At 36.8% G+C, this 211,920-nt stretch overlaps 1 protein-coding gene across 2 annotated transcripts; it reads left to right on the forward strand.

Annotated features, from left to right (window-relative positions):
- The first annotated feature begins 4,566 nt into the window (after positions 1 to 4,566).
- Positions 4,567 to 197,838, forward strand: HNMT (histamine N-methyltransferase). Of its 2 annotated transcripts, none has more exons than XM_081262418.1 (7): positions 4,567 to 4,578; positions 146,065 to 146,211; positions 152,502 to 152,554; positions 180,841 to 180,948; positions 182,004 to 182,134; positions 184,536 to 184,629; positions 192,451 to 197,838. In XM_081262418.1, the coding sequence occupies exons 2-7, from the start codon at positions 146,075 to 146,077 to the stop codon at positions 192,804 to 192,806; spliced, it is 879 nt and encodes a 292-aa protein (XP_081118544.1). In that variant the 5' UTR covers positions 4,567 to 4,578; positions 146,065 to 146,074; the 3' UTR covers positions 192,807 to 197,838. The 2 variants fall into 2 exon arrangements, with proteins under 2 accessions (XP_081118544.1, XP_081118543.1); XM_081262417.1 differs by lacking the exon at positions 4,567 to 4,578 and adding an exon at positions 145,859 to 145,942.
- Positions 197,839 to 211,920: the final 14,082 nt, after the last annotated feature.

The raw sequence follows: 211,920 nt of genomic DNA on the forward strand, positions 1-211,920 counted from the left end.
CTGGTTTATACATCAGCATCATCCCGAGGTACTCATTATCCCCCTTCTTGTGAGGAGTTATTCCACTTAGTACTTTCTCACTCTACTTTCAATGGTATTTTCATACCTATGTGTCTGTCTGCCATTTCAAACAGTAAACTACCAAATTTACTTTTCCAAATATCTAACTAGTAAAGCTGTGAACCTGCACACTACTAGATAAAGGTTTTAAATTATTTTAATAAATTTAGGCAAAAATGATGTAAGAAGGGAAGGAAATAGGATTGGCGCTTGTTAGTTACCTAGTGAGTGACCAGGACTAAATGAAAGGGCCTTTACTTTTATGACCTCACTGAATCTGCACAATAACTATATATGGTGCCAGTGCCACTGCTTTTAAAAGATATATATTGAGACTCAGGCAGTTTAAATAAATTGTCCAGATCATAGGACTAGTGAGCAGCATGGTATGTCTATGGCTAAATCACCTTCTTGTTCCTTCACAGCGTATGAAATGATTTTGAGTGGTTTAGACTGGATGCATTAACATTGTAAACTGTTTTTTTTTTTAAAGAGAGAGTGAGAGAAGTATTTGGCAGACACAACATCTTTGTATGTGGTGCTGAGGATCGAACCTGGGCTGCACGCATGGCAGGCGAGCACGCTACCACTTGAGCCACATCCCCAGCCCTGTAAACTGTTATTATCATCTTTTTACAGGCAAATAACATAAGACATAGTAGATTTTATTTTACTTCCAATCTCCAAAGTCATAGAATTCCTATGGAAATGGAAGATTTAAAAAAAAAATGAACTTAAAGTCTGGCATAAATGGTGGAACACACAATGTATCCTTGCCTTTCATCAAACCCAACCAAGAGATACCCTTTTCCTCTCTTCAGTTAGATTTTACAAAGACAGTGATAAATGTGTAAATGTTTGTGTTCTTCAATGTCAAATCAAAGCCCAAACAAATATGTTATGCACTGGTGCTCACCAAATATGTGACAGTGATATAAAGGAGGATAAACTTAGTTCAATCCTCCCTCACTATATCCCCCTACAGTTAAAAATGTGAGAAAAAATAGCTTACATGTTATGCTCTGCATTCAGTCATATGATATTCTCAGTGTATGTGAATTTTACAGTCTTATTTCTTCCTAAATGGTCTTTTCCATATACAAAGGGAGCTTAAAAATAGCAAACAACAACAGCTACAAACAAACTCGCTCTTTCTGAAGGATGGTTCATGAGCAAGCATCATGTTACATTTTTCATAGAAAACAGAAATTCCAGTAAATAAAATGACCACAATGACCAGGTTTCTGGTCAGTTTATTATTAAAGAAAGACCTTTCATATGTGGTTCACATATAAATGGTCTTTATGCTAGGACATTAAGAAAACAGACCATTACTGTTTTAATATGGTTGGGTATAAATCTGCCATATTCTTTTTTTTCTTTTTGTTTGTTCAATCTATTATTTGTTAACTTTACACACTTATACCACCATCTGCTTGAAGAATTGAGTATTTATTCTAATTTACCTCTTTATTGCCTTATTTACCATGCAAATCTTTGGTTTTTAGTGGGTGTTCTAGATCTTTTATTTCTATTGATTGATTTTCCTCTTCATTATAGGTCATATTTTACAGCTTCTTCCATGCCTGAGAGATTTTTTTACAGGATGCCAGACATTGTGAATTTTATGTCGAATGCTGGCTTCTTCTTCTTTTTTTTTTAATTCCTTAAATATTTTGGAGCTTTGCTCTGGAATAAAATTGTCACTTGTTTTATCCATTTGATGCTTGCTTTCCAACATTTGAGTTTAGGATAGAACAGCCTTTTATTACATGGCTAATTTATACTACTACAGTGTAGACTTTTGAAGACTTTGCTTGATGCATATGTATTAGGAGATGTTTCCATTCTGGTTGGTAAAAACAAAACTATTTCTAGCCTTGTGTGAGCTCTGAGGATCATTCTGCCCACAAATTTCTGATGGTTCTTTGCTCAGTTTTGTTGGTTGTTTTCACATGCATGCACTGAGCACTCAACTATAGATCTAGGGAAACCCTCTCAGGAGGGCTCTTGAGGATTTTTTTTCTTCCCCACAAATCCTAGTTGCCTTGGATTCCTGAACTCCAAACTTGGTCTCTTTTACTCAGGAAAACCTCACACTCCATTTTGGTTCTCCCTCTGAGATGGTTAATTGTATGTGTCAACTTCACTGGCCTAAAGGATTCCCAGACAGCAAGCAAAATATTATTTCTGAGTGTGTCTGTGAAGGTGCTTCCAGATGAGATTACCATTTGAATCAGTAGATGCAGTATAGATCACCTTCACGAATGTGGGTGGGCATTATCCAATCCATTGGGGGCCAAATAGAATAAAAAAGTAGATGAATGGCATATTTGTTCACTATTCTTGAACTGGAGCATCCATCTTCTTCAGCCCTTGGACATCAGAGCTCTTGGTCCTTGGGATTTTTACTCCAGGACATACACCAACAGTTTCCCTGGTTCTCAGGCCTTCAGACACAGATTGGGAGTTATTCTATGGGTTCCCCTAGTTCTCAGGAATTCAGACTCAGTATGAATTACACCATCAACTTTCCTTGTCCCCCAGCTTGCAGATGACAGGTAGTTGACTTCTCAGCCTCCATAATCACATGAACCAATTCCCATAAGACAAATCACTCATCTTTTATCTCAGTCTATCTATCTATCCTCAACCATGTATTGGTTCTGTTTCTCTGGAGAACCCTAATCCCCTCTGGACAATCTTGTCTGATAATTCTCCAGCTAACATACTGTGGCTCTCATAGGTCTTACCTTGTATCCTTTCTTTATCTCAAAGATCACTATTCTTCACCATCTGTTGCCTAATGTCTGAGATTTACTGATTCACATATTTTTATTTATTTTAGTTGCTTCCAAAGGGGAATAAATTCAGTTCCAGTTGCTCTAGAAATCTGTGATTTTTAGTTATTTTATGTCGATTTGCATTTGGTAAAAACAAATAAAACAGCTGTTGGAGTATGAATACAGACAGCTTTGCTTTCCAGTCCTCTGCATTTTAGGTCAAAATAAATCAATCCAAAGATCACAAATCATGAAATAAAATTTATCTTAAAGAATACCATACATCTTCAGGAAAAATAAGACCAAACATAGCTGGGGCTGGGGCTGGGGCTCAGTGGTAGTGCACTTGCCTGGATGTGTGAGGCACTGGGCTCGATTCTCAGCACCATGTATGAATAAATGTCTATCAACAACTTTAAAAAAATTATTTAAAAAGAGCAAATATTGAAGGATATATGGCTTATGTCTAATATCTTTGTTGTTTTGACATTACATCCAGAAGTTTGCCACAGCCTTATTTTACACCTGATGAAAGACATTTTATCATAAAGTCTTTTTTCTCAAGTATTCACTCATATTTGAGATATATTTGAATATAAAAGACAACAAGGAGGAAAAAAAGTTTAGTGTTCCACATACATAAATGAGCTGGTGTTTTGATAAGCAGTGTACTGGGAAGTGAAGCTCACTGCCCACCAAAAATAGCTTAGGGGTAATTTAAGGACCAAACACAATCAAATAAAAATATAGTGGCTATTCATTTTGTGAAGCCAAGAAAAAAATAAAAAATCAGGAGACTTGCCAGCTCTTCAGACTTGGATGATACAGCTTCAGTGAGTCAGAATGTCAGAAAAACAGGACAGTTATAGTTTGCATTCAATAATTCACTGGCTTGTACAGCCTTCAAATTCAAGAAAACCTTTGTGTTCATTTTGAAAGCCCAAAACATTATCAATGGGCCATGTTTTTCTTGTTACATGCCAGGAAAAATAAGTTCTATTTTTTTCACATTTTATCGAATACTTCAAACCTAGCTGTGTGTGCTAACTATTGGACCATACAATGATGAAGTTTTATTCCTTGAAGATTTTGTAATTAAGAAGTGGTTTAAAAAGGTATGTCCAAACTTTCACCAGCCACATCACAATGTGTGAAGTACTGAAAGGATGATCTGGAGGAGAATCTCTAGGGAAGAGACCTTACCAGAACTGGTCTCCAGGGCAAGCTTCCCCAAAGCAGGTGGCCTTGAAAGTACAATGGGGGAGGGTGGCAGATGTCCAGAGGAGGACACAGGTGTGGGATGACAACTTACTAAGGGCAGAGGGAGCAGATCATAAGATGGTTATTTAAAAACGTTAAGTACCTCCGTGTATATTGAAAGTTCACTGGAAAAAAAAAATGGAAGAAGCTGGAGAGAAAAAGCTGATCACAGAATTATCAGTGGCTTTATAGGGCAGCTTTATATGGAGAACTCCTTCTGAATTGTCCTTGTTGCTTTGCTTTTTATAGGAGAAGTTTGGGAAATCGACCCAGACTGAATGAATATGCAGAATTGTCACATGGAGTCTGAATTTGAAGTGTAAGATATTCATAGAACATGAGTGGGGAAACCAGATAGTCAGAACTAAGAGGCCATATGACCCAAGGGATGTTACAGAGTCCTCCATGGCATGCGGATGGAGTCGGTGCTGAATTTGGATGCAGGAGTTCCCACTGAGTGCATTCTAAATCCCAGGTATGTCTTTGAATCACTTTTTGGAAATTTTGTTCTTATTATGCCATCAAAGAACTGGAATTATTATCTGAAATTGCAAATTAAAAGTAGCTTAGAAGTCAGAATTAAAAAAAAATAAGAGGAGGGAGAGGCTTAAAACATATTAGAAAAATTAAGCACATTCAAAGTTAAATTTAGCAGGAACCTGAATAACAGGTCAACAAAATTTGCTGACCCATCAGATGTTCAGATATTGGGTGAAAAAAGAGCATAGAATTAAGGAAGACTCAACTTATGAAAACAGTTGACTAAGAATGTGACAGTTCTATTAATGGTAAGGAGAGATTTAGAAGAGGAGTTAATTTGTGTGGAAGGCTTAGCCATCTTAGATTAAAGAGATCCAATAGAATGGTAAGAACACAGTCTATACTGCAGGCACTTTGCTAAGCATTTTACACACAAAAAAAAATCTATTCAATTCTTACAAATACTTTATGAGGTAGAAATTATTATTATTGCCCCTATTTTATTAAGAGTAAAACCAAGACTTAGAAAAATTAAGAATAATCATGCATTATATAATGACATTTTGATTGATGATGGACCATATATATAATAGTGGTCCCATGAGATTATAATAAAACTGAAAAATACCTACCTCATATGTCATGGAAGTCATGGTAATGTTAGAATACAGCACATTGTTCATGTGCTTGTAGGGCTGATGGAATAATAAAGCTACTATGCTGTCAGCTGTATAAAAGTTTAGCATGTATAAAAGTTTAGCACATACAATTAGTTTATAGTATATCACATTTGATAGTGATAATAACTATTTATATATTTACAGTAATTCTTATTGTTATTTTAGTGTATAATCTTTTATTTATAAAAAAAGGAAACAATTTGCAATAAAACATATGTTGTGCTATGCTGGCAGAAGCTTTTTTGGTTTTTATGGCCCTAAGAGCAATAGGCTATGCCACACAGCTTGAGTATTTAGACAGATATACCATTTAGTTTTGTGTCAGTACAGTCTATGATGTTTGCACAATGATGAAATTGTTCAAAGGTGCCCTTCTCAGAATACATCCCCACTACATTGCTATCATTTGTTAATTGTGTCAACATTCCCTAGTGAGTGGCAAAGTCCAAAATTTCCTGATGCAAAGCTGAGCAACCATTGAATCAATGGACAAGTTCCAACCAAAAGGCCAGATCTCAAAGCCTATTTGAGTCATCTTTCTATTCATGAGAGAAGGAACTACAGGAAGAAACTAAAGTTGTTCAAAGGGAATATGGAGAGATTAAAAGAAAGGCAGCTATGACCAGGACATTGTGATGACCCAATATGATTGAATAATGAGAAACAGAAGAAAAAAACTTGGAGAAGGTGAGAAATCAGAGAAAGGAGAAGCAGATCTGACTCACAGAAAACCAGAAAAAAAAATTCAGGATAAAATCATAGTCCTGAATGCAGCTGCTGCCAACGGGCAATGACAGCTGAAAAGTTATTGAGAATTTTGGAATAATAATTACAGATAAGCAAAAGATGCTTATTATATGCCAGAAATTGTTTTAAGTACTTTACAAATATTAATCGTAACCATCACAAGTTTATTATCCCATTTTACAAATCAGAAGTTGATGTACAGAGAGACAATGCTTTGTGGAAATAATTAGATGGGAAGCCATTATACCCAGGTGATCCTGATGCCCTGTGTAGGTAACCAAGCCTGAAACCTAACTCAGAATTTAGAAGAAAATAAAAGTTAAGCTCAGCCAATTACAGATGAGTAACTGGGCACTTGTCAAATTGCCTTCAATATCTCACCAGGATAATCCAAAGAAGGTATTGTTGAATCTTTAATCCCTTTGGTAATTTCTTTACCCTTCTGCGCTCACTCAGCCTTTAAAAGCTTCCCCTCATTCCCTTTGTGGGAAATGGGAAACACTTGTATTTCGGAGCTCCCTGATTCATGAATTGCTGTCAGCTTCAATAAGCTCTTTAATATTTTAATATGCCAAAGTTTATCTTATAACAGCTCCAGATTACTCGGCTAGTCAGCAGCAGAGCCTGATCCCACCCTTGGGTCTAGTCCAAGCATTCTTATCACAGGGAGAATGGCACCAGCACTGCCCCCAGTGTGTTAAGAAATGACTAAACAATTTCATCTCCTGTCTTGCTCTATACCAGTGGCTTATGGGAGAGCCTGGATCAGGGATCCACCTTTCTTGAAGAATCATTTCTTTTTTAAATGCCAATGAATTAGAGTCCAGAAGGTATACAGCTTCTGTGGCTCTGAGAGCATCTGGACTCCTGACATGTGGGCCACAGCCTTGAAGTTCAGGTTCACTACTTCTGTGAGGTTTTCTATGCCTTTCTAACATATTTCCCCCAATGCAGCAGAGAGGTCAAGTGGACCCACATCTTTGGGAAGAGGGAAAAGAGAGAATGCTAGAGAACAAGGGTTGGAGTCAATAGTCAGTGATGAACAAGAGGAGGCCCCATGGTCAAGTACAAGAATCACTTTCTGTGTCAGCCTTTTAGTACCCGCTTTGAGGCCTAGCACACACAGGCTGAGCCTTAGTTCTATCTAACCAGAGAAGCAGCTGCTGGCACCAACGGAAGGGATAGATCATAAATAACTCTTACCAGTTTTCTATCACCACAGGATTACCCTCTCAGGCATCTCCTTTCTCTCCTAATCATTAATTCATTTGAGAGGAGGCATTGCTTTGGTTGAAAAACGCAGCATTTTTCCTGGGAGGAATGCTACCTTAGCCCATTATCTGGAGCAAAGTGGGAGTGAGATCATCCTGGAGATTTTGAAAGAGCTTTGGTTCAGAAGAGGGACTAACCAGCATTTGGCTGACTGCTCTTACCAGCTTGAAGCCTCAAAGCCATGAATTCTTCATGCCTTGTATTTCTGGGGTCTCCACAACCTACCCATCTGCTTCTTTCTTAATATTTTCTCCTCTTTTGTCTTTGCCATTTTATCAAAGAAGCATTCATTAGGACTTCCAATGATGGAGTCTATGTACCAAAGAGAAGGCAAAACCAGACAGGGAAGATGGGTCCCTGCCCTTCCCTGGTGGAGGCTGGGGTATGTGTGGAGAGGTTTGGGTCCTTGAAATAGTAGTTGGAGGCCAGGCATGGTGGTGTATTCCTATAATCCCAGTGACTTGGGAGGCTGAGGCAGAAGGATTGAGAGTTCAAAGCTAGCCTCAACAAAAGCAAGGTGCTAAGCAACCTGAGAGATTCTGTCTTTAAATAAAATAGGGCTGGGGATGTGGCTCAGTGATTGAGTGCTCCCAAGTTCAATCCCCAGCACCAAAAAAAAAAAAAAAAAAAAAAGAAAGAAAGAAAAAAGAAAAAATAGGAGTTGAAAAAATTAAAAACAACTCCATTTCAGTGTTTCCCAAACTTTTGAAGCACACTGGAATCACCTGGGGTTCTTTGAAAAGTATGGTCACCGAGTTCCTACTCCCAGACACTCTGATTAAACAGGGAAGGATGGACATTGGAATTTCAAAGAGCTCCACTGAGTCCTGACATGCAGTAAATTTAGGAACCACCATTCTATATCACACTTAGCTCCTCAGGCAACTGCAGTGGCATTTTGAAAAGACTAATAAATCTTCAGACATCTTGTGCCTGAAACTCTTAGTGGTTAAAGCGTTTGATAATACAAGCAACAGCCTCGTTGAGTACTGAACAGGTAACAAAAGTTTCATGTCCATTAATGCATGTGAACAACCCTTAGCAGACATTGTATCTTCACTATTGTAAATGGGACATCTTGAGGCTCAATATTTTAAAACATGGTCCAAACTTACATGATGTATTAGAAATGAAGCTAGGATCTGCACACAATGCTCACCCTCAAACCAGTCAGTAGTATTTTTCCCCTGCTATCTGCCCCTACCTGGGACTGCTTGCTTTGGAATGCTTGAAGAGTAGTTTCAAATATCTTGAGTTGACCCAGGTACAGCTGTATTTAACAAACAGATGTATTCACATTGTTCTATTGGACTTTCTCTGTGGCTCTAGTATGATGTTTTGTTTATTTGAGTGGCCTTCCTGACCACTAGATCTCTTAGCCAAAGTGGTCCAGGGTCATGCTTGGTCAAGCCAAGAACTGAGCTTAGACAAGATACAAGAGTCAGGGGCCAAAATAATGAACTTTAAAGGAAAGCAAAAGTCCTGAGAGACAGAGGGTGAAGAATATAGGAGAGATGGAAAGACAGACAAAACCTAATTCAGCAATCCTTGATAGATAAGAAATATCATTGAATGCATAGAGCTTGATTCTAAAGGAAAGACAATTCATGTAGAAGGAAATTACCACCAGATGAACTAGGCTGCAAGCAAAAGAGGAATTTGGTTGTCATGGGAGTTGCATTGGCACAGATTATCTAATCTTCATTGTATTCATTTTGTATGGATGTGTGAGTGATCTGTGTTCAGAGTAAAACTCAAATGAATACTCTCATGCACCAGTGCTGGTAATATACATATTTGGGCACAGTCTGCTGGATGACACATGAGGACCTAGCACAGGTGGAAAGACTTTGCAAAAGATGGATGTTACAGTGTTGTGTCATGAAATGAGCTCCGAAGATAGGCAACCTAGGAGAATGTGGCCAAACACTTGATGGTTATGTGACCTTGGCCAGGTTACATAAACTTTCTAAGTCTTAAGTTTTCTTATCTGTAAAATGAGGACATGATTCATTCACTCTCATAAATTTGCTGTTGGAGTAGGTGAGAAAATGGCACAAACATTTTGTACCTTTCTTGGCATATGAGTACAATAATACCAGTTTCCTGGCCTTCCTGTGTTATCTTGTTCTTTTATCTCTGGAATAGGAACCATTAAAACATTTTTATATTATGCAGCAATTTCAGTATTACTTAAATTTTAAAATATTGTAAGTGATTAAATATAATAATATATGTAAAAGTGTTTTGAAAGTATAAAGTACTAAGTGACTCTAAGGTATCATTATTTTAATCATGTAATTATATAGGAGCAGATCCTATCTCTTAGCTCTTTTATCTCCTGCTGCTGACTCTCAAATCTGCATTTCTAGAACAAATCCCTGGAGGCTTCTTCTCCTTAGGGCTACACATCTCTGTTTTGTATTTCCTAAAAACAAACTTATCACCATAACTCCAAATTTGTCTCCCTCTTTCAACTTTTTCTTTTTAACACTTTGAACAGAGTAATACTCTATGTTTTTGTGAGGGATGATGTGTCTGGGAATACAGATCTGGGTGGTAGAATGAATTGAGCAAGATACCTGAAGTGTTAGAAAGTCTTAATTTGAAATCCTTTTATAGGAAGAGGGCATAAAACAGAAACATAATTTGACATCTGGGACAGGTAAATATAGCATATTCTGGAACTTAATTGCCTTGGTTCAAATCCCAGCCTTCTCTCCTATGAGCTGTGTGTCTTCAGAGAAGCTACTAGACTTTACTGTGTATCAGTTTGTTCACCCATGAAATGGAGGTATAAAAACCAGCATTACCCTACAGGGTTATAGTATTGATTGCATGACCTAGCATAGTTAAATTACATTATTACTGTATTATCTATCATTATCATTAGCCTTTATACTTACATAGTCTTGGATGAAGCAGCTAGACTGGGAGCCAGTAGCTTATCCATGAAGAGGAGCAACACTGATTGCCTTCTAGAGAGTGTGATGGTTAAATGGGAAAATCAGGAGGTGGAGTCACTATCAAGAAGGTGGGTTGAGTTCTGGTGCCTTGAGAAGACAGAGGACATGGATGTGGCCCCCTTCTTGATTCTTTTTCGTAGTCCCCTTGGTTGGGTTTGGTCAACAAGCTGTGAATTTGGACACTCCCTTTCATCTCACCTGGACGCCCATGAGGCTTGTACCTGGTTCCTGGGCAGCCCAGCCCATCACACACACTGCAGGAAAACACTTTCTCATTTGCTGTCTGCCCACTTCCCTTTCCCTATAATGGTTTGGATGACAATAGATTTAATCAGGATTAGACTTAAGGAAAAAAAAATCTTCTAACTTGAGCAACATGAGTTCTATATATGGTGGGCTCCAGATTATGACAGTTCCCCTTTGGGGACTTGTAGAGAGCACCTATAACAAGAAGCATGATTTCCCTTCTATTTGCTAGATATATATTTTCCTTTGGCATCTCCTAAAAACTGGTCTAGGTTAAGTTGGGTATCCTTAGATGCTGATTATTGTATAGCCATAGAAGGACCCCAGTCTCTTCCTGATAATCTAACTATCATAAGCACTGGAATTGCTAGCAATTCTGCTTTCATGTATGATATGGTCAATCATATTGGAAAGAGGGCATTTTTCTTCTCCAACAATGTGATATGCTCTCCTTTGAGGTTCAGAGCCAATACAATGTGGATAGATTTTCCTACAAACAGGAGCTTTTTCATTGCTAGAACCTCTGAGGTACATTGCCTCAGTCACATGAGCTCAAAAATCCCTGTTGGCTGGGATTCCTTCTCTCTGTCATTGACCATGCTGTGTTTGTCATCTAATGACTGCTGATTCTCCTTCTAGTACCTCTGTCTTTCTTGACTTCTATATGGTGGTCTCTCCATATTCAGTTGTTTTTCTGGTTTAACAACACAAGCTGCATCTTCCTAAGACAATAGTTCTGATAATTCACTCCAATGGTTTTCCTTATGTTCATTTTCAGGGGTGGATTTTCCATGAAGCCAAAGAGGTGCAAGGTTGAGGGCTACTCACTGTCAGGGACTTTGGAATTATATTATTATAAAATAAAGGTGACCTTCTAACCTATATAAATTATGACTTCCATGTCTTTCTTCAATTTATCATTGTTTGCATAGCCCATTGTATCAGAAGGTGATGGAGTAGTAAATATTTTTAAATCAGTATACCAAGAATTTTAGTTGAAAAAACATTACAGTTCAGTTTAGTGGCACATGTTCTTTTTGGTTCATGACCATATTGTCCTATTGTGCTATTTTTCTGAATTTTGTGATGTTTTTGAAATCTGTCAGATTTTAAAACTTTTTAACATATTTTGACTTATTTCCTCATATAAAATAAATATTCATTTATGTTCCTAATTTTGCATGAAAACTTTTAAGAGGATACCCAAAATTAAATATTTCAAACTCTCAATGACAATGATCATTTATCTCTACTTAGATTTTTAAATTTGGAATATAAATCCCTACTTTCTCGACTGTTCATGGTTTCCCCCCCCCTAAACTTCTCCAATCTTTAGCACTTTCAGCATGAAAATTCTACTTGTGTTATTCACTCCTTTCCTACAACATGCCATACATACTCAGGTGTCAAAGTCTTGTGTGTCTCTAAATTCTATTCATTCTTTCAAACCTTCACCATATTGCATGTCAAGAATGAACATAACTAAGATATAGGCTCTCTATTCACCTCTCAGATTGTTTCTTTTGCTGAGAAGAAACTTATTAGTTTGAGTCCATCCCATTTATTCATTCTTGGTTTTAATTCTTGTGCTATAGCAGACTTATTAAGAAAGTTGGGGCCTGGTCCCACATGATGAAGATTAGGGCCTACTTTTTCTTCTATTAGATGCAGAGTCTCTGGTTTAATTCCTAGGTCCTTGATCCTCTTTGAGTTGAGTTTTGTGCATATTGAGAGACAGGGGTTTAATTTTATTTTGTTGCATATGGATTTCCAGTTTTCCCAGCACTATTTGTTGAAGAGGCTATCTTTTCTCCAATGCATGTTTTCGGTGCCTTTGTCTAATATGAGATAATTGTAATTTTGTGGACTAGTCTCTGTGTCCTCTATTCTGTCTACCAGTCTGTTTTGGTGCCAAAACCATGCTGTTTTTGTTACTATTGCTCTGTAGTATATTTTAAGGTCAGGTATAGTGATGCCTCCTGCTTCACTCTTCCTGCTAAGGATTAAAAAAATGTATAATACTTTCTTACTCATCAAGAAAAGAGAATAAAATCATGCCATTTGCAGGTAAATAGATGCAGTTGGAGAAGATAATGCTAAGTGAAGTTAGCCAATCCCCCCAAAACAAATGTTTTTTTTCTGATATAAGTTTACTGACTCATAGTGGGGGTAGGGAACAGGAGCATGGGACAAATAGATGAACTCTAGATAGGGCAGAGGGGTGGGAGAGGAATGGAGGGGGTGGGGGGGTTAGCAATGATGTGGAATATGATAGATATCATTATCCAAAGTACATGCATGAAGACATGAATTGGTGTGAACATACTTTATACACAAACAGAGAGATGAAAAATTGTGTTCTATATGTGTATTAAGAATTGTGATGCATTCTGCTGTCATGTATTTAAAAAATAAACGCAATTAAAAAAAGAATGAACATAACCAGGTTCATGGTTATTGACTATTTTCAATACCACAGACATTGTCATACTCTCTTTAACCTTGCTGTCACCAAGAAAGGAGGCATCATTATGATCATTCTGTAGATGAAAAAGATTCCATGTTGTTTCCCTGCCCAACATGACAGAGCATATAAGTCAGGAGTCAGCATTTGCTATCACCCTGAGACAGCACCTCTTCAGGGTGACATCAGTCAAGTTATGTCTGAACCCCAAATGCCACTTTATAAACAACATTTTGTGCTATCAATTATTTTGTAGATATATTCCTTACTTCCATCTTCTTTCTCCACCCTGACTAGAGTATATTAACCTGGACCACTGCAATGAGATCTTATGCTCTCCTGTTATCTTCTACAGACTCTAAAGCCTACTGAGTGAAGACAAGTTAATGTTGACTAAATCAATGTATTTTTTAAAAATGCTTGAAAAGCAGTTAAAGGGAGAACGCATTTCAAGTTCATAGGTGCTACAAAACTAAGAAAATAGTAGCCTCTGCCCTAAAATTTTAATACTAGAATAGAAGAGAGATACTAAATAATGCAGCATGAATTGGTTTGAAATTACTTTGTATAAAACCAGAGATATGAAATATTGTGCTTTATATGTGTAATAAGAATTGTAATGCATTCTGCTGTCACATATAAATCAAAAAATGAAAAAAGAGAGAAACATTTGAATTGACAATGTCAGAAAATACATTCTAAAATATTATGTACAGAGAAAAGAAATTCAGATGTGTCTTGATTCTGACATTTTAGTGTTGGTGATTAGACTAAGGAGGAATTCATAGTTTTTACAATGTAATTGAAAAATTACATAGGGATTTTAAAATGAATTTCCATCCATCCACCTGAAAAATGCATAGTTTTTCAAAACCAACACAAATATGACGACCATGAGAATGAACAAATATGTTGCATATGAGAACGATGATGATGATGATGATGATGATGATGATGATGATGATGCCAATGCAATCTTTTCTTCTTTTCTAAAAATCTCTTTTGATACCTAGTTGTCTATGTGTTGTTTTTTTTTAATTTTATTGTTTTTTTATTGGTTGTTCACAACATTACAAAGCTCTTGACATATCATATTTCATACATTAGATTGAAGTGGGTTATGAACCCCCAATTTTACCCCAAATGCAGATTGCAGAATCACGTCGGTTACACATCCACAATTTTACATAATGCCCTATTAGTAATTGTTGTATTCTGCTACCTTTCCTATTCCCTACTATCCCCCCTCCCCTCCCCTCCCTTCTTCTCTCTCTACCCCATCTACTGTAATTCATTTCTCTCCTTGTTTATTTTCTCATTCCCCTCACAACCTCTTATATGTAATTTTGTATAGCAATGAGGGTCTCCCTTCATTTCCATGCAATTTCCCTTTTCTCTCCCTTTCCCTCCCATCTCATGTCTCTGTTTAATGTTAATCTTTTCTTCCTGCTCTTCCTCCCTGCTCTGTTCATAGTTGCTCTCATTATATCAAAGAAGACATTTGGTATTTATTTTTTAGGGATTGGCTAGCTTCACTAAGCATAATCTGCTCTAGTGCCATCCATTTCCCTGCAAATTCTATGATTTTGTCATTTTTTATTGCTGCATGACTCCATTGTGTATAGATGCCACATTTTTTAATCCATTCATCTATTGAAGGGCATCTGGGTTGGTTCCACAGTCTAGCTATTGTGAATTGTGCTGCTATGAACATTGATGTGGCAGTATCCCTGTAGCATGCTCTTTTAAGGTCTTCAGGGAATAGTCCGAGAAGGGCAATAGCAGGATCAAATGGTGGTTCCATTCCCATCTTTCCCAGGAATCTCCAAACTGCTTTCCAAATTGGCCGCACCAATTTGCAGTCCCACCAGCAATGTACAAGTGTACCCTTTTCTCCACATCCTCGCCAGCACTTGTTGTTTGACTTCATAGTGGCTGCCAATCTTACTGGAGTGAGATGGTATCTTAGGGTGGTTTTGATTTGCATTTCTCTGACTGCTAGAGATGGAGAGCATTTTTTCATGTACTTGTTGATTGATTGTATATCCTCCTCTGAGAAGTGTCTGTTCAGGTCCTTGGCCCATTTGTTGATTGGGTTATTTGTTATCTTATTGTCTAATTTTTTGAGTTCTTTGTATACTCTGGATATTAGGGCTCTATCTGAAGTGTGAGGAGTAAAGATTTGTTCCCAGGATGTAGGCTCCCTATTTACCTCTCTTATTGTTTCTCTTGCTGAGAAAAAAATTTTTAGTTTCAGTAAGTCCCATTTGTTGATTCTTGTTATTAACTCTTGTGCTATGGGTGTCCCATTAAGGAATTTGGAGCCCGACCCCACAATCTGTAGATCGGAGCCAACTTTTTCTTCTATCAGATGCAGAGTCTCTGATTTGATATCAAGCTCCTTAATCCATTTTGAGTTAACTTTTGTGCATGGCGAGAGAAAGGGGTTCAGTTTCATTTTGTTGCATATGGATTTCCAGTTTTCCCAACACCATTTGTTGAAGATGCTATCCTTCCTCCATTGCATGCTTTTAGCCCCTTTATCAAATATAAGATAGTTGTAACTTTGTGGATTAGTCTCTGTGTCCTCTATTCTATACCATTGGTCCACCCGCCTGTTTTGGTACCAGAACCATGCTGTTTTTGTCACTATTGCTCTGTAATATAGTTTGAAATCTGGTATCACTATACCACCTGATTCACACTTCCTGCTTAGAATTGCTTTTGCTATTCTGGGTCTTTTATTTTTCCATATGAATTTCATGATTGCTTTATCTATTTCTACAAGAAATGCCGTTGGGATTTTGATTGGCATTGCATTAAACCTATATAGAACTTTTGGTAATATCGCCATTTTGATAATGTTAGTTCTGCCTATCCATGAACAGGGTATATTTTTCCATCTTCTAAGATCTTCTTCTACTTCTCTCTTTAGGGTTCTGTAGTTTTCATTGTACAGCATCCCTTTATGTTCAAGACATTAGAAAAACTAGGGATAACAGGAACTTACCTTGACATTGTAAAAGCAATCTATGCTAAGCCTCAGGCTAGCATCATTCTGAATGGACAAAAGTTGAAGGCATTCCCTCTAAAATCCGGAACAAGACAGGGATGCCCTCTATCACCACTTCTATTCAATATAGTTCTCCAAACACTGGCCAGAGCAATTAGACAGACGAAAGAAATTAAAGGCATAAAAATTGGAAAAGAAGAACTTAAATTATCATTATTTGCAGATGACATGATTCTATACCTAGAAGACCCAAAAGGGTCTACAAAGAAACTACTAGAACTAATAAATGAATTCAGCAAAGTGGCAGGATATAAAATCAACACGCATAAATCAAAGGCATTCCTGTATATCAGCGACAAATCCTCTGAAATGGAAATGAGGAAAAACACTCCATTCACAATATCCTCAAAAAAAAAAATAAAATACTTGGGAATCTATGTGTTGTTTTGTAGAACAGCGGGAATGAGATTTATAAGCTTCAAATTAAAGTATTTATTCTCTCTCTCTGCTGTCCCTCTCTTCATTAGTATATTAAATTAGATAGAATATTTTGTTTTCATGCTGCATATACAAGTTATAGGTATCTGCCCCCACAGAGTATGTAGGAAAGTCTTTTAATATCTGGCCTGTGATTTGGTCACAGAATCGTAGTTTTATAAAAATCTTAGCCATTTAGTAATTTAAAACATTACATCAAACTAATAATCATGGTGTCAAACACCATGCTAAATACTCTACAAATTTAGTTTCTTTTTTTTCAAAGCAAATCCATGGGGAACATGTTATCTGTTTACTATGGAGGAAACAGGCTAAGGTATTTAAATAACGACATTAATTGTTAACATCTATGCAATGCTTTCCATAGGTCAGGTAGGATTCTGAGAGTTTGTGCAACTGGCTCGCTTAATCCTTGCATAATGCTGTGAGTTGTACTTGGTAGGGAGGTCATTGGTCCACATTTTACAGATGTAATCAGTGAGGCCAAGAGATGTGTAAGGACATGGTAAGGTCAATCAGCTACAAGTAGCAGACTTAGATTGGAAATTAGGCCATTCAGCTCCAGAAACCACCATCCACTCAAAGAATCTATTTAGAGAGTTTTTGAACTTAAGTCTTTCTTTTATTCCAAAGCCTATTTCCTTAGTTACACTATTTCAATCTCCCCTTTCCAATTACCTTACAAAAGGTTATTAAGCCTCAGGCTAGATCTCCTGAATTGCAGGGGTGGTGGGGACTGGGAGCTGGCTGCTCCTGGAGAAAGTTCATTCTATTTTTGAACAGCTCTGTTAGAAAAAGTCTTCTTTATATTGAGCTAAAATCTCCCTCTCTGTTACCTCTGTGTAGGGAGCAGGTTAGCAGAGAATGTCAATGGATATGAGGCTCCAAGGGAAGGTGAAGGCCAGGCTGACCAATGTGCCAGGCCGCATGGCCTTATGAGACTGTATGAGACGGGCTGTAGAGACTGACCCCAGGAAATGCCCAACTGTTAAGACACACCCCCTGCTGCAGTTTGGAAGTGGATGCTCCATAAAGGCTGGTGTGTTAAGGGCTTTGTCCCCAGAGTGACACTATTGGGAGATGATAGAATCTTTAAGAGGTGGGTCCTAGTGGGAGGTCTTAGATCATCCAGTGTATGACCCTGAGGGGATTGTGGGACCCCAGGCCCTTCCTGATACTCTCTTTTGATTCCTGGACATGAAATGAACAGTTCTGCTCTGCCATGTGCTCTCACTATGATGTGCTGCCTCACCACAAGCCCAAAGCAATGGAACCAACTGATGATGGATTGGAACCTCTAAAACTGTGAGCCAAAATAAAACATTCCTCTTTACAAATGGGTCATCTCGGGTATTTTGTTATAGTGATAGAAACCTGACTAATACACTTCCCTGTCCTGCATCTGGGCAAATGGTAGATATTCCACCTGTAGGACAGGCACTGACATTTATCCATTGAACATTGCTGACTTTCTTCTCATCATTCTAATGTACGTGTTTTTTGTTTCTTTACTCTGACTTTTAGTGTATTAGCTACCTTTCTCAGCTTTCTACATTTATTAATACTATTTTTATTCAAGCTATTAATAATCTTCCAAGAAAGATCTTACTGGTTGGTCCCTAAAATACAGGTGGACATTGTCAATTGCTGCCATGCTGCAGTATTGTTGCCTGGTGATTGATTGCCTGCCATTCTTTTTTTTTCTCACCAGACACTATCCTAAGATTTTAAGCAGCCAAGTGACTACTGGGTGACAAATAATAAAACTCATAAACCTTGGACTGCAAAAGCCAGGGACGATGTTTAATGCTGTTGCACAGCAAATAAAATGGTATTTATGTTTTTGCTTAATGGAGAATCAATATTCAGCTATGACCTAATTGGAAAGTTCTTCTTTACATGCCCAAAAGGGGGAAAACGCTATGGATCTTAAAAAGCTTTCTCACTGCCACAGTTTCGAGAAGAACAAGGAGTTATCTGGGCAGAACACAGAGCAAATAGATGAGGCCAAGACAGAACTAGGGCACTGACCCAAGAAAGCAGAGAGAGGACCTTTCCCAGTCCATTAGTAACCCACAGCTAGCAGCTGGCCTTTTCCAGCCTCCACTAGAGTAAGAGGCTTTCCCTGAAAATACCTGGTCCTTTATTACTTAAAATATGGACTTTCAGTGAATTGTCAGAGAGGCAGGAAAAATTCTCTGCAATTACAATAATGATCATGGAATCAGGAAGCAATCTTGCCAGCCACCTAGACAGGGCTCACCTAGGGATGTATCCCACTAAGGAAATTAGCTGAGTCTGTTCAGAGTAAAGAGTAAAGAACTCTGGGCTAAACCCAAACAAATCCATTCCTTTCATCACTTCCATATGAACCAGAATTTAACCAGATATTAGTGAAGAGAGAATTAAATTTAACAGAGTGTGCCCTATATACCTTTTAGTTTACTGTCCAGTTATTATCCCATGACTTCTTTAATAAACTGGATACAATCTTCATCCTGAAATGGCTCATCTTTTTCTTATAAATGATCTTGTTATTAAAAATTAATATTGTCTCTCTGTGTCATGTCAGAGAGAGATTGATCTAAGCCAACCCAAAGTGAAACTTAAAAATCATGTTTACAACTCTGGAGGCTAAAGTGGGTATCCCAGATACGCAGTCCCTTTTAGAATGTTCAGAATGGATTATTCCCCCAGAGACATGTCCCACATTTCATTTCCATTCATACATAGGTATGTGTCCATGCAAGCTCAATATCATATAACAGTTTGATTTACTTTTTCAGACATCTGATGCTTTTGAGCAAGGTGTCCAGTCCATTGCTCTATATCTCATGCTCAAGTTTCATCCTAAAGTCTCAGGAATTCCAGAAGATAAATCCCCAGTAGTCAAAACATGGAAAGTGACAATTTAGAGTGTGCCCCCATTTAAATTAATGACCTTGGTTTGCTCCTTTTTGTATTCTCACGATGGCTCTTTGATGTAGGTTTAATTACCTAATTTAAAATTACCCAATTTTACATTTTAAGAACCTGTACTTCCAAAGTTTAAAGCATCTTTTCTAAAGTCAAATGGCTGAGAGATAGGGAGCCTGTATCTGTTGTAATGAAGTCATCTCCATACTTGGTGTCATGCTTAAGTTTTACTGCCACTCCTTCCTGAACACCTTTCCCCTTGTGGGCACTCCGGCACTGTGATTCTGTTTTTATGCGCTCCTTTTGATGGACTGCTGTGTGCTCACTTCTCCACTGCATAGAGTGCTCTCACAGCACTGCATATCTCAGAGTCAGGGCCACCATAGATTTTTTTTTTCTGGGTGCAGGGAAAGGGTGCAAATGTAAGGCCTACATTCCATTTGTCTAAATATTTAATTTATGAGCCATGTTAACAAATTAATTAATAAAACATGTTCAGTCATTCTACCTTGACAAATATACCTTTATATAGAACAAGGAAGCTGTGTTTGAGTTCATAATTATCAAGTTCCTCATCCAGAATAAGATAGTGCCAGAGGAGATGGGCCCTGAGCCCCTGCAAGCCTTCTCTCTCCATTTCCAGGCCCATAATGTTCTGTATATCCATCAACACTGAGCCTAGGGGAATGCACACTGTTAGTACTGTCTACTTTAGATAGCACAGAGATAGAGGAAAAGCCTGCAGGGACCTTGGTAAAGGTCTAAGGGTCCATTTGGGTAAGGAACTCTGGGCTCTGGGTACCTGCATCATGGTCTGGGAGGGAAGGTGCTGCATCTGTGGACCTGTTCCACTAGCCCATGCATACCTCAGCTCATGGTAAAGGGGATACTGAAATTTGTCCAGAATCTTTGTAGATGAGTCTAAAAGCAATACTTCTTGGGATTTCTCCAAATCTTGGATTTTCTCATTGAGGAACATTGAATGATGAGAAACTTCTAGGTCAACTGCCAGACAAGTTGCACTGTAGTAAGTCAAGCTAATTTTTAGAGCCAGTTCTCTACACTTTTTTTTAGAATCACTCTCTTCCAAGTATCCACTGTTTTCCTGCAAATTCAGGACATCCATTCCAATAGCATAAAATGTAAAATGTTCATTCTTTAAATGATGACCTGTTTTCCAAGATATGTGTGTAGTTTATTTTAAAAAAATTGGCATTTAAACGGAGGAATGTATTCGCTAATGATGGAATTTCTACCATCAAATATATTTGGAGGACAGGGACTTTCTTGCTATAAATCTGTATTATTTTCCTAGGGTTGCTATAACAAATGGCCACAAACATGGTAGTTTAAGAGAGCAAAAATCTATTCACTGATGGGTTGTAAAGACTGGAGTGTGAAGTTCAGGTGTGGGCAGATACTTCCTCTGACATTCTAGAGAAGCATCCTTCCCTGCCACTTGCAGCTGGTGGCTCCAGGAATTCCCTGGTTTATGGCTGCATCACTCTTGCCTCTGCCTCCATCTTCAAGACCTTTTCTTTCTGTCTCACATCGCCCTCTGCCTTTGTAAGAGTACCTGTCTCTGGGTTTAAGGCCTACTTGGACAATCTAGGATGATCTCAGCTCAGGATCCTTAGCTTAATTACATCAGCAAGGATCTTTTTATCCAAATTACATCACATTTACAGGTCCTGGGTGGTCATATCTTTTTTTTTTTTTTTTTTTTTTGGCAGGGGGTCACTAATTGATTCACAAAAATATCAAGTCCCCATTGTGACCTCCTCCTGCAACAAGGCCATGAACATTAGTCTAGAATGGCAGATTGCTGGGAAAGTTGACAGTCGTTCTCACAGGAAACGAACTTCAGTTGTTCTGGAGAGATGTGGAAGAGAACGTTCTTATTTGAGAGCACGCAGAGAAGGTCCTGGTAATACTTTTGGGAAAGTTTTAGCAAAACTGAAAGCAGAGTAAAGAATAAACCAACTCTTATTACTTTTCAAAACCCTTCATTTTGTCACATTAATTCCTAGAGATTAAACAAATTTTAGGTCCAAAACTTAACTTCTATTTATTTTTCCCGTGGGCAGGGAATAGAAAGAACTATGAGCGACTGATCTCCTATTAAGTTCAAAGTTTTTTAATTATATTACTTCATTTTATCTTCATACTAACACTGCAATAAAGATATCAATGTTCATACCCACTATACAATTGTGGAAACTGAGTCCTTGAGACATCAAGTAACTTGCCAGGATCCCACAGCTGAGCATTACAGGAGCTGAGACACACGGGTGCATGCTCTTCCTAGGACTCCACCGCCCATCATTAGTCTAGAGCAGACCCAGCTCTCCTCATTGACAAGCTTGACATGATAGATTTTCCTCCTGAAACAACTCTGCAGTGTCCTTTACCACCAGCAAGAGAAGCTTGAGGCTGAGGAATAGATTTTCTTTCTACTTACACTACACTGCCATCCAGTGGGGAAACACTTGATGGCAGAAGATAACATTTCTGATTTCTTCATGTTTTGGTATTGGTACCTAATTGGCATTAAAATTCCCCTTTTCAGATGTGACCCTATCAAAATTAAAAATCCACGTCCACCTCTGCCTCTGCACACACGTGCACACTCCTCTTGTTCACCTCTTCTACAAATGTGTACCTATCCAGCCATCTTCCGTACAGCAGAGGAGTGAAAAGGTCGGGCCCACCTTTACCACTAGGAATATGATTACAAATGTAGAGTAGTTAAAAATCACAAGCAAATACACATCTTCCACCAGTTACTTCCCCATGAAACGTTGCCAATTTGGAATCTTCTCATTTGACCAAAGGGGAAAAAAAATTTAAGGAACAGTTTAGACAACAACAACTGATAGATTTGCTTTGGAACATTTTTTATACCTCATGACACAATTTATTTCCATTGAAGATATATACTAAGCCATGATGGAGATAACACCAGTACTGATGGTGCTTAGGGCACTTGTATTTGCATTAGCTGCCAGGATGAGACCAGTATAACACTGAAAGCCTCTGTGTAAGTGTGAAGAGGGAAGTGGCAGATCTGATCACCCCATTATAAACTACACATTCTCAGCCCAATTCTCATTGCTACCATAACAAATCACCACAAACATCATGGCTTTAAACAATATACTTGCACACTGTTACTGTTTTGGAGGTCAGAGTTTAAAAATGGGTCTCACTGGCTAAAAAGCCAAGATATCAGCATGCTGATTCTTCTGGAGGCTCTAGGGCAAAAATCTATCCTCTTGCTTTTCCAGCCTCCAAGGCCACCTGCATGACAGATGGCATGGGCTTCTTCCATCTTCAAAACCAGTCAGTTCTCTTCACACTGCTGTCCTGATGGCTCGTTCTCTTTTGGGCCTTCTTCCACTTTGAAGGACCCTGTGATTACATTGTTTCCACTTCAATATTTCAAAATAATATGCAATATTCTTATATTCAGGGCAGCTGATTAGTAACCTTAATTTCATTTGCTACCTTAATTCCCCTTTGCCAAATATGATATAACTTATGCACCGGGTCCAGGAATAAAGGCTTGGATTTTGATGACAGTGGTGGGACTTTATTTTACTTCCTCACATCCAAGAGAAGAAAAATATACACTGGAATATTCTGGCCTAGGGTGATGGCAGCCTGTGAGAGCCAGCCTCTGTCCCGAGCCCTTTCTTAACTCTCCCTCTTCCTTCCCATCATCACATTCTGCACAGCACTTCATAAACATGAGGACACACCCCCAGGTGCTACCTTCATTTTTTTGGAAGCCACACTTTGTAGGCAGGTGCATAGATTCTAATGGTATTAAATTTAAATCTCAGATTCATCTCAAGATGGAAGAATCTGAATTATTACTCAGCATTTCTCAGTTTCTTTTTTCTTTTATTTATTTATTTTTTGTATGAGGGATTGAATTCAGGGACTCTTGACCACTGAGTCACATCCCAGCCCTATTTTGTATTTTATTTAGAGACAGGGTCTCACTGAGTTGCTTTAGTGCCTCATTGTTCCTGAGGGTGACTTTGAACTTGCAATTCTCCTGCCTCAGCCTCCTGAGCCCCTAGCATTATAGGCATGTGCCACCATGCCTGGCTAAATCCAATTTCTTTATCTTCAGAAGTAATTTTTATAACTATTGCAAAGTTTTATGAATTTGTAGTATCAAATACGTTTTGAATGCATATTTTATTTTCAGGTTTTTTTAGAACATTCAAAAGTTGTAAAGCATGAATTCCCTGAATATAGAAACTAAGGAGTAAGATGCTGTTTTGCACAATAAAAAATTTTAAAAAGACACCAAAAGCCAAAGTTTTACTTTTATCCCTATGGTCTTTTTTTGATTCCCCCAACAGAATCAGAAACCTGAACACTTCCCACCAGACCAATGAAACTTCACTGGAATAAATAGGGAGATAAGGGCATGACCATTCCTTTCTGGATTTTTGCCACCCCTCACACTCATAGGTGGTAGTATTAAGAAGGGCCACTGTGTTTTGGCTGTAGCCTCAGCTCTGCTCCTGATCTTTGTAAACATCAGGAGATGGAGACCTAGATGAAGACTAGAAAACCTAAAACTCTATCACACAGTTCTCAGGTTGTGGGAACTTGTTCATCAAACACTGGGGACTTTGGCAAGAGGAGTTAAAGGTAGAGACAAACCCACCCTGCCTCCTGTGTGTACCGGGCTGAGGCTGAGAGAGGGTTGGAGGGAGGTTGCCCTGGCTTAGGTAATGAGGGCATTGCAGAGGTGTGGACAATTGTACTTTGGAAAGAGCATTTTGTGGCACTGTTGTGAATATGTCAAGCACCTCTTCCAGAGAAAGCCATGGAGCCTGATATTTGAAAAGTCCAACCCTCCGTTTGATGTACATGCCACAGACACAAAGCTGATTCAGTTTGACAAGATTGTGAGCCCAATCCAGTTAGGCTGAGGCTAGGGCCACATTCCAGCAGAAGTGGGGAGTTAGTAAACCCTACCAGAGGAATTCTAGAAACAATATGCTCAGGAATCCAACACAGTCTGTTCCTCTCTGCCTCACTGGGAACATTTTAAAATCTGAAGTTGTCTTGAGGTTAGCTTTCATAAAGAAGCGGCTAGTTCATCTCAGAACTTGACATGTATTGGACTAGTTGATGGTATTTGTCTATTTAGTTGATAATTTATGACATGTATTAATAAATGAAAAGCATGCTACTAAGAAACATATACATGCATTATTTATTTAAAGTATTCAATCCCACTATAAGGTGTATAGAATTAGTAGTCAATGAAGCAGAAGCCTGAAGAAGTCAAATGACAACACCCAAGTTCACATAGAGGGTAAATAGTAGTATTAATCTCTTTGCATACCTAGCTGCTATGATTTCCACTGGTACTTATGAATAAAGAACCCAATATATATAAGCAAATTAATGAAATTGTTTAATATTAAACAGATTTAGTAGCCTTTTATTTCATATTCAAATGCTCAGTCTTTCTCAGACACAGTCTGTTTTTGTTCCCTCTCTAGACTTTGGTTGCCACCAAACCCTCCCGGCTAGAACCCCTGAGAGGGGCCAGTTTTGGATGGTTCAAGGAGTGGAGATAATTAAGAGCAAAATAATGGATCAGGAACTAACATTTGCCCTTTGTTTGGGATTAGAATATCTAGGTGATAAAAGATTTATTTAATAAAATAATAGGTGGATAGATGAGAAAATGGCTGTAATAGTTCTAAGGTATAACCAATAGGAGAAAATAGGCATTAATACCCTGTCTCTTTCATCCCATTTATGAGATCAAGGAAGAATGACTTGTGTAATAATTTCTACCACATGTTACATATTCATTATGAAAAATTTTTTTGGTTGTCAATCCATTGAATTAAAATTGTCTTCCTACTCTATGATTTTTTTAATTTCTACAATCAGTGGAAAGGGATCAATGGGGTTTTGTGATAAGCTTCTGTGAATAAATCTAGTAATCCAAAAGGAACATTCTACTTAAATTTGTTTTTTAACAGACACAAAAAAATATAAAAATTGAACGTATTTAGGGAGACCCATGTTATGTTTCAAGAAATGTAAACATTGTATAATGTTTAAATTGGAGTAAACATCTCTCTTCAAACACCTATTATTTCTTTCCTCTAGCTTTTTTAAATGTATAGTATAACTGGTTGCTTTTTGGCTTATGCCTATAATCCCAGAGGCTCAGGAGACTGAAACAGAAGGATTACAACTTTGAGAACAGATTTAGCAGTTTGGCAAAGCCAGAAACAATTTAGCAAGACCCTGTCTCAGAATCAAAAATGAAAAGGGCTAGGATGTGGCTCAGTTGTTAAGTGCCTGGTTTCAATTCCTGTGTCAAAAAAAAAAAAAAAAAAAAAAAAGGACAGTACAATATTTTATTGTTTATCTATAGTCACCCTGTGCACCAGTACTTCCTACTTCTTTAGTGCTGGCTCCTCATTGGTAGCCCAATCCATCCTTCCCCCCATGGCACAGGATTGTTTTGAAGTCAACTCTCAGTGTTTTCCCCTTCATTGGCCTAGACTAGCAGTGAAACTTAATCATCCCATCACAGTATATTTGTTTTTCCTGTAATAAGGAGAAGATGATGAGTAGAAATATATTAACTGATAACAAGTCCCAGAATGTATCATAAAATATTAAGTAATATGTTCCCTTTCCTGGTAATAGAATTTGATATAGTTGCCCATCTGTTAAAGAAACAAGTTGCATTTGTCTCAAGGTCACGTTGACTCAATGTTCTGAAATCACATGGACCCAGTTTTAAACTGAGTAGCTTCTTGCCTGATAAAGTTATTCGTTTTTTTTTTTTTTTTGAATGATTAAAAATAAAAGTTAAAGGCTAGGGTTGTAGCTCACTGGTAGAGCACTTGCCTAGCATGTGTGAGGCCCTGGGTTTGATTCTCTGCACCGCATATACATAAATAAAATAAAGATCCATTGACAACTAAAAAAAAAAAGAAAATTTAAAAAAATACAAATTAACAAGTTAATAATGATTAAATGTTTTTTTTAGTTGAGGACAGTGGTATGAGGAAATGGTTAATTACAATGAGAGACTAATAATAAATAGCTGACGAGTTGTATTTTTTTCAGCAACAAAACTGAATAAAAGCTATCCAAGCTGGGAGATTTTCTAAGTCATAGCAATTAAGTAGTTAATTAGAATCTGTAATTATCTTTGCCACTTCATTAAGAACTCTGTACAGATTTCCTAATATAACTTGTTGGAAACCCTACTTATCTTGGGTATTGGGATTTCATGAGGAGATTGCTTTCAGTGTATTTAAGGACTGCCTCGTTAAAACTTTGGTTGGCCATCCCATGGAAGCACAAGTTAACTCATAAGAGTCTAATCGTTCTTGGTTTGCTGGTGAAGTGTGACCAAAAAGGCACAAGGAAGTACAAGTAACTTTCTTGTCTTCAATCACTAGGGCAGATATTTACTCATGATGCACAGCTAGCTTTCACTGCTCACTTAAGTTGCATGAATTCCATTGACCATGGACATGGGTTATTATCAAACAGTTCACATGCTAAACATTATGGCCATCACTTGTGTTGTAAATGGGTGACAACCCACAGGGAAAAAGAGAACCTATGAGAACATGTGACTCCAAGTCACCTACCATGGCAATGACAAGAGCTCCAACTTACTTCATGAATTCATGAAGACTAGCCCCAGAAAAGAGGTCAAAATGCAAAAGGGCACTAGAGGATCTATGCTAATTTTTTTAACAGATATGCTTGGTAATTATCATCAACATTGTTGGCAAACCTTTACAAAGGGCTTGTAAATGTGGTGCTGCGAATAGACAGAATAGCAGAATGGGAGAAATTTCAACTTCATCAGGTGGCCCAGGAAGGAAGAAGTTAATATGGGTAACTGCTTAACCTACTCCAATATCGAATATATACTTACTTGTAAGGAATATGGTGGAAAGCATTTTTCAATGTTTTTCAAACTGATTACAACCTAACTTTTAACAATATTCAGTTCTTCACCAAATGCATGCACTGTGATGTTTTTATCCATCTTATTACAATTGAACATTATAATTCAAAATTTTTGCAATTAAAAACAATCTCATCATGAACATCTGCATACTTCACACTGTCTCTGCATTTCAAGTTATCTCTCATCTAGATTTTGCCAAGTGGATCTGCTGCATCAAAATGTGCAAATATTATAAAAATCCCATTACAAACAATCTCCCTGTCCTTATTTGCCATCTACTTATTGATAATGGCAAAGTACATCTGGTACTTGACTCTTAAGTTTAAAAATTTGTTAGTGAAAACATTAATAAAAGTACAAGATATCATGCCATAAATTTGAAAAATGTGGAAAAAAAAACAATGAAGCAGAAACTAGTGGCCACAGATTCTTAGGGTTTGAGTAGAAATTGAGGTTATAATTGGTAATTCAAGAAAAAATTTAGGTCATTTCATCAGGAAAAAGACAGGTACAGGAATATATAACAGTATGCTTATAGACAATCAAACAACTTTTGCTGAAAAAAAACAATTCATTCACATATGGAAAAAAATAGAGCATTGATTAGTCCAAAAGAAAAAGTAGATAGAAGCTAGATAAATAAGCATCTTTGGGGCTATAGTTGTGGCTCAGTTGTAGAGTACTTGCCTAGCATGTGTGAGGCACTGTGTTTGATCCTCATCACCACATAAATAAAATTTTTAAAAAGTTAATTTAAAAAAAGCATCTTTAATATAAACAAAGGCTTTGGACTTTATTATCCAGGCAATTGGCAAAAATCAGGATTGTTCAGATGAAGTTGGCATGTGAAAGTCATTATAGGAATTCATGATATTTTAGGAGTATGGGTTAGCTACAAGAGGCCAAAAATAGAGACACCAACTTTTTCATGAGCTATTGGCCATTTGTGGGTCTTCCTTTGAGAAATGTCTATTTAGGTCCTTTGCCCATTTTTCAGGTTGTTGATTTCTTGCTATTAAGTTATTTGAGTTCCTTATATATATTGAATATTAAACCCGTATCTGATTTATAGGTTGTGAATGTTTTCTCCCATTCTGTAGGTAGTCTCTTCACTCTGTGGTTTCCTTTGCTGTACAGAAACCATTAAATTTAGTATGATCCCACTTGTCTGTTTTTGCTTATGTTGTCTAAACTTTTGGAGTCAATTCCCAAAAAAAGTCCAATTCCCCCCCAAAATGCCCAGACCAAAATTGAACAGTTTTTTGTCCATATTTTCTTCTAGTAGTTTTATAGTTTCAGTTCCTATGTTTTAGTCTCTAGTCAATTTTGAGTTGATTTTTTATTCCTGGTGTGAAAGGAAGGCTCAATTTTATTCTGCATGTGGATATCCAGTTTCCCCAAACTGCTTATTGAAGAAATTGTGCAGTTCCCATTGTGTGTTCTTGACACCCTTGTTGAAAATCCACTGACCATAAATGTCTGGGTTTATTTCTATACTTTCTATCCTGTTCCACTGGTAGATGTGTCTATTTTCATGCTAGTACTATGTGTACTATATTTGGTAATCAGGTAATGTGATGCTTCTATCTTAATTCTTTCTATTCAAGATTGCTTTGGCTTTTTGATGTATTTCGTTGTTCCATAGAAATTTTAGAATTTTTTTCTACTTCTCTGAAAAATGACACTGGGATTTCAATAGGGGTTGCATTGAATTTGTAGGTTACTCTATGTAATATGACTACTTTAACAATGTTATTTCTAAAGCATTAGAACTGAGTTTCTTCCATGTATTTGTGTCACCTTCAATTTCTTTTATCAATATTTTATATTTTTAGTCTCTAATCTTTCACTGATTTGGTTAAATTTGGTCCCAAGTATTTTTGTGGCTATTGTAAACGAGATTGTTTTCTTGATTTCTGTTTCAAATAATTTATTGTTAGTGTATGGAAATGCTACTGATTTGTGTATTAATTTTACATCTGTCAATTTTATTGAATTTGCTTGCCAGTACGGTCAGTAATTTGTTAAAGTCTTTGTCATATCACTGTTCATTAAGGAAATGGGTTTTCTTTTTATATATCTCTAATCTTTAAGGGAATGCAAATCAAAACCACAATAAGATATCAAATCACTCCTGTTTAGAATGACTCTTATGATGAAAGTTAACAGTTTTGGCAAGGATGTCGAGAAAAGGGAACACTTTTACATTGTTGGTGGGAATATAAGTTAGTACGGCGATTATTCAAAATTGTATGGAGGTTCACCCAAAGAACCTGAAAAAAATAGAATTACCAAATGATCCAGTAATCCCATTTCTGGTTATGTATCCAAAGGAAATGAAACCCCTATGTCAAAGAGACATCTATATTCCCATGTGCATTTCAGCATCATTCACAATATACAAGGTATGGAAGCAACCTAAAGGTCCAATGATGAATGAGTGAAGAATGAAAATATGATATATATAAGAATAAAATATGATACACACACACACACACACACACACACACACACACACACACATATATATATATATATATATATATATATATATATATACACACAGAGTAGAATATCAAGCCTCAAGAAAGAATGAAATCCTGCCATTGCTGCAACATAGACAAATGTGGAGGACATCAAACAAGCCAGATACAGATATTGCACAATCTCATTTGTAACTGAAGTCTTAAAAAGTCAAACTCCAAGAAACAATAAAATGATGGTTGAGGTTGGATGGAAATGGGAGGGGAAGTCAAGGGTACAGTTGACTGGAAGACTGGAAGAATAAGTTAGACTGGAAGAGTAAGTTTTTTTGCTGTCAGAGAGTGTGGTGACTACAGTTAATATGTTCCATACTTCAAAATATCTGAAAGAGTGATTTTAAATGTTCTTATCACAAAAATTGATTAGTATAGGAGTTGATGGATATATTAATTAGCTCAGTATATCATTCCAAATTGTATGCGTACATCATAACATCACATTATAAATATGTATATACATAAATATATACATTCATAATTTTCCAGTTAAAACAAATTTTTAAAAATAGAAACAACAAAATGTTGGCAGCCATCTATTTGTCTGTAAAAATCTAGAAGTGACTTGCTTCACAAAAGTCTTGAATTAAATAACTGTAGTTCCTATTATATGGATTTGGAATGTTGGCTTAAATGTAATACTTAAAAATTGACTGGTAATAAAATTCAAAAATAATAATAGTTAACATGTCTTGGGTATCAACTCTGTGCCAGACACTGTGTGAAGGGCATTACCTTCTTTATCTTATTTAATATTTTCCAAACTTACTTATGACAGGAACTTATTTCAGCTTTATATAAGAGAAAGTAGTAGCTTAAAGAGGATAAGATTCTTATTTCCTATACATAAATGATAAAGCCAGGATTTAAACTCTATCTTCAGAATGTATTCTTTCTTGGAGTATGGGCATATTCATGACAAATATGACTTATTTATTATAACTACTTTATAGAAGTTCATGCAAAAGGTGGTTCCAGAGGAAAGGGAAAAAAGGAAAAGTCCAAGATACATTAGTAAACTGAGTACAAGAGAAGAGGAGTCAAGGACAAATTCAAGTGCTTGATATGGAATAAAGGAAAGGAATAGAACTAGTGTTGAACATATTACAAACCAGAAATAGACTTGTTTCCAGTAATAAAATAAGTTTTGGTTTAATAATAGCAACATAGCACAGCCTCATTTTAGACCAAAGTCTATGTTTTATAGTTGTATCCCTTGAGTCTGGCTGTTCCCCAAATAATGTTTACAGGTGTGAGGGATGAGGTGTTCCTAGATGGTAGCTTGAACACATTACTTATCTTCTCCTATGACAAACACACAGAAATAACTACATCCAACATGTGTTGAGCTAGCTTAATTACTGTGGGCATTGGCACCCTGGGTTAAAGGTATTCGTTTCAATCACAAAGAACTTTCCTGGCTAATAAGTTTACTTCTCCTTTAATTATTCTAGTCAATAACAATCCCACTTTATATAAACTGAAACTCCAATCAACTTTTCAGCTACTTGTTCTTAAATATAAACAAGGAACCAAAAATTTACAGGCCACAGAAGAAAATTGGACCAAATAAATGAATGCATTTTTATTTAAATAAGTATAAAATATAAAAGAAGGAGAAAGTAAATAATTCAAAGAATAAAAAGTCACATAACAAAGAACAAACAATATTGATTACTACTTACAGATTCCAGAAAATATTGAATTTATAAAACTAGTATAATAGACCTTAGAAAGCATCACTTTTGAAGTCTTTTGTTGATAGTGTTTATTCAAAAGAAAAGTATTTAGATGAATGCTAGTAGCCTAAGGGCTTTTGGATTGAAAATTGCAATATTGTCAGTAGTTTTTTGGAAAATATCTTTGAATGCCATGGAGGAGATAGGTTTTATTTAAGGCATTTTTCTCTTTATTCCGAATTATATACCTATCAGAGTTCACACCCTTCAAATGAGGTTTGCAATTATCTTATTTGAAAGAAACTTAGCTCTGCAAAGCCCCTGAGATGCCGTGGAATAATTGTATGATCCTAGCAGGTGTCTCTTAGAGGAACCACATCTTACAGAACTCATCAAAGTTCTGCCCAGACAATTCTATAGAAGTACAGTGAAGCTTAGAGTTCATCCCCATGAAGTATTCACTGTTACTGGAAGTCACTCATTCTAGGTTATTAATCTACAAAGTGAATTTCCTTCAAATTCTCAAAACTTTGTATCTGTAATACAAAAATCTAGATAAGGAATTAGGAGGTCAAGATTAAAATTACAGCCATTTCCTATTTGACTTAAAAATATCAGTTATTGCTGTGCATCTTGGTTTCTAGCTGTAACATGGGTGGAATAATATCTGTAGCATGAACTGTTCAAAGAATATATACAGATTTTTTAAATGATTATCATGTGATTCATATACAGAAAGCCCATTGTATTAAGGATACATCTTTTACATAGGCATTAAATAAAATTTCCACATAAAATCATTATATATATATATATATATATATATATATATATATATATATATATATAAAATATAGCTTTATTACCAGCAAAAAGTCATACATTGTATATACATGTTATTTTATTCACACCAAACAGATCAAGCTTTATTGAGAAAAATCTATGTATACTTTATATATTTGAGTTATTTCTACTACTAGTTTGAGCAGATAACCCCCAAACATAAACATAAAACATAAAACATGTTGTCCTTATGATAGGAAATGGGATTTTGACAGTATAAATATCCAAGTTTTCTCATAATTCTGTCATAATTCAGCAATAATTATTTCCTTAAGTGTAAAATAAAGACATTTGAAATGATGATTTTTAAGATCTGTATCACTTTGGAACTCAGACTCCAAGTATTTCTAAAGATCATTCGTCCTGGATCATAATCAAAATGGAGTTGGTCTAAAATATGTATGCTATGGTTTGGATATGGTTTAAGTGTATCTTAATGGTTTGTTAGCTGAAAGCTTGGTCACTGCTGTGGTGATGCTGTGAGATGTTGGGACCTTTAAGGGGTGGGACCTAATGGAAATTAATTAGGTCATTGGGAGTATTGCACTTGTGAGGGATTAATGCTAGTCTTGTAGAGTGAGTGAGTTCTCATAGAGGGGGAAGGTCATTATAAAAAAAAAAAAAAGTCACACTCACATACTGAGTCCTACTGCATGTGGCTGGTTCCTTTCTGTTTTATGTTCCTCTGCCATGTTGTAATGCCTCCAGCAGGTTGGTGCTCTGTTTGGACCATCTAGCCAACAGAATCATGAGTCAAATAAGTATCTTTTCATTATAAAGTATCCAGCCTCCAGTATTTTTTTATACAACAGAAAATAAACAAACACAATGCATTCTTTTTTACAGTTTTAGAAGAAAACTACCCATTTTGAACACAATTATTTCTTGATTAGTCACACAGAGAAAATTTTTGATGTTCAAAAAACATTTATATATGTTCATAAAACATATATGCCTTTTAATGATATCTGTATATGGTAAATAATAGACATATGAAGGCATACTTTCATATAATATTTTTAAGATTTACATGATATGCATATGACACACAATTATACATTTAATATATGTTAATAATGATGTTAGAAACAAAAATAAGCTATGCACAGGATACAAGTACCTATATATGCACAAAGGCATTTTGGCAGAGAATGAATGAGACCTAGCCAATTGCCAAAGCACAGTTGGTTCTTTCAAGGGACTGAAGTAAGATTGGGAGGTAACAAAGAGGATTTTTAACTTTTCATTTGTAAGCTTAATATCATTTAAATCTTATGAATAATAAAATATTCCTATATTGACTATGCCACTAGAAAGGGAGATTAATTTTTTTTAAATAAAAATAGTAGGGATAAATGATAAATGATAATTTTCTCATTGGCAAGTCTACCTCATATCATAATGTAGCAAAACTCCTTTGCCTCTTTGAAATGATTTTAACTAAATAGATTATTCCAAAATAATAAAATGCTATAAAATCCAAGCAAGCAGATAAACTACGTGGAGTTTCTTGGGAGATTTCAGGTCCCCTCAGGTTCAACAAGTCAAAGGGCCAGACATATAGGTCAGCTCCAACCTCAGGAAGTCTGTTAGAAAGAGAGGCTGGGTTCAGTTGAATCTCATCATTATAACTTAAAGTAGACTCAACAGTTGGAAAACAATAATTTACTAGTATCTTGGCCATTTTTATTGAAAAAAACTTTTAAAAGACACAGTGCATCATGGATGATAGTATAAGCCATGGCCTTGGACAGAAATCCTGTCACATCATCAAGGACCACTGGATAAGTTTAATGAAGAGACTGTTGGACAGCTGGAGGCAGAGGTAAGGGAATGTACAAGAAAAGGTGAAGCACAGGGAAATAAGACATCTAGGCAGAACTTTGAGACCCCAGAAAAAGGTAAGAAAGGGATTGCCAGAGCCTGTGAGACCTATAACTGTAGTTATGAAAGAGGCCCTACCCAACCAGAGCTGTGGTTGTAGGTCAGAGAGCACAGTGCCTGCTACACTGTAGCCCAGGCAGGGGTAACCTGAAGAACACACAGCTTTCTCACCTCTTGCTTTCTTCTTTTTTTTTCCCGTCTCATTTATTTTATTGTTGTGATCATTGCAATAGTAATAAATCTGAATAAAAATAGACACTATTATTGCTGTATATATATATATATATATATATATATATATATATATATATATATGGCTGTATAACTAATATGATTCTGCAACCTGTACACTTGGAAAAATGAGAAATTATACCCCATTTGATTCAAATGTATGATATATCAAGATCATTGTATTGTCATGAGCAACTAATACAAATAAATAAATAAAATAAATTTGAAGACCATAAAGAATTCATGGATATGGAGACCAAACACTAACAAAGATTTTTCTACATAATTCTCCAAACAACTTAACATCCCCAAACATGTAAAAGCAGGGATTGGAGCAACTAAGTAACTAATCAGATTGAGTTCTGGGTTTTGGACTATACATTTTAAAAGATTTCTGATGCATAAAGAGAATAAACTATTTGGTACTAAACAGAAAATTTCTGATACATAAAGAGAATAAATTATTTGGTACTAAACTGAAAGTTTAAATGATTCCTTCATAGAAGGTGTTCTGAAAATAACATAAAATAATATACTTAGATAAACAATGCCTGGTTTCTCTGCAAATTTTAGTATATATTGCAAAGCAGTGAAAACAAATAGACTTTAAGATAAACAACCAACTTATTAAGAAATCAACCTCTGTTGAATTCCTAGCTTTTTAGTGAACCTCAGTGTTCCTATAAAGTATGAGCAATGTTCAGGAGTAGGAGACAGGGAAATAAATTTAATGTTAGCTTTACTTAAAATATTTGTTAGAAATGCTAGCTGTTCTCTTCTCGTGTTTTGATATTTGCTCAAAGCAAAATTCCAAACAAATTTGTTAGAGTAGTAAGTATATACTCCATAAGGCAGTAGTTCTGGGGTAGGACACATGCATTTTATAAATTCAAAGATGTTCTCAATTTTAAAACTTATTGATTCTATATTAAATTTGGGTAACCACTTCATTGAATGCTTCATTAAAATTTAAGATGTTTTCCATGATCAGAACAATCATAAAAAATTTTCTACAGAAATTTATTCAGTTACATGCATGAACATGATGAAGCCATCCAAGAATATATTTTCTCTTTGTGGAGAACTCTCTGCCATTTCTAAGATTTCATCTCGCTCCAGTCAGAATGGCAGCTATTATAAAGACAAACAGCATTAAGTGTTGGCGAGGATGTGGGGGAAAAGGTACACTCATGCACTGCTGGTGAGCATGCAAATTGGTGCAGCCAATGTGGAAAGCAGATGGAGATTTCTTGGAAAATTGGGAATGGAACCATCATTTGACCCAGCTATCCCTCTCCTCGGTCTATCCCTAAAGGCCTTAAAAACAGCATACTACAGGGACACAGCCACACCAATGTTTATAGCAGCACAATTCACAATAGTTAAACTGTGGAACCAACCTAGAAGCCCTTCAATAGATGAGTAGATAAAAAATAATGTGGCATATATACACAATGGAATATTACTCAGCAATAAAAGAGAATAAAATCTTGCCTTCTTCTGCCAGTGCCCTCTTCTGGCCAAATCCAAAGAGCAAGTGTTGAGGGGAAAAATTAATGCCCAATGTTTTTGCCTATTTTACTTACAAGATAACTCATACTTTTAAAATGAACTGATATTTGGGCCAGGGCTATGTTATTCTGGTTGTGTCTTACTTTGCCATTGTCATGTAAATTTCATGAAAAATAAAATGCAAAATGACTTGCGCTTAACTATTCAAACATAATGGAAATGTGTTTGAAAGAGGCAAGCAAAGGCTCTAAAAAAATTAGAATATTTCAGGGAAAATTCTCATTTCTGCTGTAGCTGATATAATTAGAAACCACAAAGTGATTCTCCCATCTTTGTCACTGGGATAAAATAATTTTCAGCTGTCCCATTATTCGCTGTGATAAAGAAGATATTATGTAGTCCACAATTATATTTTGCAAGGGTTTTTTATTTTTTAATTTTGTAGGAAGACATTTCTAGATTTGAAATTCAAATGTTGTGCACAGAATAAACCAATTGCCACTCCTCAGGAATCCTAAGTATCAGGCAGGAAAATCCCATGTGCAAGTAATTACCTTTGAATACGAGGAAAATTAAATTTGGTAAAATAACATTGGTTGACTAATCATAATGTCACCTCTGTCTATGGTAAAAACAAATGTTATTCTATATTATGTCGAATAACCAGGTGAAAATTAATATTGAATGAAAGACACTCAATGATTTTTCTTTCAAGTTGAGTTACTTTTGCAAATAATGAATGTGCACTCCTAGTAGAAGAAACAGCCACTTCCACATCATAGCAACATGAGCATGTTTGCCATGTTTGAAAAACAGTGTAACTGCAGCAGCCTGAGCAAGAGAGAGGGACCCAATTCATGCAGGAGGTTAGCTGAACAAAACATGTAGGGTCTTGTAGGCCAACCTGAGGTCTTTAGTTTTTATTCCAGGTGAGAATGGGCCAAAGATTCTGAAAGCCTTGCTTGCCTTTGCCTGTTTCTACTTACACTCCTGACATCTGTCATAAGAAAAGCAGGCCCCATACAGCTTCTGCTCCTTCTCTTTGGGTACCAGGGACAACCTACCAATTGTTGGCACTTACTGTTTTAAGCTCTTGGTATTTTGAGGTTGGTTTGTTGCCAGGGCATAAACTGAGTAGTATCCACGCCTGCACTGTGAGCTTCATGTACGCATCCTCTTGCAAGGCAGTACAAGGTGAATGGCTTAGGCTAGGTTGGCTTGAATAATGTTGATGGATTCTAAATTATTTGGGAGGTCCCTAGTTGCGGTACCTGATGCTGGAATGTTAAAGATGGGAATATTGCTTCCTGGTTGTAAAGGCCAGACAAAGAAGTAGTTTGCATGCCAAAGGTATGCTTCAGACTGAACTCTTTGCTATCTGGCAACCTCGAAGGAAGTACCAGATAGGTTTTTGAAGGTGTCAAAACATCCCAATATACTGAAAATTAAAAATCTTAATAATGACTTTCCCCATATAGTTACTAACAATTTTGTGAGTACACATCAGGTATTTTTATAAACATGTGTGTATGTATGTACATGTATGTGTGTATTTATGCCTATATCTGTGCATACATTTACACATATGCATGTATTCACATATATGCATATATTCACATAAATGACATGCAGCATCTATTGATTTGCAATTTGTTTTATCACATGGGAAATTGAAGCATTTTATGCTGTTTTTTCTCATTATTTTTAAAAACTAAATAGTATTTCATAGTAAATCTATACCATTATTTGAATAATCTCTTATGAGTATTTTTTTTTTTGGTTTTCTAAACATTTTTATGCAAATTTGCAGGTGCACATCTACTTGTGTATATGTGGTACAGATTTGTGGAAGTATAAATGCTGAGTCCAGAGCATGCATGATTTGTATTTTCATACTGACAGATTACTCTCCAAAAAATTGTTTCATGTTTATTGTTAGAAATCCTCAGAGATAATGAGGATGCACCCTTGTGGTTGGAAATGACTAATTCAAATGGAGAAACCCAGAGGAAGCTTGGGTCAGCAGAATAAGTTTTCAACTATGTCATGCTTAACTGAAGGTGAAGAAAATACTATTTTGGTCATTTCAGGAATAACTTTCTCAGAAATAGTTTTCTAGCAAATTATTGCCTTGTAATTTTCTGTATATCTAGACCTTTCTCCCTTTGAACATTAATGGTAAAAATGCAAATATTCTCAGTTCCTTTAATTCTTTGCTTTTGAAAGATAATCTGAGTATTATGTTCTTTTTATTCAACTCTCCGTGGACTCAAACTACATTAAGTGCCAATGAACTGATATATGGCTGAATATTAACACTTTGCGTAGATGTAGAGCAAATTTGAACATAGATTTTAAATGTCTTTTCCTTCAATAACTTACATACCTTGAAGTTTTGTGTTACTACCTTCTTTTAGACAAAACATTTAAAATTAATAGTACATGTCCATGTAATAGCAAAGGGAGATGAGATGATCACTTTTACTGGATCCCAAAGAGATGGCAAGATATACCTATTCTTTACCTTATATTTCTTAAAACTTGGATGTTTAATTTTTGTTGAAAGGGCCATACATTTATTATATTTTAATCATCTAAATGCCATGATAACCTTGGAGTAGTAATTCAAGATGCATTTGCCGATATTTTATTTTAAGATATGAATAGCTTATAAAATGTTATTGAGGTATAGACCAAGAAGTGTCAAAAATATAATAAATTATCTATCAAACCAAATAGGTTAAAGTTATATGAAATGGCAATTCAACTATAAAAGCAAATTATTGCAAAGTGAGAACATTCCTATGACTAGCATGACTTACGTTTTCTTCTTTTATCTGATAAACTGTAATATGCTGTTTAAGACAACCTAATGGACCATATGAAGTCAAATAAAAGAGCATATTTATTCTACTAACTTTTTGTGATGTTTGGCCAAACCATATTAATAATATTAGCTCTCAACCTAGTAAATATCTATTTAATGGGGAAAAAATTCTTAAATCACTGTGAAAATAAAAATAAAAATAAAAATAAATTCTTCTTATAATAATTATTATTATACTATTGTGTCATTAATTTAATCTCTACTAATTAAAATGTATCATAATTAACATAGAACAAGCTAAGATAAATCTCCCTGTTAATTTAGAAACACCTCATCAAGGAGAAGTTTGAAAAGCTGACAGCCCTGTAACTTCAAATCTTATCAGATATCATGAAAAACTTCATATACATAGACTATCCTACATGCCAAATGAAATGCATGTTGTATATCTGTATGTTCATACAATTGTTTGAATAGAGACCAGAGAGAAAAAGCCACATAGAGAAAAGAACACATTGAATATAACATAAAAAATAGAGATCTAAGACCAAAATATCAGCCAAATAATAAAAATATTATAAATAAAAATAAATGGGTCTGATGGTTCTATTAAGGCAAGAAGATTTTTCAATTCACCTGCAAAGCCAAATACTAATCTACACTATGTGATAGAGTCAAACCTAAACCAATTGGTTCACAACAGCTGAATAAAGGCATGCAGGATGTATCCCTTGTAAGTGCACACATCAATAAAAAGGGGCTGTGGTTTCAATAGTTGAAAATATAATCATTCAGGTCAATAAGCAGTAAAGTAGACAAAAAAACCCTCATTACATTAACAACAAGGGACATAACTTTCAAAAAAGATAGAAAAATCATCAATAATGTTAACATATCCAACATCATGATACACCCTGAACATATAAGAAATATAAACATTGAAAATAGAAATTTTGGATAAAATTAAGTATATAGAAAGCCAGGCGTTTAATGTGGTTGGTACATATTGAACGTTGCACCCTATTCATGATGAATACACCTTGTTTTTTAAATGTGTATGAAAAGGTCATGAATATTGACCAATTTCTAGGAGCAAAGAAAATCCCGTAAATTCAAGTAGAAATAGAATATTAGCATTGTCTGATATCAACACAATAAAACCAAAAAGTTAAGTGAAATTTTTTAGAATTACAGATAAAACATTCACATGAAAAGAAATTGTATCAAAAAAATTAAACTTTAGAGTTCCTAACATAAATAATGAGAACACTACCTATGGGATATAATTAAAGTAATGATTTTAAAAAGTCCTAAATATAAACATCAATAAAAAGTAAAGAACTAACACAAATGAACTTAATATCTAACTAAAAATATTAGAGATAATAGACTATTCTGAAAGGAAAGAAGAAAGCTAGGATATAAAAAAAATATGACTTAAGAAAACAAAAAGAAATATGCATAAATAATGAATAGTTTTTTGGCAAACAGAAGAGATTGGAAAATAAACTGGCCAACAAAATATGAGAAGGAACGGAGGGAGTAGTGACAAGGTAAATAACTTTTGAAAGAAAATATTTAAAGAATTGTGGGAATCTACTTCACACAATTCTATGCAAATAATTTTAAAACCCAAATGCATGGATAGTTTTGTAGAACATGTGACCTGTCTTATTTCCCTGAAAGTTTTAGAAAAACTGACAAAGAAATTTCCCTGCAAAAGAACCAGCTCTGACGATTTTACAGGGAGGATTTTCTTATCCAATATTCACAGACAAAACCATATCTCAAATGCTTGAATTATTCCAATTTTTTTAAAATTTAATTTTTATTTTTTAGTTCCAGGGATTGAACCCCAGGGCGCTTAACTACTTGACCCACATCCCCAGTCCTTTTTTATTTTTATTTTGAGACAGAGTCTTGCTAAGTTGCTTAGGTCATCATTAAATTGCTGAGACTAGCTTTGGACTGCCTGAGCTTCTGGAGCCACTGGAACCACAGGTGTGCACCACCACTCCCAGCATATCTTATATATTTATCGTTATAAAAACATTTTCTGTTTTACTGTATACACCACAATTAATTTCATGTAAAGGATTCCCCCCCACAGCCAGGGGTGATATCAATGAAAATAACATAGTAAAACCTCATTTTCTAAAAATGAGAATCCTCATTTCTAGAAAAACAATGGGAAAACTGATGAACATGGCCTGAATCAACTTTTTCAGACCTCTGAAAATTATTTAAAGGCTTGAATTTATTCAACAAGTATTTACTGAAAGAAAATGGCAGTATCTCAGTAATAACAGTGAAGTTTGTTGCATTTTTTCCTGCCCAAATGTCATCTTATAATGGCGATGGATGCTAAATCTGTGCTGAAATTAACCATAGTGCCCTGAAATCAATCCCCCACAGATACTGAGGGATGATTGTTCGAAGAAAAACCTACAGTTTATACACACAAATTCGGCAACGTTGTATGATACTTTTGTATCAAATATACAAAACCATTATACTCTATAACATTAGCAATTTTGAAAATTAAATTAAGAAATTATTTCATTTATAATAGTATGAAAAGCTAAAATGCTAAGAGTAAATTTCACAAAACTAGGGCAAGATTTGTACTTCAAAAATTATAAAACATTGTTGAAAGAAATGAAAGAAGACCTAAATAAATAGAAAAATATCTTTTTCATTGATTAGAAGATTTGATATTGTCAAGATGAAAATATTTCACAAATTGATCTGTAGATTTGGTGTAATCCCTAACAATGTCCCGATTACATTTTGTAGAAATTGATGAATTAATCCTAAAATCCACATGAAAGTTCAGTAGATCCATAGTAGCCAAAACAATCTTTCAAAAGAAAAAAAGAATAATGTTTTGAATTCCTCATTTTCAGAATTACTACCAAACCTACAGTAATAAGACAGTGTGGTACTCATGTAAGGACAGAAATATAGACAAATGGAATATAGTTGAGAATGCAAAAGCAGACCCATAAATTTCTGTTCTATTGATTTTCAACCAAGTTTCCTAGACAATTCAATGGATAAAGAGTGATCTTCCTACAAATGGTGCTGGAACACTGGATAGTCATTTGCATGAGAATAAAGTTTAAACAATCTTACCTCCCACTTTATACAAAAATGCACTCAAAATTCATTAAAGTCCTAACTGTAAAACCTAAAACTATAAATTATGTCTTAGAGGAAAATGTAGGAATATAAGTCTTCATAACTTTGATTAGGCGATTTTTTTAAGATACGAAACTTAAAGCATAAAGAAGCACAGGAAAAAAATTGATAAATTGAATGTCATCAAAATTAAATAAAAATAGTTCAAAAGACACCACTTTGGATGGAAATTTTGTGCACCCCTAAAATTTGCGTGCTAAAGTCCTGTCCTCACTGTGAAAATGATATTAGGAGGTGGGACTTTTGGGAGATAATTAGGTTTACATAAGGTAAGGAGGATACAGCAACACAGCAGCCTTCTATAAGCCAGAAAGAGGACCGTCACCAAGAATTAAATTTTCCAGCACCTTGATCTTAGATTTCTTAGTCTCCAGAACTTTGAGAATAAATGTCTGTGGTTTAAACTATCTAGCTTCTGATATTTTGGTATAACATCTTAAGCTGACTAAGATAGACTCTATCAAGGAAGTATAAAGTATAAAGATAATCCATAGACTAGCATAAAATATTTTCAAGGAACAAAGGTCTAGTGTCTGGCAAAGGCCTAGTGTCTCGAGTATATAAAGAATACTTATAACTTGAAATTAAAAGATATATACTCTGGAAACAGTCAAGGTGTCCACCAACGGATGAACGGAGAAAGGAAAAGAAAATGTGATATGTAAAATGGAGTTTTATTCAGTCATAGACAAGAATGAAATTATGTAATATGCATGAAAATGAATGGAACATGAGAACATTATGATAAGTGAAATAAGCCAAACTCAAAAAGTGAAGCATCATATGTTTTCTCTCATATGTGCAAGACAGAGAGGAAAAAGGAAAAGAAAGATGGTGGGTGAATCTCATGAAAATTAGAGGGAGATAAGCAGAGTAGAAGAAAGAGATTAGGGACAAGGAGGAGATGAGAAAAAGGGAAAATAGTGGGGAATGATATTGGCCAAATTATATTGTTATATTATGTGCATGAACTAATATGTAACAACAAATCCTAACATCATGTATAACTATAATGCACAAATAAAAAATATGGAAAATATAAAATTGGATAACTATAAAAAGACATATGACCCATTTTTAAAAAAGCAAAGAATTAGATATGCATGCCTTGGAAGAAGACATATAAATAGCCAATTAGTACATAAAAAGATGATCAATATAATTAACCATTTGGAAAACGCAAATTAAAATGAAATACCAATTCACAACTACTAGGTTAGTTAAAACAAAAATGATACATTATAGCAAGGGTGGACAAGGATGTGGGGGAAAGTAGAATACTTATCCAATGCTCATGGGAAAGTGAAATGATGCAGACACTTTGACAATTTCATACACCAAATGGTTAAACATAGATTTACCATTTGACTCAGTAGCTTCATTATTAGGAAAAAGAGAGACAGAAAGGAGATTAGAAGTTGTCCAGGGTTGGGCAGAGAAGAGGTGATGGGGGATTGTGACTTTAGAACTGAGGGGGTTGGGTTTCTTTTGGAGACAATGATAATGGTGATGGATGCTCAATCCCTTGAATACACTAAAAAAGTCATTGAAATTTACACTTTAAACATGTGAATTATTTTGATAGGGAATTGTGTCTCTGTGAAGCATTTCAAAAAGTGGGGAGAAGTCCTGATACAATGTGTGTGAACTTTGGGAACGTTATGCTAAATGAAAGAAGTCAGACATAAAAGGCCACTTATTGTCGCATTCAGTTTATATAAAATGTCAAAAATAGGTGAATCAATAGAGACAGAAAGTAGATTAGTACTTGCAAAGGACTAGGGGAAGGAAGAAATGGGGGGTGACTACTAATGGGATTGGGATTTATTTTGAGAATGATGAAAGTATTATAGGTTTTGGTAATAGTAAAGTTTGCATATATAGTTTGCATATAATGTTTGTATATTCACCCTGTGAATATATTAAAAACCACTGGATTATAATTTTTAAAAGAAAGCAAATTATAATTTTCAATTAAATTTTCAGTTTTTAGTGTATATTGCATTAATTATTTGACTTTGTCGTTAGTCTCCTCAGGATATTTCAGGTGGCTTTTAAACTAATTAGAGGGTTCTTTCTAACTAAAGCCCATTAAACTGTATGGTAAATGGGTAATGATTAACATTTATGGATTTTAAAAATTCTTAAAGAATAGATAGTAGAATGCAAATAGCCCTGCCACCCACACTTTACTATTTTGCTGAAATGTATTAGTTTCAAATTCAAATACAGACCTGGCTGAGTCATGAAGGCAAACCTGAATGCACCCAATTAAGCCATTAAGAACTTTTGATAAGAGGAATTCTGTATATATAACAATTACCAATTGTCATATATTTGGATAATGATATTATGACAAGAGTTCAGCGTCCACAATTATGATTGTATTAGCTGTAATGCCGCCTATGAAAGCAGATATTGTATTGACATACCAGAGGTATGTGACATAAAATCTCCCACAGAACAGTTTAATTGGATGTAATAAAATAATTTATATTTTCTCAAATGAGCTCATAAAAATAACTTGGCTGAATTTCAAACCTTTTCAGCTGTTTGTTTTGACATAGCATACAGTGGACATTAGGAAGCAGAATCAAACCTGAAAAGAAGATTGATTAAAGTGGCACTTGGAAATATTTGGAGATTTTTAAACATTCACTGAAGTAATGTGATTTGAAACCAAGTGGAATCTCTGTTTTAGATTATTAGATACAATACTGAAGAAGTGGACAAAGATTTACATTCCCAGTGATCTTCAATTTTAATTGGGGTAAGGGATTAAAATATACATAAACCTGTTGAAAAGCAAATAAATACATATTTTTTGCATAGTATTTAAGGTGACAAATGACCTAGAAAAAAGTAAGTGGAGTACATTGAGAAGAACAGAATGTATAAGGAAGAGGGTACAGATAAATAGCAGTGTTAAACATTATGATCAGAGTTAAGCCTTAAGAAATGGAAGTTGTACAGAGGTTCCTCAAAAAAATAAAAATAGAACTTGGATGTGATCCAGTAATCCCACTTCCATGTATATATCCAGAGGTAGTGAGATCAGTATTGTTGAAGAGATATCTGCTATTCCATGTTCATTTCAAAATTACTTCCAATAGCCAAGATAGGGAAGCAAACTAAGTGTCTAACAGTAGATGAATGGAAAACAAAATATGGTATGTATATTCGATAGAATACTACTGTCTTTATAAAAGGACATTCTGTCATTTATATTGACATAGATGAGTTTGGAGGACATTATGCTAAGTGAAATGAGCCAGGCACATAAAAACAAGTACTGCATGATCTCACTTATAAATGGGGTCTAAAGAAGTTGAAATCAGCAGTACAGCATAGAATAGTTTGAACACCAATTTCATTTCTTTGTGACCACAATAATCTGTTTATATCTAATGGCTTGAATATGGGTTTAAGCAAAGTAAAGTGTGTATTGTGGAATGATCTGTTTCAAATGGATGATATGTTCCCTGTGGTGTCATTGAAGACTAATTCTTCAAATCTTATTCAGCAAGATTGTCGATTTACACATTTGTGGTCCATTATGAGACATAAAAGTATGAGAGGGACGCTAGAGTCAGCAGGATCTAACTAAAATGGCAATAGATCTGTTCTTGACGATACAGATATTAAATAGAAAATTCAAGAACTTGGGGGTGGGTTCAAATTTTTTTTTCTAGCAAAAATACCCATTAACACTTAAAAAACATTGCAAGACATTAGTTTGCTTCCCTATCTTGGCTATTGGAAGTAATTTTGAAATGAACATGGAATGGCAGATTCCATGGGTAGGGGATAGAATACAAGACCAAATTCCAGATGAAAAGCATGAACTTTATCTGCTTGCTGACATAGTAACAACAAAAAAGACTGAAAATTATTCTGGTAGAGTTCACTTCTCTATCTCAAGTTCAAAATGATAAGCATTATACTGAAACCTCAGTATTTTAGATGAGTAACATCAGGCAACTGGAATGTCATTGAGAAGATCTAAATGAGATTATATCACTTAAAAATCTGGAGCACTGGGTAGGCAAATAAAAATGTATAGGTTAACACAGAAAATTAACATTTTGTGTTAAATTTGGGATGATCTGTATACATTATTAAAAATATTTGTAATGTTGAAAGATTTTAATGTATTAGTTTTGTGATTTTTCAGCAGTGAGAAATGTGAATAAGTTTGTAAACTGAATTGGAATATTTATGAGACCTTAGTTTGCAGTATTTGTTCATTTATTTATCAGATTAATAAAGTTTCTTATCATACTTAAAAATAAATTATCTTTAAACATTCAGTTTAGTATTCTTAATTTTGTAAGTGGGAGCCACTGGTTAGGAGACAGTATCAGTTTAACTTGGGTTTATCAGTCATTAATTTAAAAAAAATAGGCTGCTTTAATTGTTATTTAAGTATTACTTATAAATTTATAAAAAAAATTGTTAGGTGAACTAAAAGACAAGGAAAAGTAATATTTTAGTAAAATCAAATATTAATTTGAAACCTCCAAGCATTAAAGTTCATGTTAACCTGGCACAACCTATAATATCAATTTGCATATTACACAATTCTATCCTTTCTCAGGTGTCAGAGACTGTACACTTCTAGATGTTTTTGGATGTGAGGAACAATGGACAGGGACTAGGAAAATGAGTTAGGCAGGGAAAAACCAGCAAGTGTACTGTATTTTGTGAGGCATGGAGTTCCAGGGAAATCACATTTTTAGTTTTCTCTAGACCTAATTCCCTGTGTCTGTTGGTGGAGAGCTTCCTGGATTTCCTCCTGAGGTACAGTAAGCCCCAGCTATCCATAAGACTCAGAATCATCCATATATACAACATATTAAATTTAAAATATAAGTGTAATAAATACATAGATGTGTGTATGCACATGTATGTGTAAAGATAGATGAAAGAGAAATAGTGTGGAGGTACTGAAAAGTTAAACTTACTGAGCTACATCTCCTGGCCCCCCTTTTTTAAAAAAAAATTAAGATGGGGTCTCACTAAATTGCCCAGACTGACTTTGAATTGTGATTCTTTTGCTTCTGTCTCCAGAGTCAGGGGGTTGGGTAGGGTACACATCCAAGGCAACCAGCTCTTCTGCATCTATATTTAAACTAAAATGGATAATAACCACCAGGTGGTGCCAAACTACAGTCCAAGCCAGTATAGATTGAGTTCATAGAACCAGATCTTGAGAACTCATTCATGCCAAACACATAGATTTACAACAGTTACTTCATTATTAATAGCACATTAATTTAATCCCACATTTTTATAAAATTAAATCTTTACACTTTAATCATTGCTATATTGGGATTTCACTGTAACTACACATGGGTTATTTTGACTCTCAAAGTCCTACGAGGAATTTTAAACTTCACATTAATAGTTGCCTACAGAAGGTAGGTATTGAATAATGCACCCATACCATTTCTTTGTGCCTAAAATTATTAAAACTGTGTACAATTTTCTTTTTTTCTACTAAGAATGTTAATTTTATCTATATAATCAGTAACACTAAAGAACATCTCAGGAAAGTGTTTCATAACTTAGCCTTTTACAAAGACAATGAAATTATTTATTGATAAATACTCAAAATATTGAATCTACTATACATAGCCTGCTAGATATTTACATGAAGATACCTATGTTTAGAAAGTTATATATACTGTTTACAAGTAACTAGTAAAACTAAAACTCTGACACTAAAAGTCCATCTCTAATGTAGAGAAGATAATGGGAATAATCATCTTTATGATTCCGTGACATTGAAAATGTTAGCGCTGTCTTATGATCTTTGACATCCATTCAGGTTTGGTTGTGTATTAGATCAGAGTGAATAAGCCATTTCATGGGATTAAAGCAAATATGCAAATTATAAGAAGTTCCTTGTATCTATGTGTATTGTTAATAAATGTTGAGATTTGCACATATCTCTATACTTCTAATACATGTAATTAATTATTTTTATGTTTTGATATTTCTGTTTATTTTCCTAATAGATTTGTGCTAATCTGTGCATTACAGAAATATACATTTTCTTATAGGTTATGGAATGCCTAGGAAAGTGTGGGCCCTATGTCACATCTAACTGTGAGGAGCATTTATCACTGGGGCTGAACATTCCTGAGTTTCTCCTCTGGGTTTGCTTCCTATCTCTTTTTAAGACAATCTATCTTCAAAGGGATGGCTTGTATTTAGAGCTGATATTAGCATAACTGACCAAAGTAGAACTTCATAAAGAAATTTCATGCTCTTTACTTGTAATTTATAGCAGTCCTGTGTGCACAACCTTGAAAAGAGGTCCTCAATAAGCAAGAAGCTATGAAATGTCTGATAATTTATGTCAACCTGGACAGAACTGGTTGATTTGATCACCCAACACTCTGTATAAGAACACCCTGTGTATTAAACAGAATATGTAGTGGGAACTACACTTTCTTTAACATCATGCATTGAAGGTTATTATCATATGAGTAGGTCTAATGTCTGCAGTAGGAGAATTCAAAACTCTCTGTGTAGCTCAAATGGGGATAAAAATTTGGCTAGACCCTGCAGAGTCAAACATATTGACACCATCCTAAAAACCAAGACTCAACACCTTTCATCATCTCTTTAGAAACTCTCCAATATGTGCTTAAGAGCATATCACATTTGGGTTTAATTATGACTCAAATTCAGCTGGTGACAGCCTGCCAAGTACATAAACTAGGGGAGTTGGAGAAGAATCCTTCAGTCAATCATCTAATCCAGGGAACAGACTGTGGTCTCTGACACACTTTGAAAATAAACATAGCACTAACCTTGGAAGCTCTTGTTTGGATACATCTTCAAAATCATTTCAATGGCAGGACTCCAAAAAAATTCAGCAATGCTCCATTTGCCTTCTTCCCAAGCAGCTAACAACAGTAAGCAGTATTTAAGAAGACTGGAAGGCTCATGAGGAAGCTTCACAATATTTTAATGATAAAATTTGGGTTGGAGGAATGCACATTTTAAAAGGCTTGCCTTTCTTTCAATGCAACAATAATTTAAACTATTATTTTTTATTAACTACATAGGGCAAAAAAGTTAACACCAGGTATATTAGCTGAATGAGTTGAGTTTTAGTACTATAAGATAATATTAATCAAACAGGAAGTAAAAATATTTATACCTGAAAAGTATAAATTTTTGTATTAGCAAATAAGACTCTGATTTTTTTGTAGGGGAGGGATGATCCCTTTGTCAAGTTATAAATAGTCATAAACTGTATATTTCTTAAAGATGTAGAGCATGTAGTATTTTTAAAATATCCCAATTACCTAATATTTTACTAAGAACTTTCAGATCTTCAGTAAAGTCTGAAAATTCATAAACTCGAGTGAGTCATATTTTTTTCAACCTCCATACCAATAATTTTTAGTTGAATAAATGTTTGGCCATATTACTGTCAAATTTGTGCATGACAGAATGGAATCAGAAAGTAGGTCTCTTTTTGTCTCTAAAACTCTACACAGAAAGAATTGATCTACCAATTGCAAGTACAAGAAGTAATCAGTTATTTGTGTATATCTCTCTGCAGACAACACACACATACACACAGAGATGCTCCTGTACTTACAGTGGGATTATGTTTCAATAACTCATCATAACTTGAAAATATCATAAGTCAAGAATGCTTTTATACACCTAACCTAGCAACAAGATTATATACAGCATATGGGTTGTTACCCTCACAAATCATGTGGCTGGGAACTGGGGCTCATTACTACTGCCCAGCATTGCAGAGAGCATTGCACTGAGCAATGGACCACATTTCAACAGCCTGGGAGAAGATCAAACATCAAAAGTCAAAGTATGGTTTCTAATGAATGCATGTTGCTTTCACATGTTCATAAAACTGAAAAATCTTATGCTGAACCATTGTAAATTGGGGACAATCTGTAATTATCAAAATGAGTATTTTAACTAAATGGCAGAAAAATGAATAAGATGCCATCTCTACTAGAGTCCTTGAGGGAGGCAGATCTATTAGTGGTATGGTAGAGGTCCTCAATAAGCAAAAAGCTACGAGGTAGAAAATACCTAGAGGTATATATTTGTCTATATACCATTTATAAAAATAAGATGAAGTGACAGTTGTGGTACTTTAAAAGGTTAAGTACTTGTTCACTAAACTTATTATTCTGTAGTAGGTAGAACTGCCTTAAATTGAAGGTAAGTAAACTAAAGATTTCTGCTGAGTAGTATATTGTGTGTTGTATATCTTTCTCAGAATATCTGGAATTATATGAATCTACTCAGTTTGTCTTTCTACCTATCCAGATTGGTTATCCTTACTAAGTAGCAAAGAAATTTATCTTTCTAGAATCATAAGGAGTCTAACAGAAACTTTCAGTGACTTCAATCAGAAAAGCAAAATCTAGGGCTGGGGATGTGGCTCAAGCGGTAGCGCACTCGCCTGGCATGCGTGTGGCCCGGGTCCGATCCTCAGCATCACATACCAACAAAGATGTTGTGTCCGCCGAAAACTAAAAAATAAATATTAAAAAAAATTCTCTCTCTCTCTCTCACTCTCTCTCCTCTCTCACTCTCTCTTTAAAAAAAAAAAAAAGAAAAGCAAAATCTACCTGTATCCAAGATGGTCAATCACCACTGTCTACAGCACAGGTAGATATCAAAGTATGAGTTTAGTTTGATCAATATTATTCTGTGGTTTTAACAGACAAATAATTCTATCTCATCTCCAACAATTTAACTAGAATTAAATTCATCTCTTACGGGGTCTATTGATTAATTAGAAAGATGTCTTTGAACTAAGTAAAGACATTCATTTACTGGTTTCTGCACCATGTATTTATTGATCACTTATAACAAATGTGTATGGTGCCAGGTGGTAGGGGAAACATACATGCAGCAAACAAACAAAATGTTTGCATTTATCAAGCTTATTTTCTAGTGTGAGGGACAAGCACTAAATAGTATACATATGTAAAGCATATGGTTAATGATACACATGCACTGTAGAAAAATTGAAGCAATGAAAAGCAGTGGTTAAGTTTTTGTGAAAGGGTGTGATACTTTTCTAAATTCATGTCCGTTACATTATAATTATACACAATCATGGGATTCATTGTGCCCTGTTTGTTTTTGGCATAATTTACTCCGTTTCCTTTCCCAGTTACTTGCCCGTTCCCTCCCCTCCTCCCTCCTGTGATCCACTTTCTCTACTGATATCTTTTATTGTTATTATTTTAACTAGTGCATCATAATTTTATATGTGTAAGATCCATTGTGATATATTTGTACTTGGACATAGCATATTTGGGTAGATTTCATTCTCCAGTACTCCCCCATGCCCACCCCTCCTCCCTCTCTCTGGATCCCCTTCCTCTACTCTATTGGTCTCCCTTGTAATATAAGATCACCTTTTAAAATAGCCTCCTTCTTTCTCTTCCTCCCTCCCTCCATTCTTCCCTCCCTCTCTCTGTCTCTGTCTAGCTTCTGCATATGAGAGAAATCATTGCACCCTTCACTTTCTGACTCTGGCCTAGTTCACTTAGCACATTGTTTTCCAGTTCCATCCATTTAAAGGGTATTTTACTTTCGGATTAAGTGTTCTATGACCATGCTGAGAAGGTGACATTTGATTAAAGACAAAGAAGTGAAAAAAATTATAACTAGAGTGATAGAAGGACAGATAGATATGTCAATAAACTGAGTCAGTATGTGTACGAGAAATATGAAAATTTATCTTGTTCAGTTGAGGGATATTGCTAAGTCAAGCTATTGTCTCTCTGAATTGACAGACCATAGAATTTTTTAGCAAATTCCTTCTATGTGGCTTTTTGCTTAAAAAGACTGAGAATCAGACACTGTGGGTGTGTAAATCCAGGACACATTCTCAAGAACTTTTACTCTTTTACTCTTCAACATTTAGAGACCAAAAAAGCCCAATGTGTCCCTTCCTCATAATCCCATACGGTGGAGTAGCCATACAGGTCATTGCCAGTTAAGATGGAAACACTTTTGATTTACTGAAAGACTGTTCAGACTCTGTATGCTCTCCTCTTTTTTTCTGTCCTTGAATACAGACAAGATATCTGAGCTTGGTAGACATCCTGGACTACATGGACAGATGAAGGAAAGGCCCAGAAGTCTCAGAGACATTATCCCTACTGTCAAGCGTTAAGTCAATACCAGAAGACACTGCAGTCAAGAACTTTTATTGTTATTACTATGACGACTATTTTTGAGAAAAAACTGATACTCATTTAAATTCCTTTACCATAGCTTTTCATTTATTTGCAGCTATCTATTGTTCACAGATGAAAAAGTAAACTCATGCATCCATGGGATTGTGTTTCAGAATACCTCATATAAGCAAAGATTCACTCTTGGGCTTAAGATCCCTGGTTCTTAAAACTTGTGGCACCTCATGACTCATGAACACATTAGTTTCATTAGTAGTTTTCTAATTTAAAAAGTGTATTGATAGGAAATATTTTTATTTCAGAAATAATTTTAATCTGATGAAGAAGGGAATGAAGTAAAAATTTCAGAACATGTAATCAAATTCAAATATTAAAACTAGAAGAAAAGTTGACTTGGAATAAATTGTTCCTTCAGCAATAAATAAAAAGGTTTTGGTCTGGGTAAAATCATATTGATCAATGTCCTATGACACCAAATAATTATGTCATTATGGAGGATGAATGCTGTTTCTATATGGATAGAAAGTCGTTTGCTGTGAACAGAAGGGTAAATTGTCATTCAACTGTAAAAAGTCATTTGGTAGCTCATGTTTAGAGAAAACAGATGATAACTCTGGATTCTTTGCTGACTCTTATTAAGAAAATATGAAGCTTTTGATGAAATTAAAGCATTTATAATATGCAAATTAATGTGACTTGCATCATGCATCTGATGATGCAGAGAAATTGCACTTCATAGTCCCACCTATTTTTTCATATTTATTTATGAGGGCTCAGAAGTCCTTCTTTCTCCCATTATAACAAGCTACATCTTCTTCCTACTCTCTCTTTTTTTTGAGAGAGAGAGAGAGAGAGAGAGAGAGAGAGAGAGAGAGAATTTTTTAATATTTATGTTTTAGTTTTCGGGGGACACAACATCTTTATTTTTATGTGGTGCTGAGGATCGAACCCAGTGCCCTGCGCATGCCAGGCGAGTGCGTTACCACTTGAGCCACATCCCCAGCCCCTTCTTCCTACTCTCAAATGTAGGAATTTGAAATACAGAAAGAGTATGGAAAATTAGGTGATTGTTTCTATTTTTTTAACCCTAGGAATTATGGTGCTGATCTCAAGTTCTCTAAAATTATCACACATTAAGTGTCATGCTATTATCCATTGTGGAACATACCCCAAATAAAAATTCTAGGGAAATTGGTGAGTTTGTTATTAATGATTATTTCATAGCCATCTGTAAATTGACATGTACCTGAACACATGAACTTTAAATAACCAGGGCAGCCATGAAAACATTAATAGAGTTCTGCACTTTGTTTCTTGCTATTGGAATTAGAACTTCTTATTTAAAAACTGTGTGCATGTGTACGTGCATATATGTTGTGTGTTTTACAAATTTTATGAAATCAAAGTTAACTAGAAATGGCAATAATTCAGCTTTGACAATTAAATATGTGTCTGTCTGCTGTTGAAGCCTATTGAAGAAAGAAAGATAACAAGCAAAATGTTTCCATGGCAAGAGAACAGTCTATATAACTATATAAAATGTTTAAAAATCTACTTGTCACTTGTGTTCATTAGTGGCAAAAACTTGGTTAAAAGTTCTGTATAGATGAATGTTCCAGGACTAAGTGACTTACCCCATTCTGTAACGGACTAACAGTGTTCAGAATTGTGTGTATTTACAAGATATAACTTATGATTATTATGAAGTCTATGTTCTCTGATTTAAAAAAAAATTGAAGCTATCTTTTCTGTTAACTTGTAGTAGTTTCAACTGACCAGTGAAGCCTGAATTCCACCAGAATAGTAAATATAGAAATTCTTAATATTTTTTCCAGTGTTATTTGTAGAAGTATCTTTGTTTCTTCACAAAATAAAATAAATTATTTGGGTCTAAAATTTTAATGTCATGTTTCTAATCACTGTATGACTATTATTTGAGCATCAGTTAAACCTACTTGCTGTGAAGATTCATATTTTAAAGATGCATATGCAAGAAGCCCCCTTCAAATGTTCATTCCCCTGTTGGAGATACTTGTCACATGTGCTGTTTAATATCACTTTATAGGACTTAAATGTGGAGAATACCTCTTTCCCATCTTCACCACAAAAATGCTTTTCCCATGAGTGAGAGGTAAGAGTTGACAAACTGGATCTTAATGCTCTGTCTTTCACTCACTAATTCTATGATTCTGTATAAATCACTTAGGTGAATATCAGCTTCCTCATACTTAAAAATGAAATCAACACCATAATATATATAAAATATATTAAAATGGACTGTTATTATGACAAGATTTGTAATGATTATTCTATCAAGTAGTCCATGAATGCAATGCAGTATAATATTTTAAAGTACCATACATTTGTAAAACAGCAAGGAAATCATTGAGAGTCAGCAAAGGTCAAACACACATAGGGCTATTAAATGCATAGTTCCCAAAACTTGTATTCAAACATTTGAAGCACTAACCATATATTGAAATGAACACAGTTCATCTGTGCATGATGTTTCTTGTCAATGAATTCTCTGAAAGCTGCTGTCATTTTAATTTTAATCACTATTATATTTTTTTTTACCTAGCATGATTCCTGATAATAGCAGGCACAAACTACACATATGCATGTGCACACACACACACACACACACACACACACACACACTTATACACATTATATATATGGTTACTGGCATGTTGGATGACCATGTGCATGTATGAAAGAAGAAAATCATTTCTTTCTCCATGCACATATATGGGTCAGAAAGGTGGGTCAGAAAACAGAACAATTGGTAAAAACAAAGGAGATTAATAAACACAATTTTAAAAAATAATGTTCACCAAGAGAAATACCTATGTTGGTAATGGATATTTATTTATAATGAGAAATGAATAGCAGAGGCCAAATGGCTCTTATAATAGTCATTTTAAGAACTAGAAAAGTGGGTGCTCAAGGTAACACCTATGATCCTTTATAATAGTCAGAGATATTTAAACCACAATGAAACAACATACTCTTTGGGAATTGGGTAATTAAAATGTTCAACTATATAGTATTACCTCTCCTTAATAGGCTGTTGTATTGTACTCTATTTCCTTATTGAAATAGACCTTCCTAGTAAGCATTTTCCTCCTTATCAGTTGGAATAAGACCAAATATTTTGTTGAAAAATTAACAGGGACCAAGGGATTCATCAATATGACCTTTATTGACCTTAATATCTTTAAAAAGATCTCAAAAATGCTTTTTGCCATCACAAGAGTTCTGGAGGTAAAAGTGGGAGCTGGCTGACAAGCAGAGAGTGGCGGGCATTAGTTCTAAATGCTGAGTAATGGAGCTTAACATTTCTCATCAAGAACATCAGGAGAAATGGTCCTTAACATATTTACAGCATCAAGTATTATAAATGAGCAAGTACCATGTAAGCAGAGTAGGTTCTCAAAGTTTGCTTGTTATTACTGCAGTTCATTCAAATTTCTGAGGGAATGACATTCCCTTTGTACCTAGGAAAAGTACTTAGACTTTTACATGCATGTGAGGGCTGATTCCTTAAAAAGCAGCTGAATGCAGTCCCAGAGAAATACTGCAGTCAAATGCACTATTAAAAAATCGCAGAATCATGAAATTAGAAAGGTCAGAGCGACATTAGAGATCAACCCTTTTTACCTCACATTTCAGACTGATTACATGGTTCGCAATTGCCAAGTAAGTTATTTTTTTTTTTTTTTGGTATCTCTGTTTGTATATAAAGTATGTTGACATCCATTTCAAGTATTAACACATGTACTTTGTATAATGGTCCTTAATCTTAGTCTAAGATACCTCAAGTGATCACACAGATGCATTCATTCAAAGATTGATTGTGCTAAGGTAACTAAATGGCCTATTTCAGTATACTGGGTAAATTGACCTTTGACTTTAAATCTCTTCCTTCACCATCTTTCCACCCCCACCCCAAACTCCATAGTGAAATATTTATACCACACTGGAAATAGAGGAAGAATGCCACCTGCATGCCAGAAGTATGATGGAATAATTGCAAGAGAGAGCACAGGTGGCATTGGAATGAGGAGTAGACCAAGGGTTTAGACATCAAAGATAAAGTCAAAGTGCAATAATTTCTGGTAGAATCTAATACTGTCAAATTAAGGAGGAAGGGGTTGGGCACAAGGGCAGTAGACGAAAATAATCATCAATCTCTCCAGTCCTTCTGAGTGTACTGTTCATGTGCTGGTATAGAGAGTGTAGCCAGAGTTTTCACTTGTGGGTGAGGCTGTGTAGATTTGGTTGGAGTTGGGGGATGGATCAGCCACTGCCATCTTTAGGCTTTCAGGAGAAAAGCAGCAGTAAAGCTAATTTGGCTTTTAACCACAAATAAGGGGTAAGAAAACTTTAGCAGAGAGCTCCACTGAATACTCATCATGTCTCATTTACCTATTACAGAAAAATGGACTTTTCACCTGGCGTCATAATACTGTAATTGATCCCTAGTGTTTTTCATTCTCTTGTATTCTGGGCCCCAAGTGTTTGAATAGAGACCCAGAATAATCTGTTTAAAACCATGTCATAACCATAAACATGAAAAATTCATGTCAGTTCAAATAAAAAACCAAAAACTTAAACTACATTTATCTATAGTTTGTTTTTAGAAAAATTGCCAAATATATAATAATTATTAAAATAAAGAAAAGTATGTATTCCAAGAAACACATGAGTGATTCAGTTTTGAGAAAGCATTAGATTCTATCATATTGGCTATGCCTAATGAAAGCTGGGACCCAGTCTTGAAATTTGGTCCATCAGTCTCGGGTACAGGGTAGGAGTTAACAGTCTTCCTTAAAGAGTATCTGCTTTGTATTGAGCAAAATTCAAACGTTTAACGTGATAAAGTAAATATTAAATACAACATGGTTTAAAAAGAAAGGGAACTTCAGCCTATAAACTTTGAACATATTCTCTTTTTGAGTCATTCAATACAAAGATGCGTGTGTTACCTCTTGGCAGAAAATCATTGTGTTTGGGCATCCAATTAACTACTCTTATTTGATTCCCTACTCACAATCAAACATTTCATTATAATAGTATAGCTTCGCTTTCAAAAATTTTTTTTACTAGTACTCATTAATTATATTGAAGAGTGGTTTCATTGTGGCATATTCATACATGAAAATAACATAATTAGATCAATTTTACTCCCATGTACTTCCCTTTTCCTATTCTTCTTTCACCCCATCCCCTTCCTCAACTCTCCCTGCTATTTTTGTAAGATTCCTTTTTCAATTTTTTTTCTCTAGCTTCTACATATGATAAAAATCATGACACACAACTTTCTGAGTCTGTTTTTTTTTCATTTAACATGACATTCTCCAGATCCATACATTTTACTGTAAGTGTCATAATTTCATTCTTTATGGCTGAATAAAACTCCACTATTATGTGTATGTCTGTGTTTATTTTATATATATATAATATATTTATATATATATATTATATATTTTATATATATAAAAATAATGCGTATAATATGTATATTATACATAACATATATATAAAATAATATGTACATAAAATATATGTGTTTCATATATTCATTCATCTGTTGATGAACATTCTATGCTGATTCCATTTCTTAGCTATTGTGAGTTGCACTTCCATAAACATAGACTTGCATGAATATCTAAAATATGCTGACTTTAATTCTTTGGGGTAAATATAGTTGGATTATATGGTAGTTCAATTTTAAGTTTTGTAAGGAACCTGCACACTGATATCCATAGTGTCTGTACTAATTTACATTCCCAACAGTATGTAGTGGTCCCATTTTCCTTGCATCCTTGTCAGTATTTATTGTATTTGTATTCTTTTTTTTTTAAAGAGAGAGAGACAGAGAGAGAGAGAGAGAGAGAGAGAGAGAGAGAGAGAATTTTAATATTTATTTTTTAGTTTTTGGCGGACACAACATCTTTGTTTGTATGTGGTGCTGAGGATCGAACCCGGGCCGCATGCATGTCAGGCGAGCGCGCTACAGCTTGAGCCACATCCCCAGCCCTGTATTTGTATTCTTGATGATTGACATTCTGACTAGAGTGAGATGTGAGAAGGAATCTCAGTGTAGTTTCATCTGCAATTCTCTGATTGCTAAGGATGTTAAATATTTTTTTCATATAATCGTTAGCCATTTTTACTTCTTTTGAGAGGTGTCTGTTTTTTCACTTGTCCATTTATGGAATGAGTTTTTTATTTTTGTTTTTATTTTTAGTGTTTTTGAGTTCTTTGTATAATATGGATATTAATCCTGTGTTAGAGGGATAGGTGGTATAAAATTTTCTCCCAGCCTGTAGAATCCCTCCTCATGCTATTTTTCCTTTGCTGTTCAGAAGCTTTTTAACTTGATGCCAACCTATTTATTGATTTTTGGTATTATTTCCTGAGGTATAGGAGTTTTATTGAGAAAGTCTGCCTGCAACTGTATGTCAGAAAATTTCCCCCAGTTTTTCTTCTGGTGGTTGCACAGTTTCTGATTTTATTCTTAGATCTTTGACCTATTTTGTGTTATCTTTTTTTGCAGAGCAAGAGATATAATGATATCCATTTTACCTGCACAATCATTTGTTAAAGAAGCTGCTTTTCTCCAATGTATGTTTTTGGTACCTTTGTCAAAAATCAGATGACTTTTTGTGTTTGTCTCTTTGTCTTCTACTCTATTTCACTGGTCTATGTTTTTATTCTGGTATCCTGCTGTCTTTATTACAATAGATCTACAGTAATGTGATGACTCCAGCATTGCTGTTTTTTGGTCAGAATTTCTCAGGATATGCCTGGTCTTTGGTCTTCCATATGAATTTCAGGAATGTTTTTTCTAGTTCTGTGAGGACTGTCATCAAAGCCAAAAACCATACTATCATCTCAATAGATGCAGTAAAAGTCTTTGACAAAATTCAACACCCTTTTATGATAAAAATTCTGAAGAAACTAGAAGTACAAAGAACTTAATGAAAGCTATATAGTACAAACTCAAAGCCAACATCATACTAAATGGGGAAAAACTGAAAGTATTTCCTTTAAATTAGGAACAATGCAAGGATTTCCTCTCTCACCACTTCTATTCAATATAGTACTTGAAATTTTAGCCAGAGCAATTAAGCAAGAGAAAGAAATAAAAGGGACACAAATAGGAAAGAAAGAAGTCAATTGTCCCTATTTGTGGATGATATGATCCCATACTTAGAATACCCTAAAGTTTCCACCAGAATACTTCTGGTCAGCTAAACAAATTAAGTAAAGTGGCAGGACACAAAATCAGCATATAAAAATCAATCACTTATAAACACAAGTAATGAACCCACTGAGAAAGAAAGCACAAGAACAATTCCTTTCAAAATAGCCTAAAAAATATCCCTAGGGATAAATTTAACCAAAAAGATGGAAGACCTCCTCAAGGAAAATGACAGAATACTGACAAAAGAAACAGAAGACAGAAGTATATCTCATGTTCATGGATAGGTGAATTAATAGAATTAAATTGGCCATATTATGAGCAGTCTTTTTTTTTTGAGAGAGAGAGAGACAAAAATTTTTAATATTTATGTTTTTTTAGTTTTGGGTGGACACAACATCTTTATTTTTATGTGGTGCTGAGGATCGAACCCAGCGCTCTGCACATGCCAGGCAAGCGTGTTACTGCTTGAGCCACCTCCCCAGCCTAGTCTTGCTTTTAATAATAAAAACATCCTAAAATGCAATTGATTGCACTTGCATCCTATAAATGCAATTGATTGATCCTTTGATTTTATGGAGTGGTGTAGAAGATAAAAAATGGTGCAAATAATAATCAATAAAGAGTGAAAATCAACAATATGAATATAGAAGTAATAAAACTTAAAGCCAAAATAATTAAATTGCATATAAAGTTTCCTTGTAAATAACTATAAGTTTATAAGCATTTACACGTATAATAACAGCATTTCAAATACATAATACCCAATGAAATGCTTAGAAAAAGACCTTAACATTTATTCTTCAATCATTTGTGAACAATTTAAACCAAAGGAAAACATTCATATAATGTATTTGAATAACATAATTGATAGTCTTATAAAATATGGGAAAATATTTTTCCTAATATCAATGGAACTTGTATTCAGATTAACATACTAAGCTATTGATAAAAATCTAAATCATGAAATTTTAGTATTCCACAGTGAAATAAATTGAGCAATATAAAATGAAAAAAAATCCCCAAAATATCTTACTGAAAAATTTAAAAGTTTCAAATAACTCACATCAAATAAAAAATAAAAGCTACATTGGCACACTGCTTCAAAAATAAAAACAGTAACAAACTTATTCTTATCAAAAATTGTATACAGCCAAATTGAATTTAGAACAATATCACTTCAAGTGCCTTTATTATCTGAATAAAGGATTAAAAATTTATTGCCATGAGCATTGCAAGACCCAGAATGCTTTACCTACAGGGAATTTAAGCACCAAATGAAATGAATAAATAAAAAGCTTAAAATTCTTTCTGGGAAGTGCAGATTAACAAAAGAAACATTAAAATAAAACAATATCACTTAAAAACATAAAACAAAAATGTATAAGTAGTAACTTTGAATTCAGTGTCATGTCACAAAGAATATAAATTATAATCAAGTACTTTTTACTCTAGAACTTCCAGATTGATTCCATATGAAGTCAAATCATTGTATTTTCTATAATATCAGCAAGTCAGATTTAGAAAAAGCTAACCATATGGATAGAGGTCAAAAATAATAAATTAAATTTGAAGCCCCATTTCAATGTGAAAAAATATGAAACTACACAATTTTAATGACTAGCATATTTTCTTGAATTGACAGAGACTGTGTAACTCAAAATAGTCAATATTATACAAGTTGGAGCAAAACAAGAAGCCCTCCTTGTATGCTGCTTCTGCTTCTCTAAGAAAATAAATAAAATTAGGAGAGAAAGAAAAAAGGAGAAGTGGTGTATTTGGTGGTGCCTTGAATTTGATGGAATGCTATTTATAACCTGTTGAAATCTTGTCCATAAATAGAATATGTTCTCAGTTAATTGCATGAAAGACAAGCTTACAATCATTTACAAAAAAAAGTGCCTTCAATCAGAATCTATGTATGTATAATCTCTCAACTTCATTCTGTTTAAATAAAAAAGAAGACCGAGCAGGTGGAAAGTACTAAAAGTGAAATTTGCTCCACATAGTTTCAGCAAGTAAAAATACTTTTCAACAAATTGTAAGTTAAAAAACCAATGTTCCCCAAATACATATATATTGGTATTAGAGTGATTATTTTATCAATATATGTTGGGAGGATGTAGCAATTATCTTGCTTATAAGAGTGAATTACAGGGGCTGGGGTTGTGGCTCACCAGCACAGCGCTCCTCTAGAGGTGCAAGGTGCTGGGTTCGGTCCTCAGCACCACTTAAAAAAATAAATAAATAAAATAAAGGCATTGTGTCCATCCACAACTAAAAAAATATTCTTTAAAAAAAGAGTGAATTACAGTGTTCTATAGTTCCTATTCTGTCTGTATTCTCTTAAAATAGTTGAAAACTGATTGAGAAATCTGACAGTTTTTTATGTCTCTGTAAGATATATTGTCTAACATAGTTAATCAGTTCACAAAACAGAAAGGGCATGAAGTCAAATCTAAATATGTTTTAAGAAACCAAATGTTTCTACTAAGAAAAGAAAAATTTTAACTCTGATTTTTATTATTACTTTTGTGATTTTTATTAGTGCATTATACTGTTATACATTATATTGTGGTTCATTTTGACGTAATCATGTATGCGTGGAATGTCATTTGCTCCACTTCAGTTCCTAGTACTTTGTCTTTCCTTTCCCTCTTCACTCTCCTTGTTCCTATTGGTTTAAATTCTATTTAGTTATAATTTTTTTAAATTAGTATTTTATAGATATACATGCAGGTGAAATTTCCTGTGATATTTTCAATATGTTCTCAGCATAATTTGGTCAATTTCATTACACTCTTCCTCCCTTTTCCTCTCCCTCCTCCTTCTCCCTAATCCCTTTCCTCTGTCCACTGATCTCTCGTCTATTTTCATGGAATTTCTCCACCTACCACACTTTTCTTATTTTATTTATTCTTAATAGTCAGAGCTTAAAAACTACCCATCAACAGTGAAATGGGGGATATCTTCCCCTTTTAGCATGCATTCTTCAGTTCTACTTAAGTGCATGGATCAGTGGTCCTCAAGAAGATCCATTTTTTCTGTATTTTTAATCCTAGGGAGAGCAGCTGGGGTCTTTCAACTGAAGCATGAGGCAGGATTCCTGTAGCCATACTGCCCACTTAGTGTGGAGTGGATGCACTTGCTATGGGGCACCCCTCCGTTGCAAGAAGCTGAATATTGTGCATTGTCTCTCCTATTGATGAAAGAAAATGCTGCCCTATTTAAGCATGTTGTCTGTTCTCAGTGACCCCAAATCCTGCACTGGTCTCCTCTTGGGTGAAACTTAATCTGCCTGTGAACTTTGGTCGCAGCAGAGCCTGACCGTCCAGAACACCAAGACAAGCAGATCCTGCCAAATGTTTTTCCCAAGGGGTTGTACAAATCTACACTGCAATCCTCTGTGTATGAGAGTTCTAGTTGGTCTATTTCCTCTTCTTAAATTTTACAAAGTAAATAGTTTTTTAACCTTGAGCCTATAATCACAGAGTGGTATCTCATTGTACTTCCTACTAAGTAATGATGTTGAAGACTTTTTTGTATGTTTATTGACTGTGTCTATGTGTATTAGATGCCTGTTCTAGTCTTTTGAACATTTTTTTTGGAACTATTTGCTCTTTATACATTTGGAATACTAACAATTTAGATACAAATGTAAATATCACAACATTTTCCCCATTTTATTGCAAAGACCATTCTAGCCGGGTGTGGTGACTCATGCCTGTAATCCCAGCAAAGTGGGAGGCTGGTCAGAGAATTGCAAGTTTGAGGCCAGCCAACCATCTCAAAATAAAATATAGAAAGGGCTGGGAAAATAGATCAGTGGTAGAATACCCCTTGGTTCATTTCCTAATACCAAACACACAAAAACAAAATACAAAATTCTATGCACTGAAATATAGAAGTGCTATTGTCGAAACTCAGGTGTTATATGTAAGCAGGTCTGTTTCTGGGTTATGTTCTATGCCATTGTCCCCTTGTCCATGATGGTTCTCATGCCATATTGTTTTACTTAGGTTACAGTAAGCTTTGATAGTTGAAAATTAAATCCTCAGACTTTTTGCTCTTTTTCAAAATTGTCTTGGCTGTTATATCCTTGGTACTTGCAAATAGATTTTTAATATAGTGCCAGATATGGCATTTTATTACCTGAAGTGAGATATTTAACATCTGAACATGACCAGAAAAATTCTGTGCCTTTCTCAAACTCACCTTCAGGTGGTAAAGAAAGATGCATTAAAGGGCATTTGAAAGTTAGTGGATAAAAGAATATTTTTTTTTTTTGCTCATACCCTACCAAGACCAGTCAATAACCATATTGCAATAACATGGTGATGTTATTGCAATTATATAGTAAATCCTGCAACCAAATTACAATAGTAAATCTTGTTGAAAGATTATGTGTGATTTGCTGTGTGTTGAAAGAGAAGGAAAAAATATTCAACTGTAAATGCTGATGAAGGTAAAACTTAACTGTGTATCAAGAGGAAGAAAGGGGAGAAGAAACAACAGAATCTCAAGACTACATGAAAGATCACAGAACAACACAATAGGTGTGTGTGAGTATACTATTAGTACTAGTAGTCAGGAAGAAGACTCCAAAGTGAAATGTAAGGGACAGGAAAGAAAATCCTGAGCACTGCAATCAGTAGTGGTTTAAGACAGGGTAGAAAAGCCTTGGTCACTGGGCTGTGGCTCTGATGCTCCCCTGAGGACCAAGGCTGTGTTCAGCTTTGCCTCCTATGACTTAATCCTGCTCTTTCATCTGTAACTCTCTCTGTAACAGAGTGCCTGAACTAGTACTTCTAACAAATGCTGCAAATCTTGGGGGAAAAAAATCCAGTTGTGTTCAGCATAATCCAAGAATAGGAAGACTATAAAATTTTATTTCAGATTTGGAAATTTTAAAAACATATTTTTTGAGTTTAATATTTATTTCAAAAATGTAAAACCTACCTTGTGCCAGGTACTTTTTTAAATGTTTGGGCTGTGGGGAAAATAAGAAAACAGGCAAAATTTCTACCCCTGTGGAGCTTCCATTCTATGGAGGAAAAAAAATGACAGAAGTTAAGAGATAGAGATGATGTAGTGTGAGGTTGTGAGGGGTCCTGTGGGAAAAATAAAACATATCTGAGTACAGAATGATATAAGAGTGTGTGTGTGTGTGTGTGTGTGTGTGTTAGAGAGAAAGCTCAGAAGTGAAAGTCATGACAAAGACCCACATCAGTATCTGGGGGAATAAGAATAGCCAGAGGTCATAAGGCAGCAAGAGCTGGGGTTGGAGGGTCAATAACAGCAGGAAATTTCCTGAAAAAGTTATCGAGTGATTGAAGGAAAAGTTCAAGGTAGCAGGTCCAAAAGATAAGTGGACCAGATTGCCTAGGTCCTGGTAGATTCAAATGAAGACTTTGGATTTATCCTTGGTACAGTGGATATTCTTTGTATATTTAATATATGCTTTTATTTTTGGCAGGTGGGGTGGTGGGATCTTTCTGACTCCTGTTTCAAAACATTGGGTAGTAAATAAATAATGAAAGTAGGGAAAACAGTCAGAATTTATTGCAGAACTTTAGAAGAAGTATAATGGAAGCATGTTTTGGGATGGTACCTACAGAAAGAGGTGAGAACTTGATGTAGGATGTTATGCAAATAAAACTGATTGGCTTTGCCAGTGGATGTGGAGGAGTGGGAAACAGGGAATCCAGGATGACTCCTAAATATGGAGGCTGCGTAAATGAGTGATTAGAGATCATAGTTCCACTAAGGCTGGATATAAGGGGAAGCATCACATTTAGAGCAGGAAGGAGTACTAGTTTCTATTTGGACTTGTTAAATTCAAGATGCATGTTAGACATCCCAGTGAGGCATTAACTTGGCAGTTAGATATCCAAATCTGGAGGGCAAGACTAGATATATCATTTGGAAATAGTCAGCATTTAGGTAATATTATAACATTGGATGAAATTATCTAGAGAGAACATGTTCTTAGAGAACCCTCAATATTCAAGAAAACAAGTCCATCTAGAATGGTTTGGGATGACATTTTATGTAGAAGACAAACACGAGTCCATATAGCTCTGTAGAACCAAAGAAACGGCACAAATGAATCTAAGTCTATCATCTTCCTTGTTTACTAGGAATATGTGAGGCAGGGTACCAGCTAAGCTCAAGATGTAGAGTCAGACAGACCTGAGTTCTAATGGATCTGTTTCCCAATATAAAATGAGCATGACATTATTCCTAGCTCAAGGAACTTTATGAAGAATCAATAAAGGGATGAATGTGAAGCACTCAGCATGAGGCTTGGCACATAGTAAGTGCTCAGAAAGCCAGCATTAGTGAGCACTCTCACATACCGCATTCCCCCATGGGCGCGGGACCTTTAAACTTGCTTCATTAAGTGAGGGCAATTAAAAACTTTAATTTGATAAGAGGGTAATTAAAAGGAAAACCATGTTAGTTTAAATTTATTTTTATATAGCAGGTAATAAAAATAAATTAGAACCTGAGAATTACAAATTTTAATCACAGAGAGAAAGGTTTTGTGAGAAAAACATGATTTCATATTCAGACAAGCCAGTCTTTCGAAAATTCTTTATTTAAAGCAGTGACAAGAACCATTTTGGGGAAAAAATGATGTTTTTATGGCAACTTTACTGGTGAAGTTTTTGAAAGATTTGCATTTGACAAATTTAGCATCAGTTAGTCCCCCTCCACACACAATAATTACAAAATTCTGGAGGGTGGATAAAATGTAATATTCCCCAAGAATGAGAACAAAGGAAGAAAATGCTTTTGGCCATACTGGACATAATCATTTTTGCACATGCATTTTTCAGAAGAGAACGCACACTGTGGACGGAAGTTAAAATGAATAAAATAATTATCTCTAGCATTAAATACCCATAGGCATATTTTTACAGCACATATTAGTGTTTGCCAGAGACATAACAATGTGTGCGTATATTTTAAGAGAATTCTAATGCGTTGGAGAAATAGCAATCAAATTGTTCACAAAATTTCAGGAGCTAAATTGAAAAGAAGGAAATTATTTTTTTTTTAATACAAAATTGTATCCCAGAGAGAGTGATACAAAGTTGAGAGCTAATGCAAATTAAAATGAAGTCTGAGAAGCAACTGGCCCCAATCTCAGCCCCTCCTCCCCTCCATCCTCTCTGTATTACAGAGTTGAACCACAGTTCCTACCTCCTGGGGATGAGCTGGGATAGGGCAGAGAGCAAGGCTAGTGGGAAAATGACAGGCAACCAACCCCGTTTTAGGAATCAGAGAGTGGGGGGGTAGGAAATGGAATGCATTTTTTTGTTTTCTAATTTAGGCTGAAGGTCTCTCTATGGAGAACAGCTATAAACTTTAGCCCTACCCTGAGGGTTCCAGGGGACTCCATCATGGATGTTTAGAATCTACCTTTTATAGTATGCTTCTTTATGCTAATGGATGGCCTAATGCCTGAGTGTCTCACCCGTGACCAGCTATTCCTGTTACAGGAGATGTGTTTACATGTACAGGCCCTTGTGCTTCTTGTCGGCTGAGCTGTGTCCAGTTTATTTCTACCAAGACAGCCACTCTCCAGGAGAGCCCTGACTAGGCAGGAAGTTAGGTTCAGGTGAGTGGGTCAGATGAGACACAAAGGAGGTAGCCCAACAAGACACTAGCAGAAGCAGTGTCTGATTGACAGATCCCAAAGAGAAGAGGCAGCACACATCACAGGGCCATGGGAATGGGCAGCCATCCAGGACCCCAGCACTCATCAGCAGGCGGGGAGCAAAAGAAAAGGCCAAGGGACTCATGAGTTGAAGCTTGTAATGGGAATAGGGAAACTACACGGGTTTAGAGCAAGCTGGATCAAGTCCGCAGAGGTCACATTGTGACTGAGAGGTCGTCACTGCATCAAATGTGCACAGTTTAGGTGGAATGTGAACAGTAGCCAAATAGGCTTTATCTAGCTTTCCCATAGGCAATGCAGTCACTTGGCAGAGGCTACATGAGACACATACTTGAATCAACCACACTGAGGAACTGAGAGGAAAAGAGAATTGAAAAACTGTGTGAAAGTGACTAGGCTCTGCTTCCAGTATTAGAAAGCCAGCTTAAATTCCAAAGGAACTCTGAGGCAACATAAAATTAAAGGAATGCTCTACTATGGGCCCCATTCATTGCTTCAATTCCAAACTCCCCATATCTGACTGATAATATGGGTGCCAGGTAATCATAAATCCCTGGAATTTGTACTGCTAATCAGAAGTCCAAACCCATTTTGTTTGACATGATCCATCTTTACCTTAGTGTCTGGTGTTGGCATTTCATAGTATTTAAGGACTCTCACAAGAAGGTGCACGTATACAAAGGGGTTTACCATAGAGAATACCTACCCTCAGTGTTTCGGTAAGGCAAACCTGCCACAGGAGAGTGGCCCGAGCGGCTGGAGGCATTGTGAAGTATAGACCTTGGACACTTGGGTGACTTACTGGGACAATGTGAGACCAAGTTAGAGATAGTCTCTAAGAATACCTTCTACAGCACAAAACAGTCTAAAACTTTTCAGGTATAAAATTCTCTTCTTCCTCGCTGTGATGTGTCTTTGGTGAAAAGGGATAACAAATCATGGTACTCAGAAACACGCTGTAATCCCAGTTACTCAGAAGGCCAAGGCAGGGCAGATGATTGAGAGTTTGAAGTCAGCCTGGGCAACTTACAGAGACCTTATCTTTAAATAAATTTTTAAAAGAGCTGGAGATGTGGCTCAGTGGAAGAATGCCCTGAGTTCAATCCCCAGCACCACTATCAAAAAAAAAAAAAAAAAAAATAGTACAGGAGCACAATTAGATCCACTTTAGTCCATATCCCTTGTCACTGAGCTATTTCTTGCTACAGCATATTCAATGAATATAATTCACCCAAGGTAATAATTGATCAACGTTATAAAAAAGAAGGTAATAAATATGTTTATAATAAAAATATACTTAAGATAGAATATAAGATAAATATAAAATTATAAAACCAAATTTAATATATAGGCTAAATTATATGCCATATATGTACATATAGTGAAAATACGAATATAAAAGAAGGAAAAATAAATACAATTACAGTAGAAGTAGGTATTAAGATTGTGGTGACTTAATTTTTCCTGTGTCCCAATATCTTTAATTAATATCATATAAGTTAAAAGAACTGTAAAATAGCTTCTCTTTCTTAGAAGCAGCATGGAGAAAAGCAAAACTTGAAGAAGTGGGTAAATATGATTTGATCAATATTGATATTTCAACTTGCAGGACTCCTCTTCTGTGAAGAGCTCACATTAAAAAAGAGTAAGCACCACCCGGTGCGGTGGCACACACCTGTAATCTCAGTGGCTCCGTAAGCTGAGGCTGGAGGATCCTGAGTTCAAAGCCAGCCTCTGAAAAAGCGAGGTGCTACACAACTCAATGAGACCCTGTCACTGAATAAAATACAAAATAGGGCTGGAGATGTGGCTCAGTGGGCGAGTGCCCCCGAGTTCAATTCCTGGTACAGGGTACCCCATCCCCAAATAAGCACGGCTCTTGCAGAGCATAAATTCAGTGCTCTTCTTGTCATAAAGTGAAGGTCAGATTACGGTCGTAGGAAAGCAACAGTCATTTGGAAGTCGCATCTCAGCTAGTGCTCTCAAGCAAACATTCCCAAATCTTTTTCTAATGCTACTTTGTCAAATGAGAATGAAAACTGTCCTCAGAGGAGAAACATTCTATTAAAAAACACAATCTTGCTTAAGTTAAAATTTGAAGTTAGCTTCTCTGACAGTTGGAATGTGAAGAATGGTGAAGGAATCCCTATTTTGTCACAATCAGCAGTTTGCACTGAGGGGGGCCTCATCTTCCTGCAACCCCTTTTTCAGCGGGTAATGAACCGTTGCTATCTTTGGCCACCAGAGGGCGCGCTCACCAAGGGAGAGAAAGGGCCCCGTGCAGGAGCCAGGAAGGCGAAATGCAAGCCTCACCCTGGCTTGCTTTCCTCTGTGGTTTCAGCATTCCAGTTTATAACATTTTAGACTTGACTTCGGGGATATTACGTTCACACGTCTCCAAAACACATTACAAGCGTTATTTCAGCGGCTTGGAGAAATCCCAAACACAAACCGGGAAGTTACTTCCTTCAGACACTTGCTGCCTTAGCCTTGAATGGACCCCCTGAGAGCTTCCTTTCAGTGGTCACAGATCCTTTGTAACAAGATACAAGTGATTGTGACCGAAATATTTGAAAACTGCAAGACACCACTTTGTTGCTGAAAGGTCAAATGCAGGAGAGAGAATTGCCCAGCTGTAGCAAAGCTGATATTAATTTGCCTAAGCAGTAAGTGCAACCATGTGCTGATGTTGGCTTGATTTATAGATTTTAGATTTTATATGAAGATAATTTATGACATCCACAGGCAATAAGGGGAAAGTGGGTACAAGGATGCAGGCACAGCTGAGGGCTATGGTTGTGAGACTCTAAGTCTAGGATTTGCCATAGAATATTCTGTTAGCCAAAGAGATACCTACTTCTTATTAAAATTCTTCTTAGATATTTTTACATGTTTTTTTGCTTCAAAACCTGCAGCTGTATAATTCTGGAAAAAAAATAAAACCCCTCCCTGAACCTCAGTGTCTTCAAATATATATTATCTGTACACCCAAGACCTCAACTCAAGAAAAACTTAAATCACTTGGGCACAGAGCGTTCAGACAGTTGCTATCCTCACCCTGCCCACCTGTCATGCTTCAAAGAGAGAGTGTACATAACCTTTTTCCTCATGTATCCCTGGTTTGAAATCTACTTTCAAGTAAATTTCTACGTCTTCCTGCCCCTTTCTGGTTTCTGTTAATTACTATTTTCAAATTAATCTATTTCTTCAAACTCTTTTCCATCCACTAAATCTTTCTAATGAGCCTTATGAATCTTTCTGTACCATTGGAGAAAAATAAATAAATTATTATCTTTAACAAAGGATTGTCACACTTATCTAACATTAAAAAGATGGGGGAAATGACATATTAAAAATAGTAAGCATTAATTTATCTGGCTGTACCTGCAGATCTATTTTTTTTTGCAAGCACTTCAGTGCATCTCCACTGACATTTCTCTTGTGTTTGTCTTTGGAAGTCTTAGGGGAATCTCATAGATGGGGTCTCACTCAGAACCTACTGCTGCTGCTTTATCTCATTGACCTAGGGGGCTGGTTCTTGCAGTGTACCGCTGCAGTTGCATTTGTTCTGAGAACTCTGCCAGGCACCTCCCTCCCATTCAATGGCACTTGACTTCCAGGACATGCTGAATTCTATCATAAGGCATTCCTTGTCTTCCTGAACGAAACTGTTTTATTTGAAAAACTCGTGTAGTGAAGGCAGTAGGCTTTGCACACACATGAGAAGAAGTATATTCTTTCATGTAGTGAACTCTGTCCACACTCCCCCCCACCAGGTCACCTCCAATCTATTTCAACAGCCATGTACATTTATATTAAACTTTCTCTTTGTTTTGCTGCAAATTGATTGTCCTTGCAACCTTTATTTGGAGAGGTGGTATTGAGTCAATCTGTCCCACACAGAAAAGGCCTGAAATGCACTGAGGCTTGGGTTTGTCTGGGAAGCACTAGCTAATGACTGCTACAAAAGTCTGAAAGCATGATGTTTGCCTTAGAGTGGCCCACTTCTGACATAAGTCTGGGGAGTTGTCTAGAATTGCACCTTCTCTATTCTTCACCCGCTTCTTTTTTATACATTTCTCCTGGCCATTAATAAGTCCCTTGCTCATGAGTCTTTATCTGAGAATCTGTTTCGGGAAGGCATTAAGATACTTGGCACCAGGAGTGCAGGATGGTTTTTGGAACAGACTCTAAAGATGGGATTCTCAAGTTAATTCACTAGTCAAATGCCAATAAAGATGTCATCAGATTTCATCTCACTCTAGTCAGGATGGCAATTATCAAGAATAGAAGCAACAATAAATGTTGGTGAGGATGATTCACTCATAAATTGCTGGTAAGAATGCAAACTGATGCAACCATTATGGAAAACAGTATGGAAATTCTTCAGAAAAATTGGAATAGAATCACCATTTGACCCAGTCATCCCATTCCTTGGTTTATACCCAAAGGACTTAAAATGAGCATAGTAGAGATATAGCCACATCAAGGTTTGTAGCAGCTCAATTCACAAATAGCTAAGCTATGAAACCACCCTAGGTGTCCTTAAACAGATGAATGAATAAAGAAAATGTGGTTGATACACACACACACACACACACACACACACACACACACACATACTGGAATATTACTAAGCCTTAAAGAAGAATGAAATTATGGCATTTGCCAGTAAATGGATAGAGCTGGAGAGTACCATGCTAATTGAAATAAGCCAATCCCCAAAACCAATGACTGAATATTTTTTCTGAGATTCGGATGCTAATTCACAATGGGGGTGTGTGCTAGGGAAGGATAGAGTTACTTTAGATTAGGTAGAGGACAGTAAAGGGAGGGGAGGGGTAGTGGGGTAGGAAGGCTAGTAGAATAAATCTGACATTATTACTCTATGTACATATATGACTATATGACCTGTGTGATTATGCATAATGTACAACCAGAAAAATAAGAAATTACACTTCATTTATGTATTATGTGTCAGAATGCATCCTACTGTCACATATAACCAATTATAATAAACAATAGAAAAGAAAAAAAAGATGTTATCAGAAGTGGAGTTCATAGCCACTGTCATATAATAGTTAACTTTCACCCATGGTGAATGAGGGTGATGTTTATAGTATGAATTATATAACCCCAAATGAAATGTAAGTTCATCCCCAATATGTGTGAATGTGACCATATTAGGAAGGAGGGTCTTTGCAGATGATCAAGCTAAGATGACATCATTAGAGTGTGCCTTAATCCAATATAACCACTATACTTATTGGAAGGGGAGTTTTGGACACAGAGATGTACAGAGAAGAGGGTATGAAACACAGGGAGAATACCACCTCCAAGCCAAGGAATATCTGAGGCTACCAGAGGCTCTAGGAGGCAAGGAATAGATTCTTTTTGTTACAGAAGCCCTAGGTACAAATACAGATAGGATCTGACAGGAGAGGTATGCTACTTTATGCAATCACATTTGGCTTTGGGACCTGCAAGTTAAATGGTAACTATACAAACTGTGGCTAGGTTCAATAATGAATCAAAAACAGAAGATGACAGGTGCCAGCTGGTCAACTTCAGGCATGACGAGAAAGTCACAAGACCCCTTTATACCTTTTAAACAGACCCTCTTTTCTCCTACAGCCAGAGGAGGACCTTTCTAAAGACCAGACCCAGACGCAACTGTGGGAAAAGCACCCCTAAAGAGAAATCAAGTTGTTTTCTCAGCTGTTCTCCCCTGCTGGACGGGGACCTTGGTAAGGAAGGGATGGGCTTTGAGGCTTGGAGTCTGAACACATGAACAGGTGTTCTGGAGAAACAGGAAACTGTGCAGGTACCCCGTCCTGCAGAAGGGACTCACATCCTCTTGCTGGAGGTCAGGGCTCCCTTGCATCGATTGCAACTAAGTGCACAAATGAAATCACAGAAGCCAAACATGAGCTTTATGGCTGATATCCTTCTTCAGACTATAAGTCCAATAAGTGTTTCAGCCCCTACAGTGCCCTCTGTGAGAGAAAAGAGAGACTCAAATTTTCACTCCCCAGGATTTGTGACCATGGGTAAGCTACTTAATAGATCTGCGCTTCCATTTTCTTATCTGACAAAAAAAAAAAGTGGTTAATGATACTTACCATAATGTATGCGGTGTGAAACTACTTCACAAAGAGGGCGTTGGGCAATTATAATCTATTAGATTCTTTCCAGCTTCAAATGTCCCTGATTCTAATAATGGATATGTGGTCTACTACCTTGTAAAGAGCACTTCTGAAAGGTAGCCAGGCAGGGGAGATGGAAGGACGCTTTCCTTTTTATCTCTCTCTTTTCATCCATTGAGAGGGAGATGAAGTCAACAGCTGTTGAAACAAACAAGCTCACTTAGTGAGTTGAATAATATCAAACTACTGCTCAAATGAAAAGAGCAGCTGGCTTTCTACCAAGGCGCCATTGTCACACACACACACCCTCACATTTGGGATCATTAGAAATTTACATGGGGTGAATAGCCCTGGAAAACTATATTTACTTTTCCATAAATCATCAGAAAAATGATAGCACACCCTCAATGAGATGTGATGGGGGGGGGGGGACACACAGCACAGCAGATGAGTATTTTTCATGTGAATGTGAAGAAAACTGCTGGAAATAAATTTAAGTCTTCCTGAGACAAAGAAGTGGCAGGCATTCAAAGGAAGATAGATGCTTAAAGGAAAATGGGGAAGTGGAGCAAAGAAAAATTCAACCCGTCTGAAAGCATAAATTGGCTCAAATGTTGTGGATGGATCTAATTATTTCCAGGCATGCTGAGACCAGGACCTTAGGATGCTAGCATTTCAGATCTAGGTGTAGCTGAGTGCACACCTCCAAGGGGCATTAAGATTATTTTTGTCTGATTGTAATAATTCTGTACAGCATATTCATAAGATAGAAATAATAAAACTCCATAACTTCACAAGGTAGTAAAAATTAACTCATGATGGTTTTAACAAGATAATTCCTCTTTTACATATTTTCTACCCATTTTAATAGAATATCAAATAGCAACATACAATTTTGAACCCTGTTGTTGTTATCTCATGGTATCTTTTTATGACAATATAAGATACTTCAAGAACATGGTTTTTAATGACTGTGCGGTCACTGAAAATAATGCACAACGTTCCCTAATATGAACGTTCACAGTTATTAATAATACCTGAACCATGCAAATTTAGTTTTATTTTTAAATATAATATGTTATGAAGTAATCAGAATTTAATTCACTTTTATAAAATTAATAAATGTCATTGTAGAAAATAAGGACAGTGGACAAAATTATAGCAAATCAAAAACAAGCTTACCTCCATTTCCTCTAAGTTAATCACTTGTATCATTTTAGTGTATTTTTTCCAGTTTCCAGGAATCTTTCTGCCATTTTTACTTCTTGCTAGGTCCATCTTTCTTATGCTCCCTTGTCTCAGTTCTCTCAGAAAATTATGAATCTCAAATTCAATAATTCCCCTATTAAAATTTACGCTCTAAGAGAACCTGTGAAGGAAACACTTTCTAGCTTTGTATTCCAAATGTAGACATAAAACAGGTTTCCAGGTTCCTTTACCTCTTGGGCTGGTCCCACTACCTAGTTAAAGCGTTCAATGCTGTACTTACTTCTTGGAGCTTCAGTAACCTGTGAGCACAAATGGGGCCTAATGTAGTAAACCTCTTTCATTGATTTAGGTTCCCAGTCTTTGCTACTCATTTCCACCTAATCTTACCTAAATATTTCTGAAGGATACCTAAGGAGTATTATACTGCTGTTGGTTTAAGATAAAATTTTTCTGTACCAAGTACAGAACAAAGGGCTGTTCTTATATTTTGGTTTAAAAAGTTCCTATTTTATTGTAAAGCTCTGTGTGTACCTATCTTCCTGTCATGTTCCCAAGAAGCCCTTGAGATGAGGAGGTACTTGAAAGTGACTCGTTGTTAAGAAGGTAATCTCATTGAGGAATTTGGAGCCCGACCCCACAATTTGTAGATCGGATCCAACTTTGTCTTCTATCAGACGCAGAGTCTCTGGTTTGATATCAAGTTCCTTGATCCATTTTGAGTTAACTTTTGTGCATGGCGAGAGAAAGGGGTTCAGTTTCATTTTGTTGCATATGGATTTCCAGTTTTCCCAACACCATTTGTTGAAGATGCTATCCTTCCTCCATTGCATGCTTTTAGCCCCTTTATCAAATATAAGATAGTTGTAACTTTGTGGATTAGTCTCTGTGTCCTCTATTCTATACCATTGGTCCACCCGCCTGTTTTGGTACCAGTACCATGCTGTTTTTGTCACTATTGCTTTGTAATATAGTTTGAAATCTGGTATTGTTATACCGCCTGATTCACACTTCCTGTTTAGAATTGCTTTTGCTATTCTGGGTCTTTTATTTTTCCATATGAATTTCATGATTGCTTTGTCAATTTCTACAAGATATGCCGTTGGGATTTTGATTGGCATTGCATTAAACCTATAGAGAACTTTTGGTAATATCGCCATTTTGATAATGTTAGTTCTGCCTATCCATGAACAGGGTATATTTTTCCATCTTCTAAGATCTTCTTCTACTTCTCTCTTTAGGGTTCTGTAGTTTTCATTATATAAATCTTTCACCTCTTTTGTTAGGTTAATTCCCAAGTATTTTATTTTTTTTGAGGATATCGTGAATGGAGTGTTTTTCCTCATTTCCGTTTCTGAAGTTTTGTCGCTGATATACAGAAATGCCTTTGATTTATGCGTGTTGATTTTATATCCTGCCACTTTGCTGAATTCATTTATTAGTTCTAGTAGTTTCTTTGTAGACCCTTTTGGGTCTTCTAGGTATAGAATCATGTCATCTGCAAATAGTGATAATTTAAGTTCTTCTTTTCCAATTTTTATGCCTTTAATTTCTTTCGTCTGTCTAATCTTTACTCCTCACACTTCAGATAGAGCCCTAATATCCAGAGTATACAAAGAACTCAAAAAATTAGACAATAAGATAACAAATAACCCAATCAACAAATGGGCCAAGGACCTGAACAGACACTTCTCAGAGGAGGATATACAATCAATCAATAAGTACATGAAAAAATGCTCACCATCTCTAGCAGTCAGAGAAATGCAAATCAAAACCACCCTAAGATACCATCTCACTCCAGTAAGATTGGCAGCCACTATGAAGTCAAACAACAACAAGTGCTGGAGAGGTTGTGGAGAAAAGGGTACACTTGTACATTGCTGGTGGGACTGCAAATTGGTGCGGCCAATTTGGAAAGCAGTTTGGAGATTCCTGGGAAAGATGGGAATGGAACCACCATTTGACCCTGCTATTGCCCTTCTTGGACTATTCCCTGAAGACCTTAAAAGAGCATGCTACAAGGATACTGCCACATCGATGTTCATAGCAGCACAATTCACAATTGCTAGACTGTGGAACCAACCCAGATGCCCCTCAGTAGATGAATGGATAAAAAAAATGTGGCATCTATACACAATGGAGTACTATGCAGCAATAAAAAATGACAAAATCATAGAATTTGCAGGGAAATGGACGGCACTAGAGCAGATTATGCTTAGTGAAGCTAGCCAATCCCTAAAAAACAAATACCAAATGTCTTCTTTGATATAATGAGAGCAACTATGAACAGAGCAGGGAGGAAGAGTAGGAAGAAAAGATTAACATTAAACAGAGACATGAGATGGGAGGGAAAGGGTGAGAAAAGGGAAATTGCATGGAAATGAAGGGAGACCCTCATTGCTATACAAAATTACATACAAGAGGTTGTGAGGGAATGGGAAAATAAACAAGGAGAGAAATGAAATACAGTAGATGGGGTAGAGAGAGAAGTTGGGAGGGGAGGGGAGGGGGGATAGTAGGGGATAGGAAAGGTAGCAGAATACAACAATGACCAATAGGACATTATGTAAAATTGTGGAAGTGTAACCGATGTGACTCTGCAATCTGCATTTGGGGTAAAATTGGGGGTTCATAACCCACTTCAGTCCAATGTATGAAGTATGTTATATCAAGAGCTTTGTAATGTTGTGAACAACCAATAAAAAAAAAAAAAAAAGAAGGTAATCTCAGGGACTGGGGTTGTGGCTCAGTGAGTGGTAGAGTGATCGCCTAGCATGTGTGAGGCCCTGGGCTCGATCCTCAGCACCACATAAAAATAAATAAATAAAATAAAGGTATAATTTTTTTTAAAGAAGGTGATCTCAGAGGAAAAGGGTAAAATAGAGGAGAAGCAGAACACAGACACCAAGCTTGCTTGTAGGTTTAGACCAAGTCCAGCTTGAGCTTCACCCAGCTTGAGGCCAGGGAACTAACCTTCAGGCACGTGAAACTTCGAGTCATTGCCTAAGGCTGCTCAAAGGGCTTCAACTCCCCATAACCGGAGCCCTCCATAGAACTCCCCAGAGAGTCACTCCTAGAAGCAGCCTGCAAAGCATGAAGCAGCTGACAGAGGCTCACAGAAAAAAGGATCCAGGGTATCTAAGTGGAGTGTCAAGAGGGTTCACCACTGCATGGGCGGCATGTTTGTGGTCCGCCAAAGTTCATATATTGAAACTTAACCTCCAAGATGATTATGTGGGGAGGGAGAACTGTGAAGGTGATTGGATCGTGAGTGTGGGGCCCTCAGAAATGGGATTTAGTGCCCTTATAAAAAGAGATATAAGAGACATGGATTTTCTCTCCACCATGTGAGGATATGATGAAAAGACAGCTGTCTAAAAAACAGGGAGAGGGCCTCACCAGACACCAAATCTACTGGCACCCTGATCTTAGACTTTTCCACCTCTAGGACTATGAGAAATAAATTCCCTTTCTTTAAGCCACTTAGTCTATGGTATCTTGTTATAGAAGTCTGAACTGACCTAAGACAATCACATGTCAAAATCTTTACTAAACCTATATCTGGGCTTTGTGACTTTTCATCTTTCATAGCTAGCAGAGGATTCCTTATTTATGATAATGCATATCAAATTCAATCCTATGAAAGTTTTCATAAAATCAATTTATTTTTCATAATTTAACCATCAAACTTGTTGATTGTCAAAACAGTTTATCTTAAAAGCAAGTTTTTTGAAAGATCATTTTAGCTACAGAGAAAACGCAAAATTATAAGAAGCATATGTAAGGCATGTGGCTAGCACTGAGATTAATGCATGAAGCCTAATATCTATATACAAGGTAATCACTGGTATTACATTTCATGGGAAAGATGAATCCTTAAAGCAGTTTGTATCCAGCTTAACAACAGAAGTGCTTCTGCAATTTGTTGGGATTATGGAATGGCACTGAGATGTCTATCTTTCCCTTCGTATCCTGATATATAGAAAATGAACCCCGTCTCCATATGACAACATTGAACATTAAATGCATGCACAAAGGTCTGGAAATTTCCAGAGGATAGGCTTCTTTATTATAGCTGTTGGAAACAGTTCTGGGAGCAGGCCATAGTGGGATGTATGAATAATGAGAGGTGATTCTAAGAGACGGAGCAACTTGCCCATCAAAACTCAGGCAGAAAAGTTGAAAAATGGTGGAGTTTCATCCCCAGTGGCCTACACTGTGGGGTCAAAGTATAAGTCCATGCTATGTTTGACTCTAGACAGGGCAAAGTGAAAGAAGCGACATTAAAACAACAACAACAACAACAAACACCCAAGTAAGGCCTATTCTTCTTTTTTGAGGCCTAGTTTCCCTCTGCCCTAATAAAGCAACCCCAAATTTAGCACACATATAAACACAAGTCTTACAAAATCAGTGTCTTTTGAGTGTGGAGAGACAATAAGACTAGAATAGTAGTGTTCTTCACACTCTCTGAGCTGGGAGAGAAGCAAAAATCAACTTGTCTGTAAGCTGAAGCAGCAATATTTTTAAAAAAGAAATTATTTTGCACCTGCCACTCATCCTATTTTTCACCCTGGTTTTTGTTGATAGGTGACCTGGGGTGTTCAAGTTCCATCAAGAAATTGAATACCAGAGGAGAAATCATGCATTCACAGGCACAGCTCGCAGGGCTGTCTTGCCATCTGTCACAGGCCACACATGGCCAGCACAACTCTAGGGCAGCATAGTGCCTGTTTATGTAAGACCACCTAATCCACCTCGTGATCTCCCTTTGATATTTAGAAGAAACATGTGACATTGTCCCTGATGTAAGACACTGATTTACCATGCACATTGAAAGGAAATTTTGAAGGTATCAGGATATTATCAGGGTAAGTAAGTGTAGGTGATATGTGATATGTGACACACCCATCCTATGCCACCCAAGAACACTTTTTCATAACTTCTTACATGCTCGAAAATTTTTTCTTTCCTTATACAACAATATTCCACCTACTCAGTTGAGGACCAAAATAGTGTGAGAAGCCAACTAGAGAAAATTGCAGATTTGGGAAGAATGTCTTTGTGACATGAGTTTGTACAAGAGAGATCAGGGAAGGGTGTTGTCGAACACTGAGACTGTGGAGTAACAGGGCAAAAGCGATTCTTGGGCTTTGTTTAGGCTTCAACAGAGAACATAAACATGGGAGTTTCCCTCCTGTGGGTGGGCAAGGCACCAAAGGATGAGGGAACTGTATCAGAGCTGAGGGATGAGTAGTGGCAAAGAAATGCACTCCTCAGGGAGGAGGGTGGCTTCCAAAGATCTTAGGGGACAGCTGGCAATTTATGTCTCCTGTGAGGTGTTAGATTTCTAGATCCCTAAGAAGTCAAGAGTACAAATGAGTAAGGGGAGGATTTAATGCATTTGCAGCAAATAGAGTATTTGCAACCCAAGGATCCCAGAGGCTTCCTCCTGCTACCTTGGTATGGACCTGACAACGCGACTACAGGGACAAGACTTTCTGCCTCTTGCCAACTTCTACGACTCCAACAATCCACAATGAGTCTCAGTGAGATGATCAAAGCAGGAATAAAAATGAAAGAAGAAGACCAGGCAGGACAATCAGAACACACACCCAGTGAAATAAGGCTATATAAAAAGAAGAAAACCTAACACAGAAATGAATTATATGTGGAGATCCAAGTGCAACACACACATGCACACACACACACACACACACACACACTGAGAATATGGAACTCTATAAAAATGCACTTGAAAATTTAGAGAAAATTAATGAATTTCCATTGTTAATTAAGAAATAGGAAATTTGTATAGACCAACGGTTAAAGAAGAGAGTTGAAAGAATTCAGAAAAATTATAAAAATACTTAGGAATAGATTTAACATGAATGGTACAGTCTCTATGTAATTCTCAACTTTGGCCATATGTTAAAATTGCCTTGAGGGGCTTAAAAAATCCTGATGTCCAGGCTGCACATCAGACAAAGCAAATTAGAATTTCTGGGTGTGAAACCCAGGCATGCATGTTTTAGAGCTTGTAAATAATTCTATCGTGTTACTTAGTTTAAGAGCCACTGGTCCATAGGAAGAAGATTATTAAAATTGTGTTGAAGGATATAATACTAAACCTAAATACAATGTGAAAGAAAATACACAATCTTTGCTAAGAATGCTTAATTTCATGATATTGCTCATTCTCCTGAATTAATGTATGAATTTCATAGAATATAAATCAGAAAGTCAATCACTTTTCTAAATAAGAAGGTGATCTTAAAATTATATTAAAACCAATTACCAATACCAAATAATAGCCAAGAAAACGATCATGATAACTTAGCAGATATTAGAAAATATGAATAGTTAATTCAGTATTATATAAGGCAGAACAAATAGACACTTGAAAAAAAATAGAAAATCTAGAAATGACACCCAGTCTATATGAGAAGTAATAAATCATCTATGAAGTATTTTAATTACTTGAAAAAATAATGAATAATTTAATATAATACTGATGCAACTGGATGTACACCCAGAAGAGAACAAAACTAGATTTTCATCTTAATCTTCACCATAGTAAAATTAAAAATGATTAGCATTTTAAATTTGCTGTAAAATAATAAATAAAAATATATATGCATACATATTGTTTTATCCAGATTTGCATCACTGTGAACAAAAGACCTGACAATAACAATTAGAAGAGGAAAAATTTATTTAGGGCTCAGAGTTTCAAAGAATTCAGTTTATAGATAGTCAACTCCATAGCTCTGGGCCCAAAGTGAAACAGAACATCTAGGTGCAAGGACATGGAAGAGGAAAGCAGCTCAAAACATGGCAATCAGGAAGCAGACAGAGCTCCACTCAGCAGGGATAAAATATTTGCTCCAAAGGCATGTACCCAGTGACCTTCCTCCTCCAGCCCACCCAACCTGCCTACACTTACCACCCAGTTCATCTCTATCAGTGAATTAATCTACTGATTAGTTTACACCTTTCAATCTAACCATTCTGCTTTGAACAATTCTTGCATTGTCTCTCACATGAGCTTTTGGGATCACCCTAACACATATGTAGACTTTCTAGGGGATTTCATGTTAAAAACAAGGTGGGTGTGACCTGCTCAACAGGACAGCTTGACAACTTCCCTTCTCTATTTCTCTCTGGTGGTCATCTCAATTCTTCCTCTTCTTTAGATCCATCAGACTGTACCATCTAGAAAGAGTCTGGTCATTCAAAGAGCATAATGGTTAGTCAGTTTCAGCTGGCTAGGACCCATTGGGATGATGTACAACATTTAATTTTGCTGTCTCCTAGGCAAGAGCTGTTGCAAGTGAAAAATCTCCTTTTTATATAGAAAAAAACTTGGAGGGACAGCCAAAGGTAAATCCCACAGGCAACACTAGACAAGAATTGACAAAAGATAGAGATACATCAGACTATACCACCCAGTTCATCTCTATGGGTAGTAATTGGTGGTAACTTCCTCATTGCCACACCACATCCATCAGACTGAACCTCCAACAGTGTTCTGTTCCATTCAACTGCTTAGAAATACTTACTGTTGTCATCATCTCTTCTACCAAAGGCTTTGGACACACAAGAAGTTCAGTGGAACACAGAAAAAGCATTCATATCCTCATGCAGCATCTTCCATGGATACCCCTACCACAGCCTGAAGTGTCAGGGCCTGGAGACCCACTGTCAGTCTAAACCTATCATAAAAATAAGGTTTCATCATTTCTGGAAAAGATGGTTAAGCATGGTAGCTCATGCTTGTAATTCCAGTGACTCAAGAGGGTTAGGCAGGAAGTACAAGGTCAGTCTGGGCAATTTATTAAGACCCTTCCTCAAAATCAAATTAAAAAGACTGGGGATGTAACTCAGTGGTAGGTTGCCCCTGGATTCAATCCCCAGTACCACTAAAGGAAAAAAGATAGACAGTTACTTTGCCATTCATTTTTCATATTCATGCAATTAGATTTTTCTCTTTGATTTTTCAATTAAAGGTATTTGATGTCGTAAGCTGCTTAATTGGTCTATAAATTAATTCTGTTCATTTAGAAAATCTCTATGGTAAATTGGCTTCAGTATATTGGCTAACCCAGTGGAAGAGCCATTGGGAAATTATATTGACCTTCATTATAGAGTATAGACATATTGGATATCTGTGGATGGTTTGGTTCTAATTTCTTCTGCTTTCTAAACACTTATCAACATTTTATAATGATGAAAATGGAGAGACTCAGAATTGCTTTATTAAGGATTTTTTCCTTTATCAAACACACCAGAATTTATATATCTAAATAAGTTCTGTCTCTCCAAAGTATTCCTAGGCATCATTACTGTTGTTCCTAATCATACGTTTGTTGCTTTTCTCAGAATTTTCCTTATAGCCTATCAAATTCTTTGAATATCCTCAATGGTTCTTCAAAATAGTTTGGGAAATTTAGAAAAAAGGCCAAGTCATGTGGAGTAAAATCAGTTTAGTCATATGGAATAAGTTGGGAGAAATATATACAGTTATTCCCTTTTATCTGTGGATAATTGGTTTTGGGTTCCTTGACAAATATCAAAATCTGAAGATGTTCAAACTTCCAATATAAAGTGGCATGGTATCTGTAAGTAATCTATAAACATCTTCCCACATACTTTATATTAGCTCTAGATCACTTAAAACACCTAATATAATGTAAATAGTTGTTATTCTGTATTGTTTAAGGAGTCTGGATTTTAAAAAGTCTGTACATGTCCAATACAGGGGCACTAATTAAAAAAATTTTTCTTTTGCTCCACTGTTAGTTGAATCCACATGGATGTAAATCCCATGCATTTAGAAGATGAGTGTATAGTCAAGTAGAACATAGGAAAATTTCTACATACACAAGTAACAACATAATAAGTTCTATTTTTTTGTGTGTCTCAAAATTTATTTTGAACAGAATTCTAAATATTTACTGTTCCTAGGTAACTATTTTGAAGCCACCATTCACTAGGATATGACAGTCATGATTTTTGTGATTATACTTGCCATTTTATGGTCACATCTTTTAAATACTGCATTAATGTCTTCATTTCTCCTTTCAGACTCATGTCATCCCTTCCCTGAGATCAAACACAATCTGTTCAACAATAAGAGTCTTGCCATCTCCAATTTGAGGATACTTTTATGTCATAAATCTCTGGGGCCAATGAACCCTTCTCTATCTTTTGTCAATCCCTGTCTGAGTTGCCAGTTGTGAGATTTACCTTTGGCTGCCCCTCCAAGTTTTCTTCTCTATAAAAAGGAGATTTTTCACTTGCAGCAGCTCTTGCCTAGGAGACAGCAAAATTAAATGTTGTACATCATCCCAATGGGTCCTAGCCAGCTGAAACTGATTAACCACTATGCTCTTTGACCAGACCTTTTCTAGATCTAACTGAAGACTCTTTCATGATCAAGAAACAAAGGGACTTGTTTACCCCACCACACCTCACAGTACTGAGGACTGAACCCAGGGACATTTTACCACTGAGCTACATCTCAAGTTCCCTGTCATTAAAAAAAAAAAAAAAAATGAGGCAGGATCTTTCCAAATTGCTGAGGCTCACCTTGAATATGCTATCCTCTTGTCTCAGCCTCCACAGTAGCTGGAATTATAGCTGTGCACCAACATGCCTGGTTAAGGAGTGATTTCTTAGTTGGCATAAATAACCATGGTCCTTCACTTTCTAGTATTTAAAACCTTAAGTTTTGTCCTTGGGTTCAAATGCTCAGTTGTTCTCTAACAAACTCAGCTCCACTCACCATCCCTGCTCCTGTGATTCATGGTCTTGGCATTATTCTTGTTATTTCTAACCAGTCTCTTCGGCCTCATTACTAATTCATTTTGTGTCCTTCTCGGAACTTCTGGAATGTTCTGTACTATATTTTACTTTTAAAATGTTACTTGCTGGTATTCTTACTTTATCATGTATATGACAAAATACATCCCCAACACAATGCCTTAAGCAATCTCATTAAGGATAGATTGCTGATAACCCCATTTCATTTTTCATCCCTAGAAGCAGTGGTCCTTAACGTGTGATGTCCACATAGCAACATCAGTGTCACTCTGGAATTTGCTAAAAAAATGCGAAAGTTCAAGCCCCAGTTCAGACCTGATAAATCAGAAATTCTGGGAATGGGACTCAACAGTCTGTTTAGGCAAGGCTTCTACGTGTGTCTGACCATATATTCTTATTCAACAACTGTTCCCCAGGGTATTTCCTCTGGTTTCACAGAAAATGCCTGTTCGGCTAACTCTGAGAATCCTTTCTCTCAAGCTATCATTAAAAATTAGGGAATCCAACTATTCCAGGCAGACATGGGTAAAAGACACAAAGAATTAAACAGAAGGTTTAGACTCATTGGTATGTCAGAGGGAATGGAGTCTTCAAAATGAAATAATAGCATATTCATTTCTTGTGTCCTGCCTGTTTTTCTCACTTTGTCTCACTCTGCCGCACCTCTCTGACTCTCCTTGCTACCTTCTGCAAGGATATATGAGCTCAGAGAAAAAATCAACTTTCTTCTCTGTATCTCATCACAAAAAATCAACTATCATTGCAAAGCTGAATCATTTTTTAGAGAATCTTAGATCACTCAAAGATTCTCTAGTGGGACCTGCTTCCCTTGGCACTTCTTCACTGAGGATCGGGCTTTCTGATGTCTCAAACTTGCTGTTATTATTGTAGTCTTTAGCTGTCCAGTGGCGCAGTCCCTCATCTGATAGTTCCTTGTACAGGATGCATGGGGCAAAGATGAGAGGAGGAAGGAAGGAAAATTCTGGAGGAGCTGGATGCTGGATGGTGAAGCAAAACACTACTATACTGCTTTTGACATTTATGCCTTGTACTGAATTTTTCTAAGTCCTGTGGGCACCTGTTAAAATTCATTTAATTATGTTGAGCTCCTTGAAGCAATGGCTCTCAGCCTTGGTAAGGATGTCAGAATCATCTGGGGGAATATTTTTAAAAAATCTCTGAGCATGGGATGCAAGAATAGTGTCTTTTAATTTCCCAGGTGGTTCCAATAAGCAGTGCAGGCTGGGAATCATGGTTTGGGACTTCCTACTTAAAGTTTCTTTAAAAATGAAGTCTCTGCTTTTTTTTTTTCTTGGTGTTTCTGTTCCTCTACTCACATTCCAAAGGTCAGAAATCTAAATCAAAGAACTGCACAAGAAAATGGAAATGGAACCATCCCTCAATGACTCTAGGAACAAAGCAAGATGCCATCATGAGATAGAAAATGCTGATATCCTTGCTATGGCTTGAGTAGTTTGTCCCTGTGAAACTCATGTTGAAATTTATTCCCTTTATGAAGAATTAGGAGGTAGAACCTTTCAGAGGTGAGTAGAGTTCTGGTATCATGAATGGATTTTTCCATTATGCAAGTGATGGATTAATGGTTTACTAGGTTATCTTAAGAGCGAATTGGCGATGAAAGCCAATTTGTCTGGGTCTTTCTCACACTCCCTTTCTCTTGCCATGTGATACCTGTGCTGCCTGGAACTCTACCAAGAAAACTGTCACCAGATGTGGACTTCAAACTTGGAACAGAACCATGAGCCAAAATGAAAGTCATTTCTTTATAATTTATGGAACGTGTAGTATTGTGTCATTAGCAAGACAAAATGACTTAAGACAATTGTCTATCTTCTTTTATTGTACCTCTTCTTCCCATCAATTTCCTATCTACTCTGGCTCTCCATTCTGCCTTTACAGTGGAGTATCCAATTCCTGAAGAAAATTATCTGGCAAACCCACTAATGTGAAAGCTTCAGTAATCTAAAAAGGTAACTGCTCTTCTCTTTGATGGACATTTGCATTTTCAAAGAAGTTATCTGAAGAGAAAAATGACTAACTTAGTGGATGGAAATGCTAATTGCTACATTTCAGGCTAGAGGAGATATCTGATCCAAGGGTCTTTCTATCATGCTCTGTGAAATGATGTGCTGCTTCAAGGAAAGGTAACTTGTGGGTTTCCAGATTCTGCCTGCAGGAAAGGATACAGCAGTGTTAGCTGAGAGATGAGATTGATTGCTTATATACATAGGTACAACACGAGAATACACCTGCCTGGTGCATAGTAAGTATTCAACAAACGCTTCTCACATTCATGAACTCTTCACTCATTCATTAATTGCCTTTTAGAAGCTTTGAAAATGTTTTACAAAATTTTCAAATACTAAGGCAGCTTAAACCAATGTCAGATTTAGAAGAGACACATTGGCCATAGCTAATATCTGAACCTATAAGTTATTTTGATAATGTGATGGGAATCTCTTCAGTTTTAGAAGAATATTGACACATCAATTTCAAGTTGACTGAATCATCCCTTCCACCTCTGAGGTAATAAAACTAAAATGCTTTGGTAAGTTTGGGGATATAACAAATCTACAAACACCAACTGCAAAGTATAGATTTCAAAAATTTGTATTTATAACTTAAAGACAATTTGAAATGTAAAATTAAATAATTACCAAATAAAAACTTTTAGTTCAGGACTTTGTAACATTTTGACACATGGATTGTCAACATCCTTTTAAAGACTAAGTGAATAAGAAAGGGTTAGTAAGGTCAATAAGACAAAAGATGCCTTCCACAGTTTGCCAGTATATGCATCACTTCTTTAAAAACCAGCAAAATGCTGGCTGAAAAATAAAATTGGAAAGTAGTCAGATTAGGTTTTAAAATTCATGCCATATAATGTCACACAAAATATTTCCTACAGTATGTTCAAACAGGTCAATTTGTGAAAAATAAAAAGGAAGGCAAGAAGAAAACTCCCCCAATGCATGTTTCCTCTGACCACTGTTTAAAGACAGTTATTATGACATGATCATAGAATCAGTGCAGGAAACATTAGGCTACTGGGGGTACTTCCTCCAGAGGTAAGGTCCAATTGTGTAGCCACTGCAGCAGGTCAGCAGCCCAAGACCAGGGGTGTAGCTGGAAATTTAACCATAAAATTAGATATCCAGTATAATCAGTCACCAAATTGCACATTCAAATGTATTCTGCATTTGCACATTTAATTAATTATGTTTTAATTGAAAGCATTCTGCTTATAATGATCTGTTCTAATTTTCTTTCAAATTAAATTACCAAGGGAGAAATTCAGTTTTAAAATTCACTTGTAAAGATTTTTTTTATATACATATTGAATAAAAAGTAAAAAATAATGAATTTTCCATATTCTTAAAAGTTGGTTCCTTTAGTGGTATAAAGAAAAATATTAAGGACATTCCAGATGAATAAATTGGATTTCATCTGATTAAGCATCTGACTTTGGAGATGGGGAGAATATTCTTTTGTATTGTTGTAGATGTGCCCATTATAATATTGGTATAATTAGTCTTTCAGCTAGAACTCAGAGTCCCGGGTCAGTGCAAAAGACCTTGTATATTTAGAAAAGGTAATTCTCTGAGAAAGTGGCTCATTAGTCTCAGATTTCAGGAGTACAGAGTCTGGTCTACAAATTAAAACAACTATTTTTTTTTCCTTTTATGAAAATCGTGCCTGTAGGACACTTCCACATGCACTAAGGTCTGCATTTGCAATCTGGAGTTTCCAGGAAATCAGAGAAGGTGGGTTTTGTGTCTTTAGATATGCTACAGTTGCTAAACCCTAAGATTTGGATATTAACAATTATGTAAGCTCTTACATTTCCCATGATTTTAGCTTTGAAGCCCTTCATTAACTCAGTACTAAGAAAAATGTCAGGAAATGCCAAGAGAGAAGGTTCCCAGTCATGATTTTTTTGGACATACAATTGGAAAGTAGTCAGATTAGATTTTAAAATTCATGCCGGATAATGTCACACAAAATATTTCCTACAGTATGTTCAAAGAAGTCAATTTGTGATTCCTTTGAGACATGGTTCTGAAATTACTGACTTGTGTGTATGACAATTTCACTTTAACTTTAGGCATTTAATTTATATCCATCATAGTTTCTCTTCCATACTGATCCTTGCCCTGAACAAGATGTCATTTCATAAACTCAATTAAACATGGTACTTAGTCTGGTTTAAATACCAAGACAGATTTAATGCATTGTCCAATTTCACAGATCAGCAATGTTTCTGTTCCTGCATCACTTACCCATGACAGTATCATCAGGGAACAGTCTGTGCTAGTGGATAGGCCAGAATTAGAACTGTAAAAAATTGCTGTCCTGTAGGTAAGACAACCGGGAGTTCTTCTCCCAAGATTTCAGAGTTGTCTGAGTTCTACATAATAAAGTTTTGGTTAATGATGGACCACCTGCATGATGATGGCTCTGTAAGTTTAAGTCATCTAGTGAAGTCATAGCTTAGATTTTTTTTATACCTTTATTTTTTTTATTTTTATGTGATGCTAGGGATCAAACCCAGTGCCTTCCACATGCGTGATGAGCGCTCTACTGCTGAGCTACAACCCCAGCCTCATAGCTTAGTTTTTGTAAGAACATTCTGCACAATGATGAATACCTAATGATGATGTTTCAGAAAGCATTCCTATTGTCAAGTCATGTGTGGCTGTACTGTGAAATTAATTCCCATGTACACAAATTTCAGCCATTTTGAAATAAGGCAGAATGGTTTCTGGAAGGTAACCAGATTATTGAATTAAAATGTTTAAATAGTGAGCTGTCAACACAGAATAGTTTTGTTTTTGTGTCATGATGGTCCCTGTGTAATCTTTCTCTTCTCTAGCTTAGGCAAACTCATCATGATAACCATTGCTAAAAAGTTGCTGTGGACTGTGTCCGATACTATTGATGTCTGCTCTAGAGCCAGAGTCCCTTATTTCCTTATTTTATCCCTTGCTTCCTTACTTTACAGTGATCACAGTTTATTCACGTTTGTGCTGCCGCAACAGGTTCACAGAAAATTACTTCATCTTTCAATCTGAGAAGATGAGCCATGATTGGTCAAAGCCATCAATGTTGTGGTATATTGTATTATTTGTTCATAATTTTTTTGTTCCCATTCAAACCCTTGCCATGCTTCAATAAAGAAAAAATATTTGCCTTTTGACTTTCAGCTTGTCTCCATGATCACATTACCCAAAGGAATGTGGGTAGAAGTTTCAGTGTGCTTATTCTACGGAGAACTTTTAAGAAGTATCATGTGTTTCTGTTTCTCTCCTTGCACTCCTGCCCAGTATTATGAAAAACATATGATCCAGATAGCCCCTGTGCTTCAACCTGGATCTTGAAATGAGTTGTGTGGATCAGAATTGCTGCCACTGATCCACACAACTCATGACTAAGAAATAAAGTTTTGCTGTTATAGGTCATTGGCTTGTTGGCAACCATGTTAAGCATTATGGGAGCAAAAGTTGACTAATTCAAATGTTAATTTAATTTTCTTTTGCTTGTGATTCATTTAGAGAAGAACACTGGAGTTTGTTCTAGCTCATAGGATGTGTTTTGTAAGAATCCCAAGGAAAGGAGTTTATTAATAGGATTTGAACTTCTGATGAAAATGATGACAAAAATATGAACATTTTTCTTTCTTTACCTATATTTATTAAGTTTATAATTATTAGAGTTGTGATGGGGTCTTCATAACTGTGAGGAATTGCATAGGATGAAAATCAAACCTACTGAGGATAGCAGAGCAGAAAGATAGAAGTTGAGTACTTGATGATGTTGTTGAGCCGCTATAATAAACCTGGTAGCTTACATTTCTGTAAGTCTCTGGAAGTCTTGTTATATAGAAAAATGGAATTATTTTATTGCTTAAGTTGCTGTTAGTAATTCTTCTGTTACTTGCAACCAAATGCACCCAATCAACAAATAGTTTTCTAGAAATACACTTGCCTGCAGTCTTTTCAAGACATACAGATGGCACACACATACAGAGATATTTTAAAACTCTCATACTGTATAAATGGAACTAATTTTTCCATTTCAAATGTAATATTATATTCCTTTATAGTATAGCACCTATGTGTTGCAAGACTACTATCTTTCTTATTGTTAAAATAAATACCTATACTCCATTCTTGAATGTACTATGACTTTTTTATTGAGTCAGTAATTTATAAGATCAATCTCAGTTAGTTATTACCCCCAAATAAATTTTAAAAGATGAAAATATTAAGTAAAAGTAAATGACATAGAAATTAAATCTCTAAGTTACAATATCTACCTAAATCAGTCACCAAGGGCTTGAAAGGTAGAATAAAGAAATGCAGTGTACATAAGCATGAATGTATGTGCAGGTATCATGTATACATAAATTCTTTTTGGTACCAGGGATTAAACCAATTGAGCCACATCCTTAACCACATCCTTAGCCCTTTTTTATATTTTATTTAGAGAGACAGTCTTGCTAAATTGATTAGGGCTTGGCTAAGTTGCTGAGGCTGGCTTTGAACTCGCAATCCTCCTGACTCAGCCTCCAAACCCACTGGGATTACAGAAGTGCACCAGCATGCCTGGCCATATAAAGTTTTTTTTTTAATAAATCCCTTTTATTGAAATATTGCATATGTATATCAAACTGCAAAATAACCATGGTATTTAACTATCAGTCAAGTCAGGAGATAATACTTGACTAGCAACTTTAGTAACTGTTAACTTGTCATATGATAGTGTCATATTCACTATGGACCAGTACTCTCTTCCTGTTTCCCAGAGGCATCTAACATCTTGATTTTTCAGACAAAAGACTAGTTTTGCATTGTTTCAGAACTCTGTGTAAATTGAACCTCACTTGGCACATTATTCATGGCATTAATGCAGTTTATTTTACATAACAACAATGCATGATTTACTCATTGTTCCATAATATTACTTCTACAGGTGACCACAGTTTGTTTATCCTTTTTCTTCATGATGGATATTTGGGTTAGTTTCAGTTTTTGTTATAATGAATATGATACTTTAAATATCCTTGTCCTTTTCTTAAAACAGAAAATACACATGTGTTTACATTTGGACATATGAAGCTCTATCTTCACCTCCAGAGAAACCTGGGTATCTGGATTTTTAACTCTTGGCCAAGGTAACTGTAATGAAATATATAACAAATATTTTAAGCTAAAACATACACCCCACCAATGATGTGAAGAGTGGCTTTATTTATTGTTGTTCTGATGCTTTGCCTGTGGCCTAACTGATTTGACTACCTTTGCTTGAAGACATGGTCAAAAGGATATTAAGGGATTGCTGTGGGTTTCTCCTTTCAGCTCACCTGCAAGCAAGGGTCCTACCACAGATCTGGATGGTCCAAACTGGGATTAGAACACAGTGTATGAATTTGGGAATCTCTGGGGAGACTATATGTGGGATGTCTTTCAGATCCCTAGTGGTGTCTGACCTTAATTTCACTTGCTGTACCGTATCCTTTGCCTTTACACAAAAACCTTATATGGATATGCTCTGAGGAATGGAATACTTGTTTTCATATATCCAAACTTTTCAACATGTTTATGTCTATATTGCGTATATGCCTGTGAGTGAGTTCACTGGTTTATAAAATACATTTATATTGAACTTTAGAAAATACAAACCGAGGGTTTCCAAATGGTTGTAACAAGTTAAACTCCTACCCACAGTGTGTGAATGCTCGTTCCACTTGCTTGACATTCTCAACATTTCTTAATATCATCTTGTTGCTTTAATTTTTCTTGCTGTAGAATTTCAAATATATACATATTTTACGTTTTGAAATATTGTCAAGTTCAGACAAAAGTTGCAAGTAAAAACACAAAGAAATCTTTTCTTGAACCATTTGAAAATAAGTCGCTGACTTGATGCCAAATCACTATTAAAAACTTTGGGGTTTGTTTCATAAAATAAGGTTTCTCCTTCGAGCCACAACATAACTGTCAGCATTGGTTGTGTTATTATTAATGCATAGCTGTTATCTCATCCTCAGAACCATTCAAGACCTTTGGGCTCTACACTAAGGTTCACCTGTCTGTACTCACCCTCTTTACTCTACTCTGGCTTCAATGCCCCCTGCTTACCTTCCTTCATTCTTAAATGTCACTCTGACCCCTGCCCTAGGTCACCAGCCTTTTCACATAGACACTCTTCTCATTGGTCCTGGACTAACCCCATGTCAGTGTTTGCTGCACACTGCTCAGGTTGTGACATCTCAACCACCTATGCCTCTAAGGTAATGCACTTTCTATCTTGCTTGGGCTCTGATATTCCTTGATGGCCTGCCACCAACTTGTACACAAATTCCTTCTCCTGTTGCTTGGCTTCAATAATGGTCACCATGGAGCTCTCTGCAGATGGCTATGAAGATGAATGTAGATGTCATCTCCCTCCTGCTTGGACTCTAAAAATCACACACTGAGCTGCTTCTTAAACACAACGCCCTTTCTTATCCCCTCTTTCTTTATGGAGCTGTACTCTGTGCCAGGGCCCTGTGTGAATGCTTGCTTCTCACCAGCTCTTTGAGCTTAGACCACAAATGCTGGAAAATAACCTCTATCTAGATTCTGTCTTATATCCTGGTTGGGTTTTGACACCCCATGTGGGGCCATCTGCATGCATTAAAGTCACTAGTTAAAAAGAATTCTGAAGAAAACAAATTTACAGATCTGGTGGTAGGAAATGAAGGAATTTTTCATGTTCAACACTAATTAACTCTCAAAAAATAGAAGATAGATCATTAGTTGAGTATAAATGGAATTGGAAGGGGCAAGCTTTGAGGAAAATGGAGATTTATAAAGTCAACATAATTGTTGCTAATAACAGGAAATAGACCTTATTAAAGAACAAGGCTTACCTAATAATAGGAAATAGAGTTTATTAAAGAACAAAGCCTACCTGGCTGCTGTATCATCTGTCAGATGATTTCACATTGATAACTGAAAAATCATGTTCAATCTAAAGCCATCTCACCGATGCCGTTCTCAGCCTCTACCCTATCTCTGCTTCTTCCTGCTTCTTTCTAGTGTGCCTAGGTCTGGGAACTTAAACTTCTTGCTCTACATGCTGAGTGATTAGCTCCCACTGGCAACTGATGTCCTCCATACCTTGCCAACATGGACTATAACATTTTTTCTTTCTTTTTTTTTTTTTTTTTTTTTGCTTTGGAGAAATTTTACTAGGCAGAATTTTTGCATATAACCTGGTTTATAGAATCAGGACAAAAATTCTATGCTGATTCTAAACTTCTAGCATGCACAGGCTTCCAAGGACAATGTGGCAGATTACATACTTGCAGGATGAAGACAAGATATTTGTAATTTTTTTTCATTCACTCAATAGACATCTACTAACAACCTACCATACTGAGATGGCAAAACTAGACCCAGTTGTAAAATGAAATTACAAGAACATTATGCCTGGGGAAAGGATTAGTTCCCCTTCCCTTCTGTCAGCCTTTCTTCAGGAAACCTAATTAACCATAGGTCCCTATATTTTGGACCTAGTCTCTAGGAGTCTGAGTCCTCCTTTTTGAAATGAAACATTCCTATGCCATGCTTTCAAAGCTATAGATTTAACAGATGCCTGTGAAAAGAGCTGTTTCTTCTTGTTTCTTTAAGAATGCTTTATTTTAGAGACCCTGCATAAGACCTTCAGTCAGATAGATTAGGAAACTTTTTAAAAGGAAAAAAAAAAAAATATATATATATATATATATATGACAGGTCTAAGATGATGCCAAATAACCTATAAATGTTGTGAGAAACTGTGGATCAGGGCTCATAATTTGGAGTTTGTTCTTCTCTCCGCCTACCAGTATAAAATAAAGTTCAGAGTTCTCCTTCTCTTGAGTGCTGCTTGCTGCTTCTCAACTGGTCTGTTTGCTGCAACAATAGCAGGCTACCAAGGAGAAAAAGACAACGAGGACCTGTAGATGGTGGTGAGTAGAGTACTATGGTATCTCAGAAAGTGCAGGACAGAACCAGCTAAGCAAACCAAAGGTGAGACAAGAAAGGAACTCCAAGAACAGTGCAGGATATGAGAACCACACTCTAGGCTGGCTTCCTAAGCTGCTGTTTGGAGAGCTGTAGAATTAGAGTACTTCCTGGGATGTTAGAGGTTATCTAGTTTGATCACTTCTTTGTATGGACTGGGAGATGGAAGTCTGACAGTCTAGGAGCTGAATGGAGTGGCAGAAGTCTCATGGCAAGTCAGTGGCAGGGCCAGGAACTGGAATCTGGGTCCACTAACAAATGGCTTAGGGAGACATCCTCATCAGGTGAGTTTCTAAGATCCTCTGAGCACTGCCACAGGTAGGGTGAGCCAGCACTAGGGTCACTGGTGGGGTTAAGGCCTGAATCTGCATGACTTGCAACTCTGTCTCCAAGGTGTGTGACTCACCTGAAGCCCTTACCATGCACCCCCCAGTAGCTCTGCCCAGGAAGGACTGATAGGTTGGGGAGTGCTATGTAGATGGATTGGCTTGAGCATGGAGTGCGAGGGAAAGGTACATACTGAAAACAGGAAGGACAATGGGGAATCTGAAATAAGAACCTATCTAACAAATGCTAGGCTTTTGAATGACAAAGCAAGAGTATCCCAGGTAGATGGCATAGCTTTAGAATTTTACAGGATAATGAAGAAGAACAAGTAAAGTCAGAAACAGATGGCTTTGGGATTTTGAATCTGAAATAAGTGAAAGGACAGTTTAGGGAGAATCAACGAATACACACCTACTGTAGTGGCATCCCTTTTCTCCACAGAAAAGTCTTAACTGGGCTTCTCCAGAAGTTTTCACCATGGCTGATTTTAGGACTGTCAGCAAAAGAGTCTCTACAAAAGAGTTCAATGTAGATAAACTTCCTATTTTTGTGTTGCCCTGTTAACTTGGCCACTGGCTGGGAAGAAATCAGCACTCCAGGTGCTGGACACCCCTTTACTAGTTTTTCACAAACATGTATCCAGTATAGTAGTTTGTAGAAATGTGTAAACAGGCCTCTGGCCTTGAGCCCAGGCTTCAAAGAGATGTCTACATTTCCAAGATAAGAGAAGTTACCAATTGGGCTCCATGGTAACAGCTGATAGGGGAAGGTAAGAGAGGGGAGAAGAAGCTCTCCCCTTCTCAGGTATTGTCCTTGAAGGGTTAAGTTGCCCAAAACAGTGAAAGAAAAAAAATTGCTTTTACAGCTAACTTCTGCAGACTGTGAACTTCTGAGCCCCTCCCCTTACATGCCAGGTATAAAGTTCTGAAACTACTTGAACTCAGGGTTCAGGAGATTGATTACAGCAAAAGCCAGGCCCTCTAAAACTGGCTGCAGCCAAATAAAACTGTTGCCTGCTATCTTCAGTGCCTTGCCTCATCTGTCCCTACAGCACTACCATCTGAGGAGGGGACTTAGGGAAATTCACAACAGGTCTTGTTTTTAAAATCCAGTTTATATGGAGTCAACGGGGGAAGGTAGATCATTTCTCAACTCACTGTGTTTTCAGTTGCTTAAAATCTGACCCAATCAGACAAAAACAGTATTGAATGGGACTGTGCCACGGTCAGTGGTTTTAACCTTTTACTTACCCACCACAAAGAACTAAAATTAAAACATTCTGTCTGTTCAGTTAGTTAATTTCACATTTCCCAATATCCACATTTGTAGTTATAACTTAGGAAACTACTTAGAAAGATAATCTTACATTGAAACATAAAACTGTTCCCAAGCGTCCACTAGTTCATCCAACGAGCAATTTCTTCATTACACACCAGAGGTCAGTATTGGCTTATTAATTTACATGAACTATTAATTTTTATTTTCTCAGTAAATAAGAATGAGAAACAAAATGCCAAGGATCCTTGTTCTATCAGAGCTTCGGTATTATTCCCTTAAGCAAACATCATCTGGGTAGACACGCATACATCACAAAGGGATTAATAAAATCAAAGGGAAACCATCAACAACAGAAGAGGCCTTTGTTCTTTAAGAAAACATTCATAACTCACTCCAGGCACATTAATTAAGCAACTTGCACATGATAATTACTACGATGTGTAAGAAATGTTCCCAATTAGCAGGGTTGCACATGCTGAAGGTGAATTGGAAAGGTAACTGTGGTGTTTAGAGGCAGAGACTAAGATTCCCATTCAGATCCTCACACCTACTACAGTGCCTAAGTTTAGAAGGGCAGAAGTTACAGATAATTTGGACAAATGATATGAGTCCAGCAGCATAATGAGAACTGTGAATACCTAGAGAAGTGTAAAGATTTAATAAAAAGAAGAAAAGATGAAAGACAGATCAAGCCACCAAGCTGACTACAGAAATATTAAAGACTTTCCACAGGATAAAAAAAAATAGATTAGTGTTGTTTTGTTCCAGTCTTCAAGAGGTAGAAGAATTGCAGAGATGGAGATTTCATGTGTAAGTGAGGTAGAATTTTTAAGAACCATAACTGTTCAAATATTTTTGCCCAGGATGTCATGAAAACAGTTCCAGCATCAGGTGTCAGTATTAACTAGATTCATACCAATTTTATTTTATTATATATATTTTTGCTTTCTAAGGTTGTAAGAGTATGTGATAAGAGTCAAAATTCTCATGGATTCTAAGCATCTCCCAGGCACATATATTCCATGTGCTACCTGTTTCAAAAAGTCTCCCAGAACCCTCTAGAACATAGTTTGTTCATTTTAAAATCCCTAATACTTATCCATATGTCACCTTTTGTCATCTTTTGTACCATATTATACAGCTTTGTGTTTTTTGTCTTATCTGAAAATAAGATTCTTTTAGGAATATACTATTTTATCCCCCACAACACCTTATACAATACAATGGAGTTAGCAGATACTCAGAAAATACTTGTGGAGTGAGTATGTTTCTTTATCTATAAAATAACCTATTAAAAACACCCACTTTTTCTGCTTCACTGAGTTGCTTTGAAAATCAAATGAGATAATGTGTCTGAGAGTACTTTGAAAAACATATAGAGTTATACAAATGTAAGCCATTATTATTTCAGAGGGGGGTTCTCTCAGTTATAACCTTCCATGTCAGCTTGAATGTAATGGCAACTCAAGAACATTTTTTAAAACTAAATCTGAAAAGGAACTTGTCCCTTCTAGGCACAAATTATAAGAGTCCTGAAAAAAATGTTTGTGCGTATTTTTTGTTTGTTTCTAAATAGCATAATGAGCTGTGGTCTTTCAGAGAAAATGTTGCTCTGATAGAAGTAATTCACAATGTAGAAAATTGCCCTTGTGTACTTTCAGGAAGGAATTGCAAACAAATGAGCTATTTTGTCTTTTCAAGCAAAGGGACTTACCGGGCGTGGGTGGCAGCTGTTCAAGTCCATCTGGTCAAGAATTCACTAAGATCATAATGTGAAAGTTGCTCAAATGCAGATTTGCACAACAGCCTGCAAATGTTCCTTAGGAGACAAAGTGGTTTCTCAGTTTAATAATCTGCATTTTTAAAAGTCTCTAAATACAGGTTTATGGAATAATTCATTATGACTTTAAGGAATTCATGGTACACCAGAAAAGTCATCCATATTGCAGGATAAACTTGTACTAGTGGCCAGCAAGCCTTTGTTTATAGTCTGCCTTGACTGAGCTACAATTTTATAAATAGTTCCTTATTTTTTAACAAAAAATAAGGCATTCAGCCCAGGGGTGCATAACCACTGAGCAACATTCCCAGCCCTTTGTATTTTTTTATTTTGAGACATGGTGTTGCTAGTTGCTTGAGGGCTCACTAAGTTGCTGAGGCCTGCAATCCTCCTGTCTCAGCCTTCAGAGTTGCTTGGATTACAAGCCTGCACATGCCCTACATAATTAATGAATTTATAGTGCACAATAAAATATTGTGAAGAAATAAAAGACAACCAGATTTGCAAACACTTTTGGTAATTTACAAGTGATACTTTAAAACTGAAATGAGAGATATATGCTCATAAATAAGAGGGAAGGAGAAACATTTGACTCCAAGTTCATAAAAGTTTCTCAATGTACAAGAAAATGAGAGAGATAAGAAATAGAACTACAATCTACCCAAATAGTATATATTTTACTTTCTCAACTCCTTAAAATTTGTTTAGCACTTTAACAAGTTGTTGGTTTTTTTTTTCTTTCTTTCTTTGGTGGAGGTGGTCCCAGGGATGGAACTCAGGGGCATTTGACTTCTGAGCCACATCCCAAGCCTTAGTTTTCATTTTATTTAGAGACAGGGTCTCACTGAGTTACTTAGGCCTTGATTTTGCCAAGGCTGACTTTGAACTTGCAATCCTCCTGCCTCAGCCTTTCCAGCCACTGAGATTACAGGTGTGCACCATGGTGCCCTACTTTTTTTTTTTTCCCTTAATAGAGTACATGAAGAATGAATGAATAGATGTTAAAAGATGTTAAGTGACTAATTTTGTATTCCCATTATCTACAAAGCACAACTGAAAGTAACCCTTAGGATTATTGCTGGTGTCAGGGACCATGGCTTTAGTCTAATTTGCTATGTGTCTCTGGAGTGTTCTATGCCCTTCCACACTGTAACTAAGGCCCCTCCCCCTTACTTTGGCTTTTCTACCTTCTCTCAGCCAAATACCTGAGTCTTCTCTTCAGAATCCTCATTAAACTTTAGAAAAATTGACTAGATAGGAAAGTTATTTCCAGGCTTGTTTCAAAATTGTCCTCCAGGATGCTAAGAATGGTTCAGAATTCAGTGAGAATTGCAACAGAGCATGGAAAAGTTTCTATTAGTTCTAGAGTGAGGGTGACAGGCAGCAGGGCAATCCTCACATTTCCCTAGAATGTCTGAGGAATCCCTGATAAACCCATCTCAGACTCACATATCATTCCGTCAGTCAAAAGCCACGGGAGGCTTAGCAATTCAGAATTATGAAATGGTAAGTCCTTGGGCTGTCATAAGACACTTTGAGAGTCGCAGGGGTGGGCCAGTTGTCTCTTCTGTGAGTTCTGAGGTAGGAGAGACATCATGGTGGGCATTTCCACACAAACTCAAGGCAACTGTGCCACTCAGAGTTTAATGCTGACTTTTGGAAGTTGAAGTGGATTTATCACCCATATCTACTTCTACGTGTTCTGTCAGGCACTGCAGTCAGCTCAGAAAAATATCTTGCCTTCAGAATACCTGATTCCAGCTAATCAGGAAGGGTGCAATGAAACATGCTGACATTCAGTTCAGAATTTGGGAAAGAAATGTGACTCAATTTCCTATCCTCCATCCTACTATAATTACCAGAATCCAGTGTATGCATGGATGCAGAAGGAGCAGGAGACAGTCCTAGAGGCTAACTATTATAAAGGGCTATTATTGGAGTCTAAGGAACAGAAGACAAATATCATTTGTATTTGGAGGAAAAAGATCTTGGGTGTTTCAGGTCAGGGTGAATGTCTGGGTCTGACAGTTTTCAGAAAGGTCCTCTTAGTCCATTGTTGATGTGTTAACAAAATGTCCTGAACACAGTAGGGTTTGAACAAATGAGAGTGGAATAAATGTTTATGGGAGGGCGATTATTTGATCTCCAGTATTATATCCTAGTGAGAAAAGTTTCTAGAACTTACCATTTAAGGCATTGTATTTCAACTGTCTACTTTGTCATTTAGAATGTGTTTCTTTAGGAGAAGTGCTATCTTCATCATTCCAGTGGCATATACATATCCAGGTGTCCAGTAAACAATGTTTTCAAAATGAACAAACCAAATATGAAATCATAGGTCAGGCAAGAACGAACTGGAATTTGGGGAAAGACCTTTCTTGAATAGGCTGTAGGTGGATGGATACTATCACAAACGTAAATGGAGACTAGAGCAACATGTCCAATAGGATCAGGTGACCACAGATATATGCCAGGTAAGTAGATACTAGGAAAGAGTAATAAATGAAGCGTTGGCCTTCCAAAATGATGGGCAAAATGGGAGACTGGTTTAGATGTGGGGTGGACCTCAAAAATCTCATGTGTGAGATAATGCAAGAGGGTTTAGAGGTTAGATTAGATTATATGTTTTAACTAATCAGCACATTAATTCTCTGATACGAATAAGCCTGGTAGTAGCTGTAGGCAGGTGGGTTATGGCTAGAGGAGGTGGGTCATTAGGGGTGTGCCCTTGAGGTTTGTATTTGTCTGTGGTGAGCGGATCTTTCTCTCTCTCTGCTTCCTGGTGTGATGTCCTGCACTACTTTCCCTAACCACACTTTTCCACCATGATGTTCTACCTTACCTTGGCCCCTGAGGAACGGAGTCAGCCATCTATGGATTGAGATCTCAGACACTATGAGCACCAAATAAATTTTTCTTCCTCTAAAATTCTTCTTGTCAGGTATTTTGGTTGCAGCTGTGAAAAAGTTGATTAAAACAGACAATTCTTACGAGTAGAATGGAAGGATGCCTGACCTTACAGAGAAAGGTCCAGAAACCAAGACTGGGATCCCCTTTTCCTGGGAAGGATGGTAGCAGGCAACAAAAGAGAATTAAGCCAAAGAGTAGTTATCAAATTTGAGTGCCTGGGGAACAGGCAAGAAAGACTTAGGAATAGACTGAAATCCATTTGCCAGAACCAAGACACTATATTCAAGAAGAGGAAAGAAAACAGGATCAAGCACAGCTTGCTGACATCCTGAAAAGATCCAACGTTGCTGAAAGTCAAGTTGAAACTGCAGGAGGACTTTGGGTTGCCACAGGTCAGGGAGGAAGAGATGGAGACTAGAAACTAGGCCTAACCTTTACAAGAGTGGACTATATTGGGGATGTTCATTCTTCTAACAAATACCAATTTAATTTCCTGACATTTATTCCAAGATGTTTACAAGAGCTAATTTCCTTGGAAATGATTTTTTAAACATCCATTATAGGAAATTCTTTCTCTTACTTGTGCACACCTTGGAAAAAGTTGCCTTATTTATAAAAGTTGAGACTTATTGAACTATTAAAGAGAGCAAGGGGGGAAAAAGCTTTCCCAAAATGCATTCTCTGCACCTTACAGAGATATTCTTAAAATAATTACTTAACATATTTATATGTACATCTTTAGTTTAATATCTTACCTAATTGTCCAACAAACTAATTCAATGTTGTTTGCAATGCATTAAATGAACAAAAGATAAACTGGGTAATAGAGAATGCAGAGAGCCTAGTGGCCCATGAAATCACTGGATTTGCAAAGTGATTTTCTTTTCAGGGCTGTGCACTGTCTGAGAACAAAATCTGTTGTCAAAGCACTTTAGTGGCAACCACTGGATTAGAATATACAGACATTAGGAATGCCACACAGGGTCAAACCAATGGGCCATCCAGGCCCACCTATTAGAGGAAACGTGAAAGGTTTTTTTTTTGTTGTTTTTTTTTTTTTTTTAGAACAAAGTATCAGTTTATAATGTAGAAAGCATTTAATGCATTTCCTGAAATTATCTGGTGAACTAACATGCAACATGGAACCCTAGCTACCATTTTATACAAACTCCTGGATTCCACTCCCCACCAACTGTGTCCATCTTCATGTGACACATTGGTCCTCCCTTTTCTACTTGCAGACTTCCAAGTAATTTCCAATTTTTTTTAAAAAATCTATCCCTTCAGACAATCCTTATCCCTCTTTTTTTTTTCAATAGTTCTCAAAGTGGAGTTTACCAACCTTAACTGGAAAAGTGTTAGAAATGAAAATGCTCAAGTTTTGCCTCTGGACCTGCTGAATCAGAAAGTCTGGGGTGCAGCTCAGCACCCTGCATATTAACAAGCTTTCCAGAAGATAATGAGACATGCTTACAATTGAGAACTACTACTCTGCCCTTTTTATCCATTTACCCTCTGATAAAAACATAATTCCATTTACTTTTTAGTTTGGTAATTATTTATCTGGTAATTTTCAATTCATCTGATGTTTCTGTTGGTAAAAAAATAAATAAATAAAAATAAAAACACTGGAAGTTAGTATACTGAAATGAAAGGTGGAAATGAAAAAGGTAATATGGGCAGTGAAATCAGTGACTATATAGCTATGCAGGACCGTTTCAGATTTAGACCTCAAAAATCTGATGAGTGTCACATTATAGAAACACAACCCAAGCAGATGAATTCAAATAATGTCCTTTAAGTCACAAGAAGATAAACTCATATATGTTATATCCAAATTCCTCTAATCAAAGCACAGATTATTAAAGTATTTTAGAGGCATTCATATCAAAGTGAAAATAACAAATATATTTCAAAAATAATAAAGCAGAATTTGAATATTTACTTATTTGAATATCTGAAGATGTTAGAAACATGTATTCTTATATTACTCTATTTGCCCTGTTTGAAATGTAAAACAGCATTCTCCATTAGCTTCTAAGCATGTTTCCCTGAGGCATAAGACAAGACTGCATAAACCTATGGGATTATACTAAATCTCACAAGAACACTGTCTTATCTGTTTTGTCATCATGGTGGCCATTCTTTATACATGAACACATGCGTGCTTTCTTTTCTAATTTAAAGATGAATTTAAATGCTGACTTCACTTATACTCAGTTGTACCTCAGTACAGTAGAATTCTGACTTTGTGTTCAATGAGTGTTTGTTGAAGGAGAAAATGTGTTCCTGTGTTCTGTTGGGTATTTCTGAGGCCATATTGACAAGTGAAATACACAAATCCCAGACTAACCAAGTTGTAGATCATCAAAATGGCAGAAAGAAGTCTCCTAGAGTCTACATCCTTGTAGAGCCAGAACATTCTGTCAGTCAAGCAAGGAATTTGGTTCAAAACATTATTAAATTCAATGAGAAAAAAGTTGTAATTTTCTCATATTCTTTGTCACCTACTCTCTGACATGTTTTTATCCACTAAGTTGCTCTCTTCTGGATTCCAAATAGGATTTCTAATAATAAATTTGAACCAATTTCATCATCAAGCTTCTCATGTTCTTTACATTTCTGCCCTTGATAATTATGTGCTAGTCTTTGAATATGAAGGAAGACTGCCTGTGACCCAGAGTTCAAAATGTGTGTGTGTTGAGTTATATTTTGCTAGAGGAATAGGTTTTACATTGATCGGATGCACTTTCTTTCCAAGTTTTCATGTGACCAATAGCACCATTTAAGACAGTTGCCTGAGCATGGCTCACAACTAATACTGCAAACACATCAGCCAAGGAGATGTGGGAACTCAGGGAAGATCCTTCCTGAGCCTCACCAACAATAGGAACCAGCAAAAGGGTGTGGTCGCCCATCATTCGTGTTAAATAGCACTGCAATTTATCCTCAGAAAAATCCAAATTACAAAAAAAGACTATATTACCATAAATTCATTGCCATAGATACTTGGATGATTGAATATAAAATTGACAAACCTGGGACTTTGCAATGACCAGATTGTCAGGAAGGGTTTGATAGTGTGTTCTAATAAGAGAACAGGAGAAAGGAATGTCCTGGTGATATATGAATTTAAAATATAGTGGGAACATGTTAGGAAGAGGAGAGAGCAATCTAAAGACTCCAGAAGTTCTGAGAGAACTAGAGGTATCAAACTGGAGATCTGACTTTACAATTAATTTGGTTTTGTTGTCATAGACCAGATTATGGAAAGTTTAATTTTACTATTATAGATAGTGCATATTCACACTAAAAGACTTGCAGAAATGTATCATCCAAATTATAAAGACCCCTAAATCAAGGTGGTTATATATAGTGGTTTCCTCTTAACAGCATCACGCTGATGGTTTCTGTTAAATATTAGCAGTGTGTCCTTTTAACTCATAAAACTCTACAGGTGTGTGTGTGTGTGTGTGTGTGTGTGTGTGTGTGTGAGTGTGTGTGTGTTGCATGTGCACCCATGTGTGCATGTGCATGCACAAGTGTGTATATGCATGCAGCTTTTAAAAAAATCTTCATTTTTCAAAAATAGAATGAGTACATATGCACTTGGTTGTGAAACTGTTTCCTGAATATGTATCTTTAGAATCTTTATTTTTAACCTACTATATTACTCTCTACTGGACATAATTAGTTAACCCTCTATTAAAATTATTTGCATTGGTTCAAATTGCATTGTTCACTATTCCATATAATTTTGCCATCCATATTTTTAATTATAACTTTGTTTTAGTGTTTTGAAGGGTAAGATTTTGAACATAATTTTTTCAGATCAAAGAACACTAATGTTAAAATCATAATTTATTATGATTTATGTTTTATATTTATATCATAGTTTATATTTTTCCAGTATAGGCACATTTTGAATCTTCAATTAAATAACAGTCAACTAAACTTCAACTTTTTTTCTGTAACAGTGTTGTCACTTTAAACTAAGGAGTTTTCTATTTTTTAAGACCACAAGGATTTCAATATGAAGGAGCTCAATAGATATAACAATTTATTATGCAACACATCATTCCTTTTTGGAAACTGTAAAATTGGCAAAACAATTGGAGACAACCTGTCCAGTATGTCTGAGTTTCCTTACATATGAAACCAAAATGACCTCTGTAGTAATACTATTCTGTGAATCTGCATTCATAGATCCTTAGATTTTTTTAGGCCTGTATGAAATCAGCGAATGAGTAGGTGGTAGCCTCTTTTGTGGAGCTGGGGTGCTTGGTGGGAAGGAGTGCAACATCCTAGAATGAGTCAGCATGTGGCTGCATTGCTGGGTGTGAGGGACATGCCAGCGCTGTCAGGGATACTCTTGCTCACTGTCTTCTTGACTTTTTGGTGCAGAAGCCCATGTCCATCTTCTTTTCCTCTTTTCTCTTTCTTTATTCCTCTGTGTCTCTCCACCCTGTAAAACCCAGTTTCTTTCTCACATTATCAACAAATGGCAAGTACAAGCCCTGAGGAAGACACAGAAGACTAAGTCAGAGCTCATGTCCATGATCTAGTAAGGGAGACAGACCTACAAACAGGATTAGACAACCTGAAGGGGGCCGTGATTAGGTACCTAAACCCATTAGAACAAAGAAAGTGGAACAACGAATGTTGCTAGGAGGGACTAAGACAACTTTATGCATAGGATATAGCATTTGTGAACTGTCTGGAAGCTCCTTCTTTTTTAATATGGGGACGGTAATTGGGCATACGAACCAGACTGTGGGCCCTGGACTCTGACTGCACCAATATAGGCTGCAGCATGGAAGGCAGGTGAAGCTATTGCTACTCACTGTCCCTGGCCTCGCTTAACTCAGATGGCTGTAAATCAAGTTGCAATACAGAGGTTTCCATTTGTACTTAAATATGTCACTGTTAAATGAGGGGGAAGAAATGCTCTGGAAGAATTTTAGGACAGTGAAACTATTCTTTATGATAATAATGCTAGAACTTGGAGTGAACACTATTGTAAACTGAGGACTTTGGTTAATAATAACAACATATCAGTATTGGTGTATCAATTTTAAAAAATGTCCCACATCCCAGGCAAACAGTAACAGGGAAAACTATAGGCTGAGGGTTAGGGAGATGGTATATGAGAACTCTGAATTATCTGCTCTAATTTTCTACAAACTTAAAAATGGTCTAAAAATCAAACTTTATTAATCTTTTAAAACACCCCTGAAACAAGGTGTCTAGCTTTTGTTAGTGCCCTGCCTTTTTAAAATTAAGATCAGGGTTTTGGTTTTCCTTCTTTAGGAGAAGTATAATATTTAAAAAAGCAAACAAACAAAACTCTCCCCCCATTACTTTTTTTTTTTTTAAACATTTATTTATTTAGTTATCGGCAGACACACAACATCTTTGTTGGTATGTGGTGCTGAGGATCGAACCCCGGGCCGCACACACGCCAGGCGAGCGCGCTACCGCTTGAGCCACATCCCCAGCCCTCCCCCCATTACTTTTGACACTTGTAATTATTTCTTCAGTAATAGAGCCAAGCACTTCAATACCTCATTTTATACCAACTGATCTTCACTTGAAGCCTGTCTCCAAAGGCAGATACAAAACCTTTAGATTAGTACTGATCATCCTGGCTTAGAAGGAAAAAAAAACATTGATAAGACTAGCATCAGACGGGTGGGTAACCATAAACATCATTACAGTTATATAATCAAACACTGGAGAATTTGCTATGCCTGGGTTGAAAACTCTTAAGCATATTGTGTGTGTGTGTGTGTGTGTGTGTGTGTGTGTGTGTTTCCCTCAAAGTAATTAAGAGCGTATTTCTCAAAGGTTCAATATTTCCCACGAAGCTTAGATATTATTTTGCATAATTTATTCCATTGCAGAGGTATTCCTTAATGATCTTGCTTTTCAGTTAGAGGTAGCCTCATTTTATTAATCTGCACAGGCTATGCTACAGTAACAAATAAACCTCACATTTCAGTGTCTTTAGGCATCAAGGTTTATTTAATGACACTGCATGGTCATTGCAGGCCTGTGGGGCCTTTGTACCACATTATTCTTATTCCAGAACTTAGGCAAGTGGAAATTCCACTGCAGGAAGCATCTCCAAGTGTAGCAGCAGGAGAAAGGTTTCTAGAGCATCTCAACTCATGGTTAAATGCTGTAACCAGAGAATACCACCCATTATATCCAGCTGTAAACCATTGCCTAGAATTAGTCTAATAGCCATGCCAGATTTCAAAATCAAGATAAGTACATCTTATGAAGATAGTATCCCACAAATATTAATTAAGGTTGAGGCAACATAATTTCTTGATAGATTGGATGTAGGAATGAGAGAAACACAGGTATAAAATCTGAGGTTTTTGGCTTGAGCAGGTTGAAGCTGGCCTGGAACTAGGGTGAAGTTAGTGAGATGTTTCAGGCAAAAAAATAAAATAAAATAATAAGGAAACATAGGATCATGCAAAATCAGGATCAGCTGTTACATGGCGCTTACACATTGTACCCAAGCCCTGGCTTGTTTCACCCTGTCCAGTTCTTGACTGGAAGAATGACTTCCACCTCAGCTGAGTTAGTCACCTGTGCAAAAGCAGGTTTGGTAAGGAAGGGAGAATATGAAAATGCTGGCTCTAGATGTGCAGATTCAAGATGGCTACTGCACATCAGAGGGGAGAAATCAAGCAGTTGGGTCTGAGTCCATATTTCAGGGCAAAGGCCTAGACTGAAGCTATACATTTAGGAGTTACCAAGAGATTGGATGAATTCATAAGAGAAGTGAATTTAGATAGAGAGATTAGAGAGGAGGTTCAAGGAATGAACCTCTTCACATTTTACATTTCTTTAGAAATAAGGAGAGGAACCAGTCAGGGATCTTGAAAAGGAAAAGCCTGTGAGAGGAAGAAGACTGGGAGTGGGGACTTCTGGAGAGAGAGAGTGTAGGACCTGCAGAGTAGGGAGTGATGGTGTGGTTGGTTCAACACGACCCAGAGAAAGGGAGAGCCAGGGTAAGAGAGAGAGAGAGAAAGAGACAGAGAGAGAGAGAGAGAGAGAGATATGAGGGAGCAGCTGGAGGGGCAATAGGGGTCCAGAATCTAATTCTTTCCCATTTTCTCCAACTTGCATCCCAACCCCTCATCTCTGAGTTTAGCAAAGGACCTTCTGAGATCTTAACTTTTCTCTCCTTGGAAGGTAGAATGCAGGATAGAAGACAGGGATTTGAAATAACCAACATTTTATTCTGACAGGCAAGAAAAATTCTCTGAGAGTTTTTCTACAAAGTCACATGTGAAAGGAAGTGGCACCATGTGCCAATTCATCTGAGATCAGCAACTTTTTTCTTCTATTTGAATTTGTTGATTTGGAAATTATTTGTCTGGCTCTGCAACTGAATCATCATTTGCTCTCCCAGTTTTTCTAAAGTATTAACATGCTGATGCTAGTTAAGAAATAATACATTTTACTCTGTCAACTTTTGCTTACCAATGAGGATCTAAAAGTGTGTTCAGAGGTAATTTGAACAGACTCTTCCAAGATAGTGCATCTTTTAGTAGATCCACAGAACAGTAAATATAACTTGATAATCATGCCAACCATTTATTTGCATTGTAAAATTGAATTGGCAGCTTTGCATAATAAAGGGCTAAAATTATGAACCACACAAGATTTGCCTGAAACTTGATTGTTCAGGCTCAAAATTCTCTGCTGAATACTCTTGTGCTTGCTTTTGTATTTAGCCATTTTCATGTGACTGCTTACAGCAGACATTTCTTTTTTATCTATTTTCATAAAAATAAATTTAAACAAATATGCCAAAACCACTCCAATAGCATCCATCATGTCACATGTATTATACACATACATATTTTACCATCATAATTGACAAACCAGCATTTATGAACTCTATTCTTTGTGGTAGTATTAGGAGCAGCATCCCTTTATAGGATGTAGTATTTTGTAATCTTTTATTCTTTTACTTTTTGCTATGCCTTTAAAACTTTGTAAAATGAGGTGGTTTTTGATGCAAAATAAGCAACCACAGAGTAAAAACATAAAAGAAGAGAAAGTAGAGTGAGGATCATGGGGAATTTATGTTTCTTTCTCAAAGTTGTACATTTAATTTCCATGGAACTTAAGAATCCAACAAGAGTAAAAACATGGAATGTTTGCTTTTCCAAAGAAGAAATTCTGGAACAGAATTATTTTCCTGCTTACAAATTTTATCTTCTGTCTTTTAATTAAAATTAGAGAATCAGGAATGGGCCAGAAAGGATCTTAGAATTCATTTAACCTGCACTTATTGTGCAGATGAGGAAACTGAGTCATGTTTTTCTGTAAGTCACACTAACATGACTTAGAAAACAACAGAACCTAGGGCTCTGACTGTGCTAAGTATCCATCTCCTAACCCTACATTTATCAAGCACTGACTAGGGAAAAGGATCATTTAAACCTGCTCCAAAGGATACAAAGTTGAGGAAAACACTTTGCCCTTGAAAAACTCCTAATTTGTTAGCAGAGAAATTCATTATCACATCTGACAGAAATTTTAATTTGTTAAGTGCCAGGAAAATGATGGAAAGGTATAAGAAGGAAGAGAGAAGATGAAGTTTGGGCAAGTCAGTGTAAAGTTTTTGAAGGAATAGTGTTTAATTTGTAAAGCGAAAGTAGGATTTTAAAAAAGAAGGTGGGGGAGAGGGATGGTACATCTGACCAAGGGAATGTCACAAGGAAAAACAAAAATACACTCTAATGAAAAAGAGCTGCCTAGCATGTGTGAAACCCTGGTTTTAATTGCCAGCACTGTAAATAAATAAATAAAGTTTAAAAAGAGCAAGTAGTCTAATGTGACTGAATTCTAAGTTACTTTTCCTTTTTCCATCATGTGATTCCATGTCCATACATGGAAAATAACTTGAATATATAACAATATTGTCTTGTTGCAAATAATAATCCACTGGAGCCTCTAAATGAAGATCCCATCCTCTGAGCTTTGTGAACAATAGTAAATCCTTTACTGAAGTTTGTAATGTACTTTGGAAGGAAAGAAACCAGATTCTCCATGTCTCTACCACATGGCTACCAGTTAGGTTTGGCTAATGGTGTGGAGTTTGAGGGGGACAGGCATCAAAGGAAAGGAGAAGCCACTCCCTATGCTTGAGGCAGTGGCTCAGGGATGATCACATCTCTTCTCTGGTCTCAGCTCCTGTTGGACAGTCTGACAACCTCAGCATTTGCTGGGAAGCTCTTCTCCGTGGTTACAGGTCCCACTGAAGCCTACCTTATAGACTCTCAGGATGCTGACCGCCTGTCTTTGAGACCCATGTCTGGCATGACAGAGACTTTCTGCCCTTGCTAATCTCTAGATGCTTTACTGTCCCTTGCTTACGCTTTTGACTCTTCTAATATCAGATATCCATTATCCATGTAACAGAAATGTCTAAAAGTGAGATTATCCTAAGATACAGTTAGATACACGGTCTTAGTCATTATGGATCTGTCTCTGTCTCCTCTCTTTGTATTTTCCTGTTGTAAGGCCAGATCTTTCTTTTTAGCTGGAAAGATGATTGCTCATTGGCACAGGTCTACATCCTTGAGTCTCACAATCCAAATTTTAAAAAGGCTGTTTTCCAGGAACCCTGTATTAAATTTCAAGGTTCTTTCTGACTAATTTACAAGAGGGTGGGAAAATGCCATTCTTTGGTCATGGTCATTGGGTATAGCATGTTATGATTTCAACCTCATCAGAATTTTATTAAATAAGGAGCAGTGTTTACTCAAAAGAAAGGATAAGGCAAACAGTAAGCACACAACACAGGGCAATGCTGAAAGTTCTCCATTTGTCTGTCCGCATTCACCCTTTATCCTTTGTTAACCAGAATTTGTGCTTGAGGTATTGACATCTTTGCCCTGTCCTCCTTTGCCTGTGACATTTTGCTGAGTGCAGCCAATGGGACACACCATAAGGGATTGGGAGGCCTGAGAACAGAAGCTGGGGGGTGTTTGTTCCACCCCTCACCTCTAGACAGTGAGTTGGTTGTGGCAGCATCCCTGAGGATAATAGCTTCTATTGAGCAGGCCCTCCTGTCAACATTTTCTTTAATCTTTTGGTGAGAGACACCTCCAGTCCTGCCCCCATGGGCTGGATTGGAGTAATGGCCTTCACCAATGCTAGTCCTTAGGATGCCACTCTAGTCCTGCCAGACTCCTTTAATTCTGTCAACCCCCTAAATGACCTCTTCATCAGACTCCCTTCAGGTGCTCTCTTTTAGCATGCCACCATCCCCAGCTAGACCTGATAGTTATAGGTTCAATGGTTATTCCCACTTTATAGATGAAAAAGTCAAATTTCCAACATTTTCAGAAACTTGCCAAAGATCGCACAGCTATGAGGGGCTGGAACTGGAATGGAAACTAATTAGTCTGCCTTCAGAATTTGGATAGTAAGAAGAAAATTTCTCCTTTTGACAGATTGTATTTGTATTATTTGACAGAAGAAGGCAAAACTCATTGCCATTTGCCTTCTCTGACTACCAATGTGAGCTGGGAGGATGGCAGCTTTATTTAATGATGAGGTAACAAAAATGGAAAGAATATTTATAAAATTATGAAAATCTCACTTCTTCATGCATCCCTATGCCCCAACGTTGGGTAGACATTTTTTTTTTCCTAGAAGTATAGGTTCACAAAGGGTTATTTTGAAGTAAGTTTTGAGCAGAGAAGGATGGACAGAGTCCCTTTGTGGTCAGTGTATGCTGTGAGAGGGGCCCTTGTCACTGTGAAGTGGGAAAATCAAAGTGATGCATATGCACAGCATAGCAGCAATGATCCCTTGCACTTTCTTCTACAGAGTTCCATTTACTCCCATAGTCTTCAATGCCCATAAAGGTGGAAGTTCCCTGTAATGGAAAAAGTACTCCATAGTTTGTGTTTGTGTGTTTTGCTTTAAGGCTGCAGGCTCCTTTGCAGTTATGAGCCCCTCAAGAGTAGAGGTCAGGATTGGGGTTGTGACTCAGTGGTAGAGCGCTTGTCTATCATGTGTGAGGCACTGGTTCAATTCTCAACACAGTATATAAATAAATAAAGGTCAATTGACAACTAAAATGATTTTTTAAAAAAAGAGTGGAGGTCACCTTTACTCATCATTGTTCTTATTCTTTAGCTCAATGCCTCGACACATACTAGGCACTTAATAAAGAGAGTTCTGTTAATCTAATTTTAAAATTTTGATATTCTTTCTTCTTAGGAAAAGGACTTAGATCATAATACTCCAGAAAACTAAAACTAAAGCAAACTAATATCACATGCACACACACACACACGCGCACACACACACACACACACACACCAATTAGTTTAAAAAACAACAATGGTAAATTGAAGGCAATAAAACATTCATTAATACTGAAATTTAAAATATGATATGAAAAATCTTAAAGGAAAAGATTGAAATAAATGGAAGCTATGGGAAAAGATAAACCCATGAGTAATTTTTTTCATGTCTCCATGTCTCTAACATGGGGGTGAGATAGGATACTAATGGCAGTGTTTGCTTTTATAGTAAGCATCTCAGCTGTTGCCCATAGATAGTCTTGTCATTAAAGAAACCTAAGACATTATGAATCAGATAGATAAGTTATTAAAATACAAAGAGGACTAGTGATTTGAATAGTTTCACCCCAAATTTATGTGCACTGGGAGTCTTAGTTTATATTGGGGTTTGGGTTTCAATATATGAATTTGAAAGGAACTCAAATATTTAGAATATAGCAACCTGTAACATCACAATGTGACCTGATATGAAAACAGAATTTTTGTAGATATAGTTTGGACATAAAAAAAAGATCTTGATATGAAAAACACTCTGGATTTAGGGTACATCCAAAATCTAATGACTGGTGTCATTGGAAGAATGAAGCACACAGAGATGGGGGAATAAAGTGATTTGAAGGGAGAAGCAGAAAATTGGAGAGATGCTGTCACCAGCCAAGACATAGGGAACCTCCAGAAGCTGGAAGAGGCAAAGAAAGATTGGAACCTTCAGAGGGAGTCTCTTCCTACCAATAGCATGATTTTGGATTTCTGACCTCTGCAACTGTGCAAGAATATATTTCTGTTGTTTGAGCCACCTAATTCGTGGTACTTTGTTCTGGCAACTCTAGAAAATGAACATAGGGGTTTGTATTTAGCATACTGTAGGACAGACTTGAGCAGGAAGTCAGATTCCAATAAAGAGATACTTCTATCAACTCTGTATGTCAATGCCACATTGAACATTAAGAAAACGGCACTTCTAACAAGAACAACCCATGTTCTTATATTTTACATAAATAAATTCTATGTGTCACATTCTAACAGCATTTGCATTTTTGGGACAAGGCTATTTATTCTATGAAATTCCTTTAAAAACTATATTATCATCAAATATCTCACTATAAATGAAGGATAACCCTTTGCTTCGTTTCTACATAAGAGTTTTATAGTTATCTAAATAATAGAACACACTGAAGTAATTTCTAAACATATGCATTATTAGATCTTCAATAAAATAATGAAATCCATTTAAATGCTCAGATCTGGGATTTTATCTTGATACCTCATCTCTCAAATATTCTGAAGCTCCACTATGGAAGACCAGATTTTTTTTCTTTTGGTACGAGGGATTGAACCCCGAGAGGTTTAACCACTAAGCAACATCCTCAGCACTCCCCACAACTCTTTAAAAATATTTTATTTAGAGACAGGGTCTTGCTGAATTGCTCAGGGCCTCACTAAATTGCTGAGACTGGATTTGAACTTGTAATCCTCCTGCTTCAGCCTCCCAGCTGCTGGGGTTACAGGTGTGCACTACTGCACCCAGCTGGAAGACCAGTTTATATCTACCTTTCCAGGGAAGTGTTTTTGAGGATTTCTGTTCCTAAACTGCCCCCCCAACCCTCAGCAACATAAATTGCAGTTCAGGGGATGTTCAATTGGGACACATGTTTAAACAATTATAGTAGAACACATGTAGGACTATCTCTTTAACCCTTACATTCATTAACTTCATCATTCAACACAGGAAAAAATGAAGCTAAGGAGAGTTGAGTAAATTATCCAAGGTTGACAAAGCTAGAAAATGGGAGAATCAGGTAGTGAACCCATCAGGTACTCTAACCCAGAGCCCTGTGCCGTGTTTCTTCCCTTAAAATGTGCTTAAACCTGTTTTTTTAAAATTTCTTTTCTTCTTGAGTTTCAGAAGAGCAAACACAGTCTGTCTATTGAAAACAAATTACTGAGTGTCTATTTTTTTGCCAGACACAGTGAGAGTAAACAGTGGTTTATAATCTAAGCTCAAATGTTGTATCAGATTAAATTTAATAATTCTTTTACTTCATTTAGATAGTCCAGTAGGATAACCAGAAATAAATTCCCTACATTTCATAGTCCTACAAGCAGAGTGGCCATGGGAGATATAGCATGGAACAGGCAGGGGAAAAAGAACGTGACTTTGATAAATCAAAGTCAAGGTCTTCTGTACCCCTCTTTGTAAGTTATTCCCTGAAAGTGACTTAACAAGGGTCTTGTACTTCCAAATTCCTTTATCTTAATTATTTTTCAGTGCTAAAACAAATCTATGATAAAATAAAAGTTGACTACATGAATCATCTATAATTCGACAACCATCTTCCCCCTTAAACAAATAAATTAATTAATTAATAATACTAGTACTAGAAAGACAAGATTTGAAATAAAATTTTGCCTACTATCATTTAGGTATTTTTAAAAATTGTGATAAAATTTATATAAAATAAAGTTTACCATATATCCATTTTAAGCATACAGTTCAGTAGTATTGAGTAAGTTTGCATGGTTATGCAATGTCCCAAACTCCATGTGGCAAAAATAAACTCTATAGCTGTTAAACAACTCTACATTTTCTCTTTCCCTCTAGGCCCAGGAAATCACAGTTCTTTTTGTTTCTTATAAATCTGACTACACACATTTCCTGATTTATAATGTTTAAACTTATTATTTTTTAACTTTATGATGATGCAAAAGTGATATGCATATCTTACCTCAAATTATGAATTTTGATCTTTTCCTGGTGCTATGCCAGAGGATACTCTCTTAAGATGTTGAGAATGGACAGTGAGCTACAGCTCTCAGTCAGTCATGTAGTCATGAGGGGGAAACAACAGACACTCCCACAATGTACTGTATTAGTAAGCAAGGATGCTCTCAGCAGGTTAGGTGAATTATCTGTGTTTTCAATTTATGACATCGCTAACTTATGATGAATTTATTGAGGAGCATCTGTACTTTAGATCCCTTATGTATACATGAAATCATACAGTATTTGTCTTTTTGTGACTGGCTTATTTACCTTAATATAAAGTCTTCCAGGTTCTTCCATGTTGTAACATGTGTCAATATTTCATTCCTTTTTAAGGATAAATTGTAATATTCCTTTGTATGCAGATACTACATTTTCCTTATCCATTCATCCACAAATGGACTTTTGGGTTGCTTCTACCTCTTGACTATTGTGATTAATGCTATTGTGAACATAGGTATACAATTTATCTAGTATTTTTAATCACAAATTAAGCCCTTCAATTTAGAGAGAATTTATAGATGAACAGAGAATCTTTTTTTTTGGAAATGGAATTAGAATTTTAATCTTAGATGGAATAATAATTTTTTTAAAAAGTGATTTCTTCTTTGCATTTCAGAAAATACCATCTCATGATTTATCTCTACTTCCCCACCCTTCCTTACTGCCACTAATACCTTGTTTTGTTCCTTCAGACTTTTCATTCCTTTGGAAAAGTTAAATGAAATTTCAGAGTACTCTGTTGCTTTGTACTGAATTGTGTGTTTGTATCAGCCTCGTAAGGGGAAAAGGAGAACTGATAGTCAGCATTCACTTTCTCAAATCTGTCCCACCCAGAGAATGATGTCCTGGATGTTTCTGACATTCTTTTAGAGACTGGTGTTTACTAAATGTTCCCCCAGGGGTCATTTCCCACTCCTAAATTCACATACTTTATTATATCTCAGGAATCAAATTTTCTGAAGAAGTCTTTCCTTTGCTCTTGTTGGGTTGCAATGACTTTAGAATGACTACTTTACATAGGGAAGGCATCATAGTCACATAGGTTGACACAACAGAAACACCCCAGGCTGGGTAGATTACAAACAATAGAAATTTAGTCTCCAAAAGATATAGTGTCTGGATTCTGGTTCCCAGAGGATGGCTGTTTTCTTGCTCTGTCCTTGTGCATTAGGAGTGAGGGATGCCTCTGGAGTCTCTTTTGTAAAGGCACAAATCCCATTCACATTCATGAGGCTCTGCCCACATTATCCAGTCCACACCCCCCTCCAAATGTCATGATATTAGGGGTCAAATTTTCAATATGTGAGCTTTGGAACGACAACCATCCATTGAAGGTGTCATGATGATCTAATTCCCACTGTGGAGCAGAAGCTCTTGATTGGGCATACTAGATATGCTGTGTCTTACTCCTCCAGGAGATAAAGTTAATGTCCAGAAAATGTGGCCTTTCAAGAGAAATGGCTATTGGCTATACTTAATCTTACAAGTAGCCTCCTCCTCTTCTTCTTCCTCCATCTTTTTACTGTACCTTAAATACACAAAGTATTTCTGGTAAGTATTATCATTATTATTATTAAAATATAAACTCTATAGAGTTAGAAATCAGAGATATTATTACTATACAATCAGCAATATCTGTTAGTTGTCATAAAGTTACAATGCTTTGCTTCATTTGTTTTATTATAATTATACCATAACTCAAGAAACTTGAAATCACATTGTTCATGAGCACATAGACTTGTCTTATATATAGACTGTTTCAATATGTCCACATTTTATGGATGAGTGTACTGAGGCTCAGTCAGTTATGGGACTTGGGTCATATATATCTATATCTATATGTATGTCTATATCTATATCTATATCTATATCTATATCTATATCTATATATATATATAGAGAGAGAGAGAGAGGTATCCAAACCATTCCCATGTATTAAAATACCATCTATATGTACACACACATACAAACACACACACACACACACACACTCACAAAGGCATTAAGGGCTTAGAACAAAACTCTGAGAAAGTATAGTATTTAGATTTTGTTCTTTTTAATGAGATTGCATTATAATTTTACTATAGCTAGATTTATGTATAGTAATAAATAAATTTTTAACAATTTATTTTATATTTTAATACAGTTAATTTCAGTCTTTGTGGTACACAGTTCCATGAATTTCAGCAAATGCATAATCTTGTATTTATAATTGTAATAGCATGCAAATACTTTCATTACCCTACAGTTTCCATGTATGTACGTGTTTTAACACTTTGCTAAGCCTTTCCCCAGAAAATTATGCCACCATTTGCTAGAGTTATTGTATATTAACCAAAGGAAAATGTTTACATCCTAATTCTCAGATTCTTGGAAAACCCATTGATCAGAGTATTGCCATATGTAATATAGGTGAAATGTTATAAATGTTGGACTGAAAGTTTTGTTTGAAACACATCTGAAGAATGTTGCAAATGTGTGTGGACTCTGTAACTATCCCTGCTCCACTTCTTGTTTCTTTATTTTTAGTCTGTACCCAATCCAACTTTATGTTGGAAGCCTCTTCACATTAAACCAAGAAAATGTTAGCTCTTCATGTTGGTGTGGGAAACTAAATATTGATAGAGCACTCATATACTTTAAAATATTTCCACGTTTGCTAACCACATGCCAATTTTCTGAGTTATGGCAGATAGTATTTTTCTTGTTTTATGGAGACAAAACTGAAGCCCCAAGAGGTGAGTGACTGGCTCAAGTTCTTCTTACTAAACTTGTTAGTTCAAGGGTGGACTGGAGCGGCAACCTAATTTCCCTGGCTTCCAGTCTCGAATTCATTCTGATGCTCCATGTTGTAGCTCTGACTGAAAAATGGTAATTCTGGGACTTTTCAACTAATCAAATCTGTTTAAATATTCAACACTCTTTTTTTTTTTCTTTTTCTGATTCCATATAAACCAAGTGATTCTTTGCCTGGGTAAAGTACAGAGTAATCTGCCTTTAAGTGAGCGAGTGGGCACCTATGTGAACAGGTGCTGAATGGAACTTCAGTCCTGTGTTTTCAGTTCCCAGTTTGACAGTACCACTGCTTCCTTCAAAACTTTCCTCTGCTTTTCAGAGAGTTTGGGAACTACATTTGCATAATCGCCTTCCCCCACATGCTTACTGATTGGTTGATCTACAAGAGGTTGCTTTCTCTGGGAGACTGAAAAGAATGAGAGGCTATCATTTTCTAGAAGTGTTTGTTGGACAGATGTGAGATTCTGAGAAACCATACTAGAAAATCGCTCCCATCATGGTTGCAGACTGCAGTAGCTGCAGAGATATTTCTGGAGGTTCAGGGGCAAAGGTCAATGAATAAGGAACTGCTTAGTTGGTGGCTGAGGCTGAAGTTATCCATAGAGCTTTTTGGACCTCAGCTTTTTCTGTTTTCCAAGACTCATGTACATTTCTTGGTCACTGTACGAAGACTTTTTTTTATTTTGAATTATTAAAAGCAATCAATTTTCTTGAGTCAACCTCAACTGATAATAATAATCATTCTTATGTAAGAATTAACATGAATTTGGGGGGGGTAAGTACAGAGGATTGAACTCAGAGGCACTTGACCACTAAGCCACATCTCCAGCTCTATTTATTTAGAGACAGAAACTCACTGAGTTGCTTAGCACTTCTTTTTTGCTGAGTCTGGTTTTGAACTCATAATCCACCTGCCTCAGCTTCCTGAGCTGCTGGGATTACAGGCATGCACCACAGTGCCTGGCTAAGTACTAACATTTTGACTATGAATTTTATTCCTGTTGCTAAACTATAATTTCAAAAAGGTAAAATTAGGACTCTTATGCAAATATATGATGAATACATGTCAAGGATTTTGTTCAACTCATTAATTAATGAAGGAATCAATTAGAGGTTAAGACAAGTTCAAAGAATATTTGAGAAGCTAGGTATTTATAGATAATTTAATAAATTGTTTTTCAGATAAGATATTTGAGATGTATTCAAAGAGAGTTAATATTTTATAGGGTAATATATAATTACCTTTGGAGTTATATATTCCACAAAATTATTTGCCTGTCAGATGGACAAAAATCTACAAGTTATAATAAAACTTTTGGGACCTTTAGTAAGGAATTTTAGAATCATCATTATCATCATCATCATTTTGCTCAAGTGGTTTTAAATACAATAATAACATAGTCCTATCCCAGCAACTCAGGAGACTGAGGCAGGAGGATTGAGAGTACAAAGCCACCCTCAGTAATTTGGCGAGGCACTGAGCACTAAGTGAAATCTTGTCTCTAAATAAATACAAAAAAGGGCTAGGGATATAGCTCAGTGATTAAGTGTCCCAGAGTTCAATCCCTGGTACAAAAAAGAAAAGAAAAGAAAAGAAGCATAGTCTTAAACAATCCAATTGTCCTTTCAACAATCCTGCATGTAGATTCTTTTCATCTCCGGTTTTTGAAGTTTGAAAACTGAGCCTAATTAGCATGATACCTACACAGGTAAGAGCTGTATTAGAGCAAGAGTTTAAATCCAGAGTTGTCTGATGGACTCTGATTTCTTGCTGTCCCACTACCTGGTGTCCCAGTTAATTTGGACTCTCCTGACCCTATCTTGGTAAATTAACACAATCAATTGAGAGATGACAAAGCTGAAAACTAAGTATAGGAGCATTATTGCAGACAAAATATTATTAGAAAAGATCAGCATAATTGAAAAATAAAAACAACATAATCTAAGCCATGTAAACCTTAGAGGGGAAAAAATGGGTAGGGGCCTTTGATTATTTAGAAAAAGAAATTTTTTGAAAAAGTTTTATCAAGCTGGTATTAAACTCCAAAATGACCATTTCTATCAGATTTTTTTTAAAAAAATTATTGCCTGTTGTATGTAAAGAATAAAGTATAGAATTCAGCATAAAATGCAAGCTTCTGCCCTTAAGGAGCCCCCATCTAATCAGAATTTTTCAGGTTTGAAGAGGGACTGGAGTCTATCCAGTCTCTCAGATTCTGAGTCTCTGTCCTCTCATCTCAAGGTCGGTAGAGCACAGTTTGAGCCATGAATCATTGAGATTCATTGAGACCTAATTATTTCTGGTGTTAGAATAAAATGAATTATAAGTGCCTTTCAGTTGACATTTTCCCACTATTTGTAATATTCTTGTCTCATCTCGAGATAGTGTAAAACCAAAGTCTTTTAGTTTAAAAATAAATAAATAAAAACATGGACAAGGAAGATAAATGAATTAGTATGGGTAGTGGTTGAAAGCATAGGTTCTGGAGTCAGGATGCCGGTGTTCAAATCTTGACTTTTCTAGCTTTGTGTCCTTGGATTGACCACTCAACCTCTCTGTGCCTCGGTATTCTCATCTGTGAAACAGAGTTAACAATAATTCTACCTCAGAGATTTCTATGAGGAAGAAATGATAATGTTCATGAAATATATGAAAGATTGAATTGGTTTGAACAAGTGCTCTTATTTAAAAGTATCTATTAAAGAAGCATTAACTTTTAAAAAAAATGAACTTGGGAAGTTGACCCCAAGGAACATTTTGCACTACAGGAAAATTTGCATATAAAAACCAAACCTATATGCTTCCAGAAAAGGGATATCACAAACTTGATTAGCTCTACCTAGCCTTTGTATTAGAAATGTAAACACTAGCTGTTATAAGAGATGAAGCCTGAAGTCTCAGTGGCTTAAAAAAAAAAAAGAGGTTTATTTTTCATCACATAAATCTGATCTGCAGGGCTGGGGATGTGGCTCAAGCAGTAGCGTGCTCACTTGACATGCGTGTGGCCCGGGTTGGATCCTCAGCACCACATACAAACAAAGATGTTGTGTCCGCTGATAACTAAAAACTAAATATTAAAAAATTCTCTCTCTCTTTCTCTCTCTCTCTCTCTCTCTCTCTCTCTCTCTCTCTCTTTAAAAAAAAAATCTGATCTGCAATAGAGGCTGTGCTGAGAGTGGCATCTACAGTTGTATTAGTGCACTTAGGATGCCATAACAAAACACCATACAGCATGGGGCACAAACAAGAGTAAACTGATTTTCTCTGGGGGCTACAAGTCCAGAGTAAAGGTGTCATGACACTTGGAAGGCCACTGTTTCACTGTGTTCTCACATTCTCTTTCCTCTATGCTCTAGAGAGAGGCAGGAGAGAGAGAAAGAGAAAACAGAAAAGAACACAACGCAATCCATAATAATAACACAAGATAGTAGCGGTCTGCACCGTCTTTCAGAGATCTGGGTAAAACAAGAGCCACCATCTCTAGCATGGGGTTCAGAGGCTCCCTGAATGTCAGTCAATATGCAGCAGCAACAAGAGAAGAGAAGCAGGACTGTTCACAGGAGAGTAAGGGCTTCTGCTGTGCCCAGTTGGCTGGCTGCCCTCAAATGCTGCCTAACTGCAAGAGAGATAGGAAATGTCTACAGAGTGCCCAGGATGTGGGCACAGATTGGGATTTGGTGAATCTTTGTCCAGTCTCCCTCCAGCCATTGGTCCACCTAGACATGGAAAGAAAAGCCTGCACCTTTCCTTGGCTCTTCCAGAGTGTTCTCTGGCCCATGTTATTGTCAAATTCTTTTTCCCCCCCATTTTTTTCCACCTGTCTTTGCCTATGGAGCTATATGACTCAGGCAGTAAGTGCTTTAATATCAAGAGGAAGGTATACAAGGCCACACAGCCTTGCATGTGTGGCTTTAGGTCTTGAGGTTAAGGAAAAAGCCAGTGTCAGTTTGAGGATGAATGTGCTGTCAGTGGGAAAGGGCTTGCTCCATCCTGAACATCTGAGGCCTCACATTGCATGTTCAGAATCACTAGATTTGTGTATGGTATCTTTGTGCATATGAGAAAGAGTCCCTGAGTATGCTCTGTGCTTTCTATCATGGTGGGAATGGAAAGCAAGAGAGCTAGGACAAGGCCCTAGGAAAAGGCAATGGCAAAGCATAGCTCTTTCTCTCACCCCTTCTACTGTCTTTCAGGAAACCCCACATAGACCTTGAGCACTGTTTTAGTCAGCTTTTTGCTGCTTTGACCAAAAGACCTGATAAGAACAATTTTAGAGGAAGAAAAGTTTACTTGGGGCTCATGGTTTCAGAGGTCTCAGTCCATAGATGGCCAACTCCATTCTTTGGGGTTTGAGGTAAGGCAGAAGAACATCATGGTGGAAGAGTGTGGAGGAGGAAAGCAGCTCAGGACTTGGCATCAGGAAGGGTAGGCGGGAGGAAGAAAGAGAGAGGGAGAGAAAGACAGAGACAGAAATTGCAGACCGGGGACAAAATAAAGACCCCCAAAGCAGTCCCCAGTGACCCACCTCCTCCAGTCACACCTTACTTCCCTGGAGTTACCACCCAGTTAATCCATTCAAGTGGATTAATGCACTGATTAGGGTCTGGCTCTCATAACCCCATCATTTAACCTCTGAATTTTCTTGAATTGTGTCACACATGAGCTATTGGGGGATACCTCATATCTAAACCATAACAAACACATGGCCAAGTCATGGTTTAGAGAGGTTTTATCTGTCCAACAAGGAGGTCCAGGGCACCCCCATATCACTCACTGGTCATGGGAACTCTCTCGGGGAACACTGTCAGCATAAGGTCTTGGTTGGCTCGGGTATGTGGGGAACCCCTCAGTACTGGTGAGATCATGTGATCACCTTGTCCTCCCAGCCAGAAAAGCAAATTGATACAGGTCAGTGCAGGGCACGGGATATGCCCTTGATTACTTTGCTAGAAGTTCCTAATACACTTTCCATCTCCAGATAATTCTCCTTGAAGAATTAAGCTCATTATTTTTTTGCTCTTCTCCAAAGAGTACAAATGAAGGGCCAATCATTTTCCCAGCAATCTGGGTTTAATAGTCTAAAACTCTAATTTTTCGTTTCCTAAAAGCAGTAAAATTCCATCACCATTTGTTTTGTTCCCCCATCATCCCCATTATTGTACTTTCAAAGTGAGTCTTTTTAATAACACTGATGTGTCTTTGTCTTTAGGTTGTCAGTAAGAACAAGCTGGCCTCTTTGACTCAGTTGGTTGAGATATGAGTGCCCTGGGATTGTCCAACAGGCCATTGCCCAAGTTGCTGTTTTTCAATTTGTGTTCGAGCTGGAAGAGTCTAAGGAGAATTCCACTCATGTGGATTGCATAAGGGCTGACAAACAAAACTGAACTGGATAAGGATATAAAGAAAATAAGAGGAGCATAATATGTGATAGAGGCCACAGATACTGCAGTACAGAGAGGGAGACTTGACAAGGTGAAAGGGGCTGTGGATTTATTAACTGGCTCAGTCCTTCCTGAGAGATCCACACCGTATCTCCTTCACACAGGTATATATTTTGCCTTTAGTTTTACAGAGATTAGAGGGGGGAAAAACAAAGCTGCTTTAAAAACAAGGGAAAAATCAATTTAAGTGCATTGTCTTGTATTGTGCCCCATTGTACCCTGTTATGGTCTATATATCAGTTTACTCTCACATTGTGCTGTGTATGTGGTAGCAGTTTAATTAAAGTCTGTTGCATCAAATTGTTCAGCCCTGCTCTCTCTTCTGATTAAACCAGCACCACAAGCTACTTGCTACTTGTTGCAAAAATTATTATTCTTGTGTTTCTTCATTTCTCCAGTAAAAGCTCTGAAGGTAGACCTCAGCCTCTAATTCTACCACTTCTGGAATCACTGCCTGCACCCATCCCCTGGTTATGTCACATTGACCTTTAGACCTATTGGAAGGCGGCTCTTTGTCCTCTATACCTCTCCATGTGTCCTAATAAGAATCCCTGAAGACAAAAGGCACATTGCATAATTTCTATTTATTATATTTAATCTTCCTTCCAACACAAGCATCATGTTTCTACATTCAGAAAGAAATAAATCATGAGTCATCATGGCAAGGCCACGGATTTTGGATTGAATGATTTATACTCTAATTCACTTGCACCTCTAGTTATGAAAATATGAGTCAATTGCATATTGTTCATAGGCTGCTCTAGGGGCCTGCATCTTGCCAGCCATCTGGCCTGGAAAGGAAGCTGCTCCCCAATATCTGTATGATGCCCCATAACTACTTCCATGTTCATAAAAGACTTCTGTGTGTGATGCATGGTGGGGCAGTAGGAAGAACAACCTTTTGCTCTTTTTCTTTCTCCTTTCATCATTCATCAGAAAAGGAATGGGTAAGCTATACCTCTTTTGTTCTTTCCTATCTGAATGGAACTTTTCCTACGCCATTTTTTCCCCTTGATCTTTAACACACTTGAAGACTACAGTCTCATGGTTCAAGTTCAGATGGGCTGCAAGAAAAGAAATCAGTCACTCATAAGACAACTTAAGTGAGAAAATATCTCCCAAACCTTATCCCTGTTACAAATATACAGCCTGAAATCTTCAATGAACTCAGTTCAGGTAAATAAAATACCATGCTATATGGTAACTTGTGTGAAAACTCTAAGTGTTATACTTCAAATTGAAAAATTCACAACATTTTATACGACAATAAGCAGATTCTTCTTGTCCATTGCACCAGCCAAAAGTGAAACTTCACTAAACCTCTTCTTGTTTAAAGATGTTGGTAAAGATCTTTATGATGGTTTCCCCCACAGAGCTCTGTACCTACAGATTTTGGTAAAAACTCCCAGTGCTAATCAACAGTAACTTTTAGGATAGTTCTTCATATTAACCTGGATTCCAAATATCTAATGCAAAAGAAAATATGTCAACCCCAGGGTGTGAGCTACTCTCTTCCTGCTTATTTGTGGATGGCTTTGAGTGACCAGGAAAAGAACTCAAACAGTTAAATACAGCTTGTCAACCACAACAATGTACCTTTTTGACTTCTGCCTGATCAAGACGGAGAAGGGTAATAATTTAACCACTTCTTATATAAACATAACTGCATATTTTCACAGCTCTGCCTCAAGACTTAAGCTTCTCCAGCTGATCATAAATCGCCAGGAAATGTCTGCCCAGTCTATCACAGTGTCTTAATTAAGCAAATGCACAGGAATCACATGGGGGCATAGCCCATGCAATTCACCAGCTGTAGTGAATTCCGAAGAAGCAGTATAGGTTTCCCAGGGTGTGCTAATAATACACATGACAACAGATATAAGAATTTTTTCCCCTCTTTTCTACCAATCACCTCCTTTTTAAAAAGATGGTAACTATCCAACCTTTAAGCCCCAACTGTGGTATTAATTCACTGAAGAGATTCCTTGATTTCCCTTTTTCCAACTGTTAGGCTACCTGAATGAACCCTCTCTGCACCCCTCCTGGTAAACAGAATTACTGTTGCATAACCATATCTGCCTTGGTCATCTTGTTATATGTCTCCCCAACAGGTCTATTGTCTTGTTTTATTTGTCAGAATAACAGATCTATAGTAAATGTCTTGTCCATATGATCTCCCCTAAAATAGGGCAAATAGAATTCACAAAAGTCACCATTCTGAGCTATCCAGAGCACTTTAGTGACCATGGAGCAGAGAAGTTATTCATTTTTAATTTTTATTTTTTGTTTATGAACAGAGACTTCACTGCACAAACCTTCAGTTAATTCACTATTTTTTTTTTTATGCCAAGCTGAAACGTTTTGGATGATTTTCTCCATGGGCTCTTTTGTTTCTAATATTTTACTCCTCAGAGGGCTTTACCAGGGAGCTGGGGGCGAGGAGCAGCCCACTGGTAAATGCAGATGCCCAACAGGCCCGAGGCACGTCTGACACAGAGATGACGAAGGGGATAGGAAAAGGGAAGCAGCAGTTCCTGAGATGACATATTTAAGAGCCAGAGGAGGTGCATCACTTTAAAATTACTGATCATATAAGAAATAGTTCCTGCAAATGGTGCACAGTATGAAACCTTCTGTCCATACCAATTCGTTGGGTAAACAGAGAAACAGCATTCTCCTTGGGTACTTAAAGCTCATAGAAATGTCCAGGGGAAAAGGGATGGTGCAGTAAGAAAGCCTGTGCAATTTGCAGCCTCACTTGAAGATCAGAGAGGAAGATGGAGCTAAGAATGAACAGACCGGGGCATGAAACAGGAATAATATATGGTTCAGTACTTGTTCAAAGTAAGGGAGATAAATATTCACTGCCTTAGCAAAAAGTAAAACGTCCACCTTTCCGATGTCACAGCCCTCCTAGAAGAGATATTTTAGTTGTAATCAACCACTTTCTCCAAGAGCGTTTGGTTTTCTTAATGTTGAAAAGGAAGGAAGGAAGGAAGGAAGGGAGGGAGGGAGGGAGGGAGGGAGGGAGGAAAATGCATGCACTGATGTCCAAAGAGGGCCAGCAGAAGCCGAAACTCACCATACCAACGACTGCAGGATTGTGCTTTGTAGTTCAGGTACATGGGATTTGTGGCCTAAGAAAGGGCACTATTTGAGGAAGATCCATTTGGTTAATAATTGTTGACTTTCTATGCTCTTTGAAATTTGAGATGACAAAACCTATTCATACTGCATTATGCCAAAGTTAATAAGAGAGCACACACACACACACACACACACAAATAAAGAGGACTTCTCTGTCCCAAAGGAGTTTAAGGGTTTTGTTAAGAAGATCACACAAATAGATAAAAGTCACCAAATAATGGTATATGTGCTTGGCATAGAGTGGGTGATTGGCTGGAATCTGTATGGATTTCTGTTTGTGTCTAGGGTGAATACATGAGGCCATCTCATCTTTGCTCAGCTTAGGCAAATAGTGGGGTCTCTGCTTGGCACTGTCCTAGGAGACCCTGTGGTTTGCTGTCAGGAGCCACTGCCCTGAAACCCCAGAAGGCCCCTTTCAGTCTTGACTCTTCTGCCTTGACCCTCTCTCCTAACCCTCGTGCCCAGTACTGTAATTCCAATTTACCTGCCAAAGGAAAATAACCTGCGTGATAGTAAAAATAAATGGCAATCCACACAAGGAAAGAAGGTGTCATGACTTTGGGTCAGAAGGACAGAGGTTGAGTATGTGCCATTGGACAACTCACCAACTTACAGATTTTGGCCCTGATTTTCTCAAGAGCAGAGATCCCAATTGTAGTATAGACTGTGCTGGGCCAGTATTGTGGGTCCACCAGAGAGGACAGCCTTAAGTCCTTTTAGAGGAGTGATGGTTTGTTTAAATGCACTTGTTTCTTGAAGTCCTTTATTGGTGCACGTGGGAAGTAAAATGCAGGTTATACTAATTAGCTCACTTTATTTGTGAGAGTGTCATGAAAATTTGGGAACTGCAGTTTACATATAAGAGAAGGGTAATGTCATTTTCCTCATAAGGTTATTATAATATTAACCACCAACTAAAAAGTCTGTAACAACAATGCTAAACATTTCTTGAATCTGTTATTCTGCAATGAAAATGTTATTTTGTTGATAGTGAAAGTAGAAAGCTTAGGGTGAAAATAAATAACTTAGGTTTGCATTCTTAACCCAAGTTGGTGGCCACACATTCTGCACTCCCCTAGAAGCCACCTTAGCTGCCAGCTCTCCATACCTTAAGGCATTGGTTCCATCCTATTTATCTCTATACACTCTACATATCTAATAAAGAAGACCAATATAGGTTTGTCAAATGAAAAATGAATAAAATTATAATGAGAAGTATAATAGAGAAAGGAACAGCAACACTAAAGCACAAACAATACATTGTTCACCAAGGTCTTGTTTAGTAACCCACAGTTTGGAATGTTAAGCTCCTGGGGTGCAACATTAATTAACAAACAGCCAAGTGCTGAGTTCAGGAACAAGAGGAGATAATTATAGCTCTACTTCTGGGATGGCAGCTCTTTCATTGACATAGGAGCCCTGCATCAAGCCTTGGAAATTTCCATTGTAATAAAAACAGCCTTGCAGAAGCACATGAGACAGGAGAATCTGTTCTTTACCCCCAGCAGTGTGGTTGTCTCCTAAAATAAGGTTTTGCGGGCCTCATGCAAAATCGGGCCTCATGCAAAATCCTGATTGCAAGTTTTGTTTACATTTACAAAGCCACCTCTTAGGGCTCAGTAAAAGAGATCGGAGGTTGTAGATGTTAAACCTCCACGAGGCCTCCTTTCATACTGACTTGAGTATACTTTAATTTTTGTCTTTGGTTGGAGAGAAATAGCTAATTGGGGCAAATTACTGTTAAGCCAAAGCCAATGCCTTCCATGTATCACTGAGGTTCTGAACTTGGGTGAACTTGGCCTCCCTTGCAGATTCCCTGCCTCCCTTGGTTCTCTCATACTCACTTGGTGTCTACTCCAATAGTAATGTCTCTTTTGCACTCAGAGCCTTCTTTGGACTCTCAGTAAAACCATTCACTCATTTCCTCTTAAACATCTGGTTGAAGATACGAGTTTTTAGCAGTCTTCGCAATCTTTTGCAATTCAAAGAAAAGACCCTTCTTTAATAATTATTTGTGGAGTTGGAACCAGCAATTGGAACCCAGTGGTTTCGTTTTTCTGACTGACATTAAGGATGCAATGAAAGATGAGCTGGCTAATTGGAAACATTTTTTATTTAAAAACTGTGCATGCACAGTTCAACTAAGATTCATCTTTGTGTCGGAAATAATTGCAGAAGTGCACTGGAGTCCTGAAGTTGGAGAGGGGAGGCACAGTACAGAACTCTTTTTGTCCCTGTGATAATGGGAGAGAAGCTCAGAGGAAGCTAGTGTTTTTTGTCAAAACTGTTGTCCTCAGGAGCTAAGGGAAGGCGTGAGTTAGGACAGCCAGAGTCTGAACTAATACAGTGACACCCTGCAGTCCAGGGGCAGGTTAGCAGGCGAGGAATTAGTACAGGTGTGACCACAGTGAACAGAGGTGGCTCAGTGTTCTAGTAGGCCAGAGATCAGACTCTATGGGAAGGACAGATCCCTGAGGATTAGGAAGTTAAGATAAAGGAAACAAGCCTGCAGTTAAGTGTCCTAAATCAACCTGGGGAGGAAGTAAATAATGACAAATGCAATATGGTCTTTCTTAGGTTTCTAGGGCTCCTGGGACAAATTCCTAAAATCTTAGGGGCTTGGAATAATAAATATATTATTTTATAGGTTCAAAGGTCAGAAGTCTAATATGCAGCTCACTGGGATAAAGTCAAGATGTTAGAAGGGCTGTATTCCTTTCAAGGGAAACTTTTAGCAGATAATCATTTCCTTGCCTTTTCCAGATGTTACAGGCTACCCACATTCCTTGGCTCATGGCCCCTTCCATCAAGTCTTTCTCAAGTGCCTCCTGTCTATTGTATCTATTCTTAATCCTTCTTCCACAGTTTTTTTTTTCTTTTTTGCCTCTTTGCTTTATTTTTAATAAAATATGCTTAAATTTATTTTTAAACTTTCTATCAAATTTATTTTGGTGATTGTATTTTTAATTTTATTTTTCATAGCACCCTGTCCTAGGAATATGATACCTTCTGTTATCTACTTGAAACTCTTACTGGCATTATTGTCTTGCTTTTTAGTCTTCTTTTCTTTGGACTACCTCTGCTTCCTTTGTGTTACATAATTAAGCGTAGGCTCCCTGGACCTCCTCCCTTGCCTTACTGGTAGTCAGGAGCTGTACTTTTAGCAAAGGTAGAGGAGTCCTCTACTGAAAAATACAGGAGCCCCAGAAACTGTATCAACATGTTATTGGTAAAGAGTTTCTTAGTAAAAGAGCCAAATCCTTGGTCAATGTATGAAACCCACTTGTTGGCAGAAATCACCTATATATTCTGAGTGGGGCTTTAAGAACCAGATTAAAAGCTCAGGGCCCATGGGTATTGCATGCATGCACACTACATAAATCCTACTTTTATTCTCTAACCCTCATGGAATCTGATGTCCTCAAGATATAACACACACTTATTCAATTTCTATCCAGAGCCACACTGATAGGGTGTGGAAGAGAGGCATTATCTATTTTAGCAGCCATTAACCAAAAGAATATGTAGAATATAGAATCAAAAGGCCCAATGTCTAATCCTAAGAAGGTTAATCCACAATGGTACAGATCTGCATTTTAATATATATGGAACATACTATGATTTGAACGGCTGTCTCCTATGCCAAATGCATATGTTGAAACCATAATACCCAAGGTGAGGGTATTAGGAGATGGGGGTGGTCTTTGAGAGGTGATTAAATCATGAAGGCAGAACCCTTACAAGTGAGATTAGTGCCCTTATAGATAAGATCCCAGAGAGTGACCTTGCCTCTTCCTCCTTGTAAGAACCTGGTAAGAAGGGCCAATTATGAGAGCGCAGTTGTCACTTAGACACTGAGTGTGCCAATGTCTCGTTCTTGGGCACCTTAGCCTCTTGATCTGTAAGAAATAAATTTTCATTGTTTATGAGATACCCAGTTCATAATATTTTGTTATTGTAAACTAGAGCAACTAAGTGCATTTTTTGAAGATTTTTTAAAGATTTGAGAAGAATACAATGAGGGAAAGCAAAATTAAATTGGTATTGAGACAGAGATGTTGCTTCTATTTGGGGAATATTAGAAGGCTTTCTGGCCTGTGGAACCGTTGAATTAGGAGGTTCTAAGAAAAGTGCTTTGGTAGAAGATGAATGGAATTTCCAGGGATCAGGAGACAAGAGGAGACATTATGAAATTTAAAAGTGGCCTATTGTTCTTGAGAAAGGATAAAAGTTTTATAGGTGGTGAACTGTTGACCATAGAGGAAACTTTCATTCTCAGAATCAAGAGCAGTAGCAGGTATGTACACATAACAGGCTGTTACTTCAGAAAAATTCAATGGTTTGCTTATTCTTTGAAATCTTTCAGCCTGCTCCTCTTCTTCCACTTTCTTACTGTGACTCTATCCCCTATCCCCTCCTCTTTCCTAAATGGCTGTGTTTGTCACATTCCTTTATTCAGTTAACTGAGGAAAGACACACACCAAAGTCAAGTAGAGCAGCCGACATGAGACCTACTGAATCAAATGGAAACAGAAAGGAGTGATTCAAAGATACATGATGGGATTTGACATTTTAACCCAAAATGTCACCATCAGAAGTCTTGCTGCATTCCAGCACTGGCTGCAAATTTCATAAGAAATTACTAAGGTATCCAGGTGTAATGGTGCATGCCTGTAGTCCTAGTGACTAGGGGGGCTGAGGCAGGAAGATTGCAAGTTTGAGGACAGCCTCAGCAACTGAGGAGAACCTATCTTAAAACTTAAAAAGATAAAGGAAAAAGGCTGGAATGCAGCTCAGAGCAACAGTGTCTCTTGATTCAATACCCAGTGCCAGCCAGTACCACACACACAAAAAAAAAAAAAGGAAAGAGAAAAAATTGTTAAAGTGTAAAGTATACATATTTGTAGGTAGACACTCTTTATGTACTAAACATGTCTCTGTCATGGTCTTCAACCTTTGCACCTCAATAACTGAGATCTTTGTTGTAGCAGGCCCTCATATGCCTGCTAATTTGTGCAGAATCAAGAATCAACAGGAATTTTTCCTACAATGAAAAGAGGGTCATAAGCCACCAGGTGGCAGTAGTTGTTAAACCTGAATACAAGTCAGGCCTCAGGCCTTTTTTGGTTTTATTCACTTTTAAAAAGATAATCTAATCTCACATTTCTTATGTAATCAGAAAAAATAGAACTTGTCTTGACTAAAAAAGTCTATATCTGTATATAAAAATATATCTATATATAAATATATCTATACATATAGATAAAGATATATACATCTACCGGGATCAGTAGCTGCTATGGACCCATAGCATGTTGTTACATATATATCTCAAATTCTCAAAGTACCTGTTTTCATTTGGCATACTGTAGGATTTTACATGTTCTGAAATTTGATCTAACATATCCAGGTGAGTAGTTCTTTTCTATGGGCAATACCATTCCTTTAATTTCCCAAATTAGGCACTTTGAATTATTTTTTGCTCTCCCAATTCTTTAATTATTATTGTCCAATTGATCTTTATTTCTTCCAAACCACAATGTTATGAATCTTCTCAAGTAGCTTCTGTCGTTTCTTAATAACACTGAATAGGATGCAAGCAAACTAGAGCTCGTAATAACCTAGATCATTCCACCTTTATGAGTATAGAATCATATGATGGTATACACTAAAGGTATTTCATAAAATTTGTACAAATTTCCGGATATATAAATTTTAATAGAATATTATACATAACAAAATATATATACAAATATCAATCACATATATGAAACATATTTAAAATATCAATCACTGATTTCTTAATTATAAATATGCAAACCTATATGAATGAAAATATAAGAGTTATTACCCTCCAATAATTTTATTATTGTGTAATAAAATTGTATTAACACCAATTGTAAGTTATTACAATTGTTATATTAATATATAACACCAATTGTAAATTAAGTCATTCAAAACCTATAAACCTTGGAGGTTTAAAAATTTTATTTTATTAAAAGTTCAGATTCATCTCAGAATTTAACCACAGAGCCAAGGTATAAGATGGTGTTTCCTCTTATGACAAGAACCAGCTTTTTCTTCCACAGGATAAGCTAGTTTGGTTCATTTATATCCAGGACACAAACTTACCAACTAACTTAAGTAATGCTGACAGTGATAATAATTTCATCTTGCATGTAAAGAATGATTTTAAAATGCATACAGTTGCTTTACTGATTATATCATTTGAGCCTCACAGAAGAATATTAGTTTTATTTTGTATAAAAGAGAATTAAATTTCAGTAGAAATAAAATATTTGTCCAAGATGACATGGTTAAGGAACAGTAGATACGTGATCCACCTTGGGTCTTCAGAACCCTGGTTACAAACATAAGCTGGACAAACTTTAAGCTATATTTTGTTTCAGAAACTGGAGTTATACAAAAACACACCCAATGCTCAGGCACACAATACCTTGTCCCTGTGGTATTTCAACCTAATAAAGAAGATTTTTATAAATTTCTTGAAGGACATGATCAAAGTTCTGTCAGAGAATAACAGTCTGGAGGAGGCTGGGAAGGGTATCGCATTGAGAGTTAGGTGGGCCAAGGACCATTCCTCTGATGAAATGACTCTTAAGTTATCATTGTTCCATGAGGGAATGAGGCCAGCTTAGTTCTGGAGTGGAGCCACCAGCTACCTCCAATGTGTTTTCCTCAAATTAAAGGCATTTTCTTCCCTATTTAGAAAGAGGAGATTAGACAAACAGATGGGCATTTGCTCAACTGATTTGCTATTTATACTTTGAAACATATTGAGAAATACTGAATCCACTGCAGAAAGCAAAACATACATTTGGCAAACCAAAGTCTCTTGAGGAAATTTCTCCAGAACTGCTGGGGCCAATATTTCTTGAACTATGTTTGATTAATAGGACTAGATCTGTGTTTTTGTAGTTATCCTTCTTGAATCATCTGTGGAGTGAGACACAGAATAATTAAATGATATTTATCTCTACTTATCACCCTCTTCTCATAAGGAAAAATATGTCGGGATTTTTCTCCTTCAACACAAGGGAGATGAGATCCCAGGCACTATTTTCTGAGTTTGGATTTCAATGTGATACTGCCGTTTTGGAGGTGGCTTCTGGTTGGGAGAACACTCTGCTGGTCTGTGCTGCTTATTTCAGTTGTTTTTTTCTAAACCAAGTAAAAAGATAGGAGTGAACCAGTGAGTTCATCAGCATGGAATTAGCTGCAACTCCAAATCTAAAAGACAAACTTCAAGCTGCCTTTCTACCGACACCCTTGGGCAACCACCACAAGAATGTCACTGGGTGCAATCTTGCTGGCCAGTTGCTCTGAACCCACAGCAATCTGGCAGAAGGGTATGGACTGAAGCCAGAGCTGGAGCTATTATTCATTACCTCAAGTCCAGTTTTTCCACACTGTGGCTCTGTGACCACAGGCAATTCATTGTTCTGGGCCACACTTCCTCATCTGCAAACTGTAGGCCATGAAGATTGATGGAGTATTTAAGGAGCCAGTTGAAGATTACTGTAAACCATATCACAGTTTACAAGTATATGCAGTGATTTGTATAATATCCTCCTCTTCTTTCTTCTCTTTGGACTCACAGGGGTCTTGCAAAAAAATTAAATAAACGAAAGATTGCTACTCCTATCTCCTCTCTCTGTGAACCTTTTACATAGGCATATTGTCCCCAATCTTGACATGCCCCTTCCCAGGTCTGAATTCTTTTCTTTTTTTTCTCTCTTCTTTTTTATTAGTTGTTCAAAACATTACAAAGCTCTTGACATATCATATTTCATACATTTGATTCAAGTGGGTTATAAACTCCCATTTTTACCCCGTATACATATTGCAGATTCACATCGGTTACACATCCACTGTTTTACATATTGCCACACTAGTGACTGTTGTATTCTGCTACCTTTCCTATCCTCTACTATCCCTCCTCCCCTCCCCTCCCCTCCCCTCCCCTCTTCTCTCTCTACCCCATCTACTGTAATTCATTTCTCTCTCTTGTTTTTCCCCCCTTTCCCCTCACTTCCTCTTATATGTAATTTTGTATAACAATGAAGGTCTCCTTCCTTTACCATGCAATTTCCCTTCTCTCTCCCTTTCCCTCCCCCCTCTCGACCCTGTTTAATGGTGATCTTCTTCTCATGCTCTTCCTCCCTGCTCTGTTCTGAGTTGCCCTCCTTATATTAAAGAAGACATTTGGCATTTGTTTTTTAGGGATTGGCTAGCTTCACTTAGCATAATCTGCTCTAATACCATCCATTACCCTGCAAATGCCATGATTTTGTCATTTTTTAGTGCTGAGTAATACTCCATTGTGTATAAATGCCACATTTTTTAATCCATTCATCTATTGAAGGGCATCTAGGTTGGTTCCACAGTCTAGCTATTGTGAATTGTGCTGCTATGAACATCGATGTAGCTGTATCCCTATAGTAAGCTCTTTTAAGGTCTTTGGGGAATAGTCCGAGAAGGGGAATAGCTGGGTCAAATGGTGGTTCCATTCCCAGCTTTCCCAGGAATCTCCATACTGCTTTCCAAATTGGCCGCACCAATTTGCAGTCCCACCAGCAATGTACAAGAGTACCCTTTTCCCCACATCCTCGCCAGCACTTGTTGTTGTTGGACTTCATAGTGGCTGCCAATCTTACTGGAGTGAGATGGTATCTTAGGGTGGTTTTCATTTGCATTTCTCTGACTGCTAGAGATGGTGAGCATTTTTTTCATGTACTTGTTGAATTCTTTTCATCCTCACGATGAAGTTGAGGTATTGGCTCACAAGGTAGCTTTTGTTTGTGTGTGTTCAAAAGAAATCAGGGAATAATAGCAAACCCCAGAGAAGGGGGAAACTGAGAAGAGATGGGAAGGAGACAGGGAGGCAGAGATGTCAAGCCTATTTAGAGACACATCTAACCTAAAGCAAAACTGACACATACTTTCAAACTTTCAAAATTGATGTTGTTTGTTTACTCATTTAAAAAAAAAATCTACCTATAGTAAAATTCATTCTTTGGGGAGTTTTAACAAATGCCACCGCTATGTTCAGAACACAGAATGGCCCCATCACTCCAAAAAATTCCCATTGACCGTTCCTTCGGCAGCCCTCACCAACCCCTGCACAGCACTGACAGGCTCTCTGTTCTTGTTACAGTTTGAAAATTGAACATGAAAATTTTCCATCTGGGTGGTAAAAGTGGTATCCTGCTTACCTCAGCTTTGGCTGTGGTCTGGATTTTAGTTGTGCTGTGGCTCATAGTAATAAAGTTCAAAGAAATGCTATTGTCTACAGAGCATTCCCATCATTGTTTTGGCAAATGCTCTCTTGTCAGGATGCCAAGGGAATGTCCTGGGGGTGGGGAGGATATATTGTGTCTGTAAAAAATGAACAGGATCTCACAGAAAGACCATTTTCAGCACAGAATTGCAACCCTGCTATAAAATTAGAATTGCTTCTCAATGAGAAACAGCCTTTATTAAAGTAAGTACAAATTCTTTCAGGAGAATCCCAGGTTTGATATAACTTTTAATTAAGTTTCTCAAAAGCTGGAGCTCATTTATTCTTCCCTCTGTCATGTAGCATCAAGGTGCAGAGCCCTGTATTCACTGGAGACCTTGCTTTGAATTCTAATTCCAATTTGAGTTTTTTATATATAATTTTAGCTCATTCCTTTTTTTGTTTTCTTTTTTTCCAGAAATTTTTTGTTTGATTATCATCAATATCTTCTTTTTACCCCCCCCCCTTCACTCTGTAAATCTCTCTGGATATAGTCATTAAGAAGTTTGAGCTATCTCCTCTCAATATCGGATTGCACTTAGTATTTTAAATCCAAATTAAACAAAATGAATTCCCCAAACAAATTAAATTCCAATATGTGTTCATTCCTTATCCCGACTAGAGATAAAAAGGTGATAAAAATGAACCTTAGAAAATTGATTCTAGCAGCAATATTATGAAAAACACGTGAGCTTTTCAGTGTTTATCTGACTGGTGAAAAGTCCACATACTGCGAAGTTCCAACCAGCATTCACATAGCATCAAAACCACTAATAGGCTTTAAAACAGCATGTGTTTGTGGGAGGCAAATATCAGGGTTTTCTTTTTTCTTTTTCTTTGTTTTGAGGGGAGGGGCCCAGAGTTTGGGAGACAATATAGCCCACATTCAATTCAGAATTCTCAAGAAGCAAATTTTTTTCAGGTTACCAAATTAATCCCTAATACCGTCACCATCTTTGACCCAAACTGCACTTTGCTGCTGCCAGAACCATACCAATGGAAGTATTAATTTGCACAAGTAGAAAAGAGAGGCATTAATTGCACTTTTGTGTATCTTATGTGTCTCCCTTTAACCATATGTTTATTGACTACAAATTTCACTCGATGACATAAAATGCAAATGCTGAAACATAACAGCAGTTTGGTTTATAGAAGGTCAGCTTCTGGCTATTTGAATGAACTGGCACCCCCACACGTAATGTCTGATTATACCAAATACCGAGAATGGAGCTAGTTCATCTATAGGCATCAGCTATATACTGGAAAACAACTCCCAGGGTTCCATATAGGAAATAATAAAAATAAGCACAGAATACATATGTCTTTTGTTTTTAATTAGCCAGATTGATAACAGATTTTAATTATTTTCTGTTGCCTGTAAGCATATGGATAATTACAATGATCCCATTATGTTTTCCAAATGGTGAGTGGATCATGATGTCGTAATTTATGTTTAAAAATAAAAAAGATAGCTTTGAATTTGAGTTAGAATAGGAAAGGAGAGTTATTAAAGAATCAGAGAATGAGGCACACAGAGTACCAAATGCCTCAGAAATGCATCTTCCTTCCAACCTGAAATATTAGCCACATCTCTCATTAGCAGATTTAATCTCGAATAATCTTAGGATTTCAGAACTGAATGCAAGATAGCTAGTTCTCTATTCATTAAGAAACTCAAGCCCAGCTAAGTTAAGCACTTGCTAAAAGTCACACAGGAGAGTAAGCAGGATAGCAAGACAGAAGCATGGCTCACACGCTCCCTTAATTCCTGACTCGCTGTGAGTACTTGACAGGAAGGAACCAACAGACCCTGCTCACTGCCAACTTGGAAAATGGTGGAGGTGAGGGAAAATCTGAGTGCGTTCTGAAGGTCCATCTGGCAAGTTGTCAAAACCCTGACAGATTCCCAAGAAGTAAGTTTCAGCCAAATACCCTACTCATAAAACAAACTCATTTTTTAAAAATAACATTAGCTTTGTTTTGTTACAGCATCTTTTTAAAAGGACTTTTAAATGTATTTTAATTAGTTCTACATGACAGAAGAATGCATTTTTGCACTTTGATATATCATACATAGATGCAATATAATTTCTCATTTTTCTGAGTATACATGTTGTAGAATCACATTAGTTATGCAGTCATATATACATAAAATAATAATGTCTGTTTCATTCTACTATCCTTACTATCCCCACATTCCCTCCCCTCCCCTCCCTTCACTTTCCTACCTAATTAAAGGTAACTTGGTTTTTCTCTAGTGTCCCCTCCACTTATTATGAATTAGCATCCACATATTAGGGAAAAAATCAGCCTTTGGTTTTGGGGGATGGGCTTATTTCTCTTAGCATGATATTCTCCAACTCCATCCATTTACCTGCAAGTGCCTTAATTTCATTCTTTAAAGCTGAGTAATATTCCATTGGGGGGAAATATAGATAGATAGATAGATAGATAGATAGATAGATAGATAGATAGATAGATAGATATAGATATAGATAATCTTACATTTTCTTTATCCATTTATCTATTGAAGTGCACCTAGGTTGGTTCCATAGTTTAGCTATTGTGAATTGAGCTGCTATAAACATTGATGTGGCTGTGTCACTGTAGAATACTGATTTTTAAGTCTTTTGGGTATAAACCGAGGAGTGGGATAGCTGGGTCAAATGTTGTTGCCATTCCAGGTTTCTAAGGAATCTTCATACCTCTTTCCATAGTGGCTGTACCAATTTGCAGTCCCACCAGCAATGTATGAGTGTACCTTTTCCCCCATATCCTTGCAAACATTTATTGTAACCTGTAGTCTTGATGATTGTCATTCTGACTAGAGTAAGATGAAATCTTAGTGTACTTTTGATTTGCATTTCTCTAATTGCTAGAGATGTTGGACACTTTTTCATATATTTGTTGATGGATTGTATTTCTTCTTCTGTGAAGTGTCTGTTCAGTTCCTTAGCCCATTTGTTGATTGGGTTAGTATTATTATTATTATTTTGGTGGGTTTTTTTTTTTTAGTTCTTTATGTATCCTAGAGATTAATGCTTTATCAGAGGTGCATATGGTAAAGTTTTTCTCCCAATCTGTAGGCTCTCTCTTAACATTATTAATTATTTCCTTTGCTGAGAAGAAGCTTTTAAATTTGAATTCATCCCATTTATTGATTCTTGATTTTATATCTTGCACTTTAGGGTCTTGTTAAGGAAGTCAGATCCTAGGCCAACATGGTGAAGATTTGGGATTACTTTTTGCTCCATTAGTTACAGGGTTGCTGTTCTAGTACCTAAATCTTAGATCCACTGAGTTGATTTTTGTGAAGGGTGAGAGATATATGTTTAATTTCATTTTGCTACATAAGAATTTCCAGTTTTGTCAGCACCATTGACCATTGTTGAGTAAGCTGTCTTTTCTCCAGTGATTGCTTTTGGCACCTTTGTCTAGTATGAGATAACTGTATTTGTGTCGGTTTGTCTCTGTGTCTTCTATTCTGTGCCATTGGTCTACATGTCTATTTTGGTGCCAATACCATGCCATTTTTGTCATGATATCTCTGTAGTATATATAATTTAAGATCTGGTATTGTGATGCCTCCTGCTTCACTTTTCTTGCTAAGGATTGCTTTGGCTATTCTGGGTCTCTTATTTTTCCAAATAAATTTTATGATTACTTTTTCTATTTATATGAAGAATGTCATTGGGATTTTAATAGGAATTGCACTAAATCTTTATAATGCTCTTGGTAATATGTCCATTTTGACAATATTAATTCTGCCTAATCAGGAACATGGGAGATCTTTCTATCTTTTGAAGTTTTCTACAATTTCCTTCTTTAGTGTTCAGTAGTTTTCATTGTAGAGGTCTTTCACCTCCTTTGTTAGATTGATTTCCAGGTATTTTATTTTTTTGAGGCTATTGTGAATGATGGAAAGAAAACTTCAGACCAATATCCCAGATGAACATAGATGCAAAAATTATCAATCCTCCAATAGTCCCAGAGAGGTGATGGCCATAGTCCACCCTCTCAGCCTTTAAGTTTTCATGAATACTAGCTTTCCTTTGACTTATAGCTGTCATAATAGCTATTTTTATTTACACTATTTTATTGTGATTATCTAGCATTTAATTAACACTATGTTCCAAATATTTTGCTTTATGTTTTTCTTTATAAAATAAACTTTCACAACAAATTAATGCAGTAGGTACTTGTGCTGGTCATTGCCTATTTACTACTGCATCCATATCTTGTCCTTCTCCTTCACTGTTCAGTACTTTCAGGGGTTTTATCCTACAAATTTCATCATCCAAGCTTTCTTGCCAACTGGTTTTCAATTGGTTTTAGTCATGGAAAAACTTGTAGACATGATAGGGTAGGAAGAGGGGGAATGCTCAGTACTTCTGCCCATTTCCTTCTGTTTCAGTAGCATTTCTAAGAGAGGTTGTGTCCCTCCATTGTTCTAGCTCCTCGTAGGCAGCTCAGGCTCTGGAGCTTTGGTAACACCATGTTCTGCTTCTGTACCTCAAACCCTACAGGCAGTAGGAACATCCCATCCTGGTGGGTTGCTTCACCACCCCAGTTTGTACTTTCAACTCTTTCAACACTTTTATAAAAGTGGGTTCTCAGTGCTAAAAATCCCCTATGGATCAACTGACATAGATTCTATCATTTGGATTGGAACCTGATTGATACCATTGTCTTCATCTTATAATTGAAAGAACCCAAAGATTAGAGAAATCTGTCTTATACCAGAGTTTACTATGTGCTAGACACTATGCAGATCACTACTACTTATAATTTTATTTAGTTCTCATTACATATTGAGGTAAGTATTATTATCTCTATTTCACATATAAGAAAATAAAGCTCAAGTAGCATAAATAACCGGCAAAATGTCATCTTGGTATCTGTTAGACTTAGGAGCTATGCTTAGATCAGTCCCTAGGTCATCAGAAGGGTGATTAACTAAGAGATACTGGGAGATATTGCTTCTTCTACACAATGATTAGTCATAGTCCTTAGAAAGCTCATGATAGAGATTGGAGTAAAGAAGCCTCTATTGTAATACCACAATTCAGTAATTTAAGTTCATTATAGCTGCTTTGCAAATACTCAAAGGGTTAATAACAGTGTTGTGCTGCTAATTGTTGAACAAGGTGTTCTTTGGGTAGAGGGAAAAAAAAGTTCTGATCCATAAAACATGCCAATTTCCATTGCATAAGTATTTTCACCATGATCTTCCATTGAAAAATAGGGGCTGGGGATGTGGCTCAAGCGGTAGCGCGCTCGCCTGGCATGCGTGCGGCCGGGGTTCGATCCTCAGCACCACATACCAACAAAGATGTTGTGTCCGCTGAGAACTAAAAAATAAATATTAAAAATTCTCTCTCTCTCTCTCTCTCTCTCTCTCTCTAAAAAAAAAAAAAGAAAAATATATGTAAGAATATTTCTACCAGCTTTATCTACAAGAGCAAATTTCTTAGCTCAAATGTTCGTTAAGTGAAAAATGTTTTTAAAAATTGTGAAATATTTATATAATGCAATAATGTACATTGTTTAAAAAATGAGCAAACTGCTGATATACCCCAAAAAAGGTAAATTTCAAAAGAATACATTCCATATGTCCCTTTTACATGAAATTCGAGAACAGACAAAATTAATCTGTAGAAATAAAAGTCAAAATTCTGGTTATCTGTGAAGTGGAGGCAGTTACTATATTTTGAAAGCAAGAGTTAATCTTCTATAAAACTGGAAATACTTGTCTCCATTTTTATCTGAGTCGTGTTTATATGGGTATATTCATATATCAAACTTCCTCAATGTGTATACTTGAGACTTGTGTCTTAATTCTACTTAATCTATGCTTTTATCTTTTAAAAAAGAGTTCTCTCTGGGTTCTGTGGATATGTGTATCCTTTCTAGTCTTGGGTTATGCACAGGCAGAGCTTCCCCAGTAGAAAAGAGTTCTCACCCCGCATGTACTTGAGCACATCCTTTTCACCAAGTAACACAGAGGTTTGCTTACATTACCTGTCTATAAAAATTCCTCTCAGAGCCCTTTCCCTGCAACAGATCCCCAATATACCACTAGACCTACTTCTTAAGGCAGTCTTAGGGTGAGAAGTTTGCATAGTTTGTAAGATGGACTCATAGGCTTAGCTTGTTGTTGTTGTTATTATTATTAACGTTGTTTTGCTTTGATAGTTTTCCACTTATAACAACATCCAGGATCTAAATACTTTCTAATCTGGAAGGGAATATAGACCATTTCAGGTGAAATTATAGAGTTTTCACTTATTAAATAGCACTTAGTTCTCAGACTATTTCTTGTCTCCATACTTGTTCCTTCCTTGATTCCTTTCTTAAACATTTCAGATAGCTTTTGGCCTTTAGAATACCACTACTTACTGTGTGTGTGTGTGTGTGTGTGTGTGTGTGTGTGTGTGTTTTAGTTGTAGATGGACACAATATCTTTATTTATTTATTTTTATGTGGTGCTGAGGATCGAACCCAGGGTCTCACACCTGCGAGGCAAGTGCTCTACCACTGAGCTACAGCCCCAGCCCCAGCCCCACTACTTACTCTTATATAGCTTTAACACCATTTGTTCATCTTTTGTTACTCTTTTCTTTCTCAACTAATTATCCCTCAATTATTTCCTCTGAGTCATTTGGTTTGATATGTCGCTGATTGGGTATTTGGGAGCTTTATTTTGGTTCCATTTTGAGTTACTTGAAACAAAGCTATTATATATTCTACATTAATAAAGTGAAATTGAAACAACTATGTCATTAAAAATAACAAAATGCATGGCATTATTACCAACTGCATGACCTTCATCAATTCACATTGGTAAAACTTAGCTAATAACATTTTAAATAAAACCAAGGGGTCACTTACCCAGAAACTTACCTTTAGGGTAATATTTTTACAATTTACTGGGTAGTCTTTGGTTATAGTGAACTTCAAAGAATCTCAAAGATTGTTTAGCCTACTTTCTTTTCAAATTTTTTATATATTGAAACAAAGGAAGTATAGCAGTTATATCACTGACATCATCATAAGAAACTAAGCTTGTATAACATCAAGACTCCTTGCTTCTTGATTTATTTCCACACTATGAGGAAGCCAAATGTTGGGGGCAGGGGGAGATTGCTGAAGTCCATTCTATTTGCCTGAAATTGCCAGTCTAATCCAGCTCTAAAATTATTATTAGTACAGTTTTTAAACTTTAATTTTGACTGATACACACAAAAATAAGAATTTTACATATTCGTTAGGTACCCTGTGATGTTTCAGTTCTAAAATAGTAGGTACTATGATTGCAAATCTCGCTTTGAGACCAAATTTGGGTCAATGTAGCTATTAAATTTCAAATAAAACACCAGAGTAACTAAAACAGACAATTTGTTGAAAACACCTCCCTCCTCCACTCTTGTGAAGAAAAAAAAAATTGAGTTTTTAAAATTATTTCATTAAGATAATTTAATAATTTTGCTATTTTCTTCTATACAGGCAGATGGATAGAAGATAGGTTGATGAATAGATAGGTGAAGAAATATATAAAAGGTAGACAGATGGATGTCATACTATTTAGAACATGAGCACAAAACTAAGTATAAATATTCAGACTAAAAAAAAAAAAACAGTGTTCAGAAGACTAAAGGTGAATGGAGCTATCTGGATGATACTGTGTACAATAAAATGAGTCCTGAAGATTTCGTTATTGTTTTTTTTCCTTCTCTTTTGTTCATTTATTTATTTTTTGGTTTAGCACACCCAGAGCTGGAATAAATAAGGGGAAGCCTTTGTGTCTTTGTTGGTTCTGATCTAGCACAGATGTTATCCTATTAATAGGTGATAGGAAGAATAAAGAATTACTCCACTCCTCTTGCTCCTCCTTATTTAACAAGGAAAATAATCTTCATATTGGAAAGATTCAGAGAAGTGGGCCTTATACTCAAACATGAATTCGAATCCATATGTTGCTCTTAGAGTCAGGGATTTTGTGCAACTTATCTGCCCTGAGTCTCATTTGAGTAGTAGTTCTAACCCCAGAGGTTTAGGAGTATTAAATGAGATAAAGCATGACAGCGTAATACATATATAATACAGAGGATGGAAACTCCAAATAGGTAAGAAAATAAAAAAGACTTTTAAATTAGACAATATTTTAGCATTAGGAAGACTTATATCCCAGTGTGCTGGTAAAACTTGAAAAAACAAAAGTGATACCACTGCCAGAAATCTTTGAGAAGTTGTTGCAAATGCTAGATATGTTAGCTTATTGCTCCAATTTTCAAAAAGGAGGGAATGGAGGATTCTCAAGATTTGGTAATTCCAAACAGTCAGATAGAAGTTTTAAGCCCCACAAAAATTCCAGATGGTTTATAGATTATAAAACAGATATCCTATGTGAAAATATTTTGAAGAAAATTGCGATTACTGAAACTGGAGCCTAACCCAATGCAAGTCATGCTGAAAACAAGACTTTCTCTTTTTATTTATTTATTTATTTTTTGAGCAGCTCTAATACTAATCAGAAAATGCCACAGACACATAGTATATCTGCTCAAGGGCGTGTGACAAAGGTGACATGAACTTTCAATATACTAATGCATGTTACAAATACCCAGAGGAAAATACTTGATATAATGCTTTCTAAATTATTTGACTACATAGCCCATTTTCTGCAAAGCATCTAATAAAGTCTTAAAGAAATTGGATTGGGCAGAACATGGGGACACAACAGACTAAGCCCAGACAGTAGTAGCCTCTATTGGTTAGGCAGCCTTTGCCATGTTGTGTTTATTTACAAATGCCGCCCCCTCCACACTTTTTTTTTAAAGGAACCCAGACAAACTATAATTTTTTCAAAGAAGGAAACCGGAGTAACGAATTATATAAAGATATACCTTCCTAAAAGCAAGAATTATAAACCCTGGGAGAGACACCTGGGTACAAGGTTGTGGTAAAAATCAATTGCAAAAAATTTTCAATGAATGTCATATGGGGAAGGAATTGAATCCAGTGTGTTTCCTTAAGCAACCAAAAATAAGAGTACTATCTAGAAGTTACATACAGGCAGATTCTGGCTAAATATAAAGATTTTTGTGAAAGTACTCGTCCTAGGACTTAACAGTCTAGAATTATACATCAACCCTGACACTTCTTAAATAGGCATCCTTGAACAAATCACTCAACTTCTTAGAAATCCAGTCTTCTTATCTGTACTGTGGGGAAGCTCATGGAGGCACAGAAAAGAATAAATCTCGTGCTAAGTTTGAAAAGAATCACACACCGTTCCTGGCACAGATGAAGAGCTCCAGAAGTGGAATCATTAGCACTACGAGTAACATGTGAAGCTACCCCAAAATGAAAAGGATGGAGTCCATCTGACAGTAGAGAAAAGCTCAATAGTGGAATTACATAAGCATATTTTTTAATTTTTCAAAAAAAATTAAATGAATTTTAATTTAATTAGGGGGATCATATTAATTCAATTGATTGATTGTGTAAATTAATTTAACTAATCTCATGAAAATCAAAGAGGCATCAATAGAGTAGAGGAAAGAAGGGGAGTGAGGAGGGGAAGAAAAAGAAATACTGGGGAAATTATATATATATATATATATATATATATATATATATATATATAAAATATAGTACATTATGTTGCTATATTGAATGCAGATATAGATATGAATATGTAACAATGAATCCCATCATTATGTACAACTATAATGCACCAATTTTACAAAAGGGGGAAAAAAATGGAAAGTTGATTGGGCAACCAAAAGAAAGTAGGTGTGACTAAGTTCCGATCACTTTGAGCTTGCAGTCACACTGAGCCTGGAAGTTAAAGGCCAATATAGTAAACAACCATAATGCAAGGATAAAAGCCTTCAAAGTTGCAAGAGGCTCAGAAATTACCAGAACAGATGATTTTTGAGGGAAAGGTGGAAGGCTTCACGCTACCTTCTAGTTATTAATTCTCATTGTCCTCCTTGAGTTAAGAGACTTGCAGAGTTACACCGAAATCAATCAACACTTCAAGAAATGCAGCAGGTGGACTTTTGTCAAAGGTTTCAGCAGCCCCAGATTTCTAAAAGTGGTGTCCAGCCTTGTAGCTGTCCTGTTTATCTGCCTGTTTTGTTGTCTTAAAAGCCACTTTCCCATTTGGAACCTGGGGCTGCTGCTGACAAAACAGGAAGTGATTTGAATGCAATCTGCTTTTGTGGGTTTCTGGACTTCAGGAGTTTTAAAACAAGTTTTAGCTGTTGCCCAAAGTGCCTTGCTTTACTTCCTCTATTGCTTATGAAAAAAAAAAGTGCAACCCTGTAGGGGTTAAAGTACTGGCACAAAGTACAGAACAAATGCTGACTTAATGAATGTGCTTAGCTTTTTTTTTTTTTTTTTTTTTTGAAAGAAAACATTGGGGGTGGGGAGAGAAAAAGGGAACTGGGAAGAGAAGGAGAGGAAGTTAAACCTTGCTTCCCTCCCTATTTTCCTTAGAAAACCCAATATGGCATCTTCCATGAGGAGCTTGTTCTCTGATCACAGCAGATATGTTGAATCTTTTCGGAGGTTTCTCGACAATTCCACGGAACACCAGTGCATGCAGGAATTCATGGATAAGAAGCTGCCAGGCATAATAGCAAGGTAACAAAAAGGGACGTTTTTGTCAAAGGGACAAGCCTGGGATCACTGTGCGCCAGTGATAGATGGGCTGAGCCCAGCCCAGCAGGCTGGGCGCGGGGATAAGGGGAGTTGCTGATAGCAGCTCCTAGCAGCTCCCCCTCTGCCTCTCCTCGTGCCCTCTCCTGCCTGTCTCCTGCAGTGCTTTGGTTAGACGTTCTCTTTGCTTTAAACACTCAAAGGCTACGATTTGTGCTGTATTTCCAGCTGCACAGAGATAAGTGTTAACTCTTTGAAGGCACAAAATCCATGTTCATGGGAAAACATAAGATACAAATCTTTGTAGTCAGATTTTTCAGCCCTCCTCCAAATTTTTACATTTCAAAAAAGTCCCAAGTGGAATACAGTATTCTTTTCATTAGAATCAAATACAAATAATTGCAAAATGCCATTGACTCCTGAGAATTGAGTGGGTACCTCTCAGTTCTCATAATAATATGCATTTAAATTCATTTTCCTTTGTCCCTTATAGTTATCACTCTTCAAAATATTGTCTTTTCCTTTCAACTTAGTATTAGCAATGTGGTCCTTGAAAAAGCATTTTCTCATTATCAGTGAAACTGAACTGACTGGTTTTCTTTCTCCCAGACTCCCCCCTCCTTTTTCTTTTTTTTTTTTTTTTTGGTATGTGATTAATGTGTTCAATTTGTGCCAGAGCTGATAAGCATTATGAGAGTAACAGATTCCACATGCTAAAGATAATCAAATCACCTATCTGGGGATGAATTGCTACAACTCCCTCTGCTTCAGGAAATAATGATGGAAAACTGGGAAGAAATGACTGACTGTGGATCCAATTTGCAGACAGCAAAGGAATGTGATATTTTATTGTTTGCTAATTTCTCTATTACAGGCCTGACATTCTCTCACCACAGCAGTATCACGGTCTGATCAGAGCAGAGATTGTTGAATATATGTAGAATTCTACTATTTCCATTTTATTGGAAATTTTTATTCAATTTTCATTACAGAGTTTACTTTTCAAATGCTGCTTCTAAAAAATAACAGTATTACATAATGTATTAAAATTAATATTTAATGGAGTAGTGATATAAAAATCAAAGTAGATAGCAAAGACAGATAAATTCCTATTTAGGAACTAATTGTACATTATTTCTTTAGGTCTTTTTGCTCATTTCTAAAATTAAAGATAATGATTTAATTTCTGCATTCTTTTCCAGTCCTACAAGAACACATTCTTTTCTTTAGTTTATCCAGATCCTTGGCTTTCTAAAGCCACACAACTTTTTCTGAAGAGGTACCTTGGATCAATATAACATAATCAATAATCAATGATGGATGCCCCTTCCCCTCCCCTGTCTTCAAAGAATATCCAGATCTAACTGGAATGTTGAAAGTTAATTTTTTGAAAGGCTGATGAATTTTCAAAGTTATAACTAAATTTGCATTATAATGGCAATATAGAGTTAGTAAAAATATCCTTCATTAAGAAAGTAAATTTTTCCTGAAAGTAATGTTTGAAATTTGACTTTAGTTGAAGGGCCTTTAAAGATTTTGCTTGAGGTTGTTTATAAGTTATGAGGCACTAAAAAGTGGTTCAGAACTTCACTGTGTATGTAAGGGTAAGGTTCACTGATTGGCTGTTAATTGGGTGTGGACTCAGCCTATTGAATTTAACATTTTTATTAGAACAAGACATGTTCATATTTTAAAAAGTCAGATGGTTCTAAAAAGCTTATAGTAACAACAACAAATCGTAGTCTTCTATCCTTCCCACTCTCCAAAAGCAATCACTTCCAAACCTCAAAATATTTTGTTGCTTATGGAATTTTTTCATAATCTAAAATACATATAATTCTTTTATTTCTTAATTTTGTTCTACTAAAATAACTAACTAAACATACATTTTCCCCATCTATTATGTCCAATTGTTTGGTTAAATAATTTGAGTGTCTATACCATTTTTTTCTGTTTACATATTATTCATAATTTAATAATATTTATACTCATTACATTTATTTTTCATGTGTAACTTTGGGTCTTGCCTATAATTGACAATGATTGTCTGGATTTTGGTTTTTTATGTTTCCATTACTATAATGATGCCCAAGCAGCAATTGCTAAGAATAATGTGTTTAGTTTTCCCATGGAAACATCTTTTCTGGAGTCTTCTGTTCTTTTCTGCAGTCTGGGAAGATTTGCTTTTGGCTGGCTATATAGCTATTGATGAGGGAATGTGTTTAACATTCTAGAAATTTTTTTCTCTTCAGTATTTGATTGATTTCCTGATGATGGATTGGTGGATTTCAGGCCTTTCTTTCTGGATATCTTTAGTCCCCCCACCCCCTTTTTTTTTAACCTGAGCTAAAGTTGTAAGAACTTTAAAGATGAATGAGTGGTGGTAAGCTTTTTGAAATTTTTATGTTTAAAAATGCCTTTACTCTCTGTTTATCCTTTATAGATAGTTTGATTGGGTATAATACTCTACTGAAAATGATTTGTATCATAAATTTATTTTCTGTTTTTCATGTTTGGGGAGATACCCAGCTACCCAAGAAGTCTTCATTTTATATGTATATATGATCAATAATAATAAGGTACTAAAAAGTGGTTAGTACCCTATTTGTCTATGTATGGGTAGGGTTTATTGAGTGAGTGGCTCACAGTGGTAATTAAATATAGACTCAGTTCTTTCCTGGGAGATCCTCAGGTACATAGAAGTTTACTACTCAGATTGCTTGTTTCCCCAAAGAGTAAATCTCCAATTTCTTTTCTGGGGTTGGAGGGTGGAGTAGGGTTCAAGGGTTGATTATAGTATATAATTGTCAGTAGTCAAGTTTGTTATTGTTGTTACATATCAAGCATATGTTTGTTTGCCTCAATAATACCAAGTGTTCAGTAATTATTTGTTACCATTTTAATATATTTAATGGGACAATAATAGTATCTTACTCAGAGAGGAGTAAGTTGTGAGGATTCCAAAAGTTAATTCATGTAAATCACTTAGCTATGTCCAGAATCACAATAATTGCTAGCAAATGTTGAGTGCTTGCCACAGAAATATAGAAATATATTTCTAAGAGATTTAGATGAATTAAATAATTTAATACAACTCCTGTATGACTTAGATACAATTATTAACAACCTTGTGAGGTAGGTAGGTGATATTATTACCTTGTTTAACAGAGAGGTCAAATAAGTTGCTCAAGGTAACATATCAGTAAGCTGGGATTTCAGCCTGGATGCTCTGCTCCATAGTCACCCTGTGCTATCCACATATATAAGCATTTTTAAAAAGGAGCACAAGATATAGATAGATGAAGATGAGTATACTAAGCCTCATGATTATAACGTGGAAGTTTATTGGAACGGTCTTTTTCTCTAGCCTTCTAGCCTTCCTTGCTTCTTCCAGAACCAGGGTCTACCTGTCCCATTCTGTTGCTCCATGCAGACTCCTTCCCTTAAGCTGTATCAAAGGTATTTATCAACCCACAGTCCAAATGTTGCTGAAAGCTCAGACATTGTCCCTGGTACCAATCCAATAGCGAGGACATGGTTTTGAGAAAAATGAAAAAGAAGGTGTATTACTTTGCTAGCAAAGGAGAAACACTGGGGACTCCTGTCTCAGAGCCTGTGATTCTGCCCCTCAGCCGGAACAGGGAGCTTTTATTTTATTTTATTTTATTTATTATTTTGTAGTTGTAGATGGTCAGATGGCTTTATTTACTTATTTTTAATTTTTTTATTCTAACTTGTTATATATCACAGTGGAATGCATTACAATTCATATTACACATATAGAGCACAATTTTTTATATCTCTGGTTGTATACAAAATATCTTTACACCATTCAGGTCTTCATACATGTACTTTGGATAATGATGTCCATCTCATTCCACCATCATTGTCTAACCTCTTCCTCCCTCCCTGCCCCTCCCACCCCTTTACCCTATTTAGAGTTCATCTGTTCCTCCCATGCTCCCCATCCCTACCCCATTATAAATCAGCCTCCTTAAATCAGAGAAAACATTCAGCATTTGTTTTTTTTGGGGATTAGCTAACTTCACTTAGTATTATCTTCTCCAACTCCATCCATTTACCTGCAAATGCCATAATTTTATTCTCTTTTATTGCTGAGTAATATTCCATTGTGTATATATATTACATTTTTTAATCCATTTAGCTGCTGAAGGGCATATCTAGGTTGGTTCCACAATTTAGCTATTATGAATTGTGCTGCTATAAACATTGATGTGGCGGTGTCTCTGTAGTATGCTGTTTTTAAGTCCTTTGGGTATAGACCCAGGAGAGGGATAGCTGGGTCAAATGGTGGTTCCATTCCAAGTTTTCCAAGGAATCTCCATACTGCTTTCCATATTCGCTAAACCAATTTGCAGTCCCATCAGCAATGTATAAGTGTGCCTTTTCCCCCACACCCTCTCCAACACTTATTGTTTGTACAGAATGCCTTTATTTTATTTGTTTATTTTTATGTGGTGCTAAGGATCAAACCCAGTTCCGCACACATGCTAGGCAAGCCCTCTGCCACTGAGCTAGGGCCCCAGCCTGGAACAGGGGGATTCTAAAGCCTTGATTCAAAGGCTACCTTCTGCATGTTCTCTGTTGGAATTGTAATTCACTTGTTAATTTGGAAGAAAGTCATTTCTTGAGATCTTCTGGCACCTTCCCCAACATCTGGAATACTTTGTTCCTATAGTGGGTGTTTACTCAGGGACAGATAAATTTATTGAGGATGGGGAGGAAAGGTAATACAGTTTCCCTGAGATTAGGGAGGGGTAGAGATTAGGGAGGAGCATGGACAGAGGAAAAGAAACATGTCCATTTAAAAAAATAAGTCCCAGTGGCAGAGCAGCAAGGGCTATGTTCAGATCATAAAATGGCCCACTGTTACACAAACACAAACGTGTTTTCCTTCTACTTGTCACCTCTTCTCTTCTCACTCTGACGTTTGGCCTTAACTTTCTTTTAAGCCTGTTGTTATCAAACCCATTCATATTGCCAAATCCAATGTTCCTGTTCTCCTTTGTTATTTCTTTGACACTGCTGGTGGCTGACTCTGTCTCATTCCCCTTGCACCTCTGAGCTTTGTCACTCTCTTGCCCTATCTCCATTGTGTCTTCCTTATAATTCAGTGACTTTTAAAAGTTGGGTGCTACATCATCATCATCCCTCTGCTCTTCTCGCTTGGCAACATTTTGGGGTGGTGGAGTGCACTCTCCTGCTTGGCCATTACCTTATGATGACTATTTTCCAGAATACGTCATTGATGCCTGACCCTCTCCTACACAGTTAATTTTGCATGTCCAAGTATCTTCTGAATTTAGATTTCTGAATAAAAGAACTGACAAAAGGTAAACTTGCTGTGTCAAACTATATTCTCTGCCACCCTTTACCCACAGAAACATGACAGTCATTGTACACTTATTTTTTTTTCCTGACCCCTTTCTATCCATCTACAAGCAGGTGCTACTAACTTACTTGCCAGTTCATCTATTCTTCTCTGTTTCTAGTTCTTCTCTGTTTCAGAGCTTTGTTATCTCACATTTCAAACTGAGAGCCAAGTAGTATCTTACTCATTTTTGAACCTCAGAATCTAAGGCTACATACATAAGAAATGCATAATAGACACTCTTTATTGAAAGAAAGGTGGGAAGCTGGGCATAGTAGTGCACACCTGTAATCCCAGCCGCTCGGGAGGCTGAAGAAGGAAGATTCCAAGTTCATAACCAGCCTCAGCAACTTAGCAAGGTCCTAAGCAACAGAGCAAGACCCTGTCTCAAAATAAAAAAAATAAAATGGACTGGGATGTGGCTCAGTAGTTAAATCCTTGGTACCAAAAGCAAAACAAAACAAAATGAAGGTGGGAAGGACAGGAAGACAGCAGATATCACAGACATAGGGTAAACCTCCTGTCCTTTGCCCTATGTACCCTGAAGGGCTGATCACGTCACTAGACTCAAAGGTCCTCATTTATTTTTTCTTGTTCTCCAAACAATCTTCAAGCAAATGGTATGTCATACCTTTACAATGTTCCTAGAGCTGTGTTTAAGTCTCCCAGGTCAAGACTGTTGATGAATGGAATCTGTATGTTTACAAAGACACTCTAAAGAGGGCACTAGAACCACTGAAATAATTGAGACCTTTCATGTTAACCCAGTTTCTGTTTATTGTATTTTTAGTCTATTTTCTTCAAATAGACTTGGTAATCAGATTTTACAAAGCACCTTGCACATTTTTCGTAAAGTACATATTTTTGTTTGTTTGTTTTTCAGGATTGGAGATGCAAAATCAGAAATTAAGATTCTGAGCATAGGCGGAGGTGCAGGTATGAATAATACATTTTAAAAGTTTGTATTTTACTGTAAACATCATGCTATTTGATGGCTATCTTTTTTATTCTTTAGAAAAGCTATTTTGTTTTTGGAAAAGATCAGCACATTAAAACTAGCAATGTCATGTCAATTAAGATGAATGCCCCTATAGATTTATAGTTTAGGACATTAACCTTCATTACTATCTGTAATGTGGATAAGTGATGTGACTCTCTTATCCCTTTTACAAATGGGGAAAGAGAATAATTTGGAAGTTTACTTTTATCCAAAATGATTTCACAGAAAAGAAGAAGTTCATATGAAGTTTCTTAGGTTTGTGCCACTGGAAGCCTGGTCCATGCATTGGTCACTGGTATATGAGCTGTGGTTCATCCAGGAGTGAATTAGAATTGTTCAACAGAAGGAGAGTTATTGATGCATAGCTTCCTTCATTCAGAAAGCCTCACTAGGAGGAATAAGTGCTTGGTGGTGTAGTTCATTTACACTGTTGTGACCCTACTTTTCAAGTTGCATTAGCCTAAACCACTCCCTTTTTCTGGTTGAGTTTCAAAGCTGCCTTCTAAGCATTTGAAACACTCCCCAAACCTTTTAAATATGGTCCCACTATTCTTGGAGCTAGTGCAAAAATGTGAACTCTGGAAAGGCAGATAGACGTGATGTCATTTCTAATGGCCCCTAATGATTTGTATGTTCTAGGCTGAGACAAAAGCTGCAGTTTTCTCATCAGTAAAATGAGAATAATGGATTTTATCTCATAGGATTGTAGTGAGAATAGTATAGTTAAAATGTTTATAAAGTGCTTAGCATATTGTTGTTCCTATAAGGCAAGGGCTGTTCCCTTCTGCAAAAATAAAACAAACTTTAACTCATGACTTTGCCTCTTACCAATTCCCAAGTAGTATTTGCTTTATTTTTAAGTTACTAGTCATATGAAAGTTTGAGTTAATATGTTAATATTAAATATGTTTTATATATATATATATATCTTTTATTTAGATACTGTTTTCTTTTATTGGAGCACTGGCTTGGTAATGGTTACCACTTGGTAATACTGATACTATACTTACAATTGTTACTTACTGCTAAGTGGTAATCTCCAGAGTACATGGGTTCCAGTGACACATGATTGAGTTGAATTTGGGCCTATGTTAACACAAAGAAAACCCAGAGCCCTCTAGCAAGATGGAGTGACTACTTTTTGATAACTTTATTGGTTCATTTTTTCACAAAATGCACTGTGATGTAATCTAATAAGGGCAAATCCTTAAAATCATTTTACTTTGTTATCATCTTTCACCAAGAAAACAGAAACCAACAAGGACAAATGAAGGATATTGTTATAGACAATACTATAGAGAGCATTTAAGCTGAAATACTCCATTATTGCTTACTGATACGATAAGCCGGGAAGATTATATGATACTGTAAGCCTGATGAATTGCCCAAAGAGTGTCCTATTAATTAAGTTAACCAAGACAGTCATTTCCAGTGTGTTTTGCATATGAATTTCAGGCAACCAACAGGCAAGGAGACTATGACTTGATAGTGTCACTTGTGCTTGGACAAAATGAGAAGCCCTAAAAGAAAAAGTAATTAAAAACAATCTCTATCATGACCCAGTTAATTGACCTTTTAATGTAAAGTTAATTGAATTTCTAATGCAAATTTATCCAGGTCCTTATGAGCTATCTAGAGAAAGGAACATTTGGCCTGTACAGCATTTCCTTACATCCAGGTACACCTAGAAGCTAATAGAGAGAACATAAGAAATAAAGGGAATAACCCTTGGAGTTCTTCTGAGAGAAGCTGGACATTGTGTGAATAACAGGTTCTGCCTTGGAGAGAATATGGGTGATCTTTAGGGTCACTCTTTATATGAAACTGATAGGAAACGTAAAAAGAAATTCAAGTTATAGATACTTAGCTCTCACTACCTAAGTAAAATCCATGAAATCAAAAGTAATGCATTTAAATCCCTAAGTCTAGGTATTCTTGTTGTGAGCGAAAGCATTTTGAGGGGAAGGAACATTGTAGTTAATTTCAGTGCTCTTCTATTAACTGGGTGGTGATTATCTAATAACCTTTCTTTGACTAACTGCAAGCATGTGCATGGAGGAAATGCCTATCCTTTCCTTAGAGAAATGGTCTCCCATGTATTCTATGATCTACAGTGTGCCTGAGATTGTACATTATTTTTCCAAATCAATCATTTAACTCTAATGCTGGCAAATGAGGCCATTGGCCTTCTCCTGCACCTTGTGACTCTGTGCTCAGCTCCCATAGTACAATAGTGCGATCCCACTGCATTCTTGGCTGACCGGCCTCTCTGGTTTCACTGCCTCAGTGTTCTCTTCTTGGTTGCCCAGACAACTGCAGGTGTTTTCTGCGTATCTGTGATCATCTTTGCATTTGTAACAGTGCTACCATTTCTTCCAGCACAATTGAAAAACATACCCAAAGCAGACAAAGTAGAAACTTCTTAAGTGAAACTGCTGCTTTTAAGCCACTTAGTGCTCATGTTCTTTGGGGCTTATTTGGTTTCCTTTTCAGAAACATGAGCAGGGAGTGTGTGCATGTGCACCCTATCTATTAACCTCTCTTATTTAAAGGCTGGTGTTTGTGTGGAGAGAGTTCCTAAAAGGTGTTGGGCACTTCAGTTCAAAAGTCAAGCAATTATCAGGGCTCTAAGCAGTTCAAAAGAAAGGAAATTGATGGTGAACTCTTTGGTGTAGGATTTCAATAATCTTTCACATCAGTAAAATACAATCGATAAGCAGCACTGTTAACCATAGATTATATGTTCTAGTGTTAGGAAAATGTGTGAGATAAATACTATATGAACCCCCCAAAAGAAAATGGAGGAAAACAAATCATGAATAGAATTAGAGACCACATAGCTTTCAGAGAGCCCAAACTGAGAAATTGTGTGTGTATATATGCATGAGTTTGTGTGCTTTAATGAAACATAAGGAGCAGCTAGGATTGCTTTTTTCAGGGTCTCTGTGTATTCATATCATATTAATTTCAGCAATTGTTTTTAGGTTTTAAGAATAATTACTTTGTATTCTAAATCTCACAGAATCTGCTTTTGGGTCCATCTTTAACATTAATGCTTCCTAAAATTAAACCACCCGGTGGAGCTTCATTATTATTCATCCTTTAATGAGTATTATATTTATGCTAGATGGTACATGGAAAAAAATAAGCCCATATTTCTTTTGGTAAGGGAGAATGCTATTAATTTACAGTGCATACATTTACGCCTGGAAAAACATTCCGAAAGGCAATAATGGGCAGCCTGTTCTCCTTGCTCTGGACTTTGCTTAAATGAGAATCATTCCATCTGCCTCTCAGTTCTTATGTTCAAATGTCAGGAAGTTGTGTAAGGGTTAGACATAACTAAAATTCAAATAATTTTATTCTATCCAGTTTTTATTTCTGTTTTCATTAACCTCTAGTATACCAATGTAATTGCCATACCATATACAATATCATTGCATATATGTTTATTGTTAATTATTTAATCCATTTAGGCAAATCGCATATGGTATTTCATATGTGGTATTTCAAATGCATGTGGTATTTCATATCTTTTTGGTGATAATTTTACTGATATCTGTTGAGAACAGTTAGGTGTTTTTCTTGCTCTGCAACACATAAATACCAGCATTCCTATATAGGTTAAAAAACAGAAGAGACTTTAGAAACTATCAAAACACTCACTTTACAAATAAGAAGCCTGAGAACCATTAAATTTGAATAAAACCCAGGTCTCTTTAGTCCAGTCCAACAAGTTAAGTTAACAGATATAAAAAGTAATTATTAACCTTGCCAAGGAGAGATTAGTTACTTAGTAATGACCAACTATTTGAAAATCTAATTTTATCAGATTCTTAATCTTGGCTCCTTTCATAAATGACATGTTAAAGTGACACAGAAATTTATAACTTTAAGCTAGTTGGACAGCAGTAGAATGGATGTAATTAGAGTAAGAACTAGAAGAGCTAGTATGTCAGGTGTAGAAACCAGGAGGTGGCAGGAAGCAAAGGTTAATGTTTTCCAGTGATCCAGTGTAAGCCAAGAGTGTAGAGCAACAAATTAGGAATGATTAGGGAAAGATAAAGAACTTGGGCTTTTTCTTTTCTTTTTTTAAAAAATTTTCTCCATGAAAAAAAATTATTTAAATGCTCTTATTGCCATCTTCAGATAGATCCTGTTGAATAAACTGCAAAATACCTGCACCCAAGAGGTCAATGGTTCAAAGTTCCAGAAAGTGGTTTCTCAGCTCAGTGTAAGAAGTTGCTAATGATCAAACATGTCCTGAATTCGCAGCTATATCTTAGGCAATAATGTCATCTGTCACTTTAAGAGTATCAGCATAACTGAAAAAGTACCTCTCAGACATGTTATGGAATCTACTTGGACATTGATGGCTTGGGTGTTTGGATTATTAAAGGTACTTTCTGTCCTGAAAAATCTATGGTTTCTGAGAAACCTTTCAGGAAAGAGGTAGGCCTTTATCCAGCTGTATCACTATTATGAGGAAGGCTGCTCAGAAAACACCAAGTCCTAGTTTTGTCCAAATTGAAGAGTCTTTATTTAGCCAACTGGCCAGTGACTGCTCCCCACAGGACCCATTAACTGTCTCTTCAAGGAACAGCAGCAAGCCTGAGCATATTAGGATATTTAAAGGTAAAAACTGTTAAAACCACATCCGGGTTGCCCATATAGCCTGGCCCATAGCATTGGCACATATTATTAGGCTTCCCATCATAAAGTGAAGGTAAGAACAGACTCCTCATGTCAGAGATGCATGTGCTGGTATTAAATGGCTTTAAATTGCAAAGATTTACTCAGTAGTTAATGTCAAACAGAAATCTATTCACTAGTTAAGAGGTCACACCCCAAAATGGCACAAAACCCAACAAGAAACAAATGCTGACCTTCAGGAAAACTACAATAACTATATAACACAGACTTTCAAGTAGATTGCAAATAATCCATACTGAATAAAAAATACTCAAATGCTGATGACAACAACAGAAAGACCGAGGCTCTACCATAGGACATATTTTCTTCTATCAGTATTACCTGTGTCCAGCCATTGCTGCTTTCTTATTAATTCTAAGGCTTTACAATTGAGTTTATTTGCTTTTCTAAGTATACAGTCATTTAATCTGCAAATAATGATAGTTTTGTCTCCACTGTGCTCATTATCCCTTGTTTTTCTGTTTCAAGCCTTATTAAATTAGCCAAAACAATCTTGTTCACTCTGCTTTTAATGACAATGACTCCAATGTTGTACCATTATGTTCCATTCTCTCAAGTCTGTAATGTACTTGTTTTTAAACAATACTTTCATATTCACTGAAGGTTTTAAATACAATACAATGAGGCAAAGTCTTTTGGTAAAACTGCATGGGGAGAACTGTTTGTCTTTTAATTACTTAGTTATGAATGTATTTAATAATATTTTGGCCTCAAGATGTGATTATCTAAAGTAGTCCTAAATCTTACAGATTATATATCACTACAGCTTATATATCCTTCCAATAATGGAATAACTGCTATCATCCTGTACATGAGTAAAACAGTTCTTACTCATTTAAAGTTACAAGCAATTAGAACCTGGACTAAAACTCGTTTGCATATCTAGACACCCTAGCAGAATTTCATTTCCTCCATAAAAACAAACATGGTGATTGTTATGGGCCAGGCTATATGGGCAATGACCAAACAGACTCCATTTTACCCTGAGACTCCATATCATGTAAGAAATGCTTCTCCAATGGGAAAGCCCCACCTCTGTACCCATTAATAGTTACCTAGCATAGCATACTTGGCAACATAAAATAGCAATTCTTATACAATGTAAAATTGTTCTCTTTGGTTTTCATTTTTTTTGGGCAATGTACTTTGTCAGAGATTGATTGTCTAGACATTAGTAACCATTCTCTAACTTGTACTGAACTAGGGTCATTCTGACCTAGTTTCCTTCTGCTTGCTGCTGCTATGCCAATCTGGAAAATCCCATGGGAAATAATGTACCCATTGCATTGTCTCCTAACCACCCAATTCAGCTTCTGTACCTGTTTGCTTGCAGCTCTGTCAACCTGGTTGTGGTTTTTGCGGGTTTTATCTTTAAATATCCTAAAATGCTCAGGCTTGCTGCTTTTCCTTGCAGAGACAGTTATGGGTCCTGTGGGGAGCAGTCACTGGCTGACCGGCTAACTAAAGACTCTTCAATTTAGACAAAACTGAGAGTTGGTGTGTTTTCTCAGCAACCTGTGTTAGACTAGGACGCAAGAAAAGACCATTGACTCCAATTAAAATCAAATTAAAGCAAGCTTATTATTTCAACCGGCCGGGCTGCCTTTCCCTCCCAAAACGACGGGAACAAGACAGCAACCCCACCTTTCCTATAGCCCAGCTTTATAGCCCAGAAAGTTACACAAAAGGGGGGTTACAGATAACAGAACTCTGACAAGCATCACACTAATGGTAGTTTACATTTTTTTTTTTTTTTTTGCTGGCCCCAACATCAGAATTTATGAGGACCATTAGAGCCTCAGAGAGGGTCGTTGTCTGGCCAGGGAAGGCCAATATTTACGACGTATCACTAAAGTTTCAGAGAGGGCTGCTATCTGGTCAGAGAGCCAGGCATGGGTGAGTTCAAGGCACGGGCAGGCATTCCAAGCAGGTTCAGAATTTGCAGTAATTTATAGTAAAGCAGAAATTAGCTTTTCATGGCTTTGTGGCAAGATGGCTCCCAATTTTAATAAAAGATCAGGTTGGGTCTATCACCTGCCACACAACACCACAAGGTGTTTGTGAGCTACAGAGATTGGCATCAATGCCCTGGGTGTCTTGTAACTTTATCCCTATTAACAGGGAAATACTGAAAAAAAAATTGGTTAGGTGCCTAATTACATATTTAATACAAAATTAAAAAAAAAAACCTATTTGAAGAAAAAATCAAATTTCACTGAGAACAATTTAAGAAGATTGAAGAAGCCAATTGCTATTGCTATGTGGAATCTTTCATGTAAGTAGTAAGGAAATGAAAAGAAGTTAAATTCTTCTGAAAGTAAATTGGCATTTGGTGTCAAGAACAGTTCTGATTTTCATCTAATGTACACTGGCATGGCCATATTGGTTGTTGAAATGTTGAAATTAAGCCACTCCTCTACCACCCCACATGTTGCTTCAGCATCTCCTGGATGCCGAACCCCATCTCTCTGCTCCCCATGTCCAGGGCTCCAGCAAGTAGATTGGTGGTGCCCACCTAAGAGGGCCACCGACTGATACAGTTCAGGCCACATCTTTTCTGAGCAGCTTTGTACCCTTTTCCTTAAGCCTTTTTCATTTTTTAAACCTCTGTCTTTTTTTGTTGTTGTTGTTGCTGTTTGAATACCAACACAAATTAAGAGTCCCATTCTAACCATTAATTCTACTTCTCAGAATTAACCTGAAAAAGTTAAGATTTGCACAACAATTTGTGTTTCATTGTTGAGCTCTTCATAATAGTGAAATACCTAAAACTATATATAATTAACTATACAGGGTAAGTTACTTTTTGGGTTTTGTTTTGTTTTGTCTTTCTGTGGTACTGAGTGTTGAACTTGTAGCCTCATATGTGCTAGGTCTGTACTCTACCACTGTGCCACACACACAGCCCCAGTTCATTAGTCACCTCCCCACCCCCCACACACAGAGAACAGTCATACATCATTTAACAATAAAAATACATTCTAAGAATGCATCATTAAATGATTTGGTTGTACATATACAGATTGAAACAACTATGATATCACTAAGCCATGTATAGTCTGTTGTTGACTGAAGTATCATGATGTGGTCTATGACTATATATTTAGCTTATAAAACAAACTGCATATAAAATATATTCCTTAATATATAAACATAAATAAAGCACATTTCCTTTTATAAATATAGGTAAATATGTACTTTTATTTTATTTATATCTGATATAAATAAAAGGTTAATAATTAAAATCAGTTATCTCACATATTCATTTAAGAGAATATAGTGTGGCCACTGTAAGTAGCATATTCAGATACATTTTGATATATTCATAGTTTAACTGTCAAGTAAGAAAAGCAGAATCATTCATATAGATAATGATTTTCACCTGGGTAGGCAAAAGAAAATGTTTTGCTTGAAGGAAACAAAAAAACATAGGAAGAAAAACACTAAAACAATAACTTTTGCTTTCTTTAGCAATGAGATATTTCTTTCTACTTTGTACCATCTATGTCTCAAGTTTTCTGTGTATTTTATAGCTGGTGATGGGAAAAGTAACCTAATGAAAACTTGATTTTATATTTGAGACATGACATACGGTATGAACTCTCCGACTTCTTTCTTCTGCTGCTAAGTAGCAGAAGCCCACAGCACTGTCCCAACATATGTTTTCATGAGAGTTCTCCTTTGTCAGACTTTGTTTCACCTGTAGTCGTATTGTACTTGTATAAATACTTTAGGAGCATCTCCAGCTACCTTATAGATTAGAAGGGCTTTTCTTTAAAGCTCAGAGTTTCTTGTCTGTCTGAAGGAAGTGCATATTAGCCATGATAATTAGTCCTGGGACAGGTGATGGTGGTGCTGATTGAAAGTGTGGGGCTTGTCCTCTGATCTGTGAGGTGCTAGGGTTTTTCTGTGGATGATTTCCTGACTCCACAGGATAGCAGACTCCCAGACTCCTCACTCCAGAGTATAAATGACTGATAATTCTCTTCAGCAAGTTTTGTGTTTTAACCACCACTAATGGCTACAAGCTAATGGAGTGAATCTCAGTGAGAGAAGGTGAAAGAGCGAGCACTGCACAGGTGAAGTCACAGCCTCCTGCTTGTCTGGGACTACTCTTGCCAGTATAAGTAGTTTCATTTTACAAATCATGTCTTTGAGAGTAAAGATGCTAAGAGGATCTATTTCATTAAGTGGAGCTGAATATAACTTTCAAACATTACAATAATGCATGTATAGAATTTGTCCCTCTTTCTATGTATGGCTGACGTAGAATTGCTGTATCTATCTATTTGAAATTTATAAACTCAAAGTTAAGGCACAACTCAGTCTTTTTCTAAGTCGTCTATGAAATATCTCGAACTTCAGTGTTTAGTACCCTTTGGAACATTTTCCTTTTTTCTTCCTTCTTTTCTTTTTTTAATTCTGTGAAATTATGCTTCAGTAACCAGGTTGGAGTCCTAAGAAAAGTAATACTTCATGGAACATTTTCTTTAACTTTATATTTCATAGAGCATTTTGGCTGTCTTTTCTTAGGTATCCAGCACTTGCAAACCATCCAGACAGTAGATTTCCTGGGCCAAGGGCCTGAAGACACATGACAGCAAATAGCAATGCCCTTTTGACTCAGAATTTATATTTATAATCCCCTTACTGAGGCCCTGCAGCTATTTTAATATTCAGCTCTCATTCTTCCATACTGACAGAACTGCTTCAGTACTAAGATGCTTTCCGAGAGAGAGAGAGAGAGAGAGAGAGAGAGAGAGAGAGAGAGAGAGAGAGAGAGAAACAGAGAGGGAAAGAGAAGAGGATCTTGTCAAGAATCTTCTATCTTCCACACTGCAGTTCACAATCAGATTGTCCTTGCTCTAGTTGCAAACTCAGAGCTGAAATGATTTTTCATCACTAAGCATGGAGTTATCTCAGCAATCTTTCTTCCTCGAAACAATTTTTCCCCCATATTTTAGGAGAGCGAACAAGGATGATAATAATCTTATTGCAACATGTAATATAATAACTTTTTTTCCTGTTGATAATCTCAAGAATTCATGTATATTTCAATATGAGAAATGAAGCAAGAATAGACTGAAATCAAATGGCAAGAGATATCACAGTCTTTAATCCTCCATTTTCTTGACCTACAGATTTTCTTATTTGGGGAAGCCCCAGGGTTTTCAGGCGGGGATTTGAGTTTCATTTTCTGTAGGATCAATCAGTGGGACAAGCCAGACATCACAAATACAAGATGAATGCTTTTCTAAGTTGTCATTTTATTATGGAGTTGCCCATTTAGAAAGGCAAATCTTCATTCTCTTTGTTCCTATTCTCCTCCAGGCTTCTTTTAAATGTCACCTTTTCCAGGAAGCTTATTTGACCACTCAATTGAAAATTACAAAGCCCTCCACCTGCTTACCCTCAGTTTTTGCTGCTTTGGTTTTCTCTGTGGCACTGGTTGCCATCCATAAAGGCTGGATGTTTGGGTTTGTATTATTCATTGCTCTAGTGACTAGAACCTGACTTTAGTAGGTGCCCAGAACTATCAGTTGAATTAATATGATTAATATGTAATAGCTTCAATTTAAGGAACACTTACTGTATATCATAAACTGTGGCAAACCGTCTCCATATTAATTCCTTGAACATAGTGACCCTGTGTTTTGTCTCTATAATTTCCTACTTTTTTTCTTTCTACAGTTTCCCCCCATCTTTAATTAAATGAACTTGGATTTTAAACAAAAATTCAACATTTCCTCTGTTGTCATATTAAATATAACCTTGTAGTTCAGGTTGTAGAGAAAAGTTGTCTAGAAAATGAGACACTGACACCTCTCTTTTCCTAGTTTTTGGATTTCTTTTCAATACCACTGTCAAAGATCTCAATTAAGTGTCCCTCATTAAATGTAGTCACAATGCATTTAAAATATGGCTTGCATGAAAGCAAGATATTATAACTACAAAAAATATGTGATCTTAAATAAAATGCTCAACGTATCCCAGAAAGGAGACTGGAATGGATTGCAGTTTGAGGAAACACGTAGTGTAACAGAGATTTGCAGCAAAGGAGGTTTTAAAAACTTAGTGTTCGTTCATTTTCCCAAACAAAAAGTCAGCATCATTTGTTTGATAGAATGTATCACAGGAGTGGAAAGAACAGATAAAAATCCACAACCCAGCCTATAAGAAAACAGCTAAAATTTATTAACTTTTGAAGTAAATTATGGCCATGTAGCTTCCCAAAATTCACCAATCAATAGCTGTAATAAAAATTGTTTTCTCTCCCTTTATCTGCTATAATAATATTAAACTGCCTTTGTACATTTTAGAAAAAGAATCCCAGAGGAGTTAAGTTCTGCTGCAGGCCTAGTCTTTTCTGGGTATATTATTAGGTATTTCATATGTCATCACATTTTGTTCTCCCGGCAACTCTGTGAGGCTTCACTAAATTGAAGAAGCTAATGTCCAGATGATGGGAAGCTCAGAGGACTTCAGATCAGGTAGTAGCAGGTGGTACAGTTGAGAGCCAATCTCAGGTCTAGTTTTCTGTAAATTCCCTAGTTTTCCCCTTATATCATGAAACCTATAGAACATACCAGTTACACATAATTACATAGAAAGTTCTAGAGTAAGTGGTCTAAAACCTGGTGGAGAGCTAACAGTAGACACGCAGACTAGCCTAATCCTCTACAAAGGATTCCCTCCCCTCCTCACTGAGCACTTTCCCCCTTGCTCATTACAGCCAGTAACTCAGCCAATTCACTTTCATTGCTTTCCTGACAAAATCCCATATGGCACTGTAATAATATGCACTTAGCGTGTTACATGTCTCCCAGTACCAATCTATACCTTTTTTAAAATTCTTCTCTCTATTGTATATTTTCTACTACGTACATTGTCAGAAATAAAAAGTACTTTTCTTTGTCAACCTTTACGAGTTTCCTAATTTGGATGGACCCCTTTGTGAAAGACTGATTAACAAGAGATAAACCAGCATGTTTACTAATGGACAGTGCTCATGATGTGAGAGAAACCTTCATGAAAAGTAACTCAAAGCAGTGGCTCAGAACACTGGTTTATAGAGCACCTTCAAGAAAAAAACAATTTCTGGGGAGATGACTAGACAAAAGAAAGCAGTTTTAGTATCTAAGGGCAGGAAATATATGGGAAGGTGAATATATATGGACAGACTAAGAATAAGAATAAGGTTTGTTTATAAATTCCTCCAGTACTGTCTCTGGGCTGAGAAGAATCTAGAACTATATTCAATAAAAGAGAATTTGTATCCTGCCTTTAGGTATAAAAACAAGGATAGGGAGATTTTTTTTCTTTGTTCTGTTGCTACTTAATTGCCTTTAGCTCAAAAATAATTTTTATGTCAAAAGGCATATGTTGGGGTGACACATTCTGGTTCCTTCAATATATTACTAATTTTCATGCTTCTCTTCTACTGAGTACTACATTCTGAACACTCACATACATTGCTAGGTGTGCATATAATCTATAGATTCTGCCTGTTACAGAATACTTGAGTGTTGTGTGTACACCTTATTCTATCCAATTTTTTTTTCTGGTTTGCTTCCAACCTCATTTTATCACAAATGGCACTGTAGCAAACATCATGGTACAATATCTCTTCATCGACCTGTGAGAATTTCTTTGGATAGTATGTTTGTATTTTATCTCAAATTCAGAGCATGTGAGTCATGGGTTGTGCATATATTTAATTGGAATCAATATTGTCAAATTAGTCCCCATAAAGGCCACAATAGTCTATATTCTTACCAGTCTCCATGAAATTTCCTCTATCTGAATATTTCTGACAGCACTCTCCAGCTTTCTGAATTTTTTACAAGTTCAATAAGCATGAAGTGATATTGCATTGCCATTTCAATTTTCATCTTTCTGATTATTAATGAGTTGTTACAATTGTCAATGTGCTTATTAACTTTTAAAAATTATCTTTATCTAATCAACACTTTAGGCATTTCATGGTATATATTAGATCCTTAGCAGATGAATGGCTGAAGGAAAGACATTGTAGGATGCAAAAATTCCAAATTAGTCTCTGGTTCTCATTAAGTACTTTTATTATTTCAAGCTCTGAATGATAACTTTTGTAAATAATTTTTTTGAGCAAATTAAGTATATTAACTAGTTGCCCTGATTTTTTGGTCAAAGATTGTTTATTAGTTTGACATAGAATAATTAAATGAAACCAATATACAAAAATGAATTTTTAAAAATGCTGCCCTATGGCATAATGGAGCGAATGAATGTACATTATATTTTCACATTTCATGGATGAAGAAATGAGGTCAGAAGAGGTTTAAATTCCTTTTAAATTATGCAGAAATCTGCAAATCTGGGTATGCACTAGAGGCAGACCCAAGGAGCCAAATAACTGAGAATTAGGAACTTACAAAACCACTGTAACACCATCCCTGGATTGCTTTGGGATCTCTGACAGCAGACATGTTTGTCCGTCAATAAAGCAAGCATATTTTTAGGCAATCAAAGTTCCATTTTGTTGCCTCTTTTACTAATGCATTAACCAAGAACAGAAAGACGACTCCTATTCAGAGGACCAGTTCTTTGGAGTCACCAGATGAAGATCATACATGATTTAAGGGATGGTCACATCTTCCATATATTAACATTTATGATAATGTAGCCATGTCTTATAAAATAAAATTTTTGTGTTTTTATAAAATTAAATATCCATTCAATATATGAGAAAACAGAATACATTATAAAGGATATCTTATTTAAAGATATTTAATTAGAAACAGTAATAAGGATGGTGCTAATGTTGAAAGGTAATTATTATAGAGAGGTTAAATAATGATACTAAGCTTAATGCCAAATTGTGGTTCTTGTGAGTTGCTCCACATTTGGTTATAGATGCCTTAGGATAGTCATTTGCATATAAAATTATAACCATAATCAATTCAGACATGTACCTATTTTATTGAAGAGTTGTTTATTTAGTGAGATGATAAGAAGGTATAATATGGCTCTTCAGAGAAACAGAACATAGATAGATAGACATCTTCTTTATGTATGTGTATATATATATATGAAATTTGTTCACTTGTTTATGGAGGCTGAGCTATCCCAATGTCTATGGTCTGTAGGCTAAAGACCCAGGGGAAGTGGTAGTGTAAGTTCCTGTCTAAAAGCTGGCATCCAGGAGACCCAAAGGAACCTATAATTTCATTGAGTCCAAGGACCAGAAAGGGCCAGTGTCCCAGCTCAGAGTATTCTATTCTGGTCTTCAATTGATTGGATGAAATACATCCTCCTTAGAGAGGTAATCTGCTTTACTTAATCCATAGATTGTAATGTTAATGTTTTCTCATCCAGAAACACCCTCAGAGACACATTTAGAATATTGTCCAACCAAATATATGGGCACCTCATGGCTCAATAGAGTCAATACATGAAATTAACCATCCAGAGGATTTTTGAATTGGGAGATAAACACTTTAACATAATTAATTCAACTGAAGTTTTGTGGAAACAATTTTAAATTATAGATAAGAAACAAAAAAGGATTAAAAGTAACCTAAAATTTCACCATCCTGAGATAACCACTGTTTATAATTCAGTTCATGTCTTTCTGAGCACTGTGTATTGAAAAAAAGTGCTCTATAACTTATTGATTTATGCTGACATATGTTTGGATTTGCCTAACTGCTCAAATTCCACACATTGATCAATGGACAAAATCAGTTGTTAAATCATCATAGCATGCTCAGACTCCAAATTCATTAATTTGCTTTGCTATTCACAAAAGGAAGAAAAGGCAGGGGGAGGATAATACACAGGAATAGAGCTGTTAAATCATTGCTATCTATTCTTTTGTCACAGGAAATTTTGCAGATTTTTTAAAGTGTGAAGTATTTAATGGCATTTCTCATTTTTCGGTTTTGTTTTGTTGTTTGTTTTTGGTATTGGGGATTGCACACAGGGGTGATTTACTACTGAGCTCTACCCCAGCCCTTTTTATTTTGAGACGGGGTATGGCTAAATTGCTTGGGGTCTTTGTAAGTTGCTGAGACTGGCCTTGAACTTGCAATTCTCTTGCCTCAGCCTCCCTCGTCACTGGGATTACAGGTGTGTGCTACTGGCTTAATGACATTTCTTAAGAAGGCTTTAGCTAATCCAAACAACTGTTGGTGTTTATTTATCTTTTTTTGGGGGGGCGGGGGTACTAGAGATTGAACTCAGGTCCACTGGATCACTGAACCACATCCTCAACCCTATTTTGTATTTTACTTAGAGAAAGGGTCTCACTGAGTTGCTTAACACCTTGCTTTTTCTGAGGCTGGCTTTGTACTCAGTATCCTCTTGCCTCAGCCTCCCAACTGCTGGGATTACAGGTGTGTGCCACCGTACCCGAATATGTATCTTAAGATTGTGATGTCAAAATAAGTAGCTTACAGTTGTCATAGTTAGGACCAAATAGTGCCTAATGAGAGCTCATATGTGAAAGGGGACTAACTATATACTGAGCATATATCATCACACTTCCCTTAGAACAGATTCCTGGCTTCTCCATGTCTTTCATGTATTCCTGAAGATGCTGAGAATTTCTGGATTAATTTGATGGATTTGGGCCTAGTTTGGTTTCTTCCATCTCTTTGACACATGAGTTTGGCTTGTGTGCTCACTAAAAGCATTTATAATAAGGGTACTTAATACCGAACATAGGAACACATTTATAACATTTTGGCACAGAGGGATTCAGCTGAACAAGAACAAATGTTCGGGGAGGGGGAAGATGGCGGCGAAGGGAGTGCATCACTCCCGTGTACCGCGTCACTGTTCGGAAGAATGATGAGTTAGAACAGCTAAAAATTATCTTGTTAGGAATTTCTAGCAAAACTGGGGTGCTCCAAAACCTAGTGGAAGGATTTTCATCACACGAGGATCAGCTACAGGGGCTCAAACGCGAGCGATTTGTCTGCACGGAGGGTCACGCCGCTTATTCAGCAAATCGCCCCGTGGCTAGAATCTGCGGCACGCGCTGGGAAGCAAGAGATAGCAACGCAAAGATACAGCGTTGTGGATTCTGTGGGCTCCTGCCAGCTGTGCAATCACGGTACACAGTGCTGAATTCTGGGTTTGAGACGGGGGAAGGAAGCGGTCCAGTTCAGTTCTCCACCGGTCAGACCACAGAAGAAGCCAGCGGCCACCATCTTGGAGAGTTGACGTCATCATCCCTGTTTTCGACTGATCGCAGCTCATTCTACCATAGAACAGGTAATTTCAGGCTGCCATTCGCCTGCGCTTCGCAGACAAATTACTCAGGTGCAGTGCTAAAGAACCCGCGGAAACTGCTTCTTGGGGCCTGCTCCTATCAGAACATACACGGAACCCGGGGCGGCCGAATTCTGGCTCCCGGAACTGCTCTGGCCCAGGGCTAAGGAGCCCGTGGAGGCTGCTTCTTGGAGCCTGCTCCTATCAGGGCATGCACGGAGCCCAGAGCGGCCGAGTTCTGGCTCCCGGAGCTGCTCTGACCCAGGGCTGAGGAACCCACGGAGACTGCTTCTCGGTCTGGATCCTGCTGAGTGCTGTGGGGGCCACAGGGGCAGAGCAGAGCTGCAGCCCGCGTCCAGAACAGCCCCAGCGACCCACCGGCGTGGTATCACTTCACCCCAACTCCGGTGGGGGCTGAGCAGAACTGCCGCCCGAGCCCGCAAGGTAAGCAGACCACCGGCTGATCGGCGGGACCGGCCCAGCGTGGTAGACACGTCACACCAATGGGAGTAGGGGCAGAGCAGGGCCGCCGCCTGCGACCGGAGTGGGCCTAGTGACCCGCCAGCGTGGTATCGCTTCACCCCAACTGCAGTGGGGGCTGAGCAGAGCTGCCGCCCGAGCCCGCAAGGAAGGCAGACCTGCGACCGACCAGCGGGACAGGCCCAGCGGCCTGCCGGCATGGTAGACACGTCACACCAATTGGAATAGGGGCAGAGCAGAGCTGCCGCCTGCGCCCGGAACAGGCCTAGCGACCCGCCGGTGTGGTATCACTTCACCCCAATTGGAGAAGGGGCAGAGCAGAGCTGCCACCTGCGCCCGCAAGGTAGGCAGACCTACAACCGACCGGCACAACAGGCCCAGCGGTCCACAGGCGTGGTAGACACGTCACACCAATTGGAGTAGGGGCAGAGCAGAGCCGCCTCCCGCGCCCGGAACAGGCCCAGCGACCCCCGGGCCTGGTAGACACGTCACCCCAATTGGCGTAAGGGCAGAGCAGAACCGCCGCCCGTGCCTGCAAGTTAGGCAGACCTGCGACCGACCAGCAGAACAGCCCCAGGGGTCCGCGGGCGTGGTATACATGTCACACCAACTGGAGGAGGAGCACAGCCGCTACCCGCCCTGCAAGGGAGACTTTTCAACTATACAAGAGTAATATAAATATATAGGGGGAAAATTTCAAAAACACAACAGTTTCACCAAGCAGAAAGAAACGCAAGCAGTAGGAAACGACAAGGAAAGAAAGGACCACAAGCAATGCAGGTCAACTCAACTTTAGAAGAGGTAATAGCTGCAGCAGATGGAATGTCAGATAAAGAATTCAGGATATTCACGCTTCAGATGATCTGGAGTCTCAAGGAAGACATTAGCAAAATCAGTAAATGAAAGATCACTTCAACAATGAATTACATAAACAAATCCAAGAAGCAAAAGATCAACTATACAGGGAGATAGAGGTAATAAAAAACAAACAAACAGAAATCCTAGAAATGCAGGAAGCAATAAACCAACTTAAAAACTCAATTGAGAATACTACCAGCAGAGTAGAACTCTTAGAAGATAGAACATCAGACAATGAAGACAAAGTATTTCAACTTGAAAAGAACATAGATAGTACAGCAAGACTGTTAAGGAACCATGAGCAGAACATTCAAGAAATATGGGACAACATAAAGAGACCAAACTTAAGAGTCATTGGGATACAGGAAGGTATAGAGGTCCAAACCAAAGGAATGAGCAATCTATTCAATGAAATAATACGAGAAAACTTCCCAGACTTGAAGAATAAGACAGAATCCCAAATCCTAGAAGCCTACAGGACGCCGAATGTGCACAATCATAAGAGATCCACACCTAGACACATTATAATGAAGATGCCCAACATACAGAATAAGGAGAGAATTTTAAAAGCTACAAGAGAAAGGAAGCAGATCACATTTATGGGTAAACCAATCAGGATAACAGCTGATCTTTCAACACAGTCTCTGAAAGCTAGAAGATCCTGGAATAACATATTTCAAACTCTGAAAGAAAATGGGTTCCAACCAAGAATCATGTATCCAGCGAAATTAAGCTTCAGGATGGAAGATGAAATTAAAACCTTCCATGATAAACAAAAGTTAAAACAATTTGCAGCTAGAAAACCATCTCTTCAAAACATCCTTGGCAAAACATTTCAGGAAGAGGAAATTGAAAACAACAATAAAAACCAACAATGGGAGGTAGGACAGTAAAGGGGGGAAATAATCAAAGAGGAAAACAAACCATGTTTAGTAACATAAATAAACAAATATGGCTGGAAGAACAAACCATATCTCAATAATAACCCTAAATGTTAATGGCTTAAACTCACCAATTAAGAGACACAGGCTAGTAGACTGGATCACAAAACAAGACCCAACAATATGCTGCCTACAGGAAACGCATTTGATAGGAAAAGATATACATAGACTGAAGGTGAAAGGTTGGGAAAAATCATATCACTCATATGGACTTTGGAAACAAGCAGGAGTGTCCATACTCATATCAAATAAAATAGATTTCAAGCCAAAGTTAATCAAAAGGGATAAAGAGGGACACTACCTACTGCTCAAGGGAACCATACACCAACAAGACATAACAATCATAAATATATATGCCCCAAACAACGGTGCAGCTATGTTCATCAAGCAAACTCTTCTCAAGTTCAAGAGTCTAATAGACCACCATACAATAATCATGGGAGACTTCAACACACCTCTCTCACCACTGGACAGATCTTCCAAACAAAAGTTGAATAAGGAAACTATAGAACTCAATAACACATTTAATAACCTAGACTTAATTGCCATATATAGAATATACCACCCAACATCAAGCAGTTACACTTTTTTCTCAGCAGCACATGGATCCTTCTCAAAAATAGATCATATATTATGTCACAGGGCAACTCTTAGACAATATAAAGGAGTAGAGATAATACCATGCATCTTATCTGATCATAATGGAATGAAACTGAAAATCAACGATAAAAGAAGGAAGGAAAAATCATGCATCACTTGGAGAATTAACAATAGGTTACTGAATGATCAATGGGTTATAGAAGACAACAAGGAGGGAATTAAAAAATTCTTAGAGATAAATGAAAACACAGACACAACATACCGGAATCTATGGGACACACTGAAAACAGTTCTAAGAGGAAAATTCATTTCTTGGAGTTCATTCCTTAAAAAAAGAAAAAAACAACAAATAAATGATCTCATACTTCATCTCAAAATCCTAGAAAAAGAAGAGCAAAACAACAGCAAAAGAAGTAGAAGGCAAGAAATAATTAAAATCAGAGCTGAAATTAATGAAATCAAAACAAAAGAAACAATCGAAAAAATTGACAAAACTAAAAGTTGGTTCTTTGAAAAAATAAATAAAATCGACAGACCCTTAGCCATGCTAACAAAGAGAAGAAGAGAGAACTCAAATTACTAGCATACGGGATGAAAAAGGCAACATCACAACAGACACTTCAGAAATACAGAAGATAATCAGAAATTATTTTGAATCCTTATACTCCAATAAAATAGAAGATAGTGAAGGCATCGATAAATTTCTTAAGTCATATAATCTGCCCATATTGAGTCAGGAGGATATACACAACCTAAACAGACAAATATCAATTGAAGAAATAGAAGAAACCATCAAAAGACTACCAACTAAGAAAAGCCCAGGACCGGATGGGTATACAGCAGAGTTTTACAAAACCTTTAAAGAGGAACTAATACCAATACTTTTCAAGCTATTTCAGGAAATAGAAAAAGAGGGAGAACTTCCAAATTCATTCTACGAGGCCAACATCACCCTGATTCCTAAACCAGACAAAGACACTTCAAAGAAAGAAAACTACAGACCAATATCTCTAATGAACCTAGATGCAAAAATCCTCAATAAAATTCTGGCGAATCGGATTCAAAAACATATCAAAAAAATTGTGCATCATGATCAAGTAGGATTCATCCCTGGGATGCAAGGCTGGTTCAATATATGGAAATCAATAAATGTTATTCACCACATCAATAGACTTAAAATTAAGAACCATATGATCATCTTGATAGATGCAGATGAAGCATTCGACAAAATACAGCATCCCTTTATGTTCAAAACTCTCGAAAAAATAGGGAAACAGGAACATACCTCAACATTGTAAAGGCAATCTATGCTAAGCCTCAGGCTAGCATCATTCTGAATGGAGAAAAATTGAAGGCATTCCCTCTAAAATCTGAAACAAGACAGGGATGCCCTCTCTCACCACTTGTGTTCAACATAGTTCTCGAAACACTGGCCAGAGCAGTTAGACAGACGAAGGAAATTAAAGGCATAAAAATAGGAAAAGAAGAACTTAAATTATCACTATTTGCAGATGACATAATTCTATACCCAGCAGACCCAAAAGGGTCTACAAAGAAACTATTAGAGCTAATAAATGAATTTAGCAAAGTGGCAGGATATAAAATCAACACGCATAAATCAAAGGCATTCCTGTATATCAGCGACAAATCCTCTGAAATGGAAATGAGGAAAAACACTCCATTCACAATATCCTCAAAAAAAATAAAATACTTGGGAATCAACCTAACAAAAGAGGTGAAAGACTTATACAATGAAAACTACAGAACCCTAAAGAGAGAAATAGAAGAAGATCTTCGAAATGGAAAAATATACCCTGTTCATGGATAGGCAGAACTAACATCATCAAAATGGCGATATTACCAAAAGTTCTCTATAGGTTTAATGCAATGCCAATCAAAATCCCAACGGCATTTCTTGTAGAAATAGATAAAGCAATCATGAAATTCATATGGAAAAACAAAAGACCCAGAATAGCAAAAACAATGCTAAGCAGGAAGTGTGAATCAGGCGGTATAGCAATACCAGACTTCAAACTATACTACAGAGCAATAGTAACAAAAACAGCATGGTACTGGTACCAAAACAGGCGGGTGGACCAATGGTATAGAATAGAGGACACAGAAACCAATCCACAAAACTACAACTATCTTATATTTGATAAAGGGGCTAAAAGCATGCAATGGAGGAAGGATAGCATCTTCAACAAATGGTGCTGGGAAAACTGGAAATCCATATGCAACAAAATGAAACTGAATCCCTTTCTCTCGCCATGCACAAAAGTTAACTCAAAATGGATCAAGGATCTTGATATCAAATCAGAGACACAGCATCTGATAGAAGAGAAAGTTGGCTACGATCTACATACTGTGGGGTTGGGCCCCAAATTCCTCAATAGGACACCCATAGCACAAGAGTTAATAACCAGAATCAACAAATGGGACTTACTCAAACTAAAAAGTTTTTTCTCAGCAAAAGAAACAATAAGAGAGGTAAATAGGGAGCCTACGTCCTGGGAACAAATCTTTACTCCTCACACTTCAGATAGACCCCTAATATCCAAGGTATACAAAGAACTCAAAAAAAATTAGACAATAAGATAACAAATAACCCAATCAACAGATGAGCCAAGGACCTGAACAGACAATTCTCAGAGGAGGACATACTATCAATCAACAAGCACATGAAAAAATGCTCAGCATCGCTAGCAGTCAGAGAAATGCAAATCAAAACCACCCTAAGATACCATCTCACTCCAGTAAGATTGGCAGCCATGATGAAGTCAAACAACAACAAGTGCTGGCGAGGATGTGGGGAAAAGGGTACAGTTGCTCATTGTTGGTGGGACTGCAAATTGGTGCAGCCAATTTGGAAAGCAGTATGGAGATTTCTTGGAAAGCTGGGAATGGAACCACCATTTGACCCAGCTATTCCCCTTCTCGGTCTATTCTCTAAAGACCTAAAAAGAGCATGCTACAGTGACACTGCTACATCGATGTTCATAGCAGCACAATTCACAATAGCAAGACTGTGGAACCAACCTAGATGCCCTTCAATAGATGAATGGATAAAAAAAATGTGGCATCTATACACAATGGAGTATTACTCTGCATTAAAAAATGACAAAATCATAGAATTTGGAGGGAAATGGATGGCATTAGAGCAGATTATGCTAAGTGAAGCCAGCCAATCCCTAAAAAACAAATGCCAAATGTCTTCTTTGATATAAGGAGAGTAACTAAGAACAGAGTAGGGACAAAGAGCATGAGAAGAAGATTAACATTAAACAGGGATAAGAGGTGGGAGGGAAAGCGAGAGGGAAGGGAAATTGCATGGAAATGGAAGGAGACCCTCATGGTTATACAAAATTACATACAAGAGGAAGTGAGGGGAAAGGGAAAAATAATACAAGGGGGAGAAATGAATTACAGTAGAGGGGGTAGAGAGAGAAGAGGGGAGGGGAGGGGAGGGGGGATAGTAGAGGATAGGAAAGGCAGCAGAATACAACAGACACTAGTATGGCAATATGTAAATCAATGGAAGTGTAACTGATGTGATTCTGCAATCTGTATATGGGGTAAAAATTGGAGTTCATAACCCACTTGCATCAAAATGTGAAATATGATATGTCAAGAACTATGTAATGTTTTGAACCAACAATAAAAAAAAGAACAGATGTTCTCCCTTCCTTCCTTCCCACCTTACCTCCCTCCATCCCTCCCTTCCTTCCTATTTAACTTTCTTTCTTTCTCGTTTACTCCTGGATCATGGTACCATAGGGTTTGATAACCCCTGGTATGCTTTTCAGTGATTGATGATTAAACCAGCTCAGCTGTTATATGAACCTTGATTCTTTTTAACAAACTTACTGGAGTCAAGCCTTTGTTAGTGAATTAAATGAGTGAAGAAAAGCAATACTTTAGATCAAGAAAGACAAGTATGTTTTATCTGTGTTTCCTGGAAGCAGCCTCAGTGGGAAAACCCACCAGAACAGTCAGTCATATATGGCAGAGTTTAAGACCTATGAATGTTAGCTCGATGATGTAAGGGAGCAAGGAATAGTATTCCAGGCAGAGGAAAAAGCATGGGCAAAAGAAAAAAATATGGAAGAACATGGTCTATGGGGATGGGCTGGGAGAATGCAAGTGATAGAGGGTTCCTGAAGACAAAAGTTTCAAAACATGAAATTGTGAGATGAGAATAAGGAAGCTGGCAGGCTGACTTATGTTTAGTCAAGATGCTTGACCCTAACCCAATTGATCAAATTTTAAGCAGGTAAGTGATGTGCTCATTTAGCATAGAGTTTTAAATGGTTGTCATGGTGATAGCTTTGCAGGAGACAAGACCCGAGAGAGGTAGGCTGACCTTTTAAGATATTATTACAGTATTATTAGAGTTGGAATATTTGGGCTTGAATAAGAGCATTGCTATTAGTGACCCAAAAGGGAAAGCAAAGAATTCTTTATTAGGAAAACTACCTGATGGCCAGGGAAGGAAGACAAAGAAAGAATGAAGCTTATGTGACCAAACAGCATAGGTGAAAATTTCAAGAAAATATCTATAACTAAATACTAAATTATTAGTCAAGACTAATACAATAGAAAGTCCCAACTATCTTTCTGACTTACTTTATTGTGGAGGAAGTTCATATATATCTACGTTTGTTTTAAAAACTATTTTTGGAGAAATTTTGAATTCACAGTGTTCTAATCAGCTTTTTCACTGCTGTGACTGAAAGGCACAACCAGGACAACTGTAAGGGAGGAAAAGTTTATCCAGGACTCATGGTTTCAGAGGTCTCAGTCCATAGGCAGCTGACTCCATTCCTCCGGGCTAAAGGTGAGGCAGAACAATATGGCAGAGGAAGGCAGTTCATTCGATGATCAGGAAGCACAGAGAGAGAGAGAGAGAGAGAGAGAGAGAGAGAGAGAGAGAGAGAGAGAGAGAGAGATATTAATTTATTCCACTCTCCAGTTACAAAATATATACCCCTAAGGTACACCCCACGGGATCCACCTCCTCTAATCATACCCTACCCACCTGCAGATACACTCAGTTAATCCTACTAGGAGAATAATTCACTGATTGGTAAAGCTCTCATAACCCAATCATTTCTCCTTTAAACCTTGAATCATCTCATACTTGAGCTTTTGGGGGATGCCTCACATCCAAACCATAACACATAGCAAAATTGGGAGGATGGTACAAAGATTACCCTGATTTCCCTCCCTACATGTATAGCCTCCCTGTTATCAATATTCCCTAACAAATCTGTTATCTTTATTAAAATTCATCAACTTTAATCATAATATCCTAAATTCATCTTTATATTCAGTTTCACTTTTGATGTTGCTGTGGTTTGAGTGTCTGCATTCCTCCCAAACTCATGTTGAAACTGAATTCCCAATGCAGCAGCATTAAGAGATAAGGCCTTTAGGAGGTTATCAGGCCTGAGGGGCTCCATCTTTGAGAATGGGATTAGTGAATTTATCAAAGTGTCATCAGCTAGCCGTTATATTACATGAGGATACCTAAATGATGCCATCTCTGAAGAAATATCCAACCTAAAATCCTTTTGATAGAGCTGCGGAGAGTAGGTAAAAGGAATTAAAATTATCATAAATTTTAAAAATATGTGTGTCTTATTCAATTTCTCATTTGTTGTATTATACTGGTCAGTTTATGACATAGTTCCTTTTAAAAATTTTGTTTACAAAATAAAATGTGAAGAAGAATGTTTTGTTGAAAGGAAAAAATTTGAGTCTACAAAACAAAACTAGATGGGTCACTAGGACAACAGGCATAGAATGGAGCTATCTTTTGCAAGCAGGCAGTATGATTGGTCACAGTGTAAGTCAGCTTTCCATTGCGGTAACAGGATACCTGAGATACACAATTTAGAAGGGGAACATGTTTATTTTGGTTCATGGTTTCAGTCTGTGTTCACTTGGATTAGTTGCGTTTAGGCCGGTGACAAGGCAGTACATTGTGGCAGAAGCAGGTGACAGAGGAAAGCGTCTCACTTTATGATAGCCAGGAAGCAGAGAAAGAGGTCTGGATTTCAATATACCCATAAAGGCATACCCGCAGTGACCTATTCCCTCCAACTAGACTCCACCCCAAAGCTTCCACCACCTCTTTTTTTAAATATTTTTTTTTTTAGTTGTAGATGGACATAATATCTTTATTTATTTTTATGTGATGCTGAGGATCAAACCCAGTGCTTCATGTATGCAGGGCAAGTGCTGTACGACTGAGCTACAACCTCAGCCCTTGACCACCTCTTAACAGTGCCATCAGTTGAGGACTAAGACTTCAACAACATGACCTTTGGGAAGATATGTAAGATCTAAACCATAGTAGTCACCCTACCTGTAAAGTCAGGAATAAGTTCCATGTGCTTACTCCTGAAGAAACAGCTTCATTACCTCCTCTTGTTATTTGTTCATTTTTGCTAGGGATGTAACACACATGGTTTTGCACTCTAGTGGTTGCTACCCAAACTCATAGTTTGCTTATCTCAGTTGCTGTTCTAGCATTGCATCTTCTTTTAGTGTCCATGGAGGAGGGACTGCTGGCTCTGAACCTGTCTGAGGCTGTACTGGATGTGATCTGCCATTCCAGCAGATCTGAAAAGTCTGGATCCATCTTTGGAGGAGGAGATCTTATCAAGTCCTGGGGGAGAAATGATGACATTTCAGTGATTTCTTTTAAAATGTTGACTTTGAAATCTTCATAACTGATTTATGAAAAATTTAAGATAGTGGATTGGATGACAGAAGCAGGAACAGGACTTTCATGTTTCAGTCCTTTGGAGCAAGCTGGGACCTATTTCCATTTAGCCTATAGCTTTTATTTTTTTTTAAATCAACCATTTGACTTATTTTTTCTCCTTCAAAAACAGTTGCTGTATAGAAGAATAAAATACTTTTTGTGTACTTTTAGTATTCAGTATGTTCCTGTCTCTTAGCATGAAATAGAAGACCAAACGCTACAGATTTTAACAGATGTGCTTAAAATGTTAGATATATCAGTATCCTCTGAATGAAGTTGACAAAATTATGCTATGTGCATGTATGAATATATCACAATGAATTTCAATTTTATATTTAACTATAATGCACCTATTAAAAAGTAAATACATAAATATAAGGAAGACAATAAAGTAGAGGAAAAGAACAGGGGTAGGGAAGAGGGGAGGAAACGAGGATTGTGAATAAACTATGTTATATGCATTTATGAATATGTCAAAATGAACCCCACTATTATATATAAGTACAATGCACTAAATAATAAATATATTATTAAAAATATTCAAATCACTTTATCTGATTTAAATCATTTGTAGTTTGCAATCAGGAGCACATGAGAGGTTCTAAGTAAAGCATCTAGTACAATGTTTGGCAAAGAAGTGGCCAATAAATTGTAGCTATAATTGTTAGGTAAGGAATAAGAAATTTTATGTAGTAGTCCCAGCTTTGGAGAAAAATAAGTTTTTCATCCCCCACTTCAGCTTCTTTCTCACTCCCCTGCCTTCCTGTACATATGCACCATCTCTGGAACCCAAATCCATTGGCATTTCTTTGGACTACCACTATGACATTGACTATCCTGTTTTCCTAGCCTAGCATCTTCTGTTCCCGGTTTATCTTTCTCATTTACTTTATTCCAGATCTCCCAGTCTTATGATCTGTTTTTCTGCCTACAATGTCTAACCTTGAAAAGGTTCTGTTAATGTCATTTATGCCAAAACGTTAAAGTCTAACATAATTTTCATATGCTAATCTTGCCAAGAGGTATTTCCATTTTAATGAAGGTCAACATCATAACCTAATCGAATAAAAGTGCAAAACTTAATTTGGAGGCATTAGTAATAGGGAGAGAAGGAATGGTTTTAAAGACAGGGACTCAATGGCAACAATAAAAATAATTAATAGCTAACATTTATTCAGTGCCAACTCTATTTTGCACTGTATTCTGTCTGCATTAACACATTTAACCCTCACGGCTAATAAATTATGTGTTCTTATGTTTTATATTTTTCTGATGAGGAAAATGAAGCTAAGAGAGGTAAAGCAAATTGACAAGATCATATACACCCAGTACATGGAGAACACCTGTTGGAAATGCAAGTCCATCTGCCTTACCACCTTCTCCTATGCCATCACTTATAGACCGAGTTTCCATCAGGATGGGGATCCACCTGCTCTTGCATTTGCTATAGCCTAGTGCAGTTGCTGGCACAGGGTAAACCGTCAATTAGTAGTTGATGAATGAAATAATGGAAAAATATGCATTCTGTCCAAAATCTCCTCTCCACTTACCTCTTGGATTTCCTCTTGCTTAGAAGCCCGCCTCACCCAGTATTCTAAGTATTCATAGGTACTCTTCTACTTCCTGACTTTGTGCCTCTGTCATCCTGTCTGCTCTGCCTACAATCCTTCACTTCCCATAAGTCTCTGGGCCACCTCCATCACTTGGAGAGAGAGAGAGAGAGCTGGAGAGTGGTCTCTTTTCAAGAAGCTCTGCTTATTCTAACTTCTCTTATATCCTTTCCCTCATGATTTCCTCTCCTCATCCCACCCTAGCCCAATACAGCCAGGATTGTTGCCATATCTGTCTATTCCACTAGGCAATGATACTTTAGAAGGCAGATGTCTGACATATTTTGTATCCTTTATTTGTACCTAACATATGTTTTTATCTTTTTTTTTAAGAGAGAGTGAGAGAGGAGAGAGAGAGAGAGAGAATTTTTTTTTTTTAATATTTATTTTTTAGTTCTCGGCAGACACAACATCTTTGTTGGTATGTGGTGCTGAGGATGGAACCCGGGCCGCGCGCATGCCAGGCAAGTGCGCTACTGCTTGAGTCACATCCCCAGCCCTGTTTTTATCTTTTTTAATATTTTTTTTTCATTCTTCTAGCCTAGACAAGTTTATTCATTCTAAGCTATTTTTCTTTATCTTAATGTCTCAGATTATGGTCAGTTGATAAAATCTTAAAATTATATCTAATGGTGTTTTTTTTTCCAGATTTGGTAAAACAAAAATAGGGATTGTCATCTTCTGTAATCAATGACATCTTTGATTTAATAAAATGCAGTGATGGATATTAGATAAAGATTATATGTGTGAATGAATGAATGGCTGAATGACATTCATGTTCCCCCTCATTCATGTAACTCAAATTACATTATGAGTCCTACTGAAAACCTAGTGTTTCTGCCTTACAGGTATTGTGGCAGTGGAACAGTTTTGCATTATTCTTTCTGCTAGTCTTTTCTTGTAAAAGTAAGGCAGATAATAAATCAGCTCAAATTGTTCTTAATCACTTCTTTTTGTAATGGTGTAATCTGTTCTGTATATTTATCTTCTAGGTGAAATTGATCTTCAAATTCTCTCCAAAGTTCAGATTCAATATCCAGGAGTGCATATCAACAATGAAGTTGTTGAACCGAGTGCAGAACAAATCACCAAATACAAAGGTACCTGTAGCCTTTGGTGCTATATGCCAAATCTTATCCACAAAGGCTTATCATCTCATATTTTTTGCCTTGAATGATTAATAATACAGTGACTGTGGTATGCTCTTTGTAAGCTTCTTTGGAGAAGAACCTAATTAATTCTTAAAGGCATGACTGAATGCCTCAGCCTGTGAACAGTGAATAATTAGACTCTTATTGACTCTCCATCCATTCCCATGTTGTCATCAACTATTAGTTTTAATTTTTATTCTTAGGGTCAGAGTCATTCATTGATTCAGAATATTACAGAATTCCTGCCCTTAAATAGCTTATCTTTAATGGGTTTCAACAAGAATTGGCTTTTTTTTTTTTCTGAAAAGGGCCAAGTAGTAAATGTTTAAGACTCAGAAGGCCACCAGTCTCTGTCACAGCTAATTGACTTTGATGTTTTGGCACAAAGCTTGCCATAGACAGTATGTAAACTGAATATTAGTGTGTTTCAATAAAACTTCATTTATAAATGCCGACATTTGAATTTCATATTCACAAATTATGAAATATTGTCCTTCTTTTGATTTTTCTAGTCATTTAATAATAATAAAATAATTATTAACAATGTAATAGCATGAAACATGAATGACAGAGACAGTAAGTCAGGAAATAGAACAATATATGTTTTTAGTTTATAGTTCATGCAAAATAGGTGGTAGACCAGATATAGGCCTGGGCCTTGGTTTCCTGCTCCTGATTTACACAGTCATATTACCTGTTTCATATCAACTTTACATTAATAAAATTTACTAGTTGATTCCCCATTAATACTAAGATAATGTAACCTATATCTAACCAGGTTCTCATAATTATTTCTTATTGACTCTTCCTTTTACCTCTAATTTTATTTAATCCTGGGAAAAAATCAGAATGAGCCCCAAGGTTTCCCAGAGCTGCATAAAAAAGAAAAATGTGTTTTATATCTGTTATGTATATAACATTGATTGCATTAAAATTCTAAATGGAAATTGGTTCCACATTTGCAATTAAAATTGATGGTGTGCCACCTCTTCTCTGTATTTTAGAGCTTGTAGCCAAGACATCAAACCTCGAGAACATAAAGTTTGCTTGGCATAAGGAGACATCATCTGAATATCAAAATAGAATAATGGAGAAAAAAGAGCTTCAAAAGTGGGACTTTATTCATATGATTCAGGTAAGAAATATTTATTATAATAATACTATCAGAAGGGAGATTTTTCAGAAATATTCATCAAGCATGTGTAAAATTTTAATGTTTTTTTAAATGAAAATTTTGTGATTTCTCATTTTATAAGGGAGTATTATCTGTCCAAATACGAGTATTGATAAAATTATCCTTAACATCCCATAAGGCCAATTTTCTTTATTCCATAGTCATCACTATATCTATATATCTATATCTATCTATCTATCTATCTATCTATCTATCTATCTATCTATCTATCTATAGTTTTCTGCAGTGAGAAACCCACACAGATTCATATACAGTAGAACGAATACATAGTAGAGTGAATATATGTCCTGGCTAGTTTTCCAGTGACCCAAATGGTCTGGAATGTACATTTTTTCTAAATCCTTTTTTGCTTTAGCCTTTAATAAACAGCCTGTATACTGTGTATAAAGCAAAAGGGGCAAGTTTTATGATTCCTCAGGTCAATAAAGTCTTACTGATATCAGCCAGTCATTCAGCAGGACTTTATGTCTAGCACCAAGAGCCTAATGAGTGATAACTCTTGAATAGAGGACCAGATGAATAGTTGAATAGATGAATTTCCAGCCTTCAAGGATATTTCTGGATAGCATGAGCAATGTCTAGGCTTTGAGAGTTGGCTACTACCAGCAGATGTGCATATTTCAGATCTACCACTTGGTGAATAACAAAATACTTTTTCTGTTCTATAGACCACAACTATAGTTAGACCAAAGGTATAAACTCATGAAGAAACCAAAAGAAAAAACGACCCCAAGGTTGACATATTTAGGCAATCCTACACCTCTGTTCCCTTGGTTGATAAAAGCTTTTCTGCATGAGGGGGCACTTAATGTTGTTAAGCAAGCCTTGGGTGTTTGTCTATTATACTTGCTTTCCCCCCTGCTCACATAACTATTTCATAACTCCCTACTTTCCTTATTCTCCTGCAACCTCCCCCTACCATTCATCCCCAACTGATGACCTCACTTCTTATTGTGTGGAAACCATATAAATTATCAGATGAAAACTCATCTCTCACCCTCTTAACTTGCAAACACAGTTGCATTTGTAACCATCATCTCCTTCTGTCTTATTGCAGAAGCCTCCTCTTGTCAAAAGCCAGTTCTTCTATTAATGCTCTGATTCCCATTATTTTCCCTGTTCTAAAATACTGTGGCTTTAGGCATCAGCTTCTTTGTTCTCTTTCCCCCCAGACTTCTATGTTTGTCCTTTCTTCCTTACAGCATCTCTCTTTCCTTTATCTACTCGACATTTTCTGAGCTCTATCTCTTCACTGCTACTTTAGTGCTGGCACTCTCCCGATATTCACAGTCAGCCCACAGGTCTCCCTGTGTCTTAGATAACAATTCAGGATGTCTGCTATGGCCCTGTCTCTTTTTCATCCAGGTCATGTCATAGGTATTTAGCCATCTTGTGGATCAGCCATGTTGGTGCCTGTCTGCGCTCCCTGTGGTGGGCAATCTGGAGTGACCTGGCACTCAACACGGCTGCTGAGGCAGCATGGGCCACAGGCAGCTTCATTCTATTTCATTCATTCACGTGAGAGAGTCTACAGCTTAAGTTGTTTTCCCTTTGTGCAATGAATTCTGTTATGAACACACTATATGGAATATTGAATTCTTGTCTGAGAGAGAGGAAGGTGAGATATAAGAAGTGTCTGTGGGGTGGTTAGCCGCTTGGGCATGAAAATCATTAGGGAAATTTTCCCACTCCCAGTGAATAATATCCCACTCTGTATGTTGGCTAGAAAGTTCTGCCCTTACTAAAAGAGGGTGGGCTGACCCCTAACACTCTATGACCAAGCACGTAGCTTCCTGCTTTTTTCAGGTCAATGTCCTAGACATCAGAATTTGTCACATTTTTCTGTGATTTTCTTTCTTTTTTTTTTTTTTTAAAGCATCTGTGAGCACATGGAGAAGCTAGTACAAAGGACTTAATTTTAAAGCAACGTTCCATGAAATGGGGTCTGATTTTATGGTGCCAGCACCATTTTCTCCCAGAAGACTGCAGTTCACAAAATATAGAATAGGCAGAGGATCGATGTCCCCATGTGGAATGGAATCAAAGTGTCTCCAGCTATAAATGTCTTGTGTTATAGAAGCCAGAAGTAAAATTTAAACCTATTTGGCTTTAATTGAACAAATGCCATAGTTTTCCATTTTCCCAAATATTTTCTCATGCTGTTGTCCTATCTCTCCATATAACATCTTTAATCTTTAAATGTCTTAAGAGTTTATTGGATAAAAATTCACTGAACTTGAAAATCAAACCTTCTAGTCCAAGCAACAAAGACTCCAACACAGAGCAATGTCTCATTTCTCTCTTTTTTTTCTTTTTCCATTTCTCTTTCCCTCCTATTTAGATGCTGTATTATGTAGAAGATATTCCAGCTACTCTGAAATTCTTCCATAGTCTCTTAGCTAACAATGCTAAGATTCTCATTATTCTTGTATCAGGTAAGTTATTTTCGTTCAGCCTGAATTTTAAAATGGCAATAGTGCATGTATGTATGGATTCATGTGTTTGAGGAGATCTAGTATATTTTGTAATTGTTATAAAATTCTTGCCTTAGTTTCTGACTCCAATCAATTATTTTTTATACTATTAAGAAAGTCTTTTGCTACATTCTTAGTTTAGGGGGTGTAAAGGAATTAAATATCTATTTACTTCTTTTTCTTGGGTAAAAGTCTTTGTCTTCTTTTATGAATTCTTCATACAACAGAGGAAAGTCAAGTGATAGGAATTTTAAAAAATATTTTATTAGTTATGGATGGACTTTTATTTATTTGTTTACATGTGGTGCTGAGAATTGAACCCAGTGCCTCAACATGTGAGGCAAGCACTCTACCACTGAGCCACAACCCCAGCCCCAAGAAATAGGAATTTTTAAGTGAGCCTAAGAGTAGTGAATATTTATACTTACTTTGTGTCACTTGAGTATCCCTTTGCTTCTGGATATTGATTAATAACTAAAGGTTAAAATATTTAAGATGCTATCATATTTGATTAATTTCCATTTGTAAACCATTAGCAACACTGCTCATTGTAGCTTTTATCAAACACCTATAAAAAAAATGGCCCACATGGTCTGTTTTGGGATGATGTATTTGCCAGAGAAGCTTTTGATCCACCTCATGTGGTTTCCAGAGACACAGAGTGCCATGTAGAGAACATAAGTAAATGTTCTTAGAAAATGAAACGTCAACATTATTGAGGTCATTTATTCATTAGAGTAATCCTTCCATGCAGTCTTTGTGGATTGCCCACTTAGTGATAAATGTCTTGATTCAAAATGCACAAAGTCCCTATCATCCTCAGCCACATAGCCAACTCCATACTCAATCCTTATGTCATAAAATTAACTTGTTCTTAAATATAATGAATAGTTTTCAATTGCAAAACTAGTTGCTGCTTATAATCCAGGGCTTGAACTTTTATGAGAGTTTGGCAGTGAGACCTCCTGTACACAACCTGCTCCCCATGAGAACATTTTGATATACTTGGTTTTTTTTACCTCTAGTTAGTTAAAAGTATGAATTTATGTGGGAAAAGTCTGACTTTCCATTTAAAAGAGATTATGTAAACAGGATCCTTTCTACTAGTTTCTCTCTAAATTAGGACACTGGGCTAAAGTACTTTGCACTGCATTTAGGAACATAAAAGTAAAGTTAGTTCTTGACATTGTCAAAAGTCTGTTCTTGATGATCTGCATCAGTGGACCACAAGAATTCTTGCATACATAAATAGCAATTCATCCATAAATAATACGGTTTGATTTTAAAATATATTTCATAGCAATGACAAGTTCACTCTCATATTTATATTTGGTTTATTCTAAAATATTTTTAGGAATTAAATATTAGAGTATCAGAGTATATGAGTATATATTTATTAATTTAAAAAAGCCAGATTTAGAAAGTGTCATGAGTTTTCTATGCAACTGAGAACTGACCAAGTAACCTCATAGACACAGTGTTCTGCTGGCCATGTTATGAATGAGTTACTAGAAGCCATGGTTTATTGGCATCAAGAAATGTGAGAAACAGGGCTGGGGATGTAGCTCAGTGTTAAAGTGTTTGCCTAGCATGCACAAAGTCCTGAGTTCGATCCCTAGCACAAGAGAGAGAGAGAGAGAGAGAGAGAGAGAGAGAGAGAGAGAGAGAGAGAAATGAAGACACACATAAGAATGATACATGGAGCAAGAAAACTAAGGCACTTGCCACTTATGTAAACTTGGTCTCTGAGCCTTAGCTAATTCAAGGTCTGTTTCTGGATAATCATACCTACATTGTATCTATCCATATATGTGATTCATATGTGCTATATAAATATGTACTCAGGGATAAAAAAAATCAAGAGGGAGTAAAGACTCAAAAATAAGTTAGCACTTTTTGAAAACTATTCATTGAATGATTGGTTGGTTGGATGATTGTGGTGTTTGGGATTAAACCCAGGACCTCAGACATGCCTGAAAAGAATTTTGAGGAAAAAGTTAATCAAGGTAGTTTGGATGGTGGAAATAATTTTTTTTTTTTTTTTACTTTCTCAATATGCAGTTCACAGGTTCTTTTTATACTGCTTATAGTATAGGAGACAGCTGTCCTAAAGAGAAAAATATTGCAAACTGCCATCATTCCTAAACATAAGAATGTAATAAATAAGAGAAGTCAGACTATGACACTGGGACTGATTTCCTCTTTCCTTTCCCATGGTCACTTCTTAGAAGAGGGCTTAACTGCCATGGAAGAAATACCACATCCATATCTCCTTAAAAGAAGAACCACTGAAGAAAAGAGAAAATAGATTTAGATCTTTTATTTGAATTCTTCACTTCTCTCTCTCCTAATGCTAAAATGACTCATATTTTTGCTATTATCAGAAGTGTTAAATAAACTAAAGATGTTAAAATGAAAGAAATAAACATACTTCCAAGATAATTTTCTTTAAAGTTCAAGAAAACATCCCATCTGAAAAAGGAATATGTTGAATATATTAATCCACTGAGTTTAAGTGGAATGCCTCCAGGTTCCCTAATCCTATAGGTTCGTACTTAACTCTTATAATTACTAAGTAAATGACTGAAGCTTTCATCCTAAGTAATGTGCGTAGTCTGTCCTCCCTCCGCATCATTCCTATACTACTGAGGATTCCTGGGCTCAGGCTTACATGCTCCTGATGGTTGCCAGCCTCTGTTTTTCAAAATTTCTGCTCGTAGTTCACCACTTGATTCTTTCTCTCTAGACCTTGCATGAGCTGCACCCACCCTTTCTCATCTTGTTCCACCATATACAGGCATGGACATAGTCTTACCTCCTACATTCTCCAAAGCATTATTCTTTGAGACCTGAGGGTAGGCAGAACAGAGGACAGAATTCAGCATTAAGGTCTCACAGCCAGTTTCTTTCTGGTCTTTCTCTTGCCAACTCAGGGCCCACCTCCCTTGGACCTACTCTCATAACTTCTTTTGACCTCCCTATATTCTTTTAGCTCAATGCTATGATGCCAGCTCCTCACTTTCCTAGTCTAATCCTTTTGTTACATGGCATAGTTTAAGTCCCTTTTGCTTTACCTCTATCTCCAAGATAAACCCATGCACCCACCAACCTGCCTTACAACAACACATTTTCTGAGACAAGTTCTGTTGCCCTTTCATTGTCTGGAAGTAACTATAGTTTCCTTTTAAAAAATAGCAATATTTACTTGATTGGATCCAATATAAATATGGTTCATTGTTTTTAAAAATACATCAAACTTAGTTCCCAACATTGGAAACAAATTTAGCCACAAAAATTTTTCTAACCAGATATTGTTATATCAGTAAACATGTACTGAAATAATCCACATTGCTACTAGTCATTTCATGATAAAGCCTCAAATCCATCTCTGCTAGTCTACTGTATGAATAAAAGACATGTTTAAGAACTCTTCGAAGACTGAGGTGCTCCATCTGTGTCCCTCCTACTCCTCCTATAGGAAGAATTGCCCTAGCCTGTCTTGCCAACCGAATTAATTCTTCAAACTCCATTCTCTATCAACTTGTCAGATTAAAACATTTAATCTGGCTGGAAGTGTAGTGTAGAGTACATATTTAGCATGTGCAAAGCCCTGCATTTAATCCCTGGTACCAATAAATAAATAAAATAATTAAAAAGAAACAAATAGCTCATAAACTTGAATACTGGAATACCTAATCTGAAATGGTTCACACTGCACTCCATTTTTATCAAGATCTTGTGATCACCTTCTACATGGAATTTGCTTCAACAAACAACAACGATGTTTCAGGATGTATTTCATTTGTTTTAGCATAATATTTTCATCCATATCTGCTCTGTAATGAAGAAAGTGGAGTACTCATTGTAGGTAGACTCAGAACAGCTTAGAATTTATTTACTAAATTAATTTCCTAAGAGCACTCATCTAGCCAAGATCTCCTCTAGGTAGACCAATGACGTTTCTGGAGAATCATCTTGCTCTAAAGGATCATCTTAGGTAAGCCATGTAGCCTGAGTTCTTATATGCCCAGCAGTCAGATATTAACCTATTCCCAGTTGGATGAATTATTTAATTGAATCTACCAAATTACCATTATTTGAGCATTATATGGACACTTGCGATTGAAATTTATTAGATGTTAAGGTAATGAAATATGGAGTCATTTGATCATCTAGTTTGGTGAAGATGCAGTATGGGATCAGCAGTGTTCAAAACATACCTCAGTTCCATGTTTGCTGTATAGTATAGTTACTTGTGGATTTTGTTTGTTCAGTTTTTTGAGCTTGTACTCTCAGTCAGTTTTAGGCTTTGAAAGGTACCAAGATAACCATCATATTTCTTTTTTTTTTTTTAAGCGGAGAGAGAGAGAGAGAGAGAGAGAGAGAATTTTTTTTAATATTTATTTTTTAGTTTTCGGTGGACACAACTTCTTTATTTTATTTTTATGTGGTGCTGAGGATCGAACCCAGCACCCCGCGCATGCCAGGAGAGCACGCTACCGTTTGAGCCACATCCCCAGCACCAAACCATCATATTTCTTCTCTTCTTTTGAGTGGGTGGAGTACTGGGGATTGAACCCAGGGACACTTAACCACTGAGCAACATTTCCAGCTTTTTTTTTTAATTTCTTTTTGTATTTTATTTAAAGACGGGGTCTTACTGAGTCTTTTAGAACCTTGCTAAATTGCTGAGTTCCTCCTGCCTCAGATTCCCAAGCTACTGGGATTACAGGTATGAACACCACACCTGGCTTTCCTCTACCTTTGAAAGACTCCTAATCTAAAGAAGTATTCAGATCTGTAAATACTTTAAGCAATGTGCTATTACATATAGGGAGTTCAGGAGCGTTTCTTGAGAGCAGGGTCTTTGCCTCTTAATTTTTTGCCAGATCTTTATTAAACCTTTGCCTGCAGAAGATACTCAAAATGTGTTTGATCTGAACTGAACAGTTGTTTATTTCTACCTTGTGATATAAGAACTATAATTAGCTCTGAATGTCCATCCCTCCCAAAAAAGGACATTTCCTTTTAAACTGCCTATAGGTTATGTGGTGGCACATACCTGTAATCTCAGCAACTCAGGAGGCTGAGGTAAAAGGATCACAAATTCGAAGCCAGACTCAGCAACTTAGCAAGTCCATTAGCAACTTTGTGAGACCCTGTCTCAAAATAAAAAAATAAAAAGGACTGGGTATGCAGCATGGGGGCAAAAAGCTCCTGGGTTAAGTCACTGTTACCAAAAATTAAAATATAAATGACATAAAATAGACTATTTGCAGGTGAGTTTTAAAATAAACAGAAATAAAATGTTCAATCACACACATGCACAGAGCACACACACACACAGAGAGAGAGAGAGAGAGAGAGAGAGAGAGAGAGAGAGAGAGAAATGCCCAGATAAAAACAATAAAGGGTAAACATGTAAAACTAATTGGGAAAAGAAAGAAATTGAAATCAGAATTAAATGACTGCATTTATGGATCAGTTTATTAGAATACATGTTGCTTGAGGGGAAAGACATTTTTCTCTGTTCCTAAGCATTCGTTATACAACTAACCCAGCTCAGTAAATATGTACTTAGTGATAACTAGAATCGGTTCCTGATTATGAAGATGAAAGATTTGACTTGGGGGTAAAAAAATTGAAGAACTAAGAACTAAAGATTTGGATTTTGTTTTAAATGAGGAGTATCCCCAACTACAATGATGCTGGTGGAATGGTTCTGCAGATAATATAGTCAGGTCTCAGTTGAGAGAGCTGCCAAATTGAAGACAGCCTATCTAGTCAAGGGAGATGACATAGAAGGATTTCTCCAAGTTTTCTGTCTTCTCCTAAGGAAGCAGGCAAATCGTGGTGTGTTATTTTTAAGACACAGGGAAAAAATAATCTGGTTTATATCATGTTGAAAGCAAAAGTAACACCATATGTTGTGCCCACTGAGAGCCATTATGATAATGCATCAGTCAGAGAGTGTATAATTGCTAAGCTCAGAAGTGGCACTGAGTCACAGCACTGACACCAGCAAATTTTCTGCAATTGGTGTTTGATTCTTTTCTCTTCACCAGGTTTAATAATAATAATAATAATAATAATAATAATAATAATAATAACAACAACAACAGCAGGGCTTCTCTTTTGAGAAGACAGTCTACTATCTTTGGTATGAAATATTTAAAAATACATTTTCATAATCTTTTTAAAATTCAACTACAATTTAATTTTTTTTCTGCCTCATCCAGTCTTACCTTTTTAGAGCAAATCTTGCAAGTATCTCTCCATCTTCTGAAACATTAGTAGAATATCAAGTACCTAGAGTATTTATTATTTCCAATTTCCTGTTTTGGATAATCTCTTAGGTTGAATTAACTCTAGGAACATTAACTTAAACCACATGATATATCTCTTAGCTTCTATGCTGGGTTAAATTTTCAATTAATACAACAGATATTGCTAAACTGTCTTCTAAAGTTGGGGTGCAAAATTTGTAGCAAGCCTAGTTAATGGCAGTCCACGGCAGTGTCTTATAAATGGTGTATGGACATGAGGCTACCCTTTGGTTTGAGTAAATTATCGTTGATTTACTGTGCTCTTTCCTTCCACTTCATTTTTTAAAAAAACTCTTGAAGCCTCTCTTCTGATCTTCAGACTAACACAAACAACTACCTTCTTTATATCACCTCCTGAATATCCAGTAGGTATCTCAACTTTATAGTTCCCAAACCAGATGGCTGTTGATACATTTAAATCTGTTCTTTCCTCATTCTTCCAATTGCGAATTAATAGCAATTCTGCCTTTCCCCTTGTTTAGGCAAAAATCCCTGGAGTTTCCACTGATTCTTTTCATTTGTTCACACCCTAAATCCAAGTTGCTGCCAAATACCATTGGATTTAGGAGCATAAGATACAAAAAATGTCCAACCACTTCTCTTTAGTAGTTCACTGTTCTGCTTCTTCTCTTATATGCTTGGAGTCAATTCTCATCTGTATGGCCAGAGTGCCTTATTAAAATGAAAATTAGTCTTTTAATATTGTGTTTTCCAATATGGGAGCCACATTTGGCTATTGAAGTTGAAATTAAAATTGATTAAAATGAAATGAAACCTAAAATTCTATAATTCAGTTCCTCAGTAACAACTAATCACATTTTAAGTGCTGCATAACTACAGGTGGTAAGTGACTACCATAGTGGACAACACAGACATAGAACATTTCCATCAAACCATAAACTTCTAATTTGTTTCTACAGTGGTTTCCAATATGTCCTCATGTGATCTGGCACTTCATCTAGAACACCTGCCACTCATCTAACCTCATCTCTTTCTACTCTATCCCTTGGTTACTCAACTCCAATTGAGTGAATTCCTGTTTGGTTCTTAAATAGGTCAAGCATGTGTCTGCTTTACATCCTTTGCGGTTGCTTTTTTCTCTACCTGGAGTAATCTTCCCTCTGATGTCTACATGGCTTGCTATTAGGTCTTTGCTCAAATGTCACCTTATTAAAAAGGTTCTCTGTGACCACCCTAGATAAAATGACACTTCTTCAAATTCATTAGCCTCCTCATCCCTTATTCTGATTAGCTTTTCACTTAGCACTTATCCTCATCTGACATGTCTATTTATTTATTTAACCCTCTCCTTCATCTGTGTTCCTTAAATTGACTTCCACAAAGTATGAGAATTTTATTTTGTTCACTGCTCTTTCCAAACATCTAGTGTACTGGTTAGCAGGAGGTAAATGAAAGAAAGAATAAGTGAACATGTGAATTTTATTCTGTTACCCAGGGATCAGTGGCTGGGACAAGCTGTGGAAAAAGTATGGATCCCGCCTACCCCGAGATGACCTCTGCCAGTATGTCACATCTTCTCACCTTACTCAGATGCTGGACAACCTGGGGATCAAGTATGAGTGTTATGACCTTCTGTCCACCATGGACATTACTGACTGTTTTATTGATGGTAATGAAAATGGAGACCTGCTGTGGGATTTTTTGACAGAAACCTGCAACTTTAACACAACAGCACCACCAGATCTCAAAGCAGAAATTATGAAAGATCTCCAGGAGCCTGAATTTAGTGTTAAGAAAGAGGGGAAGGTCCTTTTTAATAATAGTTTGAGTTTCATTGTGGTCGAGGCGTAACTATCAATCATGGCAGCATATTCAAAAGTTATATTTTGAACAATTATTGATCATTCATTATTATACTAAAATTACCAGTGCATCTTAAGAGTATAGGTAAGAGCATTGCGTATCTGTAATCTCGAAAATTCCAAAACACTCTTGGACTTCAATGCAGAATCCTATGGAATACTCTGGTTTTATCTATCCATGAGAGGCCACATGCAGACTGACTAAGCATCACATAGCTGGGAACAGGAGACAACTGAGATTCACAGGCCTATTGATAATATGATTCTTTCCATTTATTTATTGTAATGGAATTTTCTAGCATATTAAGTAAATATATACTATGGATTTTTAAAATGCTAGTGAAATCAATACTAATTGATAATTTAATCCCCAAGAAAGCAGATTTTTCTCCTCCTGTGAAGAAGTATTTGTCTTTTGTACATTATATTGTCATTCTGATCTTACTTTTTATTGATTTTTTATTAAAAGTAGGCATTTTTACACATTTAATGAGTTTTGATCAATTGCAATTATCATCCTTTTGAAGATCAAATTGTCTAATTTTTTCCCGGTGGAAGCCCCTTCAAATTTGCCCCCATGTCCTTGTGTCATGAATATAGCTGCCATTCATAGCTTTATTATTATTACCTACTATGGTGTGATGCTCCACTTTCATCTTTACACATCCTAGAATAAGCCATTTGCTCTTCCCGAAAATATATTTCTTTTCATTGGAATGGTATTTCAGGTTTGCTAGGATTTCTGAATGCTAGGAATGTTGAATTAAGTTTGTAATGGGTTTAAGGCTCATTAGTTGTTCTAATTAAGAAATTAATACATATATAAATTTCAAAAAATAAATAAATAAAAGTAGGCATTTTTAGAACATTACAAAATTAGCTCCTTGTCATATGCTATCCTTTCTTCCCATTTTGTTTTCTCTTGTAATTTTATCTATGATTTAGTTATGTTTTGCTTGTCTTTTTGATGTGTTATAACTTTTGTATTTTATTCAGCCTGATTTAGGGTTTTCCTTTTTTTTTCTTTTCTATTTTCCGGCTGACACACTTTAAAATATTAACATATTTTATCATAATTTTATAGTTTCACTTTTTAAAAAATAAAACAGTAATATGCTTGAAATTTATATGTTAAAGATTAAGACTGCGAATAAGCTATTTCTCCTAAAATAATAGCCACGTAAACAAAATTTATGGAAAAACAAACAATAAAACTCTCAACTTGAAATGCACTGTGATAATTTAGATATGAGGTGTCTCCCAAAAGCTCATGTGTGAGAAAATTTAGAGGTTGAATGATTGGGTTATGAGAGTCTTAATCTAATCAGTGCATTAGTTCTCCATTTGAATGGATTAGCTGGGTGGTAACTGTAGGTAGGCAGGGTATGGCTGGAGGATTCAGAATACTGGAGTTGTGCTAGTGGGGTTTATGCTTTGTCCCTTGTGAGGAGAGCCCTCTCTCCTTTCTTGTTGCCATGTCCTGTGCTGCTTTCTTCCACCATACCCTCCTGCCCTGATGTTCTGCCTCACCTCAAGCCCAGAGCTATGGAGTCAGCCACCCATGGACTGAAACCTCTGAAACTGTGAGCCCCCCAATAAACTTTTCCTTCTCTACATTGTTCTTGTAAGGTCTCTGTGTCACAGCAGCAAAAAAGCTGACAAAAACCCATACCTTGTACCATTTACAAACTTTGTATAAAACCTTGAATTTATTTTGATATTTTTTAATCCTTTATATTGTTTTAATACCTCTTCTTAAGGCCAAAATCATCTTGGACAGTAGATTTCAGGGGATTTTAAAAAATTTATTTGATGGTCCCTATTTTATTTTTAATAATAAGCCCTTGTCATTCTTATAAAAGCAATGCATCTTTTTAGGTAAATAATTAAGTAAAAATAATGGATTAATAATATTTTAAAGTAAGTAAATACTTAATACTCCCTGCCAAAAGAGAATAAAAGTAAGGTATTCTTACAAAACTCATAGATTCTCATTCTGTCAGTGAAAAAACCTCTAGCTCAAGATGGTATTCAGTCTTTCCTGTTTGAGTATTTTCTCTCAGCACTGCAGTAGAGTCACTTTAAAAAGACTGGATACCCCTCCCTAATCCCCTAGTTCATTCCTAGGGAGTATGCAGGTACAGAGCCTATTTAAACTAACAAGTTACCAAGCTTTGTCGTTCATAATAAGTAAAACTGACTTGTATTGATCTCTTTTCTTGAACAACTTCATCAATGTTTTTTTGAATTATAAATTCCAACAAATAAAACGACAGTTATCTAGTCAGATTTCTGAATATGAACATTGAACCATTAATCATCTTGATATGTACTACTGACAAAGGAAATCGGGGAGGCACACGTGAGTGATGGATATGAGGCCAGGGTGACCTTGAAAAGCTTCACCAGAAGAATAGAAATCAAGACTCTATACAGCAAATGATGGAGTTCTGTACAATGCACATGTGCAAGAAGAAATAAAAACTAGAGCCAACAGAACCTATATGCTATTAAAAGTAGAAAGTAATAGAAGTGCAATATAGGTTAGCATTTATAAATATGACTATTTTTTCATCCCTATAAGGCCTTTCCTATGAAACACAGGATAAATTCTTACCTGCTTCAGTTTAATGGAGTGGGAATACACAGTCTTCTTTAATAGAAAAATGCCCACAAGAACATACTACTTAGTGACTGAAAGCTCTCCACGTTCAAGGGATGGAACTATTGGCTTCTTTCCGGCACTACATGATGTTACAAAGGTTTTGGGTCAGTCACATGTTGACTTTTTAAGTTTTTTTCTGTGATTCTGAAAGAAGCCTCATAAGCATGAACTTAGAATGTTTTATATACCATGTGTATCTCTGTGTTTGCTATGGTGCCTTCATATGGTAGGTCCTAAGACAAAGGTAGGTGTGGTAGCACATATCTGTAATCCTAGCAACTTGAGAGGCTGAGACAGGAGGCTTGCAAGTTCAAGGCCAGCCTCAGCAACTTAGCAAGGCCCTACCAACTTAGCGAAACCCTGACTTGAAAAAACAAAAAAAAAGTTTAAAAAAGGGCTGTGGGGTGCAGCTAGTGGTAAAGCACCTCTGGGTTCAAGCAGCAGTACCAAAAGGAAAAACAAAAGGAAAAGATGATGGATAAATTCTTCCCTTTTCAAGCATCTATCCTACACCTTATCTGTTGATATTATTATTGTAAGCATAGCTCAAAGAACTCAAGCAAGGGTCTGGGGTAAAGCTTAGTGGTAGAGCGCTTGCATGGTATGTTATGATGTCCCAGGTTCAATCTCCAAAACAGCAAAAGAAAAAAGAGGGAAAAAGAAACACACTCAACATGAATATGTGTTGCCCATGCATTGCTGTGTACTTTAACTCATTTTGGACTATTTCTCACACAATTTTTTAAATTTGTCATTAAACAGTATGGCTAATATCCAGAAAGAAAGTGTAATGTGGAACCAATCAGTATTTTAGGGTCTTCATATTTGCATGCTATAAAAATTGGTGACTTTCTTAATTGACAATTCTGCCATTCTGGGCCCCCAAATTAAGTAATATCCAGTGCACATCCATAAAAAGAGAGGCAAAATTGGAGAGTACTAGATCTTAGGTCTGTGAAACTGACAGAACCAAATGTATATTTAATGTATTTTAAATGTGTGTTTAATAAGCATAGTTTGTACATAATATCTTGTCATTTTAAAAACATATTTATATGTGTTTACCTCATGGGAATGTTTATTTCTAGGAAAATATTGACTTCCTATCAAGTGCTTGTGGACTGAATGGATAAAAATGGTCTTGTTAGATGAAGCTACAGAACCAGACGTCCTTGGGTTCAAATCCTGGTTGTGTTAATCACTCTCCAAATGACCCCAGGCAACCTATTTTCTCTGTTTTCACATTTCTTCATACACAAAATGAAGAGAATCATAGTACCTACCTCAGAGGATAGCTGTGAGGACTCCCAAGGTTAAGCTATATAGAAAATATTGACTATCAGTATTATTAGTTTCTCATAGAAATTTAATATAAAATGCAGAACAAATAAGAAACTAATATTAAGGAAAGTTGTAACAGAATGGGGAGTTGGTACATGGAAGAGTCAACCTGGTTTCCAACCTTGTGATTCTTAGTCAAAGGCATATGGCCTCTCTCTCTTTCTGCCAGAGCAAAGCTGGCACTCTCAGAACCATCAGGGCTGGGCCATTCAAGGTCTTCCTTAAGGGATCCGCCTCCCTTTAGCCCTAGTGTTCTATGTGCCTGTGCTCTGCCACATGAAGTGGCCCCATCTCATCCCTGTCTAATCAGACCAAGGAATGGGCAACTGGCCATGGATGACAACTCACAGGTCAGCCAGAAATTGATTAGAGTCTTCTCTTTTGAAAAATATGAAATGAATACATTAAATTCTCCTCTTAGAAATTTGGAATCACAAGTCAGGAACAGCTGCACATTCATTCACTCATTCACTAAATATACATTCTCCAATATTAGTTGAGTACCTCTTAGATGTGAGTCATTATGTTAAGCAAGAGATATAGTTGTTAAAAATAATAAAAAGTTTCTGACATCATTGACTTGATATATAATGGGTGAAAAAGATAAAAATAAATGTATGTCAGAAAGAGACAGGCAATGTTCATAAAATAAAAGTGAATAAAGGAAAAGGAATACTAGAGTGGATAGCACTAAGTGGAGTGGCTACGGGAGGTCTCATTAAAAAGAGACATCTGGGGGGGAATGGAAGGACAGCCAAATAAAGTAGACATTATTATTGCTGTGACTGCATGACCAATGTAATTCTGCAACCTGTACACTCAGAAAAATGAGAAATTATATCCCACCTGATTCAAATGTATATGTCAAGGTCATTGTACTGTCATGTGTAACTAATTAAAACAAATTTTAAAAAGGGACAACTGAAGAGTGATTTAAATGCAGCAGTAAGGGAACAAGTCCTGTGAAGTGTTGGGACAAAGTATCTGAAGAAGGAAGTACAAATGTGAAGGCCCTCATATGGGAATGAGCCTGATGTGTCTGAAAAGCACTAGTGACATTTGTAACTTCCTATAGTAGCTGAGCTCTAAAGTCATAAGACAGATTCAGCCCAGATTGGCCGCTGTGGGCCCATGCAGGAAGACCCAGTTAGGAAGCCACAGTTTGAACAAGAATGGACCAATCTTGTGTAAAGAATGAGAGATGCCAGGAGTATAAGATGGCATGACTTTTGAAGGGCAAATGAACGTTGGTTGTTTCAAGAATGCTCCTCACCATTCTACTTCCTATCTATGTCTCTCCTGAAAACAAACAACCTTTTCCTGGCAGGATCTATGTGGGTGTCTACCTTGTGCCCTTCAAATGCCCTAGTTAGAGCAAATATAAGATTTTATGAGATTTTTACTCAATGAATTAGGAAGATCAGTTGTTAATTATCCTACTTTTCAGGTGAGGAAATTTGAGATACAAGCTAAATAACAGCCTAGCTCTCAAAGCAGGTTGGTTAACAGGAAGTAAGCTAGACTCTAGGCTTTCTGACTCCCCATTGTGCATCAGGATATTGGGCAAATTAACTTTATGATCTTCTTTCATCTTAGAGGTAGAGTAAGACTTCATAGAAATAAATCACCTTTGCCTCTAAATGTCCATTTGTAAACTGAAAGGGTCTGGTTACAGAAGGGACAAAGCAGCAATTGGAGGATCAGAGTAGTATGAAGAAAACTCATCTCCTTGAATGGTGAAATAGCACTCTTTCTGAACACCACACTTTACTAATAAGTTTGTGTTAAGCCAGCAGCAAATACCTGGGTTCTCCCATCCATTCACTTTGACTTGTATTTGCCTGTATTTCTCTGACTCTATTTCTACCTGTTCCCAGGCATCACCAATTTCATGTTTAAATTATCTGTCACACATATTCTAGCTCCCCTATGATTCATACACTGTGTAATACACATCCATAGTACACGATCAACTAATGCAAGGTAGTTAAAGCTACGGATCATGTAATCCATTTCTCAGTGTGATATACACCATGAAAAGCCAACTGCAATAAAAGTGGGGGGGGTTTGATTTACGAGGCTCCTTGGACAACAAAAGTCACAATTTCCAAACGTGCCAAAAATTCATTAGAGCTCTGTGTCAGATTGCTGTAATCTCTGTGGCAATGGATTAATAAATATAGTGATGCGCTGTTCTGGAGGCTGAAATGACACATTGTGGATGTTCTGTATAAGCAGTGTCTTCCCACGATCATATTCTTCTCTTGAAGAATTATCTGTGTTTCCTGATTCGTCTTAATGATACTTGAAGGACTTTGCAAACAACCTGCCTAGGGTAGAAAATGTTGAAATAAATCACGGAGGCCATCAACTGCAGTCCAGGGTTGGTGAGTTCTCCAAAGACATTTGATACAGAAGACGCACAGATATGTCAGTACCTCTATTTATGTCCTACAGCTAACTAATTTCATGCTAATTTCATTTCTATACTGTGATTCCCTTTTCTCCACGTGTTGATGTATGGGTTTCATGAGTTAATTCTCTAGTTTTCAAAGCAGGCAGACTGGACATAAATCCCCGGGTTTTGTGGAAGAGGCAGTTGTTCCATGCTACTTATTATCGGCACAAGCACCTTGCAGCTGTAGCTTATTTATCAAGATATTGCTGTTTTTCTGCACATTTTCAAGAGACTTCATCTACCCTACAGTAGCTTTAATGGGAGGTGGCTTGCTATTTTTTTGTGATTGTTTATTATTATTATTATTTATTTATTTTTATTCTTCCAGAGAAGAATTTGGAGTTCTTTCTCATTGTTTAAAAGTTATCAGAAAATGAATTGGAGAAAGAAACTATCTAGGGCTTATTGCTCCATGAGAAGCCTTGCAGGATGGATTTGTTGGGGAATTGGCAGTTCATGAGTTTCCCATCTGTGTGTCCTAGGGATGGAGCAAATCCTGGCTCTTCTGCTTGGCTGCTTCCCTCTGTTTTCCTTGGCCTCTCCTGATTTCCAGCTTGAAAAAGAGTTAATCATGGAGTAAGATTCTTTGCTAAATAAAACAGACCATAGAGAATTTTAAGGATTCCCCATTAACAACAATTAATATTTATTGAGGCCTTCATAGATGTCAGGCACTGCTGTAAGTGTTTATATGCATTATATAATCTAATCCTTGTACAAGTTTATGAGTTATTTAGTATTTTTATTCCAATTTCACAAAGAAAGAAACTGAGATTTGCCTGATTCATGTTCCCTATGTTCTTAAATCTTGTGGAGCCAGAGTTCCAACCCACACAAGTTAACCCCAAAGATGTTCATAATCACTGGGTCTTGTGGCCTTTAATGTACTACTGTTGATTCTCTGTCCCTTTCTCTCTTCAATATTGATGGAGGAATTATCTCCTAGCGTCCAAATTTTCCTATGCACTGAGCTCAGCTGAGGTCTCTGATATGAAAATAGCACCTGTTTGACTTAATCAGCTTTGGCTCAACAATGCATTATATTCAAAGTTTAGCCCCTGTGTGACTGGACTTGCCTCTTGGGCAGGGGAGGACAATCTCAGTGAATTGATCTATTATTTTTGACCTTGCAAAAACATCCTCAATAACTGAGTATCCATAACAAGAGACTATTAAGATAATGATTAAAACCTGTGTATCTCCAACTGGCAAGATCTGTGAAACCCTGTAGCAGAGGCTGTTGTTACTCCTACTAGCCCCCCTGCCCAATTCTATGCTAATATTATGTCTAATTCTTTGCTAGGGACATGGCAGCCAGTAAGCATTTCTCATACTCCCTTAATGTTGCGTATATAACTATGTTCTAGGCAATAGGATGTGAGAAGTGGCAACACAATTTGTAAGATAGACTGATAGTGGAAGAAATACATTCTCCTATTCCATTTGCTCCTGGATAGCTGCAATGTGGATGTGGTAGGGAGCTATCTTAGACCATGCAGAAAAGGGCAGCGACATACTAGAAAATATGGATCAATGTGACAGAAGAAGTCAGTCCCCTGGACCTGCGGGAGAAGGTTTAGGGGAGGACTGCCTGTCCTCTGACTATTATGAGACATAGAAATGATGTTTTTACCTTGTACGTGCTATGTTAACTTGTTCGTAGTAACAGCAACTATATTCATATCCTAACTATCATAGCTAGGTTATTCTGACCCAAGTCTTCCCCAGCTTTCTCAGAATATTTTTTCTAATCTATAAAGGAGTATAAAAACATTTTGAAAATAATAAGAGCAAAAGTTTGAGAAATACAATACTGGTTGCATTGGTGCTAGGAAAATGTGTGACTATTTCAGATAGGGCCAAAATATCAAGATGAGAAGTATGCCCATGTGTCAGTCACCTGGATTCTAGATGTTTAATCTGCATGATGTCAGGTATCCACCCAAAAGATGACTTAGTTTGTTTCTACAAATAGAGAAACGAGCATTAACAGATTCTATAAATGGAACCCATGTGCTGCTTTTTAAATTTCAATAGGGTGAAGAATCACCTGGGAGGCTTTTGAGCTAAGCAAATGGCATGGTTCAATACCAAATCGAACCATGTGTGCTGTCCAAGATAGCTTTATGAAGAGATCAGGTGATTTTCTGGTTCACCAGAGCCTCCGAACCTATAAGATATTGAGGCTTATAAGGAATTTTGTAATAATAATGAAAAGGAATAAGTACATAAACATTAAATTATGAATTAACCTATGTAGACCAGTATTTCTTCAAATGCTACTAATACTCTATCACTACTATTAATATTAATGCTATTTATAATGAATTGGGTACTTATTATGTTTCAGGCACTATGCAAAAATCTTGATGTCTTATTTCACTTGAATTTAACTATTAAAAAGTCAGTCTCTGGGGGCTGGGGTTGTAGCTCAGTAGCAAAGCACTTGCCTAGCACATGTGAGGAACTGAGTTTGATCCTCAGCACCACATAAAAATAAATAAATAAAACGAAGGTATCGTGTCCACCTACAACTAAAAAAAAATTAAATAAAAAGTCAGTCTTTTTAAATTATTCTCATTTTTTAGATTCAGACTCTGAGGTATAATAAATTTAGGTAGATGAGCACACTGTATAAGATATGTAGTAAAGCTGTCATCTGGAAGTGTCTCTCTTCAAAGTCAAAATGTTTAATTCTTATATTCTAAGACCTCTCTGATTCTTAGAGCCATCATCATTCAGGAAAAAAACATTGTTTTCTGGTTGTGATGGTTCATACCTGCAATATCAGACTCGGAAGGCTAAAGCAGGAGGATCACAAATGTAAGGTCAGCCTTAGCAACTCAGCAAGATCTTGTCTCAAAATGAAAAATAAAAATAAAAAGGCTGAAGATGTAGCTCAGTGGTAAAGCACATCTGGATTCAATCCTCAGTACAACAAAATGATGAGAAAGAGGAGGAGAAGTAGGAAAGAAAAAAGAAAACTGTTTCAATGACTGTTCAAGTAATAAAAGTAACAAGTGCATGGGTGCTCCTTATGTTTGTACCTGCCATTTGAAGATACCATGTAGCACCTATGCAGGGAAAACATGAATTTGAAAATTTGAAGAGAAGGAAAAGCATAAAAATGTGTTTTTGTTTTGTTTTTTAGTTTAAAAATAAACTTCAAAAATTATCTTAGCTATTTCACACACAACTTTTATAGATGTAAAGTTACTTTCAGGTATGCAAGATTATGAATGCTCTAAAATTCTCATAATTTTTATTTAATGAAAACTTAACTCAAAAATCTTTAAGTGTTTAATTGTCATAGTTGAATTTTACTGTTTTTTTTTTCTTTTTGCCTGCATTTACTGTCAGGGTAAGCATTTTTCAATTTTGTCAATTTTCATACGTGTGTGTATGTATAGAGACTGTATGTGTGTGTGTGTGTGTGTGTGTGTGTGTGTGTCTGCTTCAGTATATCATACACACACATCATTTATATATGTACCTCCACATTTATACCATAGCCATGGATCTTTATGGTGAGAGGAAGCATGATGTGGCTTATAAATTCATCTTTTAATTTAACATGAATACTTGTGGATTTTCTTAATTAAAAATAATACTCACATAAACAAGACACCAGTGTCTATCAAATTCTAACAGGTCCTTAATTACAAAAGGAAATTAAACAAAGAAATTAGCATACAACATGTTACTTTTAACTCAAAGACAATATATCTCGTGCTTTGTTTTATAGTAGGAATTTTTAACCAATGGTACTACTCAGAAAAGAAAAGAGTCTTCATTTTCAATAAAAATAAAAATGCTAGAATTAAATAGATTAATATCGAATTTTATGCCTTCATTTATATTGTGTGCAAAATTATCTTAAATATATGTTATAAATGAAGTGGCTTTCTACCAAATTGGGCCTTTTCATAGTGGAAAATGTTAACATAAATTGTAGCATAAATCATTGCCTCATAGAATACCAGAAGGCGCATATAAAAACTCATATCTTTACTGCACATATTTCCCATTAACCATAATCTATTAGTAATTGAAGTTCATTACAAATTCTTGTAGACTTTATTGCTATCATGCTGCATGACATACCGAACCTGGCTTGCATAACAAGAAGTCCTTGCTGGGAAATATCCTATTAACAATGACAGTGCATTTGTCATTGTGATAATAAACCCAAGAGCTGCCTGTAGACTATAAATTATCAAGGCGCCATTTGTGCTACCCTGGCTTGAAGGTTTGTCAGCGCTTCCATTTTAAATCCCCAATTTTCAGTGAGTTGTAACTCAACTATAGAATCTGCAGTGAGCTGCAACTTTGCGTCCAAGGACTCAGCTTCAGACTTCTTTTTTTTTTTCTTTGAAACAACTCTTAAGTATGATTTACATTTTCCAATCAGAAAGAACAGAGGTCTGCTGGCTTGAGCAAAATAGTGTTGGAGGGATCTGTAAGACATAATCATTTTCCATCAAGAAAAATATGTTTAAATCCAGCCGAGAACACCTATGGCTATTTAAAATCAGGGTTTATAACATTTCCATTTTTGTGCCTTAAAAGGGCATTATTTAATTCTCAGAAGGGGAACTAGATGTAAACGTCAGGCATTTTAAGGCAACTACACATGCCAAGTGATTTTTCCTTTCTGCACGAGCCACTCCTTCTATCCCCTTCAGATCAATAATGTGAAAAATGGGAGAATTTACACGGAGCAGTGAGAAAATATTACTGTGAAGAAAGAGGGGCATTTGAGAAGCAGATGTAAATTTGAAACAGAAATAGTCACAACTGTGTAAATAGATGTGCCTTTGGCTTGGAGGCAAACTTTAACAGTCTGTGACATTTCTCAGCCAAGGAGCTGGAAGCCAGCAGGACCAGAATGGACTTTCTATATTACATGATGTGCTGATTCCACATCTTCAATCTTTCTTACTTACCTCAAAATAAGGTTGCAGATGATTATAGTTACCTGAACAAACTCCCCAATTCCCATATAATGCTGTGTGTACACTGTCCATTAGCCAAAACTCTCGTCTTGGGGTTCTATACAGGGTAATTGATAGATAGGGACCTGCCTTGTTTGGAAACTGGTGGTGTACAAAACCAGATGCTGGATACAATGGGAAGGATAAGGTGAAGGAGAAGACTGGTGCCAGTGCTCAGAGATGTTACTGAGTCTGAAGGAAGACTGACATGTGAAAAACAACTATATTTCAAGATACAGTGAGATATGAATGCAAAAGTGAACTGTAGAAACTGCTTGAGGGAATGAATTCTTACTAGAGAAGTGAAGAAACAGATGTCATGGATAAGACACACTTGAGCAGGATCTTGAAGAGTGCCATCTGTTTTTAGAGACCCCCTCATCCCCACCCCATAATGTAATGCCCTTTCCTGGAATAAATCACAACACAAAAAGAAAAATAAATTCCTACTACAGGAATGAGCATAAGTTGGGGTGGGGTAGAGTAAATTATATTTGCCAGCTTCTAACCTTGACCAATAGAAATCATACCTCAATGTACCAGTTGCATAGAGACAAGGAATGAGAGAGTGGGAATAGCCAAAGCATGGCGAAAGAAATAAATCTATTTACTTCAAGAAAAAAAGGAATCCAGGTCTTTCTAGTCTCCTTCCAATGAGGTAATGGACTTTCAGTTGTTTTCAATCATTATGGGACATAAAGCAGAGCAAATGCATCCTTTTATTAAATTTATTCCTAAATGTATTCAAAGGAAAATCAAATAATTCAGGCAAGATTAGTTCAATTCTTCACATAACAGATATACTAGGAGGGACTAATTACACAATTCCAGATCTGTAGCCCAGACACTGTGCTAAGTGACATAATATGTGTTTCATTCTTGCAAACCATGAAATAGATTTTATTCTTTCCATTTTCCAGAAGAAACTAACACTTAAGCAAGCTGTAGAACCTAAGACAGGTTAAGACTTGCCTAATATCAAACAGATATTAAGTGGCACAGTGGGAATGGAAACTGGGGCCATCTGACTGCATGAGCTATACCATACCAGCTCCCCACTTCTTCTTGTCTCTTAATTACTCTCCAACAAACTAGAGTATTGAGTGAGCCAGTTCACACCCCCTGAAATCAACTTCACATTACCAGTCATGCTTCAAATTTTCTTCTTTTAAAGCAGTTTGATATTTTTCAGATGTTTTGAAATGTCTTCTCAGACTATTCAGTCTACAGGAACATAGTTTGGGGTGTGGTGCTCTTGTGGCTCTGTCTTATAGGTTTGACCATGCAATGTTAGGAGTAACAATTTACTCCTATAATAGAGATCCATGATTACAGAAAGAATTCCCCATGAGGCTTCTGTCTCCTTGGCTTTGTCCAAGATGGAAGAGCCACACACACTGTATACTGTCAGATCTTCAAATTTAAAATGGGGGGGCTGGGGTTGTGGCTCAGTGGTAGAGTGCTGGCCTAGCATGCACAAGGCACTGGGTTCGATCCTCAGCACCCTAAATGTAAAATAAAGATATTGTGTCCACCTAAAACTTAAGAATAAATGTTTTAAAAAAATTTTAAATGGATTTTTGTGTTATCTTGCATATTTTATCATTGCAATTTAATTTTATTGTCAAAAGATATTTCAAAATATAGTGAGAGTTTAACTAAAAGCCAAATAATGAAACTATTAAACTATTGGCTCTATCAAAATTAAATTATCTTCCCTTTGACTTATGGAGAACAGAATCAATAATTCAAAATCCACTTTTCATTTGATTGATAATAGCTCTGATCTCTAGAAAGAATCAAGTACATTGAGTTTGTCCGTGCCTGGATAAAAGTATTTCCCACCTTAACTTCAGATTTCACAATGTGCTTGGAGTCCTTCCTGCTAGCATCTTTGCCATTTGGTGATGGATATCTGCTCCTTCACGAGTTTTTTTCTCCCCAAACTGCATTCTTATGCTCTAATAAATCATTGATTCCCCTCTCATATTTTATGTCTTTTTATAGTGGCGAACATGACTTGCAGGGTACACAGAGTACTGAAATATTCTCAACAAATAGTGTAGGGTCATTTTGATTCCAAATATTTGCCCAGCAATACTTTGCCATTTGGAACCAGCCTGAAAGCCAACACAAGCATGAGGAGCCATCTGTTCTTTCTCTCTTTCTCATTCTCAGGAATGTAAAACAATTACTCTCCACTCATATAGCAACTTTCTTTGAAAAAAACACAATTGCCAGGGAAGTTATTTCATTTTATGAGTTTAAGTTTTTCACTGAAATAAAAATAGGAAAAATTTCAAACTTACCAGGTGTTTTATCCAATGGTATTAAATTTCTTCTTTATGAGGACCCAGTGCCATGGCTCACACTTGTCATCCCTGCAGCTTGGGAGGCTGAGGCAGGAGGATCGGGAGTTCAAAGCCAGCCTCAGTAAAAGCGAGGTGATAAGCAACTCAATGAGACCCTGTCTCTAAATGAAATACAAAATAGGGCTGGGGATATGGCTCAGTGGTCGAGTGACCCTAAATTCAATCCCTGGTATCCCCTCTCCCCTCAAAAAAGTTCTTCCTTATAGGGAGCAAAAGAACAAGGGCATAAGATGCTTTACTCCAAAGATAAAGTGTATATCTTCAATAACAATGTTTTGCTCTCCCTGCCAGACCAAATTTCCATGTCCTTATGAGCTAAAAGTAGCTTACATTCATAGTAGGGAGGAACAATTGGAAAAATAGGAATGTTAGACACAAGGGAAAACTCTGCTTCTTTTTGGAGACAAATACCTATGTCAAATATGTGAGGTAACACAAAAAAATCCATTTTAAATTTGAAGATTTGACAGTGTACAGTGTATGTGGCTCTTCCATCTTGGGTGAAGCCAAGGAGACAGAAGCCTCATGAAGAATTCTTTCCATAATCATGGGTATCTACTATAGGAGTAAACTAACATTGCATAACCAAGCCTATAAGACAGAGCCAGGAGAGCACCACACCCCAAACTATGTTCCTGTAGGCTGAAGAGTCTGACAAGAAATCCCCAAAGATCCCATCTACTCTACCACCCAGGTGAATGTTGTGGGAGGGTAGATAGAAGGCCCCTGGTCCTCAATGGATCTCATGTTTATGAGGAGCAGTCACAGGCATGCAAGTCTGCCTGGATAGGGGGATTGGAAGCAGGGGAGAGGACAGTGGGTGCCAGTGATTATCTCGCACTTCTGACAGAGATCTTGGCACACTATTTTTTCATAGCACTATTGCTATCCAGATCAGATCTAAGCACCAGTTCTCTCTCAGCAGTGAAGTCAAATCTCTGTGACTCCAACCTTAGGGCATCGATACTATAGGGGATGGAGGTAGAAAGTATTTCTGCATTTGTGATTTTACTTGAAAATGAATGAACAATCTCTTATTTGTCTGAATTAACCTAAAAGTGACTGGATTATATTTTCAACCATCAGGTAGAAATGAGGTTGGAAAGTGACAGAACATCTGATATTTGAAAAAAAAAAAAACATAAAATTTTGTGGCTTTTTTGGGCTGGGGATGTGGCTCAAGCAGTAGTGCGCTCGCCTGGCATGCGTGGGGCCACACACATACATACATATATACCTATGACTCTTGTAAAGACTCAAAATTTATTGTGCTCCTCCCCGCACTCTTGAAATCTGTACTAATACCAGGGTATGACAGCTTATCCTTGGGGTAACAGTGTAAAAAGCATTCTGTGTAACTGGCCCAATTTCATATCTGAAATTCTCATAACTCCTTCCCAATTTCATGCAAATTTCTTTAAGTATGAAAGAGACTCACTACCCTGAGCTTTCCAATTTTCATACATTATCTCTTAGGCATAGTGCATCACAGCCCTGTGTTTCTGTGCTACTTGCCCTTTGAGGAGAAAATTTTTTTTTCAAATCAGTCAATTAAGTAATTAATTAGATAAGCCAGGAGCTAACGAAAGTTGAAGTTTCTTCAAAAGAAAGCTATGCAGAAGTCCTGGATGCCAGACTATCCCTCACACTCTCAACTCCATGAAGTCTGTTTCTGATCATATCTAACTATTCTGAAGTCCTTAAACCCTTCCGCTGTGACTTCTAGAACTTCTGGTCCATTAGAATTAAGAACATCTCTATTCTCAGTTCCTCATGTTCTAGAACTTGGCTCTCTGTTGAGGAGTCTGTGTCCTCAGAGTTTTTGCAAATGGTCGCCGTCAGCCTTCTGCATTCTCATTCGCTGGGCTGGCAGGAGCCCTGGCATCCCTTTGGCCCCTCATTGCTGCTACTCTCCTATGGTTTCCTTTCTCCACGAAAGCACTCAGCTCTAAACCTCAGATTGCCAGACTACTCCCCACCACAGTTGTTCTGGCTGCAGTTCACAACTCATACTTAATTCCTGAAGATATCAGTCCTGGCTTGCTGTCACTGTTTTATACCATGCCTCCTTCCTGGTGATTTCAATATCCTTCTAATCTAATATGGTCTTTGTAGTAGACTGGCTTCTAAGTCAGTGACTTCCTTTCTCTTTCTTTTCCTCTCTTCTACATTCTTCAGCCATTTGTTCCTGTGATTATACCATAGACCTTGTTTTACCTGATATGCCCCCTAGATATACTCTATTTCTAGAATCACCCTCTCTGACCAACATCTACCATTTTCCCAGTTCACTCCTTCTGGTACCACTTCTCCAATCTCCCTCGATCCCATAAGAACCTATATTTTTAAAAAATATTTGTTTTAGTTGTAGGTGGACACAATAAACTTTATTTTTAGGTGGTGCCGAGAATAGAACCCAGCGCCTCACGCATGCTAAGCAAGCACTCTACCGCTGAGCCACAACACCAGCCCCAGAACCTACATTTTATCACTGTTACCAATGACTCAGTTTTTTTCTAACCAATCTTAAATTCAATCTTCTTTTTATCCATCCTAAATTCTGGTGACCAGTAATTATAACCCCTTCCTTGTATATATCCGAGACTTCTTTGCCATTTTTTCAGCTTCATCATAGGCAAAAACACAGCTCTAGTTAAATGGAACTCTTTGTCTGCTCCATGGCCTGGCACTCTGCAACTGAACACGGCTGGAGGAAAGCATAAAGCCAGGATGAATGGCCTCACTTTCAATTTGTAATCACTAATCTCAAGAGGGCTCTAACATTAACTGGGAATTATATTTCCATGTCCATTTCTCCCTCACTCTACCAGTGAAGTATTTCAGACTTTCAGTTCTTGCCTCAAACCTCCAACATCTGGGCCCCATCCTCCTTAGTGGACGGCTTGTTTCTTCCTTCTCAGCTTCATATTTTACTGAGAAAATAAAAGCAAAGGCAAAAGGGCCCTGCAAGCTCTACCACGTCTACTCACCTATGTCATCTGCCCTGCATGCTCTTCCTTCCCTCTCAGTACAGGGGGTCGCTGTGCATGCTCCTAGCTAACCAGCTCCTTAATTGTACACTAGGAACCGACTCCTCTAGTCTGCTCAAACACATCATCCTAGCTATTAATGCTTTTTTCCCCCCCAAAAAATAATTCTCTCTTTACTCTTAGGTTTTACTTACTGATAGAATCGCTTCATTTTTATTTCTCTACCTTAGAAAATTCTTAATTCTACTTTCTTTTCTATTATTTCTGTCTTGCCTTTTACAGAAACTCTCTTCTGCATTCACTGTCAGTCATTTTTCTGCTTTCCTTCTCTCTGAGCACGCTCCATGTTTTATCCGTGCCGCTCCATTGCCGTTGCTCTTGTTGGCATCACCAGTGACCTCGGTGTGATGGTAAGGCCTCAGGCCTCACCTTTTTTTAATTATTCGCACTATTTGCCACATTCTCTCTCGATTCATGCTCGCTTTTTGCTAAACTTTCAGCACACTGCTACCCCTTCATGCTTTGCCTCACAGCTCATTTTCCAAGGCTTCTCTTCAAGTTTCCACTCATCTCCCTGACCTCTTAAAATGGGAGTGCCAAAGACTCAATCTTTGACCTTTCACTTGCCTATCTGTGCTCACTGTAACTCCTCTGTGTTTTAAATGCTACATAAGTATTCTTGATTTGCTGACAACTCCAGAATACACCTCTCTCTCTCTCTCTCCCCCCTCCCTCTGTGTGTGTGTGTGTGTGTGTGTGTGTGTGTGTGTGTGTCTGCCTGTCTCTCTGTATCTCTCTCTGAATTCCAGATTCAGATTCATAGAAGCAGCTGTCTTAAGTGGCATCTCCTTCTAAATGTGTAATAGGCTTTCACGGTTTACATGTCTAAATATTAAGCTTCTAATTTTCCCATTCCCAACCCTAAGCAAAACTCCTCCTCCTCATTGTTGCCCTTTTTCAACTAATAATGCCATCCTTCCAGAGGCTCTGGCCAGACATCTCACACTGCCCTTGGAATCTGCTGTATTTTTCACCTCCCTCCCTAATATGATGTCCTTTCCAATTCTCTACCTCAATGTCCTTTACCCAGAAGGCCCACAGCTCTTCCCTTCACCTCCTTCAGGACTTCATGTAAATGCCACGCTAAGTAAGGCCTTCTCATCTAAATTTTGAACCCTCTCTTCCAAACACTTACTATTCACTTTTCTGCAATATTTTTCTGTATAGTATATATCATCATTTTAATATTTATTTGTTTTGTGTATTATCTCTTTTTCTCCCCCATCCCTCCCCCATATTATACACTCAGGAAGACAGGGTATTTTTTTTTATTATTTGCTGATGATTCTGACCCCAGTACCTGAAATAACACAACATATAGTAGGCATTCACTCAATTGTAGAATGAACAAAGAAAGCAGTTATCCTTTAAGGTAATGGACACTGTCGTGTTATGAAATACTCCTTTCAATTAGCTATTTTGATCTCCCATCCTATGATAAAGCCTCTTGTCTCTTGCAACCCCAGTGACAAGAGCCCTTTCCTTCCCTGCTAGCACGAAGCAACTATCAGAGATAGCAGTGTAGCTTGCAGTAGAGAAAGCCTGTAGTTTTGATGGGCTAAGGCCCTGGAAGTGATGAGTCGCCATCTTTAACCTGGTGTGTACAGACTTCCTTCCTGTCTTCGGTATAGCATTTGAGGAGCCAACAACACCTAATTTTCAATCTAAACCTTTTCCACAACCGTTCAAATCAAAATATGTTCAATCTGAGGTGATTTCCACAACAGAAACGTATATGTCTCCTAATATCAGATCATGTCATAGCTACTTTCTGTTCAGTTAAAACTCAGTGTTGATGAACCAACACACCATGCTCATATGAGTTTATGCTTATGTCGACCCCACCACTTCCATTTTTTTCTAAAATCAGCTTCTATTAGACTGGGTCCAGCTAGAAAAACAGAAACCAGTCCAAATGTATAAAACACATGGAGAGAATTGATATCCAAGTTATATAGGATAAACAGAAGATGCTGCTTAATTAACAGAAGGAGGCAACCCAGAGATAAGCAACCACAGAGAACCCCTGCCACCTTATGTCTGAAGGAGCAAAATAGAGGTGTTCTTGTTGGTGCCCTGGGTTGGGGTGGAGGTCACCAATTGAAAACTGAGGTCAATGTAGGTCATTGCAAGGTTTCCTGGAGACACAGAGGAGAAACAACACTGCTGGAAACCTACCTCAGGCACAGAAGTAGGAATTTCTCCCTTCTTTCCTCTGACCTC

Source organism: Spermophilus citellus (genome assembly GCF_964194105.1).
Source record: "Spermophilus citellus genome assembly, chromosome: 11".
Classification (NCBI taxonomy): Eukaryota; Metazoa; Chordata; class Mammalia; order Rodentia; family Sciuridae; genus Spermophilus; species Spermophilus citellus.

Coding starts and splice junctions, on each gene's coding strand:
- HNMT (XM_081262418.1), top strand. CDS start 146,075: ATGGCATCTTCCATGAGGAGCTTGTTCTCTGATCACAGCAGATATGTT. Junction 180,949..182,003: donor ACAAATCACCAAATACAAAG/GTACCTGTAGCC, acceptor TCTGTATTTTAG/AGCTTGTAGCCAAGACATCA. Junction 182,135..184,535: donor ACTTTATTCATATGATTCAG/GTAAGAAATATT, acceptor CCTCCTATTTAG/ATGCTGTATTATGTAGAAGA.